General features: G+C 38.5%; 1 protein-coding gene, 1 non-coding gene and 1 pseudogene across 3 annotated transcripts; 1 reads left to right on the plus strand and 2 right to left on the minus strand.

Annotated features, from left to right (window-relative positions):
• Window positions 1-52570: 52570 nt before the first annotated feature.
• On the minus strand, window positions 52571-223326 carry MAN1A1 (mannosidase alpha class 1A member 1). 2 transcript variants are annotated; one of them, XM_008007209.3, is made up of 13 exons: window positions 223143-223326; window positions 221089-221913; window positions 180539-180635; window positions 175600-175715; window positions 164272-164352; window positions 121415-121509; window positions 80548-80671; window positions 76984-77077; window positions 70602-70717; window positions 66194-66413; window positions 64929-65101; window positions 56002-56117; window positions 52571-55635 (listed from the first exon to the last, which is right to left on the minus strand). In XM_008007209.3, the coding sequence occupies exons 1-13, from the start codon at window positions 223167-223169 to the stop codon at window positions 55509-55511; spliced, it is 2211 nt and encodes a 736-aa protein (XP_008005400.1). In that variant the 5' UTR covers window positions 223170-223326; the 3' UTR covers window positions 52571-55508. The 2 variants fall into 2 exon arrangements, with proteins under 2 accessions (XP_008005400.1, XP_008005401.1); XM_008007210.3 differs by lacking the exon at window positions 223143-223326 and adding an exon at window positions 222149-222298.
• On the minus strand, window positions 138938-155817 carry LOC140713158 (large ribosomal subunit protein uL13-like; annotated as a pseudogene).
• LOC119625431 (U6 spliceosomal RNA) lies at window positions 199711-199812 on the plus strand. The gene has a single exon (XR_005241634.2). It is a non-coding gene; the product is annotated as a U6 spliceosomal RNA (small nuclear RNA).
• Window positions 223327-288358: the final 65032 nt, after the last annotated feature.

Below are 288358 nucleotides of genomic sequence, written 5' to 3' on the forward strand. Positions count from 1 at the left end.
ATTTCTCTTTCCAGGAAGAGCCCAGTCACTTTGAGGACTCATCTGATTAGGTCAGGCCCACCAAAGATGATCTCCCTGAAACAGGACATTTTCCCTTACCTTTTGTAGTGGGTGGGAACTGGACTATGGGCACTGGAGCTAGCCAGCTGCTTTGGCTGGCTTCACTTGCTTGGATCCACTGCATTCCAGCCCTGGTGGGACAGGGAGTGCAGCTGAGTGGGTGCAGGAGCCAGGGCGAGTGCTTCCGGGCACCGGCAAGAGCAAAACTCTGTGCAGGCCCTATGGCAGCATCTAGAGGGGGAGTACCTGTGACTCCCGAAGCCCTAGAAGGAGTGTTACAGTCAGTTCTCTTTTAGTTTTGCTGTCTGTGGACGGCTTATGTGTTTAACAGCTCAGTGAAGCCTCTGCCTTTTTGTCAGGGCAAAGGGTCAGTGTGATAGCTTTCTGTACCCCGAGCTCTTGTCTGGCATCCAGGAAAAATCAGGTCTCCCAAATGAATTTAAGGATAATACATGTGGGGGATTTTATTGCGAATGGAAGTGGCTCTCAGCAGGAAGGGGAGCTGGAAAGGGGATGGAGTGGAAAAATACTCTTCCCCTGAAATCTGGCTATCTCTAGACGGACTCTTCTCTGAAGTCCCACCATCAAGCCATCCCTCTGAAGTCAAGCTGCTTCTCCCCAATGTCCAGCTGTTTCTTCTCCTTTCAATGTTCAGCTGTTTCCTTTTCTCTGCTGGCTGGGTCAGGAGTTTTTATGAGTGCAGGATGGTGGGTGGGGCAGGCCATGGGTGGTTTTGGAAAAGGCAGCATTCAAGTGGGAAAACAGGAATGCATGTTCTCACTTTGGGCTGTGGTTCTAGGCTTGAGGGTGGGGCCCTTGCCGGGAACCCCACCCTTTTGTGCCTAGAATATCTCTGCCCCCTGTCCCTATCATCCTTATCTTAAGGTCAACTGATTTGGGCCTCAAATTTCACCTGCAAATCCCTTCACAGTAGCACCTAAGTTAGTGTTCAATTGAAAAACTGAGAAAAGGTGTGTGCACACTAGTGGTGGTGAGGTATCTTGGAGGACACCTTAGAATTCTACCTACCACAGTGGAAGGGCAGGGCCTAGGATCTGACAAGGGAAACAAGTAGCTAGGACTATTTTCTACGGTTTAGAATAAACATCTAACACACGCAGATTGTGAGAGGACATATCCTGGGTATCTGTCAATGCTGGTAAACCTCATAGAAAGACACTTTGCCCAAGACTTGGGAAACAAGCCCCTGCCATTACGTAATTATGTGATCTTGGTCAAATGATTTAACTTCTCTGGGTTTGGAGCCGAGAGGATTGAATGGATCAGGAATTCCCTACCAAGCAGGAAAGCAGGAGGGAAGCAGCTACCCCGAAGTCAGCTGGGGAGCTTTTTCAAAGCGAGCATTTCTCCTTCCTTCCCAAGATGTCATAACAGTGTTGGGAGTAGGGAGAGAAAGATTGAGAAGGGAGGCATGAGTATGTGCAGTGTGCAATTGTTCCTCAGGTCATTCCCTCATTCATTCATTCATTCATTCATTCGTTCAACACACATTCATTGACCATCTACTTTGTGTCAAACACTGTCTTAGGCACTAGGAATGTTAGAGTTGTAAACCAAAAATAAAATTCTAAGCCCCTCAACCAACTAAATGGACCCCCTGCTTGGCCCAGGAGATCCCAAAGAAACCTGAAACAATAGTTCAGGCCATGACTGGAAGGTGCAGGTAGAGTAACCAGACATGCCTCCTAATAACCTCCTCCCTTTGGAGTTTAGGCACAACTGACTAGCATTAACATTAAAACAGAGATCTTAGGACTGACAAAAAAACTCTTTGTAGCAATAATGTAAGCAAACCCAGGTTGGGCTGCTCACCCCTGGAAAACCAGACATGAGAGACAAGAATTGGTGGGAAGAAAAGCAGGCTTCTTTGGAAAGCCGGCAAAACTGAGAAGATGGTGAACTAGTCACAAAGACCATCTTAAATGTTAAAATTTTATCATAGGGTTTTTAAAGGGAAACTTGATATGGGAGACATGTGGGACTAGTGCAGGGTGAAGGGTCTGTGTGTGTGTTCTGATGGCTATCTTGGGTAATTGTCTATCTGGAAGTATGGTTGGCATTATCTTATCTTGGGCCAGATGGTGATGGACTAATTGAGACTCCTCCTAAGCAGGAGGATTCAGCAGGGGCTCTATGCCTTGTTTGTTTCAAGATTAGCTTCTGAAATTTCTTAAGCAAGAACATAATTAGATAAACATGAATTACTTGGAGGGGAGTGTCTAGAGAGGGAAGGAATAAAAGGGTGAGTGGGGAGGGAAGGAAGAAAAAGAAAATGTGTCATTAAAAATATTTTTAAAACTGAGGTCCCCAGTTACAATAAAATACCAATTTTTATTTACAATAAAAATACTGACTCTGGTATAGCATCACATGGCAGATAGCAGGCCCAGAACGAAATTAAGGTATTTTGCCCCCAAATATATTCTTTGACATATTTTGAAATGGTCCTGCAAAGCTGTTTCTTACGGATGGGAGAGGAGCCTGGACTTTGCATTCTGTACAGAATGCAAATCTCTATTGAAAGAGTTGGTGGAATGCCTGCCTTTGGCAAAAATCTACTTAATTATATAAACTTTAAGCCCACCAGGGGCAGGGACACACTGCAAGTTCCTAGCATCCAGAGCAAGATGTAAAAACAGAGGCTCACAAGGATTTAAAGGCTCCCCTTCCCTTACTAGTTTTTTTCTGGAGAGTCTGACACCTTTTAAGGTCCAATAAAAAACACTATCTATTCTCTCTGAAGCCTGCTACCTGGAGGCTTCATCTATAAGAACCTTAGCTTCACAATCTCCCTTATCTTAACTCAAGCATTTCTTTATGCTGACTTTAAACTCTTCAGGCAAAGTTCAACTCTTTCAACCAATTGCCAATCAGGAAGTCTTTAATCTACCTATAACCTGAAAGTCCCTCTCCCCGAGATATCACACCTTTCCAGGTCGAACCAATGTGTACCTTACATGTATTGATTTATGTCTTCGCCTGTAACTTCTGTCTCCCTAAAATGTAAGAAAACCAAGCTGTAACCCAACCACTTTGAGCACATGTTCTCAGGACCTCCTGAGGATCTGTGGCTGGGCAGAGACACCTAAATGTGATCTGCAGAGGATTGCATAGAGAAAGCTCTGCCTGTGGTTGCCATACTGAGAGCTAACCTGGGCGCCTCCCAGCAAAACCAGCCGTGAAGCAGATACGGTGGGGCTTTCGTAATCTTTTAGGGCCCAGATGCATTTCACTGAGATGCATGTTGCCTTTTTCTGAAAGTGTCTCATAATTAGTCTTTACGTGTATTTCAATCTGGTTTCACACTCATAATTGCTTGAATTGTAGAAAGCGCATTTTATTTTAGTCCACTAGAGGGAACCAGAGGGATTAGGCATTGGCGCTAACAGTTAAGCCTTTAACTGGTTTCTTTTTTTTTTTTTTTTTTTGAGACGGAGTCTTGCTCTGTCGCCCAGGCTGGAGTGCAGTGGCGCGATCTCGGCTCACTGCAAGTTCCGCCACCCGGGTTCACGCCATTCTCCTGCCTCAGCCTCCGGAGTAGCTGGGACTACAGGCGTCCGTCACCACGCCGCCCGGCTTTTTTTCTGTATTTTTAGTAGAGATGGGGTTTCACTGTGTTAGCCAGGATGGTCTCTATCTCCTGACCTCGTGATCCGCCCGCCTCAGCCTCCCAAAGTGTTGGGATTACAGGCGTGAGCGTATTTTTTTAGTAGAGACAGGGTTTCACCGTGTTAGCCAGGATGCTCTCAATCTCCTGACCTCGTGATCCGCCCACCTCCGCCTCTCAAAGTGCTGGGAATACAGGCGTGAGCCACCGAACCCGGCCTTAACATTCCTAATGTTGTAATTTGAGAAATTCCTAGGGGTTCTCAAAGTGAACTGACTTTGAGAGAGCTGACTAGGGGAGTGTTTTTTGGTTTCATTTTTGTGTTTTGTGTGTGTGTGAGGGGGGTTTGTTGTTATTGTTGTTTTCTTTTTAACTTACTTGCATAAAAATACTATTTTTTAGAGCAATTTTAGGTTCACAGCAACATTGAACAGAAGGGGAGTTTTAAAATATGTAGATTTCCAGCCCCTGCCCCCCATCCACAAAATCAGAAGCTTTGGGGTTGTTGCCGGGAAATCTCTATTGAAAGGGTTGGTGGAATGTCTGCCTTTTGCAAAAATCTACTTAATTATATAACCTTTAAGCCCACCTGGGGCAGGGACACACTGCAAGTTCCTAGCATCCACAGCAAGATATAAAAACAGAGGCTCACAAGGATTTAAACATATGTTTTTAAAAGATAGAGGTGAAATACTTGGAGATTGTCAATATTTGGAGTATGAGTCATATATTTTTCCATGTCAATATTTGGAATATGAGTCATATATTTTACCAATTAAATAACTTCAACTGTTAAACAGAATCCACATAATTTACTTAGAGCCAGAGGAAAATCTGAAAACCACCATTTGAGGAAGACTTCCTGCTCCAGAAATGAGATTTTAGGGAGCCCCCAAATCAGAAAACAGTATGTTGTTTCTGAAATAAGCATTTAGTGAAAGACTGACAGGTTCCTGTAGATCTTATCCAGACTCGGGGAACAGCAATAAATGCCCTAGATTCAATTGCCATGAGACACAGATGTTTCCATAGTATCAAATACATCTGGCACACTGGCCAACAGACATAAGTTGGAGTTACAGGGAGAAGACAGGCCATAGAGATTGTCACGGGGGAGGATTTAATAAATTCTACTTCATAAAAAGCAGTTTAGTATAAAATGAAGATGCTCATTGATTTATAGGGGAGTATGTTAGGTAGCCCAAGTGATATGAAAAATTAGCAATCTAGTTTAAGAAACACAGAACTGCCTACCCTGATGGACCCTGCTGCACTGTGGAAATTTACAAAGTAATTTGTTTAAGCAAACGTCAAATCACCGGAAATCATATGATAAGAGCCAGTCTTGGTAACAGGTCTCTGAAACTCTGGTTTGAATATCAAATAAAAATTCAGAACAATGCTCTGCCTTTCCCAAGGTCCACCTGAATTGGGTATTTGACATAGTGTCCTGCTCAGAATTGTATTTCTCTTTTTTTTTTTCTTTTCTGAGATGGAGTCTTGCTCTGCACCCAGGCTAGAGTGCAATGGTGTGATCTTGGCTTACTGCAACCTCCGCCTCCCGGGTTCAACAATTCTCCCCGCCTTACCCTCCTGAGTAGCTGGAATTACAGGTGCCTGACACTTCGCTCGGCTAATTTTTGTATTTTTAGTAGAGATGAGGTTTCGCCATATTGGGCAGGCTGTTCTTGGACTCCTGACCTCAGGTGATCCACCCTCCTCTGCCTCCCAAAGTGTTGGGATTACAGGGGTGAGCCACCATGCCCAGCCAGAATTGTATTTCTTGATGCCAGTGAATTTCCGAAGTCAAAGGTGGAAGGGAATGGCCCTTTACTTCCTCCATCTGAAGACATAAAGATTCTCAGCTAGTCAGACTTGAAACATTTGGCCTAAAATATTGTTCTGGATTAATTAAATAAAACAATAATTAAAAAATATTACAAGGCTCAGTGATAAGTTTGGAATAAGTGTGGAAACAAGATTCTTCTCTTTAAGCTTTTGCCTGAGGCATTCGGGTAGACTGGTGGCAATCTTAGACTTCTTCCTTATTCTTTTGTTTCAAAGGTTTGTTTGCCATGTATGGAGGGCACTCATACACTTTTATTTATTTATTTACTTTTTGGAGAGGGTCTTGCTCTGTTGCCCAGGCTGGATTAAAGTGGTGTGATCATGGCTCACTGCAGCTTCAACCTCTTGGGCTTAAATGATCCTCCTACCTCAGCCTCCTGACTAGCTGGGCACACAGGTATGTGCCATTATGCTAGGTTAATTTAAAATTTTTTTTGTGGATACTGGGTTATTGCCCAGGCTAATCTCAAATTTCTGGACTCAAGTCATCCCCCAACCCACCCCCCAAAGTAGTGGGATTACAGGCATGAGCCACTGTGCCCAGTCTTATGCACTTTTATAACCTAACCTACTATATCATAATATAAAATCCTGTATTATGTTTTATGCTATAGATACATTTTAATACAGGAAGACAGTGGGGTATTGGAAGATGTGGTAAGGAGAGTTATAGGGATAAAGCTATTTTTAAATTTATTCTCAAACTAACATTTGGAAGAGAGGTTATATGAGAGAGAACAGTACAGTTTTTAATACTCAAATCTTCCAAGTAAAGTTTGTAAATGAATAAAATTCCATTTCTAGCTAACTTGGTTATATTTCCTTTCTTGCATAATCATGCCTCATTTTAAGAGTAAAATTTTAAAAACTTTGCTCCCCCATAAAAACATTCCTTTATTTGTTTATTTCTGTTATGAAATAACAAATGCCAAATTCTGTGTAGGTTTTAATGCTATTGAGTGTCAGAATATATATCATTTCTCTTGTAATAAAGAATCAATTTACACTGTTAGCCATCCTCTAATCACTGCAGAATCAGTTTTAGTCTCTTACCTGCCCCTTTCCGCTAAGAGTTTTTCTTCTATCGGCCTATGGTTGCAAATGCAATGTAATTTGCAGTAAGCTGGTTGGCAGCAAACCCTGGTAAATCCTAGTAGCTGGCTTGGCTAGAGGACAAGAGCTCTTGTTTGAGGTTCTGATACAGCTCCAGCCACAGGAGATCATTAAAATTGTCATCTGGTGCTACAACAGCTGCCTGCATCCCAGTCTCTATAATTCATGCACTCCAAATCCACATTTTTGAAGAGAAAGGCAATTACAATTGTAAAGGCCACTTTTCATTCATTTGCAAATTTTTTAAAACGACATACTCAATTTTCCCACACATTAGCCACCCCTTACTTCTGCCCTGCCTAGTCTACCTCTGAGAGACATTTCTAGCAGACTACAGCTCTCTTTTCTTTTGAATGGGGATGTAGCTGTCTAATCTTCAACACAGTGACCCAAGTCGTTGCTGCAAATTGTTGGAAGTTGGCACTTGAGGTGAAATCTACTTATTACCTTGGCTTTAAGCTGCACCTTTCAGGAATATTAGATTTCAATTAACTTTTCCCTTGATAGTGAGGAGCTTAGAAGATGGGTTGACTGGGATCCAGATGTTCATATGAGGCCCCATGATTTTAATCACCTCTGAGAGTTGAAATACCAGGGGACAAAGTGAAATCAGGCTAAGAGCGAAATCAGATAGGATTTGTTCATAAATACTACTGGTTTGAGACTTTTCCCTGAGTTGAAGAACTGGGCCGTAGTAAATCTTATTTGATTCTGCTTGTTTATACTCAATTGTGGATATTTTGTGGGATCAATGAGATAAACTCATCAGAGGTCTGAGAATTAGCAAAGTCTTAGGAGGAAGCATGTGTTCAGAAGAGAAAGCTTGGCAAAGTGTTTGGCACATAAGTTCTACTAATTGGTTGTTGCCAACTGCATTTTACAGCTCAGTTTCTATATAGGCTTTTTTTTTTTGGCCTGAGTTTGATTTATTCCAAATTGTTTTACTAGTTTATCATAAATTATCTTAATTAAGGATTGATAAAAGTAATTGTCACAGCTTAGGATCCCTAGGAAGACTCTGAGATGGAGATTAACATGCAGGAGGATTATTAGGGAGTGCTCTTGTTAGCACCTATGGAAGGGAAAGGAAGGAAGTAGGACTGGGCAGAAGTAAGAGAAGTGGGGGGCTGCAGTAGAGCCTAGGGAAAGCCTCAGCCTACCCTACAGAGAGCTCTGAAAATAGACCGGCTCTTTGGAGTTGGCCTGACTCAGGGTGAGTAAGTTGGGCCTTTGTACCTCACGTTAACCAGCTACCTGAGGTAGGCTGCCCCAAGAAATGGGTGTGATGTGGGCAAAGTGACTTTGTTCAGCTGAAGAAGGTTGACAGTTGAGGGCTGTCTGCCAGCAGCACTCTTAGCTGCTGGGAGAATTACTTCGCCTCAGAAGGGGGTCCTCTGAGTCACATCACAGTGTCTCTTACAAGCACACAGGTGCACACCACCTCACCCGGCTAATTAAAATTTTTTTTTCTTTTTTGGTAGAGACAAGGTCTCATTATGTTGTCCAGGCTTGTCTCAAACTCCTGGGCTCAAGTGATCTTCCTGGTTTGGCCTCCCAAAGTGTTGGGATTACCGGTGTGAGCCCTCGTGCACAGCCAGTAAGCGTTTCTTGAAGAAGACACAAAAGTGCAAAATATGCAGGAAAAGATGAATACACTCAGTTACGTTAAGACTAAAAATTAGTTCATCAAAAGACATAATAATGAGAATAAAAAAGATAAACTAAAAATTGGGAGAAGGTATTTGCCACTCAAACTATTGACAAAAGATTAGTATCTAGAATATAAAACGTTGAACAATCAATACAGAAAAGACAAACTAATACAAAAATGGGGAAAACACAGGAACTCTTAAAAAGGGGGAATACAAATAGTCTATAATCTTAGGAAAATGTCAACCTCATTGGTTATCAGGGAAATGCAAACTGAAACTAAACTGTGCGGTATCAGTTTTCAGTTATCTTTTGCCCCCAAAGATATTATTGCACATCTAATAGATTGACATAAATTTGAAAGTCTATTGGGGGGGCCAAGATGGGAGGATTGCTTGAGTCCACAAATTTGAGACCGGCCTGAGCAATGTAGGGAGACCCTGCCTCTCCAAAAAAATGAAGTAAATTAGCTGGGCATGGTGGTATACACATGTAGTCCCAGCTACTCAGGAGGCTGAAGCAGGAAGATCACTTGAGCTCAGGAGGTCGAGGTTTTAGTGAGCCATGATCGTGCTACTGCACTTGAGCCTAGGTGACAGAATGAGACCATGTCTCAAAAAAAAAAAAAAAAAAAAAAAAAAAAAAAAAAAAAAAGAAAGTGTATCACTAAAAGAAAGTGTATCACTCCTTATCATAAAAGGACACAATTATACCCACTGAGATCACATGGGAAAATCTCACAGGCAGAAGAGTTAACAGAATGTGAGTCCTCCATCCTCTTGACGTCTTTTCTTTCTGGGGGGAGAGAGAGGTTCCAGGGCATTAAATCATGTTGGCGCTCCTCAATCCAAGGGTGTGGAGCAATGGAAACACTATCCCCTGCTTGTGGGAATATAAACTTGTATAACTATGTCCAGAAATTTTTGCAATATTGCATTTTGCATATTGGATAGTTGAACCTGTGCCTAACTTTTGATCCAGCAATTCCCTCCTAGTATGTTCCTTAAAAATACTTTTGTACATATGCACTAAAAAACATGTTTGCAGAAGCCTTACTCTTAAGAACAAAAGGTAATAAATAATCCATAAATGGACAAACTAATTATGGTATACTTATACAGTGAAATACTACCGAGTAATGCAAAACGAATGAACTACAGGTACATGTATCAACCTTAGGTAATCTAGAAAACAATATTAAACAAAAGACTCAAGTTGCAAAGGAATATGCACAATATATTTTTTTAGAGAGCCATATATATGACATAAAACTATACAGAAAAGAGGATGGTCAATACCCAATACAGAATGGTAGTTACACCTGTGGGAGAGGGATCAGGAAGTAATTGGAGAGGAGCATACAAAAAGCTCTAAAGTACTGGTAATGCTGTTTCTCAAAGACCATGAGAGCTTATTATTATTCTTTAAACTCTGCAGCTGCATTTTAGACCATCTTTTTGTAAAAATGATATGCTTCACAATAAAAAATTAAAGTATTCCTTAAAAAAGACATAATTTAAAATGGAAAGAGCCATTTCAGTGAGTGAATGAATGTTCTTAAATATTCATCACAACACATCAAGCATCTCCCTATCTTCCATTCCTCCCTATCAGAATAGAAAAGTATAGATGGACTGAGCCTGGAAAAGAGAGTTGAGTTTCCACAGTTCACAAATGTTACTAGAAAAGTCTTGGTAATTTGCTTTCACAGTTCCCTCAGAGAAGAGCTAACCTAGAATGATAAGCTGAAATCCATACTTCATGCAAAAGATTAGAATTTGGTTGAAATTGATTCACCAGGTGAATTCTACTGTTTTTTAGGTCTGTAACATTTTAGTATTAAAATATTAAAATATATATTACTCTCTTTATTCTCCTAAATGTTCAAATGTTTCAGAATAGAAATCTTATCAACTCTGTTGTTACCCAGATGGCCCTAAATATTAGGGATTTCCTGCTGAAAAAAAAAGCAGAAAGAACATTTCCGAAAATATAGCACATTTCTAATGTGTATACTAATCACTAAACTTTTTAAAAGTAAAATTCTTGCCCAATTATAGATAGCTTTCAATATGTATATGCATTTTAGTTGCATAATGATATCAAGATAATTTATTGGCATTAAAAAAATTGGCAGCACAGATTTGATAGACCCATGTGTCACTGACAGTTCTTTGGGTGCAAGCAACCAAATCCAAATTCAAACTAGAAAAGGTTTTTTTGGAAGGATATGGACTGTTTCATCAAAGTGAGGAAGCAACTGACCAACCAGGTTTTGGAAAGGGGTAGGAATTAGGGTAGCTCCAGAAATCTAGATAATGGGACTTGTCGGACACCATTTGTTCCTAGATACTGTCATGAAAATAAACTAGCTTCAGTATTTTTTCAATTCTTGTGTCACTGCGCTCAACTTTCAAATTCCTGCTAGAGTCTGGCCTGGTTTGGGCCATATGCCCATTTCTTGGCAAGAGAAAATATGGCATAATTGACAGTTCCACTAAGACTGCTACAGTGATAGGGTTGACACAGTGCTGGGAGAAGTCTGGGATTGTCCAAAGGAAAGCCAAGGTGCTGTTACTAAAAAAATGGGGGCATTGATGCTGGACTGGCAAAATTGCAGATAGCTGCTATAACCCCTTTAGCAGAAATTAATTTTGCTGTAATCTTCTTATCCAGAACAATTGTACAATTTATATTAATGCTACAAACATCTGGGCACTGTCCCGGTCTGTTCAGCTGCCATCAGAAAACACTATAGACTAGGTGACAGACTGTTTAAAGTAGACATTTATTTTCTCACAGTTCTGGAGGCTGAAAGTCTGGGATTAGGGTGCCAGCATAGTCTGGTTCTGGTGAGGGCTCTCTTCTTGGCTTGCAGAGATCTGCCTTCTCACTGTGACCTCACGTGGCCTTTCCTCTGTGTGTGTGTGTGTGTGTGTGTGTGTGTGTGTGTGTGTGTGTGTGTGTGTGTCAGAGAGAGAGACAAAGAGAGAGAGAAGAGAGATAAGAGAGAGGAAGAGCTCTTTCTCCCTTTTGTTGTAAAACCAATCCTATCAGCTTAGGACCCCATCCATATGACCTCATTCAACCTTAATTATCTCCTAAAAGCCCTCTCTGCAAATACAGTCACAACTGGACCTCATTTAATTTTAATTACCTTCCTAAAGATCTTATTTCCAAATACAGTCACATTGGGGGTTGGAGCTTCAATATAAGAATTTTCAGAGGACACAATTCAGTCCACAGTAGGCACCTACTATGGGACTCAGAATTTGGTAACTCATTTTTGATAATCTTCTCATTCTTATGCACAAATGTGATAGCAAAGTCCAGTGAGTGAGCACCAGCCATTTCCTGAGTCATCGGTCAGGGGTTTGTCAGGCTCTATGGGGTTTATTGCTGTTGGCAGTCCTGTTTCTCCTCCTCCTGGACCAAGAAACACTGTCCTCAGAGCCAAGGCCCTGTCTCCGATGTCCATGTGCCAGGCTGGCTTGGTTGAGTCTATTACTATTCTGTAGTTCGGCTCCACGGCAGTCACTCCTCCAGCCTTTGTAGTGGTTCCTCTTCTGTTTTGCAGATACCCCAACAGAAATTCTTAGCAAGGCCAGGTGGAATAGCAGACAGATGTGGAAGTCAGAACAGCTGTGTCCTATCCCGAGCTCCAGCACTTAGACAAGCTATATGAATTTAGGGAAATCACTTCACTTTCAGTAATGTCTTTTATGCCGTAAGTGTGCATTGCTTTCTTCTTTAGTGCTAGGTATTGAGAAGTCAGTGATACATACTATGAAGGAAACACATAGAACGTTATGAGAGCATGAGGGTTGGGGGAGGCATCAGCGAATCTGGTGGTGTGGACTGCAGAAGGTTTTCCTGAGGAAGCAACTCCTGTTAAGAAAAGTGAAGGATGAGCAAGAACCTGTGAGAAATGGTGGGAGCAGGTGGGGAAGGAAATGCATCCAAGACAAAGGAATAGCATGTGCATAGGCCCTGAGGTAGGAGGGACTTGGCACATTGAGCTTCTGGTTGAATTCATAACAGGTATGGGAAGAGTGATGTGAGATGAAGTTGGGCAGAAATGCATGGGCAAGAGCATGCAGCCATCGGGTCTTTGCAAAGATTTTGTTCTGTGTCCCAGGACCTGTGGTGGGAGTAATGGGGAGACATGATCCAATCTGTGTTTTTAAAATGCTACTCAGACTAAAACATGGAGGAATTACAGGAGAAGACCAGAGGTGGCTGTGGCTAGACAGTGGTGTGGCCAGAAGGATGGTGGTTTGGAATAGGATGGGGAAAATAGAGATAAATAAACATGTTAGTCATTCCTAACAAAGGTTACTGTGCCTGCGGATTGTATTGTATCTACCTGACTGGGCCAGAGTCGTGTGTACTGACTAATGCACGCAACTGAACAGTTACGATGTGCCAGACATTTTTCTAGGTGCTGAGGATATAGCTGTGAACGAAACGAAGACTCTGCCCTCAAGAAGTTTACTTTCTGGCAAAATAGTTTACATTTGAGTGTAGTTGTTGTAGGATCAAATGAGATATGTGAGCTACCCAAATGCAAATGGCTACTTTGGGATCTGGAGTTCATTGACCTCTATAATAGATAGTACTGTTTTTCAGTTTCCTTCCTCTTAGTTTCGTGTTGCTGCTGTAACAAATTACCGTGAACTTGGCTTAAAACAGCACCCATGTATTATCTTAAAGTTCTGGGGGTCAGAAGTCCAAAATGTGTCTCACTGGGCTAAAATGAAGACATCTACAAGGCTGATTGTGCAAGCTTTTGGGGAGAATTCATTTTCTTACCTTTTCCAGCTTCTAGAAGCGACCCGCATTGTTGGTTCATGGCTGCCTTCCATCCTCAAAGCCAGCAATGGCCAGTCAAGTCTTTCTCACATTTCACCACTCTGACGCACTCTCTCCTTCCTCGCTGTCTCACTTATTATTATTGTTATTATTTTTTGAGATGGAGTTTGGCTCTTGTTGCCCAGGCTGGAGTGCAATGGGGCGATCTCGGCTCACTGCAACCTCCGCCTCCTGGGTTCAAGCGATTCTCCTGACTCAGCCTCCCGAGTAGCTGGGATTACAGGCATGTGCCACTATGCCCTGCTAATTTTGTATTTTTAGTAGAGACAGGGTTTCTCCATGTTGGTCAGGCTGGTCTCGAACTCCTGCCCTCAGGTGATCTGCTCTCCTCGGCCTCCCAAAGTGCTGGGATTACAGGCATGAGCCACCAGGCCCAGCCCCTTTCACTTATAAGGATTCTTGTGGTTCTATCAGGCCCACTGGAATAATCCAAAAAACCTCCCCATCTCAAGATCCTTCGCTGAATCCCATCTGCAGAGGACCCTTTGCCATGTGCGGTAGCAGATTCACAGGTTCTGGGGGCCAGGACATGGACCTCTCTGGGTGTGGGACTTGGTCCTGCCCACTCCTCTCCCCATGCTGCTCCAATCATGAAACAGAAGCGAGCTTTCCTTTTAGTTTTGTTCTCAGTGGATAACTGAGCAGTAAAGTGACTGAAGCACAGGGACAACCAAAGCGAAATCAGCCTCTTTCTCTGGTGCCTGAGGAGTTTCAAAAGAAGCCCAGAGAGCTTGCTCTTTTTCAGCAAGTCAAGTGTCAAAACCACAGGCCTCTCTGGAGCGGCTGGGGAGAAGGGCCCGGCAGGTTGTTGCTGGTTATCACACTTGACTCACGGTTCTCAGAATATTCCAGCCAGTGTCTGGAAATCTTTAACCATGAGTGCTCTGTCGAGCAAGATTTCCTACCTACAGGGATACTTGTGGGGAGAAGAAATAGGCACTTTAAAGAAAATCTCTGACACGTTTTACAGCAGAGACAGGAAAAACATTCAAGTGAATAAGAAAAGATACGGAACTTGTTTTCTTATGGAAGACAAGATTCTAAGCAATTTCTTAAAGTATTACACTTTCTCCTAATGTTGTATATTTAAAGTAAAAAAAAAACAAAACAAAAAAAAAAACACTGGGGATATTTGGTGACCCGTTTAAAACTAAATTAATTGGCATTTCATTGTCGGGGTCCAGGCTGTAGTTTTACAAATCTCTGTCTCTGGCCCTTTTAGAAAAGCGGCTTTGAAAAAGAAACAAAGGGTTGTCTTCAAGTCCTCTTTTTTCCTTCCAGCAAATGACTAGGGTTTCTTGATTCCAGGTAAGAAACTACCAATTCAGGCACAGCAAGTGAAAGATTAACCCTTTCATATGCACAACTGTGTGAGACGTGAGTGAATTCTGCAGCTGCCGCAAACTCACTCCCCAGCTTTGAACAGTGGCGTCTTGCTGGGGCTGCCCAGGGTGGCTCAGACCTCAGGCCCCTGAGTGAGAGGGCTTAAGGACTGGCAGTGGGGAGTCGTTAAAAATGTGTGGGTCTTCACCTGTAAAATGGATTAGTAAAAAAATATGTGTGGGCGAAAGTGGGCTTAAGAGGCAGCTTGGGTACTAGAATGTTCAAGAAGGCGAGGTCATCCAGGAGGAAAATGGTGCAGTCTGCCCTCATGAGTTGCCTTGGGTGTGAGAGGACAGTGAGGATGTAAGGGAGTACCAACAAAGGGGAGCAGAAGAATGCATTTTCTGGCCACGTGTCTTTTTTGTTTGCCATTTCCCATGCTAGTGGGTTGTCTGATCAGATTTGCTTCTTCAGTGAAAATGATTCTCCACTGTCCCTGGCCTCATGAGAGAGCCCCTGGGAGAAGCAGTGAAACTGACTTCAGACAGGATGGGCCTCATCTTTGAAGGACAAATGCACGGCAGGTACCTAATATGCAATATCCACTTTCCCAAACTCACAGGGCATTTCCTTCTTCCTTTCTCAGCCATTTTCAGAACCATGCTCTCCGCTTTCCTTCAGTCCTTGTAATCAGCATCATCTCATCCGCACCTTTCAGCCACTGGCAACACAATGCCTGCAATCTGGTTCCCTCGCCTTCTTTCTCTGCTGTTGCAGTTTGAAGTCTCAAGGGCACCAGCAGAACAGAGGCTGCTTCTGCCAGAAATTGAGAGTCTCCTTTCCCACACTCCAAGCAGGAAAACCGGTGAAAGGGAGGCAAGGGAGGGTCTCTTTCCCTTTCGGAATCCTGGCATGAGAACCCTGCTAGGATTTACACGCAGCACTTTATTTTGCATCGTGGTCTACAGCCACTGTCTTTTCTATTAATGCTAGAATTGATTCACTAGGTAATAAATGGAGGAATCCTCCCCAGGCTTTCCAGCAAAATTACTTATGCTATTAGTAGCATTAAGCAGGCATTTACAACTGGAGATAAGCCACCTGATGTTCTGTCTGCTGGGATATGTGGAAGCCAAGGCTACTTTATATGACCGGGAGTAGGTGATAGGGACAAAGGAGAATGTAACCATTTGCATCTCAAGTCCTTTTCTAAGATTTGGTCGTATTAGGAATTGCTCTTCAATTCTTTTACTAGAGAGCCACAGCTCATTAAAACTAACTAGACCCAGAGAGCATAAAATAACAACATTTTAAAACTCAGACTTTGCCTTAGGGTTTAGCAGCCTGCCTGGTCAAATTGCCCTGGTGTTGATCTTATAGCAAAGCTGCCTCTGTAAATAAATCACCAGGTGGCCCTGTTCAAGCCTCTGAGAAGTCTGTGTCACTGAGTTTGTCACTTCTTCCTTCCGGCTGGTTGCAGCTGGTTACAGTCGAGTGCAGCGTTGGCACCAACTGGAGGTTCCTGGATGCAGGGCTGCTGCCTGCTGCATGGCGGGTGGGGGTCCAGGGAATCCTTTGCCTGAAATCCTTTATTTTATTTTATGTTTTTGAGACAGAGTCTGGTTCTGTTGCCCAGGCAGTGGCGTGATCTTGGCTTGCTGCAATCTCTGCCTCCCAGGTTCAAGCGATTCTCCTGCCTCAGCCTCCCGAGTAGCTGGGACTACAGGTGTGTGCCACCATGCCTAGCTAATGTTTGTATTTTTAGTAGAGATGGGGTTGCACCATGTTGGCCAGGCTGGTCTTGAACTTCTGACCTCAAGTGATCCACCTACCTTGGCCTCCCAAAGTGCTGGGATTACAGGCATGAGCCACTGTGCCTGGCCCCTGTACTCCTTAAAAAAAAAAAAGTTCATCTTGGGGCCCCAGAGCTGCATGTTGTGGAAAGAAGCTGTGTGATAAATATTCAGTAGCACCTATTCCAATAGAGGAGCTCAGAGAAATTTGAAGTAAAAATACATTATTGTTTTATTACATCATCTCCTTAAGGGAATCACACAACAAATCCTGTCTAAGCCCAAATAATCACCCCTTAATTTTATCTCTTCTAGAAATGCTGATTTTCATATGTTGGAGAATGGTTATTCCTCTAGAGTACAGGGCATCTGGGTACGTCAGCCATTTAGTAGCAATATAGTTAAAGTGCTGCGAGTTAATCATTTCTATCCTTGCTCCCAGCAAATCTATTTTGTATGCCCCAGCTTGGAGAATGTTATGTAGGACACGGACGAACATCTGAAGACAATATATCAGCTAGGCAGCCCAAGCCTCTCTGGGGTGTGGTATTTATGGATGTGATGACTACTGAATGGGCCGGGAAAGGACGTAATGACCTCGAAGCCCTGATGGTGTCACTTCCCGAGATCATCCCAGGCACACTGTTTCTTCTAGGACAAGGAGGACAACGCAGTGCAGCAGAGGGCGTATTCTTCAGAGACCAGAGGCCACAAAAGTTAGAAAGTTTCTAAAGCCAGGCTTTATCTACTGAAGTCCACACTTAACATTCTTCATCCTCCCAGGGATGAAAACAACATTGAACATTTAACAACCCACAGTGAATGCAGACCCGGTTGGTACTAGAGTGGAACTCAAAAAAACAAGAATGGATTTAACATTGCGAGACAAGGCAGCATAGGGAGAAGGAAGTTCTTGCATTCAGAAGACAAACGATCTCAATGTCAGTTTAGCCATGTCCATGACTCCTCTCCAGTACGAAGCCTCAGCATCTACAAAATGGACTGAAAATTCTCATAGACCTCCTGGAAGGGGAGTGTTGTGGTTGAATTGTGTCTCCCTGAAAGATATGTTGAAGTCTTAACCTCAGCAGCTGTGAATGTGAGCTTATTTCCAGATGGGTCTTCATAGATATAATCAAGTTAAGATGACGTTATACTGGATTAGGATAGCCCCTAATCCAGTTATTGCTGACCCGATAAAAAGAGAGAAATTTAGAAACACACAGAAAAAGCATGCCAAGTGAGAACACAGACACTCAAAGGGAAGATGGCAAACAATGGCACTGTATAGCTACAAGCTGAGGGCACCAGGGATTTCTGGCAATCACCAGAAACTAGGAGAGAGGTGTGGGCCAGATTCTCCCTAGGGGCTCCTAGGAAGGAACCAATCCTGCTGGTACCTTGATTTTCAGCTTTTAGTGTTCAGAACTGTGAAAGAATACATTTCTGTTGTTTTAAGGTACCTTGTTTTTGGTACTTTGTTGAGGCATCCCTAGGAAGCTAATACTGTGATTATTCCTTTAGCAGGAGAAAAACACAGGTTTCAGAGATGTTAAAGAAATTGCCTAAGATTGCATAGCTGGTAAATGATTAATATAGAGGATTAAAATCCAGGGTTGTGACTTCAAATCCTAGATCCTTCCCCCAACATGAACTTGCTTTGTGGGATGCAGAGAAGCCCACATTTTCCTGTTCAGAAAATCAACTAATCTATATCTCCGAAAACAGTTGGCATGGAGGTGAGTGAAACAAAAGATGTGTAGCAATTCCACATCTGGGTATAGGCTCAAAAAGAATCAAAAGCAGGGTCTTGAAGAGATATTTGTACACTCATGTACATAGCATTATTCACAATAGCCAAGAGGTGGAAACAGCCGAAGTATCCCACAGCAGATAAATGGATAAACGAAATGTGACCTCTACATGAATAGAATTTTATCCAGCCTTAAGAAAGAATGAAATTCTGACACATGCTACAACGTGAATGAACCTTTAGGACATGATGCTAAGTGAAATAAGCCAGTCACAAAAGGACACGCGCTGTACGATCCCACTTGGATGAGAGGCATCTAGAGTAGGCTAATCCAAGATGAGAATGAGGAATTGTCTAATGGGTTTAGAGTTTCAGTTTTGTAAGAAGAAAGAGTACTGGAGATTGGTTTTACAACAGTGCCAGTGTAGTTAACAACACTGAACTGTATACTTAGACATGATTAAGATGGTAAATTTTATATGTGTGTTGTACATTTAAAAAGAGAGAGAGAGAGAGGGGAGAGAGAGAGAGAGAGAGAGACGTGCATGGGGCTGCTTCTGATAACAGCATTATTAGCTTGGCCTAGATGTGAGAAGGCAGTCTGATAGAACAGGCTGCTTTCCTCATTCAAGAAAATATTGTTTCTGCCTGACTGGGACTTGCGTCTTATGGAAGGATTCACAGAAGAGGGGCTGCCTACCTTACTCCAGTGGGGCCTGGACGCCCACAGCTCTGACCGGTGCTGGCTTTGCCCTTCAGCCAGCACACACTCTGCCACTGTTAGTCCAGACTGCTGTTAGAGTCAGTGTGGCTCAGGTGTTTAGCATCTGCTCCTGAGACTGACAGTGCTAGGTTCCTTTCTCAAAAGACTTGGGGAGCAAACTCTTTCTGTGCTCGTAGGTGAGTGATTTTGATTGCATTGCTTCTTTATTTTGCTAGCTTGTGGTGAGGATAAAAGTCATGAGAGTCTTTTCTATGGACTGTACCTGCCTCCAAAAGCATGCTGCTTAGTAGCAGAGCTCTGGCTAAGAAATGGGAGCCAGTGCTGAGCTTCCGCCAGCTCCCATGAAGTGTCTCCTGGCCTAGGAGGTGGTAGATGGGTGGTATATGCGTCTATTTTATTTGCACTCCCATTTGTCTTTGTGTCACTGACATACACATTCACAGTCTGATTTACTTAACGTCTAAGTAAATTCTACTGAGAACTTTCATTCTACTGAGAGTTTACAGAGTGCAAAAGGGCATCATAGATCTAGCAACATCATCGTGTTATGTGATAAATGTGTTGGTCCTTCTCTGTCTGACCCTCCAGCTCCATTCTCCAACCTTCTCTGCTGACCTCTAAGCATGGCATGTCCAGTGCTTCCCTTGTGCTGTAGCTGCAGCTGGTTTGTTTCTGAGTGGCACTGGCCAGAGGTTGGCAGGCAGGAGTAGAATCCATCCATGGCAGGTATTCTCTCTGCTCCCTCCCTGCTGGTCCCTACCAACGTGGAGACCCCTGAGGAGCGTTGGGTGGAGTGGTCTATCATGGCTGCAGCTCTCCCCAGGTTGCAGCAATAGCTTCCTCCCATTGTCTGTTAGGCTGTAGGGGTATAAGAGCTTCCTGTTGTTGCTAGGCCCTGGGAGATAACCATCTTTTGTTGGCTTCTTCTCTTTTTTTTTTTTTCTTTTTTTTTTTGAGACGGAGTCTCACTCTGTTGCCCAGGCTGGAGTGCAGGGTGCAATCTTGGCTCACTGCAAGCTCTGCCTCCTGGATTCACACCAATCTCTGGCCTTAGCCTCCCCAGTAGCTGGGACTACAGGTGCCTGTCACCACGCCTGGCTAATTTTTTGTATTTTTAGTAGAGATGGGGTTTCACCGTGTTAGCCAGGATTGTCTCGATTTCCTGACCTCATGATCCGCCCGCCTTGGCCTCCCAAAGTGCTGGGATTACAGCCACTGCACCCAGTCAGCTTCTTTAGCTCCTACCCACACTTCTGCAAATACACCCTTCTGTCATTAAATCCTTCAATCACTCCTTTGGGTGTGATCTGATTCCTGCTGGGACTCCGACTGATTCAGTGAGTGCCAGGAAAAAAATACCACAGAGAACCAAGGGACTAGGAAACAAGTCATATCAAAAATAAAAGTGAAAAGTAGGTTGATACACTTAGGTTCACTGCCTCACTGGCTGGCGTTTTTAACATGAAAGGCCCTTCGGCTTGGTTTCTTATTTTCAGTAGTCTGCAAATCTTTTAAGACATCCATCCTCTGTGTATTTCAACCACATTCCTCTCCACAGATAAGGTGTGAGTGTTTTGAGGGCCAACTATTAGGAAGAGCTATGCACTAGTGACCCATTTCAAAAGGATAATAGTAATCATATTAATAATAGTGACTGCTAATATTAATATTTATTATTTTTCATATGCCAGGCATTGTGCTAAATCTTTTATGTATCATCTCACTGAATCTTCACATCAGCTCCATTAAGCAAAAATGTGATTTTACAGGGAAGGAAATCAGACTTAGAGAGGCTAAATATTTGCACATGATTTTACAGCTAGAAGTCGAACCTAGGCAATCTGATACCAGAGCCAGAGCTCTTAACTAGTATTGCACAAGTATTTCGCCAAATGTGGCCCTAGTACCAGTAGTGGCATAGGAGAGCATTTGGGGACAGTCTATGGGTGAAGAGTTTGATTTGTTTAGTTATGTATTTATAGTTAGGATTACTTTCTATTTATGACAGGTAATATTGACTTTTTATTTTCAATAATGATATAATTTCCCTTTCAAAATAAATGTAATTAAAAACAAATAAATTAATTTAAAGAAAAACATTGAGGAACTCTGTAGGCTGAGTATAGATATGGCCAAAATTATGACTGAAATTTGGGAACTCTGTACACTCCATACTGGCCCGCAGTGTGCTCCACATGTTCACACAGAACAAGACTGCTAGAAATGAGAACAATTATACACCGTCTGCTCTCCAGTGCCTTTCCCGATTCACTTACCTGTGTGTGTGTGTGTGTGTGTGTGTATTTGGAGACAGAGACTCGCTATGTTACCCAGGCTGGAGTGCAGTGATGTGATCATAGCTCACTGCAGCCTTGAACTCCTGAGCTCAAGCGATCCTCCTGCCTCAGCCTTCCAAGTAGCAGGGACTACCAGTATAAGCCACCATGCCTAGCTTAAATCACCCATATTTTCCCATTTCCAGATACTGTTCATAATACAGTCAGTTTTGCTGTAACTAGGGTTTCTGTGTCACCAATTGGCTCTTACGAATTTGACAAATAAGGAATAATGTCAGTGTATATGGGGATTGTTGGTCGACTTTTCCCAGCTGAGAGATGCTGTAAAAATGGTAGTAGAGTTAAAATCACCAGCAGGAAAGGAAAAGTCGCCCTCTCTGCTGGTGCACAGATTGGAGCTCTTCCAACTCTTCTTGAATTAAAAAGGAGTGCCTGTACCCAGGTTTTCCTCCCAGAGATGTGCACCTCCAGCCTTGCATTTATAGCTCTTGCCCTTTCCACATGATAGTCACTACATTCCAGAAAAAATCAAATGTAGTTTACGAGCCGGATAGAGCCAGGGCCCCAAACCCTAGATAGAGGCACTAAGACATCCAGCAGGGGCAGTGCCAGGCTCTGTTTTTTTTTTTTTTTTTTTTTTGTCTCCCAGATGCCTACAAAATGTGCCAGCCTAACATCAATACCACCAACACAAGCACCACTTCCTCCTCTTTCTCCTGAAGCTGAAGTCTCTTCCAAGTTCCTCATCCAGTCATGACTAAGGCAGCAAATAATCAAGTTGCTTCAGCTACATACTAGTGGCTGGGAGAGGGTTTAGCATGGGTGCATCCGAGCTGTGGGTCTGAGCGATGATACAACCTGGTATGAATCACCGGGCTGCCAACTGGTCCTGTCCCCTTGAAGACCTGATTCTGACTGGGGATAGGGTGGGTGGGGCCTTTTGCTAATTCCAGCTCCTCACTGTTTGCTGACATAAGATGAGGGCTCCCAACACTGACTACCTCTTTCCAGGCTGATCCTTGCTTGAGTCATAGCCCCTCAAAGTTGGTAGACTGAATATAGAAACAGACCAGACCACATGTAAAAATAGACCTTTGACCCACTCTCTGTACCAGAGAGGAAAACCAACCCCCTTATGTACAATAAACAACCTGGGAAGTCAGCCTGCTAGAACTCAGACTTGTAGGAAGCCAGGATGCTATCTCCGGTGACAATCCAGGAAGCTGAACAATGACTTCTGTAACAATCAGCCAAAAATGGCCAGGACCTGATTAATAACTGACAGCTTCCCTAACTTTCGTCACCATTTTTAACTTAGGAACAACCAGAGAAAGCCAAATCTGCACCTACCCCTAACCAACCAATCACACAGTGTGCCCTGCTTCCAGTTAGCCCACCTGCAGCTTCCCCAGGCCAACAACCTCCCATCAGGGCACACCTGAAGACTTTTTCCACTCTAAAGCTTTCCCAGTGCTTTGCCTGTGATGGGGTCTCGACAAAATGCAAGTGATGGTGGCCAACTTCCTTGCTATAGCAAGCTCAGAATAAACAGCCTTTGCTTTTCTCATTTGGTTGGTCTTTGTCTATTTCCACGGAACCTATAACCTGCTTACTGTCTACCCACTCACCCTAGTTCCCTGCCTAGCAATGAAGCTCCATACCTCAACTTCTCCTATGTGGACAACATTTCTTCCTCTGCTGGAAAGAAGAGCGTGACCAGGAGAGTGTCAGCAGAAGCACTTTCCTGGGAAAGAGCCCAGGCAGGGCTTGGCTGGACTTCTGGTGGTCTCCTGAGTGAGGTGCATGGAATGCCTGTCTTCTTCTAAGAGCCAGTGACCAGGGAAGACTCTAACTGGGTTTTAGCTCCAGTTGCTATTTTATTTCCCAGTCCCACCTACCCCACGAGCGTTGGAGCCTAGCCTTATTCTTGCCAATTCCTCCTTCTCAGTGATGAAAGTGTTGCGTATGAACCCAAGCCCGCTAGTATGGCCCTAATCCCAGGGGGTAAATGTCCTCTCTGCCAGCTGTCTGTCCCCATGGCCAAGTCCAACTGTCTGGATTCTCTTTGTCCCGCCCCTGCTCTGCCTGCAGGGAGCCTCTCAGCTCTTTCTTTCTTAACTCCTTCCCCAGCACACTGTTGCTGCCTGTATCAGATGTGGGACTAGCCAGCACTGTTCTACAAGCCTCCCAACACCATGAAACTGGAATCGTTCAGTCACCTTGCCAGGCTCGGATCCAGCAGAATTTTTGAACAGATTGAGAAGTGGCCACATGATGGCACTATAAATCTAGCAATGCCCTCAGAAAGTTGGCAAACTGCAAAGCCCCAGGGAGTCAGGATCTGTTTTTTGTTTTGTTTTGTGTTGTTTTTTAATGAATGTCAGAAAAGTGAAAACTAGTAGTGGTCAACAGCCCCTGGAAAATCTTGATCTTATTTTTCTAAGGATTCTTTCTGATCAGTGGCCATTTGTTTTTGACACTTGCCAAACATTAGCTATCCCTCTTCAGCACTCATCCCACCACCCAACACTGCCTTCGCTTTGTACTCAACACAGGCACATTTCTGTTCTAGTCTGCCGGTTGCTATGAACACAAAAATAGACACACAAAGATTTAAGAAAGATGGAAATGTCTTACCTAAGCATGAGTAAAATGATTTCTGCTTTGTTTTGGTCCATTGTTATGCTACATAAACGGAAGCCTTTTCCCTCTTCATATACAGAACTGAGCCAATCACAGGCACAAATGAAAATTGCCTATCTCTAGAAACAAATCCCTTGGCCACCCTGGTTGATTAGTCATTACACATTTACATAGCACAGAAAAGGTTGCCCAGGTAATCATACAAACATTTGATATTTTCCCATGCCTTCTCTTGGCTGATCCAAATTCTTTGGAATTGAGATTTGTTTTGTGTACCCTTTTAAAAATGAGTACTGTGAGATTTATTCAGACCTCTTATTTTTTCATGTGAGTGAATCATAGCCTGGTGTGCTCTGAGCTTTGCATGAAAGGCAGCACAGCACAGTGGAGAAAATACATCTTCAGGCTCAAGTGGTGGTAGGTAGTGGCCGGGGCAACCTGAATCCTGGCTCAACTCTTTCTTGCTTTCTTGGCCAGCTGTTCTCTACTTCTTTGACTTTCAATTTGCTTATCAGTGAACTGGGATAAAGAGTACTGAACTTCTAAATTTGCTTGGGAGACTAAATGAGATAATGTAATATATATATATATAATAGGTGTTCAACCAAGCGTAGCTAGCATTCTTCTGAGTAGAGTGGATGACTACAGTATGTAACCTATGGCCAAGCAGCCAAAAGGTGGAGAAAGTTCTTCATGCTCTTTTGGAAATTTCATGTGGTGATTAAGAGCGTGGTTTTCTGCATCAAACTGTCTGCATCCATACCCTCGTTCTAGTATTTGTGTAGTAGATGCAAAAGAAAAGTGTAAGCAAAACTGTCTAGGTCTCATTGTCTCATTTTGTAATGTCAGTAATCATAGCCCCTGCCTCATGATGCTGGTGTGAGCATTGAATGAGACAATGCATGTGTTAGGGGGTGGATTGTGTCCCACAAAACATGTTGAAGTCCTAATACCCAGTACCTGTGCGGGTGACCTTATTTAGAAATAGAGTCTTTGCAGATGATCAAGTTAACATGAAGTCGTTAGAGTGAGCCCTAGTCCAGTGCAACTAATGTGCTTATAGAAACAGGAAATTTGGACACAGAGGTACCCACGCAGGGAGAACACTGTGAGGATGAAGGCAGAGATCAGGATGATGCATCTGTAAGCTAACAAATGCCCAAAATTGCCAACAAACGATAAGACGCTAGGAGAGAGGTATGGAACAGATTCTCTCCGACAGCCCTCAAAAGGAACCAGCCCTACTGACACACTGATTGATCTTGGACTTCTGGCCTCCAGAACCATGAGACAATACATTTCTGTTGTTTAAGCTCCCAGTTGGTGGTGCTTTGTTATGGCAGCCCTAGCAAACTAATACAGCATGGATGTATGTGACCCAGGGCATGCCTCCTAGTAAGCATCCAGTAAATGTTTGACACTACTGCTGTTGATGTGGCTAGTGAGATCTCCACTTTATCTTTTTGATTTATTTATTTATTTTGAGATGGAGTCTTGCTCTGTAGCCATGCTGAAGTATGGTGGCATGATCTTGGCTCACTGCAACCTCTGCCTCCCAGGTTCAAGCGATTCTTCTGCCTCAGCCTCCCGAGTAGCTGGCACTATAGGTGCACACCACCATGCCCAGCTAATTTTTGTATTTTTAGTAGAGACGGGGTTTCACCATGTTGGCCAGGATGGTCTCAATCTCTTGACCTTCTGATACGTCCACCTCAGCCTCCCAGAGTGCTGGGATTACAGGCGTGAGCTACTGTGCCCGGCCACTACTTTTTCTAATCAGTAGCTTCACACAGCAATATCCCCAGCTGGTTTCTCCTACCTGTTACTAGAACCTGCTTTTCCCTGTGATGCTTAAACATGTGCAGAAAAGAAAAGAATATCCAAAAGCAGATTTCAATCAAGCTGTTTAGATTTTTGGACGATTTAAACACCTTGAGCAGAGATTATTAAATAGAAAGTCCAATGTATAAAGAATGGTTTTATACAAGGTGAGGGTAGAACCAGACAACACCCTTGATTACACTGCGAGGTGTTTTGGCAGATGTCAGGTCCATGGCTAACACAAGACAAACCAGCAGTGCTGAGTGTGGGGATGCGGATTCCTGAGTTGCTGTTCACGCATCTCTAGGGAGGGGAAGTTCACCTCATGAAAGGCACATGATTCATAGCAGGGCTCCTTGGTGGCTGCTGTTTTTAAACACTTGTTCTGCAGCAGCACAGTGGAAGCAGTTTTATTCTGTAATTTCTTGATATGAACTGTCTCGCTGATGACAACTGTGCAGAAGTCTTGCAGAACCTATCTGGCTTGTAACTTGAGTTTCGATCTTGGCATCCTAACTGTCTGTAAGCCAGCAGAATCTCTAAAACCACCTACACAGCAGAGAAGCCTGTACAGCTCCAGACTCATAGAAGGGTTCAATAAGTATTTGGTGTTAGAATAAATGCGCTGTGGGCCAGGCGTGGGGGCTCACGCCTGTAGTCCCAGCACTTTGGGAGGCTGAGGTGGGTGGATTGCCTGAGCTCAGGAGTTCGAGACCAGCCTGAACCATATGGTGAAACCGCATCTCTACTAAAATTAAAAAAAAAAAAAAAAGATTAGCTGGGTGTGGTGGTGCATGCCTGTAATTCCAGCTACTTGGGAGGCTGAGGCAGGAGAATTGCTGGAACCCAGGAAGCAAAGGTTGCAGTGAGCTGAGATAGTGCCACTGTACTCCAGCCTGGGCAACAAGAGCGAGATTTTGTCTCAAAAAAAAAAAAAAAAAAAAAAAAAAAAAAAACTGCAAAAATAAATATGTAGTTTACTAATACTTGATTCTGGGATAGAAAGCTCATTAGCACAGCCTTATAGGAAAATATGCTTTTAAAGTTTGAGGTAGGAAGCCTTGGTGGTCTTTTTTTTCCGGAGAAATTAAAATTTCAAGCATTTCCTTCCTCTCATACATGCTGTGTACAAACTATCCCTAGAAATGAACTGTCTGGGGTATTTTATTTCTTAATTAATCCAGTTTTGCTATTTGGTATAAATAGGATGATGTTCAGGCTGAATGAAAGAACAGGAAAGTTTAGGGGCTACAATTCAAGGAGGAGTTTCAACTCCCTCCACATCTGCTGCTCTATTTTGCTTTAAATTAGATTTTAAAATTAATTTAATTTTTCATTTGAAACTGCTGTGCTCTCCCCCACCTCTCTTTCTTTTCTTCCAGTAACTGGTCCTCCTCTCTGTGGCCCTGGTCCTTCCCTAGGAGACCGAACACTGCATCATCCGACAGTTCTTTTTCCATCATATTTTTTCATTAGTTAGCCAGGCAGGTAATTTTTTAGTAAGGAGAAGGTGGTATCAGCTGACAGGACTAGGCTTATGGGCATATGAGAAAGACAAAGATCTCCCTCGCCAATTATAGAAATTCCAAGTTGTGATCCACTTCTTTCTAGTAAGCACCACCCTCTTTTAACATGCAAAGACTCAAAACACAACAGTACATAATTTGACACTTCACCTTAACTTCTGCATCTGGAAAACTGAGACACAGCGTGGGCTACCTATTTCACGGAGCTATTGTTGGAAATCATATCTTCATGTATTTATTAATTCTCAGCTTCCCAGCAAACAAAGTTTTGATCTTCTGACCACAGACATCATACAAGAAAAGAATGTAAGATAAAATAAAGGAATCGGGAACAACGAAATTACTCATAATAGCCGAGGTGGGCGGATCCTGGCTAACATGGTGAAACCCCATCTCTACTAAAAATATGAAAAATTAGCTGGGCGTGGTGGTGGGTGCCTGAAGTCCCAGCTACTCGGGAGGCTGAGGCAGGAGAATGGCGTGAACCCGGGAGGCGGAGCTTGCAGTGAGCCAAGATCGTGCCACTGCACTCCAGCCTGGGCGACAGAGCGAGACTTTGCCTCAAAAAAAAAAAAAAAAAAAAAAAAAAAAAGTCAAAACTAAGGGAATATATGTTCAGATATTGGAGAGGAATATATGTTCAGATATTGGAGAGGGGTGGGCTACATAGTTTTGGTAAATAAGCTTTAAATATGACTCTGAGATTCTTGAAAATTCAACGTTGTTACAGTGATGTCTGCGGTCAGCAGATCAAAACTTTGGTGGAAAGCTGAGAATTAATAAATACTTGAAAATATGACTTTCAGTTTTGTGGTTTTCATGATCAGAGAGAAATGTAAGTCTCTTTTTTTTTTTTTTTTTTCTTTTTTCGAGTTGGAGTTTCACTCTTGTTGACCAGGCTGGAGTGCAGTGGTGGGAACTTGGCTCACTGCAACCTCCACCTCCTGGGTTCAAGTGATTCTCCTGCCTCAGCCTCCCAAATAGCTGGGATTACAGGCATGCACCACCACGCCCAGCTAATTTTTGTATTTTTAGTAGATACGGAGTTTCAACATGTTGGTCAGGCTGGTCTCGAACTCCTGACCTCAGGTGATTCACCCACCTCAGTTTCCCAAAGTGCTGGGACTACAAGTGTGAGGCACTGCACCTGGCCAAGAAGTATAGGTCTTCTAAGAGATGGTGTGTGACACTTTAATGTCCTTAGCCCCACCAGCACGTGGGTACAATGAGGTGACATGTTCATTAAAAACAGTTTCTCCTGACTTTTGTCCCCTGCTTGTTGATTGTAGACTCTTCTCATTCCTTTACTGCTCTTCTCCATCTCCCTGCATCTATTTCTTGCAGCCACAATACAAACAGTGACAATAACAGCAACCACAAAACAAGAACAATTTCCCACAGACATCAATTTGTGCAAGCAGACCTGAGCAGGGAATGGTCACCAGTCTCTCGTGAATTACATGAAACCAGACTCGAGATTCTGTTTAGGCTCTCTGGGACCCTACCCCTATAAGACTCGCCCATGCAAAGTGATACACAAGTGTAGGATTTTATCAGCGTGTCACTGAAGACATTTAAAAGCCATTTAGGAGGTGGAAAGGAAAGGTGTAGACTGAAGACAAATGCTGGCTCTTTCCCCAAGTTTCTTTGCCTTGTCTCTAGGTTTTTTTGTCATTGTTTGTTAAACCCCGATTTCCTTAGTATCCTTAAGAAATGGTGATGGCCGAATCTTCTGCTTAGTGGTAGGGTAGGTATGAACAGGGAGAACTCAGATCTCTTTGGTTTTTAATTTAAAGTGGTCTCTAAGTTACCTATTTCAGACACCGTTGAAACCCCTTGGGTGGAGGGGATAATGCATTAGGGAATTAATAGAAGCCAAAAGAAAGAAATCAGGAGAAGTCTTCCTGTATTCTAACTGAGGACTAGGCTGCTGACCAACAGCCCCTGTCAGGCTCTCTTCCTTTTTTGCTTTGGAGATCTCTTCAGGTTACACCGTAATATACCCTAGCAGAGTATTAGCTCTGATGCTGGGCAGCATCACTTTTTATTAACTTGTCTGTCTCTCCTTCTGAACTGTGACATTACTTGAGGGGAGAGTTTTGTCTTTTATCTCAGTATCACCATTTCCAGCGGATTCTTGGCTCCAAGAAGGAAGAGAATTTATTTTATTATTTCCTATACCTCTTACTCAGTCTCCAGTAAATATTTATTGTACAGATAAATAAATGACCTGGCAAATTGTAGGCACTTAATAAATACTCGTTCAATTATTGAATTGTACATGGAAATTAAATCATATTTTCATTCAGTCAGGAAGTTACCTATTTTGAGAAACATATAATGTATCCTATGTAAAGTGACTTTCTTCTCCGCTTAAAATTCCTAGTTTTCTTTTTAGTTTTAAATAATCTGGAAAATAATCTGTGTTACAGAAAATCTGGAAACCACAGAAGAAAATAATAAGATGCAGAATCCTTTCACATCAGATTAAAAACTTGTATGGTGTATATAATTTTAAATCCTGCTTTTTACATAATCATGACGATTTTGTTACACCATTAACCTTTTTGGCTTAACGTCCTTTTTAGTGGCTATACAACATTCTGACTTATCAATGTGTCTTAATTTTAGCTATTTCTTTTGTTATTTACACTGTACGTTGGCTTTAATTTTTCACTATTATAAATGACACTTAGCAATGAAAAGTTTGAATATAAATTCCTGCTTGCTTTTCTGATTATGTGCTTAGAATAGATTTTAAAAACTCTTCTTTTTCTCCTAAGGTGTTCAGGGCAGTGTATTCGAGTGAAGACTGGCAGTTTCTGCCTTTCATTAGTGACGCTGGGTAAAGGTAAACATGGTTACTAGCTGTTAGTTTGCCGATTGTCCTTTCTTAAAAGATAGTGACCCAATATTTTTGAATACTGTAGCCTTGTGGCCAGCTCCTGAACTGTATCTTTAACATAGCCAGGCTTATGACCCAACCCTCTATCTCCCACACCCTCTGCCCCCAAACCTGGGTGCTCTGGACATTCCCATGACAGCCAAAGAATGATTTTGAAAAAGCTGAGATTGATGTGGCCCATTCAGGCGTGCAGTCTTTAGGTGGAAGGGATAAAAGGTAAGTGCATTTTTATGACAGCTTTTAGTCATCCTGAATACCTATTGCCCTAACTGAACTCACCCCCTGAGTTTATGCCCCTGGTAACTCTCTGAAGAGTGTACTGGGCTCTAATACAAACTCAAGGACAGGCTGATTCTTTTTTTTTTTCTTTTCTGGGACAAAGTGTCGCTCTGTCCCCCAGGCTGAAGCGCAGTGATGTGATCTCGGCTCGCTGCAACCTCCGCCTCCCGGGTTCAAGCGATTCTCTTGCCTCAGCCTCTTGAGTAGCTGGGATTACAGGCATGTGCCACAACACCTGGCTAATTTTTGTATTTTTAGTGGAGACAGGGTTTCACCATGTTGGCTAGGCTGGTCTCAAACTCTTGACCTCAGGTGATCTGCTTGCCTCAGCCTCCCAAAGTGCTGGGATTACAGGTGTGAGCCATGGTGCCCAGCCAAGGACACGCTGATTCTGTAAAGACAGTGTGGGGCAGCAGATTATCCTCTCTTCTTGCTGTCTAAAATAGCCCATTAGAAGAGGAGACCAGATGACGCGGCTCACTAGCATTTTGGGAGGCTGAGATGGGAGGATCCCTTGAACTACGAGTTTGAGGACTTTGTAAAAAAAGAAAAAGAAGAGGAGATAGGTATATTTTAGTCCAATACATTGTATAAGCAATGCCACAGCATGAGGAACAGCATATCTTTATATTTATTTAGAGACAGTCCATTCTCAGCTAAAAACCTAAGTGGCTATTGATTTTAACTGAACCGAGCAGAAATTGCCACAGGGTGAAAAATCCAGAACTGGTTATAGACATCAGCTCTGTACAGGAAGGCATCTGTGTAAATCCTTCCTGCCGCTGACTATGGTCTCCAGCAGCAACTGGGATAGAGGCTGAGTGACCTGCATGGTAAGACACAGCTGATGGTACATGATGGAGCACAAGAAGGTCACATGGCTCAGAAGAGTGTCAAGAGAGTCAGAATACCAAGCACCCACTTCTCCTTTTAGAAGCTGTGTGGGTTCCAGGGCCTGACGTGGGGTGGGGGGAGTGGGGAGGGATAGCATTAGGAGATACACGTAATGTAAATGATGAGTTAACAGGTGCAGCACACCAGCATGGCACATGTATACATATGTAACAAACCTGCACATTGTGCACAGGTACCCTAGGACTTAAATAATAATAATAATGATAATAATAATAAAGAAGTTGTGTGGATTACTGTTCCCTGAGAGATTGGCAAGTCTAGCAGAAAGAAGTTCTTTGAGGGACAGGGGAGTTGGGGTCATGTACTGGGGAGCTGTGTGCCCCAGTCCTGAGATGAGCACAGCGGCGAGGATGGTCAACAGAATGGTGGAGGGAGGGCAGGTAACTGTCACCATAACCACCTTCACAGCCAGCTAGTTCATTCTGTTGCTCTGGTATTTTTTGTTTTAGAATAAAATAAACTCTTTGCCTGGAAAGAGATGATGGGCAGGATTAAAGCAGGCATTTATTAATTAATAGCATGAACTTTAAATAAGTGATACACACACTTAGCTGTAGCCCAAACAGTGATTTTTTTTTTTTTTTTAAATCACATGGCCAACAAGCCTCACCAATATATTTTTACAAGGCTGTTAAATGCTGCCAACACTCTGTGACATTGAGCCAAATTATTCTGGAATATCATGGTATGTAGCACAACAGCATGTTTTTGTGAAAGACTAGAAATACCAGGGGAGCAATCCACAAAGCTCATGAATGTGTCAGTGTAAACCGGAAAGTCTCAGTGTGAGCCAGCCCCTTGGGGCTGAGGGTCTCACCTCCTTACCTTTGATGGCTTGTGGGGGTAGAGTTAGGCTCAATGGGGCTTCTCATTTGGAGGCAGGGGAGCCAAAACCCGGGTCTTTTAAAACCCTGAGACTGTATCTCATAACTAGAGTTGGGACTTTCACCTCAGTAAGTGCCAGTGATCTTTTCCAAGAGCCGATCTCAGAACTGGTAGGAGCTCAGCTTGCAGGAGCCTGGAGCATGTCTCTTCGACGTCATTGATCCAGCTTTCACCAAATGCTCACTGCATCCAGGGCCAGGCTGGCCTGCCGCCTACCTTACTAGGTGCCATCTTGGCCAGTGCTGCTTCTCACCACTCCCAGTGGGACTTCCTTCCTGCCTTACTGCGGCCCCTCTTAATCCAGCCAGATTGCATAATTAGCAAACTGTGCTTCAGTCTGTACTTCAGTGCAAGGAGATTCAAAGGACTGGGAGTTTGGCAAAGATTTGAGTAGCAGACAAACCAGAGTACAGCTGAGAGGCTGTGGAGTGTGCAGATGATTCACATCTGGCTTTCTGCAGAGGTTCTCAAAGAGCTGGCATGATGCATGGTCTCCCACAGTGCTAAGGGAGATAGCACATGGGTGCTGGCTGAAGACATTGAAATTTACTGGGGTACAGCAAACACACAGGTCATCAGCATCAGCATATAACACACGTCCTGGAGCAAAGAGTAAGTGTACCGTAACTATTTACTAAAAGAGAAGGGTAATTCTAACCGCAGATAACATTGTGAAGGACAGAAAGAAGTATTTTTATACTGGGAAGTGTGGATCACTAGTTCTTTTCCCAGTAGCAACTCCCCTCCCTACCCCAATCTCTACCTTCTGAAGGGAGAGTCCTCTGGATATATAATGGGGCTACATTTACCTCTTCAATGTATCCCCTGAAGTTTTTCTGCCATTAAGATGAAGCCATGACCACTGAGTAGGAAAGAAAGAGGACTTGACTTAAGGAAGGTCTTACTGGATGGAACAAGGAGAGGAGAGTGCTCCTTTCTTTGTGGATGGGCATGAACTTGAGAGGAGATGTAAAGTGGAGGCAGAGGTCAGCTCGAGCGCCTGGTGGCCGCCTTCAGTGGTTAGGTGAGGTGTTGGCAGCAGGGTAGGGTCTGCCTACCAGCAGTGGGCCCTGGAGCACATCCTTCTGTCCCTCTCCTCCTCCACCCAATCCAGCCCTCTGTCACGAAGTGTTTCCCAGGCTACTGTGACTGGAACCTGCAAATGCAAAATAAAAGAACAAAAAACGGATGGGGCCAAAATAATGTGGTCTGTGCTTGCCATCTGTGAGTTTTCAGAGTGATTTTGCTTTCAGCCTCCCCTCCAGAGACACTGACATTACTTTCATATGCAGAGCTTCCCCTATCCTGGCAGCCTTCTTTGGCTGCCAGAAATAGAGTATCCAGGTCGAGGAGCCTCCCCAGAGATCTGATCCACTCGGGAAGAATGTTCTCTGTGGCTGTGACTCCGTGGGATCTGGGCAGCATTTACTTCTGCTGATGCACTGAGTGTGTGCTGTGTGTCTGGGCAGCCTTGTGCATCATGGGAAGCTGAAAGGGCTGTACAGCAGCTCTTTCATCATCAACATCAGCCCAGCACATGGAACCTTCAATGACCCCATATTTCTCCATGGGTCATTTCTTAATGAATAATTCTAAGCCTTTCCCCTTTGCTTTCGACACTCTGCTTGGTCTGCCCCCATCCTGCTTATGCAAGTTGTTTTGTACTTGTCCTTAATATCCCTTCCTCTGTCTGGTCGCCCTATTGGCCTCATTATTAAATTTCTCATCTTCCATAGAATCTTCCAGGTCTCCTGGCTCTCCTCCCTTCTGATCCAGTGGCACTTACTACACAGTTGGCATTCATTGTGCACCGTCTTCAAAGCTCACTCTTGTCTTTTGTGTCAGTCTTGTCTCCCACTCAGCTCATTTAAAACACATGGAGGTCAGAGTTATGATCTAATTTTTCTCCCCAGGCCCCATTTTGGTAAACACAGACAAGAGTGGTGCTTTCCTTGGAGTTCAGGAATTCCTAGGCAGGAGATCCAGTGATTTTCAGCTGTGACCTGCTGTGGAACAGAGAGGGACAAGTCAGTCAGTTCTTAGAAGGGGAAAAGGAATGGGGCAGTTGCTGCCTGACAACAAGGAAAATTCCTCATCAATCCTTGATTATTCTCAACTAATCACAAAGATACTGGAACACTATACCTATTATTTGGTGCATGAGCAGGAATAGTAGGCACTGCCCTGAGCCTCCTAATTCGAGCAGAGCTGGGCCAACCAGGAACTCTACAATGGGATGACCAGGTTTATAATGTTAATGTTGCAACTCCTTCCTTTACATACAAGCAGAACAGGCTCCAGGATGGCCAAGAGGGAGCCTGCTCCTTTCTGCTGTGCTGTTCCTCAGCTTCACTTTTCTCTCAAGGCATTGTGGCCTAAAGTCAGGCCTGGAGAAGAAACTCTAGCCTCGGTTCCTGCTTGGAGGAAATCCACACCACTTCACCATGCTGGGCCCATCCTTGGGTGGGGAGAGTTTGTGGGAAGGAGAGAGGCATTTGCCACAAGAAATTGCGCGTGTGGCAGTCTGGCTGCCACAGGCTGCCATCCAAGCACTTCTTCTGCAGTACGAAGAGGACTCTTCTCCCCCTTGGTTTCCTCTCATTGGTCATAAGGGAGAAGTGGGAGAAACCACAGCCAGAAAGGCTGCAACTCTCTCGCCCTACCCTAAGGAGGGTGGAAATGGAAGCCCCCAGGTCTCCTGGAGTGAGCATTCTGCTTCAACGAAGACCTGCTGCCTGCCTTCTGTCCCTTCTCTCATATGCCCTCCTTGTTTTTAAGAACCTGCAGTCTACACCCACTTCCCTCCTCCAGGAAGTACTTGAGATGCTTTTTGTTGTGCCCAGTGGCAACAACCAGGAGGGCCCATGGTGACAGTCACTCGGCGGCAGGATAAGACCCCACCCCACAGTTTAAGGCCCAGGCAAGCATGGGGGTGTTGGAGGAGAAAAGAGACAAGGGAGGGAAGGAGGAGCCCCTTGGGAACCAATGTTCGTCTATCTTGGACTCTCCCCATTGATGTTGAGTCTCTGGATTGTACAACTCCTACCCACTGCCAGGGGACTGAGGGAGTCTCGAGCTTGGATGCTGGCTGGAGGTGGGAGTCTAGGGCAGGGAAAACCTTCATATTTGTTGAAAAAAACTTGAAACATCTTATTTAAAAATTTGTGCACTCCGCTACTCTGTTGTAGAGCACAGCTCCCACTTCCCAGCCCTAATTTTGGGCTAATTTGTATGAGTTATGTCATCTGGGGCAAAAGTGGGAGAAGAAAAACCACAGACTTTTACGGACACTCCACTGTGTGCTATGCCAAGCCCTTCACACCTGTTATCACCTTCTCACAGCCCTTTGCAGAGGTATTTTTCTATACATCGTATCGATGAGGAAGTGAGGGCAAGAGGAGGTGAGTTACTGCTGACAATGATCTTCACGTCACCCTCCTGCAACTCTGTCCTATCATTTATGCCCTTGTCCATTCCACTGCCGCTCACGGCGTCCTCGCTGTTCCTTGACCTGCCACGCTTCCTTGTACCGAAAGTCCTTTGCTGTAGCCAAGGCACCTTTGCAGCACTCTTCCCCTGGGGATCCCAAATAACTGCTTGGCTAATTCTTCATAGTTTTCATGCCTTTGCTCAAATCTCCTGTTCTCTACGGGCCCATTCTGACCGCTGGATCTTAATACTACAACATGTGCTGCATCCACACTCCGTATCCCTGAGCCTCCAGGTCATCTTACTCTGTTCCACTTTTAAACTTTGCAATAGTTCCTATCATCTCCTAACTCTTATATGATTGACTTACTTATGAAGTGTGTATTGTCTTCTGCTAGAATGTAAGCTGCATAAGAGCAGGGAACTTGGCCTTTCTTGTCCACTTATGTTTGCCAAGCACTTCGAATGGTGACACACATATGGTAGGCACTCAGTCCATAGCTAATGAATCAATTTTTATGAAACGTCACCCTAGCCTTGTTCTAGTAAGAGGCAGAGCTGGACTCAACTCAAAAGCTGGTCGTCTTGCCTTCCCACCAAAGAACCTTGGCCTGTCCAGGTAGAGAGCATATTGTTGGTTGCTCAAGAGATGCTTGTTTGTTATATTTCACCATTAGACTGCTCCTTCATAGCAGAGATGCCAGACTGATGTCTGTGAACATAGGACTTTGCCTTGTCTTTCCTGAGTTACAGGTTTTCCCATGGGCCCACCTGTTGCTGGCATCCTGCTGTTTCAATGAGGTGGCACACTCCTGGTCACAGGGCACCAACCTCTACGGTCCTTGGGAGTGTCCCCAAAACAGCACAAGTTGTTGGATCCATGCTGGATGCTTAAGACACATGCTTGAGATCTCTCCAAGTCAGACACCTGTCAAATCCAGGGTTGGCTCTCAGCCTCTGCTTGAAGGATTTGCTTTCTAGGAAATGATGGAGGGAAACAGCTGGGGCTTGCTTGTAAGATGCCAGCTGGAGGTGCCAGGTCAGGACAGAGCCTGAGAGGGTGTGAGGAGAAGCCAATGGAGAAGGGAAATCATGCATTACCAGGGTGGCTGCTTTCTGGGCAGGAAAGCAGTTGAGTCTTAGGGCTGGGCAGCTGCAGTGGTTTTGTTCTGTGTTTTTTGTTTTTTGGTTTTGTTTTTGAGACGGAGTCTTGCTCTGTCGCCCAGGCTGGAGTGCAGTGGTGCGATCTCGGCTCACTGCAATCTCTGCCTCCCGGATTCATACCATTTTCCTGCCTCAGCCTCCTGAGTAGCTGGGACTACAGGTGCCCACCACCATGCCTGGCTAATTTTTTGTATTTTTAGTAGAGACGGGGTTTCACCGTGTTAGCCAGATGGTCTCGATCTCCTGACCTCATGATCTGCCCGCCTCGGCCTCCCAAAGTGCTGGGATTACAGGCATGAGCTACTGCGCCTGGCCTCTGTTTTGTTTTTAATTAGAATTTGGGATGGAGGTGTTTACTGTAAAGAAACTCCATACCATGAAGGCACAGTTGGGCCAACTGGTGGAGTCCACCAGCTTTAGGTAAAGATGAACAGCTACATGTTTGTAGCTGTTTTCCTCAGTTTCCTCAGTATAGATCCTCCTGTGAACTCCCATTCATCTGATCTTTTTACCTATTACGTGTGTGGTTCTGGTTTCTGTTTTGTTTTTCACGTTTTTGTTCCTGTTATTGGGTGACCTTGTTTATGCTGGCATTAAGGGCAATTTTCATTGTAATCTCAATAGCTTGGTAATAAAAAGTTACACATTGTGTGGATGTTGGGCAGAAGGGAACATTCATATTTATTCTCATACTCACTGGCTCACTATTAATGTTTCTACAATAACCCAGGAATTAATGTTTTGATGAAAACTCCAACTGCTCAGGAATACCATCCTGGCACATATTAACCCAGTCAATGAGCAGCCAGTTAGACTGGTATTTGGTCAACAAGCATTTCTTTCTCACAAAAGAGAGTAATGGGATTCATTTAGCACTTCCTAGCTTGTGGCATCTATTTCAACATAAATCTCCATATGGAGATTGATTGCATATATAACTATAAAGCAGAGTATTTGGGGGAATAGTATGATGAAGAAAATCAGAACACAAGCACAGATCAGGCCTTGGCTGATGGCATGCAGGAAGCCAATGCATATTCTTGGGAATAGCACTTAGAAAATGGACTTAATGAAAATAAATCACTTATATATAATTTCCCACTGCAAGAAGTTGATATCTGCAAATATCTCAGTACTTGGAATGAACATGTCATTCCTTTTGTTAATTCTGGATGATTTTCTTAGTTTTGCTCCCAAAAGAGATACATTTTCTCTTTATGGGCTGCTTTGTAATGAAAGATCTCAAAGCATGTCTCCGGAAGCAGGTTTTCACTTTTTGATCACCTAACAAATAAATGAAACAAATCTTTTAGAGAGCACCCGAGTGGCTTTGAGACAACATTCTCAACTCCCCAGAGTGTACTGGTTAGCAGCATGCAGTTTGTCCATGGCCCCTTGACAAACCCACCTGCTCCAGCAGAAACATACTGGGTATTACCCAGAAGCAACTTCCTTTTCCACATGTGCATCTCTTCTTTGATTTCTTCTTCTTCTTCCTCCTCCTCCTCCTATTCTTCTTCCTCTTCCTCTTCCTCTCCTTCTTTCTTCTTCTTTCTTTTCTTCTTCTTCTTCTTTCTTCTTCCTCTTCCTCTTCTTCTTCCTCCTTTCTTCTTCCTCCCTTCTTCCTCCCTTCCTCCTCCTCCTCCTCCTCCTCCTCCTCCTCCTTCTGCTTCTTCTTCTGAGATGGAATTTTGCTCTTGTTGCCCAGGCTGAAGTGCAATGGTGTGATCTCAGCTCACTGCAACCTCTGCCTCCTGGGTTCAAGCAAATCTCCAGCCTCTGCCCCCCAAGTAGCTGGGATTACAGGTGCGCGCCACCACACCCAGCAAATTTTTGTATTTTTAGTAGAGACGCAGATTCATAGTGTTGGTCAGGCTGGTCTCAAACTCCTGACCTCAGGCAATCTACCCACCTCGGCCTCCCAAAGTACTGGGATTACAGGTATGAGACACCATGACTGGCCTCTTCTTTGGTATTTCTAATTGAAATTCCTAAATAAATAAAAAAACCATGTTTACTGTCTGTTACTGGGAGCATGGAAGAAAAGATGATCAATTTTAGCAGAATTCTACAGATCCAAATAGATCCGTGTAACAAACCTGCATTTGGGGGGCTCCTGGTTAATGGAACCATCTGTATTTAATTGTTTACTGTAGCATCTGTCTGAAACAGTAGTTTCCAATCTTTTTCAGGTCACAGGCTCTCCTCCTCTTCCTCTTTTGAGAATCTGATTAAAGTTTTGTATCTTCATTTCTGAAAAATACACATATATGCACACCCCCTGAGACTCCAATCGTGGACCCTTGGGTCAATAATCACTCATCTGACAACATGCCAAAACTTTGTTGTGTTTATATGTTCTTTGGTGTGCACTTTAGAAATGTACCAGAATTATGCTGTTTATGTTAAAACATGTGCATATACTACCTATGTATGTGAATGACATTTTCTCTACTGAATGATTACATGAGTGAATCTTCATACATGTATGAAGATATATCATAAAAAGTCAAAGGTGATAATGTCAGTATTGTTCCTCTTATTTTCACCGGCCATTTAAACATTCAACACTAAAGCTGCTGGGTGACGTTGCAGCTGGTAAGTTATCTTATGGAAACTGCTCTTAAATATGATCTTTCCATTCTCATAATCCAAAATGCCTTTTTATTCTTGTTTCATTTGAATGATTTATTTAAACAATCACAGCCTTCCTACTCTCCAGTCTTTACAGAACAGATACTTTTTGGTGCATACTATGTATAAGGCCCTTTGCATTCTGTGAAAAAACAGAACAAAACAACACTTCTCCATAATATTCTGTCAAGCCTGCACATAGCTGTAATTCCAAAAAAGGTCTTGCCAAAAACAATTAAATTCTGACCTGAATTAGCAATTTTATTAATTACATTTCAAGCAAGCCAATTACTTGTTTGTTTAATGGATTTCTTATTATGAACTGATTATAGACCATTAATGTTCATTAACATACCAAACTAGATTTCATGTCTCCTGCACCCTATACTGGAAATAACACCAGTCAACACTTTGCTAGCATCAGTTATAAAGGATACGTGTTGCAGTCACACTCTTAGTCAGGCTTGGGAAGTAGATAACTACTCAAGAACAACTTATGAACTTGCTAACCCCTGTGCCTTTAGCTGTAATAGAAAACTTTGATGTGGAAGTCCCTCAAGAGTGTTGTCCATATGAAATTCCTAGATTTGAGGAGAAGGTAATTATGAAAGAGATTACTTTGTCCTGGCATATGGTTTATATATAGTGAAACTTTTGCTTAAAATTCCAGGAGGAGAAGTAGGGGAATGAGAGGAACAGGAAATGGAAGACACAGACTCTCTCTGAGAGAAGAGTAGGAAGAGAGACAATGTTTATTTTCCATTTTGAAAAATAGCATCTTAGCTCAGTAGAATCAAGTTCGAATGCGTGTATTCCTGCAAACTCTAGGGACTTCAATAAAAAAAGACCTCTGGCCAGCCAATATACACACATTTGTTGAATACCTGAAAGAATGGGTGCCATCTATTGATATGGATTGTACCCAGTAGGAAAAAGGACAAAAGTTATATTCATAGTCATTTATTAGATACTTATTATGAACTATGAGCGACGTCAAAGATGAATAGGCATAAGTACAACATTTTTCTATAAAAGGGAAACCATAGCTTACATATTGTTTTCTAGCCAATCAACTTTAGACTTTAAAGTTTTTCCAATTTGTCTTCTGAATATGTGTTTCAAACAATCTTCTAAATTGGATATTTTGGTTGTTTCAACTTTTACCTATTACAAATAGCACAGAGTAGCAATGACTAGCTAAAAATAAATAAGGAACAAATGAGAAAAATGCCCAATCCCATTTCTTTAAAAGTGACAAAAAATGTTTAAATTCTGGACCCATGAAGTGTTGAAAAACAACCCCATTGTACAACAGAATTATAACACTTGGCAAAAGGGACTGGGATATTCATTTTTGACCAATTTCTGGTACTGACCAATTTATATTTGTTCAATTTCTAAAGTTAAATTGCTTTTGACAAGTTGTTTTTGTCTAAATCACTAGTAGAAAGAGAGACTGGCAACAAATAATTGCAATATAATGTAATAAGCACATCCATTAAGCCTTATAGAAGACACTAACAGAACAAAACGGAAAGAGACGGGGAAAGCTTCAGAGGTGACATTTGAACTGGACTTGAAAGAGTAGGTGTTGCCATCTAAGCTCAGTGAGAAATTCAGAACAAGATGTTCCAAAATGTCTTTTCTCTAAGTAATTCTTTTAAAAAAAATCACAGGGTTCCAGGCGGATGAGTACTGTGCTATTAAGCTAATACAGTCAGTGTCTTAAAAATAATCTAAGTTCTCTCTCTTACATGATCATTTAGCTTTCATCATTTTTATGCTCCACTTGGTAGAATATAAAATGAGGCTGGTATATTTGGGTTGGCAGATGAAGGCTTAGGAAAGTGTTACTGTCAGTCATAAGAAAATTTGGAGTTAGGATCAGTTGTGATCCAAAGCAGGGTGGGCAAAGTTTAATCACTGACATCTAAAATGATCATTTTGACGGCCATGCCTTCTACAGGTTTTATTTTAGGCTTATCTGTCTTTCTAGTCTCTGAGAGCAAGTTCTTCATGAACTCAGATTTTCTTCTCTGAAATCGTTTCTTCGATGGAAACCACTTATTAAAGATCATTTTTGAACTTTCATGGGTGTGCCATTTGTAGCTTCTCGCTGGCAAGTTCAGTACTGAAATACGAAGGAGCTCTTAAAGGCTCAAAAAAATACATCCATTATTTTTGCTGTGTAGGGTCAGGGAGGACACAGAGATCACAATCAAGGCTCTAAACCTGTCAGTGTCTAGTCGCTGGTGGTCTTGAGGTTTCCTTATTTCAATGAAGACCTCTCAAGCTAAACAGAGGCTCCAAATGGTGAATCGTGATTAGGCTATAGTCACTTTTGCCAGTCATTTAACTGTTTTCTCTCATCTCTATTTCCCAAACTTTCTCAGCTTGGCCCTGCATCTCAGGGAACTCGATTTTTCAGACTCCCTTGTCCTGTTTTCCTGGTAGTTTTGACAAGTGGGAGGCACTGGCAAAAGATTGGAAGGAAGGAGACCCCAGGATATGTCTCCTATTCACTATGCTTGTAGTGATGTCTCTGGCAATTGCTACATGTCCTTCATATTCTGCCTCCTATTGGACTACTGCTTCTCTCTGTCATCTCACTTTCTGCTGGGAAGTCCTCCATTGCATATCTATTAATAGTTCATGCTCTGCTTCCTATTTCTGGTCTGTGGTGCCATCACCTCCACATTGTGTCTTTCCATCTCCTACCTCAGATAGAAGCATCCTGCTGTTGTTAATTTCAGTATTGTCATCAGAATTCATCATCCTCTGTGTGGCTTCTCAGCTCTCTCATCACAGGTATAACCAATTCCCTGTGTTAAATTTCTTCTTTTTGAGATAGATAGAGTATTTTCTGTTTTTCTGGCTGATAACACTACTTGTAATGACGAATATAATGATTATGAAAGAATATGAGAGGCAAGACTAAACCAGGAAGAAGTTGAATCCCTGAAGAGATCAATAACAACTTCTGAAATTGAGGCAGTAATTAATAGCCTACCACCAAAAAATGCCCAGGACCAGACAAATTCACAGCTGAATTCTACAAGAGGTACAAAGAAGAGCTGGTACGATTCTTTCTGAAAGTATTCCATACAATTGAAAAGGAGGGACTCTTCCCTAATTCATTTTATGAGGCCAGCATCATCTCAATACCAAAACCTGGCAGAGACACAACAAAAAAGAAAACTTCAGGTCAATATGCTTGATGAACATGGATGTGAAAGTCCTCGATAAAATAGTGGCAAACTGAATCCAGCAGCACATCAAAAAGCTTATCCACCACGATCAAGTCAGCTTCATCCCTGGGATGCAAGGCTGGTTCAATATACACAAATCAATAAATGTAATCCATCACATAAACAGAACCAACGACAAAAACCACAGGATTATTTCCATAGATGCAGAAAAGGCCTTTGATAAAATTCAACAGCCCTTCATGTCAAAAACTCTCAATAAACTAGGTATTGATAGAACATATCTCAAAATAATAAGAGCTATTTATTATAAACCCATAGCCAATATCATATGGAATAGGCGAAAACTAGAAGCATTCCCTTTGAAAACAGGCACAAGACAAGGATGTCCTCTCTCACCACTCCTATTCAACATAGTATTAGAAGTTTTGGCCAGAGCCATCAGGCAAGAGAAAGAAATAAAGGGTAGTCAAATAGCAAGAGAGGAAGTCAAGTTGTCTCTGTTTGCAGATGACATAATTGTATATTTAGAAAACCCCATCATCTCAGCCCAAAAGCTCCTTAAGCTGATAAACAACTTCAGCAAAGTCTCAGGATACAAAATCAATGTGCAAAAATTACAAGCATTCCTATACACCAGTAATAGACAAGCAGAGAGCCAAATCATGAGTGAACTCCCATTCACAATTACTACAAAGAGAATTAAATACCTAGGAATACAACTTACAAGGGATGTGAAGGACCTCTACAAGAAGAACTACAAACCACTGCTCAAGGAAATAAGAGAGGCCACAAACAAATGGAAGAACATTCTATCTTCATGGATAGGAAGAATCAGTGTTATGAAAATGGCCATACTGCCCAAAGTAATTTATAGATTCAATGCTATTCCCAAACTACCATTGACATTCTTCACAGAATTAGAAAAAACTACTTTAAATTTCATATGGAACCAAAAAGGAGACTATACAACCAAGACAATCCTAAGCAAAAAGAACAAAGCAGGAGGCATCATGCTACTTGACTTCAAACTATACTACAAGGCTACAGTAACCATAACAGCATGGCTCTGGTACCAAAACAGACATATAGACCAATGGAACAGAACAGAGGCCTCAGAAATAACACCATACATCTACAACCATGTGATCTTTGACAAACCTGACAAAAACAAGTAATGAGGAAAGGGTTCCCTATGTAATAAATGGTGCTGGGAAAACTGGCTAGCCATATGCAGAAAACTGAATCTGGACCCCTTTCTTATACCTTATACAAAAATTAACTCAAGATGGATTAAAGACTTAAATGTAAAAACCAAAACCATAAAGACCCTAGAAGAAATCCTAGGCAACACCATTCAGGATATAGGCATGGGCAAGGACTTCATGTCCAAAACACCAAAAGCAATGTCAACGAAAGCCAAAATTGACAAATGGGATCTAATTAAACCAAGGAGCTTCTTCACAGCAAAAGAAACTATCATCAGAGTGAACAGGCAACCTACAGAATGGGAAAAAATTTTTGCAATCTACCCATCTGACAAAGGGCTAATATCCAGAATCTACAAGGAACTTAAACAAATTTACAGGAAAAAGAAAAAAAAAAAAAAAAAAAACCCAACCCCATCAAAAAGTGGGCAAAGGATATGAACAGACACTTCTCAAAAGAAGACATTTATGTGGACAACAAACATATGAAGAAAAGCTCAACATCACTGATCGTTAGAGAAATGGCAATCTAAACCACAATGAGATACCATCTCACACCAGTCAGAATGGTGATTATTAAAAAGTCAAGAAATTTGCTGGGCACAGTGGCTCATGCCTGTAAACTCACCACTTTGGGAGGCCAAGGTGGGTGGATCATCTGAGGTCAGGTGTTCAAGACCCACCTGGCCAACATTAAAAGTCTCTACTAAAAGTGCAAAAATTAGCTGGATGCAGTGGCAGGTGCCTGTAATCCCAGCTGCCCAGGAGGCTGAGGGAGGAGAATTGCTTGAACCTGAGAGATGGAGATTGCAGTGAGCCAAGATTGTGCCACTGCACTCCAGCCTGGGTGACAAGAGCGAGACTCTGTCTCAAAAAACAAACAAGCAATAACAACAACAAAAATAAAAAAAAAACCCATCAAGAAACAGTAGATGCTGGTAAGGCTGTGGAGAAATAGGAACGCTTTTACACTGTCGGTGGAAACGTAAATTAGTTCAACCATTGTCGAAGACAGTGTAGCAATTCCTCAAGGATCTAGAACCAGAAATACCATTTGACCCAGCAGTTGTATTACTGGGTATATACCCAAAGGAATATAAATCATTCTACTATAAAGACACATGCACACATATGTTTATTGCAGCACTATTTACAATAGCAAAGACATGGAACCAACCCAAATGCCTATCAATGATAGACTGGATAAAGAAAATGTGGTATGTATACACCATGGAGTACTATGCAGCCATAAAAAAGAATGAGATCATGTCCTTTGCAGGGACATGGATGGAGCTAGAAACCATCATCCTCAGCAAACTAACACAGGAACAGAAAACCAAACACCACATGTTCTCACTCATAAGTAGGAGTTGAACAATAAGAACATATGGACACAGGGAGGGGAACAACACACACCAGGGCCTGTCAAGGGGTGGTAGGGTAAGAGGTGAGGGGAAGGAGAGCACTAGGATAAATACCTAATGCATGTGGGGCTTAAAATCTAGATGACAGGTTGATAGGTGCAGCAAACCACCTTGGCACATGTATACCTATGTAACAAACCTGTATGTTCTACACATGTATCCTGGAACTTAAAGTTTTTTTTTTTTTTTTTTTTTTTTTTTTTTAAGTACACAGGAGGGATTCTCATCTTGATCTCTTCACTATATGCTGCCTGCTTCTCAGGGTTCTATCTAGGTGTATTGGTGTATTCTTAGCCACCAGAATCACAGAAAAAGGAAGGGGTTTTTCTGACCCCATTTGAGATGTGGAGTGCATCAATAGTTTAGCCAGTGGTCTCCAAGGGAGTTTCTCCTGTGTACTGGGGAGTCACCAAGTGACATCTGCTCAGTGGAGTATTAATTCTTGGATATCTACTTGGAATTACTTGGAGTAGCAATTCTTGGAGTAGGAGTTCTTGAATATCCATCTCAGGAGGAAAAATACAATTTCATTGCCACATAGGTTCTTTTCCTACTTCCAACTTTTTGTAGAAAAATTGCAGGCAAAAATGTAACATATATTTGTAGGATGGGAGAGGAGTAGCAATGTCTCGTTTTTCCCTTTACACCTTTTACCCTAATGTAGAATAAAACATTTATTTTAGAGAGTATTTAAGATTCTTTTTAAGCAGAATATCCTCTACAGTTAATCAATAGATAAAGACTCTTTAGAAGTCTTTGATCCTGCCTGGACATGCTGAAACTTCTATTTAAAGAATGAGCTGTGTACGTGAGCCAAAAATGCTTTTTGGTTTGGCAGTCTTTATCTAATCTTTGGGAGAGGTTAAAAGCCCAGACATACAATGTGGAAATTTTGAAACTTCCCTTAATGTAATCATCATTGTATGAAGAAGACAAGAAGAAAGCGATCTATCCTCTATTTTTTAAAGCAGCAAAATAAATTCAAGAGCTTGTTAAAATTAATTATATTTATCTACTTTTTAATTGTGGTTTTGACATACTATATTTTTTTTATCTAGTGTTTAAAGAAATCCTGTATGATGATTTATAATGGTGACAAAAGTCACTTTCAGATTTTCAGGGACTGATTAATCTCTCTGAGATCCTTTGTTTTTCTCCCTCTCTATTCTTTGATCATTTATGTCAGCACCTCTTCTGGAGGTAGAGAAAAGAAGATAAGGTGGACGATGGCGAAATCGTAATCAATCATTTCATTTCTGTTAGAGTGGTTGAAGAAAAGCCAGCTTGGAAGAACAGAGTGAACTTATTTGAAAAAATTTAGCAATAGAATTATTAATAGTTTCGCTTTAGCCCTAGAATCCTTGGTCCTGTTACTAGAGAGGATTACAGAAAGGTTGTAGTCACTACAGAGAGGTTCTTTATTATTTACATCACTCACAGTGCTCTTCAAGTGTTCCATTGAACAGAAGAAGCCAGCCCTGGACGTGGGGGCATGCCAATTCAGGCATTGATAATGGCTCAAACAAACAAACAAACAAAGACATCCCCTGACTCCCCTACCCTCAAACCAAACACAAACAAGACAAACTCTAGCGGAATAGAGAGTATCTGATATGTCTGTTGATCTCAAGGATAGTGAATAGTTCACAAGCAATGACAATGAAAGAATATAGCTTGGACTCTTGTGGGTTTTCCCTAAGACAGTTGGTGTATTTTGAACATACTATAATATGAGAAAACCATCCTACTTTTGGTAAGTTTGTTTTGAAATTATAGTGATGCAATTTTTCTAATGGCAGCTTGTAATTAGGTATCTCACACTTAAGGTAAACACCAGATTTTTCACTGAAAATAGAATCTGTATTCAACTTTGCAGATGGAAGTACCACTTTGAGTTAGTAGGGCTTAGCAGGGCTGTGTTCTGTTGCAGGCAAACTTAAGATGAAAATTATGTGTATGTTTTTGAACAGAAGTTTGAGACTCACTTTTTCTTCATTTCTTAACAATTTGTTCACTCTTCACCAAGTGTTCACTGAGTGCCTCCTATGTGAAGAATGAAAGGGTAAAATTGGGTTGAAAATAAATGTGTGCCAGATGCTATATCAAATCCAGTATTTATATTAGCAAATAAGCCATGATGCCCTCCTTTTTAAATTTTAAAAATTCTATTCTTTGCATATTTGCCTTTTTTCCTAGTCAAGACTTGCAAGAAGCAAGTCTAACTTGCTTACTACTAAATTCCCCAGGACCTATGACAGTATCTGAAATATTCTGGTTACTTAAGAAATATTTGTGGAATGAATGAATGAATGAAAACCAATAATGACAATATAGTGTGATACATGAATAGGAGTTTGCACGAAGTCCTTTGGAGTCCCAGAAGAAGCAAGAACAAATTGGAATGAGAGGCAGACTGGTCACAGACATACAAATTGAGACTTAAAATGAGGAATAGACATTTTCCAAGAAGGGGAAGGAGGTAGACCAGGAAGGCCTTTTCAGGGATAATACAGAAAAGTGAAGGCCGGCAGGAGGGAGGCATATTGGGGGAAGGAGGTGAACTGTGGGTGCTTTGTTCAACAGTGTTAGCCTCTCTTCAGAAGCTAACAGCCTTATTCTTGTTTGGGGAGTGCCAGAAGAAAAGGTAAATATTAGTTGCATATAATTTACATCTCCACTGCTATAGAAACCAAGAGTTTTTTTTTGTTGTTGTCGTTGGGCGGCGGGGGAGTGGGGGGAATAGGTAACTAGACTCTCAATAAAAATCACCTTATACATTTTTCTTTGAAAGTGATCAGTTTTAAGTCACTATAAGTAATTTTCAAACATACAAGCTGATTTTGGAAGCAATGCTGGTTCTTTCAGAAGAGTTATTTCAGTAAACCTTCCTAGTTCATAAAATTGATTTGGTTGGTTTCCAAAGCTACTCCGGGTTGAAAATAAAACTGCCCTTCAATCGAAAAGGAGTTCTTAGCTGTTGTAGACACTGTCTTATTTTCATTGGATTGTTTGAATACACAAATAACACAATTGATAATAGTGCAACAATCATGCAGTTTGATCCCTATTTCTTGCTAAAAAAAAAAACCCCACAAGCCAGAAAAACAAAACTCTACTGCTTGCTAACAAAAAAAAAGTGGAAAAATATCCAGTTAGTTCATGATGCAGGTGTGAAGAAGAAGAGCTGGCTACTTCTGTCTTCTCATGTCAGAAAAGAGCTGAACTTTGACCTTAGAAGATGAGTAATAACATGTGTTTGAAGCAGTCTGATTGAAGGAAGGCATCCAAAAAAGCCTAGGGTTATTGGAAACAGCAAGTAAAATAATAACAAATGTGTTGTCATAACAAAACAAGCTGGAGGCTTCCCAAGGTGGAGGAAAGATGATTCTTTTATAGGATGCAGAAGCTGAAAGAAGGGGCTGGAACTCATGGATTGAAGGTATGAGCTAAAACCTTTTACATATATGATTTTAATTCTCTGGAAGTAGATAGGATCCCCCCCATTTTATGGATGAGGACACTAAGGTTTTGATGTCTTGTAATTTGGGTGTGGTGGTCTCTAGTTTATGCATGGAAATATTCTAGGCATGTGGACTGCTGTTTCTTGCTCGGGTATCCACAACAGATGTCATGCAACGCACAGCCTAGCTGTTAGGCCTGGGCTAATCACTCCTCTCATTTTACAGATTAAGGAAAGGGAGATGTGAAGAGTAAGTTCTTGTTCCAAATCACACAGGGAGTTAATGCCACCAGCTAAGGTTGGGAACCCTTGTCTGGATTCCTAGTGAGGTCAGCTTCCCACTGGCCCACTGCACCTACTTTCTACCCCTTCTGTATGCTACATGGTATACAGAAGAGAGACTTAGGCTTAATGTATTTTAATGGGGCATTAAAAAAATATATTTTTGCAACTCCCTGCCAAGATTATGTAAGTCACAAAGTTATCAACTTGACAAAAGCAAGATGGAGAAGGAATGTGGATAGCTGAGAGAGGCACTTAGAGTTTATTTAACCAGTGAGGTTTATTTAACCTGTGAGGTGCAGTATTGAAAGGCAGAATGGTAAAGAGGTTTTGCACAGGAAGGAAGAGATTTAGTTTGCTTCTCCTTCAGTTACTTATTAAATAGAGAGCCTTGGGTCATAACAAACCAAAGCTGCCACATACATGAAAAGGAACCAATAGCATCATGCCTGCCTCAAGAAGTTGTTATGGAACCTCCCACCCTGGTTCTGCCAGGTGATTGTGTTTCTGTTTTCCACAAAGAATGCCAAGAGTTGGAAAGTGAGGAATAAAGTTCCCAAAGATTTTGTGAATGGGAATCATTCACTTGTTTCTCCTAGGAGAGTTAAACAAAACAAAACAAAACAAAAAACCTCTCAGGTGCCAGTCATTTTGGAAAATACTATTTGAAAGCAGTACACTTTACGGCCCTGTTTACAGAATTGTGAATTAGTAAGCGCTTGTAGCCTAAGGCCAAAATATCCCAGCATGTGTAAAAGTTTTTAAAAACCATACATCTATCACTGTTTTCTAACGTTTCATGGTAATTTGCATTCACTGGGGAATTAAATGGATCTGTGATACACATTTAATTTATTCTGTAAGTAATGGCATGTTTTAAGGGGACTCAAAGTAATCATAATAATGGCCAAGTCAACAAATATTTGACAATTAGCATAGCAATGAATGTAAAAACACGGGCGGGGGAAATGAAAGTATTTTTCAGAGGTCATTTCCAAGAACATTTTATACATTTACATGACATATAGCCAAACTTGAAATTCCGTATAGTCTGTGCAAGTGACACTCGTGTTAAAAACAAGAATAGTAGAAACAATTTGAAAAATGACTTGAAAATGCAGTTATTGGGAAAAGAAAGTCAATGAAACAGTTGCTGAATAAAAAGAAGAATGATTGTAGTTAATACTTTTGAGATTCCCCTATAAGAAAGAATTATGTTTAAGAATCTAGTGTAAATCTGTTTCTAAAAGATTTAGGTGTATGGCTTATTGCAGATGAATGCTTTTGTAGAAAAGGAAGAATCTGTTTTCGAAGTGACCAAAGTTATGTCAAGTTGTACTTAAACCTTGAGGTAGAGACAAAAATGCAGGAAAAGGTAGACATTCTTGTCATGATTTGCTAATTAACTCATTCATTGTTCTGATAGTCTTGAGATTTCCTTCTACCTATAACTTAAAATTGTTTTCAACTGTGGTGTGTGTAGGAGTAACACAAAGGGCTAAACATGGGTATTCCAGGACCCCATCACAATTTTGATTTGTTAAAATTTGGGGGAAGGCCTTGAAATCTGCATTTTAACAAACCTTAGCTGAGATTCAGATTAGGTAAACTGTAGCTCACAGCTGGAGAAAGAAACACAGCAGTAGACCAATTTCTAAGGGTGAACTCTGAATTTATACCTTTATTTTGGAGTGGTTGGTTGGAAATAACATACGCTCTCATACATGGCTTTTTTTTTTTTTTTGAGGTGGAGTCTGCTGTCACTCAGGTTGGAGTGCAGTAGTGCATTCTTGGCTCACTGCAACCTCTGCCTCCTGAGTTCAAGTGATTCTTTTGTCTCATCCTCCCAAGTAACTGAGATTACAGGCATGCACCACCATGCCTGGCTATTTTTTTTGTATTTTTAGGATTAGCACGAAATCTTACCATATTCCTGTGTCTGGCAGCACAAAGGAAGGACAGAAAAACAGTTCCTGTTGCTGGGAAAATCCCTATTTCCTCATATTTAAAATGAGAGTTGGACTAAATCCTGTCTACATTCCTCTGTAGTTCCAATACTTTAAATATGTATCTGACGCCTGGCAAATATTTCTTGAAAACTGTGACTCATGTATTGGCTAGTGTGGTGGATGGAATGAGCCTGGAAAAAATAGAAAGGAGGCTTCAGGCCATAAAATCAGTTAAGAAGTTTCCTAAGACTCCCCTCCCTGCCTTCACTCTTCAGTCACAAGGTAGGGACCCTTGCATGGCAATTAGATATATGAACTCCATGTTCACATGAAAAAGATTTTATTTTAACTTTGAAAAGCTTTTAAAGCAACCATCTACATATCATTATCAGTCATTAGATGTATTTGTTGCCAAGCTGCCATCTCTGTGTTGATGGCTGATTAGTATACATAAAAACCATGCTTAGAATAAATTTTAATAATTCTGTCACCAACAACATAAACACAACCAACATCATTTGTGTTACCAATAATTTAATTCAGAAGGTTCCCATTTGACTCTGTTAGGTAATCAGCTAATTTCTTTGCTTGGTGCTGTTGTAATCATTTTTTGTTTTTTGTGTAACATATGAGGCAGGGACTGTGACATTAAGTCACATAAAACAATAATGGGCTGTTGAATACTGAAAACTCTATTGGAGGAGTCATGCCTTACTTTATTTTACATGATGTAAGTGGATTAAAAATAATGTTGATTGAGAGTTGATTCTAGTCACAAACATGTACTTTATTTTTAAAAAGTGTACTGCTTAGTAAAAGACATTTGTAAATAGTTGTAGCAAAGACTATGAATATAAGACAGTTTCCTAATTCATGTACTTTCTCAATTGTGTACTACATCAACTGCTAGATGTTGCTCTCAGCACTAGACAGAAATGGCGGGGGGGGTGGGGGAAATGCCAGTTGAAGTTTCTATTCTCATGGGGTTTCATACTAAGGGGTTAGAAAGACATGAACAAATAAGGAAATAAATATGTAATATAACAAATGCTAAGTAGATAATAAAATAGAGTAGGGGACAAAAGGTGGGGATAATTTTATACTGATTTGCCAAAGGAGTCATTCTAATAAGGTGACAATTGTGCAGAGAACTGATAAAGAATGAGCTATAAAAGTATTAGGGAGAGTGAGTTCCAGGTAGTGGCAATGGCAACCAAAATATCTGAAACATTCTAAAAAGTACAGTATGAATTTGAAGAACTTAGAACCTGGGCTTTTTGAAAATTTTTGGAGGATCTCCTACAGCATAAGTTCTCCTTTTTCTATTAAGCCTCTCTGACCACTCAAATGCTACGGACCTCCTGTTCCCATGAACTTCTATAGAATTGTAGGCTTGTAATTTAACACAACTAAATGCTATTTTTGTCTTGTTTTGAGGGGTAGTGTGGGGTTAGTCTAATTTTCTTAGTTGCATTGCAAATTTATGAACAAAGAACATAGTTTGTGCCATTTCTGACACCAAAACTTCTAGCCTTTATGTCCTGGTGTTGAACATATGTTAGATCCTTAATAAAAGTTATTTGATTACCCAAACACTGTATAAGCAAAATTATGTGCAATGTAAAGTTTCTTAATGGGAAATGTTTCCTTGTCAAGATTCTATAGGTGTGGTATGGAATTGCTGTTAGGATCAAGTACTTTTATTTGCAACAGAATGCACTCACCCCTTAGATATACAAAAGCCAACTAAAAAGGAGGAAAATATAACAAATGAGGAGATATATTAAAAGACTTTATTCACAATAGAGAAATTTTACAAATATAATTTTTAAAAATTATGTGTCAATCTATTGTTTCCCATAACATTGGAGATTTATATATAAAGTTGAAAATGACAGAATGGATTTATGTAAAAATCAAAAACAATGTACACAATGTATAGCTCATGTGAAAACGTCATGACAAGTCACTGAGTTCTGTAAACTGCCATACAACTTACATGTGTAATATTAATTGCACAAAGTATATCAAGACATATTGAAGAAACACAAAATTAAGTGCTACTTTAACTGTTCATTTCTCAGTATGTGAATACATATATAAATTTAACTGCACAGTTTTGTTGAAAATAAGTTTCTACTTAAAGACTTCAGTTGTTAAAATTAACCCAAAATATAACTCTAATTAAATTACATCACTATAATATTACTCTCTTGTTTACATTTTTGGTGTTTTGGGACTTTTGTTTAAAAAAATCCAAGTTCTAGAATTGCAAAAACTTCATTGTTGCCACTGAGAGAGCAACATATAGTACAGCTTCTTGTCTATTCACACCAGGACACCAAGGTACCTTACAGTGCAGTGTGTACACACAACCTGATTTTAATACTGTATCTGCTGCAGAAATACTTATCAGCTTTGTGCTCTTTCAAATCAAACTGAAAAGAAAATGAGTTAATTTAAATGGCAAGTTCAAGGACATTTATACAAACATTATAATCTTAATACATATGGCCCAATTTTGGCAATAATTTTTAATATTTTGCCTTAAAGTCCTGGGAACAAAGGGCTCTTGCTATCCATTTATTTCATTAGGTGAACTGAAGACATGAGTGGGAGAAATTATTCTGGATCACAGAGACACATTACCATGGAAATGATGATGTATGGAAGAGTCTTTTGCATTTACTAATTTTACTAATTTATTCTCTGACATACACCAATGTATGATACTGAAAAACAGAAAGCAGGTCATAAAGGTCGTTCTGTCAGATAAAGGCAATCTTTTAAAAAACACTTTCAAATGCTAAAATAACTAAAACTATTAAGCCTATAGCTAAGAAAATAATTGTCTTCAGTAATATTAGGTGGAACCATATGAAACTGTGGACAGTTTTTAAACTACAAATGCAGCAATTTCATATGCTTCAGCCTAATCCATGGGGTTGTACTGATCTTTCTGACCATTCTCAGCTGAAAATTCACATGGTCAAAGTCTTTGCACTTTAGTATATGCATCATATTAGCCCTTTCATGGAAGTATCTCTATCCACATAAATATATATGCATATATAGTGAGCCAGTGTGAGCAAACACAAGGTATCACCAAATCTATTCTTGAGAAAACCATTCCTATTTCAAACTTAACGTTTAAAAGAATCAGATATTGATTTTTATCTACTCCAGGACTGGGGGGGATTGGGAGTGGCCATTTCTTTATATTTCTTCTAAGTTGTGATCTCTATGTTGAATATAACCATACTAAATATGCTATATTCTTATTTGGTCTAAAATTTATTAGATTTTCCTTGATTGATCATGAATAAGCAAAATTGGCAAAGCTTCCTTCAGAGCCAAATCCTGCTTTCACAAACTGAAAGGAAATAATTTACTACATTTGAGATAGAGCCTTTTTCAAATCTGAGAAATCTGAACCAAACAGAATGCTTTATTTTTCCAAAAAAAAAATCAAGATGAAATACAAACAAATGGAACTAAAAGCCATATGAAATACCCTCTCTTGGCCGGGCGTGGTGGCTCAAGCCTGTAATCCCAGCACTTCGGGAGGCCAAGGTGGGTGGATCACGAGGTCAGGAGATCGAGACCATCCTGGCTAACACGGTGAAACCCCGTCCCATCTCTACTAAAAACACAAAAAATTAGCCGGGCGTGGTGGTGGGTGCCTGTAGTCCCAGCTACTTGGGAGGCTGAGGCAGGAGAATGGCATGAACCCAGGGGGCGGAGGTTGCAGTGAGCCGAGATAGCGCCACTGCACTCCAGTCTGGGCGACAGAGCAAGACTCTGTCTCACACACAAAAAAGGAAATACCCTCTCTTTAGAGAGACCCAATTTCTTCATATATTCAGTTAAACACAAAAGCTAATCCATTAAATTATACTATTTTCTTTAGAAAAACGTAATTCAGTGATAGCAGAGCTCTGCAAAATTTGAGAGCTCACCTCTCTGTGTAGTAGGGAATGGAAGAAATTAACCAGTATATAATTCAGAATTGACACAGGGCAGTAAAGTAAAATTAAAGGACACATTTACAAAATAGAAGACACTAATATAATTAACCAACAAAAATACACTGCAGTTCCGATGAAATGAGGTCAACATGAGATGATCCTTTTGGAATGACTTTCTAATTTGAATTATAATGTGAGTGAAGTATTTTAGAAGACATTCTATCAAATAATGATAGACCTGCATAAAGAGGCTGTCACAGTTAGAAGATCTGTCTCTGGTGGACAGACAAACCAGATTAACATGAAATTGAAAAGGAAAAAGCTTTTTTATACTTATTATTATGGCTTTTTGCAACATGGCAAAACATTACAGCTTAAAGCAGACATCATCTCCTCTTAGAGGAGGAAAAAGTTTTGCAGTCAAATCAAATTGTAATTAAGAGGTCATTGCTATACCATTCTACTCAGTTTAATAAAAATGGTATTACACCTTCATGAACTCCAGAGATAATAGATTACTTAAAAACAAACAAAAAACTGGTGGATACACTGGCTGAATAATAAAGGATACGATAAGGAATTTAGGTCCACCTATACTTATGATAATAAACATAAAAGACTGCAAAACAATTTAAGAACTTAATCACAGACCTACTAATCAAAGTTCATCATGTGCCTGATTACCAGGAAAGGAATTATTAAGGTATGCAGTGAAGGGAATGGAGCAGAGTAAAATATAAAATGTCTTTTTATTCCTCTCTGATTTCAACTTCCTTTTTTTCTTTACGGAGGATAGGGAGAAGATGTGCCTCGCTATTGAAGATCCAATGCTCCAGTGGAAGAAGATCATCGTCAGAAAAAATTAGGTACAAATATCTGGTGAGAGAAACATAAAGTATATGAGGCCCAAGGGCAGGCAGTGAAACCACAAACACACAGCAAAAACCACATCAATGTCTCCATTCATCTTACCGAGAAACATGGACAAGAGTCAAATATATAAACAAAACCCTGAGGGGTTATACTCACTAACGTGGAGTAAAGAAGCTACCCAGTGCTTTGGTGTTGGCGGTACCAAGTCACTGAACCTAGTTATTGAGAATACGCCTGCAATTATAGCCATGCCTGATATTCTGAAATCAGTCACACTTGATATTACTTGAATGTGTTCATGATAAAAGACATCTACAAAGGTCTGTCCAGGTACCTTAGCCAGATGGTTTTAGAATAATTTTTACCTACTTCAATGTCTCTGCCAGGAAGAAACTCTGCTGCACATCATCATAACTCTCATGAAGAAGGTAAACATCCCTTAGGCCTGAATAGCCTCCATTCACTCTGCAATGGTTTTCCAAGGCCTAAATTACAAAGAGGAGGGGAAAAAAATGGTCACATTTTAATAAGCTGATCATCACTAATTTTTATTATTAGACTGTCAAGTTCAGATAAAACTTTTTATTTTTTATTTTTTTGAGACAGGGCCTCACTCTGTTGCCTAGGCGGAGTACAGTGGTACCATCACGGCTCACTGCAGCCTCTACCGCTTGGGCTCAGGTGATTCTCCTGCCTCAGCTTCCCAAGTAGCTGGGACCACAGGCATGTGCCACCATGCCTGGCTAATTTTTTGTAGAGATGGGGTTTTGACATGTTGCCCAGGCTTGTCTCAAACTCCTGGACTCAAGCAATCTGCTTGCCTCAGCTTCCCAAAGAGTTGGGATTATAGGCATGAGCCACTGTGCCCAGCCAAAATTTATTTTTTACAAATTGGATTCAAATTAAATCAAAGTTTGTTAGAGTTTTAGGTAAAAAAAAATTAAAAGCATAAACTAAATGTAAATCAAAAATGAAGTCACAGAACATATGGACAACATATCTTACCTAATTTGAAACACTTCTGCCTTTAGTTTTGGAAAAATTTTTCACTGATTTTTTACCAATTCCTCCTATGGTCTAGAGCAGGGTTTAGCAAAGTATGAACTATAGGCTAAATCCAGTCCACTGTTTATTTTTGTAAATAAACTTTTATTAAACCACAGCCATGTTGTTTAAATATTATCTGTGGCTGTTTTTGTACTATAATGACAGAGCTAAGTAGATGCAAAAGAGACTGGCTGGCTGTCCCCCAGGCCTGATATCGTCTGGCCCTTAACAGAAAGAGTTTGCTGACCCCTAGTTTGGAGAGATTGCTAATGTCAACTGGGATCATAAACCACTGGTTGAGAAACTGTACTGGAACAAAATCAGCTGCTACTATAATCGGAATATCTGAGTTTTTGAAAATTGATTGTAGGGTACTAATCAGTGATACTGGTAACAGAGCTAAAAGAAGAAAATAAAAGACAGTGAAAGACATGTGGCTGGGATCTATTCCTAAAATACATGTTTTTTTTTTTTTTTTTTTTTTTTAAGTCTAGTATGGAAGAAGATGGGATGACTCCACTGACAACTCTCTAGAGAGAAATGATCCTACATTTCTGTAGTTGTCTGAATTTAATGAATATGTGGAAAACAGATGGGTTGGGCAGTGTGAGGATGAACATTTAGGTAACAACCTAAACCAACCTGACTTCCACTTTGTTGGTTACCACTAAGATGGCTGCTGTTTGTGTTTTCTTTTCCCCTTCCAGAGCCCACTTTCTTTCTTTTGTTTGTTTCTATTTTTCTTTAACCTTTTTCCAGCTTTACCAATGTATGACAAATACAAATATTATATACTAGAAGGTGTACAATGTGATGTTTTGAGATACACTTCTTCTGTGGATATACACCATCTTCTGTGGTGGATATACATCATCTTCTGATGTGGATATACATCATCTTCTGTGGATATACACCAAGAATTAGGATTGCTGGATCGTATGGTAGCTCTATTTTTAATTTTTTGAGAAACCTCCATACTGTTTTCTACAATGGCTATATCAATTTTCACTGCCACCAACAGTGTACAAAGGTTCCCTTTATTCTGCATCCTCACCAAGACTGATTATCTGTTGAATTTTTGATAACAGCCATTTAAAAAGGTATGAGGTGATATCTCACTGTGGTTCTAGTTTGCATTTCCCTGATGATTTGTGATGTTGAGCATCTTTTCATTACTGGCCATCTGTACGTCTTCTTTGGAAAAATGTCTCTTCAGGTCCTTTGCCTATTTTAAAATCAGGTTGTTTTTCTGCTACTGAATTTTAAGTTCCTTAATATTTTGGATAGTAATCCCTTATCAGATATACAGTTTGCACACATTTTTGTTGTGTTTCGTTTAGTTGATTGTTTTCCTTTGCTGTAAGGAAACGTTTTAGTTTGATGTAGTTTCATGTGTTTATGTTTGCTTTTGTTGCCTGTGTTTTTGGGTCAAATCCAAAAAATCATTGTCAAGCTCAGTGTCAAGGAGCTTTTCCCTCATTGTTTTCTCCTAGGAGTTTTATGGTTTTAGGTCTTATATTTAAGTCTTTAATTCATTGTGAGTTGTTTTTTTTTGTGCTGTTTATATTTTGAAATTACATTTGCTGCTCTGCTAGTTACCAGGCATATTCATTTCTAGGGAAGTTATTTTCTGCTCATCACATCCTACTAATCCTATTAATTATATGGTCAAATAAAAATTTCCATTGTACAAAAATTGCCATCTGCAATCTGGTTCTAATTTATTGACTATAGACAAAAATAATGAAGTTTAAGACTAAAACCCTAATATATTTTATAGTGAAATAAAATATAAACAAGATATACTTACTCTTAATTTCTCATGTCATTTTTCACTTTTTAGTTTTCCCCTGTGGATCATAGTTCTGCCCCTCTTTTTTTTTTTTTTACATGTACAATTGTACCCCATTTTTCTCCCATTTAATCCAACTACCAAGAAGATGGAAAGCATAGACCTTGCCTTATTACTTGAGAAAAATCTTCTCTGGCTAGAAAGGATTTTGGAGGAAAATAAGGCTCTAAGAATGTACAGCTCAGAAAAGAGGCGAGGGGAAGTAAATACCAGCCATGGATTCTCATGAGCAGAGATGCTGCACTGAGAGCTCAGCTCCCATCTGCAGATACTGATAATGAGGTTATTGATTTTTCACATCAGGGCTGGAGGACAGAAGGGAGAGAGCAGAGACTATGAGGAGAAGAATTTAATTACCTGGTTAAAGAAAATCTGCCCAGAAGGCCACGTGCATAAAGAAAATAAAGAAAATGCCTCATGATTTCACACTTTTAAAAAGCCCCCCCCAAAATAAGACCAATCAACTTAAAAACAGATGCTTCGATTAAATTCTAAGTTCCAGACAGTGCATCAAATGGAGGAGGAGCGTGAAGAAACTTTCAAGTCCTATTATTTTTTCTTTCCTCCTTTTTCTTTGACAAAAACTCAAATACCAGATACGTAGAGTAAGCCAAAAATTATTGGTTAAAAAAGGAAAAAAAATCAGAATTTAGAAAAAATGGGCAAGCTTTTTATGGGAAACCCCATTTCCAGATATTTCTTTAAACAGATTTTAATCCCAAAACCTGTGTTCCCTTGAGGTTTTTTGGTGATGAGCTAATGATAGGGCCAGCCATGATAAATAGCCACTCCCCCTGCCCATGGAAACTGCTCTAAGCTCCTTCTTTTGTTAGAGGAGTTGCTTTTGGGGTGGACAATGCCTAATCACCTTTCTTTCTAGTTCACCCTCTCATTTTGTTCCCCACAAGTCCTCTTGAGGTAAGCTATAGTATTCCCGAACACAGTCAAAAATTTTGAGTGGTGGGCCAAGTTCCAGCTTGAGACTCCCCTTATCAGTGGCCCCAGAGGCTCCATGTCCCAGGCAGCGTCTTCCTTCTCAACATGGGGTTGTAAGTGAGAATGAAACAAAATAAAGAAATGCTTAGACAAGAACAAGGGCTTCCAGAGGTTTAGAGAGCCCCAGCCACTTTCAGTTTTTAAAGTTTTTGGTAAATAAAAAAAAAATTTTTTTTTTTAAGGAAAAGCATCAAAGAACCACCCCTCTCCCCTTACGCAAAAGTCTAGATTTTAAGACTTTAGGAATGTGAAGCCAGGGACAAGTAGCTTTCCTGGGCCCTTACAACAGCCCTGATTCTATCAGCATCTCAACAATGGAAGTTGTCACGTGTTTGTATGGCTAAGTCTAACCAGATCATCATTGTACTACAATCTGTTCTTGGGACTCTCAGCCTCGAGGCATAGGGACCACCTTGGTTTTGAGTAAATTATTAGTAATTGTTAGTAATTATTATTAGTGATCCTATGTGACTGGGATGTGCTAATAGCAGAGAACAGGATATGAGAATGTTTATAGTGACTGGAGCTCTAAACAAGGGATGAAGGGTAAGAAAATAGCAAGCATCATGAGTTAAATCCTAAGTCAGAGGACAGAAGAGTATTCTCTTGTCTACCAGATATATAAACTGCTGATCCATGGAGTAAGGCTGTCTGTGTGAATGTGGTCTGAACTCAAGGGTAGAACACAGAGAATCAGGCACCTTGAACAAATCAAAGAGGGTTTGGAAATAGGATGAAGCCTGAGGAGGCAGGAGTAGGAAGGAAGAAGAGAAGTCACTTTCTGAGAGTCGAAATGACTGAGTGGAAAAAGTTAGGTTTAGAAGAGCAAAGAAAAATGTCTGTGCAAAAAAACAAAGCCAAAAAACCTGAAATTACCAAAAAAAACCCCTGAAGCCAAAAAAATCGCAAATCCCTATGTAAGGCTTTACCCTCTACCGTAGATCAGCTGAGATATTATATAATCTGTGAATATATACATATAATTAATATTCCGATAAAGCTCATGCTGTAAGTTATCAGATGTTTTACTGGAAGGAATTTGTCAGTTTCTCTTTTTTTTTTTTTTTTAATTTCAAGAGGGTCTCGCTCTGTTGCTCAGGCTGGGGTGCAGCAGTGCAATCTTAGCTCAACATAACCTCGAACTTCTGGGCTCAAGTGGTCCTCCCTCCTCAGCCTCCTGAGTAGCTAGGGACTATAGGAGTGTGCCACCATGATCAGCTAATTTTTTTTTTATGGGTATGAATTGGTATTTTATTGTGCTTTTGATTTGCATTTCCTTGATGACAAATGATATTAAGCATCCTTCCATGTACTTCTTGGTAATTATATGGCTTTTGAGTGAAAAGTTATTCAGATGCTGGGGTGGTGGGGGGGCTGGGGTGGCTGGAGAGATGTTGGTCAAAGGATATAACATTTCACTTAAGAGCAGTAAGTTCAAGAGATCTATTGTACAATGTAGTGATGATAGTTACCAGTTAATAACAATATATGGTAATCTTAAAAAATGGGGCCATAGACCAAAAAAAAAAAAAAATGCTAAGAGAGGCCTGCTGGGTGGCTCATGCCTGTAATCCCAGCACTTTGGGAGGGCAAGGTGGGAGGATCACTTGAGCCCAGGAGTTCAAGACCAGCCTGGGCAACATAATGAGACCCCATCTCTATTAAAAAAAAAAATGCTGAGAGAGTAGATTTAAATGTTCTTACCACAAAAACTAAGCTATGTGAGGTAAGGCATTTGTTAATTAGCTTGATTTAGCCATGCCACAACATATATATATTTCAAAACATTATGTTGTACACAATAAACATATACAGCTTATTTTGTCAATTATAAAAAGAATAAGGGAAATAAATAATTTTTGAAAAGCTGTTCATTTGGGTGGTATTTTCCTCCATAGGCATGAGTTTCGATGAGCTAATTTTTAAATTTTGTAGAGACAGGGTGATGACTTGTTGCCCAGGCTGATCTCAAACTCCTATCCTCGAGCCATCCTCCCACCTTGGCCTCCCAACATGCTGGGATTACAGGCTTGAGCCACCACGCCTGGCCTTCATGATATTTTTGAGAAAAAGCAAAAAGAAATATCAGTTAAATGTTATTAATATAATTATATTATATATATTTTATATATAATAATTTAAAATTATATTTTATATAAAATAAATTAATAAAAATAAAATAAAAATAAAAATATTATATTTTATATATAATATAATAATATATTATAATTATATTAATAATATTAAATATTATTTCTGTCAGGTAGACTTGCAAGTGCTTGAACATCTGTGATTAATGGAGTGCTGTTAACCCACAAAAGAACTCCCTAGTGTTGTAGTGCTGGATTATATACCTTTTCATATCTTATTTGACATTATTATTAGAAATTTAAGACACAGAAAGCAGGTTTCTCAAGTGTATCAGTGAAAGAAGGCTGGGAAGGGAGTGCTTTGTTAGAAGATAGGAAGGCGGCTTACAATTTACAAACTGAAAGTATGGGTGAAAAAGTACAGTGCAAAGGAGATGTGACTCAACGGTAGCAAATGGAGAAGCTAACACTGACTATAATTTCAGTATAAGCTGGTGTTTTTTTTTTTTTTTTTTGGAGATGACAGTCTTGCTCTGTCACTCAGGTTGGAGTGCAGTGGCATGATCTCGGCTCACTGCAAGCTCCGCCTCCCGGGTTCATGCCATTCTCCTGCCTCAGCCTCCAGAGTAGCTGGGACTACAGGCGCCCGCCACCACGCCTGGCTAATTTTTTTTTGTATTTTTAGTAGAGATGGGGTTTCACCGTGTTAGCCAGGATGGTCTCGATCTCCTGACCTCGTGATCCGCCCACCTCAGCCTCCCAAAGTGCTGGCAATTTTTTTTTTTTAAATATAAATCTACTAAAAGAACAAGTTGGACTATAAGCTGTGAAAAATCACACTGCTAAGAGAGGAAGAGAGGTTTTTGAGACACACTGCTCAGCCCTAAAAGACCACAGCTGGAAACCAGGTCAGGAGAAGAAAATCAAGGGAAATGATGGATGAGCAAAGGAAGAGATGGCAGAACGTGCTGTCTTCAGATAACTGGGGAGCTGAAATGTAGAAGGGAGATTTTTTTCCTCTGGTACCCCCAGAGCACAGAACATTGTAAACGGTGGCTTCAAAATAAGTAACTTTCTAACACCTTCAACCATTACCAATTGGAATGAGCTACTTTATTAGGTGATACATTCCCCTTTGCTGGGAAGTCCTTGGGTTGATGAGGAACAGCTATCTTGCAAAGATTTGGAAGGGAGTCTTGTCTTTAAGTAGAAAGCGGAATGAGGTGATTTTTAAGACCCCCTATGTTTCGGTTTGGGTTCCCTTAAAAATAAAGCATGAGACAAGGGTTGGACGCAGGATGCAGGAAGTCTATCAGGGAGGTGACATCAGGAAGTGGGCAAGTGGGAAGAGCAAAACAGGGACGCAAGAGCCAATGAATTATACTAAGTTACGACTGTGTGCAACGAGGCTCACTCCTGCTAGAAACCCTCTGAAGAAGATTCTTGAAAGAAAGAAGACTGGGATAATTATCCATCAACTCCAAAACCTCCTTGGTCGACAGCCATTAACTCCCCAGCACTTCCCAGACCACAGCCAGCTGGCTAGGGAAAGCTCTTCCACCTTCTTTTCCTGACATGGTTTCCAGCTGTGGTCTCAAGTATGCATCACAACAGCCAAGTGCTGGAGGTGAGAGCTGCTAGCATATGCGGGGCTGCTGCTGAAACACAGGAGGCCATGGGGGCGGGGGAAATGTGCGGCCATGCCTTCGAAGTCCCAGTTTTTCTGGTTTAAAAAATGCAAGATCCTACAGCACTCCTTGCTCACCACTATAGCTCAGGTTCTAGCAGAGGTTACTGGGGGCGTCCCCAAAATTGAGACCTCAGTGTTGTGACACAGGGAAATGATTTCATGTCATATATTATGTTAAAGGGTTGACAAGAAATAAAAATCATAACACATAAACCAACCTTATGATCCCATAAACAACCAACCTCCCGAAGAACAGAGCAAACCAAAGCACCCTGTCTACCTTGCAATACGAATTTGCTTACCTCCCATTTTTGATCCCTTCTTGGCCATACAAATTTGCACATTCTAACATCTATAAAATGGATGTCATAATTTAATTGGCAGTGTTATTTTTCTTAGTGGTATATAAAACAATGATGCTTCTTACTAACTATGGTGTTTTAGATTTGATGGAATACATTATTCCTGATATTCTCAACTTAAACTGATATTCAATTCATTTGCTGGCCAATTGAAGATCAAAACAATTCCTATCATCAAAGTTTAGAAAAGCCTCAATTTTAACATTTTTTTCCAGAGGAAAAAAACAGAAATGTAAAGAAATTACAATGACTACTGATTAAATGTAATAAAACTGCCCCCTCAAAGAGGCCTAGAGAATTGCTGTTATTTAAAATGACTGATGATTAATAAGAAGACACATACTAAATGAAGAGGATAATCAGCAAGATTCACCGATGGCTTCCTAAGATATTAGTTAAATTTTACCAAAGGCAATATTCATTTTAGATTTCCTGAGAGAAGTCATTCCTCATGGACAGTTTTCAAAGATAGCTAACTTTCTAACAAAGAGTGCTAGAGAATAAGAGTGTAATTAAAGCATTTGCTTGTTCTTATCACCTGAATTCCCTTCCACTCCTTGCGGAACAATAACTCTTACAATTAGACAGACATTGTTAGATGCATATCCTGCAGGGTATCTCCTCAGGTATTTGGCACGCAAAGCATTCACTAGATTAGTTTAGGAAGGAGATATACCATCCTGGGCAGGAAGAGACCCAAGAGGTGACAGACAATGAAAATAACACCCTGGGCAGATGGAAAGCTTACAGATATTCCAAGAAACCTGAGGCTGGTGAAGGAATATCCTTATACAAAGTAATTCTTCTATAAGTGCTTTCTAAAAGTTAGATCTAAGTAGCTATTTACTCTAAGTAGAAGCATATACTAGCATTTTAAAGCTCAAAGACAGAAAAAAACATGAAGTGTTTATTGAAACAGACAGAGGTGAATATCCCCAAGCTGCCAATAACCCTTAGGTGGAATTAAGAGATCATCATTTTTGTATTAATGGGAACTTAATTTTAGACTACGCCTTTCTAGTCATCTCCTTCAATATCTAAGTCTATCAGTAGGTATAGCTATATCAATGTTATACAAAGCAAAGCTGAAGCTAGGGATATAAAACGACTTCAATGAAAATACACAGTCCTAGGTGGAAAAAATCCTGGTTGAAGCTTTAAAAATTATAGAAAAGTTGATAAGCCTGATTTATAGGTATCAACTGAACATTTTTTACTATGACATTTATCTATAAGAAACATGCAAATTAAAACATCACCTCTACAGCTTCCCAGGCCCATTTCCTGTACTTTGGATCATGAGTCAGTCTCCACATATACATGTAAGTCTCCATAACTTCTGGCCGTAAGATGTAGTATTTTTCATTTTGTCTTGTAGCAATGGCTTCAACACCACCATCAAATCTGAAAGCTTCTGGTCCCAGTTTCATAACTAAAGGACATGGAATGAATGAATAAGGGTTATTGTTCTGGACAGTGCTTACAGTCAATAAGTTACATGAAACTAGAAAGTACAGTCATCCCTCAGTATCTGTGGGGGATTGGTTCCAGGACCCTCCGAGGATAACAAAATCCATGGCTCCTTGAGTCCCTTATATAAAATGGCAAAGTATTTGCGTACAACCTAGGTACATCCTCCCATATACTTTAAATCATCTGCAGTTTACTTATAATACTTAATACAGTGTAAATGTTATGTAACTAGGTGTTATACTGTATTGTTTAGGGAATAAAGATAAGAACAAAAACTCTATAAATGTTCAGTACAGAGAGAACCATCCATTTTTTTGGGAACATTTTTGATCTGCGGTTGTGGAACCCAGGAATACGGAGGTCTGACTGTACTTTAACAACACTGAAGAGAGATGTCAAAGTGGTCAGTTTTAAAAAAGAGTTATAAACATCATGTAATACATAAAACTCATATACTTAAAACGTTTAGTCATCTAAAAGAGTCCATTTTAGAAAACAGTAACAATTTTTTTTTTCCCATTTAACCCCCATTTACTGAGCACCCACCAGGCAAGTGCAAGACACCGTGGAATACCATTTGAGTTAGCCAGAAATTTAGTGGTTGACAATCCTAAGTAATTTTGCTACAAAAGGCCAGTTATTTGTACTTTGTGTTGCAAATTCCTATTTTATAAGAAGGGAGTGGGATTCATGATCTATTTCATGGGGGATGTGGAGAAGATTAACAATGGATAATACAATGCTAAGTTTCTCTTTGCAGGGAGATAGAGACCCTTGTCCAGTGTTATTAGCAAAAGCAGAAGTCAGTAAATTAGGCTGGCTTTAACTCTTTATGGCCTGGATTTTTGTTTCTTGGCAAACTAAAGGTAGATATTTTCAGGTAGAAAATCATTGCCTTTTAAAATAAAAATATACATTCCTTTATGACATTAATCACGATCATCAAGTTTCATAGGCAGAGTGGACAGTCTTTTGATGGCAGCAATGACAAAACTGCATGAAATCAAAGCATGTGGGAATAGACTGTAAGTGAAGAATAACATGTACTCACATGTTCGATTATATGATTCATGACAGGTACGGGCAATTTCAGCCCCGAGTTCAAGGTAGTGTTGGGCCATGCCTTCGGGAGCTCCATCAGCCCCGAGTGCGAACATGCCTCCTGCAAAGCAGGTCAGGTGGCCCATCTTGTGCTCCAAGAGGCCCCCTTTCCACTCCGCGATGTAAGTTAGTCCGCTGCTAGACTTGCGGATCAAATGAGTCTCAATGGCCTGTAAAAAACACTTTTTACTATTTTGTAATCTCTTCTCAAATTTATACTAAAAATATGCCCAACATTAATAAAAAAGAGAATAAAACACAACTCCCAATCAGCGTTTGGTGTTACAAATCCATTCAACCTGAAATTACACGCTATTGCTTTCTGTATTCCTCTGCTAGCTTAGGCCTTATTAGTTTGGTTAGTCAGAATTAACACTGCTGCGCCAGCACAGTCGGTTTTGCTTGGTTCCGCGACCAAACACTTGTATTCCTCACACTCAAAAAACTTTCCCCTTCCCAAAGACAGGCCACTGTGCAGCGGTAACAGTTGTTTTGGTACATTTTCATTTCCATAGGTGGTGAAATAACACAAAGCCCAGGCCCTAAGGTGGATGAAGAACATAGCATATTTGTGCATGAGATCCAGGATGGTGGCAAAACTCTTCCTTTCAATTCTGTAGGCCTGGAGGGATCACAAAATAGAGTGACAAAGAGGAGGTGTTCTGTGGCCAGAAGACTTGGCTTCAAATTCCAGCTCTGACACTCTCTCTAATTTGCAGAAGTGAACAATTTGCTTACTATATCCCTAAATCTCAGCATCCTAATCCATAAATGGGAACAACAGGATCTCCTGATAGGACTCTGCCACATTTTGTTTATAAAGCAGTCACTAATGCAAGTGGCACGTGATAAAAGTCATTTATAATTATCATTTACATCTCCAGTGTGGTGACACTTGAATCAAGTTCCTCCCTAATACTTCTATTAAAAAGCACACTATTATATAATGAATAAATGTATATAATATTTTAAAAATCCGAATAAAAATCTTTAAACTTGGGAGAAATGATAATGTTTACAAAAATGATTTATAAAACATCTTTTATCTCTATCCCAGGTCTGTTGATATTCTCTTAAACTAGACAAATAAAATATGCCTTATATTTTAAAAAGCAAAAATAATCTCCAATTACTCTAACAGAAAATGCTCTCTCTGCTGCCTCACAATTACTTCATGGAAGGAAAAAGGCCATGGCTGTGTCTATACCTGTACACTGCTATCAAGAGACAGGGATTTGTTAGGAAGCACATTTGGGAATAGACACAGAAAAAAACTTGTGATAGAGAAGAATGAATGAAAATGAATACACAGGAAGCTAAAACCTTTCCTACCTTTATTAGAAATAAACGAATGAAACCAAGATGGTAAGAAATAAATGAACATATTACTGTGCTCATTAACTGTGGTTAGGCTAATGTTATTGATGGTTTAGTTATTACATTAATATTTCATTCTTATTTTATGCAACTGAAGATCTTAGCTATTTATACTTCTCATAACAAAAATTGCAATAAAGTCCTTCAAGCAGATACTTGTTCAAAACCCAAGAAATTATTCTTTCTACATGGCAAGAGTAATAGCTTTTGAGCATGAATTAGAGAAACATTATTACCCTGTTATGGATCCTAAATAAAGTACGATATTATTTCTGGCATGATTCGGACCAAGTTGCTACCTCTTAATAAAAGCTACAATGAAATTCCAAGACCTTCAAAGCAATAATTTTGTGTGGCCATGGGAAAATGCAAATAAATACAAAGAAGGATAGTTTTTAGTAGATCTGAAAAAACTGTGTCAAGGCTACAGATAATTGATTAGAAAAAAGGGTACTATATATTTTGTGATTTAATCCTTCTATAATTGCTTTAAAAATTGGTTTGATGAAGGCTTCAGAATCGTAAGTGTCTGATAAGTCATCTGCCCAGGTATCATTTACCATTGTGAGTTCCTAGTGTAATCTCCAGATAGGGCCATGATAGCCAGTTGAAAGCTCAAAATATTTTGTTACTAAAATAATCAAATAAAACATACCACTCTGGGATTAAATGCTTCCCAAAATCTACTTGAAGCTACAACAGAGTAACCGTATCTTCAGTAATCAACTGTCGAGAACAATAGTGTGCAGCATCCTCCTCTTGGTTACAATAATCTTCTAAAGTACAACTTAACAGAAAGAAACTTTGCTGTGTAAGACGCTGCTACTTCTCAAAACAGAAATTTAGTTGTTCTAGCTTTGCTTTCTAAGTTGAAAATATACAATGCAATGAATATTAGCTTTTACTACCAAGAGAAGCAGGAAACACTTTGCCTTCATTTGTTCTTAATGGATTTTCCTGTCAATGATTTGTCTGATTACAATATACTAAAAGTTGTATAGGTATGGTTTTAGGAACTAGGAAGAAAATATTTCAAATAATATTTTAAAGTTGTCTTTTTTTGAACATCAAGATCTCAGAAAGCCAATTTAGGATCAGAATAATTAAAATGTCTGCCAGTATGGTGATTAGAGGATGACAGAATGGAAACTATAAAATATGGAGAACTCCCTAGATTAAAATCTGAAACCTCATAGCAGTGAGGAAAAATAAACCTAAAAGAGGCCATGTGGATCATATCCTAGTTTGCTTTTGATGTTAATCACATGCCTTTATAAAGGCTGTGCCAAATGTAGGCCAGTGTTCTCACTAAGGCGCTTCTGGTTCCTGCATGGGAAGTAGTGAAGACTTGTAAAGGAAACCAATGTCATACTCAGTGCCAGAACAAAACAAGTTGCATTTATATTTAAATAAACAAGTATGCCTATGTCAAAATAACCCAGACTTCTTGTTAGAAAGACCAATTTTATAATGGCTACATCTTTGGGATTAAAAATTTCCATTTTTTTCCTATGAATTAACACTTTATTAAAAAATTTCTAAGCAGTCAAGACAAAGAAACTTTTTCTGAGGACTGAGCCACTATTTTACAACACTACTTGAGAAGCCTTGATAATAATATTAGAAGAATATATGTGTTACCACATTAAATAATCACAAAAACACCTGATTCCACTAAAAAATTTTGTTCCTGAAGAGTATAAATATTTTAGATAAAATAATTTTCTTCTTGACTTGATTTACTTTTTATTTTCAGTTTTGATTGAGGCTTAACTGAAGGTGTTTCTTAGTTTACTTTTATACTGGCCTCCTCCTAGAGACTTTAAGTAGTTTCTAACTTACCTTACTAACTTACTACTTGCAAATTAGTAAATGAAGATTTAAATGTAGAATGGGAATTCTTACAAATAGATCCACAGTGAATGAGTTAAAAGGAACAGGTGTTGATACAGACAAACTTTAATCTTAATTTTGGTTTGACATGTAATTTCTCTGAGGTACAGCAACTTTATCTGTAAAACTGGGTGAGTAATAGCTCAAGTACTGTGAGAGAGAAAAAAACAACACAACTCCACCATTTCATTTAAAGGAGCTACCCTAACACACTGCTTAGCACATGGTAGGCAATTCAACACACAACTGTTGCCTCTTACTTCTCCACTGTAAATAATCTTTGACACTATTAACGATCTTCCCTTAAATATGAGTTTATTCAGATTTTTATGTGTGGATTTCCTTAGAGTACCGTCCACATATCTCTGGGGACAAGTTTACTTCACATGGAGGTAGCCACTGGGACTTTGTCTTCTTGGGCAATTTTAATTTAGGCAATTGTCAGAATACAAATTCAGGATTTCCCCCCACATAATATAAATTGCGGTCCTAAGGAGATAATTCATATTTATGAAAGAATACGACTTTTTCAGATATGTGACTCTTTATTTTTTATTTTTTTTATTTTTTTGAGACGGAATCTCGCTCTGTCACCCAGGCTGGAGCGCAGTGGCCGGATCTCAGCTCACTGCAAGCTCCGCCTCCCGGGTTTACGCCATTCTCCTGCCTCAGCCTCCTGAGTAGCTGGGACTACAGGCGCCCGCCACCACGCCCAGCTAGTTTTTTGTATTTTTTAGTAGAGACGGGGTTTCACCATGTTAGCCAGGCTGGTCTCGATCTCCTGACCTCGAGATCCACCCGTCTCGGCCTCCCAAAGTGCTGGGATTACAGGCTTGAGCCACCGCGCCCAGCCCAGATATGTGACTCTTAACTCAGGTTTAAACCATGCAAAAACTTTAGCTGCCCAATTAGAAATAAACATCAAATATGATTACTATTATTATGTTATTAGCAGATATCGAACTCTACCTAACTGGAAGTATTTTGTAACTCATTCATGTAGTACATCACTTATTCATTAAAACTTGATTAATATAAAAGTTATAAGTTAGGGCTGAGTGGCAAAAAAGATTTAAATATTGGGTTACCTGAACAGCATCAAAATACATCTTCTTAGCTTCCAGATCTGTCTTGTCAGACATTAACCAAGCCTTCAGCAAATATTCATAGAAGCTGTCTCCAAGACCTCCAACTGATACATGATCTGGAAAGAGAGGGAAATTAATTTTAGAGTGATTCAGTTTTTAATTCAGATAAAGGAGCAAAATCACATTAGCAACTAGGATGCAACCCTATGTCAATTGCAAGTCACTGTTACATTTAAATTCCAACAAATCTTTTATTTTCAGAAAGATATTCTGAAATGAGCAGATGGGCTATTAACTAATGTAACATACTCTAAATAATTACCAGAGTAGTTTTGTCAACATGGAAGATAAAAGATATGTAATCACCCCTAATTCTAAAAATCTGGTTCTCTAGTGAAAAATACCCAACTAAAATGTTCACAGTATATATTTAAATACATTTTTATTTGCTTTAGTTCTGAATAATATAAAATTCTGGCAAAGCTATGAATATTAACAAATCTTTTTAAACAAGTGGTTTGTAATAAATTAAACAAGAAGCTCCTCAGGTTCATTGCCATTGTTATTATTTCTAATCTCACTCTGTCACCCAGGCTGGAGTGCAGAGGCACGATGATAGCTCACTATAACCTCAAACTCCTGAGCTCAAGCGATCCTCCTGCCTCAGCCTCCCAAGTGGCTGGGACTGCAGGCATGCATCACCACGCCAGGCTCATTTTTAAATTTTTTGTAGAGATGGCATCTCGCTATGTTGCCTCAGCTGATCTACAACTCCTGGCCCCAAGCGATCTCCCACCTGGGCCTCTCAAAGAAGAGGGATTATAAGCATGAACCACTGTGCTCAGCCTATTATTGTTTGATAAATTTTCTAGTGCTATGAATCTGAAGGGTCAAATACCTATGGGACAGGGGCAGTCAGAAAGAATATGGGGCAGAAGAAGTTTTTCCTCCTAATACTCCGTTCCTACAGTCCACCTTCACTGCCATTTATCATGTTGGATCCACTACATGTATTATCAACAATCTCACAACTGTAGGATTGGTATCCTCATTTTTTTTTTCTTTTTTTTTTGAGACAGAGTCTTGCTCTGTCACCAGGCTGGAGTGCAATGGTGTGATCTCAGCTCACGGCAACCTCTGCCTCCCGGGTTCAAGCGATTGTCCTGCCTCAGCCTCCCGAGTAGTTGGGATTACAGGCACCCGCCACCACGCCTGGCTAATTTTTGTATTTTTAGTAGAGACAGGGTTTCACCATGTTGACCAGGCTGGTTTCAAACGCCTGACCTCATGATCCGCTCACCTCAGCCTTCCAAAAGTGCTGGGATTACAGACATGAGCCACCATGCCTGGCCCAGAGTTCTAATGACAGTGCTCCTTCAATCTGTTCCCCACATTAATGTCAGAGTAGCCCTCTTAATACGTGAATGTGATTACCCTTTACTTGAAGCCCAATCCTGTGTGTTTGGTGCCATGCAAAATCTTAATCTTCTCTATGCCATTCAGTCTGGCTCCACTTGCTTTCTGCTCACTTGCTATACAGCCCTTCTTTTGGTTCCTCAAAAACATCAGGCTCCATCTCATCTCAGGCAGGGCTTCTATAGGCCTTGTTCTCTCTGCATGAAATGGACCCTAGGACCCCCTTCCCCTTCTTTAGTAGTTCTTACTCTTACTTCATACCTGGGATCAAATGGCACTTCCTCAAAGGAGTGTTCTCTGACAATCCCACTAGGTTCCCTTGTCACACACTTTTTGATTGCACACATTTATCACCTGCAATTTCATAATGTGGTAACATTTTCTTCTGTCTCCTCCACGAGATCATGAACCAAGAGGGCAGAGACCAGACCTATTATGTTTCCCAGTCCACCCCAGCCCCTGGAAAGTGTCTTGCCCATGGTAGGTACTCAACAAATAATTGATGAACAAAGCAAAATTCTTCTATGTCAACCTTAATAAAGGGTTGTAACTATCCAAGCTAAAGAGCTATGTTTTAAAGTAGTTAAGTACGTGATTTTCTTGTTGCAGAAAGTGTAGAATTATAGTTTACATTTTAGTGTAAAAATATATTTTAAAAATTCTAAGTCTGATTCTTGAAGTGACATTTACAGTTTCCTAAATCAACACAGAAACCTCTGACATTTACAAACTAAATAGACTAAGTACGAACTCATCAATAATAAACCCTGTTGTTATCAACATCATTGTAGGAGACAAATGCAAGTGATGCGTGGAAAAGCAAATCCCGGGCTGGCATTGTCAAAGCAACACTGACTCCATGAAGTGATAGGAAACGATGGCCAGGATCCAGACATGTCCTTTGGAGTTAAAGCAATGATAGCTGAAAACCAATGGCCAGAAGGAGCTTGATGTTTTCCTCCCCTTGGGTTATGATTTTCTAATAGATGGAAGAAGCAAGTTTGGGCATTTGGGGATTTTTTTTTTAAATAAGAAAAAAGTGTTACATAAGAATACATTTGTTTTAATTAATTTTGGTATTTGCTAGTTTTCTATTTTTAAAATTTCCTTCCTATAAAAATTTTAGACAAAGAAACATAGAGGAGAAACAGGTCTTCTCATTAATTTAGCATATCACTCACTAAGCTTCCTTCAGGCCTGGATGGCTGTTTGTCAACACAGTCCTGTGTAAACATCTTAGCGGATGTGGGGGAGAGTAGGCCTGATTTTATCAGTAGGAAAGGATCAACCTACTTCTAGAAAGAACATAATATGGTATTTTTATGTCCAACTGCTCTAAAGGTGAGGTGTACTGTAGTCAGTCAAATATTATGCTCTTCTCTGAAGGAGTAATTTATTCTTTTCTTCATAAGAATAGGTCCCATAAAAGGATTTCTAACATCTAAAAAAGAGAAAAAGCAAGTAGCAAAAGAATCAAGACAAAGAAGAATTAAAATACTCAATATGTCCCTTGTAAAATTTTTGTTGACTTCATCTGAATTTCTCTCTCTGAAACAATCCCCCAGTGATGCTAGTGACACTACACATAGCTAGCTAGATTAGATACAGATAGATGGATGCCTGTTACAGAAATCAAAGGATGATAAATCCTCTGTGTACAGACATGAAACCCTGCCATCTGGCCTCAATAGTAATAAGATCAGTTCATATTATCAGTGACCAGGACCAGATACTGCCTTTCAGCCACAACTGAGGAGCAGAGGCAACTGTTAAAAAAGAACAAGCAGAACCACCATTAAAAGCAGAGGCAGGCCCAGTGTGGTGTCTCACGCCTGTAATCCCAGCACTTTGGGAGGCCGGGGAGGGCAGATCACCTGAGGTCAGGAGTTCGAGACCAGCCTGGCTAACATGGTGAAACCCTCATCTCTACTAAAAAAGCAAAAATTAGCTGTGTGTGTTGGTACGCGCCTGTAGTCCCAGCTACTCAGGAGGCTGAGGCAGGAGAATTGCTTGAGCATGAGACAGGGAGGTTGCAATGAGCTGAGATCGTGCAACTGCTCTCCAGCCGGGGTGACAGAGTGAGACTCCATCTCAAACAACAACAACAACAACAACAACAACAACAACAACAACAACGGAAATATACACAAGTTGTTTTATCCCCAGTCCTCTAGTGGCCCTCAAACTGTTGAGTCTCAGCACCCTTTTGTAATCTTCAAAAGAAATGGGCACCCCAAATAATTTATGTAAGTAACACCTATATTTACTACATTGGAAAATTAAAATAATTTAAAAATACTTTTATTTCATTTAAAATAATAATTACATGCCCATTAACATATACAATTTTTCAAAAAAGTTATATTTTACAAAACAAAACAAAAAATTAGTGAGAAGACTGACACAATTTCACATTTTTGCATATCTCTTTCTTGTTTGCCTTGATAGGAGACAGTTGGATACTCATGCCTGTCCTACTTTCAATCCTTTGCTATATGTTGTTTGGCTGTAATACATCAAGAAAAGTCAGCCTCACACAGTAATACAGTCAGAAAAAGAAAGGATATTTTAACAGACTTTTCACACAATTGTGGATATTTTTCTTTGATACTATAATAGTCAACAAGTGGTTTCTTTTTTAAAGGTTAATTGCGTTGTAAAATTAGAAATTACATCAATGAATTTTTGTATTGTTACATTAAAATTAATTGGTCTATCTTGTACTTTACATAGATTGTTTTCCATGTATGATCTTATAATATCAGGCTTTGGTCATTTGGAAAATACTGGCTCACTGAATTATGCAGATCTTTCAAATATTGACACGTTCCATTATACAATATCAGAAAACCACATTTGTTAATATCATCATCAATCTAATAGGAAAAGTATTTGTGTCAAGTTCATGGTAGCATGTACAAGTTTTCCAAAATTCTATTTTTTATTTAGAAACTTGGATTATAATCATTGGCACAAATACTGTGACTTTTCCTTGAAGTGACAAGCTCATTTTCAAGAATATGGCTCCCAATTACCTAGCCTAAATAACCATTTTTTAAGTTGTTCTTTCAAGTAAAAATGTTGAATCCATGAAACAGTAAGTGGCTAGTTCAGCTTGCAACTCAAACACTCAAGAGCTTTTCCTTGACGCAACTACCAGTTTTCATAATTCAGCAGGAGTGATTTATGAGTACTTTCCATTTCATCTCATAGAACGTGACAAAGGTGTGTACTGAAGGGTTGATATTTACTAGAATCACTAATTTTTTTTTTTTTTTACTGTTTCATTAAGCACATTCATAAGTGAAACTGGTACCCTTTTTTTAAATGCTACTAAGAATACCATGGGGGCTGGTGTGGTGGCTCATGCCTGTAATCCCAGCATTGGGAGGCCAAGGGAAAGGGATCGCTCAAGCCTAAAAGTTTGAGGTCAGTCTGGGAAATATAATGAGACCTTGTCTCTACCAAAAAAAAAAAAAAAAAAAAATTAAAAATTGGCTGAGCATGGCAGTGTGCACCTGTAGTCCCAGCTACTCAGGGGGGCCGAGGTGGGAAGAGCGCTTGAACCCAGCGTGAGCCGAGTTGGCAGAGGTTGCAATGAGCTGAGATCATGCCACTGTACTCCAGCCTGAGTGACACAGTGAGACCCTGTCCCACAAAAAAGAAAGAAAAAAAAAAGAATACGAGTATTAGTACTATTTGGTGTTTGTTTGCCTTTGTTCTCAGTGAGGCTTCAGCAGTTTCACCTAACACTGTAGGTGTAAATACCAACATTTTAGAAGAGGCAGAAAGTCTTTTAAAGTACCACTATTAAACAGCAGAGGCAGAAAGAGGGATGAGATACAGAGTACATATGTATTCACAAAATTTAAGTACGTAAACACCCACTAAGTGCAAGACATGGTGTACTGGCTTAGTAAATGACTAAGACATGCATTATATGTCTTAATATATTATATTATTATAATAAAAATAGTTTTGACCTTGTGGGCCTCTTCAGAGGTCTCAAGGACTTCCAGTGATCTGTTGACCACACTTAGGTAAGTGGTAACCTTGATTATAGCCCTAAGGTTTCAACGGCTAGGCTTCCAGAGCTACAGACACATTTTAGCATATGGATTTTATCATATTCTTTCCTATTATTCTTTAAGAAAAGTACTTCTAAAGTAACAGTGAGGTATCTAAGAACATGACATTAAAATACAAAGAAAAAAACCAGATTAGAGTAAAATCTTAAGGCAGTGTACTCTTGCCACAGCTGGGCATCTCAATATTCTTCACTTGTTTTCAGTTGCTATTTAATCTACTACTGTTTTTCCAAATCAGCTTGAGAACATTTCTTTCAACTACTCTGAATCTTTATGCCCCTGCTCAAAATCATCTGAAGAGTCTTAAGTGCAGGCTTCCAGGACCAAAAGTCCTTGCGCAATCCTTTCTCCCATCCTAAAGGTAATTCTACCGGCAAGAAACCTTTATCTGGCAGCTTAAAATTAAGTAGAGAAAAACAGGCTGTTTGCTCTTCCAATTTCCCAACTCTTAAAAATTCAGGCTCCCTCTCATTGTATAGTCACATAGAAATAGAGAATGTTAGGAAGCAGAATGGTCTACCTACTCTCTATAAAACCCTCATAGTCATTAATACAAAGGAATGAATTTCCTTTCTATCCACATGACCAGCTTGTTACAGGTTATCATCCCCACACTACTCTGGCCAGATCTTCCCTTTCTTATTAATAGCTTTAAATGTGCTTATATGTCATCACACTTGGAGTTACATATGAAAAATACACAATCCAGTTTCCTGGTAACACAATCTTGATGACAGAAGCCTGTTTATTAAAGGAGCCATGCCCTTTTCTCCTTTTCTAAACATTTCTCAACAAAATCTGTGCTGCTTTTGTGCTTCCTCTCCCTCGATGAGTACAGTACCATAAAGAGCTATAATAATGTGAATCTTCTGACTTACGTTGACCCCACTGTCCACTACTGGGATTCAGATAGTTAGGATAAAGGCCTTGTGGTTTTTCCAGTTTGTTCAGTACTGTTCGAATATTCATTACCTATAACAGAAAATAAAATGTTACTGTGAAAATCTGAAAAAAAATTTTCATGCCATTCTTCTTCTTGAACATATTTTTCCATTTTAGAAAAAATAAGTTGACTTAAATGATGCAGAGTTAGAACAAAGATAATTGCTGTTAGCTTATTATTACAAACATAATAGCAGTAAGTGAATATAGTCACACTGATTAGTTATCTACCATTAGCCAGATGCCATCCTAGGAACAAGGGGCCAGTGGATAAACAAAGTCACCGTACTCTTAGAATTGTGCATCCTAGTGGGATGGGACAGACAATAAATAAGTAAATAGATAAATAAATACGTAAGTATAGTCATGTGTCACTTAATGACAGGGATACATGCTGGGAAACACAGGCATTTTCACTGTTGTACAAACATCATAGAGTGCACTGTCACAAATGTAGTTGGCACAGCCTACTGTTTGTAGGCTACAAACTTGTGTAGTGTATGTTACTCTACTGAAGTATTTGTGTATCTAAACATAGAAAAGTACACTATAAAAGATGAAAAATGATACTTTTCTATAGGGTTATACATATTATAACCCTATATGTAAATACAGGGCACTTAGTATAGAACACTTTTCATGAATGAAACTCGCAGGACTAGAAGTTGCAGTGGATGAGTTAGTAAGTGAGTAATGAGTGAATGTGAAGGCCTGGGACGTTACTGTGTACTACTGTAAACTTTATAAACACGGTATACTTAGCCATTATCAATACATTTGTAAAAGTATTTTTCTTTCTTCAATAATAAATTAACCTTAGATTACTGTAGTTTTACTTTATAAGCTTTTAAATTTTAAAAAAATTTTGACTCTTTTGTAACAACTGTTAGCTTAAAACACACTCTGTATAGTTGTACCAAAATATTTTCTTTCTTTATATTCTTATCTATAAGCCTTTTTCTATTTAAAATTTCTTTTTAAAGTTGTTTAACTTTTTAAACTTTTTGTTAAAAACTAAGACATATATACACACTAACTTTGGACTACACAGAGCAGTACCATCAATATCACTGCCTTCCACCTCTACATCTTATCCCACTGGAAGGTCTTTCAGGGGCAGTAGCATGCATGGAGCTGTCAACTCCTGTGATAACAATGCCTTCAAGAGGAATACCTTTAGAAGGACCTTGCTTCTACAGGTAACTTAAAAAAAAGTGGTACATTCTAAAATAACAATACAAATGATAGTACATAAATCAGTAATGCAGTCACTTTATCAAATATTATGTACTGTACATAATTATATGTGCTATACTTTTATATGACTGGCAGTAGAGTACGTTTATGCCATCACCACCACAAACATGTAAGTAATGCATTGCACTATGACATTATGATGACCATGATGTCACGAGGCTGTAGGAATTTTTTCAACTCCATTATAAACTTACACTGTCATATATGTAGTCCATTGTTGACTGAAACACTGTTAAGTAACATCTAACTGTATAGTATATCAGGAGATGGTAAATACTGTGGAAAAAAATAAGAGGGTGCTACGGATTGAACTGCATACCCCTAAATTCATATGCTGAAACCCTACTTCCCAATGTGATTGTATTTGGAGATTTATTTGGAGATGGCAATTAGGTTATGACAGTAGAGCATTAAATGGGATTAGTGCCCTCATAAGAGACACAAGAGCTCTCTCTCTGTGACTCCTTCTCTCCCTCAGAGCACAAAGACGACGTCATGTGAGCAAACACTGGGACAGTGCTCATCGTCTAAAAGTCCAGGGAAGAGGCTCAGAATGAAACCTACCTCATTGGTAGTTTGATCTTGGATTTCCCAGCCTCCAGAACTGTAAGAAAGAAATTTCTGTTGTTTCTGGCTGCATTTTTGTTACGGTAGCCGGAGCTGATTGAGAGTAATGGGACAGGGTGATGTGAAGAGGCTATCCCATGTTAGTCAGAGTGGCCTGGCAAGGCAGAGGTGTTTGAGCAGAATATTAAAGAAGTGAGGGAGCAGGCCATGTGGATATGTGGAGGAAGAGTGCTCGGAACAGAGAGGGGAGCAAGTACAAAGGCCCTGAGGAAACAGCAGGTTTGCAAGGCCACTGAGGCCAGAGGTGAGGAGGCAAAGGGGAGAATGTCAGCAGGCAGAGGAGAGGAGAGGAGAGCCAGGGCCCAGGCCACCCAGGCCCCACAGGTCACAGTAAGGGCCTATTTCACTCTTGAGTGTCATGGGAAGGCTGAGGGGGCAAGAGGGGAAGTGGTGGTCAGGTGGCTACTGTATAGTCCAGGTGACATGATGGATCCCAGATCAGGACAGCAGTAGAGGCAGCGAGACACCCAAAGGATTTCTTAGTGGATTTGGGCCTGGGGTTTACAAAAAAGAAGAACCAGGAGGATCTCAAGATCTTTGGGCTGACCACTGGGTACAGTGAGATGCCATTTACCAAGATAGCAAAGACTGGAGGAGAAGCAGATCTAGGCGTTGAGCCTGAGGCATTTTAAGTGGGACTTGTCTATCGGACCTCTTAGTGGAGATGTTTAATAAACAGATATAGAGTCTGGAGTTCAGGAACGGGTTTGGACTGAAATAATAAACTTGCAGTCTAGAGTATAGAGATGGTATGCCAAGCCCAGAGACTGGATGTAACAATGTAGGGAGTGAATATAAAAAAGAAGAGGCACAGGATTGAGTGCTAGGGCTTTCCAATATTTAGAGGTTGGGGTGTTGAGGAGGACACAAAAAGAAAGACAGAAGGAGCATCCAGCAAAAAGGGAGACAAACTGGGAGCGTATTACATGCCATGCGCAAAGTGTATCTCAGGAACGAAGAACTGACTGACTGTGTCGAATGCTGAGAGCGCAAGGAAGATGAAGGGGAGAATGGGTAAGTGGCTTTAGCGCTGTGGTGCTCACCGGTCACTGCGACAGGTGTGGCTGGGGGAAAAGTCCTACTGAAGCAGGTTCAAGAGACTTGAAAAGCAGACAACAAAGATGACTCTTTAAGGAATTTTACTGTAAAGGGAAGCCAAAAAGCAGGTTGAAAATAAAGGTAGAGTGATGGGGGGAACATGAATTTATCCAAATATCAATGGGTTTGCTTTCGGAAAATGAGGGACCAATTCAGGTGCAACATCACATTTGTATAACACTTTCAGTCTGTATTTCACATAGTTGACTCATGCAGTGCATTCAGTACTAAATATTTTTAGATAAGGACACAAACTTCAGATGAGTTAAGTAACTAACTTAAGGTAGAGGGAACCAGAGGTGGAAGCCGTGTCCTCACATCCTGAGCTACAGTGGTGCACTGGAAAGGCTGCAGGTTTACAGTTGGCTAATTGAAATGCTGTATGTTGCAAAACTTCAGAAAGAGCTGTAACAAATTTGGTTGTTATTTCTACCTCAAAAATTCCTAAACCTTCTCAGACAGGATACTGTTTCTCATAAGTGTTGCTTTGCAGGCCAAGGCACATTGAAGAATCTCACCTTTTCAGCAAAGATGGGGTTTCCTGATAAGTGGCTCAAGTGCATAAACTCCAAATGCAGGGTTCCAAATTCTGCCAGAATACTGCTGCCTCCAGAGGCCCAGGGCCAGTTCCTTCCAATACCACTAAAGAAGAGATGACATCGAAGAGTTATGGGTCAGACTAATTCCATTTTTCACTATCTAAATAGTAGACATGAAATAGATGGCTTTTAAAACAAGGCATCCTACCTAACAGTCCCCTCTAGATACTATAAAACCAAGCACTGTTTTCTTTGGCTACCAGTTTTAGGGTTTGACTCCTGTCTCCAAATTGAAAATTACTGTTCACTTAATTTAGAAAAAAGCTGCTGAGTACTTGCTGTTGATGAACAGGCAAATCTTTTGGAAAGTACAGATGCTATATAGATGTATAACCATTCCACGTAGAATATAAAACAAAACCTGACCAAAACACTCCCACCATGCCCAAATACCACATAAAGCTCTTCAACATTTTAATTAGTTTCAGCCTGAGAGTCCAAGGAATTTCGGACATTATGTACAAAATTTTATTCGGATAAAAGATGAATTTCCAAGATTCATTAATTATACACTCACTTCAACCCTCTCCAAATCTTCCTGCATTTACCAGACTTTCTTTCTTCCATGTGTCTTCACACTATTTTATTTTTTTCTAAGCATATTACCTAAGGTGCTAACTCATTCCCTACTCTATACATCCTGTGATCAAGAATTCCAACAAAATTAGGTTATAAAATCTGGAAAGGTCAGAGGCACGAGCTTCAGAAATTACTGCTCCATGGCCTTTCTTGGAGAAATGCTTTTTTAAAAAACTAGGCCTTTTAAAACAGTTATAAACATACACACATCCAAATACACATAAAGTGACTCCTGAGACATGGCAGTACTCTTGGGTACAGTTTATTTCCGGAGAGCCACTTAACACTTCAAAAAAGATGTGGTAATTCAAAAGAATAAAGTTCATTATTCTTCTAATAAATTCCCTTTCTGATAGCTAAAATCCCACACTTTTAGTTTAGAATGCACATTTAGTGCATGCCTACTATCTGCCAGGACTATACATGGCATTGGGTTACAAGCATGGTTATGATAATCAATCACTTTTTCTCAAAGACCTAATAGTGTAATGACAGAAAAAGAACTAAGCATAGTTCCAATCACAGACGGTGAATGCCAAGATACATGTGTGAAGAGTTCTCTGAGCATCTAAAGCTGGGACACACAGTCCAGCGTGGTGGGGATGGATCACAGAAGACTTCTTCAAGGAAGAGACTCCTGAGTTGATTCTTGATGGGTAAGAACGAGTTGGTGAGGAAAAAATGATGAGAATCTGGGCAAGGAGAGAACACACGAGCAGAGGGGCTGGCCAGGAACCAGAAGCAGCTCTTACGCTGCAGAATGGAGGGAATGGAGGTTGGTGGGAGAGAAAGCTGGAAGGATAGGCTGGAGCCAGGTCTTAACGGCTTGTGGAATTCTCTCTTTCTGAGGTAGACCCCATCAAAATGCTGCTCTTGGTGTCCACCCCCACTTTGTTTTTGCCATATATCAGTCACAGCTCTGGGTAAACCCTTTCAGTCCTGTCCTGGCGTCTGCCGCCAGGCTGCTGAGGAATGCTGAGGAAGAGAGAAACCATGAGGATGACTGGCGCTTACAGTCCTGGGCTCGCCTCACTCTCACTTCTTGCTCCTTTCTACAGCAAAACCTGGAGTTTCCTCCAAAACACTGACACACAGTACATCTAAGAAAAAGTAAAGAGAAATAAGACACAGAGATCTGAAAACGATATATTCATTTATTTTACAAAATGCCCTAAATTTATTAGGTTCTGGGAATGTGAGCCAGTTTTTATTTTCATAGTTGGCTTATAAAAAAGAATTTTCAATCATCCAAATAGGATGAATAGCTACTTTCAAAGTTTATTAACATATGGCAAATGCACATGGTAATTGGTCATTAACTAGTTGTCACGACATGTCAATGTTTTTTGTTTTTTGTTTTTTTTTCTTTTGCGAGAGTCTTGCTCTGTCGCCCAGGCTGGAGTGCAGTGGCATGATCTTGGCTCACTGCAAGCTCCGCCTCCCAGGTTCATGCCACTCTCCTGCCTCAGTCTCCCGAGTAGCCGGGACCACAGGGCCCGCCACCATACCTGGCTAATTTTCTGTATTTTTTTTAGTAGAGACAGGGTTTCACAGTGCTGGCCAGGATGGTCTTGATCTCCTGACCTCGTGATCCACCCGCCTGGCCTCCCAAAGTGCTGGAATTATAGGCGTGAGCCACCGTACCTGGCCAACATATCAATGCTTTATTCCAATCACTCCATCACTGACCAATGCCGATAAGCCTATTTAGCAAAACTACAAATTTCTGTGGTCTGGAGAAATATTAAAAACAAAGCTGCAACATAAGGCAATATCAGGGTAAGAGGAGATAATGACTTTATCCCGGAAAAGAAAGAGAACACAGTGCTGAGGAAGCCCAGCCCGCCTTCCAGATCTTCAGGGACTGGTTAAGTTCGGGGATTAGAGCATGTGGTAGCACACTCAGATGAGAAAGTTAAGCAATATATATATACACTAAACTAAACCTCATATTACTTTATATCCATGTATTTGTTCTCTGCCATTAATGTGGTGAATCAAGAGAAAACCAGAGATATACTGGAAAAACATTCAGTATGTTTAGAAACATTTCTTAACATTTAATTTAAAGAGTTAAATGTATCCTTCCTCCCTCTTTGTACACACTCATACCAGAAGGAAAATGGTACTCTTTTCTGTCGCCACCCTCCCAACCCCCAACCATGGAAGCAAGAACATTAAAATCACTAGCAGAGGAAATGTTATGCTAATAGAAAGAAAACTGGATTTAGAATATAAAGCATGTTTATATGAAAGGACAGCTTTGGTTACCATTCATTCAGTCTGCAGAATTAATGTATTTCAGTAAGATTACTTATGAGATCAACGGTTGTACTGGCTCTTAAATATAAGTCAGGGAAGGGGTTCAATAAATTAGAGAGAGTACAACTACAGACATTAGATGAGGACATGGGGCACACATCTATCTACCACAGGCCGCCACAGTTGAAATGTGTGTGTGTCTCAGAGAAATGGCTGCCTCCTGTCTTGCATAGCAAGCATGTAAGCTTTGGTCACTCATAGATTGAGGGAGATGAACAGAATGATTTCTAAAGTTATTTTTGTCTTTAAATTCTATAAATCTACTGAGGAATCTATGTATTTGTAAGGCTTTAATCTTTAAAATGATGTATGGACACAGGCATTTGACACAAAATGGGGGGTTGGTGACAAAAGGAAATGAGGCCAGAGAGAGTTCAGCTCCCTTGGTCTGGTGCGGGGGTCCCAGTGTCTCAGGCGTCCCCGGTTATGAAAGGTGAGGCATTCTAGACTGCTGGGCCAAAAATGAATTTTATCTATGGCAGTGGGAGATGTAAAATGTCTCTAACTTCAGTTCCACTATGACAGTATTTTAAACACAGCTATGGTGTTATCTGGCCTATTTTACAAAAACTAATAATATTTAGAAAAATATTTCAAAGATAAAATAATAGTTTGTGTTCAGAAACCATTAATTCCATAAGACAGGCATGAAAGGAAAGAATATTTAAATATTACCAATCTTGTTACAATGACTACATTTTAAGCCAAGATGACGAGTCGGCCAGTGGAAATGTATACACAAAAAGGCAATTAATGTGATCTGGGGAGCTGCCAAGTGTTTGGTTCAAAGGATTCTGCAGCAGAACTTCAACTTCTACATCACTCTAATTATTTATGTTTCTTCCAATTCCTACTTCTTCCATTTTAAATTGGAGTATTACTTAATGTATATGTTTCAATTTTAAAATTTTCAGTATTCTATAAAGGTAATAAATATTTAAAAAGAATATATCACAACTAAAATAATTGATTTTGGCATCTATAAATAGAAACGTCTCTTTAAAGGAATTGAGTCACTATGATCTTTTCAAAGTGTGGAATGCTTTTGTTGCTTTGGAGGCTGTAATTTGAATGTAGTTTATTAACTGTGGTAATATACTTCATTCTACTTTACTCAAAAACAAGAAGGCGTAATTATTTACAGACCTCAGAGCTCTGAGAGCAATGGGCTTTATGTGCTTTTCCTCCTGTCTCCTGGGAATGGTTAACAGAGCCAGAGGAAGGAACTGCAGTACTAACGGTGCTAATCTACTCATATCTGAATCCTATGGGAGAGATGCTAACTCTTTTCCTAGAGCCTGTAATGATTCAACTAGTTGGAGGATTGTTCTGGATTGATGGTGCATTCTTTCAAAATAATCTTAAATTAAGGTAACTCAAGGTACAGGTTGCTGTGTGCGATGTATCATTCTGGTAATCCCAGCACTCTGGGAAGCTGAGGCAGCCAGATCACTTGTGTCCAGGAGTTTGAGACCATCCTGGGCAACATGGTGAGACCCTATCTCTACAAAAAATACAAAAATTAGATGGGCATGGTGACGTGCACCTGTAGTCCCAGCTACTTGGGAAGTGGTAGCAGGAGTGGATCACTTGAGCCTGGCAGATGGAGGTTGCAGTGAGCTGTGATTGCCACTGCACTCCAGTCATGGTGGTAGAGTAAGACCCTGTCTCAAAAAAAAAAAAAAAAAAAAAAGAAAGGTATAGGTTACAGTGACTGTCCCAATACAATTTGGATCATTAACACATATATTTGGCTACCTATTATCATCAAATGTACCAGATAATTTATAGAACTGAAGCAATTCTAAAAATTGCCAGATGAATATATAAACAAAGCATTAAATAGTTATAAAGTCTTGATTAGCTATGACTTTCAATTTATTCTTCCTCACTGCTTGCTATTTTATGCAAAATGGGAAATGAACCAAAATTATTTTTCTTGAGAATTCTGGTTTGAATAATTTCTGAGCCGTAAGCAAACTTCATTCAAGTTCATAGTCCAGAATACAGTTGACTCCTTGGGGTTATACAGTTATCAATTTTTGGAAGAAAAAGATTCCCTCACATCCCATACAACTATTGCAAAGCCTCAGTCATGTACGCAAATAGAATGGCACACAGGGATATTTAATTCAAAAGAGCAGATAATCCAACATTATTCCTTTTGGACTTTAGCACAGATTGGGAAAGAATAATAAAAAATGTCATGAATGATTGCGTCATTTAGCTGTATTCTCAAAGTGAACTGATGTTTAGATAAAGCAATTTCAGCTTCACTTACAAATGCGTCCTTCCTGAAAAGGTTTGCACAGTGCCGATCTTTCAAGTTTACATTCTTAAGACCTCACTAAAAGCTGGAATAACAATTCCAGGGGACTGGCATTCTAAGACTAGCCACAATTCTATTGCAGCTTGCAGAAACTCTGACTGTGGAGGACTACTTCCCAATGACTATCCCTCTGGGGAAAGGTGGCTAATAGAGGGCAGCTATTTACTGAATTAATCCATAAACCCCAGCTTCCTGCTTCCAAACAGCAGCAGGGTAAATCTCCACAGAATTTCCACACAACTTTTTAACTAAGGGTCAAAATAATGTTTAAAATTAGTCATATCTTGCTCCATCTCATAACGGGTAGTTGTTTTAGATACAGCTGCAACTGAAGATGGAACAATTTAGTTTACTCTGACTCTCAGTACTGCTGTTCTTACATCTGACTATCTTGGGCTGTGGGGGAAGATGGGGATTATGAAGACAAAGATGGCGAAAGGCGCTCTCTGATTCCACAAATAACCTGCTCCTGAGGTTCAAAGATGCCATAATTCTCGTTCCCATCTATCTTTTGGGTAAGATCTCCTTGCTAACGTCTATCAACAAATTGTAGATAAGTTGAGTGCAGTAATTGCAGATAAGTTGAGTGCAGTTTCTGTCCAGTTACTGGGCAAGTTGGGATATTCTATCACTAGCTTCAGAGACATCACCAAAAAGGCGAGCAAAACTGATGAAAAAGCAGTTTGGTGTATTTAGTTGGCATGCATATACACCACTTAAAAAAAAAAATCAGTCCTACATGTTGCTTTAAATATACACTGCATTTTTCACAAACATTTTCCATGCCAATCAATGTACATCATTATTGCTGTTGAGTGCATACTATCTGACTAAATAGATGTATTATTTTAAAACATTTTCAAAGGACATATTCCGATTTATTTAAACTCACTGTAGCACTGGACACTGAAGCTAATTTATTTTTATCTTTTTGCCACTATAAACAATTCAGTGGTGTGTCTGGTTTCATTTTTTTCCATTCCTGTCATGTTTATGAATCATTTCTTTTTAAAGCTAACTTATTTTCAGACAAAAATGTCTACAAAGATTCCAGCTGGAAGATGTTGGTTTAATTATCTAAACTGATAATGAGGAAGGACTTGGGAATGTGTATTAGAGACATAAACATCCAATACTTACACAGCTATTTCTCTTTACAGTGTGGGCCACTAATATCCCACCTCATTTGGTAGCCTCCATAGCCTTTGGGATACTGCACATCCATCCACCTGTTGTAAATCATCATACTGGCTCCTTTTAAAACTGGGGAGGGGGAATCTACACACAATCATTTATATCAAGATATTTTTCTAATAGGCTTCAAGATGGAATAGAAGCATAGTATATTCCATCTTCGGAAATAATAATATATGAAATTAGTTTGCCCAACATCTCTTAAAATTTCCCCTTACTTTGATTTTAGATACAACTGTCCCATCATTGTAAGAGTTAAACACATAGCTTCATTTCAAGACAGTACTTAAGACACTAACACCATAGTGAAATTCAGCTATGTCTGTCCATCTCTGTCTTTCATTCTGTGGGTCTGTGGATCATCTATGGCTCAAGCCACATGAAATTAGTACAGACTTCAGGCTTGTAGTAACTCTCCAAATTCTGTCGTAAGGTCTCTTACAGTAAACAGTGTGGCCAGTATTACTTGCTTCTCCTAGTTTCTAAGATCATCAGCAACAGAGATCCCTGCATCCTGCACATGTTTTATTCCAAAGTCTACAGCAGTGCCAAGAAACAGAGGTGCTCAATACATGCTTAATTTAATAAAACCGAAAAGCAAAAACAAAGAGGTTGTGTCACTGGCTCTCACCCCAAACTTATATCTGGATAATCTAATCCCATATTTAGTGTCACCACATACATGCTCCTCTGATAGCCAATTTAAGGAAAACTTCCTCTTCCAGGCTGATCCCATGATTTACTATCACAAATTTGCAATGGTCTGAAGTGACTTCTAAGGGTCAAGAAAAGGTGAAATGAGGAAAATAATGACAGGGTGGCAACTTCTTATGAAGGCTTAAATTTTATACAATTTAAATGATTGTCTTTTTTTTCTGAATCTCTGTCTTTCTTATTTTTGTGATGTTAAGCTTATCTTTTTTTTTTTTTTAATGAAATAATAGTAGGATTTTTTTTTTTTTTTTTTTTTTTTTGAGATGGAGTCTCACTCTGTTGCCCAGGCTGGAATGCAGTAGTGTGATCTTGGCTCACTGCAACCTCCGCCTCCCGGGTTCAAGCAATTCTCCTGCCTTAGCCTCCTGAGTAGCTGGGATTACAGGTGCCCGCCACCATGCCTGGCTAAGTTTTTGTATTTGTAGTAGTAGAGACGGGGTTTCACCATGTTACCCAGGATGGTCTCGATCTCCTGACCTCACGATCTGCCCGCCTCAGCTTCCCAAAGTGCTGGTATTACAGGTGTGAGCCACTGTGCCCGGCCAATAGTAGGGTTTTTTTTTTTTTTTTTGGTATACTTTTTAAATGAAATAAAAACACTGGTAACCTAAGGCCAGTCTCTCAGTAATTAGGAAAATTTTACCTGGCCCATGAAAGCTACAAGTCTGGCACCATTAGTCTCAGGGCCCAGCTGAAGCACCAGAGCAATTACTATTGGAAAGAACAGTTCACTATCAATTATGCCAAAAGTAATGTTAGTTTTTGGCAGAAATTCTGAGGCATAAAGGACAATACTAAGTGATTCTGTTCAACAGGTTAAAAAGTAAGCACTTCGGGGATGCATCTTGCCAAACTCAGCAACTTAAAACTGAGCCAGTCAGTCAGGCATAATTTACGGAGCGCTTACTCCATGCCTGTTACCGTGCCATCCAAACACCAAACGCCTTAGGAAATATGCTCAGGTTGTTTTTGATGACCAAGATGTCCTACCCTGAAATGCTGGAGGATTGGGGTCTCAATTGCAACTCAATTAAATTTTGTTCTGACAGCTGAGTAGAGGAAAAACAGTTTTTGGAAAACCATTTCTGTTCTTCCTCTGGGCATTACTTAGCCAAGATCAAGAGGCTCTAATTAAACTTCTATAAAATAAATTGAACTTCATCTGACTGGTATATGAAATACACTGATATCTTATTACCCATTTCAGCAGATCCTTACTGTAGATCTTTTCCAGATATTAAACTACTTAGGATTAAGTGGAAAGGATTCATTCCTTGAGGCCGAATACATTCATCATCACTACCCCTCAGAGTGAGAAATCAACTGTTTTTAGGCAGGATCAGTAAAATGGATGCTATTAAGGAACCCATAGGGAGAAAATGGTATTCAAATTCCCAAATGATGAATTAATAAGAAGGGAGTTTAGGAAAACAGATGATGTCTAGGTAATCAGGATCAATAATTAGGGTGTAATTTTTAAGCTGCATGAGGTAAGTTTAGATATTTCTCTTCAAATTAAATGAATCTACCCAACCAAAAGAAAGCAGACAGTTAATTAAACCATCTCATAATTTAAAATGGTAGCTTTTCTTACCTTTTTTTTGATGAAAGAAGTAATGCACAAATAAAAATGTGCACATAGCTTGTGATAAAAACAAACAGATTCAGAGATTACTCTCAAACAGATGCTGAAGAATAAAGCTACCAAACCACTTCATTCTCATTTTCCTGCCTTCTGCCTACAACTTATGGTTTGGAGGCTGTTGGATGCTGTGTTATGAAACACTTTGGCAACTAAAATTTTAAAAGCATAAAGATGAAAGAAAAAGACAAAATAATAAAAAGGACAATAAAGAATAAAAAATGAGGAAAACTCAGCAATAAAGATAATCTTTTCAATGGAACATAAACTACTACAACGAAATCCGTGTGTACCGTTTTGGTCCTTAGAAACACCTTTATATAAAATACAGTCAGTGTTAAAGGACAATCTGTATCTAATCAGCTCTATGCTGCCTTGCGACATCTTCTGTGTTTAACTTCTCATGCAAATCTAAAGGCAGCAAAACAATTGTTTCTTTTACTAGTACCACCGCTCCCTCAAAAAGATAGTTACATAGTAGATGCCATTTTATAACTGCTGCATTTATAATAAGGCAGTGACAAATCCATTTCTAACATATCACAATAATCCATTATATTTTCTATGAAATAGAAAACAAGGTTTATTATGCAAGAATTAAAATATTTTCATGTGGTGATAGTTTCAATTTATGTTTACCTTTAATTTACATGTTTATACATTTTCAGTGATTAAGATTATATTATTGGATAAATATATTGCAAATGTAATGAAACTCCTAAAAACGTTTTTTTTTTTTTTTTTTTTTTAGATGAATTCTTGCTCTGTCGGCCAGGCTCAAGGGCAGTGGCATGATCTTGGCTCACTGCAACCTCCGCCTCCTGGGTTCAAGCAATTCTCCTGCCTCAGCCTCCTGAGTAGCTGGGATTATAGCCGTGCACCACCACGCCTGGCTTAATTTTTGTATTTTTAGTAGAGATGGGGTTTCACCATGTTGGCTAGGCTGTTCTCGAACTCCCAACCTCGTGATCTGCCCGCCTTGGCCTCCTAAAGTGCTGGGATTCCAGGTATGAGCCACTGCGCCCAGCCCTAAAAACTTTTATAAAATAAGAATAATCAAAATGGAGCTACTTCTCATGCTCTGAACTTCTGGTAGCCTCCTAATAATGATCTTGACATTAAAAAATGTTTCAAAGAACAGAGTAACTGGCTGATAGTAAAACTGCATATTTTCTAGGAGAAATATTCAAAATATATCAGTGACAGAAATAACTGCAGTTTATTAAAAAAAGTTTTAAAATTGTTTATAAAATGCAAAAAGTAAAAACATCACTATAGTATTTTGTATTTTTGTTTTGTTTTTTGAGACAGCGTCTCACTCTGTCACCCAAGTTGGAGTGCAGTGGCAGGATCTCAGTTCACTGCAGCCTCTGCTTCCTGGGCTCAAGCACTCTTCCCACCTCAGCCTCCCGAGTAGCTGGGACCACAGGCGCGTACCACCATGGCCGGCTAATGTTTTGTATTTTTGGTATAGATGGGGTTTCGCCACGTTACCCAGGCCGGTCTCGAACTTGTGAGCTCAAGTGATCTGCCTGCCTTGGCCTCCTGAAGTGCTGAGATTACAGACATGAACCACCACACTTGGCCCACTACAGCATTTTGAAACAAATTACTGGCATTATTTTGCTTTTAAGGAAATACTCAGATAAATGAATGCTGACACAAGAAAACTAACTTTTGGAAACTGTACTTTTCAGAAAGCATTATAAAATGCAAAATAAAAATCTCAGAATAGCATTTTGAAATTAGAGATACTAATCATTCTCATTTTATCTTTAAGGAAAAGGAAGAAAGAAAAGAAAAACCTTTCTTCTTTATGTTCTGCTAATGGAATCTGGGTTTTACATGGCATCAAACATATAGTATGAGGTACATGGCAAAGGATACAGAAAAGTTTATGTAATAATTAGGCGTCAAACTCTCACTTCTAGGGAATCATTAGGGGTAGAGACTGATAATGTGGTAAGAAGGGTCTCTAGGTGATAGATGAATCTGAAACAGCAGGAGAGAGGCTGAACTTCAGACTATTTATACTAGACTAATAAATACTAGACTTTTCCAGATAGATCTGGTGTGAAATGAACTGTTGAGAAATAAACAATGAGCCAATGGGAAGATCCCACAATTTATGGATTGGGTCTACTCTTGGTACAAAGTATATCTTATGGTTGGGATGAGTTGCTTCTTTTTCCTTGAATGTCAATTTAAGGATAATAACAATATTTTTGGGCTATTTTTCTCTTTACTCAAAATGAAAATGTTTTCTTGGATCCTATGGGGGGAAGTAGATATTCTTAGAGCTTAAGATTACTTATTTCAGTTAACAGTGGAATGCCAATGTGAAAAATGGCTAAACTCTCTTGTAATGTGAAGTGCCAAATAGAAAATAAAACAGGTTGATGTGGTGGAGTCTGATGAGAAGCTTCTTTAGATTGGCTTGTTGTGAAGAACATGTAGAAGGCGAGATCTTCAAGCTGAGACCAGAAACGATCAAATGAACCTGCCAGTGAAGACTGGGAGTAGCTCTTACAAGTGTCCTAAGTTAGGCATGAGTCTGTAAAGTGTGAAAACAGAAGGTTGGCTGGTGTAGCTGACAGTTAGTGAGGGGACTCCAGTGCCAGGGCCTCTGGAGAGTTGATAAAGGGGCAAATTACACAGGGCCATTAGGCCATATCAAGTGTTTCTTTGATCCTGTCTTCCCTTATCCCCACACATCCAGTTCTTCCTGATAACTCTTACCTCCCGAACATCGCTCCAGTTCCTCCATATCAGTCCATCTCTACTATCAGCACCCAGACCAGGCCACCAACCATCTGCCTCTTGCCTATATAATCATTTGCTTGCTTGGCTCCACTCTTCCTTTTATGTAACCTATTCTTCCCACAGTGTCCAGAGTGAACTTTAGAAATGTGAATCAGACTTTATCATCCCCTGTTTAAAACCCTGGAGTGATTTTCTTCCTAATTAGGTTCAGGAGAGAAAGTTATAGTAGTATATACAGTATGTAAAGTTTACTGTTTTAAACTATAAATATTTTTGTTTTTCACATCAGATAACACGTTGTATTAGGCTCACCTGTTCAATATCTTAGCTAATTACTGCTCTTGAATATTAAACCACCAAAGATCCTCAAATAAGGTCTTTTCATTTAATGTCCTTTACTTATAACATTGATAAGAAAAAAAAAAAACTTGATTCCGGACTGGGTCCACTGTCTGTATGGAGTTTGCATGTTGTCTCATGTCTGCCTGGGTTTTGAGTACTCCAGCTTTTCTCCCACATCTCAAAGCTGTGCATGTTAGGTGAACTGGCATGTCTACATGGTCCTAGTCTGAATGAATGAATGAATGTGTACGTATGAATGTACCCTGCTCTGAGATGGCGTCCTGGCGAGGGCTGGTTCACACCGGGCACTCTGAGCTGCCAAGATAGGCTCTGACAACCAGCGACCCTGAACTAGAAAAACTGGGTAAATAATTATCTGTTTCATTAATCCTTGTTAAATGTTAAGTATAGCTCACATTTACTTCAATGTTTAATATTAGAAGTGCTTTGATCTTTAGAAGTTTGGTGATGATTTTGTGACCATGAATGTGCCGTAGAAACTTAACCCTTGTTTATAACAATTACCCAAGGGTAAAACTGGTTTGGTTATATATCATTTTGCTTAAAGCTGCAGTTTCAAAGTAATACTTGCCTACCCCATCTTACAGAGTTTTAGTGGGATCAGATGGAATAATACACATGAAAATGCTTTGAAACTACAGGGATTAGTCCAGCAAAACATTTTTATCTTTTTGGATTAAGCAATTGACATTTAGCTAACCAAAAGAAATCTGTTTTGTTTTTTTTTTCCCTTCAATTTTAGACGTCTACTAAAAAAAAAAAAAATTCACCAAATGTTCACTTGGAGATAGAATTGCAACACAAGTAGTAATGAAACAATGTAAGGTATTCCCAAATTTAAAAGTGTAACAAATTGCTACTGTTAACAGCCAACTTTCTCAAAGCAATTTAATTGCTACACAACTACCAAATATGCAACATTTTTAAGAAGCTCTTATATGTCATAAGTCTTCCAGAAAAAGGTAATAAAAATATTTCTAATAGTAAGAGACAGTGACAGACATCAATGACACATTATATAACTTAGTAAGAAAAGCTAGGAAAACCTTGTCTGGTGATTTTTTTTTTTCCTCAAAGGAAAATCTTGCAGGTGGCTAAGTAATCAACTATGAGTTCTTACAGAATCATCATGTAAAAAATCCATACACTTTTGAATATCCACATGCACAGGAAATTAGTAAAAATTATTCTCTTTATCCCACCAGAAGAAGACTTTTACCACAGTATTCATTTTAGAATGATTTTCAAAAGACTACCACAGAAATCTTTCTTCTGCCAAAACTTGTTCATTACGACAACTACTTTACTATGGACAATATATAAGGTTTGTAAAGGACATCATGATATTTGGAGTTGCTGATTCAGTCACCAGTGAACCCACTGGTCAAATGCAATAGAAAATTTAAAGCTTAATTCCAAGAGGTAAAAATTTGATAACACAGGAATTTATTTTACTTGGTGAGTTTAAAGAGACATTGATTAAAATTTTAATTTAATTAAACATTACTTTCATGTAGTATCCTTTTGTATGTAAAATGGTTTAAATTTCCTGCTCTTTAGAATTAAACTTTAGCATTTGTTTTTGTAAACAAAGCAATGCATATAACCAATGTTAAACTGCTAGTCCTTCAGACTTATTGGTAATCCGCATTAAAAAAAAAAAAAATAGGCACCTTCTTTAAATGAGGACACTACAAGTAAGAGTTGTTTATGTAATTCAATTAATCACCACAATAACCTCGTAGGTGGTAGGATATTACTGTTTAGCAAAAGAAACTGGGACTCTACAAGGTTAAGTGACTTGCTCCAGTTATTAAGTGTCAGGGGTGGGTGGGTTTCCACACCAGGTCTGACTAGTTTAACAATGTGTGCTCTGCTTTTTTCAGATACTATAGGATGTAATTTTTCATATGAATACTTCTGTATAGGTTAGCAGTTGAATTAGCCAATTTCCTGAGCCAAGGAGAGCAAAGGAAATTTATTAGCACTGAAAATTGAGATATCACCAATCTATATTTATTTGAAACAACATGGCATTAAAGAAAAACAATATGTACAAAACTGACTCATAATATACTTTTTTCTTTAAGAGTCCCCAGTGAAAACATGTTATAAAAAGACAATAAAAGAAAAACAATGCTGACATGTTGTAACAAAGAAAAAGAAGTCCAATTTTTTAATACCCCCGAAGTAAATTCTAAATGTATTCAGCAGGTCAACAACAGTTACAAGCGCAGTGCTTTAGCATTATCTGAAAAAATTTTTGAGCATAAAATACATTTTTCTATTTTTTAGGCTCCAATCTTTAATGACAATATTCTCTTTCTCTTTCAATATATAATTTTTATTAGATAATAAAATGTTTCAAAATATTAAAAAGCATAAAAAAGTAACCACAAATTTTACTTCCAATTCCTGCCCATTCCACACTTTTCCTATTCCCTCTCCACAGATAATCACGTTATTTGTTTCTTCAATCACATTTTGAAGATAATTTTTGCATATACTGACAAATATGAATAGATATCCTCATGTTACCTAATACTAGCAAACTAAACATACCATTAAGATCATATTCTTGTTTTGTATCTAGAATATTCAGAGACCCATTTTCTTTTCTTTCTTTTTTTTTTTTTTGAGACAGAGTCTCACTTCTGTCACCCAGGCTGGAGTGCAGAGGCACAGTCTTGGCTCGCTGCAACCTCCGCCTCCTGGGTCCAAGCAATTCTCGTGCCTTAGCCTCCCCAGTACCTGGGATTACAGGTGATTTTTGTATTTTTAGTAGAGACAGGGTTTCACCAAGTTGGCCAGGCTGCTCTCAAACTCCTGACCTCAAGTAATCCACCCACCTTGGCCTCCCACAGTGCTGGGATTATAGATGTGAGCCACTACGCCCGGCCTCAGAGACCTACTTTCCAAAACTTTATTTTTAATGAAAAATGTCAAATACATAAAAAGGTAACAGCAAGAGTGAAATAAACACTTAAATTTACTCATATACCCACCATTTAGATTTAACAAATATTAATAATTATTTTGTAGTGGCATCACCTATCTATATATAAGCATAATATTCTTTTTCCATATTAATATTCTTTTGGGAAATTATTTTGAAGAAGTCACAGATATCAATTCACTAAATATTTTAGTATGCCTCTCCAAAAAGTAGGGAAATTCTCCTTTATGACCACAATACCATATGGCAACAAAGAACATTAACAATAATTTTCTCAAATGAAATAGTAGTACGTTGTCCATATTCAAACTTCCTCAACTGACTTAAAAATGTGAAGAATCATATTTTCCAGAGTTCATTTTTGCTACAGCACTGTTAGCATAAGATATATATTATATTTCTGGCTAATATAAAACGTATTACAGATAATAATACTTTTTAGCTAATAAACATCCTGAAGTGTTTTTTATTTTGGTTATTAGCTTATAGTATCTTTCAATTTTTTTTTAAGGATTTTTTTTTTTCATTTTTTTTTGAGACAGGATTTCGTTTTGTTGCCCAGGCTGGATTGCAGTGGTGTGGCCATGGCTCACTGGAGCCTTGACCTCTTGGGCTCAAGCAATCCTCCTACCTCAGCCTCCAAAGTAGCTGAGACTACAGGCATATGCCACCATGCCTGACTAATTTTTTTAAGTTTTTGTAGAGACAAGGTCTTGCTATGTTGCCCAAGCTGGTCTCAAACTCCTGAGCTCAAGAGATCCTCCTGCCAAAGCCTCCCAAAGTGCTGGGATTACAGGCATGAGCCACTATGCCCAGTCCACCTTTTATCTTTACAAAACAACACCACCACAAAATGATCTTGATTTCATTTTCACATTAGCATAGGGAAACTTCTTCACCATGACTGGTTTTCTACAGTTTAAAAATGCACAAAATTTCCTTTAAAGTGTTATTTATATAATCACAGCGGAAATCCTGGGCAGAGTTTGGGAGTGAGGAGGAGAAAATCCAGCTTCTCTGGTGGCAGAATCTCTCTTTTCCTTACCCCATAAGCTGTCTCCTTCCTGACCTTGCCACTGGGATTCTATCTGGTATTCCCATTTTGTTATTCAAAAGGGAAGGAAATTTGTTGTGCTGATGGCTGCACAACTCTGTGAATATACTCAAAACTACTGAACTGTACCCTTTAAGTGGATGAATTATATGGTATGTGAATTACATCTCAAAGTGGCTTAAAAAGGGGGGAAGGGAAGAAATAAGAAATAGGAAATTTCTAAAATATTCTGTGAACAAAATTAGTTCCCTATAGTGGAATTTAAAAATTTTCTATGTTTTTGTATTTACTGAAATAACAGTCTACTAATTAAACTAAATAAACTAAAGCTCCTACTCATTCTACTATTTTAGTTATATAACAGTATTACAAGTGATATTTTTCTTAATGTAAGCATAGCCTATGCAGTTTACAAAACAATCACGAATAATTTTTTGCTTATAAAACAAATCAAATAACTCTTTTAGCAGAAACCAAACAACACCAAATCTCATAAGTTTAAAGTTATCTGACTTTAAAAAAAAGTAAGTAATCTTACATTTCATAGGTGGCTCTGAAAACTGGCACAACCATTCTGCAGGGATGTTTGGAAAAATGTATCAAATGTATTAATATTCATACTTACTGAATTCATTTCTAGAAATTTATCCTAAAAATTGTAATTTTATCCCCAAGAATACTTATATTCCCAAGTAAAAATACGTGGTTTATACATTATGGTAGTATTTATACTATTATAAAACTGAAAAGAGTTTGGATATCTAAAAACAGGAGACAGGTTAAAAGTTATGGCCTATTTAGGAGATCTGACATGCAGCTACTAAAGGTCAAGCTGTAAGAGGATGTTTAATGACAGAAAATTCTTTAGGGTAGTTTAAAAATGGAGGGACTTCTGGCCTCTAGTAATGGTGAAGAAAATTGGTCAGCAAATACTCTAGTAATAGCAATTATAAAATCTGGGCATTTTATATATGTATTATAAAACTCAACTATTTAAAGGCATTAGAAAGTGACCAAAAGCAGGTGCAAACTAACAGAGCATTAACCATTGAAAGACAGCAACAGCAACAGCAATTAGTAAGAATTTGAGTTAAAGACTTTTTAAAAAAATCTGATCTCAAAAAATTGCAGTTTCATTTTAAGATGGCACAGGAAAGAGTGAAAGGCTGGCAGGGTAGCTGAAAGCTCAGGGTGGAATCCTGGAAACAAGTAAGCCATAGAAGAGGTGGGATCAAAACTCTGGGTATAATCTCTGCTGCAATCCCAGGATGACCACTAAGTAAGACGTGCTATAAGGGAGACACTGGGGATCACCAAGAAATAGCTGAGAGAAACCAGATGGATAGCTACTTTTGAAAGATAGACTGCACTAGATGAGATTTCATGTTTGCTACTTTTATAGACTGTGAGTACTCCCGAACCCATGATCTACTCAGGACGCAGGAAGCGAAATCCTTACTGAAGTGTCAGAAGACAGAGCTTAGCGATGTCTACAAAATTTGCCAAAATCCTTGACTGAATGCTAAATTGCACAGGTACAGAGAACATCCCCAGGGTGCCAGGTTAAAAACCAACAGCTGGAAACGGAAAGAACTGAGCAGAAATACCAGCTGTCGCACATGGCAGGGGACACGGTTTATGGTTTGAATCCAAGAGAGTTAACTGCTAGGTAAACAAGAACAAAATAATTCTCGGAAGAACATAATATATCTAAAGCTACTACACATATCTAAAATATCCAGTTTTTAACCCAAAGTTACTAGACATACAAAGAAACAGGAAAATGTGACCCATGCTCAGGAAGAACAACAATGAATAGAAACGGACTCTGAGTGGGTCTAGATGCTGGATTCAGCAATGACTTTAAAGCAACTATTTAAATACAGTCAAAGAATTCAAAGAAAATGTGCTAAATAAGTGGGCAGAAGAAACAGTAAACTTGAAGATATCACTAAAAATAATTGTATCTGGGGCAGGGCGCAGTGGCTCATGCCTGTAATCCCAGCACTCTGGGAGGCCGAGGTGGGCAGATCACAGGGTCTGGAGTTTGAGACCAGCCTGCCCAACATGGTGAAACCCTGTCTCTACTAAAAATACAAAAATTAGCTGGGCATGGTGGCGCGTGCCTGTAATCCTAGCTACGCAGGAGGCCGAGGCAGGAGAACTGCTTGAATCCGGCAGGCAGAGGTTGCAGTGAGATGAGATTGCACCACTACACTCCAGCCTGGGCAACAGAAGGAGACTCTGCCCAGGCAACAGAGCGAGACTCCATATCAAAAAAACAACAAAAAAAATTCTATCTGAAGAATATTGAGAAAAGATTAAATATAAATGAATAGAGCTTTGGAGACTTGTGAAATAACATTTAGGGGTCAAAGAAAAGTATAACTGGAGCCAGGTGTGGTGGCTCACACCTGTAGTCTCAGCTACTTGGGAGGCTGAGGCGGGAGGATCACTTGATCTTGGGAATTTGAGGCTGAAGTGTCATTGAACTCCAGCCTGAGTGACAGAGTGAGACCTTGTCTCTTAGAGAGAGAGAGAAACAGAAGGAAGAGGAGGAGGAGGAGGAGAAAAAATATCTGAAGAGGTACTGGCTAAAAACTCCAGATTTTGTGAAAGCCATGAATTTACCAATATTAAAAACCCAGCAAACACAAGCAGGATAACTGTAACAAGAACCACCCAAGCTAAGGACATCAAACTCAAACTTCTGATAGCCAAAGATAATGAGAAAATCTTGAAAGTACCCAGAAAATAAATAACACATTACATACATGGAAAGATTAATGGCTGACTTCTCAGAAACAATGAACAGCCATAAGATGCAAGAATGGCATCTTCAAAATTTGATAAAAAATCTGAAAACCCATAACCCTTCTTTATATAGTTTTTAAAGAACAATATATCTGATGAAATTTTTCTTCAAAAGTGAAAGGGAAGTATTTTCGGATTAGCAAAAAATGAGATAATTTGTTACTAGCAAACCTGCAGTAAAAGAAATACTAGAAGAACATATTTAGGCTGCAGGGAATAGCTATAGAGGAAAAAACTAAAGGCATTTAAAATGGCAAATTATGTAGGTACCTCTGTCTGTCTATCCATCTATCTGAATTTTTTCCCAAAAGGTAAGATGGTTAAGATCTATACTTTTAAAGTTCCTATAATTTACTTGAAATACAATATTAACTCTAAGTAAGTTGTAATCCCTACAGCAGCCATGAGAAAAGAAAGTAATATGAAGAGAGATGGCTAACATGTCTAAAGAGGACTCAAAATGAATACTAAAAATATCTGATTACTGTAACACACACACACAAAGCACAGGAAAGGAGTGAAAGGAACAGCAAGCAGCACGAGTTTCATCCATGCATCAGTGCCCCTTGCCTTTCACGTCACACAGGGGTGACGCATAGCAGCCTGGGTGGACGCTGCACATGCCACTGGCTTGTGTTACAGCTGAGGGAACCCTAATCTTTAAAAGGTGCTGCTAGGAAACACACCCACTCTTTGTTCCAGAAGGAAATGTTATTATTGTGGACAGCAAACAAACTAAAAACCAATAAAATCAAACAAAAAACTGCCCATTGTCCTAAAAGATGACATTTTAGACACATCTTCCCAGGTTTTTTAATAAACATCCTTGAAAAAGACAGTAGGGAATAAAAATTGATATGATCAACAATTCCACTCATAGGCATCTACCAAGAATAAATATATAAAATGTTCATATAAAGACCTGGATATGAACTTTTTATTTTTATTTTTTAATTTGAGACAGAGTCTCACTCTGTTGCCCAGGCTGGAGTGCAGTGGTGCAATCTTGGCTCACTGCAGCCTCTGCTTCCTGGGTTCAAGAGATTCTCGTGCCTCAGCTTCCTGAGTAGCTGGGATTACACGTGTGAGTCACCAGGCCTGGCTAATTTATATATTTTTAGTAGAGACAGGGTTTTGCCATGTTGCCCAGCTGTCTTGAACTCCTGGCCTCAAGCAATCCTCCTGCCTTGGCCTCCCAGAGTGCTGGGATTAGAGGTGTGAACCACCATGTCCGGCCTGAACGTGAACTTTCATAAGCTGTTTTACTCATGATCACTGAAATTTGCAGATAACACAAACATCCATAAACAGGAGAATAAACTATAGTATATTCTTACCATGAAATCCCACTCAACAATACAAAGGATTTAACTACTATACACAGAATAGTTATTAACGAACCTTGAACATCATGCTGTACCAAAAAAAGCTATAGAGTAGAGTACATATTGCACATTTGCTTTTATAAAATTGTAGAAGGGACAAAACTAATGTATAGTGACAGCAACATATCAGTGGTTGCCTGGAATCAGATGATGGCAAATGAATGGCTGCAAAGGGTCACAAGGAAAGTTTTGTAATGAAAAGTTTTCATCTTGATTGTGGCAGTGTTTGCACAGACATATACATTTGACAAAATACATTGAAATTTACACTTAAAATGGGTGTATTCTGTAGGCAAATTATGCCTCCAAAAAGTGGATGCAAAGCAAAAGCAAATGGAACAAAAGTATACAATTTCATTGTTTTGTTTGTTTTTGAGACATGGTCTCAGTCTATTGCCCAAGCTAAGTGCAGTGGTGTGATAATGGATCATTGCAGCCTTGACCTCCTGGGCTCAAACAATTCTCCTGTCTCAGCCTCTTCAGTAGCTGAGACCACAGGCATACACCACCATGAGCAGCTATTTTTCAATGTTTTGTAGAGATGAGGTGTCACTACGTAGCCCAGGCGAGTCCTGAACTCCTAGACACTCAAGCTATCTTCCTGCCTTGGCCTCCTGAAGTGCTGTGATTACAGGCACGTGTCATTGCACCTGGCCTGTTATTTTAAAAATGAGAATTGAGTGATGCATATGTTAACACTGGATTGCAATTTTGCGTGATTATTTTTTCCCATGAACATTTTTCTATAATCAGAAAAAAGAAACAATGTTTTATAAAAAAGTGAATTTAACAAAAAGTTTTATTCACTAAAATTTTAAGACAATGCACTATATATAGAGAAATACACCTGCAATGTTTCATTGCTTTATTCATGTAAATGCTTAGGAAACCAAAACTTTTTTAAAAATATGAAAGTATTGGAGAGAAAAAAAGAAACAAAACATTTTATATCATAGTTCTTAATTTAACATACTCAACTAAAAGTTAATGCTGAAATTTATTAGACTTGTGAAAGGGATATGGTTCAGAGAGACCCTTGTAATACAGTTTTGTAGTAATTACATATTGATTGTTCACCAGCATATTTATTCCTCAATAACTTAACTGAAGAAAGTTTTACCTTTAGTTTAAGAGCAAAGAATATGATTAACTTCATTCCAACCCTAATGGTATTTCATGTATTTATAATGAATCCAAAGCTTTGGGTAACACAAATGATCATAATGCAAGTATCATGACATTGTGGTATTGACTTAGGGTCTTCTTTAATAATATATAGTGATAATTTTCAAAAATCTTAATTCTTTCACTAAATTTTTCACTGAGAAATTCAACTATCTAGACTTGCCATTCAAATATACATCATGGAATACATGTTATTAGAACGCAAAAGACCCTTGTAATTCAGAAAAAGAATTCTATGACTATACATCTTAAATTTGTATCACAAAATTAAATAGCTCAGACTCTTAGAAAACTATCTTTTTAAAAGAAAAAGCCCTAATTTCTTACCCATAAGGATATGAAATTCAGAATAAATCTGAAGAACTTAAAAAAATTTTGGAAGGTTAGAATTTTTCTAAATATACAAATTATGTACCTATCCATAAATGAAAATAGTTATAATTATAGTATATCTTATACTTTTAAAAAAATGACGAAATATAGGCATAAAAAGTGTGGGCCCTTATAGTGGCCCATTGCAAAACTTCACATGTGTAACTATGTGTGACTCTACCTTGTCCCCACTACTTGGCCTCCTAGTGTTCAATTCTCTCACTGAGGGCAAACAAGGCTGCTTTTTTATTTTTATTTTTTATTGAAAAGAAGCATAAACACAGCAATAATGCTAATTTTCTGCAGTAGGAACTTTTTAAGATTTCATATTATAAATCACAAAGTATTCTCATTAGTAACTAGTATACATGTGTAATAAATGACTTACCTCAAATTATTTTCAAATATATTTGAGGTAAGAACTTTATTACTAGGGTAATGATATTAAGATGACTATTTTGAAGGACATATAACAACATTTATCAGAATCAGTGACTATCAAACTGTGTTCTGGAGACAAAAAAAAAAAAAACAACCCAAAAAACGCAGATCAGAAATACTAGTAATTGTTTTGGATAAAAGAGGTTCTATGGTGAAAGAAGTTTGGGAAGCAGTGTTATAATAAAGCTCCATCCCAGAGATGAGCAATATACATTGCACATTAGCCAGTTAATAGTTCTGAGAAGTTTACAGTAATGAAACCTTTTAAATCCAGTGTTGACAAACTTATTTATCTATAGAGCTGTTTTCTTTTCATAGATCATCTATTAATATTTAATGGACATAATATTCCGGGTAATGCAATTTGGGAAATATTACTTATCCATAAATTGTTATGTTAGCTTAAATATGTAGGTATACATTTCATAAATGCAGTGGAGTTGCAAGCACTTTTGACTGAAAATCAATGGCACCCACTTATGTCCTCTGAGTGTAAATACTTTAACAATACTAGCACAGAACGTTTCATTTTTCATGAACCTTTCTCTTGGTTTCCTATAGTGCTAATTCCTCTGTCTTGTTTTCCATTCAGGCAATCCCCTCTTCTCTGTTTTAAAAATAAAGAAAATAAACAGATAAAGATATGTACATATATCTGCACGTTCTGACTTTAGTTTTTTGGTGACTGGACTCATTCTAAGTTGTAGCAATTGTGAACCTGAATCCATTTTACATGACATTCTCTTCTTCAAATTAAATGATTCTTTTTTTAAAGTTATTTTTGACTATCTGAAACAAGTTAACAGAACTAAAAAATACAAACTTGCTAGCTGTGTCAAATACGTGCTTTTTCGCACAAGTGAGGCCTTTCTTTTGGTAGCAATCTCTAGTGAAACGATCTGATGACAGATAATCTCAAATGAAATCTTTACTGTTTGATGGTGAAACCAATTCCAGGAGACCAACCAGAGTTTAATACTATACCCAACATTTCAAGGGCCTATCCAGCTAGGAACTTGTGTTTGCAGGCTTGTGTTTTTGGGAAAAGGTAAACAAATATCAAAGAGGTAAAACATGACAACCTAAAACGATCGCTTCTGATAGCTGGCATGATTTGGTCATAATGCTTCATGGCTCTTGAGACAGGGATGAGCAGTAAACCTGAATCAACTAAACACAAACACAGCGATGTCCTTCTCAGGACCTTGAGTGCTTCCCACTGATGCCAAAACAAACCTGAGACCCTGCCACAGAGTCTGCCTGTGTTTGCTCTCCAGCCTGCTGCTCTCTGCCCCAGGCAGCTTTGCCGTCCTTCAGCCTCATGGCCTTGTCCTGCTCCTTTTCAATACAGAGATTTGACACTCCACATGCTCTGCTGCCTGGACCATCCACTCTCTTCTCTTGTCCTAGCTCTTGTCTACACATCCCCTTGATCTCAGCTCAAAAATGACTTCTTCACGTCCTGCAATTCGAAATGCTTTTGTGATTAACTAATGCCTGTCTCTCTCCTAGACTATAAACTCTGTGAGAGTCACCTAGAAAATGTTTACCAGTTATCCCCTGCACCTGGGTCCAGGATATAGGAGAAGGGTGTTCACCTGGTATTTCCTGAATAATGAACATTTTTTTGTTTTAGGGGGAAAAAAACCCCAAATGAACATATTACTTTTTAATTCTCCCAAGAGCTTTCATTTTCATGCCTTCAACACAGTTATGTACTAATAGAACTTTGTGGAGTCCCTCAACTCCATGGTATAGCTTATACTGACAATGGGAAACCAAGTGTTAGGAGAAGGAGATGGTGATTACTTTTCCAAGGTGGGGAAGGGACAAAGATGAGAGAAAGAGATGATGACATCTTTTACAGATGAGATGACACAACTGAACCTTTAAAAATAGCAGGGTTTTGTTTGAGGTGAAGTCCTTCAAAGGGGCTACATGTGGATGAACATGGGGTTACAGAGTGCAGTGCCTACTTAAAGAAAAGCCCATGGCCGGGTGCGGTGGCTCAAGCCTGTAATCCCAGCACTTTGGGAGGCTGGGACGGGTGGATCACGAGGTCAGGAGATCGAGACCATCCTGGCTAACATGGTGAAACCCCGTCTGTACTAAAAAATACAAAAAAACTAGCCGGACGTGGTGGCGGGCGCCTGTAGTCCCACCTACTCGGGAGGCTAAGGCAGGAGAATGGCGTAAACCCGGGAGGCGGAGTTTGCAGTGAGCTGAGATCCGGCCACTGTACTCCAGCCTGGGCGACAGAGCAAGACTCTGTCTCAAAAAAAAAAAAAAAAAAAAAAAAAAAAAAAAAAAAAAAAAAGAAAAGCCCTGAAGCTTTTGGAAAACTATTAAAGATTCTTGATTAAAGGGAAAAAGTATGAAGAGCAGAGTGCTAATATGTTTTGAGACAATGAATCTTGAATTACAATCCCCATAATCCCCACGTCTCAAGGGTGGGTCCAGGTGGAGGTCACTGGATCACGGGGCAGTTTCCCCCATGCTGTTCTCGTGATAGTGAGTCTGTCTCATGAGATCTGATGGTTTTATAAGCATCTGGCATTTCCCCCGCTGCCACTCACTCCGTCCTGCCACCCTGTGAGGAAGGAGCCTGTTACTCCTTTGCCTTCCACCATGATGGTAAGTTTCCTGAGGCCTCCCCAGCAATGCAGAACTGTGAGTCAATTAAATCTCTTTCCTTTATAAATTCCTCAGTCTTGGGTTTTTCTTCATAGCAGTGTGAGAACAGACTAATACAATTACTGAGGAGCTTTCATCTAGAGAAGCCTCCCCAAGGCTGGAGGCTTGAGGAGTCAGGATAAGGTGGAGGGAAGACCAAAGGTCTCATTCCCTGAGGGCCTGGCCAAGGCACTGAAGGAAGGATGAAGCCCGTGGACTGGAGGGAAATGCTTTCACACTCACCACTGAGGCTCTCACTGAATATAGTTTCACATTCGATCACATGATCACAAAGATGGGGAGAAGACAGAAGAGTAGTGGAGTCAAAAAGATGGCATAAAGGAAGGAAAATCAGTTCTAACAAAAGATGTTTAAAAGAATCGAGGTTCTATAATCCTAGCTTTCACATCCATGTAAGAAAGGTGCTATGTACATAGTGGCCACTTTTAACTCTTTAGGGAAAGATTTTGAACTTTACATTTATTTTTTATCTTTAAATAGTGAGAATAAGCTTAATGAAAAGTGGTTGTATATCTCAAACCCTAGGATTACTGGTGAAATATGGTTCTGCTAGGTATGTACAATTCAACCTGACCCATGGAAAACTTTTAAAAATAATATTGGAACTACTTAATGATCAATATACTACAAATAGACAAATAGAGTGATAGCCTACAATGCCAACAAGTGATAGCTTACAATGCCAATAAAATACTAAGATAATTTTATCTTCCCTGCCTTTGCCCTGAGTATTGGGAAGTTTAAATTATTTCTTTCAGTTCCAATAGTTCCAAACTATTTCAAAAGGAAATTCAAATTTTAAAATTGTATATTCATGCTTGTACCAGATTAGATCAAATTAATGAGACTTTATACATATACGTGTGTGTGTGTATGTATTTGGAAATCTGTTATAGACTACAGAAAATTACAGAAGCATAAGGCACTACTATTAGCTTATCCGGCTGCCTATAGCTTGTAAATTCATAATTTTCCTGACTCCCACCTCTTCTCCTTTACTCTCTTTTCCTTTAGAATCAACATAATACTGTATATTGTAACATCTTTAGTTTGAAAAGGGACCTATTTTCCCTTCTTTAGAAAAACTTGAAAAGCAAATTTATAATTCTTAAGGATTATTCTATGTAGTGCTTATGCTTACACTACAAATTCCATTTTCTGAAACTTCTTTATCAAACATAAATATGAAATTATCACTTTCTTGCTCATAAGACTCAGAAACTCAGATTAGTGAATTCTATAATTTGAATCCCTTTGAATCTAGCAAAAATTTTGGATACTAGCAACAAGTATGTTGTTCATTTATCACTCTTTTAGTACAGACTGACACCCTCCACCATGTTATTGCTTACCCAACCAATATTAGAGAGTAATGTGTTTAAGTACTTTCCAAGTGATTTCACATGAAAACCACCTAAGACAAGTTCTTTATCTAATCAATAACCAATCTGGGCACAAGAACACAGTTTGGCCTACTTTAAAGTGGAGAAAATTAATACAAATAAAAGAGTGTGCCGCAAATTTAGTCTTGTAATAGTTACATCTAGTTAAAAATAATTTAGAACTTTCCTTTAAGCCAATTTAAAAAATATTCTCAAGAGTAATCTGAAGAGGATCAAAGTCCACTTAATGTAATGAGACAATATGCCCATTATAAACTGTCAGATGATAAGGAATTGGTCTGGGCTTAAAGGTAAATGACATTTAGATAGTTATTGTTTATGGCAGCAGCCTTTGAAGCCAAATGCAAGACTCTTAATTAGAGTGCAATAAGCACAGGGTGCAAGAGGAAACTATCAAAGCTGCTAACTCTTAAATCTAAAAGCAAGAAAAAAGGCTTTCATAAATCTTCAGACATACACTGCTCCGATTCCTTGGTGCTTCTGTGAAAGGTGACATACAAGAGATACCAGAGATTCTTGTAGAGACTCCACAATCACAAGTTGGCAATGGCACCCTCACTGTTCTACAGCTTTCAGAGGCTTTTGATGGATTGTGGATTATGAGGGCCACCAATGCAATTAATTTTAAAATCCAAAACCTTTGCACAGTAGAATTATTACATTATCACAATACTTTGTAAAGAGCTGGACAGTGACCACAATAATATCTGTACCAAACAGATTTTTGGATTGTCTTGAGGCAACGTATTTAATCAAAAGTTGCCATTTCACAAAATAGAAAGGTGTCCCCACATTTGCTGATGGTTTCTTCTGTGACAAGTGGTTGTCAGCAAGTATGCTTCCTACCAGATAATTTGAAAAGAAGAAAACAACACACTTGATCTCCCACTTCAAGATAAAGGAGGTGACAATTTAACAAGAATAGAACAAATCTGCATTTTGAAAGAAGCTCATTCTAAGAAAAGATTACTTTGAAACTAAATTAATGAAAATATTTGTGAAAGTGGTTCACCTTTAAAATTCATGTTTCTATTTAACTTAAAAATTGAGTTTTTCTACCTTGTCTTAAAATCTTCCAGAGGAAAAGTTTCAGGCGTTTCTGAACTCATTTTTAAAAATTGTGTTTGTATATGTGTGTGCGTGTATGTATATAAAATAAACAATTTTTTTTTTTGAGAGACAGGGTCTCACTCTGTCACTTAGGCTGGAGTGCCTCTGTCACTTAGGCTGGAGTGCAATGTTACAATCATGGCTCACTGCAGCCTCGACCTCCTGGACTCAAGCAATCCTCCCACCTCAGCCTCCCGAGTAGCTGAGGCTACAGGCATGTGCCACCATGCCCGGCTAATTTTTTTAATTTTTTGTAGAGACGAGGTCTTGCTTTGTTGCCTAGGCTGCTGTTGACCTCCCAGGCTCAAGCAATCCTTTTGCCTCGGCCTCACAAAGTACTGAGATGACAGGTATGAGTCACCGCACCCAGCCACATAATTTTATATATTAAAAACTATACATTTATACAGTTTATATACAGGGATATCTCATTTTATTGCACTTTGCTTTACTGCACTTCACAGATATTGTTTTTTTTACACATTGAAGGTCTGTGGATACCCTGTGTCAAGTCTATTGGTGCCATTTTTCTAATAGCCTATGCTCACGTTGTATCTCTGTCAAGTTCTGGGAATTCTTGCAATATTACAGACTTTGTCATTATTATGATATCTGTTATGGTGATTTGTGATCATATGGTACAATTCTAAGTGTATTTTAGGGTGCCATCAACCCGTATAAAATGATGAACTTAATTTATAAGCATGTGTGTTCTAAGCTGCTCCACTGACCAGCTGTTTCTCATTTCTCTCCCTCTCCTCAAGACCGTCCATTCCTTGAGAAACTACAATATTGGAATCAGGCCAATAACCCAACAATGGACTCCAAGTGTTCACATGAAAGAGAATCGTATGCCTCTCACCTTGAATCAAAAGCCCATAAATGATTAAGTTTAGTGAAGAAGGCATATCAAAAGTGAAAACAGAACAAAAGCTATGCCTCTTGTACCAAACAGTTAAAGGAGATTAAAAGTTTCAGCGAAACCATGAATGATAAGAAAGCAAAACAGCCTTATGACTATATGGAAGGAAGTTTTAGGTGGCGTGGATGGAAGATCACACCAGCCACAACATTCTCTTAAGCCAAAACCTACTCCAGAGTAAGGCCCTAACTCTCTTTAATTCTACGAAGACTGACAGAAATGAAGAATCTGAACAGAAGTTTGAAGCTAGCAGAGGTTGGTTCATGAGGGTGAAGAGAAGACGCTGTCTCTGTAACATAAAAGGGCAAAGTGAAGCAGCAGGTGCTAGAAGTGCAGCAGACTTGGCTAAGATTATTGATGAAGGTAGTGGCCACACTAACAGATTTTCATTGTAGATGAAACAGCCTTCTATTGGAAGAAGATGCCATCTAGTAATCTCACAGTTAAGAGAGGAGAAATCACTGCCTGGCTTCAAAGCTTCAAAGGACAGGCTGATCCTCCTGCTAGGGGCTAAATGCAGCTGGTGACTCTATGATTCCAGAAATCCTAGGGCCCTTAGGAATTATACTAAATCTGGCTGGGTGTAATGGCTCACGGCTGTAATTTCAGCATTTTGGGAGGCCGAGGTTGGCGGATCACTTGAGGTCAGGAGTTTGAGATCACCCTGGCCAACATGGCAAAATCCCGTCTCTACTAAAAATACAAAAAATTAACCAGCTGTGGTGGCATGTTCCTGTAATCCCAGCTACTCAGGAGGCTGAGTGAGGAGAATTGCTTGAACCAGGGAGGCAGAGACTGCAGTAAGCTGAGGTTGCACCACTGCACTCCAGCCTGGCTGACAGAGCAAGACTCCATCTCAAAAAAAAAAAAAAAAAAAAAAAGAATTATGCTAAATCTATTCTGCCTGCGCTCTACACATGGAAGAAAAAAGCCTGCTTGACAGCACATCTGATTATAACATGGCTTACCGAATATTTAAAGCCCACTGTTGAGACCTACTGCTCAGACAAAAAGATTCTTTTGAAAATATTACTGCTCATTGACAATGCACCTGGTCACCCAAAAGCTCTGATGGAGACATACAAGGAGCTCAGTGTTTTCATGCCTGCTAACATAATGGCCGTTCTGCAACTCATGGATCAAGGAGTAATTTTGAGATGGGTGTGGTGGCTCATGCCTGTAATCCCAGCACTTAGAGAGGCTGAGGCAGGTGGATCACTTGCTGGTCTCGAACTCCTGACCTCCTGGCCAACATGGTGAAACCCTGTCTCTACTAAAAACACAGAAATTAGCCAGCAGGGTTGTGGGGGCCTATAATCCCAGCTACTCGAGAGGTTGAGGCAGGAGAATGGCTTACACCTGAGAGGCGGAGGTTGCAGTAAGCCAAGATGGTGCCACTGAACTCCAGCCTGGGCGACAAAGCGAGACTTTGTCTCAAAAAAAAAAAAAAAAAAAAAAAAGTAATTTTGACTTTCAAGTGTTATTATTTAAAAAGTATATTTCATAAGGTTATGATTGTGATTCCTCTGATGGATCTAGGCAAAGCAAATTGAAAGCCTTGTGGAAAAGATTTGTCATTATAAATGCTATTAAGAACATTTGTAAATTATGGGAGGAAGTAAAAAAATCAACATTAATGGTAGTTTGGAAGAAGTTGATTCTAACCCTCCAGGATGACTTTGAGGGGTTCAAGACTTCAGTGGAAGAAGTAACTGCAGATGTGGTAAAATAGCAAGAGAACTAGAATTAGAAGTGGGGCCTGAAGACATGACTGAATTGCTACCATCTCATCATAAAACTTTCATGGATGAGGAGTTGCTTCTTATGGATGAGTAAAGAAAATGGTTTATTGAGATGGGATCTGGTGAAGATGCAGTGCACACTGTTGAAATGACAACACAGGATTAGGAATATTACATAAACACAGTGATAAAGCTGTAGCAGGGTTTGAGAGGACTGACTCCAAACTGGAAAGAAGTTTTACTGTGGGGAAAATGCCATCAAAGAGTATCACATGTTACAGAGAAATCTTTCATGAAGGGAAGAATTAAAGCAGTAAACTTTATTGTTGGCTAGGTGTGGTGGTGGCTCATACCTGTAATCCCTGAACTTTGGGAGGCTAAGATGGAGGACTGCTTGCACCCAGGAGTTTGCGACCAGCCTGGGCAACATAGTGAGATCCTATTTCTACATTTTTTTTTTTTTTAAATTAGCCAGGCATGGTGGCACATGCTGATATCCCAGCTTCTTTGGAGGCTGAGGTAGGAGGATTGCTTGAGCCTGGGAGGTTGAGGCTGCAGTGAGCCATGACTGTGCCACTGCACTTCAGCCTGGGCAAGAGTGAGACTTTGTCTCAAAAACCACAACAAAATAAACTTTGCAGTTGTCTTATTTAAAGAAATTGCCACAGTCATCCCAACCTTCAGCAACCACTACCCTTATCATTGCCAGGATTACAGGCGTGAGCCACCACACCCAGCTCAAAATTACTCCCCGATCCATGAGTTGCAGAACAGACATTATGTTACCAGGCATGAAAACATTAATCTCCTTGTACATCTCCATCCGAGCTTTTGGGTGTCCAGGTGCATTGTCAATGAGCGGCCATCAGCATCAAGGCAAGACCCTCCACCAACAACAAGATTACTATTTGCTGAAGGCTCAGATGATTGTTAGCATTTTTTTAGCAACAAAATATTTTTAAATGAAAGTATATTCATTGTTCTTCTTAGACATAATGCTATTGTACACTTAATGAATTACAGTATAGTGGAAACATAACTTCTATTTGCACTGGGAAACCAAAACATTTGGGTGACTCGCTTTTATTGCCATAGTTGCTTTATTGTGGTGGTCTGGAAACAAACACACAATACCTCCCAGGTATGCCTGTATTTATATATTAAAATTACATACTCACAACACCTATTTTTCTATTAATTTGCAAGAATGTATGATGATATCAGGAAAGACATTTGCTAGCAGAATTTTAAGAAAATTCTTTGCATAGCTAGAAGATGGGATTTGAAATAAACATGTTTTAGGAATGTCAGCCAATACCATACTTCTTTCATCAGCACCACTTTGTGTCTTTTCATCATGTGGGACAGATGTTAAAACCAAGTTTTGAAATAAGCAACACAGACTTCTGAATCACTCACTATACCACAAGTGTTAAACTGGAATTTTAAGAATGAATGTATTCACTAAAAATATCATCTCACACTGCTCTCACTAAAACTTTTCATCCATTCTCAGTAATTTAAAAAGACTTTATTTATTCATCTATATATTATCATTTTACAAATTTACCTTTTGAATGCATCAAAGTGAACATGACATATTAGTACAGTTGTACATGTACATATAATTTATAAATAAGAATACATGTTTTGAGGTGAATGCACAAATATATTTTAATGATGTGAGAGCAATCAAAACAGTTTGAAGACCCCTGGTTTATGGTCCTGATATATTTGTGGGATGCAATTCCTACACCATCATGCAACTAGATATAGTAATTCATATGTAAATAAATCGATAAAAGGACTGCATTTATTATAGTGTGACATTAACTTTTTGGTGTTAAATTTAAGGTCCTCATGATATTTCATAATTAAGGAAATCGCCACAACTTTAGTCCTTATTCTGGTTTCATTTTAGGGTATTGCAATAATTGAAAAATAATCATTCTTCAGCTGGATAGTTTCATTGTATACTTCTCTTTGTTGTCCCAGATGACGACAATTACTATTAGGACTCTGTAATGCTTCCTTGTTTGCAGAAGACTGTGCATTATAAAATGAATACATGGAGGATTGTTAGAACTACAGATGTGTGTATACACACACACACACACACACACACACGTACATACATGCAATTCTTTACTTCAAAATCCATTCTTCCTTGCTAAGGTCTAAATCAAACATAGTGTGGATGGCCCCTTAATGATTTCAGGAAATCTGGATGGGCACTATGCTGGTAGCAACCTGTATGAGGTCCTGGAATTCCATAATGATCCATTCCTTTGGGTGTAAAATATTGCTCTGCTCCTCAAATTTCTAGGTCCTGTCATAAATGTGATCTTTGTAAAACTGGTATTACTTATTAGTCCTACTTTAACAAATAAGAAAACCAATGCTTAAACAAGGTATGTTGACTAATGGCTGGGTAGCATGCTACATTTTTTTAAATTAAAAAAGATACATGATCGCACTTAAAAGGATAGAGTAATATTCAAGAAAGCACAGTACTTTAAATACACACAGTTAGATGGACCTAGGCAAATACATATAACTGTCACATTATTCTTAAAGTGATGGAAGCAAGACTTACATCCCTGCTCTTTCTACTGCCTTTTCTTTTCTGCTGATTTTTCTTAAACACAGTCAGCACAGTTACAGGAATTGGCACTGTCAGATATTTAAGTTATGGCAAATCTGTAATTCATAATTTATTCATTTTTCAATGTTCATTGCAGAATGTCTACCAGGTATAAAAAGGCACTATGCTGACTTTGTCCCCAAAAAGCTTTTGGGGACAAAGAAAGAGCAAGACAAGATACTCTATAGCTCTCAGTGGAGAGATAGCACCAAGGACATAGCACATAAAAATGTAGAGATGAGAGAACACATAAGAACATGTAATTGTTTTGTCCATGGCATATGGAAGACCGCTTGTAAAATTATATGCTCTAAGGGCTTAGCAAGTAGACTGACCTTCGAAATAAACAAATGCAATCATATTTAAAAAGAAAGAAACACATACAAATTCAAACTACTTGTATAATGTACTTGAACACAGCTATTCGAAATGATACCCACCTTAAAATGGCACATATCGTTTTTATTGTAGTTTGGGGGGGGCAGAATAGATTTATGCTTAAATTTTGAAAAACTGTTCACTGATAAAGCCATTATAGTAATTGCACAGGGTCTGTTTATTAATTTGTCACAATTAAGTCAATAAGAGCTTTACTAATGTCCTATTACTTGATTAGTTTTGAAATTGATTATCTTAAGAACTTGACTTAATTGGAAGCCTCTCAATTTACAAGGTACATTAAACTCTCAGTAGCATCTTAAGATTATTCAATATATGCAGGTCAATTACCAGTAATCACTGTTTTGTACAAGTGTTCCATAAAAACTATAGCATGACATGACAAAGAGGGAAAGCAAGATTTAATAATGTTAAACTCCAACTCACACTTTCAGGATAAAAGGGCAACATGAGCATTCACATAAAGTCTTCCTGAAACTGGGTCTATTATTAAAAGATGAATAAAGGAATCTTAACAACTCTCTACCTTATAGATGAAGATAATTTGTCATGATTGCTAAATCACCAAATTACACTGCCTATACTTATGCCCAGCTGCACATTAATTTCCAGATTTGTAAATTGCAATTAATTCTCAGTATTGCTCCATCACTTTTTTCTCTAGTTAATAAAAAGAACTGCAATTAATTATTGTTCATCCCATTTTTCAGAACAGATCAACTATAACTATTACTGCACAAGCAGGAAACATGGAGTAGTTAATGTACCCATTGAGACTGTGAGGCCTTTAAAACTATTGGCTGTAGCCTAAATATTTTATATTGACCTTCCAATTCCCAAAGATTCAATGTAGTTAGTTGAATATTTACAATGATGAACAATTATGAGGGCTGATAAAGTGCCTTGATACCTGGGCTGATTTTCAACCATGTATTCAAACGATTTCATAAATTTTTAAATTAAACTTTATTACTTAGATATTTGAAAGGTTCGTCCCATAATAACAACGTAAGCCCAGTCTTGAGATTCATCACAGGAACATTGATTGCTGGGTCATTGAAAACCTGAGGAAGTCAATTCCTTGAAAAGATTATTCCATTGCTAGCTTGTGAGGGAGGTATATGAATTTACGCGTTCTGACTTGTTCCCGATCTAAGTTCTGTACACAGCATAAATTTCAAATTGCTGAGGCTGATTCGCAACCAATTGTGTGAACAGAGTGAACAAAGTTGAATCTGTAAAACATTAGTTCTGTGAATTTGAAAAACTTGAGATGAAAGCCACTTTGAAATTGTTGCATTAAAATAACTATAATTGTCCTTACATGAAATTTTTCTGGTGAGTTAACTGCTTAAACTGTGGTAGATGCTATGGGAAAAGTTGTGGTCATATTTAACAATCCAGTCCCATCTGCTTTGAACCAAGGTCCTATTTGCCCAAAATTGAAGGGTGAGGAAGCCCTCTTAACAGACTTCCCACATATCACAAGTCATTTAAAAAGAGATTTAAGCAACTCTCCGGATAAACTGCCTCTAAATTCTCTTACATATCACCTTTGATAAATTTCTGCACTTTAATTATTCATATGCTACAATTTGCCCTTAAAATGTAGAACCTTCTGAAAGTACTGAAAAATATTTTAAAATATCTAATTTATTGTTGAGTAAAACATGAACCTGGTCATTCCATTCATGTCAATTTTCTGCTCTTGCCCTATCAGAAACACAGCAGGAGCCTGAGCAGATGGAAATTCATGGAAAAGGAGGGAGGGTGGGGTGCAGAAGAAATGAGGACCACTACAGCCTGTGTTCAGAGGCAGATACGGTCTGCCCCCTCCTTCAGAGAATAAAAGACACTTAAAAAACCCATTTACCTGAGTGCTAACTTCAATTATGACCAGAGAGGTGGGAAGAAAGGAAACCTTTCAGGCATCCTGAGGTTCTTCAAATTCCTACTGCCTCACAAGGCATGACTAACAACATCAAAGCATCCTTTGCTCAGACTTGCTTGTCCCTAATGTCTCCAAAAAGGGGGCTATACACAAAGTACATTTAAATTAAGTGTTGCTATCCTTAACTGTCCACTTGCAATAAATAAATGTCCTTAGTTTGGTCAAGGTACTGAGTGCCTGACAGAGCTGTAGTGATCCAAAGTTCGGTGAGAGGATTAAATGATCACAGAAGAGACCTCTATTCCCTCCTGTTCATCTGGTGGGAGGGTAATCCCTGATTCTGCTTCATTCTTCCCAATACCCCTAGGTACAGGGCCAGGTTACCAGTTGTTTATAGTAAGGCCACTTTGCCTGAAGTGACAAGTGTGACTTTATGGAAATAGCTTTACTTTTAAACAGTAACCCAGAAGTTTCTAATTAAAAATGCCTGTTTTTTTCTCCTCTATGCTAAAAATGCCGAAGTTTGTTTTCCAGTCTCACTGGATTGAAAAAAAAAAAAAGTACAAGGGGAAAAAGGACATGCAAACTCTGGGTAATTACTGCTTGGAATTGGCTGCTTTCCAGAAGAAGCAACAAACTGCTTAGAGTTAAGTGGAAACTTTGTGTAACTATTAATGAAAGTAAACTAATGATAGAAACAGAACACAGGCCCCACTCCGGCTTCCCCAACAGTGGACCTGGCTGCCTCACTGAACAGCTCTGAGATTTAACTACATGCCTCTGATGGCTCAGTCATTTCTTATTACAATGGTTCTCAAAGTGTGGTCCTGGGGTGAGCAGCAGCAGCAGCACCAGCAGTAGCTTCCCCTATCAGCTGGAATCTGGTTAGAAAAGCAAATTATCAAACCTTACTAAACAACTACAGAATCAGACTCTCTGTTTATGATCCAGCAATATATGTTTTCATGATCTCTCCTGGCAATTCTTATATATTCTAAAGTTTGAGAAGCACTGTTCTATTAAAGCTGGGTATTTTCAAAGTAATTTTCTAGGATTTTAAAATTTCAATAATTAAACTGACCATCAGTGAATAGGGAAACGTTTTCAACCCAATATTTTCAAATGCAACTGAGATGAGAAATAAAGCTATCCTCAGCATATAAATCCTGGATTCCTGACCCTAGCTGAGTATTAGAAGGTCCTGGGAGGTTTTTAAAAAAATGCCAGGATTTTATCCCCAAATCAACTGAAACAGACTGGGGGAAGGGGAAAGATGAAGGCAGCAATTAAATGTATGTATGTATGTGTATGTGTGTGTGTGTGTGTGTGTGTGTGTGTGTGTATGTTAGAATCCCAGTTATTCTAAGGCATGGGAAAGTTGAGAATCACTGATATAAAGCAACCAGAACAGTTAGACCCTTAGCAGAACAGTCCAAGAACTAGGAAACAGGGCTATGTGGCTATCTATAGCAGACACACACCACACACACCCTCCCCACCCCCCCCCCCCCACACACACTTTCATAGACTGGGTTTGCACCACATTAATTAGACACTAGCTAGCATGTAAGACTTGGGATAAGCAGAGAACCCTGTATTGCCTCACATTCTTTTAAAACCTAACTGGCTGAACAGTTCCAGTTTCTAGTACATAGTTCACGAATAAATATAAGTTTAGGGAGCAAATGTAGTTTTGATGCTATAGGCTGGATCCCAAATAATTTAAAAAATAATAAAAGCTTGAGCATGGAGCCACCACTATCCTACATAAACCACATTGAGACATTCTCTCCACACATCCAATTGGTTCTATCATCTCTTTTCTGTCAGAGAAAAATACAACTCGAGCTTGAACAGGTCAGGAGCACTGATGGCTTAAAAATGAAATCCTACCATAAAAGGACATCAGAACCAAGTTAGTCAGTTCTAGAAATATACTGTTTTATCATATACCATATTCATATATACTCTTTCATAATGAAATATTGAGAACAGAACCATAAATTAAGAAAAAATTCAATGTCCATCTATTTCACAGCACTCTACAAGGTTTAACCTCCTTCTGCACATTAACTAAACAGATTTCCATAAAAGCCCTTACGAGGTCAAGACAGGTATTATTATTGCTATTATTTTAGTTCTACTTATGAAAAGATAAACCCAGATAGTTAAGTGAATTTTCCAGAGATAGACTGCTAATAGCACCTTTAACTATGGTAGTAATATTCTAATGTTTGACATCAATAACTGTACATACCACTATTAAAATCTTAAAGTATTGTTGATTACTATTTCCAGAAGACTACAAATGGCCAAATGAATTAAAATAGATAAAAGAGGGAAGTGGGAAACCCAATATTTTAAAAAACTCCAACTGGGGGAAGAATAGAAACCATAAAGAAGATTAACTTAAAATACTTGGAAAGACTGTAACTTCTTTTTAAAAAACTTTTCTACAGTTGCTAAACTTGTCTCTCAATTCTTAACAGATCCATAAAGCATATAAATAAAGCATAAAGTGTAAGATGGAGCTCTGATTTTATACTCAGGCTTGTATCACTGCTACAAAACATTCTTAGGATAATTAAGCAATATTTTTGCCTCATAGAATACTAGCACCATTAAATCAATTTGATCTGCTTATGTTCAGAAAATTTGTTTACTGATATTTTCATATTATTCCTATTACATGAAAGTATGGAATTGTATTCTGCTTCATTTGAAAATATAATACACTTCTTTCAAATCTGAAACCAGGAACTTTAAAAAACTGTTAGCAAATTTAATAATGCAGAAATTTATGCTTTAACTGTCGAGTAAAAACATAGGGAGATACAGGAAAATACTTTAACAATATTTAACCTATTAGACCATCTTTCATAGTTTGTGTTTATTAAAATTAACCAACTATAATGTAATATTTAAACATTTTATACCACCAAAGTATTAATAAACCCAACAAGGGGCTATCACCTTTTCTTAAAATATACACATTACATGCTTCCCTAGGATAATCTTTCACTATTAGAAGACAGGCAGCTATGTACTATTCTTAATTAAAGCCCTATTTTAGTTAAAGTAGAGCAATCTGCAATTTAATTATAATATAAACTGTAATGTAACTAATGACATCGTATGTATTTTCATCCGATAATTAGAACAGTCAGTAAATAAAGCTTTACAAAGCAGGAAATAAAACAGGTGAGGGGTTGTGCCTCATTCATCACCTCACTGCTAATGAGAGTCTGAATGAAGATCAGTCATTGCCTACCTATGCCTTGACGGTGTGCAATAAAAGCACACACTGTAGACAGCTCTACTAACTTAATGTAACACCAAGCAGGCGTCAGAAAAATCCACACAGAGAAGTGATAAAATAGTGTACAGCTAAAACTAACCCATTTATCAAGAAAGACAGAATAATTATGAGGAATGCCCAGACTGTATACCCTGTGATAGAAATGAATAATGGGAACATTAACTACACTATTTTAAGAACACACTTTAAAAAACCCCAAATCTAAGTCTACTCTACCTAGACTTGAATTACCTTTGGAAATACAGTAATGGTGAAATGCCTGATTTTACAATCACAGAAGTAATTTTTCTGCTTCAGGTTGGAGAAAAAAAAGCATAGGCTTCTTGCTAATAGTAATAACAAGAACAGACACCAAACTTTGACATTTTCACATTAGAGAAATTGAGTTCTACCAAAACCTAATACTAGAAAGGCAATGATTTTCTTTTAGCGGAGGTATGTAACTTATGCATCCTCATTCTATGATCGTATTGGTGAAGGAAACATGTTAGTCTAGTGACGAACTGTGTATAGCATTTAGGTTATCAAATGAGTACTTTCTATTAAATCACAATTTCAGAATTTATTGAATTAAGAATTCTTATCGAATTAAGAATTTATAATAGATGTGGAAGAAGAGACAATTTAAAAATATTTTTTTTCTGAACCGCTTTTGGAATAGAGTTCCTAATGTAGTATATGAGTGAATTATTTAGTTTCTCTGCATATATTCAGCTTGCACAAATACTGAAATACAACTTGACTTATTGATGTTTTGTCTCCAAATACACAAACCTCCCCAATTCAAAATGCTGCTTGCTTTAAATTCAACCTGGTGAGTACTTATTATCTCTCCTTGGCCCATCTTAAGTTTGTCAATGACATGTGTGAGTGTATAACACAGAAAAAATATATTCTGCTTTACCAACCAGGTTGTGAGTCCCCTGAGGGAAAGAACATGCCTGTTATCTTCTTGAATAAAGTGAAGAGAAGTAGAAACTCTTCCCAGGACTTTGTAAGAAATCTTTATCACAGCAGAGACTCAAATAAATGCTTAGTTTTGACAAAGAAAAGGTAAAGAAACCAATTATCTTTAGGCAATAACCAGAATACCAGAGGAATGTGAACAGATAATACCAATAAGTTTACACTGCTGTTAACATATAGATGTTGACAAAGAGACACATTCAAAACGATTTTCAAAATTGAGAGGGAAGAGCAGAATTATGATATTACAGCCAGCACATTCAGTGTCTCTCCAGTGGTAATTCTTGCCAAGAGTTTCAAAGTCAGTCAACAATGACTAACACAGCTAGTCTAAAAACCATCTTTAAACCCCCTTTTTTCTTCTCCTGGGTAGCTTTCTACATTCTCTTATTCTGAGAAGGTAATTAAAAAATATGATTTTGCCACATATATGTTTCCCCCCTCCTTTGAAACTTTTGCTGGTGAAAGCCTTCCAAAACTAAGAAAGCAGCTTTAGGCCAGCTGTTTCCTATACCTTGGCCCATACTGTGAAATAAAGTGATTCGCAGAACAGTATATATGTACAAGTGACACCAAAAGCACATCTTGAAAAGTAATATTGTAGATAAATATGAAACGTCACTTCTTCCCCTACAGGAAAACTTTTAAGATGATAAATCATCCTCACACCTTGAAGTACAGCTGATTCAAGGAGTGTACTTGATCAGGCAAAGGAATGGGGAATTTTAGTGAACTGATACTATTAATTTTGCCAGTGCTTATTGTGCGAATTTGGGTAAGTCACTCGTATTTAGTAAATGGGATTGAGAGTGGATACAATTTATAATTAAAAATTCATGCATGTTGCCAAGAAGAAATTATTTTTATCAGCTGCAAAATGGTTGCTCAATTTCATTCAGTTTAACTTCAAAACATCAGAGAACACCAGAAAGTCTGTTCAGCCTGGGGGTATGTGTGTCTGTGTGTGTGTGTTTTCCAATTGGGGCCACGTTCTCAAGAACTTGGCATATTAGGGTTCTCCACCAAAGAAGATGAGAAGGTTGGATTGATCTGAGTGAGTGCATCAGCTGCCTTCCCTTCTTACAACTGGGGGCTGGGTAACCGCAGGTACTCCCAGTCTCCATTATACCAGCTCCTTTTATGGGGGATCTGATTAGGCCAAATATTGTATCTCTGCCATACTTCTGACCAGTAGCTCAACTGAAATAAAGGTTCTTAGGAATTTGCTTCTTTGGAAGTGAAATGCTTTGATGACAACTTTAAAGATAATGGGATTCTTTTGGTATTTATGGAGAGAGACAGTATCATTGATGCAATGTCACTATGAAACAGTGAAAACCTCCAATCCTGTCTGGCCTGAATGACTCTGTTGAGGTCATGCCACCCCACAGTGGGGACACATCTGAGGCTATGGAACACTGGAAAGCTAATAGCTGCCAATGAAAAGACAGATCTCAAGACTCCCAGTGGAGTCTGTTAGTCACCAGCATCATACAAGTAATTATCTATCTAATATATACTTATTAAGCAACAATCTTGAATATTTCAACTTAAAACATGTTGTTGAAAATGAAGAGTTTTACCTTTTCATATTCAGCAATGCCCAAGGTATTCCAGAGGGAGTATGAAATGCAGGTAGTAATTTTACCCCAAGTTCCACTGCTTTCTTTCGAAAAATCTGAAAAGTTAAACAGTTAACTGTAAGCTACTGTTGCAAGCAAAACAAGAGGTACTACACTATTATCTAACAGTTGCCACTTTTCTACTTGAATATTTTCTACCTTAATATCTGACAAAAAGTTTACCAAATTAACAGAATTACCCAGTAAAGCAACAATGGTCCAGGGGCCATCACACTGGGGGATATTTATTCCCAATCTTGGTTGCTCATTAGAATCATGTGGGGAGATTTGGACGCTACTGATGTGAACGTCTTACTCTTGAGATTCTAATTTCTTTGGTTGTAAGCTTCTGGATCAGGATTTTAAAAGCATCACAGGCGATGCCAGGTGATTTCAACGTGCAAGCCAATGGGAGAACCACTGTTGTTGGAGGGTAAGACTGAGAACCAGGAGGTCTGCTCTATCCCACCTTCAGCACTGTTATTTACTAGAGCACAGAGGAAGGAGAAGTTTTAAAAAGACATTATCACAGGTCTATGTGTCTTCTCAGCCCTTGTAGCTTTAACTTTCTCTGATGTTAAGTGTAAGTGGTATAAAAAATACTAAGTTAAATTAGGTACAGATTCTGCTGCCCAGAGTTTAGTAGGGAAGATAATTATATGCACATAAATATCTAGAACACAGATAAAATGAGAGCTGGAGATAAAATACTAGGTGAGTTCAGTGAGGCTGTATGCTGGAGACAGCATTTAGATGAGAACTGCATGCAGCATTGAACTGGGGCCGATAATACCACAGACCGGAGTGAAGATTGTAAAGTAAAGAGGGACTCCCTGAGGGATCAGCCTCCTTCCCACAGAAGAAGGCAAATGGGGCCCTACAGAATAAACAGGGAATTGGGCAGCCGGCCTGAAAAAAGGGGATACTGGTAAATGAGGTCAGGCATCCACAGCTCAGGCCAAAACATGGAGGGCCACAAATGTAAGGCTACAACTTTTATTCTGGTTAGAATGGAAAAATAATGAAAGTTTTTGAGCTGCCAATTCTACTGTGCAGAACTGTGTTTTAGGAAGATTAATTAGATGAGATCTATCCTCAGTTTTAGGTCCAAAGAAAAGCACTAGCTTATTTACTGAAGAAAGGCCTGCTACAGTTGTAGCACCAAGCAGGTGCCTAGTCCCGTCCTTTAAGCTGTATGACTCAGCATGGCGGACTGGAAGTGTACCATTTCCTCCTCAAACAAGGAAGAAGTGAGAGAGGCTGGAGGAGCCCTGAAGAGGATGGAAAATAGAAGCAAAGTTCTCTGTCAGCCACTGGGGAAGCATTCACTAAAGCAATCAACAAAGAAGTCATGTGTGGCTTCTCCCCAGAGGGAAGGGCTTCAGTGTCTAACTCCTGCCCTAAGTTCTAAGCCTCTCCACTAAGACATCCAGGCACCTGGGCTCCCAGATTGAAGGTAATCCAGTAATACCAATGTTGACGCTACTTCCCAAACCCTATCTTTTGGGATCTTAAAAAAAATTATTTTTTAATTTAAAATTTTCCTTATGCATACCATAGATCTTTTGGAATCTAACTCTCATTTAGTAGTGGAAGTCAAGAAAGAAATGACTTTGGTTGACAGTCAATTTAGATAAACTGATATTCCTTGTATACAAATAAACACATTTGTAGTATATAGAAAATGCTAAAAAACAGAGGTGCCATTTTCTCCACAAATTATTGTAACTCTTATCAAAGAAGATAATTTCCTGTATCAATAACTTGTAGTGTATGGAGAGGAGAAAAAAAAGCAGAGCAAAGGGTATATTCTTCTTTCCCTTTCTCTGCCTTACCCTAGAGAAATTTCATGTTGTCTTCTGCTATAAGGATTTATCCAATCACTGCCCAGCCATCTGTTGACTTTCTGGTTTCTGCCCAACTTTTTAAAACTGTTAATTAACTCCTTTTCAAGAAACTTACATAAGATCAAAGTCAAACCATGTAATTAAAACATGAAGTTGGGTATAACCATATGGCACAGGAGTTGAGAGCTCAGGCTTCGAAGCACAATGCCTGTGCTTGAATCTCAGCTCCACTTCTCCAAACTGGCCAATCTTGTACAACTTGCCTAATTTCTCTGTCCTAAGCTTCCTCATCTGTACAATGCAGATAACAACAGCATTTACTCTTTAAAGGCTGTGGAAAGAAATAATAAGTTATTATATTTAAAGACTTTAAGACACATAGTAATCACTAACAGGTAGTTGTAGTTTTTATGGTGATAATGATAATGGTATTTCCTCAAGAAGCTGGCTTTTATCCAATCGCTGCTTTGGTACCTTCTACTTATTCAGACTCCTCTCTCGTTCTCTCTCTCTCTGTGCGTGTATGTGTGTTAGTTACTCCCCACCTGTCTCCTTGCCTCCTCACCAACATACACACACTCTTAATAATGTGCATGCATTCTCAAGAGCTAAGGCCTCAGTTCTCATCACCTATTTGCATTCTCAAATTCAACTTTCTATTTTAGCTCTAGTTCAGTACTTCTACCTGTGTACACCCATCACAATTTGGGTGTCTTGTTATCTTCTGAAACTTAACATGTCCAACATGGAATTAATCTTTTAATATCCTGGGCAAACTTCCCCAGCTCTATCACTGATATTACTTTCCGGTCAGTCCCTTGGACTCAAGTGAGCAGGCATTTTTGATTTACTGCCCGCTTCAGTCACCAAGTATCATTGTTAACTCATCTGAAATGTCTTGTATGCAGTTCATTCTGATAGGAGCATAGGCCATGTTCTCATTGCCAGGTACAATGAAATGTATGATTTAAAAAAACAAGGTCCTCCTATCTAGTCTGCTTGCTCCCTTATTTTCATTAATAATTTTTCCTCATTTCCATTAATCTGTATTTATATTACCAAATTTCTCTTTTTACTATAAATTTTCTTGTTCAAGAAATGATCATGACTTCCTCTGTTGTCTAACATCAGGTCAAATCTGCTCTACTGACCGTTCACCACCTTTATGAATCAGACCCTTCAATTATTTTCCATCCGTCTGGCTCTGGCTCCAGCTCCAGCTTTTGAGTCTTCATGGTCTTAAGTACTCATTCATATTCAGTCCATCTTAGCAACTTTATTTATACATTCTCTCATTTTAAATCATTCTCTTCTGCCTCCTTTTGGCTGGTCCAAATTTACTTATTCTTTAAGGGCAAAGTCAAGTCCAGGCCAAGACTCCAGGCCAAGATCTTTGCCTTCTGTGAATTCCCACACTGACAACTAGTACCATACAATATGGTCTTTGATACAGATCCCTAAATGAAGATACAGAAGGCAAGAGAGAGATCTCTGAACATTTTCTTGTATGTTTTCTCTCATATCCCCCAATAATTTTTTCTTCCTAGAAGTAGAGAAAAAGACCCCAATTTCTCCTTCACTGCCTATTATACAGATCTAACCCAGATTAAGTCATTTTGTATTTAAATTTATGGATATCGCCACAGGGCTCCTATGAGTAGTAGGCAGGAAGAATTAATATTCTCAGTTAACAGACAGGAACAGCGGCCCCTTCCCATATCGGGGTTTTTACACTTGCAGTTTCCTCTGCCTGCAATGCTCTTTCCTGAGCTCTCTTAATGCTTCGCTCATTCTTACCTTCAGGAATCTGCGTAAATGTCCCCTCGAGAGGTCTTTTCCTAACCACCCCACACAAAGTTGGCCATCCCTATTTGTTATATCACCTTGTTTCTTTTCCACTATTTATCATGTCTTAATTATTTTATTTGCTTATTTATTGTTTGATAACTCCACTAGATACGATCTCAATGACGGCATGGAAGCAGCTGGCACTTAATAAATGTTCACTTAATAAATAAATGAATCAATCTAAGATTATTAGGTGAGGACAAAGGTAATTGGGTTTTTGCATTGTTGGAATTTGCTGTTTGATATTTGAATACATTCTTAAATGTGGTTATGTCACATATAATTTTAATGGGTATTTCTTGCTTTCTTAATTTTTTTCCTAAGGAATTATTACTTGCTGTTTATTTTATGTTGATTTTAGACTACAGAAATGATGTTAGACAGAAAGCAAATTCGAGTGATTTTCTTATTTGAGTTCAAAATGGGTGGTAAAGTAGCAGAGACAACCTACAACATAAATAACACATTCGGCCCAGGAACTGCCAACAGACAGTGCAGCTGTGATTCAAGAAGTTTTGCGGCAAGGCGCAGGGGCTCACGCCTGTAATCCCAGCACTTTGCGGGGGCAGAGGTGGGTGGATCATGAGGTCAAGAGATCAAGACTATTCTGGCCAACATGGTGAAACCCCGTCTCTACCAAAATTACAAAAATTAGCTGGGCGTGGTGGCGCATGGCTGTAGTCCCAGCTACTCAGGAGCCTGAGGCAGGAGAATCCCTTGAACCTGGGACGCGGAGGTTGCAGTGAGCCGAGATCATGTCACAGCTCTCCAGCCTGGTGACAAAGTGAGACTCTTGTCTTAAAAAAAATAAAAGAGTAAGTTTTGCAAAGGAGATGAAAGCCTTAAACATGAGGAGCATAGTGACCAGCCTTGGCAAGTTGAGAACAACCAATTGAGACCAATCATCGACACTGATCCTCTTACAACTACATTAGAAGTTGCCACAGAACTCGACGTTGATCATTCTATGGTCATTTCACATTTGAAGCAAGTTGAAAAGGTGAAAAAACTGGCTAAGTGGGTGCCTCGTGAGCTGAGTGAACATCAAAAAAATCGTCATTTTGAAATGTCTTCCTCTCTTATTCTACACAATAATATGAACCATTTCTCGGATTGTGACGTGTGACAAAAAGTGGCTTTTATATGACAACAAGCGATGACCAGCTCAGTGGATGGACTGAGAAGAACCTCCAAAGCACTTCCCAAAGTCAAATTTGCACCAAAAAAAAGGGCAATGGTCACTGTTTGGTGGTCTGCTGCCAGTGAGATCCACTACAGCTTTCTGAACCCTGGTGAAACATTATATCTAAGAAGTATGCTCAGCAAATCGATAAGATGCATGGAAAACTGCAATGCCTGCAGCTGGCATTAGTCAACAAAAAGGGCCCAATTCTCCATGACAACGCCTGACGGCACGTTGCAAAACCACTTCAAAAGTTGAACAAATTGGGCTATGAAGCTTTGTCTCATCCACCACATTCACCTGACCTCTTGCCAACCCATTACCACTTATTCAAGCATCTCGACAACTTTTCACAGGGAAAACATTTCCACAACCAGAAGGATGCAGAAAATGCTTTCCAAGAGTTTGTCAAATCCCAAAGCATGGATTTTTACACTACAGGAATAAACAAACTTATTTCTTGTCGGCAAAAATGTGTTGATTGTAATGGTTCCTATTTTGATTAATAAAGATGTGTTTGAGCCTAGTTATAATGATTTAAAATTCATGGTCCAGGCCGGGCGCGGTGGCTCAAGCCTGTAATCCCAGCACTTTGGGAGGCCGAGAGGGGTGGATCACAAGGTCAGGAGATCGAGACCATCCTGGCTAACCCGGTGAAACCCCGTCTCTACTGAAAAAATACAAAAAACTAGCCGGGCAAGGTGGCGGGCGCCTGTAGTCCCAGCTACTCGGGAGGCTGAGGCAGGAGAATGGCAGGAACCCGGGAGGCGGAGCTTGCAGTGAGCCGAGATCCGGCCACTGCACTCCAGCCTGGGCGACAGAGCGAGACTCCATCTCAAAAAAAAAAAAAATAAATAAATAAAATAAAATTCATGGTCCAAAACCACAAGTACTTTTGCATAAACCTAATAACATACCTGGGGCATTGTAATAAGAAACCATTGATATTATATTGTTTGCAAAGTGCTCCATCCCATTCCACTAGTTGCTACTGTCTGAAAATAATTATCTCCAGTATTCTAGAGTCTCAACCTTGGGCACAATTAGGGCACAATTACAAAATATTTTTAGATAAAAATATTAATTAGCTCATTGATGCTTTAATCAAATCATACATGAGACTAAATCAACTTCAATTCTCAATGTTTGATTTGTTATCTCCTCCTGAGCTCTGATGAAGTTGCTGGAGGAAGAACACAGATTCTAAAAGAGAACATCCGTCTACCTAAACTGGTGAGCTTCTAATAAAACTAGCTTGTAAAATTAAAATTGTTGAGAGAATGAAGGAGGCATATCACAAATCATTCTAAAGGGCAATTAAGTTTTAAGTAGCACATCTTAGATGATGTGCTAAAAAGCAAATTATTACAAAAAGTACACTAAATGGTACTTTAGTGCTACTTCAAATGGGGATACGCATGATGGAGAAACCCCCGGACCCAGGTCCTTGGACTGGCCGCACTACTGTTTCCGTGTGAGGCCTGGGCTGGTCGGTTAACTCTTCTGGTTCTCGATATCCCCAGAAAAAAAAAAAAAGGAGAGTAGGGCTGATCATTTCTATTTTTGATTTGTCACTGGAAAAATAAGTACTCAGAAGCCACAAAACTAGTACTAAAATGTGACTGGGAAAAAAGCAAGACAAATATCTTTTTTGAAGATAGGAAATGTTAATTTGCCAACCAATTCTTCACCAATCTTGGTTTCCGGGGTTTGCTGGTACCTCTATTTGGTGGGGAGGATTTTATAAAGAGAGCCAGGTGAAAAATTACAGTTCATAAAATGTAATCCCTGCTAATAGAAGATATTTTTTAATGTCCACTAAAAGAAAATATGGTTTTTGTACAACTAGCAATCAGTTTGGGATGGGCAGACATCTTATGATCCAACAAAAATTTTCCAAAATATTTTGCATTCTAGGGATTCTGATTACATTCATAGCAAAAGTCAAAACAACGTAACTTGCTGAAAGAAGGGTGGTAAAATATGATGAAACAGTTCTTTCGAGCATGTAACTAACAAATAACTTTAAATAAAAACTTTTATAGCCTAAAGTTAAGAATTTCAAAATAACTACATGAAAACTGTATCTTTTCATTACACTTAAGTAACAACATCACAGTCTTATTGCTGTTTTTGATCAATGTTTTAAAAACTTCAAAATTTAAAATCTATTAAATAAACACATTTATCTTTTTACTTTACCCTGACAGCATTAGACAAGGCTGTAAACAAGACATACGGTTTTCTTTGCCTTTCTAGTTTGCAGTTCCCTAAAGAACTATATAGGAATATATACATGCCAGAGCAAAGAATAAGGGAAAAAGAAATGAATAAGAACAGATGGATTTGGAAGGAAATATTTTAGTTCAGACATGCTTCAGTTTGAAATGCACAATCAATATCAAAGCCTTTCTTCAAATGCTCATGTTGAAAACCTCACCATTAAAAGATCAAACACCAATTCACCATTAGGATAAGTAGAGTTTACCTATTACTCATTTTCACTACATAAAGCTTTCAGCACAAGATGCCACAGACACAGTAAATATCTTTGGCTGCAAATAACTAAAATAACCCATACACTGTTAGTTGACTTGATCAACTTGCACATAATACGGGCTAAAATCAATCATTAAACCAGTAAGTACTTATTAAGCTATTCTGGCTTTTTAGAGTAGACCCGTGAAAGATTTAAATATCAGAATAAAGATATGTAAAAATAATTAATCCAGCAGAAACTTAGAGCTGGAAGGGACATCAAAGGTTATCTAGTTCTATAATCTGATATACAGATGAGGAAACTGAAGTTCAGAGAGGGCCTATTCTCCTAGTTAAATGCTCTGATGTGGGATGGTTTACTGCCAGCTACACCCAAGTGAATACCAGCTTCCTGTCATCTCAGAGACGCGTGATCCTTTTGATTCAGAGGGACTCTCCACTGTGCGCACACCACTGTCTCTTTCTTTCTTCTCATTCTGTTTCTGTAATTGATCAAAACCTAAAACTGAAGTTTTAAATTAAAAAAAATTATGTGTTGTATTCGTCAAATTTCATTACAAACTTCATTTTTTAAAAAAACAATATATTTAATTAGATGACTGCTTTTGTTACTTTGTTTTTCTCCTGTGATTCAATACAATTCAATTTTTAGCCTTCAGGCAATTAGACGAACAGAGTGTTGCTTATTTTCCTGAAATATTAAAGCACAGAGATCTTCCCAACTTGTTTCTTTCAAAATAAAAAGGCTACAATGCTATCCTGCCAATAACCATCGATTATAACCAAGAAGAATCAATGTAGCTGTCCTTTAGTCTTGAGTTTACTAACACATAAAAGCATAAAATGTAAAAAAAGGAAAACACTTCTAATTGTAAGCCTAGTTTAAAAATCTAAATGTAGAATGTTCTAGTGAATAGGCACTTTAGATTTATCTAGCTTTTTAAAGATATGTATTCTCATGAGAAAAAGAGGTAGTGACGAGAAGTGGCTTTTATGCTATCTCCTAGTCAAAATGAGTAACTGTTGATACATGAATGAATAAAATTGCATCCCGTTATTGATTTTTTTTTCCCTGAGAGAGGACTCTCATTCATTCCCTAGTTTCTGAATAGGGAGGGTTTTATAAAGTTAAGAAGGCAAGATGAAGAAATGGGGGAATGCTGGGGAGAACTTCAGGCTGTTGTTCAGGGCAGGGATATCACTGCTGTCCATGTGAGCAGCAGTGAATGCCATGTTCTTGTGGCAGTGTTTCCCTCAGCATCAGCGTGGTCAAGGCTGCCTGGGAACAGGCACACTGAACTAAGAGTCAGGAGTCTTAGGTTCTAGTTCAGGGCTTGCTACTCACTAGTTACGCCACAAAGAAATGGGTTACTTCACTGCTCTAATTTTCTCTTTGTAAAATGGGAACACTAGATAAGACACTCCCTGAGGAACATTTCTGCTCCAAAGGACAGGCTTATTTTAAGACTTAATAAGCACTTACTACACATTCACCAATGTGGTAAGGACTGTAAGAGAGATACATGAGAAAAAATTAAATCCCTGATCTCAAGAAGCTTACAACCAGGAAGGTAAGTCAGCCATTTAAAGCCATATAAGCATAAGATATACAATATAAAACAATATAAACCATAGGTAGAGAATACATTAAGTGATACATGCTGTAACTGTGGGAATTTTTTTAAAAAGTGAGTTAGGTCTAGGGTGAGAGGTAAGGTTGAAGAGGTGGCACTTATATACATACAGGTGTGTACTTATTTCAGAGTAGGTATGTACATGTTTGTGTACATGCTCTGGGTTAATGTGGAGGAGGACAAGAGATCAAAACGGAAGACGAAGGGCTTTTCATGACAGAGAGCAGGTGGAGAGCTAGATTACTAGGGTCTAGAAAATAGAGACAGATAAAATAAGACAAGCTCATGGCCTTAAATGCCAGGAAGAGAAGTTAAAAAGATGGTTAAAAGAGCACATTAGATGTCTTAAGGAAGTCCTAACACTATGTTAGTGCCTCCCGTTTATGATAAGTGGAGGGATTTCTGGGTCATCAGGGTTATGAGAAATAGGGAAGGAAGAAAGGCAGTAGTTCTCACTGGTTATGGGACTTTTCTGAGTTGTAAGAGGCAAACATATATGAATGACAACATCAAAAAAACACTGTATTGGCTACCTGATACCTGATAGAAGGAAAATAAATCTTAAGAAATAATTAGAGTCCTTTAATAAATTTTTCCTCAAGAAGAAACTACATGCTATTGTACACATAAATGAGCAGTGGGCTGGGAGCAAGGAAATAGTATGATAAAAGTTACATGTCCTTCTAATATGCATTCAATATGGAAGTTAAAAAAGGAGAGGAAACCCAATGGCTATACAGCTCTAGTGCTTCAAACAATTCTTAAGTGTACCACGTGTTATTGTAGGCATTCTAATTACTAAAATACCTGCCCAAGAATGATAAATAATAATAAATTACAGCAAGAACACCACAATAATCCAAGTCATTATACAGTGCCTAAATCTACTCATTCTATCTCAATTTTAGGTTTTAAAAATGGGCAAATTGCCAACATGACATTTAGAAAAATATGCAGTATATAGTGAATAATGTTTACACTAAATATGACAAGTAATTTCTGAAAATACATTTCACATCAAAAGGAAAACATCTTTATGTAAAAAATATAATGTCTACTAAAGGGAAGGGAATTATGAAAGCACATACTCTATCTGGCTATGATTTCTAACTGAATTTGTGGAAACCACTTCATAGATGTTAATATGCGACATCATAGGGTTAAAATTGGGGCTATTCTATTTACTACTGCTTTTGCAAGCAGACATCAGAAATCATTAAAACATACACAATCCAAGCTTGGTAATATTTGTTCAAGAAAAAGACAAAAGAAAAAATTATAGCCTCAACTATGCAAGTACAGTTGGACCTTTGTATCTGTGGGTTCCACATCTGTGGTATCAACCAGTTGCAGATCAAAAATACTTGAAAAACAATGTATGGCTGCATCCGTACTGAACACCTATAGACTTGTCATTATTCCTAAACTACACAGTACAACAACTATTTACATAGCACTGATATTATACTATGTATTATAAGTAATCTAGACATGATTTTAAGAATATGGGAGGATGTATTCAGGTTATATGCAAATACTGTACCATTTTATATAAGGAACTTGAGCATCTGTGGATTTTGGTATCCTCAGGGGGTCCTGAAACCTACCCCCACAGATACCTCAGCATGACTGTATGTCATAATTCCCTGACATGTTTTAGTTACGAAGCATTCTACACTAGTGAATTTTTTCCTGTTAACTGAACCTCATCTCTGAAGAGCATCAAAACATTTATAGTTTAATAATTTATATAAGTTTTAAAGACATGTTTATCTGTTTTTTATGAGTCGGAGAAAAGTAGAGTGATCCTGCCTTTACTCAGCATCACCATCATACGCACACAGAGTTGGGACTAGGTGATGGAGTTTTCCATTATTACCTGAACGGTCTGTACGACCTTGAACACTCACTTAACCTCCTTTCTGTGCCTCAGTTTCTAAATATGTGAATAGAGAATAATCCTCCCAAATCACAAGATGATTATAATGAAAGGAACAAGTGCTTTTTAAAGAGCAGTAATAGTTATCATTCTTGGCTATAAGATAGTAGTTTCCTCAGGAATAATAGAAGGATATTAGGCCTTTTGTCCACACACTAAATGGTCCAAAAGCTGCTGAGCTATCATGTCTGCTTTCTATAGTCCTACTGCTTCTTTGAGTTATTAGCCATCAGTTCATTAAAATGAGACTTCTCACTGTTGTATTCATTCTCCTTCTGAGTTGCTTATTTTGTAAACAGTTATCTGCACAAAGATCTGATTAGTCAAATGTCTTTCCTCTTACAGTGAAGGGCACAAGCTTCAGGACATGGTCCCTTTCTGTGTCACATGCCTGAATTTGAACAATTAAACTCTACAGGTATGAAAGAGCAATGAATTACCATATTATGGAGCAGTAACAGTTTGCAAATTTACAAAGTCAACTGAATATCTGTGTGCACAGGTTTTGTTTCTTTTAAAAAATGTAAAACGTAAGCTACTAATTTTTCATTCTATTTAAGCAAATGTAAACCTATCCAGCACACACCTAATACCATTAGGCAGGCAGTTTGTTATTTCTGCATAATCCTCCTTTATCATATATTATACACTGATACCCTTAAATTGCCTTTGGGTACAGAGTCTATAGTTTTATTTCAGCTGACAGATGAGCATTTTAAATTATCAAATGGTGACACTGCTGGACAGAAAATTTGGCAGCAATGCAATTTTTGTCTTATGTTTGTGTCCCTCCAGGCAAGTTAATTAAACTCTTAGTCTCAGTTTCCTCATCTACAAAATGGAAAAACATACTTGTACACCTTGAAACTGAGAAAAGTTCTCTTTTTTCTCCATGCCAACATTAAATTTTTATTTTCTTAAACAATGAATACATTCTCATTATTGAAAAATCACAAAATTAGACATAAAATATAGAATCTTATTAATCCTGTCTACCCAGAAATAACTATTAATATCTTAAGTGTTTAAATGATATTGATTGCATTTTTTTAAAAAAAGTATTGGTCTATATATACTATTTCATAATGTTTTAAACCCATCCCCACCAATTTAATCTCCATTGTATACAACATTCTATATCAGAGGTCAGCAAACATTTTCTATAGAGGGTTAGATAGTAAATATTTTAAACTTTACTAGTCACATACTCTGTCTCATGTTTACTTTTAACAATCCTTAAAAATTTAACAACCCACTCATAGCTCTGGTAGTATAAAAACACTTATTGAGCCAATTTGGCCAAAGGGCTGTGGTTTGCTGACCCTTGTTTCCTAACACTGGATACATTTCTGTAACATCTTTTTAAAAATAGCTATATAGTACACTAGTTCTGGTATAATAAGGATACACCAGAACTTACTTAGCCAGTCTTCTATAAGTCAACATTTAGGTTTCCCTTGTTTTGATATTACAAACAGCTGTGGAATGACCATCCCTGTACATACTTATTTGTATATATAACTATTTCCTCAGGTTAAATGTTTGAAAGTGCAATTTCTGGTCAGCAGTCATTCATTCAATTCATTCACTCACTCACTAACTAGAGTTGTAGGGTCAAAGCAGCCATAGACAAAATGTGAATGAACGCGCTTGGCTATACTTTGCTAACCCCTGAATTTTGTTAATTTACTTGAAAGCATCTTAATTTTTTTTTTTCATTTAAGAGGCTTTAACATATTTTCATATATCCCATTTCATGATAACATTGCATCTGTTTTTAATAGATCAGTGTTAAATTCTTACAGTACTATAAACAACTCAATGAAACAATGCCCTGCCTTAATAACGATCATCATCAGAATATCAAAATGTCACATAACTCAGTATCTTTTTTATTAGAAGAGTTTTGAAAATATCGGACTGAAATAATTTGGTAGGCGTTTCCTCTTTAGAATACAAACAGAAATAACAACAAGAAACATAATTTATGCTGTCCATTGTAGCTACTCATGCACTATCAGAATGTTTTTTTTTACTGCTTTTTAAAGCTATTGCGCACACACACATATTTCAACATAATTGAAACTTTCTAAATCACAAACTTTCAAAAAGGAACTGCTTGTATAATTGACCTTTTAAAAATGTCAATCCATTTATTCAACAAATATTTATTTAATGCCTATGTACTTACATACCAAGCTGCACAAGCACTTGGAATACGAAAGTAAACATGACAGCTGTGGTCAATGACTCATAATAACACTTGTTTTTGAAGTGCAACACTGGAAAAATGTGATACATAGTAAAGGATCAAGTAATAACTTCGATCCCTCCTCAAAAAGAAAATGAAGACAAATACTATGAATACTACACAAGGTAATCAGATAAATCCTCACCATCAATCTTACCACATACAACTGGCAAATTTAGAAAGAGAATAGCACAAAACTGCAAAGAAAGTTCATTTAAGTGTTTTTGAAGATCTTAAATTCAGTTTTAGATAAAACTGACTTTACCCAATATGACTTATGTACATTATATGTATATGTTTTCTTCTGAGACTGGCCAACATCCTGAAGGTTATTGTTCAGACAGGAATCATCCTAAGTAGTGAAGTAACTGATCTATTAGATTTGTTCAAAAGGACTAGTTCTAAAAGAAAGAGTGCCATAGCAGCATGTGTGTTTAAAAAAGACCCAAAGCTCTAAGTGGAAAAAACATAGGTAGGCGAGGGTTAAAAGGGAAATAACAGAAGTGATGGTGGATGGCAAGGCAAGGGTAAAAGGGAGTAACAGAAGTGATGGCAGATGAGTGGCAGTGCAGAGTCCCATCCTGGGGCCGGGCACCAAACACCGGCTGTCTATAAAACCCACAGAATCGAGGTGCAAAAGAAATGGAGTCAAGCTGTTTCAGCACTAAACAAACAGAAACACAGTGGTTAAAAACTTAATTTCAATGCTGAATATTTCATCTACTACAAAATAGAATAAAAGTGAGTTACTGTTACACTGGCTCTAATTTTAGCCAGTCCAAATCAGTACCGTTGAGGGCAAATGGCTGATAACCATGGGAAAAAGAAACTATCTTATTTTAGGGGGTAATAAAACAAACAATTCTGGTAAAGGCCAACAAGGATCTTGGGCTTTAAGGAAATAAGATTTCAAAAGCCTTTTTAAAAAATTTCATTATATGGCTATTATTAAAAAGTAAAAAAAATAAAATAAAATAAAAAATAACAAACTGGTGAAGTTGTGGAGAAAAAGGAATACTTACTCATTGCTGGTGGGAATGTAAATTTAGTTCAGCCATTGTGGAAAGTAGTTTGGTGATTTCTCATGAATTTAAAACAGAATTACCATTCAACCCAGCAATCCCAGTATTGGGTATATACCCAAAGGAATATAAACTGTTCTACCATAAAGACACATGTATGTATCTATTGTGCACTGTTCATAATAGCAAAGATACAGAATCAACCTAAATGCTCATCAGCAGTAGACTAGATAAAGTAAAGGTGGTACACATACACCACAGAATACTACACAGCTACAGAAAATGAGACCAAGTCTGTGAAGGTTAATACTGAGTGTCAACTTGATTGAATTGAGGGATACAAAGTATAAATGCTGGGTGTGTCTGTGAGGGTGTTGCCAAAAGAGATTAACATTTGAGTCAGTGGGCTGGGGAAGGCAGATTCACCCTTACTCTGATGGGCACAATCTAATCAGCTTCCAGTGACTATAAAGTAGGTAGAAAAATATGAAAGGGAGAGATGGGCCTAGCCTCCCAGTCTACATCTTTTTCCCATGCTGGATGCTTCCTGCCCTCAAACATCGGACTTTAAGTTCTTCAGTTTGGGGACTTGGACTGGTTTTTCTTGCTCCTCATCTTGCAGACAGTTTATTGTGGGACCCTGTGATTGTGTTAGTTTTATATATAAAAGAGGAGTTTATTAAGTATTAACTTAATACTTACAGTTTATTAAATATTAATACTTATAGTTTATTAAGTATTAATTTAATACTTATAGGATATATGTAGATCCATAGATACAGATGTATAGTTCTGTCCCCTCTAAGAGCACCCGGATTAATACAACGTCCTTGCATCAACATGAATAAAGGTGGAGGCCATTATCCTAAGCAAACTAACACAGGAATAGGAAACCAAACACCGCATGTTCTCACTTGTAAGTGGGAGCTAAACACTGAGTACACATGGACACAAAGAAAGGAACCACAGACACTGGGGCCTTCTTGAGAGTGGAGGGTGGGAGAAGGATGAGGACTGAAAAGTTACCTATTGGGTACTATCCTTATTACCTGGGTGACAAAATAATCTGTATACCTAACTTTCGTGACATGCCATGGACCTATATACCAAACCTGCACATGTATCACTGAACCTAAAGTTAAAAATAAAGGTAACTCAATTAAATATGCAGCCAGGGAGATTAAGCAAAATATAACACAGGAGAAAACGACAACAAACAAAACAATACCAGAAAAACTTCATAAAATATTAATAACCGAAATTAGTGTCATATATTCCTCAGGGATTTTAAGAGGGCTCTTCTATCTGCTTTCTTTAACTGGAGTTTTCCCAAATATAAATGAAACCTCGAATAGTTTAACACTCCGTTTGATAAATACAATGTTTGTAAGATTTCAAGAAGCAGCTTTACTATGATCTCCTATAGAAGAAACGTTTCCTTCAGTTCTTGACCCAGTAAATTAGAACATGGTTTCCTAAAGAGTGGTGACAGCCACCAAATCATGAGGCCTATTTTTTGTTTTTAGTTAACTTTTTAAAAAAGAATTCTGTTCATCGTAGAGAGAAAGGTTTCATGGTAATAGGTCGGTGGTTCCCCAAATGTGGTCCTCCAGAGACGCAGCATCAGCATTATGGAGAAACTAAGAAATTCCAATGATCAGGCCCAACCCAGATCTACTGAATCAGAAGCTCTGAGAGCAGGGCTTATAAATTTGTATTTTAATAAGCTCTCTTTGGGATCCTGATGTACACTACATTTGAGAACCACTGAACTAGGTTAACTCAGGTAATTCGACAGGAATGGGAAACAAATTGATTGGAAACAATACTTTAATCAAAATATTTGTATAATATAAGTACTGCATTGTTCCCGCAGCGAACAAAGCAAAACATGTTAATAATCTTTAGTCTGGCAAATAACACATGAGATATTAAACCATGAGATCCTGAATGTGCAGTTTAACAATCAACTCTCCATTTGCTGTTATATTTAAGAGTAAATAGGACAGCCAATTCCTGAACAAATGGCATGCCATCACTGCATAATTTCGGTTTTTATGTGCTTGTGGTTGTTGTTTAGGAGCTTATTTTACTGTTAAGTCATGTCTCTAAGTCATTTAAGAGCATTAGAATGAAAAGATATGGTCAAATTTATGAGGCCAAGAATGAACCTCCTGTGAGTACTTCACACCACATTGAGAATCTAATTATTGGTCTATAACACAGCATTTATTAGTATTTTCTCTTTTCATATAGACTATGTTGCAAATTGGCATACAACAGTATCCAGTTTTAAAGGGCCATTTATATGTAAACTAGCTATTTTATCTATTTGTGGTAGTTCATAGATAAAATACCCTGTTTTAGCACAAGACTGGTGACAGGAGGTTAAAAACATTTTTAAGAAATGAAACAGCATAATTTATAATCCTTTGGGTATATACCCAGTAATGGGATGGCTGGGTCATATGGTACATCTAGTTCTAGATCCTTGAGGAATCGCCATACTGTTTTCCATAATGGTTGAACTAGTTTACACTCCCACCAACAGTGTAAAAGTGTTCCTATTTCTCCACATCCTCTCCAGCACCTGTTGTTTCCTGACTTTTGAATTATGCTGCTATAAAGACACATGCACACGTATGTTTATTGCAGCACTATTCACAATAGCAAAGACTTGGAATCAACCCAAATGTCCATCAGTGACAGACTGGATTAAGAAAATGTGGCACATATACACCATGGAATACTATGCAGCCATAAAAAAGGATGAGTTTGTGTCCTTTGTAGGGACATGGATGCAGCTGGAAACCATCATTCTCAGCAAACTATCACAAGAACAGAAAACCAAACACCGCATGTTCTCACTCATAGGCGGGAACTGAACAATGAGATCACTTGGACTCGGGAAGGGGAACATCACACACCGGGGCCTATCATGGGGAGGGGGGAGGGGGGAGGGATTGCATTGGGAGTTATACCTGATGTAAATGACGAGTTGATGGGTGCAGCACACCAACATGGCACAAGTATACATATGTAGCAAACCTGCATGTTGTGCACATGTACCCTACAACTTGAAGTTTAATAATAATAAATAAATTAAAAAAAAAAAAAAAGAAGTCGACAAAAAAGTACAGAATATTAAAAAAAAAAAAAAAAAAAAAAAAAAGAAATGAAACAGCTTTCAACAGTGAAAGCTATCCCAATACTGTAGATTTGGAATACCATAATTGAGAAACATCTGTAAAATGAGGCCTGTCTTATAGTAATAGTGTGAAGATTTATGTATAACTTTCCTGAGATGCATTGTGGACCTCTTTTAAGTGCCTTTTAAAAAAAAATTTTTTTATGACAAGGTCTCACTCTGTCACCCAGGCTAAAGTGCAGTGACACAATCATAGCTCACTGTAGCTTTGAAAGCCTAGGCTCCAGGGATCCTCCTACCTTAGCCTCTCAGGTAGCTGGGACTATAGGCATGCACCAATACACCTAGCTAATTTTTAATTTTTTTTTTTTAGAGACAGGGTCTTGTTTTGTTACCCAGGCTGGTTGCAAACTCCTGGGCCCAAGTGATCCTCCTGCCTTGGCCTCCAAAAGTGCTGGGATTATAGGCATGAACCACTGAGCGTGGCTTCATTAAAATTCTTAATAGGGAAATCAACAGGATGGAAATATAAACTAGAGATGTATGTAAATATTTCTTGATGTCTAAATACTTCAGGAAATTTGAACATTTTCAATAAATAAACATTTAAAACAATTTCCTAAGGTCTTTCCAAACTCTTCACACAGCCTAAACTTCTTCTACCAATGATTAATTAGAATCTAGAAGGAAGGGGAAAATAAACATATAGGTTTTGTGCTGGTTGAGCTTTTACATTTGAAAAATCATAATATGGTGAGAAACTAGAAGATTTCCCACTAACATCAAGAATAAGGCAGGATGTCCCCTCTTACCACTGCTTTTCAATACTGTACTAGATGTCCTAGCTAACACAATAAGAAAAAATAAAAAAGGAAATAAAATGTATACTGATTAGGAAAGAAGAAAAATAAAATTTTGTCTGCAGATGACATATTTTCTATGCAGAATACCTGAATCAACAAGAGAAATCTGAAACTAATAAGTGAGTATTGCAAGTGAGTATAAAAGGCTAATATAGAAAATCAATGCTTTCCTATGTATCAGCAATGGACAAGTGGAATTTGAAATTAAAAACACAATACCACTTAGATTACATTGTGAGCACCTCCCCAAAAAAATGAAATACTTAGGTATAAATTTAACAAAATATGTACAAGATCCATATGAAGAAAACTACAAAATTTTGATGAAAAAAATCAAAGAACAAATGGAGATACTCCATGTTTATAGACAGAAGACTGAATATCAAGATGTCAGTTCTTCCCAACTTAGTTAACAGATTACTGCAATCCCAGTCAAAATTCTAGCAAGTTATTTTGTAGATACAAACTGATTCTGAAGTTTATGTAGAGAAGCAAAAGGTCCAAAATAGCCAGTTTCTGATAATGATTGACACTACCCAACTTCAAGACTTTCTATAGAGATACAGAAATCAGACAATCTTGTCTTGATTTGTGGTACTGGTGAAGAATAAATCAATAGGAACAGAACAGAGAGCCTAGAAATTGATCCACTTTTGTCAGTTGATCTTTGACAAAGGATCAAAGACAATTAAATGAAGAAAAGATAATCTTTTTAACCAATGGTGCTAGAAAAACTAGATATCTATATACATATACAAAAAAACAAAACGAATGTAGACACAGACCTTATACCTTTCACAAAATCTAACTCAAAATGGATCATAGACCTAAATGTAAAATGCAATACTATAAAACTCCTAGAAGATAACATAGGATAAAATCCAGATGACCCTGGGTTTGGAGACGACTTTTTAGATATGACACTAAAAGCACGATCCATGAAAGAAAAAACTGACAAGCTGAGCTTCATTAAAATGAAAAACTGCTCTGAAAAAGACACTGTCAAGGGAATGAGAAGACAAGCCAAGGCCTAAGAGAAAACATTTGCAAAACACATATCTAATAAAGAACTGTTTATGAAAATATACAAAGAACTCTTGAAACTCAATAACGAGAAAGCAAAGATTCCAATTTTAAAAATGGGACAAAGATCTTAATAGACACCTCACTAAAGCAGACAGACAGATGGTAAATAAATATATGGAAAGATGTTCCACAACACAAATCATCAGGTAAATGCAAATGAAAACAACAATACCTACTGATTAGAATGGTCAAAATTCAGAACACTAACACCACCAAATGTTGGTGAGGGTGTGAAACAACAGGAACTCTCATTCATTGCAGGTGGAAATGCAAAATAGTACAGAGTTTGGCAGTTACAAAACTAAACATACTCTTACCATATGATACAGCAATAGCACTCCTTAGTATTTAAACAAAGGAACTGAAAACTTATGACCATACAAAAAACTGGACAGATATTTACAGCAGCATTTTCAGAGATGTATTATAGAATATTTACATGTACATATTTGAATTATGCTTGTTTTATGTTGAAATACAATCTGCAACTTACATATACGAAGATAACTCAGTACATTAAGTATTATTTTACAGAGAGAGATCCAAAATACATCTCAAGATCTAAGGCAGATTCCACTAAGCTTGATTTTCTAAATAACCTTTTAAAAATTATGTAGTTATTTCAAAACATTTTTAATTAAAAAGACACACACAGATATGAACTCTCCAACACAAACATACAACTGTATAGCCTAGTGTAACATTATAAGACACACGCCATAGTACGCAGCATCCAGATCAAGAAACAGGACTTTGCCAGCCACCCTAGAAACCCTACGTGGGCCTTGTCCCAATCATACTTCCTTTTCTCTCTCCCAAAGCAACCACATCCTGGCATTTACTATCTTATATGGTTTCAGCAACCTAATCTACACCATTCGACACTACAGACAGTCATCATCATTTTAAAAAAGGATGACTTTGAAGCCTCTTATTTTAAATCATAGGCGTCTCAGTTTTTCTTTTCTTTTCCTTATAATTTATGTGGACAAATTTGGGTTACTTGAACTGTTGGAGACTTATTCTATGGGTTCCTGACTGCATACGTGTGGTGGAGTTTGGCACGTTCTTTTTTCTGTATTTAGGACAAATTGGAAGCTGGATGTGGAGACTTGATGCCTTTGGCAAGACCACAGGTGATATGTTATCAGGAGGCATGTATGTGGTTTGCTCTCCTTTTGAGAAGTGAGCAGCTGTTGGTGACCACGGCCCAGATCCATTAATTCATCAGCGGTTGTAAAAATGGGTGATTTTCTAGTTTTATCATTTCACTTTCATTTGTAAGCAGGTATAATTTTAAGAGAAACTTTGCTTATCTACTATTTAGTTACCGGTGATATAGTTCATATAGGAGAGGCAAGATAAATGCCTGATTCTTTTCCTTTATTTACCAGACTTCTTTTTCTTTAAAAGTAATTTATCTGATTCTGACCACAAAATACAGGGAAGGAGCAAGGGCTACTCTGTAACGCCCTGGTCACACATCTTCCCAGTGTATGCTTCTATACATACTCTTTGTAAAACAGCAAGCTCATACAGTCCCCAAGTGTTTTTTTTTCCCCCACATTCTCATAGCTGCAGAATACATAATGTGGGAAGTTAAAAACAGATGGCCCATTCAGAAGGTAGGGTTCCCTGCATTCATGTTCCAGCTCCCTTTTGCTAATCTTGAAACCAAGGTAACTGGCTCTTCTTACAATTGTTTTAATTTTTTTTTTTTTGAGACAGGGTCTCACTCTGTCACCCAGGTTGAAGTGTAGCGGTGCAATCTTGGCTCACTGCAGCCTTGACCTCCCGGGCTTAGGTGACCCTCCCACCTCAGCCTCCCAAGTAGCTGGGACTACAGGCATGTGCCGCCATGCCTAGCTAATTTCTGTATTTTTGTTAGAGATGGGGTTTCATAATGTTGCCCAGGATGGTCTCGAATTCCTGGACTCAAGCGATCTCTTGGCTTCTCAAAGTGCTCAGATTATAGGTGTGAGCCAAAGCGCCTGGCCCTCATTTTTCTAAAACAACTCTCTCATGAACGAATAGGCCATAGACAAATTAGGCCTGAACAATTCTTAGAGTCGTTTAATGTAACAATATAGACGGGCAATTGACTAATGCCTTTTCTTTGCCCACAGCTTCCTAAGTCCCAGGCTCTCTGTGGCACCTGGATTGCCACCCTTGGGTCCCCTACACCCTACAGCAGCAACGGTGGAAGGCCAGGCCAGGCCAATCATAGGGAATAAACAGTCTTTACTGGGCTCAAACCAGGAGTCCATTCTCCTCCACATTCTTTTCGGCCTGTTTACATAGTCTCATTAGCTGTTTTTCCTTCCAATAGTGGATACTGGCTTTCTCCTTCCTCTTCTCCTGGGTGGCTGTCACTTCCAGCCAACCTCGTGAACCAGGCACCCCAGGTAGGCAAACTTTCTCACAGGCTTCAGACGCACAACCTTGGGAGCAGCAGGAAGCATCATCTAATTTTTCTTGTCATAGGGCAGTGGGATCCCATTAAACACATTGGGGTGGTCAGGGACAGCCTGGTCTCACTTGGTCTTGTGGGGCACCATTCCTCAAGCAGTCTGCCAAAAGATGCAGGTGGGGGGCCTCAGAAAGGGTTGGTGTTCATCTGCTTGTGAAGGAAGGCCAGATACTCCAACTTGTTTCTGTGGAGAGTGCCAAAAATGTTGATGCCTTTGCAGTGCACGACCACCACCTTCTGGCCCAGCAGTACCTGCCTATCCATGACGGTGGTCAGGCAGCCCAGAAGGGGGCCTCGGCCAGTGAGCATTAGGACCTGCCCCTCCATCTTTGGCAGCTGCCTGGGAAAATACCAGCTTTCAAGATAACTGCTTTCCTGTCATTCTTTGAAGGTGACCAATTATTTTTGCTTTTCATTATGATGAACTTAACCATTTGATTTTTATTTTTAATTAGAGATAGGGTCTCACTATGCTGTCCAGAATGGTTTTGAACTCATGGGTTCAGGCTATCCTCCTGCCTCAGTCTCTCAAGTAGCTGTGATTATATGCATGCTTCACTGCCCGTGGCTTGAACTTACCAATTTAAACATAGTGGATTTTAATCTATTAGACAGTTCTTATTTTTACTGAGAAACTCAAAATTCTCATTTTTGGCCAGTGGAAGCCTCTTCAAGTTGGCTCCCAAGTCCTTTGACCTTACTCTAGTAGTCTTTGTTAGCTTCTTTGTTACCTGGTTTGATATTTCAGACTAATCTTGTACATTTCCAATTTCAGTCTTTTTTCCAAGAAGCCCTGGTTAGTGGAAAATATTAATTCAAGCCTGCACTCTGTGTGTTAGAGATGCTCATAGCCACTGGTTTCATTACTGTTTCTAGACCTTTTCAGGGGACACACACATATATGCATATTTATATATATTTAAAATACAATATATCATATGCTCATATTAATATTTTCAATTAAAACTCAGAACTACAGTGTTTTTCTTTTAAGACCTTTATCATACAATTCACCCATTTAAAGTATACACTTTAGTGGCTTTAGTATACTCACACTGAGTTGGTTCACAATTTTAGAACATTATCATCATCTCAAAAAAGAAGTGGGTGCCCATCAGCAGTTACTCCCCATTTCCCTCCAATCCCCTGTCCTAGGCAACCACTAATCTACTTTCTGTCTCTATGAATATGCCTATTTTGGACATCATACAGTATGTGTTTGGTTGTCTGAAGCTTGTTCCCAGGTAGTTTCATCAATTCATCAGGAAAGCTCCTGGAAACAATATTCCCAAGTTCTTGCAAGCTGATAATAGCCTGCTTGTGTCATTTATATCTGAAAGTCAGTTTTTCTGGGTATAAAAATCTTTGTTTCTCATTCTCACCATGGCTGCCAGAATTTCCCTTGAGTTGGTCATTAAAATGAGAGATCTATTTATAATATAATAGAATGCAATCTGCAAATTTGGGGTAAGAAATGAGTTAAAACTGTGGTCATCCCATAGGAATTAGTACATATTCCCAACTGTTTCTGTGAATACTGCAGTTTATTGTTTTCCTTGAACGACTTCTCTACTTTTTAGCATCTTCCTTCTGCTATCCACCAACTACTTTCTCTTCCATAGAACACAGTATTTTTCCAGGGGAAAAAGATGCCCAACTTTTCTACTTCTTTTTCATTCCCATGTATACATATCTGGACTACCTAAGCATTGTACGGGAAGAAACACAACTCTACATTTCACTGGAAGGAGTCATTGGGTTTAGATAAAAAAAAAAAATGGGTTAAGAAGTTTTCACTTATGGGAAGGAAATTTATCCCACTATACCCCTCCCCTAATTTATAATATTCTGTGAACTTGAATGTTAGTATATCATAGTTCTAGAAAACTGGATTTGAAGAAATGCTTAAAAGACACTTATTTCATATTCCATTACTTAAATCAATTTTAAAAAAAACAACAATGTGATAAAGGGTTTGCTCTAGGTAATACCTAATAACCAAACAGAGCCTGAGAAACCAGGATTCTAGATTCTAAAGTTAATGTTCTTTCCACCCTATAAGAGCTACTTCTTAAGTTCACTAGCTGGATGTCTCCAATACAATGACTATTTCAAGTAGCCCTGTCTTTATTTTTATTTATTTATTTTTTTCTTTTTGAGGCGGAGTCTCACTCTGTCGCCCAGACTGGAGTACAGTGGCATGATCTCGGCTCACTGTAACCTCTGCCTCCCGCGTTCAAGCAATTCTCCTGCCTCAGCCTCTTGAGTAGCTGGGGTTAGAGGCGTGCACCATCATGTCCAGCTAATTTTTTGTATTTTTAGTAGAGATGGGGTCTCATCATGTTTGCCAGGCTGGTCTCGAACTCCTGACCTCAGGTGATCTGCCTGCCTTGGCCTCCCAAAGTGCTGGGATTACAGGTGTGAGCCACCCTGCCCGGCCAATCCTGTTTACCAATGGTTTACCTATAGGCTCAAAATTTGTTGATTTCCCTCAGAAAGAAAGAGAACTAGTAAGGGCCTCAGATCACTACATAAAAGTCTACTCCAATTACATGTTCTCAGACAAGCAGCTCGTATCCTATTACTGGAAGGAGAGGCACAGTCTTAGGGTGACAAGGAAGTAAAGTGAAAGAATACATTATTAGCTTTTTGTCACATCAACAGATCCCACGAAACAGTTTTTAAAAGTTAAGTATTTCAAATTTACACACAGCTTTAATATCTGTGTAGTCCTAACCAAACTATCAATTCCTATCATTAACAGTCTTAGATTTGCTTTGGATAATTAAAAATAAAGTAAAATATTACAAAATTTTAAACATATACTTTCTAATTATGTTGGGTTTCCATGGTAAAGCGAGTCTAGATTTTGATTTGTGAAGCTTCATGAGTTTCTGGTAGACTGTGTCCTTCCCTTTTAATAGTCACCTCTTTTATCTCTCAGACCAGGTTTTCTTTTTTCTCCAGCTCATTACTGAACAGCTTTTCTCTTACTGCCTTTTTCCTCAAGCAAGCATTCATTCTTTTTGAAGTTTCTTAAGGGCCATTTACTGCTTGTAACAACAGGAAAGAGGCTCTTTGCTATGCCTTTCCTAACACCTTTCAATTAGATCCTGTAGGAAAAGACAAAGTCACTGATTGTGCCAGGTATCTCAGTAGGCCAAAATTTCCATGTATGTTAGTAATAAACTTTATTATATTCTTATCTATAGTAATAATATATTAATACAGTGTATATACTTATCACAAATAATTCAACTTTTGACTTCTAAATGGTTAAGGAAAATGCAAAGAGATTAGAAATGTTCATTTTTTTAAAAGAATACGAAAGACATACTATTGTGTACCACACTTTCAACTGATTTAACAATGCGTGTGTGTTTTCAATGGAGAAATCTTACTATCAGCAGCCTTTGTCTTTTTGAACTGCTTTTGGTAATATAAGGACAAAGTAGTTGGATCTGAGACTGTGCAAGGATTTATGACCAATCTTTATTTAAGCTTTATATCACCTCCATTTCCATGTGAATGGAGGATAATATTAACAGCTAATAGATGTTGTTGTAAATAAACAACCTTCTAAGATGGAAATCTATAAATTGACTATAAAGAAGGAAATCCAGTCACCATTAAGTAAAGCCATTTTCTTTATGAAACAGATGTGAGAAAGGGAAAAAGATGACTTTTAAGACTTTATAAGCTGAATTCTAGTATGAAAAGTTAAAAAAATTTAAACCTTAAGAGGTGAGAATAACTGAATCCTGAGTAAGAATGGGGAAGAAATTTAGTTAATGATTTTTTTTCCAAATCTGTTGTGATTTTCCCTTAATATTTTTCTGATCATAATAATACTACAAGTTCACTATGGAAATTCAGATGAGTACAGAAAAACAGGCAGGGGGAAGGATCACGTACCAACCAGAAGCAAATATTTAGGAATATTAAGTTTATAGGTTTATATTTAGAAATAGCTCCATATGCATTTTTCTCTATATTTTCCATGGCTGAAATCATGTTATGCATGAAAGTACCCTGCATTATTTATCATATCCATACCTGCCCATGCCCTTAAACAAACAAGCATACATTTTAATGGCTGCATATCATTCTGTTATGTGAGCATTCCATGATGTGCTGCGCTCCCTTACTGCTGAATATTTGAGATGTTTCTTCTTATTTACTAAATATATAAAATATTTCCAAGACCTGCTTTTGGCATAATATAATTACATTTTTGGATTTTTCCTTTGGATAGATACCTCAATGCAGGATAAGAGTAACTGGAGCTAAAAGGATCTACTCATATATATGGCACCTTTTTTTTTCTTTTCCAGAACACTTTTATCATATTGCATTCCCAACAGCAATGTCTGAAAGTAAATTTTTGCCCTACTCTTAACAAACTAGGTATTAACATAGTTTTCTGTCTTTGTTAATTTGATAGGAAAAAAAGGGTGGGGGGAGAGGAGTCTAAGTGTTGGTATTTTATTTTGAGTATTCATAAAGTGGGTAAATGCTGATTCAGCATTTATCTGGACATAGGGGAAAGCAATGAATGGATAAGGAAAAGTAGTGGGAATTGCAATACCAAGTAGTGGGGTTGCATGGGATTGAGAACATCTGTCAATGTGGAAAACTGTCCATTTATGAGTAATAATTAAACTCCATTATTTGAGGGGAACTCCTGAGATTTCACTATGGGTTGGACCCCTATGAAAAACTCCTGACAGATGCCAGGTCACTGGATCTAATCTTAGTTTAACCTTAGAAGCACTGGTTTTGAGTGTTCTCATTTGCAAACAATTAACATAATTAAGGGGAAACATACTATACAATGTTCACTGCAAATCTTTAACTATAATGAGTAGATATTTCAATCATATTTTTCCAGTTAGTTATATGATATATGACAATAAATCTGAGTGATCTTGTCTCACTTTTTGTAAGTGAATAAAATATAAAGAGCACTGGAGTCCAAATTTTTATTCATAGTCTGGAGAAATTCATTAAAGTGCTGTCAACATATGGTAGATTTACGAGCTATTCCTAAGTGCTTTTTGGAGTTCTCTTAATTACATAAAAGCATACCAATTGTATTGGTAAACCTTCACAATTTATGTCTGTTGATAAAGCCAAAATATTTTAGTTTCATTTGAAATGACAAGGTATTACCTTTTCCCTTCATATTTTATATCAGATATGATTTGAAAATTGAAAATACTTTTTTTCTAAATCATGAACATCTACCTCATTCAGTGTCTCAACTACTACCATCTTCAATATGCCTGAGAAAAGGCTGAATATGTACCTTAACTGTCACGATGTCACACCAAAATATATTCATTTTACCAACATTTTGAAGTATATTTGACACTAGTTCAGAATAAAAAGAGGGATTAAAGCTGAAATCACATGGCTGTCTTTATATATATATTGAAGGTTTTTGTTACATGTACTTACTGGACAATGAAAACCATTTTACTCTACTGAAGAGAGTGAGAGATTGAGGAATAAAAACATGGAGAAAGAAAATAATTTTTTCAATTTAATGAACTATATGAAAAATTCAAGGAGAGCTTTGTGTTTTGAGAAAGACTTAAGTGCAATGAATAATTTCAAATACAACTTGTGCAAAAATCTGTTATTAACTCATAAGCATTATGAGTGTGATTACGGCTTAGTTTTCATAAGTTAATTATTCTTTGTTGCTCAAGAAGTGGAAGATTTCATGGGCTAGAAGGTTGCTGCTAGTTCCTTTTTTTTCTTTTTGAGACAGAGTCTCACTCTGTTGCCCAGGTTGGAGTGCAGTGGCACGATCCTGGCTCACTGCAACCTCCGCCTCCCAGGTTCAAGCTATTCTCCTGCCTCAGCCTCTCAAGTAGCTGGGATTGCGGGGATGCACCACTATACCTGGCTAATTTTTTTATTTTTAGTAGAGATGGGGTTTCACCATGTTGGCCAGGCTGGTCTCGAACTCTTGACCTCAGGTGATTTGCTCGCCTCAGCCTCCCCAAGTGCTGGGATTACAGGCGTGAGCCACCGTGCCCTGCAACTGCCAGTTCATTTTTATGAGATTTAGGTATTTAACTGATTAGCAAGTAAACAGAAGAGGAAGAAAAGTTGTGGTACCAACCCTGGCAACACTGGTTTTGGGAATAATATGTGGACAGGTTCATGTGCTTTGCTACAGACAGCAGAGTCTAATTCCATTTCTGTCATCTCCTATATGGCTAAGGATTAGCTTCTCAGAGCTTCAGTGTATCTACAATATGGAGATTATGTAATTACCCCAGTACTGATACTGTACTTGGCACACAATAAACCATAAAAAACAGTTTTATCACCACTGCTGTCTTCCTTCTCCTCTTCCTCATTCCAAAAGAAAGAAAGAAATGAACCATCAATATGGAACTCTTAAGTTCCTCTGTTTAGAATGTTATTTTCTCCAAATCTTCCATGGTTGACCCTTCTATGTCATTCAGACTATGGCTCCGATTTGGCCTAAAGTAGTCCTCATCATCTCCCTTTCCCACCCTCCATCACTTTATCCCATGGTTATATTATATTTTCTTCAGAGCTCTTACTGCCATCTAAAATTATCCTGTGAACTTGTTGAACATTTTACCCCCTTACCACATAAATTTCATGAAAGCAGAAACTTTGTCTAATTTGTTCACTGCTGAATCCTCTAGAGACTAGAACATGGCATGGAACATAATAGATGCTTAACACATTTGCTGAATAGAGGAGTGAATCATAAGGGACTAGACATGTTAAAAATTGGAAGCCTGACCAGATGATAGAGAGAAGTCTACTATAACTAGTTATTCAGGGCTCAATTCTGTTAGTATTATTCTAAGTCTAGTTATAAAGCATTCGATGGCAGAAACTCATAAATGCTGGAGTTGTTATTTGACTTAACAATTAAGCCTAAACTGTATTACACAGTGTTCTTTCTGCCTGACTACAGTAAGTACATGAGAGAAAATGAAAGAAGTCACTATTTAATAATCATAATACCAAGTTAGATCTAAGAACTGAAACACATAAGTTAGCAGTAATTTATAAATTAGAGCAACTGTGGGTATTGTTTTGTCAACTAAAAACAACAAAATATGATTACACAAGTAAATGCACCAACCTACTAAATAGTATTTATAAAACTAAGATGAAAATCTCTTCTGCATATCTTTTCTAACTCTAGCCTTCTGCCTAGTGGCAAGAATGAAAAACAAAAGTGTTTAGAACAAACAGCCATGAAAAAAATTCTTCTGTTCTATGCCTATCCTATTAAAGCTCCTGAATTTCCTTGTTTTTGAAGGACCCTAGAATCTCTATCTGTACTACTTCAGAGGAATCGGATACTTCAAATTATTGTAAAATAAAGATCAATTGTTAAGTTAAAAACAAATATTGCCCTCAAGGCTTATGTTTATTTTAATATCAATTTAAATGAATTTTCAGCTAAATTATAAGACTGGAGCTGTTTGCTTTCAAATGCAAACGAATCGTGGCATACTCAGATATATAACCTTGGGAAAATATTTCATCATGTAGCAGAAGTGGACTCAGTTACTAAAATGGTTAACCCTATGATCTGTCAATGAACTATTTTCTAAAATGTTTTAAAGAAAAAAACTTTAAAAAGTACATAAACCATAAATCTACATCATAAAGTGATAACACAAGAAAGTTTGACAAATGAAATCTTTAGAGGACATCCTTTAGAAGGCACCTCATTCCCAGACCATAAAAATTTTTAACAAAAACAAATTTTTATGAATCAAATGATAGTTTCATACATTAAGGTAAGACTTAATTTACACAAGAAATCCAAGCCAGGGGCAGTGGCTCACGCCTACAGTCCTAGCACTTTGGGAGGCAGAGGCAGGAGGGTCACTTTAGGCCAGGAGTTCAAGACCAGTCTGGACAAAATGGTGACGGCTTAAGTAATTAGCCAGGCATGGTGGTGTGCATATGTAGTCCCAGCTATCCAGAGAGCTGAGGCAGAAGGATTCCTTGAGCCCAGGAGTTCAAGGATGCAGGGAGTTATGATCATGCCACTGTGCTCCAGCCTGAGTGACAGAGAGACCCTCATTTCAGGAAAAAAAAACAAAAACAAAAACAAAATCCCCCAAAAAAACCCAATGACAAAAATCCAAAACAAATTCACAGCACCACAATCAAATTGTCTACATTTATCTATGCAGATAAAATTCCAGGAGTTACAGTTTAGAAGAAACAGCTCTGTACAGGTATAGTTGCATTAAAATCCAGCTAATTAGCTGATATGCATTTTGTTTACATTTCTACTGCCAACTCTAATCATCTGACTTACTTCTTAAGGCTCTAGAGTCATAATGTTTGTTCAACAATCACATATTTAAACTTCATTCTGCATGAATATTTCCCTCTGCTTTTTGTTTAAGCAGCAAGTTTTGTTCAGTACGTATTTTAGTATGGATTTATGAATTTTATAGAAAGCGTTTATATTTTAGCAGTATTAAAAATCAGTTCACTGGTGCTTAGATTTTTTAAAACAGCAATTTTTACATCTTATTATTTTTAAAATTGAAATACGTTGCATAGTCAGTGATAATAGATATCTGTCCCCTCCAAATCTCATCTTGAAATGTGCCCCCCTTCCCAGTGTTGGAGGTGAGGCCCAGTAGGTGGTGTTTGGGTCATGGGGGTGGATCCCTCATGAATGTCTTGGTGCCCTCCCCTTGGTGATGAGTGAGTTCTTGCTCTGCCAGTTCACATGACATCTGGTTGTTTAGAGAGTATGACACCTCCCTTCTCTCTCGGTCCCTTCTCCCACTGTGTCACATGCCTGCTCCCCCACTGCCTTCTGCCATGAGTGGAAAGATTCCTGAGGCTTCACGAGAAGACAAGCAGATGCTGGAGCCACGCTTATACAGACTGCAGAACCGTAAGTCAAATAAATCTCTCTTCTTCATAAATTACCCAGCCTCGGTATTCTTTTATAGCAATACAAAATGGATTGACACAGCCACGCAGATAGACTCTGGCAAAATCCCCCCTTAACCACTCAATCTCATAATGTTATCTTAGATTATGACATCACTTAAAACTGCTCCATTACAAAAAAATTATAATTCATACATCCCACCATATAGCCTTAACTTTAAAAGCTTCCAATAACCTGTTACATTATGGCTACTACTCCTATTCTACTTCAGCTAAACCTCAAGCAATTCAACCAGTCCATTTTCTCTCTAACCACTACTTACCTGCCTTTTTCCCACTGCCTTATATTCATCTTGGACTGCATGGTCTATAAATTCAATAAATTTTGCCAATACTTTAAAATCCATGCCTTTCTCTCTGTGTTACCTGGCTACCAAACCTCAACTAAAACCAACTAACTGCCTTCTCCATGCTCGTACCTGAAGTGTTGATCACTGTTGGAAAAAGTATTATACACTTATGAGGATTGAGGCTACCATCAATTCATGGCTATCAGCCTAGATACTGTCCAGGACCTCTACCATGTTTCTGAAGTCAACCCTTCAGAATGACAACTTTAAACTGTACACATTCACATCAAACATCTCTCCTCTCCCTGAGTCTCAGCAGAAATCCTTGTCTTGTACTTAACAGGATCCACCAGAGAATAATTATCTCATTTATTTGCCACCAAGTCTAACAAGTTACCTACCTGTATTCCTACCTTCTCCCCTACTTTCTTATATTGCAAAGGATGCTTCCCTAAAGGCCATCTGTTTTCGTGAATGCCACCTTCCCTAACTGCTTAAAGACCCTGAACGAATCTTAATTTCCTTACCATCTTCTCTTCTTCAATCAAAAACAATTTGGATTCTATCCTATTACTCTACCAGAAGAACCCTGCATAAAGTCATCCGAGACCTCCATGTTGTACGATGCTAGAGAGAGTCCGTATACAACTTCTAGCAGCAGCATTTGACACAACTGAACATCTCAGTTTTCAAAATACTATTTTCTCTTGGACTCTGTGATGTCACATTCTACTAGTTTCCCTCCTACTTCTCAGACCACGACTTCTCAGTCTCCTTTTCTAGCTCTTTCTTCTCATTAATGCTTAAATATTAAGGCCTATTGCCCTGGACAACCTTATTCCTGTCCATTCCTTCAATTATCATTTAGTTGTTGATGACTCATAGGTTCAGGCCTATCGATATCTTATCTTCTGTGCTTGAGATCTCTAATGTCCAGCTGCTATTCAGTAGCTTGGAGCCAGAATGCCCAAGTTTGAAGCCTAGCTCTGCTACTTTGCATGTCCTTGGGCAAAGAACACTCTGCCTCTGTTTCTTCCTCCATAAAATGAGAATAAAAACAGTTCCTACTCCTACTTTATAGGGTTATTGTGAAATTAATATTAGAATTAACATTTGTCAATGGGGACTATCTTTCTCTTATTCACTTGTTTCTGTAGCACCAACTGCAGTGCCTCAAAGCAGGTATTCAATAAGCATCTGCTGATTCACTTAATGAATGAAATTACCAGATGGTAAATTATCACAATTCTGAGGCATTTTCTGCTAGCCCTATTAAATTTTAAATTCCTTGCTACAGCTATCTTATATACCCTTCTAAAGGCGATCACAATTTCAAAGAAAAACAATTTGCAAGAACATTCCTGGAAAAAACAACTTTTGTTGAAAAACATTCACTTACAGGCAAAAATCTGTGTTAGAAATCTATGTCAATATGACTCAGGCAATAAAAATGATTTGAAGTACTGGTTTCAACAGTCATTATGAATTATAAAGTGATTCAATATAAATCAAAATATAATGTATTACCTCATCTCTTTCATTAGGCTTTTGAAAAATGAGAAGTGACTGACCTAGTGAGCACTCAAATCAAAGAAAAAGTGGTGGAAGGAAAAGCACCAGGTCTTCAACATCCAGGCCACACAGCAGGCCGCTGCCAAACAGCAACTGGCTCCCATCACAGAGGGCAGTATATGTCTGTCTGTCAACTTTATTGTTTCAAATCTGGAAGGCTGGGGAGAAGCCTACAAAGTAGAAGGTATTTCCAGGAGAGGGCAAACTTTGTAAACAAGTGCTTTTTACTTGAAAATTTAGTGAAGATGTGTATTAGTGAAGATTCGTATCCCAAATCATACTCGTCACCCTTACTACTTTGGTGCCACTTTATGGAAGGCGTTTTCCAGTGAGACTGGCTGGCTCCAGTGTGGGGACTCTTGAAAAAGTTATCTTCTCAGTAATTCTTATCTTCTGCTACTCTGGGAAGTTGAGAGGGCTACACAGTCTAACCCAAGTCAGCGGTCACTGTGGTGGTCATGAATGCTGTTCATCACCTCCTCTTCACCCCTTTAAGTTACAGTGGCCCTATGACTTGCTCTGGCCAATGAAATGTAAGCTGAAGCAACATGGGTCTTTCAGACAGGTGCATTCAAAGCCAGTGTGGGATTTGCCAGAATTTCTTTTGTCACCACTCCCTCTTCCCCATGACAACTGGAAATGACCTAGATGGCAGCTGCCCCAGCAGGTTAGACTCTGAAGGAAAGATGATGAGAAGCAGAGTCAAGGTAGAACATACTGTCTTAATCCATTGAGATTTCAGGCTGTTGCTGAATGATAACAGAGGTCTATTTCTCACTGATGTGAATTTGTAGTTTGCTGCTATGTGTAGGGAATTATGCTAAACTACAAGGAATAAAAACATTCCATTAAAAAACAACTGAATTTGGCCGGGCGCGGTGGCTCATGCCCGTAATCCCAGCATTTTGGGAGTCCGAGGTGGTTGGATCATGAGGTCAAAGATCAAGACCAGCCTGACCAACATGGTAAAACTCTGTCTCTGCTAAAAATACAAAAAAAAAAAAAAATTAGCCAGGCATGGTGGCGGGAGCCTGTAATCCCAGCTACTCAGGGGGCTGAGGCAGGAGAATTGCTTGAACCTGACAGGAGGAGGTTGCAGTGAAGTGAGCCAAGATTGCACCACTGCACTCCAGCCTGGGCGGCAGAGCAAGACTCTGTCTCAGAAAACAAACAAAACAAAACAAAACAAACAAACAAACAAAAACAACTGAATTTTCTGACTTTCCCTTTCCGTTAGGTTTCAAGCACTCACTCGGCAATGAGATCAAGGGGTAGGCCAGCTTCTACCATTTACGTACTAAGTATAAATAAGTTTTAGTGCTGGGATTACTAGTGAAATGTAGAAATGAGCTCATGAATTGTGGAGATAAAATTTTTACAGCTTATAAAACTATGCTTTCAAAAACAATTATCAGTACAAGATAGGGCTTATGCAGAGGGACAAACAGAACAAATCTGAGTTAAGGGGTAGGTATGATTTCTGCAATTCACTCTAGGACAAGAAAAAGTAGTAATTTCTTTTGACTAAAATATGTATTGTTTTTGAATCAACTCTGTACTTTTAAAGTGCAAATTAAATTTACCAATCATAATGGAATAGTCAATGTGTAACAGCTGTAACTCATTAACCATGGAAATTTAATTATAAACATAATAAGTAAAACTACAATTCTCTGTTTTACTGAATTAAACTTTTAAATGAAAATATTAGCTATTCAGTATTTTACATTCCTTTCTTATAAAAATTTCAATAATGCCAAATAGTAAATTAATATTTAAAATATATGTAAGGCTAAATCTAAACCTCTAAGAAATTATAGGGCCAAACACATTAATATACAATAATTACATAATTATATAATTACATTAATATAACAATCAGTATCACCTGATAAATATAATTAAAATTGTTCCTTTCTAGGAAATTGGCATAAATGTGTCATTAAGTTTTAGTTAGATAGTTTCCTCAAATTAAGGACCATATATATACCTTGTAGAATCACTTTCACATTTACTTTTTATAGTTTCTTCTTAGGTTTATAATTTCAGAATGCTCTATGTCAAATCTACTTTAAATGTCTACATTTACATAAAGTACATAAGGTACATTTAAGTACAGTAGCTCATTTATGACTCATTTAGTCATAAATGAGCTACTGTATTTAGTAATGATATAATTTAGAAATAATTATATCATTATTTATTTGTAATATAATTTACAAAATACTATTTGTAATATAATTTACAAATAGTTTCCTGCCGATTTTGAAAACTTTCTTTTTCAGAGAATCAGCATGTACAGAACAGATAAAAAGGAAGATGCTTTGCTAGCTGGGGTGGTTGGAGGTGGAGCCACAGAGGCTGTATGTGGTTAGAGATCACGCATATTGTCAATCACCTTACCACCTCGCATTTTCTCCTTCCAATCTCTTACCCCAAGCCTTCCAGGCCAGTTGCTTATTAATATTATCCATGTACAGATTTTACTTTAAACGTCACTGGAAGAATTTTCTGTTTGGGTTTTAAAAAGTGAAGGTCACAGAAAACCTGTTGAAGAGTTTTAGTCAACGAACATTTACTAAATGTTTTCTAGTGCCAGGCATACAGTGCTAAGCATGAGGATATGAAAACAGCAGAAACGTCATTTTTATTTTTGAGTTGTACAAATCCTACTGGGGAAAAGGAAGTGAGGAGGTGAGAAGGTTCACAGAGTCATAAACAATGAACTATAATAGCAGTGTATGCAGAGAATGCAGGAAAGGAAGAGAAGGGGGAGGGGGTGGGGTGTCTTAGTGTTGTGCAACCAGGGAGGGCCTCAGAGGGGCTGTATCTATCTTGGCAGGTGGAAGGAGCAGGGTGAAAGCCATTCCAGGTAGAGGGAATGCAGATATAAGAAGTACTCAGATGTGCTTGGTGTGTTTTTTGGAAGAAAAAGGGTCTGTTATACAGTGGAAGATGCATGAGGACGGTTATGAAGGAAACCAAAAAAGGTAGGCTGAGACTGAATTACAAAGGCTTTGTAGGCTGAATCAAAACGATTCAACTTTTAAGGCCACATGGACCAGTGTGGTTTGCAAGAAGACTGTGTGGAGTGATGACGACTTTCCTTAGTGCTACAGTGGGGGAGAGACTGAAGAGGGGAGATGCTGGCAGTATGAAGATCAGTTGGATGAACATCACTGTCAGTTTTCTCCCTGTGTGCTCGCCTGTCATTCCAACAACAAAACCGACCAACCAGAACATCAACTTTTTTCTTACAGGTCTCATCAAGTTTTCCAGTTTTGGTTTATGAGCTACATTTAATCAGTAAAATGTAAGCTCCACAAGGCCAGGAACTGGGGGCTATTTTATCTCAGGCGTATCTCGAGGCCATGGGCAGTGTCTGACACGTAGTTGACACTCATCCAATACCTGCTGAAGAGATACATGATTTCTTCCAAATAGTGATTGTGATCTGGAGCATATCTCTCACGGCTTTGTCCCAATCACCACCCAATCTGATAAGCACCATTTCCATGAACTGCTCTGTACAGGTGAGGACACTATACAAAAACATGCCTAGAAGAGTCTTCCTGCTGAGGGGGCCACTCAAACTCACGGTCATCAAAACTTTCTGTCTCTTAATAAGTGAACATGGTTCTTACTGCTCTCAAGGTTTTTCCTAGAAGACTATCTCAATAAGGATGCTGTTGAGAAGGGGCAGAGAAAGCTTTATCAGCTTCTCTTTCATTTTGCAATCTATTTATATTCTTATTTTTGTTATATATTTCTGTGTTTTTCCCCTAAATTAATGAAATATAGACTTAACCACATATTTACTTTTTCTTAATGCAGATCTTTGGAGCTACATATTTTTTTAAGTATAACTCTGGCTGCTTTCCACCAAATTTAATGTGATGCTTATACTGTAGTTGTTAAGTAGTCTAATATTATATACTCATTCCTTGATCTAGTTATTTGAGAGATTTTTAAATTTTCAAGTAGGTATACCATTTTAAATATGTGTACATTTCTAATGTTATATTTTGATTGGAGGTATGATGTACCTATTTTCCTAAAATTTTCATTGTCTATAGAATATGAAAAATATTGTAAAGAATTTAAGTACTCTATTAGTCTGTTTTGTGTTGCTATAAAGGAATACCCGAGGCTGGGTGATGTATAAAGAAAAGAGGTTTATTTTGGCTCATGGTTCTGCAGATGGTATAAGCAGCACAATATCAGCATCTGCTACTGGTGGGGCCCTCAGGAAACCTACAATCATGGCAGAAGGTGAAGGGGGAGCAGGTGTCACACATGGCCAGGGGGGCAGCAAGAGAGACAGGGGAAAGGGAAAGAAGGTAGCAGACTTTTTTTTTTTTTAAGTAGAGACAGTTTGGCTTTTGTTGCCTGGGCTTCTCTCAAATTCCTGAGGCTCAAGTGATCCCCCTGCCTCAGTCTCCCCAAGTGTTGGGATTACAGGCATGAGCCACCGTGTCCAGCCAGATTCTTTTTAACAACCAGACCTTGTGGTAACTAATAGAGTGAGAACTCACTCATTACCCTGGAGGAAGGCACCAAGCCATTCATAAGGGATCTGGCCCCATGACCCAAACATCTTTCATTAGACCCCATCTTTAACACTGGGGATCACACTTCAACATGAGATTTGGAGAGGACACACATCCAAACTGTATCAATTACCTAATTTTCAATTTCACTGTACCACTATTTCAATTCTTCCTTTTAACTGTATTGCATAGCTCTGTTATTTCTTCATTGTATGGGATTAACATTTATTTTTATTTTAAGGTATTATGACCACTGTTTTCAATTCCAGCCTTTTTATTTTTTTCCCCAATTAGGCCTTTTGTTGATATCTCTGCTTTCTGGATTTACATCTACCTAATTAGAGATCATAGGTTAAAATTCTTTCCATATATAAGAGAGCAGGATAAATCTAAACTCAATTTTCATAATTTAGAATAGGATTTGGGAAGGTGCTAATGTATTTCTGGTGGATCTAAATGTATTGCTGGATTTTTCTTGTTTATACCACATATTTCTGCCTTTTATGGAAAATTCAACGTAGCAATATATGTGGGTTATTTTATGATATCAAATTTTTTGCATTCATATGGCAAAACCAGATTGCTGTTAATTCTCTTCCCTTCTTTGCTCTGATCACTAGGAAACCTGAAGATACATTTCCGTACAAAGCCCAGATGATTTACCAACTGGCAGAATGCACTGCTATGTGCTAACCTTACCTGAAACTTCAATACGCCTTAACTTTTTATTCTCTGTTTTTCCACAGCTCTGACTGAATCATACCTATTTTCCGGCACTCCGATTTTTTTGCAGAATGAGGCAGGAAACAGATAGATAGTCTGGGATATTACTCACTTTCTAATGAATTGTGGCAGACATTGAGTTTGAAAGGTAACCAATCATGTATCCTAATTTTCTTTTCAATTTTTTTTTTTGAGATGGAGTCTCGCTCTGTCACCCAGGCTGGAGTGCAGTGGCGCAATATCGGCTCACTGCAAGCTCCGCCTCCTGGGTTCCCGCCATTCTCCTGTCTCAGCCTCCTGAGTAGCTGGGACTACAGGCGCGTGCCACTACGCCTGGCTAATTTTTTGTATTTTTAGTAGAGACGGGGTTGCTCCGTGTTAGCCAGGATGGTCTCCATCTCCTCATCTTGTGATCCACCCGCCTCGGCCTCCCAAAGTGCTGGGATTACAGGTGTGAGCCACCGCGCCCGGCCCATATATCCTAATTTTCTAGAGAATTTCTAAACATTTTTATGATTATCCATAAAACAAACTCTAAAAAATCGATTTCTAACTCCCAAATACTCCAAATATCTTAACCCTACTATGAAAAAGCAAATACATCTTCCCACCAGTAAACATTCTCAATCTTATCTCTCTCCTCTCTACTCCACAATCCTACTCCCCTCCGTGTTTCCTCCTTGTTAGTCTTAAAATTTGGCAGTATTATACTTACTGAGTAAATCTCTCTCAGCAATATTTTGTACTGGTGTTTGCAGCAGTGGATAACTTTTAGGGGGAATCTGAAGAAAAATCCTTTTGCTGCCTTCAAAATGAAAGGTTATCATAATAAACTCATCTACTGTAAAAATCCATTCTGTCTCTTTTACCATTCTTGGATACGATGTCTTCCTCACCTTTTTTCTTTGAAAGCTAGTTCTTAATCATTTTGGCTTCCAGGAGTTGGCTATTGTTTTTCTATTTTACACACTTAAGTTGTACTGGCAGAATGTTTTCTTTGAGGATTAAATACTCTGGTCTATTCTAAATGTCGTCTCTTAGCTTACAGAACAGTTTTGCAAATCAGATTACATTTTTTCAGATATCTTATTAACTTGTCAGCTTCCATGTGGCCTGTCTATTTCCTCTGCCATATTTATATTCACCACAGTGGGTGAAATCTTATTGTTGGCTCCTACCCGTCCTACCTCCCTACCCTTCTCACAGGGCCTCAATTTCCTGTTCAGGAATTATCTATACTTCCTTATATTACTCAGTCTTCACGGGATATGAATCCCGTGAACTTTGCAGAAGACTTCTATCATATCCCTTTCCATTCTCCAAGATCCCCAAAGAGGCTGAATGTAACTGAAACTCTCACAATTAGTTTCTTTCTCCAGGGACTTTGTGTCTTGAGTAGACTAACAGAAGGGTGGAAGAAACAGTCATGTTACTAATGAAGGTGTCCCAGGGATAATACAGCTATAGAGATCCCCTATGCCAACTTGACACTTTTTGTTCCAAGTTGCTCTTCAGCCCTCTCTCTGATTCTGTAACATCTCTATGTCCTATTACATTCGCTTTCTGCTCAATACAGCTATTGGTTTCCATTGTAAAACAATGTTACGTGGTATATTCACATAAGTTCTTTTCTACATGTGTCACCTTCTCTTGCAATGTCATATTTCACACATTTTTGCACTTGTCAATGTCAATATCATCTTTGCTTTACTCTTATTCTGTAGTAGCATTTCCAAAAATTGTTCTGAAAAATAATTGTAATTTACTGTTAGCAGATGTCGCTTCATTTTTTTTTTAAATAAAGGAAGGCTATTGTTAAGTAAGTGTGGAAAATGCAAGGATAAATAAAAGTTAATTCACTTTTTTTGTGCATTCTAAATTTCCAAGAAAGAATACAGGATGTAGCTCTTCCCAAACATATTTTTAGTATCTACACAGATACAGATTTATCCTGCCATATCAAAAGAAACTAGTGGTCTTTAGAACATATTTTGGGTAATCATATTCTAGATGCTGCTATATTTACCATCTCCAGTGCGAATTTTAGTTCCCTTCCAGCTTATAATAGAGCAGTGCTACCTTTTAAATTTATTTTTAATACTGATCCTTCCTATTTAATATTCATCTCCATCCTATCTGTTTGTAATTCTCGTGGTTGAGTTTCTTACATAACATTTGAAAATACTGAGGATTGACTTTTTTTATGGTGCTACAAAATATTTTAACTGAGCTACAAGGTTTCAAATTTTTGAATATGCGCCTGTAATCAAAGTTTACTACAGGTACTTCATGTTTCTATTAGTTTTTCGATAGCTTAGACTTCTGCTGGGATTCTTAACTATTGTTCAGTGTTTCTAACTGTAACTTTCCTGAAACACGTGTCACAAATCAGTGGTACTTCTTCTCCTGCTTTTGCAATATAAATTTAAGAATCTTGAGCTGATATCAATGTGGGGTCTATCTACTTCTGATGGTGATTTGTTCTTAAAATACTCCTGAGCCTCAGTGATGAAATCAGAATGTCAAATTATGGTGGTTTAAAAGTCCTCCTACGAGGTACACAGAAAGATGAACTGTCCTAGACATCTTAGTAAATTGTCTGATCTACATAAAAAGTGTGTTGTATAAAACTTTATCAACTATTTAAAACCAACTTATTCATAATTTGCTATGTTGGTGTTCTATTACATGAATGCTGATTTAAAAACGTTTTGATATGAATACAAATAGCTCAAGAACAGACCTGGGGTAAAATAAATTTTCTGGATCACATTCCTAATGGCCAATTCCCCTGAATGCATTCATCAAATGAAAATCAATTGTCAGGGACTAAGTAATTGGGAGAAATAGGTAAGTGATGATGTTAAAACAATCCAGTATTAATCACTTCTCACCTGCCAACACCACTTCAGAGAATAAATATTTATCGATTATAGCATTATTATTCAAAATAAAAAGATACTGAAAATAATCTAATTGTCCAACGTTTAGAAACTATAAGAAAAAACATGCTAAGAATATGGGTCCCTATAACTAAAGCACTCTACAGATACAAAAATGAAAGAAGAACATCTTAAATTTTTATCATAAAAATAAAAATACAAAAAACCTACATGTAATAAAAACATGTTTGTATAGTGATGAGGACAAAGCAGACTGAAAGAATAGTTATTTGCAATGGAAGTGTTCTTTGTAGCCATTTGTTTACTAAAGTTCACCGTACAGAATTAAAAAATATCCTTACAAAGTCTTAGGCAAATTATTTTATCTATAGGCAAACTATAATATGTGGGTATTATAACTATATATATATACACATCAAGTATACACATATATAGAAACACATATATATGTAAACTTAAAACACTGAGTGAAAAAGTATCCTAATCAAATATGATATATATTTAGAATAAATACGTATGTGTTTTTCTTTGTATGCTCTATTATCCTAATTGAGCCCAGACACAAAAGGATGCAATCCTTATTTCCTCCAAATTGTCTCACCTCCACATAAATCATGGAAGAAGCTAAAACCAAGGTCATCTTAGTATATCATATCCAAAGCAATGAGAACATCCTGGCATTGGATACTCAAGGACAAGTATTCTAAAAGCAGAAACCTGTTAACTAAAATAACATTAGTTAATTTTAAACATAACTTTTAAAAAATATAGTGTTCTGGGGTATTTTGGTTTGGGCTTAATCCTTAGTATATCCTACTGAACTGAACAAATGAAGTTATTTGGTAGTGGAAAAATCGAAAAAAGGGAGGAAGAGGCATAATGCACCAGGGGATCACATTACCCTGGCTGAGAAGGTAACAGAGTCCACAATGAACAACATTTAACACTAGAACAGGAGAGATACAGAGGAATACAGAAGTTATCTATTTACTTTGGAAAGATCTAAGGTAGAATAAAATCTAAACAGAGAGGAAATGTAAGATTGTGAGGGTTGTATGTTGTGGTCAAGAAAGTGCTTGAGAGACACAAACAAAGTCAAGCAGCTTTTCTCATTAAACATTTATTGCTCTGCTTAAATCTGTTTGAAGGAGCATAGCAATACATGAAATACTGCATTGGGTAAGATCTACTCTTTCCCCAGTTGGAATGCTGAGGCTAACTCAAATCTGATTGACGTGCAACTGAAGTATGTGACAGTTTTTCCATAATGTCAGCATTTAACACTGTCAACATTAAAGATGAGGCCCATTCCAACAACCCTTAGTGGACACTTACGATATTCATAAAGTTGTCCAAAACCTTTCAAGAAAATAGCATCAGCGGCCTTTAAGAGGATACAAAAATCCTTTCTTAATCTATCAATAAAAGGCAGTTAAATTTAAAATTCCTGCCTTGCTCCAAGCAGTGGATAATTAATGAAACCTTGACTCAGGAAGAGCTCCAAAGCACTTGATACAGGGATGCTGGCCTTTAGGACTGTTTACTTGGTAGCTAAGTGTCTCACCCCCTCAATTACATAAAAACTATAATATTTATATCTTACTTGCCAGGCTTTATTCATTTAAAAAAGTTTTTATTTGTATTAACATTAAAATAATTCTTAAAGAAAAAAATTCATCCACAAGCCTGCCACTACACTAAACTTCTTTAATTTGTCCATAGGCACATACAATTTGTAGCTATAATCACACCATACATAACACAATAGAGCCAGTTTTTAAAGGCGCTAACATTTGCTGACAGTATGTTCTGCCAAACTTTCCCAGCTTGCTCATTTAATTAGTACATATTATAAGAAATTCAGTGTAAGCTACAGCTTCATTGAAATATAAAAATTCCATAGATTCCTTCTAAATATATGTCACAAATGGCATATTTTACCAAAAATGTAGTTTAAGACGCTTTATAATTCATATTTATATACCACTTTTCATCTTACCTCTTCTCCAGACAGATAGTAGGCTGAGAGTAGTCCACCAACAAAGCGTATATTTACTTCAAAGACAGAAATTTCAGCATTCTATGAAAAAAAAAAAAATCAAACATGATAGTACACATTTCAGAAAACCATAATTGTGATAAATTATACTAAATACTTAAATTTTGTTCAAATCTTATGCTTACCCAGAGAAATTTACATACAGGGGGAAATGCTCTCCCTTTTAAAATTAAAGTATTAAATATCACTGTGCATTACATATATCAAAACATCACTAATGGACCCCCAAAATCGTACAATCATTATACAATAATTTTTTAAAATAAAGGAAAAACATACTTAAAATAAAGGATATGGTGTGTCTTTGTGTCCCCACCAAAATCTCATCTTGTAGCTCCCATTATTCACACATGTTGTGGGATGGACCACATGGGAGATAACTGAATCATGGTGGGCGGGGGTCTTTCCCGTGCTGTTCTTGTGACAGTGAATAAGTCTCATGAGAGCTGATGGTTTTAAAAAGGGAGTTTCCCTGCACAAGCTCTTCCTCTCTTTGACTGTGTCCATCCATGTAAGATGTGACTTGCTCCTTGCCTTCCACCATGATTGTTAGGCCTCCCCAGCCATGTAAAACTGTAAGTCCATTAAACCTCTTTTTCTTCCCAGTCTCAGGTATGTTTTTATCAGCAGTGTGAAAATGGACTAATACAATAGATAAAAATAATTTTGACTCCTAAACAAAATTATAAAAATATTTGCAAAATAAAGTTCTTTCCTCTCTCTTCAACAGCAGATACAATACTTGATATTCCCTATTTGTGTAAACGCAATGGGGCCAGGGCATTTTTTTTTCTGATCTGCATTCTCCTTTATTTTATTCGTTTGTCTGCTTCTTATTCCTGAAAGGCCATTCAGTCTACATTAGTCTAGGAATCTAGTAGTTCAACATTAGTCTAGGAATCTTTTCATCATGATGCACAGCTGGACTGTAAATAGGATTTGAAGTCCGAGGATTTGGGTCCTAGTGCTGGTTTCCAACTTTTTGCCTGTGGCTTGGGATTGTTCTTCTCATCTCTGAGAAGATAATTCATCTTTGCATAAAGGACACGATAATCATGTATGCTATACCATGGTGAAATAGTCCTTATTTACATCAATAATAGCTTGCTTTTATTATTTACAACGTACCAGGTGCTGTGCTAATGTCTTAATACAAACTATCTCTTTTAGTCCTCACAATGACCTTATGAATTAATTACTATTCTTATGTCCATTTTAAAATGATGAAGCCGAGACTTATAGTGGTTAATGTTACTTTTTGAAGTTCAGACAACTAATAATTGGTAGAAGCAGGATTTGAACTTGAGTACTGTGACTCTTGATTCAGGGCTCTGCTAGTATGACTTCTATACACCTCACATGATAATGCCCCCAAGTCTCTTTATTCATGGTCATATAATTAGTAATTACTGCCAATATTTTATATTCGATTAGTAAATAGATCCGTCTTACATTCTGTTACTAGATAAGTTAGAATAGTTAACCTACTATTTAGATTATAAAGTACATTTCAAGCTTTAGTTACCTTCTTTTCATGTTCATTGGGCCTACTGAGTAGTTGTTCACTTTTGCCTAACATCAAACCACTCACTAATAATCATGGGACTCACAGCAATTTAAAATATATGGAGTCAATATCTGGCAGATAAACTTAGTCAAAATCATGAGATATTATTTCCTTTAACAAGCGTTTATTAAGCAACTACTATGTGCCAGATCCTGTCCTAGGTTATAGGGAAATGGCAATAAAGACTGATAAGGTCCTCAAGGTCACTTGAGTCTACATTTTAGTGGGATAAAACATTTCCACAAAAAAAGGTGATAAGTATTCATTTTATCCTTACATGCTCTCTATAAAAAGGTTTAAGGATCTAACAATTAAAGCCAAATAATTGCTTAAGTTAAAAAAATTCAAAAAAATTCCTATAAAAGGACAATTATGAAAACAAGTTAGGAGACAGAATTATTAGGTCAAAGTTAGGCAAAAACATCACAAAATAAGACTGGTGTGTTTAACCGTATTTTATGATTTGTAATGTGCACCTGATACAATCTGATTAAAAGTACTCTATATAGGTGTAATTTAACTTTGAGGTCTATCACTCTGAATGAGTTTTACATAAATACTGGCAAAGGCTTTAATGTTCTACAAAATTACTGATAAGGAAAAGGGAAGATAATCCATACATTTAGTTTGGTTCACGTGACTATGTTTCCTATGTTTAAGAGTAATAATATCTAATAATAAAATGGAATAAGCTTAAACCCTCAAATCACATTCCTCTCAATTAGTACTTGTGTTTTTCAGTTTTTAAACCTGGAAACAGTTTCCCACATTGCTGCCTATTGAAGACTTATAAGATGATCTTATATCCTTATTCTGGCTATAGATTCTTTACATAATGCATTTTCTCTCCCTCCTGTGAAAATCTGGATAATCAGGACCTTTATATAGACATCTGATAAAAATTATTGCAACATGGAGGTCTGAGTTATGTCAAACACCACCAGAAATATATCTTCAGCTAGACATCAATCAACTGTTGGATGCAGTTATTCAACCAGTTATTGATTCAATTACATATTCTAAAACCTAAATTTCATTTATCTTGTACTGTACAATATTGAGAAATGACCTTGCAAGGTGCCATACTCAAGGTAACTTGCTATAGCTCTGGATTTCATGGATCTAACAGTCTGTACAGTGAGCCTGTTTAAGAAGCAAATCTGGCTTGTTAGTTAATCCATGAAGGATCCCAGTGACTGCTATGTCCTTGTCTTTAATAAATCTTGCTCTGGAACATCACACCAGAACCATCACTAGTTCTCAAGTCACCATCTTCTCTGTTTGAAAACCAGAACCACATTCAAATTTCCAACATATAATTCTTTCTCTCTCCTTTTCAAAGTTAAGTTTAAGGAATACAGAAACCTTACTTTGAGGTCGCTTTCAATATTCTAGGTTGTATTATGTTTTTAGGCCAAAAGATTGAAATTTAGACCCTTTAGTTCACTCTTTACAGATCTGTAGATGAAAAAGACTAAGAAGATAAAAATCCTCTCACCACACCAAATTGGTCGGCTATCCTGGAGCAGCAGACTATAAACTGCAGAAATCAGAAAGACCTGGGATTGAAGGCTGATTTGGAAGCCATCTGAGTTTGAGGTCCCAGGTAACTAATTTATTCCGAGTCTTGGTTTCATCATATGTAGAAAGGGACAAAGCATTCCTCCACGACGTAAAGCAATGTACACAATAGCTGACCCAAGTAACGCACTCAATAGACAGTTGTTGCTACCACTGTGCAGTTCAGCCTAAATGAACTAAAACCTACCTTCCCAGGGTCACTGGAAAATCAGAAACTCTAGAGTCATAAATACTCACCTTCTTTGGCCTATTTGAGGTCTTATTTCTCAAGGGCTTAAATATCCTCTTTGGAAATACAGAAGTTGACCAACTTCCTTTGGGGCTTGATATATTTTATATGAAATCTGAATTTTCAAAAGTGAATTTCTACAATTGAGGGTCTCAGGCCATTTCTATAAACTTCTGATTCTAATTCCCATTAAAATATTAAATTTAAATGAATATATTCTTATTAATAATCATGATGTTCTAAAAGTTTTCTACTGACTTACCCTGATGACAGAGGGGGTATCTGGAGCTGGGGGAGGACAGCAGGTAGACAAAGCAGCCTGTAACACTAAATCTTATGAGATTTATCCTAACAATGTGAATTTTGCAGTCTACCTGAGTTTGTTTTAAAATAAACTTAACTTCCCCTTTAAATCTTTAAGATTGCATTCCGGTATGCCCCACGTATTCAGTGGCTTCTAGTACACAGTCTTACGTGAGTGGCAGTTTAAGAAGTAGATCCCATCTTTTATTTAAATTCCATGTACCTATTAGTTAGTCAACCAATAAACAAGAGAAGGTTGGAAATTTTTGGTTAAGACTTACCAATAAAAAAATAAGAATTGGAGGAACTGTTCTTTCATTTTGATTTACTTATATCAATGACCACTGAATCAAAGAACTGACTAAACCAGATTCATCTATAAACTGAATATATGGTATGCCTAAATTTACACCTAAAATCAAGAGGTGAGTATTACAAATCATGAAAAAATTATGTCTCAGTACTAATCTCTATCATTGTCTTGGGTGTTTTAGATTGATAACTTTTACCTTAAATGTATCCCTTTTCTGTATATTTTTGTCTACTCATTTACTACACATATATGTAAATGTATGAGATAAAGTGATAAAGACTGCTAACATGAAAAAAAAAGTCCAATTTATAAATTATTTTGTATGCTTCCCTCCTCCAATCCTAACATCATGCTCCATCTCTGCAAAGAAAGGCTTCTTCCGAACCAACGTATCATGAGATCATGGACAGGAAGTATCTAACCCCATCTAGGCAACAGAGAGAATGGACACTTCAAAACCTGTTTTCAAATAAGTATCTGAAAGACCAACCTCTTCACACTAGACAAGACAGCACTTTAAACAATTCTGAAATTTGATATTTTTATAGGCAACTTATTCACCAAAATTAGCTATACGATAATGTATTTTAATAGATTTCAGTAAGTGAAATAACAGGCTTGACAATGAAAATAACAAATTTAAGTTTTGGTGCAGATTCAGCCAGTTTCCTTTTGCTTGAGGAGTTATATAAAGATGCAAGCTTTTCCCGAGGAACACATAAATTGTTTCTTTGGACCTTCAAGCCTTATGATGTTTATTTTGAGTCACATTTGTATTAGAATTCTCCTTAATTATTATCTTATGATTCCATACAGCATGACAGATCTGATTGATTGCATTAAATGGAAAAATATTACTTGGAAAAGAACTTTTCAGAAATATTTAAATTCTACTCTGAGTGCTTGATTTTTCAGAGCGAACTCAAAGTGTCATAGTTTTCGTTTTTAAAAGGACAATTCTCCGATCCCTACAATCAGTGGCTACTCTTTTGCTAGCTATTCCTCCAAACTCTGTATCAGCTTTCTACTTAGTGAATTATGAGCCTCGGTACGGGGCTGTTATCACACATGAGAATCAAGCAAGCTTTAATAACTGCCCACTACACACCAATGCAATGTTTCTGTTTAATATCAACTGTTTCATTACAATCCAATGTAAATAACTAACAATTGCTCCATTACTAACACATGATAACGATGCTTTATCTTTAATCAATGGCTTTGTCAGAAGCAACATGAGACTTTTCAAAGCCATTGATTAAAGACTGGTAACTACCAATAAGCCTTGTCTATGTTTAGGCTTAGCATATACCTTTATTTATAAATGATACTTCAAAGTGTATGCTGGATTACCACTTTGAGGATTAAAAGCATACAACTCCTTTAAACAGATTAAATTGCAGTATTTCACAGTGTAAGTCAGTGTGTCACAGTGTGTCCGAGGAGCCTTTGGCTTCCTATTTAAGCAACGTGACAAACCTCTTAAGACCACTAACAAAGTGCAAGTTCTGTGGGCCACAAAGATATGCAAATACCTATTCTCTCTATGTTAATAGATTGGTTTTACCATGCAGGTACAGAGGCTCTCAAGCAGCAGCCCTAATTACCATCATAGAGAACAGCACAGTATCCTCTTAAAACCAAAACCCAAATCATCACTCTCGGCAGGTATTCCCTAGCATTCAGATGGAACACACTCAGTAACTTCATTTAATAGGATAATTAATTTAGTTATCTGCACCCACCAGGATGTAACATGGCTCTAAAACAGACCTTTCTCAGGAGTAACACTAGGGCAAAAGTAACTTCTTTCATGCTCTATGGCATGGAACTCTGGACCTAAGCCAAGTACTCAGTCATGCATTTGAGAAGATCCAAAGTTGCTTCCTGAAGTCAACATATATCCTCCTGACAGGGAACCCTACAACTTAACTTTCTTGAAAAGTAGGAGGGCATTCCAACTGGATATGCAAACAATCTGGATCTTTACATTGAAGAAAAAAAAAAGGTCACCGTTGCCACCAGTACTTATGTTCTCCAAAACACAAGGTGTTCATTACAACCAAAGGCATGATCCAGATGCTTGCCGAAGATCACAGTTGCAGTGTGTTGCTAGTTAGTGTCTACAGCAGGCTGATCATCTATCCTTCGCCATGCTCAAGGCTCTGCCTCTCACACTCAGATATCGCTTTACTGCAGTCTACAAATATGGCTTTAAGGAAAATTTCTACACAGCTTTAGCTTTTACAGAGGGTTAATATAAGAAATTGCTATCTGGAGAAAAATTCTACATATTCTATAAAATTCATTACAGAAGATAGTTTTCAATATTTCTCATGTGAGGTTCTAGGTAACCAACATTGTTTTAAGTGCCAGTAAAAACACAATTGAAATCAGAAATACCCAAATAGGAAACCCTTGATCACTTGTTCTTATGTCACTGATCCTCCTGTTGTCAGGGGCCACTACAAATCTGTTCTGGAAATAGGTTAGGTAATAACAGGTAGACCAACTGACTTGAACTCCAGATCATCTGTAACTATATAAACAGATGACACAATACAGCTACCCTTCCACCTGAGCTCTTCTTCCAGCTGAGTATAGCATAGGCTGTCAGGAAGTAGGAAAGACAGCTTAAGTTCTCATTCATTTAACACACATTTATCAAATCACTATCGAACAACAAACTCTAATTAATACTCTAATATTAAGATGACATGCCTAACCTCAGAGGACTCAAATTCTCTGGCTGTCTATATATTTCTCAATTCTTTGCATTTCTTCTCCAATTAAAAAAACACAAGGTCACTGAGTTAGGCAGACTGTGTTAATCAAACCTGAGATCTTGCTGCATAATTTGGGACAGACTAATTAACCACCTATTCATCTATAAGTACAGGGAAAAATATCAGTTACTACTCTGTATGCTTGTCACAAAGATTAAACAAGATACACCCATGAAAAAAATCACATATTATAATACTTGGTATGTATCACAAACTACTAATTTTTTTTTTTTTTTTTTTTTTTTTTTTTTTTTTTTTTTGAGATAGAGTCTCACTCTGTTGCCCAGGCTGGAGTTTTTTTTTTTTTTTTTTTTTTTTTTTTTTTTTTTAATAGATATGGGGTGGAAGAGGTCTTACTATGTTGCCCAGGCTGGTCTTGAACTCCTGGGCTCAAGAAATCCACCAGCCTGGGCCTCCCAAAGTGTTGGGATTACAGGTGTGAGCCACCACGCCTGGCCAAATAGTAGTTTCCTCTTTCATTTCTTTCCTACCGAGATAGCCTGGTACTAGCTAGGGTTCTCTGACTACTTTTCCTGCCAGACTAAATGCCCATATGAGTAAATACTTGATCCTTAGAAGATACTTAGTAAATAATACATGAGTGAATGAAGAGTGACCAACCAAGAATCAGTTTTAGATTCTTTGTCCTAAGATTACTTTGAGCTAAAATTAGAAAACTTATTCATGGAGTCAATACTTAGGGTTTTCTCCCAATATCTATGTGTTTCTACAGATACTTGAACTGAATACAAGCTCCTTCTGTGAAGTCCTTGCTCCTTACTCCCCAGAACATATTATCCCAGTGACTTATTTTAAGCCAGCTATTAAAGTCATTTGAACTTTGTGCTACCAAGTATGCAAAATGAATCAACTTCCTATGCCCTAATGAAAAGAAAATGAGTTTTAGTTAATTACAGTATAAACCAATAGAAAACTTTACACTTTTCAGTGATATAAATTGGATATTTCACATTAACAAATTTATTCTTGAGTATAAAATTTGTTTATACTTAGGAGCACCATAGGATAAGCCAACTCTCAACAATTAGTATTTGTTTTGTTTTTATTTTCCGTTTGCAATAAATTTAGATGCATTAACTTTTCTTTTCTTTTCTTTTCTTTTTTTTTTGAGTCTGAGTCCTTCTGTGTCACCCAGGCTGGAGTGCAGTGGTGCAATCTCGGCTCACTGCAACCCCTGCCTCCCAGGTTCAAGCTATTCTCCTGCCTCAGCCTCCCGAGTAGGTGGGATTGTAGGCACGTGTCACCGTGCCTGGGAAATTTTTTGTATTTTCAGTAGAGATGGGGTTTCACTGTGTTAGCCAGGATGGTCTCAATCTCTTGATCTTCTCATGATCCGCCCGTCTTGGCCTCCCAAAGGGCTGAGATTACAGACGTGAGTCACTACGCCTGGCCAACTTTTTTAATAATACCCTTACACTGTCAAATAGAATATCTTATCAGGAAAAAGTTTTAACTAAAATGTAAGTAACAATATTTATAAGCTGGAATTATACTACATGTTATTTAGTATAATTTTTCTTTTTTTTGGTAAAGCTTTTTCAATTTCTCCTTTCTCCATATAAATGAGAAAAATTTCTCAATTTTTTTGAAGAAAAATCCTGTAATTTTAAAAATAATCATTTGGATTTCTGGATAGAATGGGTGAATATAAGACAAATTCTTATGTGAAATATTAAAACCAACTAGAATACAGTAAGCTGAAAAACTTCACAACACAATGATTAGAAAAGTAAATCAATATACCTCTCCTGAATTTATATGTTACTATTTTTAATATGGGAAACATTGTTTGTTGTTGACAATATATTTTTTAAAAGGAAAACATGGTAATACCCAAAGAGAGACCTGCAACAAATATTTTTCAAGACCTCTTATATTAAGAAAATAGTGTAATAAACACATTTGAGAAATGTGGCTGTAATTTTTTGAAATATATTTAATTTTTATAAATACATAATAGTTGTACATATTTTAAAATTATATCTTGAAAGGTATAACCCAAAACTACCATTAACAGGCCTAAAATATATATGCAAAAGTCTGCATACTAATTGAGTGAAATTTTATTAAAAAATAAAATAAAAATTTAAATAAACAAAGAAAACTTCAAAGTTCAGTATCTTAGCAATAACTCAGTGTTAGTCTAATCCCTTCATCTTACAAGTAAGGAAGCCCAGTAAATTCTTCTTCTCTTCTCCACAGTCTGATATCCCCTATTAAATTCATCTTTCCTTCTCCCAGGTCCCCAGGACCCACGGACCCCACACTGAAGACATCCTGTGGTGGTCTGAGGGCAGCCAACTGTCTTCTGTTATAGTAACATCTCGTCTGTTACCTTTGTACTTACTCATTTTAAATAGAACTGCTCCTCATCCTCCACCAACCCCAACCCCTGGCCCCAAGTCCAGAGCTCCTCAGACTACCACAGGTCGCAGAGGTTGTGAAAAGAAAAAAAACTGCTATGATATTTGAGGAGGTTTGGGGCAACAATGCTACAATTATCAGATGGACAAGTCCAAGATTCAGTAAGAAACTTGGACACTATTCATAAGTCAAGTGTTATTAAAGTTTGTTTTCCAGTTTTCCATCATTAGTGTTTTAGAGGAATTTAGTTATTATTCCCTTACCCTTTCTTGAAAAGAGAGATATCAATAGGTCTCATATATAGCTAAAGATAAGCCTACAGGTTTTTGAAGGTAGGTAGCTGATTTTAATAAGAAGGTAGAACCAAATAAGTTTTTTTTTTTTTTTTTTTTTTTTGGAGATGGCATTTTGCTCTACTGCCCAGGCTGGAGTGCAATGGTGCAATCACGGCTCACTGCAACATCCGCCTCCTGAGTTCAAGCGATCCTCCTGCCTCAGTCTCCTGAGTAGCTGGGATTACAGGTACACACCACCATGCCCAGCTAATTTTTGTATTTTTAGTAGAGATGGGGTTTCACCATGTTGGCCAGGCTGGTCTCAAACTCCTGACCTCGTGATCTGCCTGCCTTGGCCTCCCAAAGTGCTGGGATTACAGGTGTGAGCCACCACGCCCGGCCCACAGAAGTGTTATTAAGAAAGTAAGCCTCCAAAATGAAACAGTTTTTTTCCAGTGCTTTAATTTTTCATATTTAGCTCTATCAATATCAGCACTACCACAGGTCACTCTAATCAAATAGCTCCATAACCTTGAGCAAATCACTAGCTCCTCATGCCTGTTCTCTCATGTTTAAAATAGAAGGGTTTAACACATTGATCCCCAAGGTTCCTTAATATTGATTGGAATATGGTCTCCTTTATATTCTAGATTCAATTATTAGGCAAATTAAACACAGACTCATCTGCCTGTCTTTAAGGTGCCCCAAATCAGGTATATATAGCAATTAATTAGGGGAGTAGAAACAAAATATTAAACTTTTAATTTATATAAGTTTTTAATTGAAATAGATGGGGGAAAAACTTAGCTTTACTGATCCTTAATATTCTGCCTAACACTGGTGTCCTCATTTGGTCTCTGAGAGCAAGAGTGCCACAAAGCAGAGGCAACAGTGAGAAATTCTCTTTGTCCACTTTCAACATACAGAATGTTACTTGTGCATGGTGACTGGGATTTACAGATACTATCAAATGCTTACCCAACAGACAAGAGACTTACGAGAATTTCTGCAAAGTGGTCTCAGATTAGAAATACTGATAATGCACGCTTAAGTGAATGACTAAAAAATTCCATGGCCTACATGTTTTCTTTTCTTAGAGTAAGTTGTCAATATCATTATAAAGTAAAACGACGGCTATCAAATCAGAGCTGATAAGATGTAGTCCTCCCCATCTGAAATTATCAAGAAGTATTAGAAGTATTCACTATCCTTAATTCTGATTCTTTCCCTCAGTATACAATGGGCCTTGAAATATTTGCTGAGAACAATGGCACACAAAATTTAAGAATATATATCACATATATAATCAATTTGTTTTTACTGAGAGGTGTATAAGATCCACAAAATTTGAAGCTTTCTTTACGGGAAAATGAATGCTGCTGCTGCTGCTGGAGACACCATGACACCGTGTAAAAGCATAAGCACTGGAGCCCCACGGACCTACATCAGAATCATAGCTCTTGACACACAACCAGCTGTGCAGTCTGGAGTAAGCCTCTGAGGTGTAGATGTTTAATATACAAAGGTGTGAAATTAATGTCCATCTCATAGCATTGCGGTGGGACTGAACAAGAATACTAGGCACATGTAGGTCTCAATAAATACTAATTTATTTTCTCTTACCCTTACTTTGCCAAAAAACAAGACACAAATTTGTGTAGTAAGTGAGGACAATTTAAGAACACAGTATAAGATAATAATATTTGTACTATCTAAAGTTGCATTATTTTTGTTAGAGTACATTACAATACAATAATAGGGCCCACTACAGAATTTATCCATGTTAATTGAAATTTAAGGACTGAATTAGCAACTCTTATTTAACTTACCACATTAAAATCTAAATTTTCTTCAACCCATGATTTTGCTTCTTCAAATTCATTTTTCATTTCCATAATAAAAAGTGTATCCAGGGCATCTACTATAGTTGCTCCTTTGATATTACCTGAAAATAGCAGAAAAATATTTGATAAAATACTTTGGCTAGATAAAATATATGTAGATTGACCACACCTAAGACAGGGAGAGGGTAATGCTGGATTTATTAATAAGCAATAATATTAAACATAGTCTAAAATTCTTTCAATGAAAGTATAAAACGGCACCAAACCAAAAATTATCACAGGCTATTGACTGATATACTAATCTTAAAAGTTTCTTCTGAGTTATAAAAAATAAATGTCTCAGAAATTTCTCTTAGAAATTTCATTTGTGATTGCATTCTCTCTTTTTCCTTTTTTTTTGTTTTTTTTTTGGAGATGGAGTCTCACTGTGTTGCCCAGGCTGGAGTGCGGCGGCGCAATCTCAGCTCACTGCAATCTTCATCTCCCGGGCTCAAGTGATTCTCCTACCTTAGCCCCCTGAGTAGCTGGGATTACAGGTGCATGCTACCATGACGGGCTAATTTTTGTGTTTTTAGTAGAGACAGGGTTTCACCATGTTGGCCAGGATGGTCTCAATCTCTTGACCTCGTGATCCACCCGCCTAGGCCTCCCAAAGTGCTGGGATTACAGGCGTGAGCCACTGCGCCCGGCCTGTGATTGCATTCTCTAGCAAGAAAAGAACAGGTCTAAAACCAAGGAGCAACAGACTTATTAAGACTAATGTAATCAAAGTGCATCTGTGCAAAACTCTAAATATAATTAGATCTAAAATTGTTTAGTGATAGTTCTAAGAAGACGTTACTCTAAAATGAAATTTCACCCCCGTATGAACTCTGACTGATGCTAACTGCCCTCCATCCTCTACAAGTCCTGACCTCTGTGGTTTACTTCCTCTGAATTCCAATGACATGGAGACTTCATGTTGCCCTGGCATTCATCACCTTCCATCTTGTATTAAAATTACACATGTGCATCTTTTAGTCTATTAACTTCTTTCTTCTTTTGAGACAGGGTCTTGCTCTGTCCCCCAGGGTGGAGTACAGTGGCGCAATCATAGCTCATTGTAGCCCCAGACTTCTAGGCACAAGTGATTCTCCTGCCTCAGCCTCCTGAGTAGCTGGGATTATACGTGTGTGCCACCATACCTGGCTAATTTAAAAAATTTTTTTGTAGAGATGAGTCTTGGTATGTTGCTCAGGCTGGTCTCAAACTCCTGGCCTCAAGCAATCCTCCCACCTTGGCCTTCAAAGTACTGGAATTAGAGGCATGAGGGATGCACTCAGCCTATAAACTTAGAACAAACAAGTCACGTCTTACTTATCTCCAGATTCCTTATGGTGTCCTGTGGAATTGTGACAATGATGCCCAATTGTAATTGAGTAGTTCAGCTTCAAAACGCATTTTAAAATGTTTTTCTTCATCCTTTCTTCCAGTCTCAAGATGTAACCTTGAAGCAAACTGTAGAAACCTTTTTCCTTAGTCTTAAAATATGCCCCTGAAACATGCTTTGAAACTTCATTCCCTTCCCTTTCCCACTATGCACTCTTTTACCCCATGAACATTTACGTAATTGTATACTTGGATCTAATTATGTGCTTACTTAGAAGTTCCAGGGGCTAATCTTGTGACAGATCAAGGATGGAGACCCAGTTGCAAAATTTCAGAGATTACCTCAAGGCAGTTAGTCAGCAACCCAGTCATTGTTGATACAACGTCAGCCTGCACTCTTTGTGGACTATAGCTAGAGAAAGCCACCAGAACAAGACATGCAGACCTTACACTCAGGCACCCTTCCCATATGCCTCCCAGTCCAAGTTCCATTTTTAAGATCCTCTTCCCAGCCTCAAGTTTGAAGCAGTTTCTAGAGGAGTAAGCCAGCCACCTCTAGTTTTGGAAATAAAAGTCATTTTCCTTTCACTGAACTTCATCCTTGTTATTGGCTGTGCAAGTAGCAGGCAGCCGATCCTACACTCAGGTGCACAATGAATGACTGCTGAAAGACTGGGCACTACACTTCTTATACATAATTAACATTCTGTACGATCCAAGACCGAATCTATAAATATAAATGAAAATTATTTCACTGGCACATGCCTTTCAAATGCCAAGTTGAGAAGTTATTAGAAAACTATAAATAACAGGATATTAAAACACTTGATTTTCAAAAAGATAAAAATTGTAAACCCTATCTAATGATAAGGAGGAAGAAACCTGAAGACACTTGCATTTTGTGACATGTTTTACTGTAATCCAATTTCCTTTAACTTTTTCGAAGCTAGAACTATGGATTCAGAGAGACACTGGAGGGAATATTTTAAAGTGGACATTTTGAAATATGATATCAGCTTCATATTTTCATTGACATTTCATTTCTAGGTTATTAACAGCCTTAAGTTAATATTTTTATTTTTTGTACTGTAGCTTTACATGAGAATAATTGGTCGGGCACAAAATACCTCTCTTTGAGGTGCAGTTTTACTTGAAATCTTTTTACCACTCAAATATTTAAATAAATAGTTCTAGTTTCCTGTTTAAGATGGAATTGGGAGATCACGAATATTTAAGATGTTTTTTTATATTCATTAAAGTTGTTTAGGAAGGAACCAGTCTTTGTCTATGAAAAAGATGGAAGGTTCAACATAACTGGTGAGAAACAACCATGAGAAGGAAGCAGACGTGAAGAGCTCCCCAATGGCTAATAACCGGGAACAGATTCATAATGCCTAATACTTTCTCCAAAAAGGTTGTTTTTAGGGTTAAAACTCAAAATCACTTATCTCAAACGAAAAACTATTTCCTAAGAAGCCAGGTGGTAAAGAACTCACATTTTCCTAACTTCTGCCTGGTTTGCTGAGTGAATATACGGGACTACATATTACACAGATAAGAAATCTGACTGAGGAGCGGGCTAAAGAAGTCAGTTAAAAGTTTTTCTCATCTGTAAAAATGAAAACTTTGTATGCCTTTGTAACAAGTTCCCCTATATTGGCATTTCTATAATAAGAAAATCATTATGCATCTTATTTTAATTTGAAGATGGAATGAGATTAAATACCATTTGAATTATTAATATTTCATTTCCTTATGCTAATACCTGTAGCTCTTTTTCTAAGAGCAAGTTCTTATCTTGATTATGAAAAGTGTTTTTTTACTGAAAAAGCCAATGAAAACCAAAAAACAAAAGTCAGGCCTAAGAGACCTAGCATATTTTTAATGTTCAATAACAAATTTTAAAATCGTAGATGTTTTAACAGAAAACCAAACAATCCCTCTGACAAAGATTACGGCAATTTAACACATTAACTGATTTCTTAAGGGTACGAACGACTTTTATACAGATAAAAGCAAAATGGAGTTATAATTTTTTCAAAAAATGTTATAATAAACAATGAAAAAATAAAGACCTCTGGCTCTGCATGAAGTTTCAGAGTTTCTCTCTTCAATTCATACCTCTCCCCTACCCATGTTAACTGGTAGCTGGATCCTAAAACACTACTTTAGAAGTGTCTGGAGTTACTTCTACTGCCTCTACTTCAGGTATAGGCTCTATTCATCTCAAAACTGTGTCACTCTGATAGACCAACAGTCTCTTTTCTTCTACTTTTCCCAGCTCTTTCTACCTGTTCTTGCAAACCCTGCAATGCCCTTCTCCCAACCTGAGGTCCTACTGGTTCCTCAGAACTTCATGGAAGTATATATTGAACCACCTGGTGCATTGATAATTCACTATTTACATTTTACATGTTGTGTACTAGGCAAATACTTGTGTAAAGACCTGTGCAAAGACTTGTATTATTTTCATTATCACCAGTGCTACAAGTAAAACCAAACACATGGAAGGTTCTAAATAAATGGAAAAGCAACATGTCAGAATTAGGAGCATGGACTCTAATGTTAGCCACCCCAGGGTTGAAGTCCCAGCTCTGCCAGTTAGTAGGTGGCTATCTCTGGGAAAACTCATCTCTGGGCCTCATTTTTCTCACCTATAAAATTATATTTTAATGAGGCTAAATGAGATAATGCATGAATGGCACTTGGCACACAGTAAGCGCTCAATAAATGTGAGCTGAAACTATTATGTGAATTGCTATTATTTAACATTTTCAGTTAAAGTATCGAAAGTGTTCTATTGTTGAATTCAGAAGTTCCTGAGTAACACTGTATTCCCTTCATCCTGTTACTTACAGACAAATTTTAAGGATTAGAAAGAAATCAAGTGCAGTAGGAGGATACTGGGCAGCTCTGTGACCCAAAGAATCCATGAAACCCTTGTGTTAGTTAGCTTTCTTACTTCCACAATGGAATGTTATTAACACCCACAGTACCAGTCACAGAGAGCTGCTGCAGGAACCAAATGCAATAAAGTATGCAAAAGTGGATAAATGGAAGTTCAATTAACCTAATCCATCCTCACTTTCTCTTCCATGGTACAAACAGGAGAAACCTACAGCCAAAATTGAGATACACTGAAGATCACCACGGCTGGCAGCCTTGCCCAGCTTATGTATAAAGGCACAGCTTTTACCTAACAGGAAGCAGTTAGTGCAGCCCACCAAGTGCTTCTATGGTGGGAATCACCCGAGGCCAAAAATCCTGATACTGCACCCTATAAACATTAAGTGAGAATCTTTATAAGTATGCTCCAGGAATCAGTACTCCTTAAAGTTACGCAGGTTATTCGAACACGCAGCCACTACTCTAACCGAAGGACATACTATGCACAATCCTTACCTAATTCCATCAGGTGTGCAAGTTTCCTAACCAAATAGCCTGGGCCATATTACACAGACTTCTTCACCATCCATAAGCTGAAGCAATTGGGGAGAAGTTACTAAGTTACTGAGAAGTTACTAAGTCACTAAGAAACCAAAGCACATCTACTCACCAAATAAACTGCTTGAATGGCCTCCTTTTGATATAGGTTTCAGTTCATTTAATCCCCAGGCATAACCTTTATAATTATTCCAAGCATGTTTCATCATCTGAGAAATAAAATAAAAACAGGATTATAATTTGAATGGAGATGTTTTTCCTACAAAATAGGTAATATATGGAAGAGCAAAGGCTGAAACATTAAAATTCATTAGTTAAAAGGATGACTAAGTAAAAGGGTTATGATTATATAAACCAGAACACACATGCTCATATAAACATGCTCATACACATACACACTACCCTTTTATGTTTACAAATGGAAAGTTTTCTTTTTGAGTTCGTTTAATCCTATTTAATACGAATACCATTTTCAAAAGTCAGTTCCCAACAACAGGAATTTAGCTTATCTTAAAAGTATGAACCATGTCTACATTTATCTAGTTCATTTTCATAACAGATTAATTCTGCAAAGACTATCTTTAAAATTCGTATTTTTGCACAAAGTTCTTCTTACTTTGTTGACCTCACAGCTTACAGATAAATATTCAGGTTATCCCTTTAAATCACTTTGATGTTTCTTGACCAAGACTATATGGAAAAGTATTTTAAAATATTTACAAGAAATAAAAAATAAAACTGTGATCATGCCTAGATTTTGGAAAAACTTGTTTATTTTAACATGATCAATCTTTAATTGGATACATATGTGTGTATATGTATGTAACTGAAGATTGATCCAGTATATTCCTAATTGAGGGTCCATGCACCAATAATGGTTTTAAAAGCCAAACCCCTCTGCCATAAATTAGTTGTATAAATTTTTTTCAACGACTCAAAGAACACATAATTATTTTTGTACACATATTTTTTAAAAGGGTTGGGATGCTTCAACTGTCTAGAACTTATTCATGCCACTACCCCCAATTTATTATCAACAGTAATCAAAATATGGACATAATTGGAAAATGTTCCAATCTGGCTCCATATTTCAGAGTATCTTAAAGCATCACATAAAGTTATAGATATTATTTATGGGCCATTTACCACTCAAAATCTTCATTGAGATTAGTATCATTTTATTAATAACAAAGTTTACATACGTTCCTGAACAAAACAATCAGCATCTTTAACCTATTTGTAAATTACCTTCCTAACTCACCACTATTATTACCAACAGTTACCAAGAATCAGTATTATCTGCTGAGTACTCTGCTATATACTGTGACTTTAGTATTGTAACAAATTCCTGCTATAACCCTATGAAATATGTTTTATTACCATTGTTAGGGAAATGAAGAAACTGAAGCTTGGAAGTTAAAAAAAAAACTTTAGTCAAAGTCATCACATTTTCCCATAGACAAGGTGCCAGGGTTCATCTCCAAGCTGACCTGACTCCAAAGCCCACGGCATTAACCAACACATTGCATCACCTTCCTTTAACGAGTCAGCAACAAAATCTTCCTTTACTGAATCAGATTATTGATCTTCCAACAATCAAAAGAATGTGTATATGGTAGTATTTTCAGGATTTTTTTCTTATAAATTAATTTTATTGAGAAGTAAAATAGATTTGAGGCTCACATGACTTGATTTATAATCCCTACAACGCCACTGATTAGTCACAAACTTAAGGATGAGTCATAGCTTTTGTGATTCTTATCTGAAAATTTGGGATAATTTCTTACAGGATGTATCTAAGGAATACATGAGCATGGTGTGTGTTTTTGCACCTTGCATATTGCTTGACAGATGGCAGGTAATCACATGTTTATTAAATTTTAAATCTACATTAAAACTAATTAAATTCACATCACAGAAAAATAGAAACCAATGAGCCTCTGAAAGACTAGGTATATAAAAAAATCTACAGAACACCTAGAGATTATATTTGAGTTTTATTTGGTTTTCCCATTAAATGTACTACATTTAGTAAATTCTTCATTCTTGTAAATTTCCAAAGATACTTTATAAATTAAAAAACTTTTGGAATATACTGAATATCAAAACAGAAAAAAAAAGTTATGATGATTTGTTTCAGCTTTGTCAAAAATGATCATTTATACAATGTACCACTAGCAGAGGATCTCCTAAAGTAACCTCTGTAGCATATATTAACTTTTCCTATTTTATTCCCTCAAGGGAAAAGCTGACACTAATTGGTTAGTTTCCTACATTTCAAAAGTTGCTGACATATTTCTCAAAATGGGTTCCTGATCCCATGGGATTTCTATGAGTTACAGTTAGAAAAGAAGAAAATGATGTGGTCAAAATGCCCTGAATGAAGCATTGGGAGGGGTTTATCCAGCAATTGTAAAGAGGAACAGTCATATTGTTAACCAATTCCACCAGGTGATCACCTCTGGACATGATTTAGCGCATTAAAGTTAACTGTAAGACATTGTGTGCGTGTGTGTGTATGCATGCATAGACTAACTATGAGCTTCAATTTAAAAGTCACAAATAAAATCAACTTGTTAACTTAGATTTACGACTTACACAAATATTAGAAAACATCAAAAGGCTACCAGCTTTTAATTTTGTAGTATTAAGGCATTACCCGGCTGAGTGGCGATGGGGATGAAGTAATTTAAGTTCTCTAGACCCAGTTCTCATGAGCTGACAGGACAAGGAAGTCACTTCTAAAATTTAACTACTAACAAGGATAGAATTGATCCCCCCTCTTCACAGGCTCCTTAGGTTTCTTTTGTAGTCTTTCATCAACTTAATTAGTGTTCTACAGCCTGACATTCCCTGTAGAAGTAAAATGGGTCCAAATTTCAAATGCAGTAGTGAAACCCTCACAAAAAAAGGTAAACCGAAAGCAAGCCAAAGATGTTTTTTTCCTGAATACGTCTATTTGCTCCGGTGAAAGGTACGGCTGACACACTGTGTGAAAGGAAAGAAAGGACCCAAAATTTCATAATTGCAACCCATTATTTTAACCCAGAAAATATTAAATTGGGTATAAGGCATTAAAGAAATAGTATTACTTCCCCTTGACTCCATGCTTATAAGAAAAGATTCTTTGATTTGTACTTTCTTCTCAATTGGCATCGGGGCTGATTAATTAGGCCAGGTCATTTATTGAGTATCTGCCACACTATGAAAAGTTAAGATTCTAAAGGATTGAAAGGGAAGTATATAGGACTGTGTCTCACTTATAATCTCATTGATAATGTATGGAAACATAAGATACTGCCTGCTTACATACTCACTAAATGTTTATGAAATAGAAGACTAAGAAAACTAATTGAATGTTGTATATAACTCTATTGTTGTTTCTAACAATTTAAGTTTAATGTCCTGATCTAATCAAGCACACTGAAGAAATACGTTGGAATTTCCCTAGTATGCACAGATTTCATATCCTGCATATTTATTGCTAGAACTACTCTTAGCAAATACTTCTATTTGCTAAAGTTTTAAACATATAATCTTTAAATTTTCATACTGGACACATTAAAAGTATTTGAAAATTACATGATTTTGCCAGACAGATCTTAGGAAAACTTTGGGCTTTCATTGCCCTATTTCATTGAAGCCTACAAGTCCAAGTCCCACTTACGGCCTCCTTCTATGGGATCTTACATAAAATTTCCATAGTTTATAGGATGTGATGCCGGCCCAGCTGAATGAACCAGGGCCTGGAGCCCAATTCAAAGGCAGAGAGCTGTGAGCCAGCCATGAGCCTCCAAGGCGAGGCGCCCTGGTGTGCAATTCTCACTAATGCATTGGGCGAGACAACCCAACCATCCACTCTACCTAGGGAAGTGTAACTGGCAGACATTCAGAGAGAACCTAGAGGCCAGAGAGCGACATAGAAACAGAGAAGTACAAACACACAGGAGAAAGGGCCATGAAGCAGTAGAAGCCATGAGAAAAAAGAGGAGAAAGGAAGGAGAAAAATGTTAAGAGGCGGCTGAGGCAGAGATGATGTTGCCACTTGGATGGTTCTCCAGTGGAACTGTGTTAGGCCTGTACAGCTGCTATAGAACGATCAACAATGCTGCTGAGTCCTGAATGTTGATGAATCATCTTCCCTTTTCCTCTTTGCCTGCTGAGACTGTTTGCTTACTTCTCCATGTGTACTTTTAGAAAAGTTTCTCATTTACTGAGGAGTAATGGTAAGAGCGGATCACAGGCAAACACATCTGAGAAACTGGGTTCATATCTGAGCTCTGCCATCGTCAGTGTGACTCTAAGTGAGGCAATTAATCTCTCTGAGCCCACTTTCTGCATGTGAATAAAAACACCTCATTGGTTGTGGTGATGATTACATAAAACAATGCATGTAAAGAGCTTAGCACGTTGCCCGACACACAGTAAGTGCTCAATGCATTTTAGGCATTATAGTTACTTTTATTAAAAACTTAAGAATGTCTGCGATCTTTGCAATCTAAAAGAGCTTCATAATTTTTCCTAGTATAACACATAAATACAAGGGACAAATATATGTGAAACCAGGCAAATCTATATCATACACAAGCTCTTTATCAATATATACATTTAAAAAATACACAGAACTATTTGGTATCCAAAAGATGGAGGAAGAAAGGCAGAGTAGAAGGGTCCACTCCAGGGGTAAGGCAATGTGGGGTGATCTTTAGTTCTGGAAGTTCATACACTGGCTTTCATACCTTAGTTGTGCCAAGGTACTACTGTGTAGGGGGTGTTTGTTCAAGGGATTTGAGGTTGATCTGGGAAAAAGACAGGACCACAGAGGCAGTTAACACACAACAAGCTTTAATGAGTAGTGCTTTGTACAGGGTTGCATGCGAGCGCATCCAGAGGCATACGGTGAGCAGGTCGCCATGCAGAAGGGGAGGAGGGCGAAGGAACTTCCAAGGGAGAGATGCATTAGAATGAGGGCTTAGGACTAAGTGATGTCACTTCACAGCATGGTGGAGTATCTCTATGTCAGAGAACTTTGAAGGGCAGTAGCAGCTCAGTGTCTTAAAACCACAAACCTCTATCTTATCAATGGCCAACAGATGCTAGGTAAGGTTTCACAGAATGTGTAAGGCAGGCTCTAAATAGCTAAAAATCTGCTTGTTTGGGCTATTTTAAAAATAATTCGATGTATAAAAATTAGTTTGGTGTTGGTGGGCTCTTGAGTTAATGAGTCTCAGCCTGCAGTGAGGAAATAACCTAGAGACCAACAGACAGAGGCCATCTTTGGCTCATTTATGTAACAGTCTGCTGTTTGTCACGAAAGGGAAGAAGCTCTGTGGTCCAGTGATAATCATGTCCCTGCTGTTCCTCGGGACACAAGGGGCTGTGCCTGGTTTAGGCAAGCTCTGAGGTGGAAGAGCACTCTAACTCACTGATTGTTAAACCTGAAAGTGATGTGCCATTTCTCTTAAAACTACACTTAGCATTGATGCTTTGAAAAACAGTGACTTTAAAAGCCTGACAGCAATTTCCATCAAACTTTGCTTAAAATTACTTGGCTGTCATATAAAAGTAACTTCTAGAACTTTCAGATAATATATTTTTAGGGTCACTGAATCAACCTTATTTCTTTCAATCTTTGGTGGAACTGGAAAACAGAAGGGAGGGACATAGATAAAAAGCAACTTGGAGGAAATTAATTCACAATTTCTCTAAACCTTCACTTATCCATTGGAAGAGAATTTCTCCATGGATGAACAAAAGACAGCAATCTAACCACCCCTTCCTCTGCTTATCTAATGCTATCCCCACCACTGACATTTCCTTATGAGAATGAAGATCTGGAGGGCCAGAAGGACCACTGGGCAGCAAAAGCCCAGATACTGAGGCAGGTCACAGGCACATGGCAGAGCAGGTCACAGTGGATAAGCCTGAAGCTGGCTGCCTCAGGGTCCGCCCTTCTACCCCTTAGTTCTCTCATCTTTAAAAAAGAATAACCCATTTTAACAAATGCACCAGTGTGGGCTGAGGTGCTGAAATTGGGAGGTTGTGCCTGTGTGGGGACAGGGGGTATATGGGAACTCTCTATACTTTCTGCTCAATTTTGCTATGAGCCTAAAACTGCTCAGAAAATAAAGCTTATTAAAAAAATAAATATTATCTCCCTTACAGCACAGTGAGGAGATCAGGTGTGACAGGGCACCTGACTAGAAGACACTCAGTGAACCTGGCTGACCTTTATCCATGCACGCCACCTCCTCAGAGTCCTCCTAGGCTTCAGGTGGTTAAACAGAGATAAGGGAGAACTTAGGAAGGAAGTTCTCCTTCCTTTGATGCTTTGAACTTTAGCTGAACTCAGAGTGGGCAGAGCAATTCCGGGATAGGAAAGAAAAGAGGCCAATGTCACCAAGAGGTGACAGTGCAGAGCCTGATGTGACTCCGCCTTCACAAAGACTGCCTGCCTGGAGTCTACCACAATTACATCTGAAAGTATTTAGCATCCTCTCATGTAACAGGTATCAAGATGCCACCCAAGACAGTCTTAGGAATGATCCTTGTCCTCACATGATTCTTCAGTGAGTGAGGGCCACCTCCAGTCACCTTCTAGCTGTCATCACCCAGTATGTGAAAAAAAAAAAAAAAAGCCCTCTAGCCATAATAGTTTCCAATTTTACTCCATATCAAATTCAAACACTCATTCACATGCTATTTCAAATGCTGAAATAAATGTATCCCCTCTCTCTGTCCCAAAGGCTGCTAAGGTGTTCTATTTTCAAGATTTTTTACCTCAACGTTACAATGATAATTACTACTTAGTACCTACAGTTGCGAGGATGAGAATTATAAATGGGAATAAAGCAGTATTGCCAGATTTAGGAAATGGAAATATTACACAGAACCCGCTTACACACACACACATACACACACACACACACACACACACACACACACACGTTGTTTATCTGAAATTCAAATTTAACTGAAAGTGCTATATTTCACCTGGCAACCCTAGGACAAAGGGATAGGATACATTCAGTCCCTGGTTCTGAGTCCACCGTCTGCTCTCTGGTTTGTGCCCCTGCTCTGCGGTGGGCTCAAAAAAGGGGTCAGAACATTTGAAGGGCCAGAGAGGAACAGAACCACCAGGTCTACGGCAACTAGAAGTGAATAAATGAGAGTCAAGCCCCCGACTAAAGCTATTAAAAAAAAAAAAAATACTACACCGGCTAAGGGTTGAAAAAAAAAATCTGTGAGCCACAGTTAGTCCACAGCCCAGCAGTTTGCACTGCAACCCCTACTTTACAGGCACACGTCTAGAACTAACCACTCTGTTTTTAGGTCTGTGGGCATGCGGCTTCCCACCAGCCCTGGTTCCCATAGCTCAGTGAGGAGCTTCTATTTCACTTTTAGCATAGGCTGCCCTTCAGAGCCAGGTTCCTGGACTGCTCTGGTAGCACCATATGTGCTTTCTCTTTGCCACAAATTAGCAAGTCTTTGAGATCTGAGGTATATAAAGCATTATGTGTAACCTTCTTAATTCTTTCACTGGATGAGTAGTACTTTCACATTTTAGAAAGTATTATTTTGTTCTACAAATGAAACTGTAGGAGCTGTCGTCATCATGGGTTATGGAGTCCGAGGCTGTAAAGGAGGAAGTGAATTAACTTCGTCAAACAGCTACTACATTGCACTGTGAAGGGAATTCGATATAATTTAACACATCCAATCCTTACGACACCCTCTCTGGGGTATTATTATCCCTGTTTTACAGATGAAGCTAAGGCCCAAGGTAGTGTACAGAAGAGCAAGGCTGGGAACTCTCTCATTCTGATTTTCTCCACTATACACTGAACAGAGCCCTCACTTTTTGCTGCTTGCAAACCTCAGACAGTCATCTGAGGCCCCTGAGCCCTCCTGCTGCTCCACGCACAGAGGGCAGCCCTCACTGGGGTCTAAGCAGCTGTGGCCAGGTGTGGCACCAAATGACACACCGAATCAGGCTTGGGAGCTGGCTCAACTGAAGACCCTCACAGTACCACCTTTCCTTGCCTGCCCTACATCCTTCACCTCTCCCAGCCTTCCTCCTCCTCCACTTTGGCTCTCGATTCCAGCTCTGTACCTAACTTTTCTCCTCCTGCTCCGTATGCTACTTGGGCAGACAAGATGGTGTTGCCCTACCCGACCTGACCTGTAACTAGATTTATGGAAAACCATGGATTCCTCTCCTCATGCCAAGCTGCTGTCTACAGATCTGATATTTTCTGAGGTATACTACCACCACGGGAGCTAATGTAGACCAGCTTCTCTTTCCTCTTTCTATATTACTCGACTTTTCTGGTTGCTATGTGTGCAATTCGTTTGTTGCCAGGTACTCAAGGTTGCCTCTTATCCACTGAGTGGGGAATATATATATATAGGGATGGGGATTTTCTTCAGATTGAGGTGTCCTGAATTCTCCTACAGCCAATTTTAATGTACTTCTAAGTTGGCAAGAGATATATAAAGAAACAGTAATTATTTAATGCTATTGCATGAATTCTAATGTGCCACTGAGCATTAATTCCCCAGTGAAATGAAAGCGTGGTTAGCAACAGCAATTTCTTCAGAAAAAGAGTCAGAATGCCTGATAAAGCCTGTTTTAAAAAATGAGAATTCTAGTAATCACTACTTGTAGAGGACAGATTGTTCTGTTTCTAAGAAGTATCTTGTTCTCCTAAGGAAAAGCCAGTGTTTCTAGCTCTAGCTCAAAAAATTGGATCATATGCATTTAATGGTTCTCTTTTTTTATGGCCAAATTTTGACATTATTTTATAAAACTCATGCTGTTACCAAATGGAAGAGGGTACAGGTGAAAAAAAAAGAAAAAAGAAATACTTGACCAAAATGTAAGTCCATTTCTCTAAAACATTCTAAGGGATAATAATTTAGCAACTCAAAAGTTAGAGGTCAGAAAAGGGCTTATTCATATGTGAATATCCAGTCCATTCCTTTTTGGAAAGAAGCACTATTGCTGAGAACACTTCCCTTACATAGAATAGTTTGGCATCAGCTAAGGGTCTACCATTTGCAGTTATTTCCTCATCGGAAATATCTGTCTTGTGGTTAATGACTATGGTCTCCAGGCAGAAGCTGTCATTGAGTTCAGAAGTTGTCACTTTGCGTTTAAAGGTTTAGCCTCAGGGTTTTTGGTCTGTTTATTTGGCTGATTTTTAATTAACACAGAAACTCTGAATTCATTAGATTAGCCTTGCTAAGACCTCTGTGGTCAATGTAAGGCCAGCAAGTGACCCCTTGCAGGCCTGTGGTGACAGGTGATCTTCCTCACTTGGTTCCCAGGCCAAGATCTTATAGGGCTTTCCCAACACGGGAAGCATCAGCAACTATAGATCTTTAGTGATTAAGAGAAAAAGGTATTCGTTTTGTGTGTGTGTGCTTTGAGATGGAGTTTCACTCTGGTCGCCCAGGCTGGAATGCAGTGGCGCGATCTTGGCTCACTGCAATCTCCCCCTCCTGGGTTCAAGCGATTCTCCTGCCTCAGCCTACTGAGTAGCTGGAATTACAGGTGTCTGGCTAATTTTTGTATTTTTAGTAGAGAAGCGGTTTCACCATGTTAGCCAGGCTGGTCTCAACCTCCTGAGCTCAGGTGATCTGCCCGCTTTCGCCTCCCAAAGTGCTGGGATTACAGGAGTGAGCCACCGTGCCCAGCCAAAACAGGTATTCTTTGCTGGGATATCACAGATGCTCCCTTAATATCCTAAAGAGAGCTAAAAAAGTATTCCATAGAAAACAAATACTGTTTTCATGTAGTGTCTAATCTCAAAAGGTTTTTTTCAATACTTGTAATAAAAAGGTAAGCCCAAACATTCTAACTCACACATTTATCATTCTACAACTTCAAATTTTCACTACATTTTAATTTTTGCAGTAGTGACAAAATGCTTTTACAAATTGAAATATGCTATCTTTAAAAGATTTGTTTACAGATTAGTCAACCTTACAAAGACTAAACTTTTTTTTTCCTTTAGATTCCTTTTTTAAACTTTACAAATACTATGAGGCTATCACTAGTATTACTAGTAGTTAATAAAGTTACTAATTATTTAGTGATCGATAAAAATGAATTAGCTTGAATTTCATTAAAATGAGCAAAGTCAGATATAGTTACCTTTTTAAATTACATTCTTTTCTTCTTCTTCTTCTTTTTTTTTTTTTTTTGGAAAAAAGCTATTCCCAGAGAGTCAAGCCCCATTCTTCAGTTGTCAAGAGGAGAACTGCAGGGCACAAGTATTTCTCCTTTTTCCTTTCTTTTGTGTGTGTATGTTTTCTAAAACAGACTTTTTTTTAAAACAGAAGTTTTAGATGCACAGCAAAACTGAGTGGAAAGTACAAAGTTCCCATATATCCTCTGTCCCCCAAAGGCACAGCCTCCTCACTATCAACATTATGCACCAGAATCGTGCATTTATTACAACTGATGGACCTACACTGACACATCATTAGTACCCAAAGTCCATGACTTACACTAAGGCTCACTCTTAGTGTTGTATATTTCAGTGGTTTTGACAATGTATAATGGCATGTATTTACCACCATAGTATAATACAGAGTATTTTCACTGCCATGAAAATCCTCTATGTTACCTATTCACCCCTAACTCTCCCCAATCCCCAGTAATTTACTATCTGCATAGTTTTGTTTCATCCAAAATATCATATAATTGGAATCATAAAATATGTAGCCTTACATTGTAGCCATGTTACTTCTTTCACTTAGTAACATGCATTTAAGGTACCTCCATGCCCTTTTATTGCTTGATTGCTCATTTCTTTCTAGTGTTGAATAGTATTTCTTTTCAGTGCTGAATAATACTCCATTGTCTGGATATAGTGCAGTTTAATTATCCATTTACCTACTGAGGAACATCTTGGTTGCTTCCAAGTTTTGGCAATTATGAATAAAGCTGTTAAAGAAGAGAGTTGCACAGTATAAGCATTTCCTTTTCAAATTAAGGCCAGAAATCACTATTTTCTTAATTAAAGGATTATGAATTGTAATTCTCTAAGTTGTTATTATTTGAAGGTAGAATTCATAAAAAATAGATTGGCCATAAAATGCCACATATTATAGGAAAATTTGTTTTTCCTAAAAACAAAACAAAACAAAACCTTCTGAAGTAACTGTCCTTAAAACTGTCCATTATTAATAAGTGGAATATCCATTGTCATCTAGAATCCATGATCTTGTAAATTCTGAAAGTAATCCTTTCATACTGCTGATAACAGTTTTACAAATTATTATCTGGGCGTAACAATAATAAAAATGTATAAAAGGATTTTACTTATGAAATGTAATACTAGCAGAAATGCTGGTTCCTAAGGATAATCTTGTAGTAGCAACTAGTGATTCTACAAGACTTAAAATCCATAATTGGTATGTCCCAAAAAGGTATTTTCTTATCATCATCCTTATCATAGAAATAGCATTTATTGAACATTTACACATCAGGAAGTATGTAAAGCATTTCTCCGCTCATCCCTTACAACAACTCTGCAAGGAAGGTAGTCTCACCAGTGAGAGTTCCACTGCACAGATGAAGAAATCAAGAGGTTAAGTAATTTTCCCAACATCAGATCTTAGCGATGGAGGTTGGCTATGAACTCACACTGAGTCTGAAGCCTAAGATATATTACCTTGTACAGTGTCCTGAGCCAAATGTGTGACCCATGCAATCTGGGGGAAACTTGCCTTCCAAATAAAGTGTTACTCATGTGCTGTTGATATACATCTTTGCATGTTTCTGTTACCTATCTCATTATTCTGGAAAAATTTACATTATGTTTAGGAGTGAGGCTTTCAGAAACATGACATGCAAAACCAACTTCCCATATTTCTTTTTTTGAAAACCTTGCAGATGCAGGGAAAGCATTAAATGTACTGCTATGTTAAGAAAGTGAACATATGAATATCTCTTACTTCTGGTACCCTGTAGGGAAAAAGTTACCTGACATATACTGAAACAGAACTTTGCTTTACATACATTTTAATAGCTAAAGTTCCTTGCTTTGAAAGATTTATGTTCATCTCTACTTGGGCATCCTACACGGTTCTTTCATCACCATGAGTCTTGGTTTCATCGAGGACTGTATTTCATCACCAAAAGAACACTCGAATAATTTCATTTTATGTTACTGAAAAGACACACATTGCTCAATACACTAGCTTGAATGTCAGTAATACTCTAAACATTGCCCCTAAATGGCAGTATCAGATTTCTTATTAAATACATGCAGAGAAAAAGTACTGAGATACAGATTATTTTTCAAAGCTCTCTTCTATGGTTTCATCTAGACTTCTGTGTTACTAAGATTTCACTAAAAATGGCAAATAATTATTTTAGACTATATGTGATACAGTACCATCTTTAAGGCAAGCACTAACATCTGATATGCCTGTATCATTACCACCCTAAAATCATATTTTCTATGGACTGAAGATCATCTGAGGTATTTTGTAAGTGATGGCAAATATTTCCTGGGCCTGCAAACGCATTACTTTAACACTTCTGGTAGGGTTTTAAAATCTGATAGAACTTGATTTTTTTTTCCAAAATGGTTAAAAAAAAAAAATCATCATCATCATCATCATTCATTCTATTGTTGATGGATGGCAAGTGGCCAGCAATAAATATATGCCCGATTCGGCAACCTGTTAAAATAGACTGCATTACTTAATATGAGCTTTGAATGCAATGACTTCCAATTTTCTTCAGCTATTTTATGGCTTAAAAATCGGGCAAAGACCTCCATAAATTTAAGAAGTAAAAGGAATGTCAAGTTTGTCAGCAGAGGTGAAATTGTTTTATTATTCCAAAAGATTACACAAAGCTGCAAAACAATAAAAATATGAGTATCTATTAGACCTACTGCAGATAATATAGACATATTTACCCCACGACCAAACCTCTTTTTCCTCTGCTTCTTGCTGAAACTGACAACTGTAAAAGCCTAATGTTCTTTCTCAGACTCTTCACAGCTAGAAGTGGCTACTGGTCAAAGTTCCAGCCAATGGGACATTTGTCAAGGTCAATGGGTATCTTTGCTTTCCCTCTTCCTTCTGCCTTGAACAAAGGTGTGGCACGTGCACATATGCTGTCGCAGTGGTTTTTCTGCCAGGAGAACTGCGGTGGTATCTTTTTTTTTTTTTTTTTTAAGAGACAGAGTCTTGCTGTGTTCCCCAGGGTGGAGTGCAGTGGCACAATCTTGGCTTACTGCAACCTCCGTCTCCTGGGTTCAAGCGATTCTCCTGCTTCAGCCTCCCAAGTAGCTGGGACTACAGTTGCTTGCCATCACGCCTGGCTAATTTTTTGTATTTTTAGTAGAGACGAGGTTTCACTCTGTTGGCCAGGCTGGTCTCAAACTCCTTACCTCGTGATCCACCCGCCTTGGCCTCCCAAAGTGCTGGGATTACAGGCATGAGCCACTGTGCCCAGCCAGTATCTTCTCTTAAGGAGGGGTCAGCCAGTTATGTTTAAAGTTCAAACTAAAGTTTGAACTACCACCAATCACTAAGGCATTTAGCATTTAAGTAGTTATCCTTTGGTTGTTTGTTTAAAACTAGAGTGATCAGCTCAAAACTGGGCTATGTACATTGTTCGACTTTGAGTAAACTGAAGTTTTTCTCTGCAGTATTTTTCATATTATTTGGTAGCTGAAACTTCTCTAAAAGTTTGACAGTGACAATTGTGTAATAATAAATAGTATGATTTACCAAAAAAATTACAGTAGCCAAGTCCTCTGATTAAGTTTTAAGGACTAATGTGGGCTTGGGGGAAGGCACAAATGGTTAAAAACAAAAAAACAGAGGTATGTGGTCGGGGTTCTGGGATTCACTCAGAAAATAGCAACATCATAGAATAATTTGAGGAGTTTTTCTCCACCTTGTTTGAAAAAAGTAAAGTATGTGATCAAAATTAAATAAATTATTCAAGTAAATATTGTTATCAAAGAAGGTTATATTATATACTGTGGTATAAACTTCAAATATTAAAGTATCTTCTGTAATACAATTTATTCATAGTGCTAGTAAAAACTGAATTACCCCAATAATTACATATCATTACCCCAATAATTACATATCATTAAACAGCTTTAGTTTTGTTAAAAGGGGCTCTTGTTAAAATATATTTTATAATAGTATTTGTATTAAATACTATGCTTCTAGTCAGTAAAACTGATAATACTATTTGAAATGTTTAATTTTTACCTAATTTTACAGGGTAACATAGCTGAATTACAATTTTTCTTTCTCAAATGTAAAATTTCTGATCCTCAAATATATATACACGAAAGAATACAACTTTCTCCTCAAAGTTTTACTGTAACTACATGAAATCTTATTTAAAATAGGTCAGTATACTTGTGATCTTCTACTATCGATTTCCATATAAACTGACTCTCACACTGTTTTCTTTTCAATGTTGGAACAATATTAGAATTCCACATCCTTCATTTCAGGAAACAAGACTGTTGTTCCAAACAGAGAAGTATGACCTTCTACTGTTGACAGAAAATACCTTCCCAGTACTGAATATAAAATGCTGTCCTTGGCTTAGGACTCTCTAACTTGATTTAAAATATCCTTGTTTAAAATGCTCCTCCAAACCAGAAGGATACTTTACCTTCTACAGGACGCTCTGTCAGGATTTATGAAGGATCTGTCCCTCTTGCCTGCTTCCTTGGTCCTGTCTCAGAAGGTCACCCTCCCAACAACTAACTACTCACCTTTGAATTTTACTGACAAAGAACCAAGGTCGTGAAATCTAGTGGATTGAATACATGGCCTGCATTTTTTTTTTTTTTTTTTTTTTTTGAGACAAGATCTTGCTCTGTCTCCCAGGCTGGAGTACAGTGGCATGATCTCAGCTCACCACAGCCTCAACCTCCTGGGCTCAAGTGATTCTTCTGCCTCAGTCTCCCTAGTAGGTGGGACTACAGGCACGTACCACCATGCCTCGCTAATTTTTAGTAGAGACGGGATTTTGCCATGTTGGCCAGGCTGGTCTTGAACGCCTAACCTCCAGGGATCTGCCCACCTCAGTCTCCCAAAGTGCTGGGATTACAGGCATGAGCCACCACCCCTGACCCTGCAAATGTTTACTTTGAGCAATGGTAAAAATGTTCCAGGGGCCGCAGCCCTCCCTAACAGTGGCCCACTCCTGTAGAACTCACAGAGAAGGAAGCAGATCACACCTTCCTCAGCCAGGCAGAAAGCAAATTCCCCAAGAGATTCAGTGGGGCAGCAGGGTGGAAGCTGTCCTAGTACTGGACTCTCCAGACCAAAAGCCATTCCAGTGTTCCTTTGTGCCAGGCAGAACCATTCATTCCTTCCACAATCATCTTGAGCACCTACAGCTACATGGCCTACACTGCATTCAATTCCTGTCCACGAGGAGCTCACTGGTGTACAGCTGTATATCTGTGATGATCTTGTCCACATTACGAAGTGTTGTCATTCTGGTTCCATTTCGGCTTTTTTCCTTCTCCCAGGCTTGACTCTCTGGGTACTGGGCCCTGCTCAGCTTAGACTAATCACTACTATGATATGCCTTGCCAGTATTCTTTGGAATCCAGACTCAGATCTCAATTCTGTTCTCAGAACTAATGGTAACCATCTTTTGTAAAGGACTTGTCTTCCTAGGATGATCTCAAGTCTTTGGGACCCTCTACTCACTGGTCCAGACTACCACAATAAAATGTCACTATGTACACCGAAACGAGGCAAGAAACACGGTCCTGTGTGTGCTATTTGCTACTCAGCCAGGACTGCTTACAGAAATTCTATAATATATGTAGACACTGATTCACTGTAATCTAAGTCTCTCTTCCCCAGATCAACTAATTATTGATGAAAACACTTAAGTATTTCCCCATATTTCACTGATAAAGCTGTTGAGTTTTTTCCAAAAATGTCTTCAGCATAAGGCTCTGAATTAGGAAGTAGCAAACCAAGGTTTGGGTAACAATCATTTCAAAGTAGAAGGAAGGCTTTAACTAGTTTTCAACTGCTATGTAGCTGGGTCTTTGATGTGGTGCTCAAGCAGGCAACTGAGCCCACAGCAAGGTGGTGGCTGACAGAAGAGGTTCTCTGTTCTAATACCCTGACATCACAGGACACTGGCTGGACTTTGCCCAAACCCTTGAAAGATGCCAATTATATTTAAGGCTCATCTCTCTCAATCACAAAGTCTGTGAAGAAGTAGTTATCACTGTTACACCACTTTAGAGAGTGTCAGAAAAACAAACTAGTCAAACTGAACAAAAGATCGCATTATAAAATGTAGTTCTGCTGTAAACTGCTTTTCCCAGGTTCTAGCCCTAATTAAAAAATATGGCAGATATGACCTGAATCAAAAAGGTTTTGTTTCTTCCTTTTAAATAAGGAGTCAGGGTATTTCTCTTTATGCCTATAGATTCAAAGTTGTAATACAATGATCCAAAAAGGATAAAGTGGTTACCATCCTCGCTGCAATTAACACCTTCCTTTTGTCATAATGATGTAAGCCACAAATTTGTTAAATACCATGAGAGAAATGTATTTCTAATATGATCACAATCTCATATATTTTTACCAATACTTAGCAACTGTATCATGTAATCAATGATCAAGTATTTTTAGCACTTAGTTGATGCCTAACATGTCAGTATTCTGCTTAATCTTAATGATGAACTGCAGGTTATTTTTGTTTGTGTCTTGTGATTCTCAGTTTCTCCAAGTAGGTTAACAGAGTGGAAGGTATGGGAATGTGCCCAGGTTCTTTCCTACAAGACCCAGGATGTCAGTCTAATCAGCTTCTGCACTCTGTGGTCATGCAAGTGTTGATGATTAAGTGACCTATCATCAAAAGGACAAATTCTGTAACCACGAAAATGAATAGAGTCTCAGATAGTCCTACAGAATCTTGTACAGACAAATCAAACAGCTGAAATTGATAGGAGAGGTGGTGGAGAAATAAGTAGTTGAAGAATACCCTAAATTCTAAATTATTCAATATTCCTAGGGGATGAGAAGGAGTGAAGAGAGCAAACACGTAAGCCTTGTATCATATTCAGAAATAAAAATAACAGTGGCAAAAACATTGGGGACCTTGCAAAATTTACCACTACTACAATATAGGTAAATTCCACATAAAGCAACTGTAAAGCATATTTATCTTAACTCTCACTGTATTCTAACATACACAGTAACAGCAAGTTTTCAAATCCAAGTACAGCTGACCCTTGAACAACATGGGTTTGAACTTGGGAGTCTGCTTACACTTGGATTTTCTTCCACCTCTGCCTGAGGCAGCATGAACACCTCTCCTCTTCCTCCTTCTCAGCCTACTCAACACGAAGACAACAAGGAATGAAGACCTTTATGATGATTCACTTCCACCTGATGAATAAATATATTTTCTCATGATTTTCAAAATAACATTTTCTTTTCTATAGCTTACTTTGTCATAACAATACAGTATATCATACACATAACATACAAAATACATGTTAACTGACTGTTTATGTTTAGTGAGTAAGGCTTCCAGTCAGCAGTAGGCTATTGGTAGTTAAGTTTGAGGGGGGGGGGAACTGAAAGTCATACGCAGGTTTTCAACTGCATGAGCGGTTGGCGCCCCAATCCCTGCATTGTTCAAGGGTCACCTGTAATTTCATTCCTTATCATCTCCAGAAGAACCTCACTGGAAAATTAGAAAATGAGAACTCCCATTCAATGATTCACAAGACCAGAGTATTTCTTACCCTTAATTATATATTCTAGAAGTTAAGCACACTCTTTTCCTGTGATACCTGTTTTTATAATCACCAGAACAATTATTTTCTACTTTTCACTTTACTGTAGAACTCAGAGCCAGCCCTATGGCTGTCAGTCATGAATTTCCTCACTGTTAAAAGTCACTCATGATACATGAATATTTTATTTGTAAATGAAGTTGTTACTAAAAACATAAAAGCCCCAACAGGGGCTTTTAATCTTGACACTACTGACATTCGGGATGGATAACTCTGTGTTTGGGGGTTGGGGAGGGCAGCCCTGTGCATTTTTGGACTCAGAGTGGTATCCCTGGCCTGTACATACTAGATGTCTGTATTTCACCCTGTCAGATGCAACAACCCTTATCTCCAGACACTGGCAAATGTACCCTAGGGAGCAAAACAGCCTTAGTTGAGAACCAATGGTTAAAGCACATTGTTCAATTAGAATAATAATCCCAGGACTCACACAGCACTATGTACTAGTTACAATTCCAGGCACTTTACATATATCAACACATTTAATTTAATCCTCAATAATAACTCCACAAAGTTAGGCCTATATTTACCTTCATTTAACAGGTGACAAAACTGAAGTACAGGGAGGTTAAGTAACTTGCCCAAGGTCACTGGACACATGAAAGAGAGAGAAATCAAAATCAGGGAGTTTGGCTCTAGAGTTTTTGCTCCTAACTTTTACACTATACCTGCTAAGATGCAGGGTGAATAAACAAAAATTAGAATTATTTTTCATTCAAGATTTTCAGTCGTCTGGCCAGACATGGTGGCTCACAGCTGTAATCCCAGCACTTTGGGAGGCCGAGGTGGGCGGATCACTTGAGGTCAGATGTTTGAGACCAGCCTGGCTAACATGGTGAAGCCCCATCTCTAGTAAAAATACAAAAATTAGCCAGGTGTGGTGGCATGCATTTGTAATCACAGCTACTCAGGAGGCGGAGGCAGGAGAATCACTTGAATCCAGGAGGCGGTTACAGTGAGTTGAGATTGCACCACTGCACTCCAACCTGGGTGACAGAGCAAGACTCTGTCTCCGGGGGTGGGGGTGTGTGAATTTTCAGTAGTCTTACAACACTGGGTACTTTAAGTACCCCTATTGAGCCCAGAATACGAACAATAATGGAATGGAAATAAGATAGCTTGTCAAAGGCTTCAACAAACGTCCTAAGCAAAAAATGGAATATTCTTCCTATTTATCAGTACTCCTTACATGTGGATCTGGCATGTTTGCTTGCCTTCTCTGTTTATTTGCATGTACTAAAAGTTGCTATACAAAGGAACTACTGTACAACTACCAACCGAGCTTCTTTTGATTTGCATTACTCCTACCAGCAACCTGAGGCACAAAATATCTCTTGGGTAACAGTTTATGTTTGTTGAACATAAATCACAGCAAAGTCAGAGACCCAGCTGAAGAGGACTCCATGTGATGTTGCTGGTTTGAAAAAGGAGGGAGTGTTCAGTTCTTGCTTTGGCAACTTGTATGAACACTGGAACAACACAGAAAAGATGAGCATGGCCCCTCGGCAAGGATCATGTGCAAATTTATGAAGCACTCCATATTTTTTTTTCCTTTTTGAGACAGGGTCTCGCTCTGTTGCTCAGGCTGGAGTGCAGTGGCTCGATCTTGGCTCACTGCAATCTCCGCCTCCCAGGTTCAGGTGATTCTCCTGCCTCAGCCTCCCAAGGAGCTGGATGACAGGTGTGCACCACCATGTCTGGCAAATTTTTGTAATTTTTAATAGAGATGGGGTTTCGCCATGTTGGCTGGGCTACATTCCATATTTTTAAAATGGTAGTACAACATGGTGACTATAGCTAAGAACACTGTATTGTACACTTGAAAACTGCTAAGAAAGTACATTTTAAGTGCTCCTGCCAAAAGAAATGGTAAGAATGTGAGGTAACAGATATGGTGATTAGCTGAATTTAGCCATTCCACAATGGATACATATTTCAAAATGTGTATACCATAAATATATACAATTTTTATTTGTCTAAATGAATGAATGAATGAAAAGAAAAAGGAGGGAGCAAAGTGATGAAGAAAGCAGGTGGCCTTCAGAAACTGAGAGTCCCCTGGCTGACAGCAAGGAAATGGGGACCTTAGTCCCACAGTTGGCAAGGAACCGAATTTTGCCAACAACCTGACTGAGCTTGTAAAACAGATTCTCCCCTGAGCCAGATAAGAGCCTGGGCCAGCTGACAGCTCATTTTTGGCCTTATGAGACTCAGTGCAGAGAAACCAAACAAGCCCGCTCTGACTCTGACCTACAGAACTGTAAGATATTAATTCAGATTGTTTTAAGTCACTCTGTTTGTGATGGCTTGTCACAGGAATGAAAGAAAACACACCACACAACATGCCCAAGGAAGAACAGTAAGTCACCCACTGCCATACCACGAATTACCAAGTGGCAGACAGGGATTCAGAAACCTGGTATTCAAACCCCAAAACTATTTCCTTAAGTAATCAATATCTACATAGGTTTCCTAGCATGCAAATAGTTTTGCATCCATTCACCTGCTGGCTCCTCACATCCAGGAAAGGCAGGCATCATCATCACTCTCACAGATAAGAGATAAAGCTCAAATGCATTGTATACCTTCATAGGGTTGGATTGTTAATAAGCAGCAAAGCCACAAGCTCTTTCATCTCAGTGCCTTCGTGTGTGCTGCAAAGATAGTACATAGGTTAAAACAAAGTGAGCCATAAAAACAGAGAAAAATAATTTTCTGCTGTTCAGGGGATAAGAACAGGCAAGAATTTATGGAATGAAGAAGATTTAAATTGGGTCTTGATAGTCAGAATTTCAAAAGAAGACTTGATTGTTTTGTAAATTTGGAATCAAATTCTGGATTTGATGTGTGCAGGTATGCGTTTTAACTGGTCACCATTAAAGGGTTCACACTTCATTGCATAATGAAGCAGCAATGTGAGAGGCTGTGAAACGGTTACTATCTCAGGGAGAGTAAGTTTTGTTCATGAACTGATATTTTGCAGGCATGTTTGTATCACAGTTAAAGGAACAACATAAAATGCTAAAGCTGGGAAACTGTCATTTCAGTAAGGTAAAACCTTCCATAATGAATATATAGCAGAACCCTGGACAACTTGCCTCTGACAAGTAGGCCCACAACAGAGAAATCTCCAATAAGGTAAACACAGCAAAGCAGATGTCTAGATGCATCAGAGATGCCAGAAAACCTCTGCGCAGCCAGGCAATCCTCTCCTTCCTGTCACTTAGGAGGCTCTCTGCCATGCCTACATTTCACTAAAAATCAATACTCCACCCCCTGGCCATAGATGATTAGACACTTAACTAAAGCTGGGTCAGATTCTCCACTCTGGGAATTTGGAATTGAGCCTCTGAGGTGCTTATTATAAAGTCTATTAGTGTTTAAACTTATTGGCCATGTAAACTTGAGGACTGATTCATAAGACAGCCTGTCTGCAGAGGAAAGAATAAAGCAGGTATGACTGGAGGAAAGAATAAAGCAGGTATGACTGAAGATAAAAGACTAGGTATCCCAGAATAAGAAATGAGGAATAGCGGTCTTGGTTCCCGGGACCTTCACATTTGTAATTCCAGGCTCTGTGAGGTCTTCACCTAAATCCATGAGAGATCCCTTTTTGTAATAAATATCCCCTCCACCCACCAATCCCAAATTGAGTGGATTTACATTCTTACTAACAAATGATCTCTTGTATCAGATTCTCAAAAAAGTACTTGAGAACTTGTGTCTTCCTTGATAGGTCAATCTACTTGTCTGCCTTGTCCAAATATGGCAGAGTGGTTGAATCCCACTAAGGAAAAATCAAACTAGTGAGTAGAGGGGGCCAGCTGCCGGCTGTGACTGTGTGCTCAGCAGTGCCCAGCAAGTATTCTGTTTCTTTACTCAGCCTTCTCATTGCCCCCTGTCGTCCTGCAGCTACCACCCCAACTCTCTGGCCTCATTCACAGTGACCTTCTTGAAAGAACTGTCTGTGCCCTCCCTTAGCTCCACCAATACTGTGCCCTTCCAATACAGGTGCCACCCTGAATACTGCACTGAATTGGCCCCAGTAAGGGTCATCTTCTACCCACTTCTTACCAAATCCACAGAACAATTCTTAGTTCTTATCTTGACTCTCAGCAGCATTTGACACTGCTGAGACTCACTCCTTCAAATACTGAATATCTAAAAATGCTCGAGTGCCACACTCTGCCAGTTTTCTTTCTGCATCTCTCTGATTGCTCTTTCTCTGTCACTGCTTACTCTGCACATCCTGTAAATGTTGATGTTCTTTGCGCTTCTAGGCCCTTGACTCTTTTTACAGCACACATCATCCCTAAGGGATCTTATTTATTTCCATAGTTTGATGGCCTCAAGATGGGCATCTCTAGCCTAGACCTCTCTTTGCAGTGCTTGTTGTATACATCTAATTGCTCACAAGAGACCTCCACTTGGACATCTTCCTCCTCCAATGCCACATATCCTAAACCACATCCATTACCCCTCTCCACTCCTCTCTTTTTCCTGACGATTCTAACCATCAGAAAACCCGTGACCCAATCAGGAACCCAAGAACCTCTTTATCTCCATTTCCTCTCTCACTCTCCATTTTTAAGTGCTCACAAAGTTCTATAAATTCCGTTTTTAAGTATCTCAAGGATCTGTTCACTTTCTTTATCTTCACTACCCCTTTATGCATTTAGGCCATCCTCACTTGTCATCTGGATCATTGCCGAGCCTTCTAACACATGTCCTAGACTCTAGTCTTATCCAAAAATGCAGATTTGATATTATTTCTGCAACTTAAAACCCTCCCATGGTTCCTGATGATCTCAGGATAAAGTCTAAACATCTGGTCAGAGCCCTTCTCTGCTTCATTTCTGTGGCCCACTTCCTCTTCTCAGCACTACTACTCTGGCTCAGTCCTCTGGCTGCCCTGGGGACCTTCATATAATCCATTCCTATCCTGCAGCCCTCTTCATCTTGCCTGCAACTGGCTAATTCCCACTCACCCTCAGGTCTAATACTTTACTTCATTTAGAAAGTGTTCCTGAACCCCTCAATCTGCCAGAGTTATGTTCTATCCCAGGCTCCCATAGTACCTCTAGGCTCCTCCCAGGGTACTTGTCCCAGGGCCTCCTTACTCTCTATCCCTTTGTGTTCCATGTGGGCAGTGGTGATACTGGTCTTGTTTACTGTCATCTCTCCAGTGCCTTGTACAGGGTGACACTTCTAAATATTTGTGGGAGAGTTGTTGGAAATGATTCTTAATCTGATTTATTAAAGGAATATAATATTAAAATTAAAAAAAAAACTATTCGGGTTTGAATGGACACTGTGTTTCCCCATTTGCAGAAAGAGTTATACTGTCCAGATCTCTTAGGATCAATTAAACAGAGACTTTGTTGTCACTTCTATATAAAAACTTCAGTGTCAAGTCAGTAATAATGTATTATTTGGACTCATAGAATTCTTTTTGGTGATATACGCTCACTGTGAATTTAAAATTCAAACTGCATTTTTGTTAATGTGGTCATACTTTATAGAATCTCTTGCTTAAACATTAAATAATTGTAACATTATGTATCCTAAACTTTAGGAGTCATAGCTGCCCCAAGATGAGGGAGAAAAAAGGAAGCAAATTTAGATTTGTTTCTTCCAGTGGCTATTATCTTTCTCTTGATTTAAACAACTTTCCAGAACCCCCAATAACTTTCATTAATGCTTAAGACATTATTTTAGATAATTATATACACACACATAACCATGTACATATTATTCATATATATATATATATAATCTCATCAAAGTGATATATACATACATGAACACATACTAGTAAACACAGTGCTTAAGTTGAGTACAATATTACTCTTGAGAGGCTTTTCCAAACAAACTGAGCATTGGTGCTGCTTTCAGAATTAAAGCATGTTGTCTGCCACAAGCTGGGGTAGAAATCGTGCCAGACCTCACCTCATTTCCCTTTACTTCCTTCCTAGGTAGAGGAGTGACTGCAACAGGAGTCCTGATTCTTTATTCAAGGCGGGTAAAATCTGAGACTGCCAAGGCACCAGGGGGTGTGGGAAACCCAGCAGAAATGAGTGCACAAGAAGAGGGTGGGGGCAGGGACCAGGCAGACCTGGGTTCCAACCTTGCAGGAGCTGCTCGACCCTGGGCAATTTGCTTGCCCCTTCCTGACCTCAATTTCCTATGTATAAAATGAGGAGAATAAGGTCAAATACCAGTATTCTGAGAAAAACCAAATACTTGTTCTGAGAATTTAACGAGAATATGTACATAAAGTGGTGAGCATAGTATCTAACAGGAAGTGAACACTCAACAAATGGTATCCTGTAGTTACCAGCATACTTTTCAACAGTCTAGAATTAAAACTGCAGACAGCTGGGTACAGTGGCTCATGCCTGTAATCCCAGCACTTTGGGAGGCCGAGGCGGGTGGATCATGAGGTCAGGAGATCGAGACCATTCTGGCTAACACAGTGATACCCCGTCTCTACTAAAAATACAAAAAATTAGCTGGGCGTGGTGGCGGGCACCTGTAGTCCCAGCTACTCGGGAGGCTGAGGCAGGAGAATGGAGTGAACCTGAGAGGCGGAGCTTGCAGTGAGCTGAGATCACGCCACTGCACTCCAGCCTGGGCCACAGAGCGAGACTCCATCTCAAAAAACAAACAAACAAAAAACAAACAAACAAAAACTGCAGATAAAGGAGACAAAATCTATGACAAGATGAGATGTTAAAAATCTCGCTATTGATTGCCTTAATTATATATAATAATACTAACTGATGGTATAAAATCAATTAAGGAGCCACTCTCAGAACAGGAAGAATAACAAACACATTCTATTAGGAGAAAAAGGGAATACATGATGGAGTATAACTGAGAAGCTGCACTTTTTATTAAAAGTATAGTTTTAACTGTTGCCTCTGTTTTAAACCTAGAGAAAAAGAGAAAATTATCAGACATTGTTATTGTTGCTGTTGTTATTCATAAACCAAATATACTTGCAAATTAATAGCTGAGGTTTAAAAGCCAACTGGCCGGGCATGGTGGCTCCCGCCTGTAATCCCAGCACTTTGGGAGGCCAAGGTGGGAGGATCACCTGAGGTCAGGAGTTCGAGACCAGCCTGGCCAACATGGTGAAACCCAGTCTCTACCAAAAATACAAAAATTAGTTGGGTGTGGTGGCGGGCACCTGTAATCCCAGCTACTCAGGAGGCTGAGGCTGCAGTGAGCTGAGATCATGCCACTGCACTCCAGCCTGGGCGACAAGAGCAAAACTCTGTCTCAAAAAAAAGAAAAAGAAAAAAAAAAGCCAACTGAGGAAGATAATTTTTATTTTAAATATGAAGGCCAAATTCTGTTTAAAAGATAAATATCTAACTTGGGGACTTGGTATATACCAGTGGAAGACTCTGGGCTGCATAACACACAACAGACACTCTTATGGCTACTAATGCGTTCTGTGTCCCCTGGATTTGTGAAGACAGGGCACTCCAGAGTAAAGCAACCCTGAGGTGAGGGAAGAACCTTCCCTCCCTGCCAGTTCGGCTTTTTACCTTCAAATCAGCCCCTGAAAATGCTGTCTGCAGAAATCCCCCAGTGTTTTGGAAAACACTAGCAACATGGGTGATGCATGAGATTTCAAATCAACCAAAGGCATTACTTCCTAAGATAGCTTTCGAGCAATTCTACTGAAAGCTAAAGGTCCACAAATGTGCTAACTAATCATGTAACTAGACAGCTTCCTCCCTCAGGAATTCTAAAAGGTTAGGAGCGAGTGCCCACAGGTCAGAAAAAGGTGATCCTTCTGAACACCAGTGGTAACGTATGGAATTCACCTCTCAAGATTCCAGGAAGCGAGAGGGCTGCTCATTCCCTGTTGCCAATCATAGTCAATTACTCAGTATGAAGGTGACTAGTCTTCTGACGTGTGTAAAATATACAATACCACTTCTGCAACTCTCCTGCTGTCTGCCTTTGCACCATTAGTACTGCCTCTCATCAGCAGAACACACTCAAGGATGGAAGATGATTAAGAGCATGGGTAAAAAGTACGACAGAAAAAGACAGCTAATACTAAATTAAGCTAATTATTAAGCTAGAACTAACACCTGATTACCTGCAGCGTCTCTGGCTATAAAATCCTCAACCTCTGTTACCACATCCATTAAAAGTGGAGAATTTCTGTCAAAATTTGTATTTATCAAGAATACATAAATTCAGACTAGTTTTCTAATAAATAAACTACCACTGGTTAACTCAGACCAATACCTGGTATTATACTTTGCCAAACTTCTTCCTAGTTCTCAAAGAAGTCCCTTCTAAATGTCTAAATTGTAGAGCCTTTACCTTATAAAAACCTAGGGTGTAATTCTTCAGATCACAGGTGGGTGGAGAACTACAACCACAGAAGCAAATACACTGACTTCCCAGACTCTCAGGTATATTCTAATAGGATGGTAGTTAAAGCTTTAAGCAAGAAGCAGATGGACAGCATCACCACCTCCCACTCTCCCAAAGACAGCTGTTTTTAAACTTCCTATTTCAGCTTATCCTACTAGGCTATATCTTGGAATATGACTCTTTTTTCAATTTATAAAATTACAATGGTTTGTTTCAATCAATTTTAGAAACATGTGACAAGGTACAGGAAGTAAACAGAAACAACCTTTGATTTTAATTTTCCTATTTTCTTTACCATCAACAGCAAGCAGATTTAAAATTCTAAGATTGAAAAATATAGACCTAGGGGGATTTTAAAAAGCTTGGGAAAAGAGACCCAAATATCCTCGTGTCCAATGAAGAATATCTTTCCTTCTATTAGTTGGTTTTTATTAAACAATTCCTGCCTTGAAGTCTAACATGAAATACTTTAAAAGTTAAAATTAATATCATAGATTAAAAGCTTTCTATTATTTTAGGTTGAATCATAAGAATTTAAGTGTACCTCGTATTTAAGACTAAAACAGCCAAAATGTTCTTCAGAAAATCTTTAAGAGTATAATGTTCCAATAAAAGGAAGTAAACTTTTAGAACATTAGTTGGTGTTCTGTTTCCAAATCTAATCCTCCAGGCATAAACTACAAAGTTAATAAGGAGCAGATTAAAACCACCCAAGAACAAATTATTAATTCAGTTTTCCATTTCACTCTTGAATTCTTGTCTTAAATGCACTAGGAATCTCTGCTGGCAACGTAGTTAAAGCTGCAGCAGCTCTAATAATCAACGGATATTATCACAAAGGGTGGATACATCCTAAAATGAAAGCACCATATGCCTAATTATTGAGCTAAATTTACACACATAGCTATCTCTGAATGAAATATTTTCAGCTTTTCAGCTCACGAAAATTATTTCTTTCTATGCCCTGAAGGTATTTCTCCAGATTTCTTTTTCTCCTGGCTTTCTTTCCTCCCCACATATCTGAGTGTTGTGTGACACCAGGCCCAGAAGTCAGAGGTAACTGGACACTGATGAATGAATGAGGAACCACTCCATTCAACACCCTCTCTATGGTTTTCCTGAGGATGAGCATCCCTTCTGTGTAATAACAATTCTAACAAGGCAAAATAATGCTTACTTTCCTGCCACAGGAAGTGACAATTTTGGCAACAACAACTAAAAAGGGAGGCAACAATAGAAAATACAAGCTATTGGTCAATACAGCAACACTGCAGCCAAAACATACTTTCTTTTCCTGGAAATGACTTTCTGAATCCAATTTACTTACCAACCCCTTTCCTTAGCAGAAGTCCAAGCTTATTACTCCCACCAATTCCTTGCTGCTAGTAAGTACATACTATGTATTGAACAATGAATGCTATATGCCAGGCATTGCGCTCAGAGATTCACATACATTTTCTATTCTAATTCCTACAACAACTCTGAAAAAGAGGAATTATTAGCTCCCTTTCAAAGGTGTGGAAAAGGAGGCCAGAAGTATTTCTACTCTGCCATACTGCCTCACATTTGTAAAACATTTTGTTGATATACTTAATCTGGGTTACATTCAAGATGAATTGCTTTTTATTGTCAAATTCTGGGCCATGGACCTATGAGATAAAAAAGGTGTCCCCACTTTTACGGTGTCTGAAATCTACTTGAAAGATAACATATGTGCACATGAAATCAGTGACACACAGGCCAAAGATAGAAATAATAAATAACATGGGAATTTGCAGAAGGGAGGGATCAGTAAAGGTTGAGCATGTAAAGAGGGCTTCATGAGGACATGAATTTTGAGCACGTGATAAGACTCTCCTTTTGAGAATCATAAAGTAAACAAGGCGAAATCTAAAACTACATGTGTTCTGGAGATAGTAACTATGTAAGTTTTGTGGAAGCACAGAGTCCTTCCTGGTAAGTAACAGAGATACAACTCAAGAAGTAAACTGAGGCAGATTTATGGACGACTACGGATACCATGTTAAACATTTGTGACTTCACTGTGACTTCATTCTAGAGCAGTGTTTTTCTAGCTGAAGTCACTGGACCAGAAGCATCAGTATCACCTAGCAACATGTTAAAAATGCAAATTCTGGGGCCCATCCAGGCCTACTGAATCAAACTCCAGGCTTTTAAAATTTTATTATTATTATTTTTGAGACAGAGTCTCACTCTGTCACCCATGCTGGAGTGCAGTGGCACAATCTCAGTTCACTGCAACCTTCGCCTCCTGGGTTCAAGTGATTCTTCGGCCTCAGCCTCCCGAGTAGCTGGGACTACAGGCTCACACCACCACGCCCAGCTAGTTTTTGTATTTTTAGTAGAGACAGGGTTTTACCATGTTGGCCAGGCTGGTCTCGAATTCCTGGCCTCAAGTGATCCTCCCCTCTGCCTCCCAAAGTGCTGGGATTACAGGTGTGAGCCACTGCGCCCCACACCAGCAGTCTAGTTTAACATGCCCTGCAGGTGATTCTGATGCATGTTGAAGTCTGAATCATTACTTTATAGGAAATGGAGGACCATTAAAACCTGAGTTGGGCAATATGGGAGAAGTGACATTTTAGGAAGATTAATAGTCATCTGCAGAATAAACTGGAAAAGGGACCATTGACAAATGCATAAAATTCATTGAGCCTCTACCATGCAATTATTTATATGAGACAGCACTTTTCAAGAGAAACAATACGAAACTGGGAAATAGAAAACCAAGTTTCTTTCTCTTTCTCAAAATATCACACTTTCTTAGGGAGGAAAATATTTATGTAATTCTGATTTCTCTAGTGGAAAATAACAGCTAACCTGTGACTTTTCATTTTAGTGTGGTACTGTAAGCATTACTCATTAAGACACCTTTATCTCTCAAAAATTTTTGCCAAAATGGAAGCAAAACAAAACCAACTCTAGGTATATCCTGTATAAAACTGAAATACAAGAAAAACGGCATCCTTTATTAAATAGTGTCCAGTATTCTAGGTAATAAAGAAATGAAGACACTACCTACTTTAAAAATAACATATCTTAAAAAAATGGCTGCAGATATAAACACTTTTCAATAAAACAACAGAATCTTTATATTCGAGTGTTGACCTTTAAAGGAATCTCACAATCATCTACGTTTATTTCACCAGTGTTATATTTGGTCAAAAAGTTGTTTTTTTTTTTTTTTTTTTTTTTTGCACCACTTTCACCAGTTTACAGTCATATAAGAAAATGAATGCAGTTTTCATTTTATAAATCATTCTGGAAAACAACCTGAAAACTGGAAAATGCATTTCCTACATTCATTAGTCTCTTTATTCACTAGGTCTGATTCTAAATGACTTCTGACTGTTGTACAAAAAAAAAAAAAAAAAGAAATCAAAAAGACAAAGGCTTGTAGCCATTGAGTATATACATCAGAAAGGACTTCAAAGATGAGTGGACACCACTTCAGGAATACCAGATTACTTAGCACGGAATCATACTTAACCTGAGTAACTCCTGCAGGCATGTTTATTTCAAAGAGCATATTCATTCAACACATACGTACTGGGCCCTATTATGGGCAGGGCCCAGAGCTAACTGATCTGTTGGACACATGGATGAATAGGGGAAGCTCTTTCTCCTGCCCTCAATATGATAGCTCTGGAAGGGACGGATGACTGCAAAGAGCCAATGTCATAGAAACTCTGTATTCTTGAGAGTTAGGGAAAACAGAAGTACTTCCAACCCTACACTGTGGCTTTATCTTATTACTGATGGAATACTTAATAAATCATCATTTTTATTCACCCTAACTGCTAAAGCAGCTTTCAACAGTAGTTAATAAATCATCTTCATTTTCTATGCTCCTCATCCACCCCGCTTTAAAGCTACTGAGTTCTTCATTACACATTCTATGTTAAGTAACCACAGGAGGATTAAATAATGAAGACTAACCAAAGTGCTTAATATGAGTGAATGTATACAATGTATTAGATACATGCCAATTATAAAATACGTTTTTTACTACATAAAGTTCATTTTATACTTCCTAATAAGAATGCCTCATAAAATTGCTGACTTGGGCTAATAACTCCTTAAATCACAATATGGACTTCTCAGGCATTTCTAATTATGAGCTGAAAACCTGTAGTTGGCTAGATAAAACATTCAACACTGCTAGTTGACTAAAAGAAAGTCTCCAAAAACAGTGTTGTATATATTCTAAAATTACTATCACGTCTAACCACAATTTATAAAAAAATAGTACATTCATGTCAATCATTATTCATCATGTTAGCACAGTGGTATAGCCAAATTTAAATAGTTCTGGCGTTTGGCAGACTTTTATGAACCAAGGTCAGAATATAAATACATTTTGAAATATGCAGCTCTTCACTATCTTAAAAACATGACTAAAAACATTTGAAGGATTTAGTGTGGAAAAAAAAAAGCCCAAACTTCACACACAAAAAATCATGCTTTTCTTCAAAAATATCTTTGATAAAATGTGTATTTATCCTATTAAAACACTGAAGACCTCTCACACACAAAAGATTAGCCTGCCTCTTCACACATAAGAACAAATATTTCTATGAAATCTCACGATTTCCTTTTGGTTAAATTTTCTTCTTTAAGAATTCAGCTTTGTAAGACTTGCCATTTTCTGGCATCATTAAAATCACTTCTCAAATTCTATTTGGACTACTTTTGATCTTCAACTATTAGAAAAGCATCCTGATTCACTCCAAAAGGAGAAAGATCCTTCCGCAGATCTCCAGAGAGGTCAATACCTTCCTCAAATATCTGAGGCAAAATCCCAACTATCACTTAACAATGAAGATGCGCTGGTCAAGCTGGCTAGGTCGTAGTTGAGGGATGTGGGCTGTCCCAAGAGCCTGGTAAGAGCTCCTATCAATAAAGGATATTTTATCCTAAGTGTGCAATCTAGGGGAAAAATTTTTTTTCTTGCAACTTTGCTTTATAAAATTCTAACTCTTGCTTTGGGGACTTTGCCTCCCACAGGAATCCATGTTCCATTCAGCCACCTTGCCAGATCCATCTCCTCTGGTGGATCTCACTCCTTAGGCCTCCAAGCTGTGCCATCTTCCCAATCTTCCTCCTTTTAAAATTTCCTTGTTCTATCTATACAACTCACAAGGAAGAAATGCAAATGACCAACACAGGAGAAAGTGTTGATCAAAGAAAAGCAAATTGAAAATGCCATATACTGCTTCATCACCTATGAAATTCACAAAGAATCAATAGACTCCATTCACTATATGATACATGGGAGTATAAATGGTTTCTGGGAAGTTATCCCTCAAAACGTACTATCTGTTGGCCAATTTATTTCCCCTCTTAAGAATTTAAGAGAAAATCCCACTTACCAGGGTGTGCGCAATAAAAAGTGAGACAGAAATTTACTGGACAAAGGTGTCTGTCTCAGCATTTTAAATAAAAACAAAAAAGTGGAAATAATCTAAATGTTCAGGTACAAAGGACTGGTTAAATAAAGTATGATGCTTTGACATGGACATATTATGCTAACATAAAATGACACTTGCAAAGAAAATGGAAAAAAAAGTATATATAGTGTGGTTATAACCATGGGGGAAAAATGAACTTACATATTGGGGTTAGGGAGGAGCATTGTTGACACTACTTAGTTACTGATAAAACTATGAAGGATTTTTTTTCCCTACTCTAGTGTGCTTTCAAATTTTTCTTTCCCAAGCAGACATGAGTTTATAAAATGAAATAACACAACGGAAGACATTTGCTTCAACAAACCTATTCTATACCTTGCTAAGACAAATCTCAAAGTATATTAATAACTCTGCTGAGCAACTTTATTCACCTACGTTTAAAGCAAGGCTTTAAAAGTCAATCAACGGACAGGCACGATGGCTCACGCCTGTAATCCCAGCACTTTGGGAAGCCAAGGTGGGTGCATCACTTGAGATCAGTTTTAGACTAGCCTGGCCTATGTGGAGAAACTTTGTCTCTACTAAAAATACAAAAAATTAGCCAAGCATGGTGGCAGGTGTCTGTAATCCCAGCTACTCAGAAGGCAAGAGAATTGCCTGAATCTAGGAGGCAGAGGTTGCAGTGAGACAAGATTGCACCACTGCACTCCAGTCTTGGCAACAGAGCAAGACTCCATCTCAAAAACAAAACAAAAAAAAAAAACAAAACAAAAACAGTAAAAAGGAAACACTGGTGGTCAATTTCAGGCAGCTGGGAATCAGATTTTGAGACGGGGTACATACCTCTGACTTCCCTAATTATTCCACAGGTCCGTTCTCTTGTCTTATGCCCCGATAGAGAGACATACAGTGAGGAAACACACTTCCCTTTTTAGTACGTAACTCCAGCATGTATTCCCGTGAAAGAGGAACTAGGGACAGACAATCACGACCTAAACATCAGCTCAGGAAGCTGGACATGCCACCCCCAGCATAGGCTAGGATCCCCGGCCTCCTGTACTATTTCTGAGATCATCCCATCATTTAGAAGAACTGAGGGTTCTGAAGGGACCTTGAGGAGATCATTTAATGAGGAAGGATTTGGCAGAAATGGAGACACTAGCAATAGCTTGTAGTCTGTGGATGGCCTGAGTTCACGTCTTGGCCATAGTCATTCACAGGCCTTCGGACACCAATTACTTTCACCCCCTTTCTCATAAACTCCTAGCACAGACAAACAGGCACCAGTAACAAAGGCTGTTTCAGAGGGTGGCAATGCTGTGTTATTAAACCACCCTTTCAGAACTTGGTGTCCTTCATCAGGTTTTTATCCCCTCATCTCCACGCCCTCTCTCATACTAAGTTGCTCATACTAAACACTCCCACACAAGACAGGATGATCTAATTAGTGACCCACATAAAAACATGAAAAATGCAAATGAAGTTAATATAATATGTTCTGAGTGTCACCTGAATGAAGGATGTAGAGCAAGAGTGATGAGAAAGCAGCAGAGCAAATCAGGGACTGGGCTTTTGATAAACTTAACAGCCAGGGAGATGAGCGAACTGAGAAACGTGAGAAAGGAGTCATTCTAGTCACAAAAGTCGAGTAAACACAAAGGATACGTGTGCTTTTCAATTTTATTATCTCTGTTCTGGATTATCTGCAGGACTGCTCGGCTCTGAAGTATGGAAAGCAACTACCAGAGTATTCATGACAGAAATGAGGGCTGTGACTTTTAAATGCTCTTAAGCCTTAATCTCATTTGGTTTTCTTTCAAGTACCTAATGATCACAGACATCTTTAGCAGAACTCAGTGGGGGTGGGGCACTGCTGCCATATTTCTGGGAGCAAAGGAATTAGCCCGTATTGCTTTCTTAGGCAATCCCCTACCCAGCAAAGATGTCCCACCTCCCTCTAGGATGGTCTCAGTGGGCCTTCTGGCAGTTGGCCCATCATTCGGGGCTGAGGAGGGAAGGCCTGGTCAGCCAGTCACCAAAGCACACATTCTCACTGGAGTCAAGATTATCCCAGGTGGAGTGGGGCCTGGTTCTCAGTACTTCTCAACACCTGAGAAGCAATTCTCAGCTATTGTTTGTACACTGGGGGCATCTCAGGAAGTCACAGCTCACTGGCCTTATTTCTCATGTGTAAAATGAATAGTGGCTCTGGAATCCTAAAAAATCTAAATTCAATGTGAAGCTCTCAGAAAGACCAAACTCTCTGAGCTACAAAATAAAACTGATTTATGCGCACTTTGACTATCAGGTGATGGACGGAGCTCTGATTATAGAATTTATCATAATTACGTAATTTTTGCCAAGCCTAAAATAATAATTCTCACTTCTTAAAAACATTCCTCCAAGACGAAACAGACTGAAATTCACTTTACTTGATCTCTTTATGTAGAAGAATAACTTCAATACTTAAGACAAGTAACTCAGCCAGGCATGGTAGCTCACACCTGTAATCCCAACACTTTGGGAGGCCGAGGTGGGACGACTGATTCAGCTCAGGAGTTTGAAACCAGCTCGGGAAATACAGTGAGATCCGATCTGTATTGTGTAAATAAAAAAATTCTTTATTAAAAAAAAGAGAAATTAAAATAACTCGACTGTGATTACTCTGGGAAAGATGGTATCTGCAGGAATAGGCATATTTGACTGTGAGAAAGAGACAAATTAATTCTTTAACACATATTCTGAAGAAGCTGAAGATGTATATGCAGTAAGTATATCATTCTAAAGATACTTAAGTTTTTTTGGAATTTGGCAGAAATCAAAGAAAATCAGTGTTGACCATAGCTCAATAAACTTACAGCTATATGGAAAGGTCTTTTTGATGAACTGGAAATGTATCCCTTTAAGCACTAAAACTCAATTTTAACTATTTTTGATGCCCTTTTGAAACTCCATTATCCACTTTCCTGAGTTATTAAACAGTATATAGATCAATGCAATCTTGGCTTGATGGCTTTTGGTGGTGACCAGTAACAGCAACAATCACAAGCAGCATTTACTGTGTGCCCACTTCATGTCTGATACCATTCTAAGTGCTTTACTATCACATTTAAGCCTTGGGATCCAACAAAGTGGGTACTACTATTAACCTCATTTTACAAATGAGGAAACTAAAGTTCTGAGAGATTAAATCATTTGCAGAAGGTCGCAAAGCTAGAGAATGGTAGAGAACAGATTTAGACCCAGGTTATGTGAGTCCAGAACCATCCTTCTAACCACGACATCGCTCCAAACGGATGGAGCAGAGACAGGTAAGTGCACCCAAAAAGACAATCACCAGAACCTACTTGGGTGGAAAGAATTGCCCATAGATTGATGTGATTTTTACATGTATGTCTACTTTTAAAACAATCATCCTTTAGGTCAGCTGCCATTCTTCTGTTATCCATGGTGCAGTATCAGAAGAGCACACACATTTATAATTTTAAAGCAGCACTTCTAGTCACCACATGTCCCTTCTCTGGGTGCTTCCCTTTCACCCTTTGTATATACAGTAACTCACTCTCTTCTGCTCTCCCTTCCTTCTTTTCCCCACTTTTCTTCATAAAGATTGTTTAACTGAATGATTACAAATGCCTGTGCTTCTTGGAGAGCTCTTTATAAAGAGAACAAGATGTCCTATCAAGCTTTCCCTGGGTGTCTTTACAAAGAAGAAGGCTTCTAAACCACACCACTGGTAAGATTTTTAAAAATTACCACAATTGACTTAAAAATTACTTTGATCCATGGTTGGCTGAAAAAAAAAAAAAAAGAAAAAACCACCAAGCTAGTATAAGGTCAAATTTATAATAATGCAGAATTGTATATTTTTTTACTCTCTATTAGGGCCTGCAAATAACAAACACGGATAATTTATACAATTCTTTGGAGTTTTATTTAGGAGACAAGCCATGTGGGGGACAGTGAGCAACACTCACAGAAGACTGGGGCTTCCCTCTGCAACTCAACTCTGCCACTAGCTGGTGATGTGATTTCCAGAAAGATCTTTGTGTCTTGGTTGCCTTTACTGTAAAATGAATGAGCCATCTCTCAGATCTCATTCAGATGCAATACGTTATGACTTAGAGCGTACATTTAGTTTTAAAATCTGAGATTTAAAGTTATCATGCCATAATTTGCAGAGTTTGTGTAAAGGGCCTTTTAACAGATTGAGAGGTGGTGGGTGGGGATAAGATACAGCTCAATCACTGAACATCAAGCAAGGAACTAGGCTAAGAATACTGAGGGAAAAGTCAAGACTCATTTCCTCAAAGAGGGAATCTCTTTCCTAAACCACCAAACAGGTATCTCGTTTACTATTTTCATCTACTTGGGGGACAGGCTGTTTTGCCACTCGTTTCACAGTATCTCTGGAGCCCACCATGGCTGTTCCTATTTTTACTAATCAAACTCTTCTTTGACCAACATACACACAATTATAAAGAAAGAAATTTAAAAGACCACAGGTGCTTGACTGGGTTAGGGGGTATAACCAGGTTCCAGCGCAATTCTGATGTACCCTGTGTATTCAGCCCTCATCCCTCACACGGATCTGCAGGTATTCCTTCCCTCTGACCTTCGGACACATGCTTAAAATTCTCTTCAATAAAAAATTTGCATCACTAGAGCTTATGAAATAATCTGATTCAAACATGTAAGTTCTTCAGCGAATTCCAACCAATTCAGATCTCATACAAATGCATCTTGTGTAATACTAAGATACATTTTTCAAGATGGTTTAGTTCATTAGCTCATCTAAGAAGTGTAGATAGCTGCATTTGTTTGAAAATACATTTTTTAAAACCTCTTTTCACACTTTTAACTAGGTTGTAAGTCCCATATACATAAGCAGCTCCTTTATATGAATCCTAGTTTAGAGGAAGACAGAATACTCTTCTCGGAAAAACTATCAACAGCTTACAGAAAATGAAGCTGAACCCATTAATGTATATAAGTATTTTTTTGCTTTTGTATATTAGCAGTCAGCACCTACTCCAGTACTCACACTGTTGAATACTTATCTACTTGCTAAGGAGAGAAAAACCTTCGCAAACATCCCATGTCCTCCCTGCTCTGGGGAAGGGCCCCTGGGTGGAGCAATTCCACAGTGACCTATGTTCAGTAGGGAATGTGTCACAGCACAGCGGCACAGGCAAGCAACCTAAGGATGTTGAAGCTTCTTGGGTCGGGTCTCCAAATCATGGCTTTTATTATTTTGTAAATATTATTTTCCACCCCAGAACTACCCATACAAATAAACTAGAAAGTTATGTGTCAAAATAAAAGTGTTTTGCTTTAACCTATCAAGGCAGATTATTCTCACATCTGATCTTTACCAAAAGGGTAAACTGTCAATAGTTAGCATAAATTATAGGCTATATGACCCCACAAGTGCAGGGTCACCTTACACAACAAATCGAAGGCTGCCAGTCTGCACATAGGCCCAATCCCCACTTAGGTTGGTGAGGATTCCAGCCTGAGAAGGAAGGAGTCCCCTCTGACAATCTGACAGTCTTTAGCCCCAGCCCCTATTACTCAGGACCCCCCTTAATTCCAGAAAACGAAAAAAAAAAAAAAAAAACCTTCCTCCAAATTGGATTAAGACTCTAAATCCTAAAGGACAGCACAGGCTCGTCGTGCAAGTGGGAGAGGTTGCCGGGCAGGGGAGAAGGGAAGCTAAAAACGATTTCTGATTTAAAAAAAAAAAAAAGTAAATGGACTATTTTTCTAAAACTTCCATGCTGCTATTTTAACTTTCGTGCTTCATTATTGTAACGCTGCTTTTTAAAGCAAAGGACAACCTGAGTACAATTTTAAGATCAAACTCATGAAAATAAATATACACTATGTATGTATCTTAAATCTCAGCGAAATCCCAGAGTTAATTTACAAAGTTTTAACAGGGGTTAAGGGAGGAAGATCTTAATTCTATTTTGAAGTTTTACATCAAAGATTTACCATCCATCAAATTAGTAGTGGAGAGCATTTAACATTTTTTGTGAAGCATTCTGTACAATGACCTATTTGAAATTAACAGAGTATCTCCCCTAAGACACAAAGTTGCTAAAAATCTACTGCAGTACTAGTAACATAATTGTGCTGTAGATATAAAAAATAGTATTGACTGACTTTGAACCAAGTACAAAATAACAGGTTGACTCAAATTACAATCCAAGCTTCCAACATGTTAGATTTGAGTGCACTTTCTAAATTTTAACTATAAGTGTTAGTACATTCAGGTGTGATAGAGAACCTAAGTATAAAGAGAATTAGAAAATACAGGAACAGATCAGGCATGGTGGCTCACACCTGTAATCCCAGGACTCTGAGAGGCCAGGCGGGTCCATAACTTGAGGTCAAGTTCGTGACCAGCTTGGCCAACTTGGTGAAACCCAGACTCTACTAAAAATACAAAAATTAGTTGGGTGTCGTGGCACATGCCTGTAATCCCAGCTATTTGGGAGGCTGAGGCAGAATAATCGCTTGAACCCAGGAGGCAGAGGTTGGAGTGAGCCGAGATGCCGAGATCGTGCCACTGCACTCCAGCCTGGGCAACAGAACAAGACTCTGTCTAAAAAAAAAAAAAAAAAAAAAAAAAAAGAAAGAAAAAGAAAACACAGGAATGGTAAAGAATAAAACTAAGGCAAAGATTTTGTTTATAACAAAAAGTCCACAGTGGTGCCTGAAACTGAATCCAAATATGTAAAGTCCAGTGCCCTATTTACAATGGGCAACCACTCTTGCCTCTCTAAAGCCAAATATTTACAGCACAGTTTTTAGAACAGCATCATAATTTCTTTTTTTTTTCCTTTTGGTTTCCAAAGGAATACATCTGCCTGAACTAATCTGATGGAAAATCATAATCCATTTCTTCCCATTGGCCTTTGACTAAACGCTGAAGCTAATTATGCTGGCTCTTTTGGGTTCTCACAGCAACAAGGAATTTTAAAGAACACATTTAGTTCCACTAGTTTATGAAAGACTGAGCGGTTTCAAAACATCTAGGTGCTAAGATGTTAGACAGAGGCTACATAAATCTCGTTTACATGGTTAATTAAGACCTTGTAATTTAGGGACACAGACAACATGGATCTACCAGGGATGGATATGTACACTGTTAATATGCTGTCCTGAGTCTGAGACTGCTACTGTCTCACTGGTTCTGCTCTGAATGCACTTGTAATCACTGTTGGTCAGTACCAACAACTTAACATCTATGTATCTTTAGTATTAAAATATTTTCCTTGGACAACTGTGATTTTGTACTAGCTAACTGGCAGCTTGTATGGCTTTGGACACATGACATGTATGAATTACACTGTTCAAATTTAACAGAAACACATGCAGATACAGATCATTTGGGGTTAATTTCCTATGGTTTTGGTTGGATATTATTAAAGAGTCTGGGAGGATTTGGTAAGAGGTAGAGCTTTGTTCCACCTTCCTGATTTGGTAGCACAGGCAGGATTTCATGGAGAAAGGAAACTGCTAAGAGAGTTGTTTTGGAGAGTAGAATCCATTCCCCCAAGTATGGGAGGGTTCCGTCCCTGAGGAGGGGTCTCAAAAAAGCAGATATGCCGATGGACTGTGGAAATAAGCTGTCTGCACAGGAGGGATGAAGGCATTCTTACTAAACTGAAAGGGATCCAAGTCCACTTTAACTTGCTCAATTACAGCTTAACCAAACTCAGCTGGTCTTATATTACAAAGTCACAAATCCTAGCGTAAGTGGCTGCCTTCATTCTGCAGCCACTTACGCTAAATACCTCTCAACCACCTTAAAAAATCTGTTTACTCTATGAAAATGGGATCAGGGACTTCCTCTCTTGATTACCTACCCAATATGAAAACACAATATTTACTTTCACAGAGATTATATTATTTTTTAAATGGCAAAAATATTACCTCCATTCATATTTTAGAAAATCGAACCAAGATTTGGAATGACATGCTTTTAATGTGGTTCCTACAGCTTTTCTATGTAAAACCCAGGCTGGCACCGTTTCACACAGGGAAGTAGCTCAGAGAGGAGGCACGTCGACAGACAACGTGGTGACAGGTGACTGGTGGAAGTTCGGACCTCGGGCTTCAAGTCCTGACTCATCACTAACGGGTTCTGGAGCTCTGGGCCCTTTGATTTTCATCTTGAAAACGACAGCCTGAAAGGACTTTTTACGGCCCCCTTCAGCTTTAAGCTGGTCCTGACCTAATCACATGTTACAAGTTCTAACTGAAAATTACGAGAAGGAAATTAGGAAAGACGTATCAAAGTCCATGTTTATCCTGGATTAAGTTTGTCACCATTGTGCTGCTGTGGAGGCAAACCTGTTGCATCACATGGAATACCTTATTTCTGGCTGTGCATTAGAAATACAAGAGGCAGAAGACTTTTTATATTTTCATTTTTTAAAAAAGTAAACAATAGTATTCCTCGATGATGGGAAGTTCTCAAGTTTCACCTTCATAGTCTGCAAGTACACACAGAATTCCACCTGGCAGACAAGGGCCACATGGCTGAACCCGGGGTAAGCCGGCTCCCTTTACCACGCGTGAAGCCTCACTTTAAAGCCACGTCCCCAGTCCTTACCAGGGGGCTGATCAGTGCCGTCGCTGTTACTGGTGGGATGATTAACCGTGTAGCGGCCAGAGAAAGAGGTTTGTATATTACCTGCCCATGAATTTATACCTACTTCGTGTGGCTTGTGCTCACCAGAGCAAAAGCTCGCAAGTTAAAAGCAACGAGATTTGACCTTAGATCTTACTGGACACATCTACTACCATATTGAAAACAGGAAACCAAACAGCTTTTGACACAGCACCTGGTGGAGGGGGCACACCTCCATGTCCCCATACACTGCATTGTTGCAGTCTTCAGAGTTTCAAAGGCTTGTCGTTTTTCCCTGAAAAACACGGCCCGTCGGGAGGCATTTCTGGCGCGGCCCACTCACCTCTTTGATCTTTGCCCTTTTCTCGCGGATGGCGGCGTCGGCGGGCTCCCGGCTCTCCACGCCGATGGGAGGCACGAAGTCCACCGGGGGCAGGCCTCTGAACGGCGCCTTGTCACGCAGCTGGTCCTGGGCCACCTTCTTCTTCTCCAGTAGGATGTCTCTTTGGATCTCCTCGGGCAGCTTCTGTAGGGTCTCCTTGGCTTCCCTGAGAGCCCGCTCGTGGTTTTCGCGGATCCTGGCCAAGTTGTCCTCCAGGGCGGCCTCCGGGTCCCCGGGTGCCCCCTCCTCGCGGCGCCGGGCTCGCCCCTCGGCCGCGTCCTCGGCGCGCGCCCCGGGCCCGGGCTTGTGGTCGGCGGCCGGCTGCAAGGCGGGGCTGGAGTGGAACAGGACCCCGCTGAGCAGCTTGGAGGAGTCTGGCAGGAAGAAGATCGCCCCGAAGCAGAGCGTGATGAAGGCGCTGAATACCAGCAGCAGCACGAACTTCTCCGTCAGGCGGAGAGCGGCGGGGCCCGACACCTTCCTGCCGCCGCCGCCGCCAAGCCCCCCGCCCAGGCCGCCGCCCGCCGGGCTGCTGAAGAGCGGCAACAGGCCCCCCACGGGCATCGCTCCCGCTGTCCAGTGGCCCAGCGCCGCGCTGCTCAGCAGCCAAACTTCGCCGCCGCTGGGCGTCCGCGGCTGCGGGGCTGGGTCTTGCGTATCCAGGCCGCCCGACCCCCTCGGCTGGGCTGCGGATCTCCCCTGGGGGAACAACTCCGCGCCGGGTCTTCTCCCCGGGGCGGCTCCTCGGGCACACAGGCACGCGCGACAGACCGCTGGCTGCAGCCCCTGTGGGGAGAGAAACAGTAAAACGTAGTAATTACGGCGATGATAAAGTTTCCAGCGGGTCTCCGCCCTCCGACTCCTGGCGAGTCGCCAGGACCGCTCCCCTTGAGCAGACTCCTGTCCAGCTCCGGGCACCGCCCTCGCAACCCACTCTTCGGACTTGGGGTGAAGTTTTCGGGTCCCGTGGGTAGGGGCGGGCTGTCCCGCGCAGGCGGGGGGCAGGGCAGCGCGCTAGCACCTCGTGGAGGGGCAGCGCACCTCTGGGCAGGAGGGGCGCAGCGTGGGCGGGGGACTCGTCAACTTCGCCCGCTCCCCATCTCCGCGCCGAGACTGCTGTCTCTTTCCTAGGCTGGGCTGAGCACGCTGCCCCGTGGCTCCGCAGCCCCGGCGCGGCTCAGGTGGGCGAGCGCGCGGACCTGCGGGCGAGTGGCAGCGAATAGAGCAGCACGATACCCTCCACCGCGGCCCCGCGAGCACTAATCTCACTGCCGGTCTCGGGGCTGTAGGAAACGAGGGAGGCGACGCGGCCGGAGAGTGACGGCGCGGCCGGGCCAATCACGCGCTGCCCAGGGTCCCGCGGGGGCGGGGCCGAGGCAAGGAGGGGGCTGCACGGGGCGGGGAGTTTACGGGAAGCGCAGCCTCGCGGGGGCCCGGCCGGCGGCGGGGAGGTCGCGGGGCCGGGAGGCGCGAGGTAGGCGGGAGCCGCGGTGAGGAGGGCGGTGGAACCGGTGGCTGAGGCCCAGCCCCGAGAAGCGGCAGGCGGAGTTCGGGGTCGGGGAGTTTATCCTGCGCCAGCCTCGGCCGGGGTACCCGGGGTGGTTGATCCTCGACTGACCCGGGAGGCGCCTGGACCGGCGCGGGACCTCCCTGCCTCCTCCTCCGACCCCAGCGGGGCGCTCGGGGGCGCTCCCGTGGAAGTCCCGGGAAAGACAGGGTCTCGCAGGGGATCCCGGGCACTGCGTCGTTCTGAAGCACGACTTTACTCCAGTTACCCTCTTTTTATCCAAGGCCAGGGTTCCCCAGATGCCAGGTGGCAGTGAAACCCCAGTTCCCTCGGTTAGGGGAGCCGTGACCCTGGGAGCTTTTGAGCCCTCTGGTATAACATCCTTTTACATCTTAAGAGACAGTTCTGATTGCTTAGGACTTTTTTCGTATGCGCCCTCTCTTCCCCCAAAAAACCGAAAACACTTGTATGCCTCTCCCGCCCACCCCTACTTTTCGTATTCATTTACCTCATAGAAGTTGGTCAAATTTTCCATTCAAAGACGAGTTTTATGCTGCGGTAGCTTCAAGCAATAAGTCGAACATTGTGTTGAAATTAAGTCTTGGATCTGACTACTTCCAGCGAAGTGAGGAGTTGGTCCAATAGAAATTATTTTCCAAAATGTGTTGTAATTCCCCTGTTGCTGCACAAATAAAGGGTTATCAGAGAGGAAAACGTTGACTGACTTCCCATTTCTGAAAGCTGATTTGTAGTCGCCTTATTTCATCCTCACCCTTCTCTGGAAATGTGACGTTAGTTCTGTTTGTGCTTAAGACAAAGGAAACAGCTAACACCTTTCAGGAAGGTGGTTCCAATACAGTTGTTTCCAGGTGTTAAGCTGTATGAGAAAGTAGAAAAGTAATCAGAAATCCTTACTAGTTTTCTTTTAATTATTTAAATATTAATTTTAACCATCATTATTTGTCGTCTACTTGTTTTGTGTAAAATGAGTCATACACTCAAAGTTCTTGTTAATAGGAAATTATTGTTTGATAAAGCTGGCTTTATGGCTTGGTAATTTTGATACCTGCTATGAAATTCTATGCCCAGAAGAGTGCAGCATATCCAAGCAGGGTAATAAGTTCAGAAGGACCTGAAAAAGAAAACAAGGATGATTTTTTTTTTTAAATGATGGAAAGGCAATTTTTATTTCAAACGATTATGCATTTGTAGGTTGTGCATAGGCTGAAAGGTTTGAATCACTGTGGAATAATGTTTCTAACAACATCCTTAAAACTGAGTTACCTCTTGAACGGATAGATAAATAGGAACTGGGTTAATTACCCCAAACGCTAATCTTTTTATGATCATCCTTTTTTGGAATGATTTATTTTAAAAATTATGTTTTAAGACTGGCATTATAGCCCCAGAAATATTTAGAAGCTTTATTTCAAATTAATGTTATTAAGTATTCCAGCAAAACAATAAATTCCACTTTTAAGTGTATGTTAAAATGGTGATGAAGGAGAGTTATAACTTAATTCTATTACTAACACTTTAATTTTGATACCAAATCAGTTTGGGCATTTAACTTCTGTAGTGGAAATATTCAAAATTTAGTACGTGGGTTTAAGAATTTTTTTTCCCCTAAAAACTTTAAATTTATCTATGTTGTTTCTAAATCTCTTAAAGTAACTACTCTTTTTAAGTTCATCATGAAGCTTATTTTAAGATGATTTTTCTTATTTTCTGTATTTCTTATATGACAGGATTATACTTGCAGTCTGGCTTTAATAATATGTTAAACAAGAAGTTAACATGGGTGGTTGATTACAGGTACATATTAAAGGGTGTCTGTGTGCATTAGGTGGGATAAGAACTATATGGGAACACCGATATTTGGGCCAGAGCAAATTTGAAAAATTCACAAAGAAGGTATCTGAAGAGGCATAGCAATCAAAGTATGCGTCCTCTTTAAAATAACCATATAAAGCCCTGTGTGCTCATGGTAAGGGAGGAGTAGAAAGAGTCAACAAGTAAAAATGTGCATTTTGTAGAAGCAAAATCTGACACTTTCCTCTGATTTCAATACTACAAAGCACTTGACATTCTACCATTGAAAAAAGTACTTTGTACCCTGAGATAAAAATAAAGGTGATTGGTTCTTGTCCTTCAAGTAATGAAACCTTGACTTTATCCCCTAAGGCTCCTTAGCCACATCTACCTGAAGGTAATGTCACCATCTTTATGAATGCAATGATAGTGCTGAAATTGCTGCTTTCTCATTATGGATGGTCTAGTGTAAACCTAGGAGCCTTAGTAATTTTGTGGGATTTTTTTTTTTTGAATACTTGCTGTGTTTTTTTATTTGGCCAGCCAGTCCTTTTGAAGTATGACTCTCTTGTAATTTTTGCAGGTTTGCTTGCAAACTTAATTCTTACATTTTCCTTTTTCAATACTTAATGTCTTTTTGTATTTCTTTGATAATTTGTAAATTTTTGTGTTTCAAGATTATATCTTTAGAATCAAGTTATTTTTTAAAAATCTGATCATCAGTGATACCCCAAAACACTACAAAGAAATCCCCAAACAAATGTTGTTGCTTAGATTTTTCTGCTTTCAAAAAAATTACCAAAAGGTAGATTTAATTTTTTCATTAGCATGCCTAAAATGAAATAAAGTAATAATTATGAGCAGAGTTACAGGGGAAAAATTGGCAATATTTTTATAACACTGGTAAATTTGTATTTTTATAAAATTATAAGTTCTCAAAAATTAAAGTACAAAAACTTTTCTTAAGAAGTTTCTAGGCACTACTGGTTAGAAGTTTATGGAAGAATCCTTTTGAGGATTTTTGTTCTCTTACTTTAAATAAAACAATCTAATAAAAGAAATGAATTTAATCTACATGTATAGTAAATAATGACTGAAATTCTCCAACAAGTTAGATTTCTGATAAAATCTTTTAATAGGAGATTTTCTAATTGTCTTCAAATTCTAGGTCACAATAAGTCTTTGCTCTTATTTAAAAAAAAATCCAAATGTAATATGTAAAAAGTGATTTATTATGAATATTAATCTTGAAGTTTCAGTACTTCAATGGGCACTCTCAATTTTACATGAAATATATTAAGTTGGAAATTAACCAGAGTTTTAAAGGAAACTATCAGTGTTATTTGTTTGCAAATTGGAATCTACTGTTATATTTCTGATTCCATGTTTTTGGTCTTCCTCGATTTACTTTGAAACGCCTGAGTGGCAGATTATTTTTATACAATTCCAATCACATTTTTTTGAGGGGGCGTGGGTGCCAGGGGCAGTGAGGGCAGGAGCCCTCTGTTCCTGCAGGCTCCTGCTGAAATACACAGTTTTGTTTTAAACACATTTCATAAATATTAACTGTCTCCAACTTAAAAACATTGTGTCCTGCAAGTATTTGTGTGCATTGGCTCTTTGGAACTTTCAGAGCATTTTTCTTCATAGAAACAGAGTTGTAAATGGTGCTTTGGGTTGCTAGCCTGCAGTGCAAAGACCTCACCCTAGGGAAGAATAACATCTTGGAAAAAGTACTGTTGCAATGCTGGTAATCAAAGTAACATTACATTAGAAAGTGTTTTATTTATTATGAGCATTGGAGCCTGAGGACAAACAGATTTATTTGAAAGAGGAGATATAATGATAGTTTCAGAAATATTCTAAAATCAACTTGCAAGCTTAGAAAGATGTGTGGAAGTTCTTAGGTATAGTTTTCCTTTACCATGTGTAGCTTTCTTTTGGTTTGAAGAATATCATAACTACTGCCCTTTAGGTATTTTTACTTTGGTTTTGTTTTGATTTGATTAACAAAGGGACTGAAAGAAATAACAGGGAGAGGTTTTCCTGAGGTCACTGGGCAATAAGAGAGGAATTTATTATAGAGTACGTGCATGCGCATGTCTTGGCTATGTGACCATGGCCAAGAAGTCACCTATTCTATGTCTCTCATTCTTCATCTGCAACTTTGTTGTGCCTCTTAGGTTAAATGATGTAACTAATGTGTCTGGCACAGTAGGCATTTAAGAAATTTAAGTCCATTTTTCTCCTCTCTTAGAAGGGTAATTAATGTTGGGAATGAGGAAAGAACAGTGTCTGTGGGATTCTTCTAAAGAAGACCCGAGAAAGGATGGCAGGCAGGGTATTTTAGATTATGTGGCTTTTCATATGGTTGTCACTTTTCAACTCCTAACCCATATTTGAATAATATCCACTGGAGAAAAAAGTATGGTTGGGAGGAACAGCGTCGGATTTAGTAGCTGGAGAGTCTTAAAATGTTTCTTCACCTTTTATAGGATCAAAAGGTTGACCAACTAACCTACTGTTACTACTACTACTTGTTAATTGGCAATTTATAATTGTATAATTTTGTAGGGTAAAAAGTGATGTTATGATTTCTGAATGTAATGCAGAATACTTAAATCCAGGTAGTTAACATCTCCATTACCTCAAATACTTAATATCTTTTGTGGTAAGAACATTTGAAAATTACTTTCTCATTCAGTTTTAAATGTATAGTATTCTCTCATGAACTATATTCACCATGCTGTGTGATAGAACTAGAAAGAGATATTCCTCTCATATGAGATTTTGTATCCTTTGACTATTATCTCCCCATCCCCAGCCTCTGCAGGGTAGAATGGTGATTCTGTTCTCTGCTTCTGAGTTCAGTTGTTTTAGATTCTACATATAAGGGAGAACATGTGGTATCTTCCATGCCTGACTTACTTCACTTAGCGTTGTTCTCCAATTCCAACCACATCATCACAAATGATAGAATTTCCTTCTTTTTTAAGACTGAATAGTATTCTTTTTTTTTTTTTTTTTTTTTTTTTTTGAGACGGAGTCTTGCTCTGTCGCCCAGGCTGGACTGCAGTGGCCGGATCTCGGCTCACTGCAAGCTCCGCCTCCCGGGTTCACGCCATTCTCCTGCCTCAGCCTCCCGAGTAGCTGGGACTACAGGCACCCGCCACCTCGCCCGGCTAGTTTTTTGTAATATTTAGTAGAGACGGGGTTTCACCGTGTTAGCCAGGATGGTCTCGATCTCCTGACCTCGTGATCCACCCGTCTCCGCCTCCCAAAGTGCTGGGATTACAGGCTTGAGCCACCGCGCCCGGCCAATAGTATTCTTTATAGTTCCTAAAGCCTTGACAAAATGTGAGTGATGGCAAAGTCTCAATGTGGGGAGAATGGCCTTATGGTTCAGTGCCTGAAGAGTCGGGAAACCAAGGTCTTAGAGCTGAAAGGTGGCACTGAGAATGCTAACAATGACCATTAGGGGTCCTTGTATATAAAATGTTTGAATGGTATGACTTGAGGAGAATATACTATTTCAACTAAGTGAAACAAAGGAAAAGTTTCTTTCCATGGTCAGAGAAAGATATAAAATATTTCCTTTTTCAATTTCTAGTACATTAGATATATTTTAAAAATAAATCAGTTTTTCTTTTAGAAAATCTTTTTTTTCTCTCCATTCTCGGTCCCATAAGAACCACATGCTTTTCTGGAACAATAAAAAATTCAGAAAGGGAAAAAAATAGTGAGACGTTATTCTGCCCAGTTATAAGTAATTTTCATGAAATAAAGTGAAATGAAACCACCACATGTGCTTGTTCCTATTTTGGAGAAACTACCTACAACTATGACACAACAGCACTTGGCTTTCCAATTTTATTGCAAAATAAAGGTACTGTTTGCACAACATGTTCTGTCTTTCATATGGTCCTTGAGGACAGAACTTTGTCTTAGCCTTGGGTCCGAACTTACCTCTGGTTCTTTGTCCATTAAACTTATTTTTTAAGTTCATTTGGAGCATTCTCCTTGAATATACAGACTCATTTATGGGATAAAGTAAAAGCAGATCTGTGTTGCAGATAGTACGTTGGCAAATTATATTTCTGTGTGTTTGATTTGTAGTCATTTCATTTGGCGTAATTAATACTGGTCTGGATTTGGGAAAGGAGAGAGAGACACACACTGAAATTACCATCGGAAAAAAGAAGGGAAGAATTTCAAATCAGTGACCCATGTATTTATTAGACTTAATTGGCTGGAACTGGCAGGATCTCATATACGGTTTCTAAATTACTAGGCTTAAAATGTGATGAGTTTGAGATATTTAGCCTGACTCTTAGATTATAAACAGTTTTTGAACATTCATTGAGATCATTAGGTTCTCCAGTTTTCTCCAAATACTAAATTTGTGTGATATATTCTACGATGAAAATTCTGTCGTATCTTCAACAGTAACCAACAAGAAATGAAAATATCAAGTGTTAACAGAGTGCCACCTATTTTATATTTTTATTATTAAAATTCATGTATGTCTTCACCAAGAAATTGACTTCAGTATTGTTAAAAGTAAGTCAGCATTATAGTTTACTTAAGTAAATCTAGAGCTTTTTTAAAAAAATTCATAGGTATTTATGGGGTAGAACAAATTACTATAAGAAGAAAGGAAATTTAAGTTTGTGAAACTTCAGTTACTAGAGAGCTATATATACTGTGCCTTTAAGTACGTTTTATTAAGTGTATATAGCTTCATTTCTCTCTCCTTAAAAAAAGTATTTTTCTCTCTGGTAGGAATGTAAAATGGTGCAGCTGCTTTGGAAAACAGTGTGGCAGTTCCTCAAAAGGATAAATATAGAGTTACCATATGATCCAACAATTCCACTCCTAGATACACTCAAGAGAAATGAAAATATATGTGCACACACAAATCTGTACATGAATGTTCATAACAGCATTATTTATAATAGCCAAATGCTGGAAACAACATAAATGTCCATCAACTAAGTGGATGAACAAATGTTGTATATCCATACAAAAATTATTATTCAGCAATAAAAAGGAATGAAATGTTGACACATACTACAACATGCATGAATCTTGAAAGCATTATACTAAGTTAAAGATGTCAGTTACAAAACACCACATATGATGTAATTGTATATATATAAAATGTCTGAAATAGGTAAATCTATAGGGACAGAAAGTAGATTAGTGGTTGCCTTGGGCTGCAGGGATAGGAGGATGGAGGGTCACCATAAGGGTATAAGATTTCTTTTGGAGGTGATAAAAATGTTCTAAAATTTTCTATGGGGATGGCTGCATGACTTTGTAGATATACTAAAAAAGTACTGAATTGTACTTTACACAGTTGATTTTTATGATGTGAATTATATTTCAATAAAGCTATTACCAAAATAATGTTTTCCTTTCAGAATTGTTTTATAAGAATCTTAAGAACCATGGAATATCTTTAAAAATATATAAAAATAACTAGATGAAGTTTACATTATATTAAATAGCATTATTAAATTTTAAAGTCCAAAAAGTACTAAGAGGATAAAGTCAAGAAGCATTTGCAGAAACACAGAAGAAAATGCTATTGTTTGTCATCTTGAGAAATATGTATTTTTATTTAGTAGTCAAGCCAAGGGAATTTTTTAAAGTTATGAATCACTTCTGTGCTGTACGCTCATTCCTATTAAGTAAAACATAGGCAAGTAGTATTCATATTTTTGATGTGTGGAAAATTACTATTAAATGTACCTCACAGCACTGTACTGACCAAGATGTTTCCAGGAGAACTTAACTTGTTTGTAGTTGGCAACTTTTTTTTTTTTTTAAGTGGAGTTTTGCTTTTGTCATCCAGGCTAGAGTGCAATGGCATGATCTCGGCTTACTGCAACCTCCACCTCGGTTCAAGCGATTCTCCTGCCTCAGCCTCCCAAGTAGCTGGGATTACAAACATCTGCCACCTCGCCCAGCTAAGTTTTTGTATTTTTCATAGAGACGGAGTTTCACCATGTTGGTCAGGCTGGTCTTGAACTCCTGACCTCAGGTAATCTACTCGGCTCGGCGTCCCAAAGTGTTGGGATTACAGGCATGAGCCACCGCACCTGGCTGGCAGCTTTTAAACGTAAACAAAATGATGCAGAGGCAAGAAAGCTGGATTGGGAATCAGAAGCTCTATTTTTAAAACTGACTATGAGTTTTAGGAATTAAAACAGCCTCAATTCTGTCTGTAAAATAATGGGGACTCCTCCAAACTGAAAAATTTGTTGTGAAGATAAAAATAGATATATATGTATTGCAGAACGCTGTACAACTGTAAGGTGTTGGAATAACTATTAATAATTATTAATAAGATAAACCACTGGGTACAGTGGCTCATGCCTGTAATCCCAGCATTTTGGGAGGCCTAGGCAAGATGATCACTTGAGGCCAAAAGTTCAAGGTCAGCCTGGGTGACATAAAGAGACCTTGTCTCTACAAAAAATCAAAATGTTGGTGTGGTGGCACGTGCTTGTAGTCCCAGCTTAGGGAGCTGGAGTAGGAGGATTGCTTGAGCCCAGGAGTTTGAGATTACAGGTAGCTATGATTATGCCACTGTACTCCTGCCTGGAGAAGAGCAAGATGGTCTTAAAAAAAAAAAAAAAAAAGTTGTAAATAACACTAATATTATTCGTTAACATTTTGTATTGTTGTCGTATTATTAAAATTCCAGGCTGGGCGCAGTGGCTCACACCTGTAATCCTAGCACTTTGGGAGGCGAAGGTGGGTGGATTACCTGAGGTCAGGAGGTCGAGACCAGCCTGGCCAACATGGCAAAACCCTGTCTCTACTAAAAATACAAAAACTGTTGGGCTTGGTGGCTGGCCCCTATAATCCCAGCTACTCGGGAGGCTGAGGCAGGAGAAATGCTTGAACGCGGGAGGCGGAGGTTGCAGTGAACCAGTATCTTGCCACTTCACTCCTGCCTGGCAATAGAGCAAAACTGTCTCAAAAAAAACAAAAACACAAACAATAAAATTATTGAGAAGACCAAAGGGATAAAACTTCTTTCTCTCTCTTTCTGTCTCTCTCGCCCTCACTCTTGTTTTCACACTCCCTCTGAGATCCTGAACTCAAAAAGTTAAAATATTTTGAAGAACTATTTTCTAGAGAAATCATGAATATTTAATAAGATATTATCAAATGTATAGCAGAACCTATAACTGACTCTTTTATGTTCAGTTAATCTCATCAAAATAGAAACCATTATCTTTCATGCCTTCAATAGCTAGTATCAGTATATCCTGAGAACTTTTCTATTCTGCTTTCATATAGTATTCCCCATTTATATTTCTTTTAAATAGATTTTTATCCTTTACTTTTTATTGTTATATATTCTTATAACAAATATAATATATAGGTATAAATAAAATTTAGAATATATGGACCAACAAAAAATGAAAAAAAAAACAAACCTTAAACTTCTTACAATAATAAGTTGTACGTGTCTTATAAGATAGCATAAATCATGCTGTCTTTCAGTATGTTCAAATAAACATTGTTTCTAGATTTCCTCCTCCCTCCATCCTTTAAAAAGTTATTTGTAGTGAGTAGTATCTGTCTTTCTTGCCTGACATGGAAAGCAGATGGAGATGCATAATGCTTTTTCTAAATCTCTAAACGTTCTCAGTTTTGAAAAACAGTAACCAATGGTAAATGAAAGAACTGTTATCACTGATTCCTCTTTATAATCTGTGGAGTTTCTGTTTACTTTGACCACCTATTTCTTTACTCTTACTGGATGCCAAATCATTACAATGTGATTTGGGGAAATAAGACATTATAAAAAGAGAAATCAATTATTCATACCTGATAGAAATAATCACATTTAATATATTTTAAATGTGTCATATATGTATTTTATATCTGCCATATATATATGTGTGTAGTTATATAGAACCAAAAACAAACACAAAGATGTAAAACTGCTAAACCATTCAGGTGCAATTTCTTTTTCAAACCATAGAAATGTAGAGAGAATAATCTGAACTAGTCCAAACTGACTTCTCTCAGCATCAGCTCTTCAATGTGCCTATGCTGTTTTTCTTGGTAGATTAAAATTATGCAAACTTTCTTTGGTCAATTAAAAGCTGTAGGTACTCTCCAATTTTTGTTGTGATTTGCTTTCTCCTTGGTTAGAAGTTTTTAGTTAAATTTAAAATGTTTGGTTGTTTTTTGTTGTTTTGTCTTGCCTGTCACATACTAAATCCAGTGAGAAGAACCTGGCACGTTAATTATTTCCACTTCTCAAAATAGATTTATTGTTAATTTCCCCTTTCAGTGTTACTGTTCTTTCAAAGAGATAAAGATTTAATTCTGGGCACTGCCCTACAGGAGCCATACAGGACATTTTAGTTGACCAATCTTTAAGTAAAAACAGAGTCCTTTTTCATTTCATAAATGCCTTGCTGTTTATGTATTGCTTGTAGCAAATAAGGGGCTCGGAAATCTAAAATGCAAAGAGAAAATTCTTTGCAGCAGTTTTCAGAAGTAGTTATTCATAAACTGAACACCGTAACAATGAGTCGTAATTAGGATACAAAGTAAACAGAACACATAATCGTTTATATTCTCATTTTTTTCATTTAGTACACGAAGAAGGGATGCATAAACTGGTTTTGAAATAAGTTATTTTGTGTGTGTGTGTGTATCTCTAAGATGTTTGGCCAAAACTTCATTTCTAGCTCCTAAAGTTATCTCAGTATTCCTCTTTAAAAGATCTTTTATTTTAACTCTCCTCTCTGCCCGCCAACCTACTTAGATTGTGTGGTTCATAATTTCAAGTAGTGCTTTGCCAGTATCTCAAGCACTTTTCTACTTCATCTTTTTTTTTTTTTTTTTTTTTGGTCCAAACCTCTAACTTTAGGAAACATCAACTTTTTCACTACCTGCACCCTAGCAGCCCAGGTCTTAGCAGAAAAAGTACCGTGTGGCAGACTGATTCCATCAGATTTCAAGTCTGACTTCAAATGATCCTAAACACTGTCTGGCAAGCCCTTGTGTCTATTTGGTTGATTTACTTTCCCACTTAACAAAACACTTTGAGACATTCTCCATTCTCTTCTACTCTCTCCAACCCAGTGGTTGTCATAAGAGAGTGGGGGTGTGGTGGGAGGAGCAGGTATGCCTCCTACCCCTCGGTGACATTTGGCAATACCTGAAGGCAATTCTGACTGTCACTGTTCAGAGTGGGCAGGAGTGTCACTGAAATCTAGTGGGTAAGAGCCAAGGATGCTGCTCAACATTCTGCACCTCACAGTACATTCCCACACAGTATAGAATTGTCTGGTCCACAATGTCAGTATGCCGAGATGAGAAACCCTACTCTTGCACCTTCATGCTTGGCAGATGCCTTCTTTCCTTTACAGAGAAATAGCAGCTAGCTTTTGGGAACTCCCTCATCTTTTCTGTTTCAAACACAAAACACGTTTCTCGGCACTGAGCCTCACATCTTGCTATGATAGAGCGATGATACCCTTTTCCTGGCTGAGGCTAACTACCACCCATGCATTGGACTTTAAAACCTCTCATTTTCTCTGTAACATTATGCTATTTTTATCCATTTTTTGTTCATGTATATTCAATTTTGCCTTTTATATCTGTCCTTTTGACTTCAAAACAATACAATTCCTTCAACTAGACAAAACAAAACAAAAAGATGTTCTATTCTTTCAGGTACTGCCTGTCCTTCTCCCTCTTCACAGCCACATTTCTCCAAGTGGTTGTTAACGATACCAGCTGCCTACAATTCGCCACCTCTCACTCACTGCTCAACCTACTCCAGCCTGGCTTCTGGTCCTACTCCTCCATTAAAATAGCAATAATGAAAGTCACCAATGCCCCTCATGTTGTGAATTCCTGAGGTATTTTTAAATCTTCCTTTGACTTCACATCACAGTAGCATTCAACAACGCTTATCTTTCCCAACTTTTTTAAACAGTCTTCCCTTGATTTCTGGAAGACACAGTCTCTTGGTTTTCAACATCTCTGGTCAATTATTTTGTCTCAGATGGATTCTTCTTCTTCCTGGCCTTTAAATGTAGGCATTTCCTTAAGGCTCAGTCCTGGAACTTCTCAATTTTCACTGCCTTCCTAACTCATGCCATTCAAACCCATTGCTTTAGTGAGTATGTATATACAAGATATTTTCAAATTAGTATTTCTGTTTCAGACTTGGAGTTTGAGGTCTGTATGTCCAGTTACCTACTTCTTTTTTTGTATGTCTCAAAATATCTCCATTTCAACACATCTCTTATAGACATCTGCCTCTTTTCTTAGATGCTGCTCCTTCCAATACCCCCGTTTCTCTTAGAACATGTTTATGGTCCTCTGTGGCTGTAGGACCTACAAAGTGACCTCAGTTTTTGTCTATTTTTCAAGCCTGGTCATTCAGAAAAGTAGGGATTGTTCTAATGGAGCTTACTTGGGGGGGGTCTTTACCTGTGCCCTCATCCAAATTCTTTTCGAATCACTCTTTCACAATCAACTGTTACTTTCATGTGAGAACTAGATAGATTAATATTGAAATATGGCAGCCTAAAAGTGGATTAATGTTGGGAGTGGTGAATGTCTGGTTTTGGTTTTGGTTTGCAAGATAAGAGGTGCTGTTAGCCCAGTAACTAAAAGTTCCTAGGTTTAGTTCATACCATGAGACAAAAATTTACGTATTCAAATTTGATAATCTCTTTCTTTAAGATTGCTAATGCCATCAAAAGCACTAACTTCTACTTATAGTCACTGAATTGTTTGAATTCTTCACTGGTGGTGGCAACATTGTCTCCCAGAGCTTTATATTTTGTTGGGCAGTTGAGCTCAGGTAACCAAGAAAGATAATTTAATTACCATTTAGTCATTGTATGCCATATACTTCTACATTGTCTTCCCAAATATTAAGGACACTTTCATGGCTTTATGTAACACCCTACTTCCTGATTCCAAATTCTTTCAGTTAAGATACTTTTGATTGCAAATAACAGAAAACATACTGGTTTCCTTCAGCAAAAACAAACAAACAAAAAAAAAACAAAGGAATTTATTAGAAGGATATTAGGAGGATACATAGGCTCACGGAATCAAAATGTGACTACTGTTTCCTTAAATGAGATGGTTATGCTGCTAGAAGGAACTGGAATGATTTGCAAATTTATATCTAGAGTTAGAAACCCAGGCCTTAGGACAACAATTATAAAGTAAAACCCAGGAGGAGAAGGCTTAGACATCAAAAGATTGTAGGACTCCCCCAGTTTATATCAATAGCAATCACATATATAAGAATAGAATTTTAGGGCATATGACCAGAGATGGAGAAATGTTTTAGATTAGTCTGAACTTATCAAAATGAGTTCACTCACCAGGGATTCCTGATGCCAAGTGATAGAGAGAAGCTGGGCTGGTTAACACGAACTTGACCTTACATCTGAACTTCAGGTGTCGCAAATGCCTTAGAATAACATGGAGAACATTATTAAAATAAGTGGGAGATTAAAATCTTGGATTTGATTTATCATAGGTGTCCTGCCACCCATCCAAAAATGTATCCCTAAAGCAGGCCCAGAAAACATTCCATTCATTAGGGCTTTTGAGATATACATTGTATTCAAAGCAAAGCTCTGACACATTTCAAAAGGGGTGTACTGGTTGTTCTTTGCAGATTGTTCGAGAAGCTGAAATAGAAATTGATTTCTTGATTTCAGTAGGAATAGTGAGTCCCTGAGAGGGGAGAAGCCAGACGGGTCACTTATCACTGGAGGAATAAACGGTGGGCCTGGTCCCCATAATGGCAGCAGGGTATGAAATGGGATGACCACAGAAATCTCTAACAGGGACTAATGGATCATAGAATTCTTGGGGCTGAAAAAGAGCATTCCATTAAGGCCACATTTGATTTTACTATCCAAAAACCAAGTCTGGTGAACACAGTTCTTTTCTGTTTACACTATAGTAGAATAAAATATATATGTTTTTTTAGTGGAGGTTAATTCTAAAATTTATCATTTAGACTACAGAATACATATCACAATGTAACTAGAGGGAGAAAGGATATAACCTGGAGACTGTAGATTTGTAACTAAATAGAGTAATTGATGAGATTTGTGATTATCTTCATTTGGAAAAGGAATGTGCTTTTGTAATATCCCTTATCCAAAATGCTTGGGACCAGAAGTGCTTCAGATTTTGGATTTTTTTGGATTTTGGATATTTTTGGGTTTTGGATATTTGCATGTACATAATGACATATCTTGGGTATGACAACCAAGTCTAAACATGAAATTCATTTATGTTTCATATACACCTTATATACATAGGCTTAAGGTGGTTTTATGTAATACTTTAAGTAATTTTGTATATCTGTTTTGACTATGATCAGTCTCATGAGGTCAGATTTTCCACTTTTGGGTGTCAACTTTTCTGCTTGTAGCATCATATTGGTACTGAAAAAGTTTTGAATTTTGGAGCATTTCAGATTTTAGATTTTTGGATGAAGAATGCTCAACCTGTACAAGTAATACCTATATTACATTAGGAGGAGCAATCTTTTGGGCAGTGTAATTTTTGAGAAGAAGGATATGAGTGAATGTTGTGGTATATGTTTCCCATTTTATTTCTGACTGTCTAGTATTTAACCATGTTGTTGCTGTATGCTGTACTCTCTATTTGGAAGCATTGCCCAGTGAATATAGTCTAGGAAATATAAATGCTTTATCTCTCACTACTGACATGAAGGTGTCAGATACTCTCCCTATACTCATAGAAGCCAAGGCTTGGGTGTGTCACCTAATCAATTAGACATCAATTAAGTAAGAAGCAGTGTCTTCTTACTTACTTCATTAAGTAAGAAGAACATAAATGAAGACAGGATTAGGATTCATCTTTGGTAGTACAGTGGCATGATGCTTGTAGTGTCAGGGGTCTCCTGGCCAGATGATGCTTGTTCAAAGACACTCTGGTTTTCAGGCATTTTGCTCTAGCTTCCTTTGATTTGGCGAGTTCTTGATTTTTTCCTCCAATTTCTTGTTTTTAGATAATTGGAGTTCATTTATATTGCTTGCATCCTACTGGACACAAAATTTAAAACCAACCTAATATTCTTTCCTCCCAATCCTGGTCCTCTTCTAATATTCCCTGTCTCAGTGAACAAGTTGAACAGGCCAAAAACCCAGGGTATATTCTTGATAATCCCCTTTTCTCCAACTCATGTCTAACCCATCATTAAATTTTATTGATTTCTCTCCTTGAATCTATCCACTGCTCTCCAGCTCTACTACCATCAACACCAATGCCCGAGTCCAAGCCATCCTCATGTCTCACCTGAACTACAACAATGTATTTGTTCAACCTGAGCTCTTTTCCTCCCCCAACCCATTCTTCCCCAAATCCTTTAAATGTAAAATCTGATCATGTCATACACTACCCTGCCAGCCAGCCACTTCCACTTTCTCTTAGTCCTCAAGGAAATTGCCTTGGTTCCTACCTCCAGGCTCTTTCCTCTTTCTGGAATTCTCTTCTTCCCCTACTCCCTCCACATAGTTAACTCCTATTCATCCTTCTTCACACCTTCTACCTCATAGTCTCTCCTTATGATTGCTGTCTTATTCTGCTTGGACTGCTAGAACAGAATACCACAGATGGGGTGGCGTAAACAATGGAAATTTGTTTCTCTCCATTTTGGAGGCTGAGAAGTCCAGGATCAAGGTGCTGGCAGATTAGGTTCTTGTTGAGGGTTCTCCTCCTGGCTTGCAGATGGCCAACTCCCTATTGTGTCCTCATGTGACCTTTCCTTGGGAAGGGAGAAAGGGAGAGAAGGAGAAAGGGAGAAAGAGGTAGAGAGAGAGATTGATGGACAGAGAGAGAGAGAGATATTGACAGATGGACAGAGAAAGAGAGAGAGAGAATCTTATAAAACCACCAATCCTGCCATATTGGAGCCCCACCCTTATGACCTCATTTAACCTACTTATCTCTTAAATTCCTTATCTCCAAATATGGTCACATGGAGGTTGTATTAGTCTATTTTCACATTGCTAATATAGACATACCTGAGACTGGGCAATTTACAAAAGAAAGAGGTTTAATGGACTATCAGTTCCACGTGGCTGGGGAAGCCCCAAAATCATGGTGGAAGGTGAAAGGTATGTCTCACATAGCGGCAGACAAGAGAAGAGGGCTTGTGCAGGGAAACTCCCCTTTATAAAACCTTCAGATCTCGTGAGACTTACTCACTATGATGAGAATAGCATGGGAAAGACCCACCCCCATGATTCAGTTACCTCCCACTGGGTCCCTCCCACAATATGTGGGAATTGTGGGAGTTACAATTCAAGATGAGGTTTGTGTGGGGACACAGCCAAATCACATCAGAGGTTAAGACTTTAAGTATGAATTTGGGGATGGGGAGACAAGATTCAATCCATGGCAGGTGACTTCCTCAAACTCCCTGGCAAGGTTAGAATCCCTATTGTATGCTCTCATTGTCCCATGTAACTCTTCCTTAGAGTACTCGTCCTGGTTGCATTTTACATTTTATTTAGATGATCTGTGATTAATGTCTGTCTGCTTCTAGGAGGGTAGTTCCACAAAGACAAGGATCTTGTTTGGCTTTTCTCACCAGTGTTTCTTTGTAAGAACTGATGTAAACCAATCTAGGCAAGCACAATGAGTATTTCTGTTTTATAGATAACAGAAACTGCTAATAGTTAGAGATGGGTGAAGCTGGGTGCTCTCCCATAATCTCTTCTGCAGGTTATGATGAAAGCAAGTCTTAGACTAAATTGGGCCACTCAAATAATCATTTATTAAACAAATAAGGATTAATAAAAGGCAAAGCCAGTGTATATTATCTATTCTGGTAAACTCTGTAAAATCCCAGTTATTCAGTTCTTTTAAGTTTCACTGAAAGCAGATGCAACATGAATTTAGAGTCAGGATTCAGTTATCTTTATAGTTAGCACCAGCTGCCAGAATTGTCTGAATCAATGATTAGATTCAAGAGTTCAAGCCTTCAGTGTCATCCCAAATGGTGAAAGATGAAGGAGGAAGATGAACTGTTCACTAGACTCTTACCCCTATTCATGGAAACATGGGAGTGGGGAAGGAAGCTCTAAAATACCCTACTCTAACCACCTATTTTGAATACCACTAATTTCACTAATGGGTATCCATTTCTAATATTCACTATACTATTTAACAAGCCACTAATTTTACCAAAGAAAACGATTTTCTCATATTCTTCATACTAATTCATGGAAACCTCTGCTTGATATGTAGAAGAATGCTATGTATAAGGATGACTGAAACCTTGTACTCGCTGGTTCTAAAATGTGGCCTTTCGAAGTACTGTAGATGTTAGTTGATGACCCTGAAGTTCAGGGACAGGCAGTTTTTGTTTAGGACAACAAAGAAAAAAGCACACATTTAGGGTATATCACATTGTTTATGCTAAAATATTTTAAAGTACATTACAGATAAACATTTACAAGTGCCCAGCACTCAGCCATTCAGTGAATGCTCAATAACCATGTGATACATGCACACATGTGTTCTTTGCAGCTCTATTCACAATAGCAGAGACATGGAATCAACCTAAATGCCTATGAATGGTAGACTGGATAAAGAAAATAGTGGTACCATATACACCATGGTATATATGCAGCCACAGAAAAGAATGAGATCATGTCCTTTGCAAGAACATGGGTGGAGCTAGAGACCATTATCCTTAGCAAACTAATGCAGGATCAGAAAACCAAATACCACATGTTCTCAGCTAAATGATGAGAACACATGGACACATAGAGGGGAACAACACACACTGGGGCCTATCAGGGCGGAGGGTGAGAGGAGGGAGAGAATCAGTAAAAACAATGAATGGGTACTAGGCTTAATACCTGGGTGATGAAATAATCTGTAAAAAAAACCTCCATGACACAAGTTTACCTATATAATAAATCATTGAATGTACTCTTGGAACTCAAAAGTTAAGTGAAAATAAAATGTAAAACAAAACAAAACAAAACCAGATGTTGGTGAGGCTGTGGAGAAAAACGAACACCTATACACTGTTGGTGGGATTGTAAATTAGTTCAGCCACTGTGTAAAGCAGTTTGGAGATTTCTGAAAGAACTGAAAATAGAACTACCATGTGAACCAGCAATCCCATTACTGGGTATATATGCAAAGGAATATAAAGCTATCTATCAAAAAGGCACAGACACTCATTTGTTCATTGCAGCACTACTCACAATAGCCAAGACATGAAATCAACTTAGGTCCATCAATGGTGGATTGCATAAAGAAAATGTGGTACATATACACCATGTAATACTATGTAGCCATAAAAAAGAGCAAAATCATGTCCTTTGCAGCAACATGGATGCAGCTGGAGGCCATTATCCTAAGCCTATCAATGTAAACAGAAAACCAAATACCGTGTGTTTTCACTTATAAGTGGGAGCTAACCATGAGATACACATAGATGTAAAGATAGGAACAATAGACACAGGACTGCTAGAAGCGGGAGGGATGGACAGAGTTGAAAAGCTACCTGTTGGGTACTATTGATAGAGACAGGAGACAGTCAAGGGTTTCTGGTGAAACTTCACCTTCAAGCCTAAAATAGCCTGAAGGCTAAAAGACCAGACTGCTGGTCCCAGATGAAACCCGCGACCTAGAGGGAGAACTGCCTCTGTTTGCCCACCCTTTCCTGATGGATTCTTTCTGAATAATGCCCACATGCACGCTGGGGGAATGGGGTGGAGCCACTGGAAGTTTGTGCCTTGTGCAAGGAGGAGCCTGGGCTCTTCATCTTGGTATTCAATCTGAAGGTGGCCTGGTATTTGATCTGTGAGGTGGAAGCCTGTTGGCAGGAATCCCTCTAGCTTTGCTGAGAGTTTTTTTTTTTGTTGTTTGTTTTGTTTTTTGTTTTTGTTTTTTCCTTTTCACCCAACAAATTCTGCTCTCCTCACCCTCCCGTGTGTCCGTATGCCTAATCTTTCTTGGTCGTGACACAGGAACCCAGATTTAGCTAAACTAAGGAGCAAAAATTCTGCATCACTATGTTTACTATCTGGGTGATAGGATCATTCATACCCAAACCTCAGCATCACACGATATATCCATGTAACAACTCTGCACATGTACCTGCTGAATCTGAAATAGAAATTGAAATTTTACGGTAAAAACCATGTGATGCGTGATATAAATGAATACATGAATGAATGATGAATTAATTAACGTTAGCCCGGTTTGTATTGTTTGGGAAAAGATTATAATGCTACTTTTACTTTTTGTTATATTAATCATTGAGTTAGTATATGCTACAGATGTAGTCAGTTGAAAATAAAACAAAACTGTTTTCATTTTGAATAACAAATTGGCTCACATGTCCTGAGGGCAATGTTTTGGCCTCTTTGTAGTATCAAATGTTCTGATCAAATGTTGCTAAAGGACCCACTTGAGAGATAAAGAAGTCTTCACGGAAAGAAACAAACTCTACGTGTTTACAGAATTGCTAATCTCTAACAGTATAATGCCCAACAGGTTCTCCTTCTTGCTGTGTAGACAGACCGGATTTATCAAGACAGGGAAATTGCCATAGAGAAAGAGTTTAATTTACACAGAGCTGGCTGTATGGGAGACTGGAGTTTTATTATTACTCAAATCAGTCTCCCTGAAAACTCTGTAGCGGCCAGTGAGTTGGTGGGAGTGCTGATTGGTTGGGTCAGAGATAAAATCATAGGGAGTCGAAGCTCTCCTCTTGCACTGAGTCTGTTCCTGGGTGGGGGTCACAAGGCCAGATGAACCAATTTATTGATTCAGGTGGTGCCAGCTGATCCATCAGGTGCAGGGTCTGCAAAAATATCTCAAGATGTTATCCTCAGGAGCGATTTGAGGAGGGCCAAAATCTAGCTGCATGACTCCTAAACCATGATTTCTAATCTTGTGGCTAATTTGTTAGTCCTACAAAGGCAATCTAGTCCTCAGGCAAGAAGGGGGTTTGTTTCAGGAAGGGGCTATTATTGTCCTTGTTTCAAAGTTAAACTATAAACTAAGTTCCTTCCAAAGTTAGTGCAGTCTATTCCCAGGAATGAACAGGCTCAGCTTGGAGGTTAGAAGCAAGATGGAGTTGATTAGATCAGATTTCTTTCACTGTAATAATTTTCTCAGTTATAATGTTTGCAATGGCAGTTGCAATTGGAAAGAAATATTAATAAACTCTTCACATGGCTACAGAGTTGCTAATATCTAAGTCTCTCTTAGGATAAATGACCTTTGGAAATGGGACTTCAAATGGTGTACAACATACTGTCTTAACTCATAGAAATGCTCAGCAGAGACTTACTGAATTATGACATGGAATGGGGGATGTTTTACAGCAGTGTTCCCAATACTAGGGCTAATTGAAGGCAACATGAAAGGGTCCTGAAGGTGCGACTCCATCGCTATAGCAGTGTTTCCCAAATTTGCCTGAAGATAAGATACACCAGGAATGGGTGATTAAAAACAAATTCCAGAGCCCTGAGCCAAATCTATTATACCAGAATTTCCAGAGACACGGCCTAGAAATGTGGTATTCAATAAGCGCTGTAGGCCATTTGTTCTCAAGCTTTACTAATACACCAGAAGCACCTGCAGAGCTTGTTAAAACAGACTTGAGAATGCTGCTTCCCTCTCCCTTCTAGCTTCTGATTCAGTAAGTCTGGGGCAGGGCTTGAGAATTTGCATTTCTAACATTGAGAATCACTGCTTTAGGTTATGAAAGTGCTTCTCAAACTGCATCTGCATCATCTGGAAGCATAGTCAGATTCCTAGCGTCCAAATCTCAGTCCAAATTTAACAACACATTTTAACATGGTTCTGTGCTGATTAATGTTTGAGAAGCATGGTTCTAAGTGCTTTGTATTATCAGAAAATTTATGAGAACTACCATGAATAATATGATGCACTTGCATTACAGAAAACTTGTGAATACAAAATAAAAAGGCAACCAACATATTGGGAGAAAATATTTGAAAACCATACATCTGATAAGAGGGTAATATTCAAAATATGTAAGAAACTCCTACAACTCAATGACACAAAACAGAGCAAAACAAAAAAACCCAATATTCTGATTGAAAAATGGGCTAAGGACTTGAATCAACATTTCTCTAAAGAAGACATAAAATGGCTACCGGATAAATGAAAAAAAATCTTCAATGTCACTAATCATTAGGGAAATGCAAATCAAAACCCCAATGAGATATCACCTCATTCCTGTCAGGATGGCTATTATCAAAAGGACAAGAGACATGTGTTGGACAGGGAGTAGAGAAGAGGGAACTTTTGTACACTGTTGGTAAGCGTATATATTGATGTAGCCTTTATGGAAAACAATATGGTGGTTCCTCAAAAAGTAAAAATAGAACTACTACATGACGCAACGATCGATCCCTTTTCTGTGTATATACTCAAAGGAGATGAAATCAGTACCTTGATGAAATATCTACACTCTCATGTTCATTGCTGCATTATTCACAATAGCGAAGATACAGAAACAACCTGAGTGTCTGTCAATGGAAGGATGGGTGGATGGAGAAATTGTGATGTATATATATATAATGGAATATTATTCAGCCTTAAAAATGGGGATGCCCATTTGAGACCACATGGATAAACCTGGTGGACATTCTGCTAAGTGAAATAAGCTAGATAGAAAAGTATTGCATGATCACACTTACATGGGATATACTAAAAAGTTAAATACAAAGAAACAGAGGTAGAACAGTGGTTACCAGGGCTGCAGAGGTGGGACAAATGGGGAGATGTAGGTCAATGTATACATAGTTATGGTTCTGTAGTATGAATATGTCTAGAGTTCTAATTTACAGCATGATGACTGTAAGTAATACTGTGTTGCATATTGAAATTTTGGTAAGAGATTAGACTTCAGGTGATTTAAAGGAGACACACAAAAAAGGTAACTATGTGAGATAGGTATATTAATTTGCTTGACTGTAGTAATTATTTCACTGTTATATGTATATATATGTAAACATGTTGCATACGTTTAATCTATACAATTTTTATTGAAAAAATATACTTTGTCCATGAACAGTGGTATTTAGACAATATTCACTTCTAATACTTTTATAAGCCACTTCTAAAATATATTGCTTTTTTGGATCTTGACAGCAACACTGTTATACAAGCGGAGCAAATAATCCTATTTCTATTTGATAGTTGAGAAACTAAAAATTAGTGTAGATCAATCAATCATTTATTCAAGGTCATACAGTTAATATATGACAGGACTTTAGTTTGAATCAAGTACTCTGCCTCAAGTCCAGTACTCTTTTTCATTAAGTCATACTTCCAGATTCTGCTGTCTATTTAAAAAATCACTAATCTGGAAATTGCATTACCTGAGAGAGAATTGATCTTTTCAACCAAACCTTTTAACATGATTTGTCAGCCTGCCTCTTCCAATTCTCCAAAAAATAGCTTTCATCCTTACTACTATCATTATGCTCTTCCAAGATGTTCTTTTCATTTTACTTTTTTGACACTTGGAATATAGCTAGAAGTCAGGAAATAAAGAGAGCTCTGCACAGCCAAGATGGGAAGAACAAGATGAAAATACTAAAGCTTATGCAGTTCATTTGTAGATAATCTCTTAATATAGAAAAGTTCCTGGAGCCCTCTCTCAAAATTGGGATACTCTCAAGTCCTAGAAGTATGAAAATTTCTGTTTGCCCTTCCTTTTCAATCTAAAGCAGATAAAAAGCAGCATTTGGAAGGAGAAGAGTTGTTGTGACAGGCAGATATTATGACAGAAGTAAAAAAAATGGACCTTTAACAATAGAAAGGAGACAGTTTCCATAAAACAAAACAAAACAGCTCACAAAGCTCAGCAATACTCAGTCTTATCCACCACAGTAGATCATGCAGCTACCATTGCTGTACACTAGAGTGGACTTCTATTTTAAAATAACATTAATCATATATCATCTAAGAACAGATTAAGTTATAGAGTACTTTGTTTAAGACGGTAGTGAAATAAGCAATGCAATTTGGAAACATTTTTATAAGGAGATTTAAGTGAGCAAATCTTCAACATTTCAGAATAACATATTCTCTTAAGGATTCCTAAAGATAAGATTTTATTATGATTTTCTTTCTTTTGTCTCGTTTCTTGTTGTAGTGTTTTAGAGCATGGAGATGACAAATTATACTTGCATTTCACTTAACAGGAATCAACTATATGTGTCCAGGACAAAAAAAAAAAAAAAAAAAAAAGGGAAAGATGAAGTGAAAGAATGAAGGAAAAAGTGTGTGTGTGTGTGTGTGTGTATATATATATATATTTTTTTACACCAGCCACTCTACTCAAGGGGCACATATTTTGGCATGAGGTTGGGCCAGAGGAGAGGCCTTTGCTGTTACTTCAATCTCAGTTACTCTCAGGGCTCATATGATGTGAACATTTTGCTCTGTGATTGTAGCATTTGAGGCCACATATTTTTTGGTGCCACATTGCCAAGTAAATATTTTATCTGTTGAACAAGTTGGAAAACATTAAGCTCTTTAAATGCTGGAGTGAACCTCATTGTATTGTCCTTATTGAGAAATACTGTGTTGGTTTCCAGTGTGTAGTGTCAAATAAAAACCAAACTTGGACACAGTAAAGAGAGATTTTATTTGCAGGGATTATTACAAGGTGGAGAAAGGGCAAGCATCTCAAGAGTTAGGCCAAAAAAAAAAAAAAAAAAAAAAAAAAAAAGTTTGGCTTTTCTTTTATAGAGAGGAGTAAACTAGGCTAGAATGAACTGGGTCTGGGGAAAAAGGATGAAAGGGTGGCATGATCTAACAGAGAATGTTTGACTCTGAGACCAGGCTGCTCTCTTGGGGGTGCTGTTTAAGGAAAGTTGTGTGCTGGCTCAACTTGAGGGTAAGCCAAAGTTCAGGGATTTTGGGAAAGGAAAAAAGCTTAACCAAAATTTGGTTAGTAAGCATCTTGTTTCCATTGGTTAGTGGGGTTGAGCGGATTAGCTTTCAATTTATGAGGTTAAGAATGTTCCCATATGTTTCAAAGATCTGTGTTTGGTCTCATCATATGTAAATTGGGGGCATCGATAAGTCTTACTTGTGTTATATGGGAAAGGTCATTCTTTACCGTAAGTCATTTCCTAGAACATAAAAGGGTGGGAGGTTTCTTAACCTTTGCTATTTTCTAGGAGCACAGGGCTCAGTTAAAATTCAAGATTGTTAATACCATATAAATATTCATACACTGAATATTTTGGGTAACTTAAGGGATTTCTCAAGGTGATTTTAACCATAATAACTAGGAACTTCAGAATCTATTGCTTAAGATGACTCTATTACAATTATTATATCCACAAATATAAATTTGAAATTTCAGTTGTTGGTATTTTAAAATCTCTAAAGAAATGACATCCATATATCTAGATGAAATATAAAGTCATGCCATTACCTCGAAGACTTTCTCGATTCAGATCACCTCTAGTTTAGAAGCCTGTTGGTTGCTTGAATTCTCCTTCTTAATATTTGTCACATTTGTAAGCCGTGCACTTAATGTTTTTCTTTCACGATAAATAGCAAGCTCAATGGGGACAGGGAGCCTACTTGTGTTGTTCACTACTATATTTCAGCACCTGTCCTATAGTAAATGCTCAATCCATATTTCTTGGATGAATGAGAGATGTTTATATCATTCTCTCACTGTAGAACAAAAAGTTACTTCACCCTGTGTCCTCTATTGTGTGTGTGCATCTATCTATCTATCTATCTATCTATCTATCTATCTATCTATCTATCTATCTATCTATCTATCTATCTATCTAGTCTGTCTGTCTGTCTATCTATCTATCTATCTATCTATCTATCTATCTATCTATCTATCTATCTATCTATCTGAGAGAGTGAGAGTCTGGCTCTGTCACCCAGGCTGGAGTGCAGTGGCTGCATCTCAGCTCACCTCCGTCTCCCAGGCTCAAGCTATGCTCCTGCCTCAGCCTCCCGAGTAGCTGGGTCTACAGGAACACCACCACACTTGGCTAATTTTTGTATTTTCCGTAGAGACGAGGTTTCCCCACGTTGCCCAGACTAGTCTCACACTCCTGGGCTCAAGCTAGCAATCTACCTCTGCCTCCCAAAGTGCTGGGTGTATATCATTTTGACTATTCGTTGTAATTTAGGTTTGTGAAAACTGGAAGAAATGTCTGGAGATCATTTTATAATATTTTGCATAAGATTATATAAGTGAAATATTGTCACTTATTAATCAATAGTACCTAATATATATTAAATGCTTATTATATGTTATATGCTATACATAAATTATCTTTTTAAATCTACAAAATAATCTTATGAGTAAACTATGGATTATGTAAGAATGGATCTAGACAATTTAGATACAAATACATGTTAGGACAGTCAGAATATCTTACTCCTATTGTAATCATGAACAGACCTGGTGCATAGAAAAAAATGGTTTCTAGTCAGTGTGGGATCTTTATTTTCTGGAGGTATTTTGTACATTACTTCTGAAATACATAAATTGTCAAAACATAGTGGTAAAAGGAATTTGGAAAATAATTATTGCTTATGGAGTCCCATTCCAAATTTACTACCATAACAATTTATAATGGCTTCTCCTCTGGCTGTAAACGTAGATATTTTTGTGGGTGAAAAATATGAAAGATGAAGTTATTAGTGTTAGACAGAATTTATGTAGCATAAATTCACTTCTGTAGGTCACATAAAATGATGACTGAAAATGATGTAAGTTAAAAAATTATAACGTATAAATTAGGGACTAATAATAACATTTGAAAGACTATTCATTTGTCCTAGCAGAGTATCCAGAGTACAGAAAAAAAAAAGAATGAAGATATAAGGGACAGAGGACTGTGGTATTTGTTCCTTTGACGGGGTCCAAAAATCCAGACTTCTGGTCATCATTTAATTCCTCACAACTACAGCAAGTTTAGTGTATAAAATAACTGAGCACTCAGAGATGGAACAGCTTCCCAGATTTTACCTACTTTTAAATCCTTTGGACTCTAAAATCTGCTTGGACCTGTTGGGTTATGATGGCTAGAGTAGAAGTTTGGCATTTCATCTTCCTCTCCCTTCTCTCCTTCCTAATGCTTTTGTGTATTCTATAAATGTAGGGGTTTGGGAAAGGATGAAGGAATAATTCGGAAGAACAGAGCCTTTCTTGCCCTTTGTTCTTTGCCTTCTATTGCCCCAAGGCAGAACCTTAATTATAGTTCTGAAATTCAAAGCTAGCTTATTTAGATTTATAGAAAAGGAACTGTCCTTTCAGAATAGGCAAAGTTGTGATACTCCCAAATTATTTCCCAAATCCAGTCTGTTCTGGATCCTCTTTTTAAGACTTTTGTTTGGTGTAGGATAATAATGATTATCAGAATTAGGTAGTTACTGGAAGGCAATTTTGTTTTTGAGCTAGTTTTGTATGCCAGCCACTGTTTTAGGACCTGGAGACAATGTATAAACAAGCAAGGTTCTTGTTTCCTGGAGCTTAGGTCCAATGATAGAGCCGAGAGATAATCATAAACAAAAATATAATATGATTTCAAGTAGCATTAAGTGCTTTGAAAGGAAGCAAAGCAAGATAAAGTATAGGAAATGATGGGCATGTGTGTCCTTTCTTTTGAGGTAATGTATGGCAGAAAGCCAATGTGATTGGAGCAGAGTCAGAGTATGTGTGAAGGGAACAATTAGAAAGGTATTCTGAGAACAGATCATAGAGAACCTAGGAGGTCATAGGTTAGGATATTACATTTTACATTAAGTATGATTGGAATCTATTGACAGTTTTAAAAATAAGTGTATTTTGTTTTTAATTTTTGTGGGTACATGGTATGTCCATTCATGGGCTATGTGAGATATTTTGATACAGGTATATTAGTCCATTTTCACACTACTATAAAGATACTACCTGAAACTGGGTAATCTATAAAGGAAAGAGGTTTATTTGACCCCAGATCTGCATGGCTGGGAGGCCTCAGGAAACTTACAATTATGGTGGAAGGGGAAGCAGGCACCTTCTTCACAAGGCAGCAGGAGAGAGTGAGTGCATGAAGGAGGAACTGTAAAACACTTGTAAAACCATCAGATCTCATGACAACTCACTCACTATCATGAGAACAGCATGGGGGAAACTGCCCCCATAATCCAATCACCTCCCTCCCTCAACATGTGGGGATTACAGTTTAAGATGAGATTTGGATGGGGACACAGAGCCAAACCATATCAACAGGCATGCAATGCACAATAATCACATCAGGGTAAATGGAGTATCCATTCCCTCAAACATTTATCCTTTGGGTTACAAACAATCCAATTATACTCTATTCGTTATTTAAAATTATTATTGACTATAGTCACCCTGTTGTGCCATCAAATACTAGGTCTTCTTTATTCTTTCTATTTTTTGGTATAATTAATTATCCCCACTTGCCACTCCCCCAACCCCCACTACCCTGCCCAGCCTCTAGTAATCATCCTTCTACTCTCTATCTCCCTGAGTTCAATTGCTTTTAGTTTTATTCCTACAAATAAATGCAATCATGTGAAGTTTGTCTTTCTGTGCATGGCTCATTTCACTTAGCATAATGACATCCAGTTCCATGCATGCTGTTTCAAATGACAGGATCTCATTCTTTTTTAGGTCTGAGTAGTACTCCATTGTGTATATGTACCACATTTTCTTTATACATTCATCTATTGACAGACACTTAGGATGCTTCCCAATCTTGGCTATTGTGAACGGTGCTGCAGTAAGTATGGGAGTGCAGATATCTCTTTGATATAGTGATTTCCTTTCTTTTGGGTATATACCCAGCAGTGGGTTTCCTGGATTATATTGTAGCCTCTTTTTAGTTTTTTGAGGAACATCCAAACTATTTTCCATAGTGATTGTACTAATTTACATTCCCAAAAACAGTGTACTAGGGTTCCTATTTCTTCACATCCTCACCAGCATTTGTTGTTGCCTGTCTTTTGGATAAAAGTCATTTTAACTTGGGTGAGATTATGATCTTGGCTCAGTGGAACCTCTATCTCCTGGGTCCAAGCAATTCTCCTGCCTCTGCCTCCCAAGTAACTAGGATTACATGCCCACACCACCACACCTGGCTAATTTTTTTTTTTTTTTTGAGACAGAGTCTCACTTTGTTGCCCAGGTTGGAATGCAGTGGTGTGATTTCAGCTCACTGCAACCTCTGTCTACTGTGTTCAAGTGAGCCTTTCACTTCAGCCTCCATAGTAGCTGGGACTACAGGCATGCACCACCATGCCTGGCTAATTTTTGTATTTTTAGTAGAGACGAGTTTTCACCATGTTGGCCAGGCTGATCTCAAACTCCTGACCTCAAGTGATCTGCCTGCCTCAGCTTTCCGAAGCGCTGGGATTACAAGTGTGAGCCACTGTGCCTGGCCTGTAGTTTCGATTTGCATTTCTCTGATGATCAGTGATGTTGAGAACTTTTTCATATGTTTGTCTGCCATTTTTTGGTCTTCTTTTGAGAAATATCTACTAAGATATTTTGCCTATCTTTTAATTGGATAATTAGATTTTTTCCTATAGAATCATCTGAGCTCCTTATATATTCCGGTTATGAATCCCTTGTCAGATAGGTAGTTTGCAAATATTTTCTCCCATTCTGTGGGTTCTCTCTTCACTTTGCTAATTGTTTCCTTTGTTGTGAAGGTGGTCTTTAATTTGATGTGATCCCATTTGCCCACTTTTGACTTGGTTGGTTGTGCTCATGGGGTATTACTCAAGAAATCTTTACCCAGTCCAATATCCTGGAGAGTTTCTCTGTAGGAGATGGGTCAGGATGGTGGGAAAAATTATAGGGAAAGATGCAAACCTTCTTAGAAGGCCAGGAGGTTTTGCAAAAGCTTCAAATGAGGATTTAGCTGAAGGCAGCCAGATTCTCTTATCTGGAACCTGAGAGCAAAAGGTAGATAACAAGGGAATGTAAATGAACTTATCTAGATAAATTTGTTTACTCTTTTCTCCAGAAACCAACCTTTGATCATTTGTGTGCAAGACTGCTCTCTACTCGGGGAGTCAACAATGTTTATTACCCACAAATTTTGTTTGCTCCAAGCCTTTGTCATTAAATCTATACTAAATAAATGTGAGCATTGCTAGCTTAGGGGAACTGCTAACTCTCTTCAGCCCCTAATGCTGGCAGTCCCCTAGCCTGCTCTTTCACTGGATACCTGTGTCTGAGTACTCCTTTCATCCATCGCTCAGCCAGAGTCTGCAAGACAGACTCAGCATTTCTCCAGTGGTTTCTTCTAGTAGTTTCACAGTTTGTGGTCTTAGATTTAAGTCTTTAATCCATTTTGATTTGATTTTTGTATATGGTGAGAGATAAGGGTCACGTTTTGCGTATAGATATCCAGTTTTTCAAGCACCATTTATTGAAGAGACTGTCCTTCAATTGAAGAGGTGTCCTTGGCACCTTTGTCAAAAATGAATTCACTGTATGTGTATAGATTTGTTTCTGGGTTATCTCTTCTGTTCCATTGGTAATGTGTCTCTTTTTACACTAGTACCATGCTGTTTTTGGTAACTATAGCTCTGTAGTATAATTTGAAGTCAAGTAATGTGATTCCTCCAGTTTTTTTCTTTTTTGCTCAAAAAGTTTTAGCTACTCTGGGTCTTTTGTGGTTCCATATAAATTTTAGGATTGTGTTTTCTATTTCTGTCATTAAGAATGTCATTGGTATTTTGTTAGGGATTTTATTGAATCTGTGAATTGCTTTGGGTAGTATTAACATTTGAACAACATTGATTCTTCCAATCCATAAACGTGAAGTATCTTTTCATTTTTTTGATGTCCTTTTCAATTTCATCAATGTTTTATAATTTTCATTGTAGAGATCATTCACTTGTCTGGATAAGTTAATTTGTAGGTATTGTATTTTATTTGTAGCTATTGTAAATGGGATTACTTTCTTGATTTCTTTTTCAGATTGTTTGGTATATAGAAATGCTACTGATTTTTGTATGTTGATTTTTTATCCTGGAACTTTACTGAATTTGTTTATCAGTTCTGATAGTTTTTTGGTGTAATGTTTAGATTTTTCCAGATATAAGATTATATCATCTACAAACAAGGATAATTTGACGACTTCTTTTCCAATTTGGATGCCTTTTATTTCTTTCTCTTTTCTGATTGCTCTAACTAGGACATCCAGTGTGATGTTGAATAGCAGTGGTGAAAATGGGCATCTTTGTGTTCCAGATCTTAAAGGAAGGGCTTTCAGTTTTTCCCCATTGAGTATGATATTAGCTGTGGGTCTTTTGTCAAGTGCTTTTTCCACATCAGTTGAAATGACCATAGGGTTCTGTTCTTCATTCTGTTGACATGATGTATCACATTGATTGATTCACATATGTTGAACCATTCTTGCATCTTTGAGATAAATCCGACTTGATCATAATATAAATGAAAATTTTAATGTGTTGTGGAATTCAGTTTGCTAGTATTGTGTTGAAAAATTTTGCATCAGTTTTCACCAGGGATATTAACCTGTAGCTTTTTTTTTTTTTTTTTTGATGTGTCTTTGTCCAGTTTTGGTATCAAGGTAATACTGGCCTTGAAGAATAAGTTTGGATGTATTATCTCCTCCTCTATTTTTTGGAACAGTTTGAATAGTATTGGTATTAGTTGTTTAAATGTTTGGTAGAATTTGGCAGTGAAGCCATCAGGTGCTGGGCTTTTCTTTGCTTGGAGGCTTTTTATTATTGCTTTTATCTCATTTGTTGTTGGTCTGTTCAGGTTTTTTATTTCTTCATGGTTCAATCTTAGTAGCTTGTATGTATCTAGGAATTTGTTTCTTCTAGATTTTCCAATTTATTGGCATATCATTGCTCATAGTAGTCACAAATGATCCTTTGAATTTCTGCAGTGTTGGGTGTATTGTCTCTTTCATTATCTCTGATTTTATTAATTTGGGTCTTCTCTCCTTTTTTCTTAGTCTGGCTAAAGTTTTGTCAATTTTATTTATCTTTCCACAAAACTACCTGTTTATTTCATTGATCTTTAGTATTGTTGTCTTCATTTCAGTTTCATTTATTTCTGCTCTGATTTTTATTATTTCTTTTCCTCTACTATTTTTAGGTTTGGTTTGCTCTTGCTTTTCTAGTCCTTTAAGATGTGTCATTACATAGGTGTTGGTATGTTGTGTTTTCATTATCATTTTTTTCAAGAACATTTTCAATATGCTTCTTAGTTTTTCTTGAACCCACTGGTCATTCAGGAGCATATTACTTAATTTACATTTGTTTTTATAGTTTTCAAAATTCCTCTTGTTATTGATTTCTTGTTTTCTTTCATTATGGTGAGAAAAGATGCTTGATATTATTTTAATTTTTAAAAACATTTTAAGACTTGATTTGTTACTGTATTCATCCATTTTCATGCTGTTGTTAAAGATATACCCAAGACTGGGCAATTTACAAAAGAAAGATGTTTAATGGACTTACAGTTCCACATGGCTGGGGAGGCCTCACAATCATGGTGGTAGGAAAGGAAGAGCAAGTAACATCTTACATGGATGGTGGCAGGCAAAGAGAGAGCTTGTCCAGGGAAGCTCCCATTTTTTTTTTTTTTTTTGAGATGGAGTCTCGCTCTGTCACCCAGGCTGGAGTGCAGTGGCCGGATCTCAGCTCACTGCAAGCTCCGCCTCCCAGGTTCATGCCATTCTCCTGCCTCAGCCTCCCGAGTAGCTGGGACTACAGGTGCCCGCCACCTCGCCCGGCTAGTTTTTGTATTTTTTAGTAGAGGTGGGGTTTCACCGTGTTAGCCAGGATCGTCTCAATCTCCTGACCTTGTGATCCACCCGTCTCGGCCTCCCAAAGTGCTGGGATTACAGGCGGAAGCTCCCATTTTTAAAACCATCAGATCTCATGAGAGCCATTCACTATCACAAGAACAGCACAGGAAAGACCTACCCACATAATTCAATCACCCCTCACTGGGTTCCTCCCATGACATGTAGGAATTGTGGGAGTTACAATTCAAGATGAGATTTGGGTGGGGACATAGCCAAACCATATCATTCCACCGCTGGCCCCTCTCAAATCTCACATCCTTTTTACATTTCAAAACCAATCATGCCTTCCCAACTGTCCCCCAAATTCTTAACTCATTTCAGCATTAACCCAAAAGTCCACAGTCCAAAGTCTCATCTGCACCAGGCAAGTCCCTTCTGCCTATGAGCCTGTAAAATCAAAAGCAAGTTAGTTATGTCATAGATACAATGTGGGTACAGGTATTGGGTAAATACAGCCATTCCTAATGGGAGAAATTGGCCAAAACAAAGGGGCTACAGGCCCCATGCAAGTCTGAAATATAACAGGAAGTCAAATCTTATAGGCTCCAAAATGATCTCTTTTGACTTCATGCCTCACATCTAGGTCATGCTGATGCAAGAGGTGGATTCCCACACCCTTGGGCAGCTCTACCCATGTGGATTTGCAAGGTGCAGCCTCCTTCCTAGCTACCTTCATGAGTTAGTGTGTTTGTGGATTTTTCAGACACACGGTGCAAGCCATCAGTGGATCTGCCATTCTGGAGTCTGGAGAATGGTGGCCCTCATCTCACAGCCCCACTAGGCAGTGTCCCAGTAGGGACTCTGGGTGATGGCTCTGCACCATATTTCCCTTCTGCACTACCCTAGCAGAGGTTCCCCATGAGGGTGCTGCCCTTGTAGCAAACTTCTGCTTGGACATCCAGGTGTTTCTATACATCCTCTGCAATCTAGGTGGAGGTTCCCAAACCTCAATTCTTGACCTCTGTACACCCGCAGGCTCAACACCACATGAAAGCTTCCAAGGCTTAGGGTTTGCACCCTCTGAAGCCAAGGCCTGAGCTCGACCTTGTCCCCTTATAATCATGGCTGGAGCAGTTGGGATGCAGGACACCAAGTCCCTAGACTGTACACAACTTGGGAACCCTGGACCCAGCCCACAAAACCATGTTTTCTTCCTAGGCCTCTGTAATGTGACAGGCTGCCATGAAGACCTTTGACATGTCGTTGAGACATTTTTTCCATTGTCTTGGTGATTAACATTTGGCTCCTCGTTACTTAAGCAAATTTCTGCAGCCAGCTTGAATTTCTCTTCAGAAAGTGGGATTTTCTTTTTCATTGCATTGTCAGGCTGCAAATTTTCCAAACTTGTGCTCTGCTTCTCTTAAAAAACTGAATGCCTTTAACAGCACCCAAGTCATATCTTGAATGCTTTTCTGATTGGAAATTTCTTCCTCCCAATACCCTAAATCTTCTCTCTCCAGTTCAAAGTTCCACAAATCTCTAGGGCAGGGGCAAAATGTCACCAGTCTCTTTGCTAAAACGTAACAAGAGTCACCTTTACTCCAGTTCCCAACAAGTTCCTCATCTCCATCTGAGACCGTGTCAGCCTGGACCTTATTGTTTATATCACTATCAACATTTTTGTCAAAGCCATTCAACAAGTCTCTAGGAAGTTCCACATTTTCCCACATTTTTCTGTCTTCTTCTGAGACCTCCAAACTGTTCCAACCTCTGCCTGTTACCCAGTTCCAAAATTGCTTCCAGATTTTCAAGTATCTTTTCAGTAATGTCCCATTCTACTGGTACCAATTTACTGTATTTGTTCATTTTCACACTGCTGATAAAGACATATCTGAGACTAGGCATTTTACAAAAGAAAGAGGTCTAATGAACTTGAAGTTCAACGTGGCTGGGGAGGCCTCACAATCATGGTGGAAAGCAAGGAAGAGCAAGTCTCATCTTACATGGATGGCAGCAGACAAAGAGAGAGCATGGGCAGGGAAACTCCTGTGTTAAAACCATCAGATCTTGTGAAACTCACTCATTATCATGAGAACAGCACAGGAAAGATCTGCCCCTATAATTCAATCACCTCCTCCTGGGTTTCTTCCATGACACATGGGAATTGTGGGAGTTACAATTCAAGAGGAAATTTGGGTGGGGACATGGCCAAACCATATCTGTTACCTAACATGGTCTATTCTAGAGAATGATCTATTTGCTGAGGAGAAGATTGTGTATTCTGCAGCCACTGGGTGAAATGTTTTGTATTAGGTCTATTTGGCCCACAGTGCAGATTGAATTCAATGTTTTTGATTTTCTGTCTAATGCTGAAAGTGGGATGTTGAATTCTCTCACTATTATTGTATTAGGGTCTATCTCTGTCTTTAGCTCTAGTAATATATGCTTTACATATCTGGGTGCTCCAGCATTGGGTGCCTGTATACTTACAATTGTTATATCCTCTTGCTGAATTAGCCCCTTTATCATGATATAATGACCTTTGTCTCTTCTTATAGTTTTTGTCTTGAAATTATTTTGTCAGATATAAGTATAGTTACTTCTGCTCTTTTTTGGTTTCCATTGGCACAGAATATCTTTTTCCATCCATTTATTTTCAGTCTGTGTATATTATTATATGTGAACTGTGTTTCTTGCAGGCAACAGATCAATGGGTCTTGTTTCTTCATCCCATTCAGCTACTCTATTTTTTTTTATTTAAAAGTTCAGTTCATTTACATTCAATGTTGTTATTAATAAGTACAGACTCACTCTTGCCATTTTGTTATTTGTTTTCTGGTTGTTTTGTGATCTTCTGTCGTTTCTTTCCTTCCTGTCTTCCTTATGGTGGAGGTGACTTCCCAGGTGATATGATTTAATTTCTTGGTTTTAATTTTTTGTGTATCCATTGTATGTTTTTTTTTGAGGTTACCACATGGCTTGCAAATACTATCATCATTTATTTTAAACTGTTGACAACTTAGCAATGATTGCATAAACAAACACACAAACAAAAAATAAAAACTCTACACTTTATCTTTGTTATCTTGCTTTTTAACTTTTTGTTGTTTCTCTCTTTATGTCGTATTGTACTGTCTTGAAAAGTTGTTGTAGTTATATTTTTGATTGGTTCATCTTTTAGTCTTTCTACTTAACATAAGAGTAGTTTACACACCAGAGTTACAGTGTTTTAATATTGTGTGTTTTTCTGTGTACTTACTTTTACCAGTGAGATTTGTACCTTCAGATGATTCCTTATTGCTCATTAGTGTTCTTTACCTTCTAATTGTAGCATTCTCTTTATCATTTCTTTTAGCACAGGTCTGGTGTTGATGAAATCCCTCAGCTTTTGTCTGTCTGGGGAAAGTCTTTATTTTTCCTTCATGTTTGAAAGATATTTTTGTGGTATATACTATTCCAGGGTGAAGGTTTTTTCCTTTAGCAGTAAATATGTCATGCTTCTCTCTCCTGGCCTATAAAATTTCCCCTGGAAAGTCTACTGGCAGACATATTGGAGCTCCATTGTATGTTATTTGTTTCCTTCCTCTTGTTGCTTTTAAGATTCATTCTTTTTGCCTGACCTTTGGGAGTTTTGATTATTAAATGCCTTGAGGTAGTCTTCTTTGGGTTAAATCTGCTTCATGTTCCATAACCTTCTTGTTATCCACTTCATGTCTTGAATACTAATATCTTTTTTTAGGTTTGGGAAGTTCTCTGTTACTATCTCTTGAATAAATGTTCTACCCCTATTTCTCTCTCCACTTCCTCTTCAAGGCCAATAACTGTTAGATTTGCCCTTTTGAGATTATTTTCTAGATCTCGTAGATGTGCCTCATTGCTTTTTACTCTCTTTTCTTTTGTCTTCCCTGACTGTGTATTTTCAAATGGCCTGTCTTCAAGCTTACTAATTCTTCTCCTTGATTAATTCTGCTATTAAGGCACTCTGATGCATTCTTTATTATGTCAATTGAATTTTTTAATTTCAGAATTTCTGCTTGATTCTTTTAAATTATATCAATCTCTGTGTTAAAATTATCTGAGAGAATTCTGAATTCCTTCTCTGTGTTATCTTGGATTTCTTTGTTTCCTCAAAGCAACTATTTTGAATTATCTGTCTGAAAGGTCACATATCTCTGTTTCTCCAGGATTCGTCCCTGGTGCCTTATTTAGTTCATTTGATGAGGTCATGTTTTTCTGGATGGGCTTGCAGATATTTGTTTGTATTTGGGCACTGAAGAGTTTAGTATTTATTGTAGTCTTTGCAGTCTGGGCTTCTCTACCTAGCCTTTCTGGGAAAGCTTTTCATGTATTCAAAGGGACTTGGATATTGGTATCTAAGTCATATCTGTGTTAGGGGGCACCCATAGCAAGAATGCTAATATTCTTGCAGACTTATAGAGGTTACCACCTTGGTTTTCTTTGATAAAATCTGGAATTATTCTCTGGATTACCAGGCAGATACCCTTCTTCTTTGGCTTTACTTTCTCCCAGCAAACAGAGTCTCTCTCTCTCTCTCTCTCTGTCTCTCTCTGTGTTTCTCTGCTGAGCTTCCTGGAGGTAGGGTTTGGGTGACACAAATACCCAGTGGCCATCACCACTGGGACTGTGCTGGGTCAGACCTGAAGCCAGCACAGCACTGTTTCTCAACAAAGGCCTGCTGTAACCACTAATTGGCTACCTCCTGTATTCACTCAAGTCTCCAGGGCTTTGCAGTCAGCAGGTGGTGAAGCCAGCCAGGTTTGTGTCCTTCTCTTTAAGGTAGCAAGTTGCCCTAGGCCCTGGGGTAGGAGTCCAGAGATGCCATCCAGGAGACAGAGAATGGAGTAAAAAACCTTAGAAATCTACCAGTGCTTTTTCTACTGTGGCTATTGGCACTCAGATCACAAGACAATGTTCTTCCCACTCTTCCATTTCCACAGGGAGAGGAACCATGCCTTGTGGCCACGACTACCACAGGCCTATGGGGACTACTGTCAGACTACCACTGATGTTTACTTAAAGTCCAAGGGCTCTTCTGTTAGCTTGTGGTGAATGCTGCCAGACCTAAGACTTATTCTCTAGGGAACTGAGTTGCTCTCTGGCCCAGGGCAGGTTCAGAAATGCAATTCAAGAGCCAAGGCCAAGTATAGAGGACTCCAAGAGCCTCCTTGCTGCTCTACATTACTGTGGTTGAGCTGGTACCTAAGGTGCAAGATAAAGTCCCTTTTACTTTCCCTCTGCTTTTCTAAAGCAAAAAGAGTCTCTACCATAACCACTACAGCTGGGAATATGCTGGGTCTCACCTGAAGACAGCATGTCTCAGAGTCTTACCCAAGGCCCATGGTGTATACTGGGGTATCACTTCTGGTTATTTAGGGCCCAAGAGCTCTTTAGTCAGCAGGTAATGAATCCTGCCAATACTGGATCCTACCCTTTAAAGCAGAAGGTTCTTTTCTGCCCCAGGGTTTGTCTAGAAATGTCATCCAAGAGCTAGGGCCTGGACTGAGGGCTTCATGATTGGTGTGCTATCCTGCTGTGGCTAAGCCGATATCAAGATGCAAGGCAAAGTCCTATTTACTCTTCCCTCTCCTTTCTTCAAGCAGAAGGAAGGAGTCACTTTTGTTGCTGTGAGTTGTATGGTCTGGAGATGGAGGAGGGGTGGTGCAAGCACTCCGTCAGGTGTCCCAGCTGGTGTCTCACTAGGCTGCTTGCCTCTCAAGTCCACTGGCTGTGAGCTCATATAGTACAAGGACTTGCCCGGGAATTGCGGTCAGTAGTTTAGACTGCCTTTCAAGTATATTTAGGACCCCAGAACACTTTAGTCTGCAGTGGCAATGATTGCCAAAACCAAGTTCTGACTGCTGGAATGGGCAGTTCCCCTCTTGCTAGGGCTGGTCTAAATCCTCCTTCGATATGGATTTGTTTTCCATTGTGACAGGGCAGTACTGAGTTCAATGCAGAGTCCCACAATCGCTGCACTCTTTCTCCACCAAGTGCACAGATTTTTCTCCGTGCTACACAACTGCTGCTAGGGGATGGGAAAAGGGGGCTTTTTAGTAATTCAAGACTGTCTTTCCTACCCTCTTTGGTGCCTCTTTCAGCCATATAATATCATAACCAGGTAACAGTACCTGGTTAAAAACAGGTAATTGCTCACCTGATTTTTGGTTCTTATGAAGGTAGTTTTTTGATGTAGTTATTAAATTTGTTGTTCCAAATTTAATAGGAGGGACAATTGATGGAGGCTTCTATTCAGCCATCTTGCTCTGCCCTTTCTCTTGGAGAGTTTTAGTGGAAGAAAAACATGATAGTATTTATATTTGCAAAAGAAATCCTCTGGCATAAGAAAATTGTACTGGATAGAAATTTGGTCTACACAAAGGTATGAAGGACACTGTAAATGGTGACTATGTGGCTAAATATAAAATACTTTATTGTCTTTACATCTAAATAGATTAAAAAGAAAATTGATTGTTTAAAGTAAAAATAGCAATAAACTGCAAGATTTATAACATATGTAGAAGTAAAATATATGTCACAATAGCACAATAGCCATTTGTTCATTGTCTCAGGGACCCAGAACAGTGGCTAGCCTATGAACTAGCCCCAAAAAGAAAACTGCATTCTAGTAAGTACCTGAGTTAATTTTGGGAGAGGAGGGAGAGGAGAAATGAAGTATATTTTTTATGTTATTACACTACAGGTGAAGTAGTAAATTATTATTTGAAGGTAGACTGTGATAATTTAAAGATATACACTGTAGGCTGAGGATGGTGGCTCATACCTGTAATCTCAGCACTTTGGGAGGCTGAGGTGGGAGGATTGCTTGAATCCAGGAGTTTGAGACCAGCCTGGGCAACATGGCAAAACCTTATCTCTACCAGAAAAATACAAAAACAAAAACAAAAATTTACTGAGCATACTGGCATGCACCTGTAGTCCCAGCTGTTCAAGAGGCTGAGGTAGGAGGATTGCTTGAACCTGAGATGTGAAGGTTGCAGTGAGCTGAGATCATACCACTACAGTCTAGCCTGGGTGACAGAGACTCAGTTAAAAAAAAATATATTTACATATATATCACTATACACCATAAACAACCAGTAAAATGCCAAAACAAAAAGTCATAGCTAATAAACCAATAAAAGAGAGAATATAAAATTATAAAAAATTAATTCAAAAAAGAGAAAAAGGAAAAAGGGAACAAACAGTAGATCAGAGAAATAGAAAACAAATAGAAATGTGATAGATTTAAACTCAACCACACATGAACAATTATTAAGTATAAATGGTCTAAATACTCCAATTAAAAGGCAGAGACTGACTGAGTAGATGAAAAAACAAGACCTAATTATGTGTGGTTTACAAAATTCAAGTTATACAAAGTATGTTTTATGACCACAATAGAATTAAATTATAAATAAATAACAGGAGGACAGAAAACCAAACACCACGTGTTCTCACTCATAAGTGGGTGTTGAACAATGAAAACACATGGACACAGGGAGGGGAACATCACACCCCAGGACATGTAGGGGGATGGGGAGCAGGGGGAGGGATAGCATTAGGACAAATACCTAATGCATGCAGGGTGTAAAATCTAGATGATGGGTTGTTGGGTGCAGCAAACCACCATGGCACATGTATACCTATGTAACAAACCTGCATGTTCTGCCCATGTATCCCAGAACCTTGATATAATAATAAAAAAATAGCAGGAGGATAGCTAAGAAATCTCTAACTATTTGTAAACTAAATAATACTTTTCTAAAGAATCTGTGAATTAAATAATTTTTAAAAAGTTAATTGTATTTTCAATGGAATACAAGTAAAATGCTAAACAAAAATTATGGGATACAGTTAATATAGTAATTACATAAACATTTCTAGCACAAAACATTTGTATTCATTTGACAAGGAAAAGGTCTCAAAGTAATGACCTCAGCTAAGAGCAAATGAAACACAGAATAAGCAGAAGAAAGGAAATAAAGATCAGATAAAAATAAATACATTAGAAAATAGAAAATTAATACTAGACATCAATGGAATCACAAGATGGTTTTTGGGATTAATATAATTAATAATCCTGGCCAGGTGTGGTGGCTCACATCTGTAATCCTAGCACTTTGGAAGGCTGACATGGACAAATCACTTGAACTCAGGAGTTTGAGACCAGCCTGAGCAACATGGTGAAACCCCATTTCTACCAAAAATACCAAAAATTAGCTGAGTATGGTGTTGCGTGCCTGTGGTCCCAAGTATTCGGGATGCTGAGGTGAGAGGATCACTTAAGCCAGGAGGTGGAGGTCGCAGTGAGTTGAAATTGTGCCACTGCACTCCATCCTTGGCAACACAGTGAGACCCAGTCTCAAAAAAATTAATAATCCTGTAGCTAAATCAATCAAGATTAAAAGAGAAAATATAAACACCAGGAATATGAATTAAAATTATGATAGATTATACAGGTATAACTTTGTGCTAGTGTAATTAGCCGTTTAAATGAAATGTTCAAATTCCTTGAAAATCAATCTACCACAGTTTACTCAAGAAAAAATAGATAACTTCAGTACTTCTAAATCTATTTAAAAAGTGAATTTATAGTTTAAATATTTCCACAAGAAAAAAATCCATGTAAGATATTTTCATTGATGAATTCTACCATATATTTAAGAAAGGAATAATATACATTTTACACAAACTCTTCCAGAAAATGGAGGGAAAGGGAAAATCTCTTACTCATTCTATGAGGATAGTATTATTCTAATACAGAAAGCAGGCAAAGGTAATACAACAGTAGAAAATTACAGACCACTATGCATCACGAACATAGATAAAGATATTCATAGCAAAATTTTAGCCAGTTCAATCAAATAATACATAGAAATGAGAATACATGACAGTCAAGTGGTGTTTATTCCAAGAATGCAAGGTTTAACCAACCTTAACATTTAAAAAGTAATGAAAGCAAGTCAGTGTATTACTAGACTGTATTAGCTCAGGCTGTCTAACAAAATACTATAGACTGGGTGGCTTAAACAACAGAAATTTATTTCTCACAGTTCTGATGGCTGGGAAGTCCAAGATCAAGATTCTGGCATAGTTTCATTTCTGGTGAGGACTCTTTTTTTGACTTGCATACAGTCAGCTTTTTGTTTTCACATGGTGGAGAAAGAAGTAATTCTGGTGTCTCTTCATTTGCTTATTGGAGTACCAGCCCTATTGGATTAGTATTCCAATCTTATGACCTCATCTAACCTTTATCATCTCCTCACAGGCCCTATCTCCAAATATAGTGCCAATGGGGTTAGGGTTTCAATATATAAATTTTGAGGGGGAGGGGGACCCAAACATTCAGTTTATAACACAGACTAAAAAGAAAAAAAAAACACAATTATCTCAAAAGATGCAGAAAATACATTTGACAAAATTCAGTATCCACTCCTGATAAAAATTCTCTGCAAATGAGTAATAGAAGAGGATATCCTCACATTGGTAAAGAGCATTCATGAAAAACTGAACTAATATCCTATATCATAGTGAAAGACTGCCTGTATTACCCCCACAAGGCATGGACTTTTGCTCTTACCACTTACTTCTATTTAACATCCTACTAGAGATTCTAGCCAAGCAGTAAGGCAAGAAAAACAAATAAAAGTTATCTACATTAGAAAGAAAGAAAAAGAAATACCTTTAGTAGTATATGACATGATCGTTATATAGAAAATTCTATGAAATCTGGAAAAAAGGTACTAGAACTAAGAAGTGAGTTTAGCAAGATTGTAGGATACAAGATTGATATAAAAATCAATCTTTCTAAGTATCTGTCTTTCTAAGTATCTGAAATGGCAATAAAAAATTCATGTTAAACAATGCCATTTATAATAGCATCAAAAATATTGAATATGTACCAGTAAAGCTTACAAGATGAAGGGATTACAAAAGGGTATGAGGAAATTTTTGGGAATGATAGTTGTGTTCATTATCTTTATTGTGGTGGTGTTTTGAGGATATTCATATGTTAAAATTACTCACTTTAATTAGTTTAATTTATTGTATGTCATTGTGTTTTTCAGTAAGGTGATTAAAATTGCATTATAATACAACTGTGATAAATGTACTTTTATTTTTTCTTGGCAAAAGTAACTTGTCCTATCTAAAAGTTAAATAGTAGGCAGAGTTTTATTTGAGAAACTTTACAATGAAAGCAGAAATATGATCTATTGTTTCCTATTACATCTATCCATGGACCCTTTTATTGTATGTTATTCTCCTATTTTAAGAGATCATCTCATTTTCCAATTCTGGCTTGAAACAACTTAAAAAATCAGTTCAATAAATTATAATATATTCACTCCATAAAATAAAACACAATTCTGTAGAAGAATCAACTAAGTTTACATTTATAGACCTGGAAGGATATCCATAATGTAATATTGAAGTAAAACAACATTGCAGGATAACAAATTAGGATCCCATTTTTGTAAAAGCAAGGAACAGACTGGGCATGGTGTCTAACATCTGTAATCCCGGCACTTTGAGGGGCCAAGGTAGGTGGATCACAAGGTCAGGAGTTTGAGACCAGCCTGGACAATATGGTGAAAACCCATCTCTACTAAAAATACAAAATTAGCCGGGCGTGGTGGCGAGTGCCCATAGTCCCAGGACTCGGGAGGCTGAGGCAGGAGAATCGCTTGAACCCAGGAGGTGGAGGTTGCAGCGAGTCAAGATCACGCGCTGCACACCAGCCTGGGTGACAGAGTGAGACTCCGCTTAAGAAAAGAAAAAAAAAAAAAGGAACAATAAACTATTTGTAGATGATAAATTAATGTAATGGAGAGGGGCAGCAAAAGATTTACATCAACTCTCAACATACCTTGCTAGTAATGGGAATGGAGAAGCATCATTTTTTTCCCCTGATTATTTTTCTCGTTACAGTGGATGACTATTATTTTTATAAAAATAATAAATCAATGAATTAAAAAAATAAAGTAATTTAATAATTTTTCTAGTCAGATACCCATGGACTATAAAGCCATTATTCTGATTTGGTCTTTAGGTATATCTGCACAAATCATTACTTAAATATAACACTTTAAATATAACTACTGTATTTTAATTCAGTGGATTTTAATATGAATGTTATACTATTTATCTGAGTAATGTATAATACTTGCTTTTCCCACATGTACAAGCTAGATATACTAGAAGCAAGACCTTAGACAGTCTTCAGTTTCCTTGTAAGTTTATTTTTGAGATTTAAATAAGCTAATGCATACTAAAGTACTGAGAAAAGTAATTGGTACTTAATTAACATTCAGTAAATTCTATTTATTATTACTAAATTATAATTTATTCCTTTTTTATATGACTTAGTAACAAGTTGCAACAGATCGTGTGCAGCAGATCGTGTTTCCCCAAAATGGTTTAAATAATATTTCTTTGCTCACATGTTCTTCTGCAATCTGATCTTACTTCTACTCCATCAAGAGGTGGAGTCTGGATGTGTATGTTACTGTAACTGCTTTGACTATCAGAATATAGTGGAAGCCAGACACTGTGCCAGTTCTAAGCAGAACTCTTAACTGATCTTAGCTTTCATTTCCTGAGCTGTGGAATGCTTGCTTTTGGGACAGTTATCTCTTGGAATGCAGCTGCCATTCTCTGAGAATCTGAAGCCGTAGGGAAGACCACATGTAGATGCTCCAGTTGACAAGCCCAGCTGAGCTCCAAGTTGACAGCCATCATTAGTCACAAAGCACATGAAGTCATCATGGCTGTTTAACTCAGTTGTAACTTGTGATAACTCTAGGCCCAGCTACCATCTGACTGCAACTGCCCCACTCTTAAGTGGGGATTATCCACTTGAGCCTAGGAAATCTTCAGAACTACGAAAGATAATCATAAGTTGTTTTAAACCATTTAACACAAATTGTAGTACAATTTTCTTATCAAATATCATACTTTTACTAAATATATTTTAGCATTTTTAATACTGCATGCTATTTTAAAGTACTTATAATATGGCTGCAAAGCCTATAAAATATTTATTTAAAAATTAATTTGTTGAGCTATTTAAGGGTAACATTTCATCTACCAACTTTAGAAACCAGCTATTTTTCTTGGCATAGAGTAGCATTCTTTTAAATTAGCACACTGTTTTTAACAGAACAGACCTACCTTTTGCCTTTTACACCTTCTCATTCCTTAGTTCATAAATAGGTAAAATTTTTATCTTCTTAACCAAAAATTTGTATCCATTAGGCATTATGTTACTTTAAAATTAACAATCTGAAAGTCACCAACTACTAGGAGGGTTTCAATAAAAGTAATTTGTGACTGAGGAGGTTTAAGTCATTCTTCAGTTTCTCTTTTAATATAGTTGACTTGTTAATTTATAATTCTTATCCCATCCTAGACAAGGGTATGTATTTCATTTCGTAAAGTTCTTCATGTCATAGATCTTGCAGCTCAAAGAGAACATATACATCATCTAAGGCTTAAGAAGGTAGAAAGTGCATAAAACAAAGCTCTGGACTAGTACTCTGAAAAACTGGATTGCAGCTCCAGTTGTGTGGCTAGGTTTGGTCACTTCACCCTTTAATTTTATCTTCTTCCTCTATAGACAGATATTAGCTCTTCTTTAAGGTCCTTTCTACTCTAATTGGTGACAAAGCAAGTCATTTTTATTATCAGTACTGTCCTCTTTTCCTGCAATGCCTCTTTTTTCCCTAACTTTTGAGAAGAGTCCAAGTTATGCTGTATCACCTTGTTTTTCACAGTTGGCTCAAAGTAAAGGTTATGTCTACCTATAAAAGCTGCAAAAAAATAAACTAAATGTGCGAATATCTGCATTTTTAGACATCCTATTCTTACCTGTGTCAATTTCTGTGTTCATATGTGTGTCAATCAAGAAAATACAATGTTGGAAAAAATCTAGATAATATTATGAATTGTTGTGTATGTATATAAATACAATAATTAAAATCAATCAGAAACCATCTTCCTAAATCTGTGAATTTCTAACTTTACAATATACCTCTCAAAGTTGTAGTTACATATGATTAGCATTTGAAGATGCCTGGCATATGGGAGCTAAGCTGACTTAGGAGGCTGACGTGAGAGAATTGCTTGAACCCGGGAGGCAGAGCTTGCAATGAGCTGGGATTGCGCCATTGCACTCCAGCCTGGGCAAGAAGAGCAAAACTCTGTCTCAAAAAATATGTATACAAAGACATTGATAGATAAATCTGTAAAAGGAATTTAAAAAAAACAGGACACAGAAAAATGTTCACATTTTTAAATAATTGAAGAAAAGCAAATGTATTGTCTCTGAAATGTTTGTGTTCTTTTCACTTGTTTTTTTTTCTGCTTTATGGTTTCTCTTTTTGTATTATTTATAGTAGTAAAAACTGGAAATGAAAACCCAACATTAGAAGAATGGCAATGTAAATTATAGTAGATATATTCTGTGTAACATAAATTCTTTAAAAACATTATTTACAAATGCTATGATATAAAATGAAAAAATATTATTGAAATATTGTCATATGAGTAATAAAAACATAGTACTAAGTAACTTAACCTTTTAAAAAATACTGGATTAAACATGTATTTTTAAATTTTTGAAAAGGGATGAGCTAAAAGTAAGAAATATTAAGTCCGAAACTAAAATAAAATCAGGAACCCAGATAAGTAAACAGAGGATTGAGGCTGGGGTATTATTTTAACCTGGTGAACTTCAACTTTATCTGCATTTTGGGGGTAGTGATTTTGGAGTGTGGCTTAGGCATGAGAAAGCAAGCCCAGAATTTGCCCACAGTGTGGGATTAAATAGAAAACCTCTCTCACTAAGGTGAAACACTAAAGGACTGTACCTTCTGCTTAGGGGTGAAATAAGAACATTTCAAACAAGACAAACTGAGACAGTTTGCCACAACCAGAGGCTAACTAAAGGAAATTTGAAAAGTTTTACTTCAGCTGAAGAAAAGTGAAGAAAGATCTGAGATGCAAGAAGAAATGAAAGTGAAGAAAGTAAATATGAGGACAAATTTTAGCAAACATTGATTATCTATGCGAACAATTCTTTGGAGTTAAAAAACAATACAGAAATAAAATTCTTGATATTAATAGCATGCAAGTTAGGAGGGAATTACATGAAATTAAAGTATTCTAAGACCATTGTAGTATACAGGTAGAATAAAAATATATCGATCAATTTTTAACATTGTGAAATTAACTATGCATATTGAAATTTCTGGGGTAACCACCCAAAGAGAACACATAGAATGTTCAGTGACTACATTCATAATGGGATAAAACATTCTACCATCTAAAGTGACATAAGAAAGAAAGTGAAAAACAGAAAAGACAGGGTTAAAAAAATTCAGGTAGAAATAAATCCAAATGCTTCAGTCAAAAAATCCAAGATTACTGGATGGATAATCAGAAAAATAAAATAAAATTGAGAATGTAGACTGATTACAAGAGACACACCAAAAGCATAATGCTGCACAAACTTAAGAGTAGTATACATATGTAGCAAACCTGCACGTTTACATATGTAGCAAACCTGCACGTTGTGCACATGTACCCTACAACTTGAAGTTTAATAATAATAAATAAATTTATAAAAAAAAAAAAGAAAAAAAAAAAAAAAGAACAGAAACATGTTTTAGACAAAACCCAGACAAAGGAAATGTGGTATAAGTTTATTATTTTTATCATACAAAATAGATTTTGAGCAAAAAGCATAAAAATAAGAGGATTAACAACTTTCAGAGATTTTAATATATTTCTCTCAGTAACTAACTGACAAATACAGTAGAAAAAAGTAAGATATAGACTATTTGAACATGATTAACGATAAAATAATCAGGGTGTCCTACAACTAAAGTGTAAACATTTTTTCCTCAAACACATAAATGTGTTTAAATGGAACATTTAAAAAAGTTACTTCATACTGAACCCTAAAGTACGGGTCAATTTTCTAAAGACTGGCATTTTGCATACCATGTTATTGACCACAATAAAATTAAGCTAGAAAATTTTAGTAAAATAATTATCTAACAAATAAACAGATTCTGTAGATAGAAAATGAAGAAATGAAGCAGGATATTTCCCTGACCCCTTCACAGGTGGGAGCTGGAGTGCACGAGCTCTAGCTGGCTGCTTCAGAGCTGGCAGGGGCGAACTCCACTTACTCGCTGGTCCACCCCTCATGGGAGGGGGAGTGCAGGTGAGTGGGTGCAGGAGCCAGGGCAAGTGCTTTTGGGCACCAGAAAGAGTAAACTTCATACCGGCCCTGCAGCAGCATCTTGGGGGCGTGTCTGTAACCCCTGAAATACCAGGAAGAGTGTCACAGTGCCCTTTTTGCTTTGCTGTCCATGGATGGCTTAAGTGTTAACAGCTCAGTGGAGAGTCAGTGTGGCAACCTTTTGTACCCACACTCTTGGCACCCGAGTTCTTGTCTGGCATCCAGGAAGAATTTGGTTGCCCAAATGAATTGAAGATGGTAAATGTGGGGGATTTTATTGCCGACGAAAGTGGCTCTCAGCGGGAAAGAGAGCTGAAAGGGGACAGAATGGGAAGGCAGTCTTCCTCTAAAGTCCAGCTGTCCTTGGCTGGACTCCTCTCTGAAGGTACGCTGTCAAGCTGTCCCTCTGAAATCAAACTGCTTCTGTCCAATGTCCAACTGTAGCCTCCAACGTCTAGCTGCTTCTCCTCTGCCAGCTGAGCCTGGAGTTTTTATGGGTGCAGGATTGGGGTGGGGGGGGGCCATGAGTGGTTTTGGAAAAGACAACATTCCAGCGAGAAAACAGTGATGTGAATTTCTAACTTTGGTTTGTGGTATCAGGCTTTTTGGCTTGAGGGTGGGGCGCTTGCCAGGGACCCGCCCTCTTCTGCCCAGAGTTTCCCTGCCTCCTGTCCCTATCATTTCCCCACCTCTGAAGAGGCCCATCTAACTGCTGTTAGAATACAGATGATGACCAGTCTTAGCTATGTCCTGCTGACAGGGGGCATTGTTTTGGGGAGGACAGCAATCAGATTCCTCCCACAGGTCTACCTAAGGGTCCCCAGCAAAAGGGAGCCATTGTCCAAGGCTCTTGTTGCCTGACCATTTAGAATTTGATGGCCTCTAGGTGAGAAGAAACAAGTTTTACAAGGTTAGGTATGCATGGATCAAATATATATATTATACAAAAAGGGGTTTAAAGGAAAGAATCTAGTACCAAAGATTACAGAAATAAAAGATGAAATATACTAATTATTCTGAAAACAACATGGTACTCCATGGTATAGTACAGAATGAAGGTAAGAACAGCAAGCATATGCAAGACTATAAAGAGGATATTCATGGAAGGTTAATTATTAACACTTATCTTTTGTGATTTTTAGCTTGAGGTCCCCAGTATCTTCCCATTGGTACTTTGGGTGCTCTTCCAGGTTGACAGAGGTAATTCTGTAGGTTTCCCTGGCCTTAACTCAGGCATAATGAATCCAAGAATCTATTCCAGTGACCTTCATTGCCATAGGAGTAGAAAGAAGTAAAGTGTAAGGTCCCTCCCAGTTTGGCTTATAGAGGGAGAAAGGGAAGGGACTACCTTTACCAGTACTGGGTCTCCTGGGTTGAATAGAGGTGGTCCTAGTTCGTGGGATTGGGCGTCCAACAGTTGTTTCAGTTCCTGTTGGAAATGGGCCAAAGAAGTTACATGTTTAATCAAATCAGAGGTTTCTTGGTCTAGTAAGAAATCATTGGTGTGAAAATGCTATCCATACATCACTTCAAAGGGATTCAAACCAAGCTTTGAAGGCATGGTTCTACTATGTGGTAGGGCTGTGGGGAGACAGGTAGTCTAGGAGAGATGAGTCTACTGAGACAGTTTCCTGAGATGCCTTTTGATAATATCACTTGTCTTTTCTACCTTTCCTGAGGACTGTGGTCTCCAAGCGTGATGAGGATGGTACTGTATGCCTAGTGCTTTTGAGACCTCCTGGATGACAATGACCTTGAATGAGGGACCATTATTGCTCTGGAGTTACTTAGGGCATCCAAAGTGAGGAATTATCTCATTAATTAGTACTCATAATTAGTGCTTTTGTTACCTCAGAGTCTTTGTCTGACATGGAAATTGTCCTATCCATGCTAGGAGATACTGGATGCCCCTTTCCTTTGGCATAAGTGTGAAATCCATTTGCTTGTCTCTCCCCAGGTAGCCGCCTGTCCTTTGGATTCCTGAGGGAAGAAGCCATTGGTTGAGGGGATTATTTTTAAGTCAAGTCTCACAAGCATTAACAACCTGTTTAACCATTTGTATTAGGTTTGTACCTGAGAACAGTCTCTGAGACAACTGATAGGTTTTCTCCATACCTAGGTGGAAGGCCTGGTGAAGGCTTTTAAGAACTTTCCATTGGTTGGCAGCCAGTAGATGAAGCTTGTCATCCTCTGATTGTAGCCATCCTGAGGACTGAAAGATGTATCCCTAAGAAGTGGCCCATTCTATTTCCACTAGAGAATATTGAGGTTCTATTTCTCTTATGGGGCCCTCCCAAATTAATGGGGCTTCAAGTGGATCAGAAATCTGGAATATTCTCACTGCTGATTTAGCTGCTTGGTCTGCCAACCTATTTCCCTTGGCCATTTCATCCATCCCTTTTTGGTGGCCTTTACAATGTATTACCGCCACTTCCTGTGGGAGGAAAACTGAGAATGATAGTCTATTAATTTCCTGATGGTATTTAATGGAAGACCTGTTAGCTGTGGGGAAGTTCCTTTTTTTCCAGATAGTGGCAGGGGCATGGAGGACTAGGAAAGCATACTTAGAGTTAGTATAAATGTTAACTGCTTTCCGTTTGCTTAATTCGAGTACCCTTGTGAGGGCAGTTAGCTTGGGTATTTGAGCTCTTGTCCCCGAGGAGAGAGAGGCGCTCTCAACAGGATCAACCAGAGTAACTATTGTATACCCTGCTTTATGGATCCCTTATTCTACAAAAGAACTTCTTTCCATGAAGAGAATCCAGTCTGGGTTATCTAAGGGGGTTTCCTTGAGGTCTTTTCTGGCCACATGGGTTTATCTGTTCATAGTCAAGTTTAAGCTCTTTGGCTTCCTCTGAGAGGAAGGTGGCTGGATTTAGGGAGGGGCAGGTTCTTAATTGTACTGAAGATCCCTCTAATAACAGAGCTTGATACCTGAGGAGATGGTTGTCCTTTAGCCAGCTATTCCCCTTAGAAGATAGTCCTGCCACATTATTTAGAGTATAAATGGTTAAGTTATTGCCCATAGTAACTTAGTAGCCTCTAGTGCCAGCAAGGTTATTACTGCAACTGCCCAGAGGCAGGGCAGTCATCCTTTGGTTACCAAATCAAGCTCCTTATTAGGTGTCCTACAGGCTGGTGGGCTGAACCTCAAGCCTTGGTTAGAACTCCCAGGGCCATTCCCATTCTTTGTGACACATAAACATTAAACATCTTCCCTATGGGGAAACTAAGGGCTGGTGCTTTAAGTAAGGCTTGTTAGAGTTGGTCAAAGTCCTTTCTAGCCTCCAGTTCCCAATTTACAGAGTGAGTTTTAGCTGCCTGAGTCTCCTTTATTAAGTGATATAAGGGATGAGCTACTTCACCATACCCAGGTATCCACAGTCTGGAGAATCGTGTAATGCCTATGAAAACCCTCAGTTGCTTGAGGATTTTGGGGAGGGGAAAGGAGGAGATGGGCTTAATCCTTTCTTTGCCCAGTGCCCTGGTCCCCTCTGACAAGACCAAACCTAGGTATTTCACTGAAGTCTGACAGAGCTGAGCTTTAGATTTTGAAACCTTATATCCTCTGTTAACCAGAAAATTAAGAAGAGCTTTACTGCTCTCCTGAGAGATTTCTTCAGTTGGAGCACAAAGAAGACTATCATCTGCATATTATAAAACTTTAACCTGAGGATAAAGGGATGTGGAGAGGTCCCGAGGATCATTCACAAGAGGATTATTTAATTTGTATGCATTTGTATAGTTTTGAGGGTTCCTTTTATTTCCAATTTTGTTTCATTGTGATCTGAGAGAGATCACCACAATGGCATAATTTAGATTTTCTTAAATTTACTGAGACTTGTTTTTTATGGCTTATCATATGGTCTATCTTGAAGAATGTTCCATGTGTGGATGGAAATAATGCATATTCTGCAGTTGTTGGGTAGAATGTTTTGTAAATATCTTTTAAGTCCATTTTTTGTAGGGCATAGTTTAAGTCCATTGTTTCTTTATTGACTTTCTGTGTTGATGACCCATGTAGTACTGTCAGTGGAGTATTGAAGTCTCCCAAAATTATTGTGTTGCCATGTATCTCATTTCTTAGGTTGAGCAGTAATTGCTTTTATAAATTTGGGAGCTCCAATGTTAAGTGCATATATATTTAGGATTGTGATATTTTTCTGTTGGTCTAATCCTTTTCTCATTATATAATGTTTCTCTTTGTCTTTTTTAACTGCTGTTGCTTTAAAGTCTGTTTTGTTTGATATAAGAATAGCTAGGTATTTCTGCTTGTTTGTTGTCTATTTGCATGGAATATCTTTTTCTGTCCCTCTCCCTTAAGTTTATGTGAGTCCTTATATGTTATGTGAGTCTTTTCAAGACAGCAAATACTTGGTTGGTGGATATTTATTCATTCTTCTGTTTGTGTCTTTTAAGTGAAACATTTAGGCCATTTACATTCAACGTTATTATTGGGATGTGGAGTACTATTTTATTCATCATGCTAGTTGTTGCTTGAATACCTTGTGTGTTTTTTTTTTTTTTTCATTCTGTTATTGTTTTATAGGTCCTGTGAGATATATGCTTTAAGGAGGTTATACTTTGGTGTATTTTGACATTTTGTTTCAGGATTTAGAACTTTATTTTAGCATTTTTTTTTTTGTGGTTCTGGCTTGGTAGTGGTGAATTCTCTCAGCATTTGTTTGTCTGAAAAATATTTCTCCTTCATTTCTGAAACTTTGATTTGCTGGATATGAAATTCTTGGCTGATAATTATATTGTTTCAGAAGGCTAAAGATAGAACCCCAATTTATTCTGGCTTGCAAGGTTTCCACTGAGAAATCTGCTGTTACTCTGATAGGTTTTCCTTTATAGGTTACCTGATGCTTTTTCCTCACAGATCTTAAAATTTTTAGTTTCATCTTGACTTTAGATAACCTGATGACTATGTGCTTAGGTTATGATCTTTTTGCAATGTATTTCTTGGGTGTTTGTTGAGCTTCTTGTATTTGGATGTCTAGATCTCTAGCAAGACCAGGGAAATGTCCCTTGATTATTTCCTCAACTAAGTTTTCCAAATTTTAGATTTCTGTTCTTCCTCAGGATCAACAATTATTCTTAAGTTTGGTCATTTAACATAATCCCACATTTCTGGAGGCTTTGTTCATTTTTAAAAATCTTTTTTCTTTGCCTTTGTCAGATTGGGTTAATTCCAAAACCTTGTCTCGAGCTCTGAAATTCTTTCTTCTACTTATTCAATTCTATTGTTGAAACTTTCCAGTGTATTTCTCTGAGTGTGTCTTTCATTTCAAGAAGTTGTGATTGTCTTTTCTTTATGATATAAATTTATCTGGAGACTTTTTCATCCATGTTCTATATTGTTTTTAAAATTTCTTTAAGTTGGTTTTCACTTTTCACCTTTCTCTGGTGCCTCCTTGAGTAACTTAATAATTGACCTTCTATATTCTTTTTCTGGCAATTCAGAGGTTTCTTCTTGGTTTGGATCCATTACTGGTGAGCTAGTGTAATCTTTTAGGGAGTGTTATAGAACCTTTTTGTCATATTACCAGAATTACTTTTCTGGTTCCTTATTATTTGGGTAGACTGTTTCAGTAAAAAGATCTGGAACTCAAGGACTGCTCTTCAGACTTTTTTTGTCCCACGGGGTGATCCCTTGATGTGGTGCTCTCCTGTTTTCTCTAGGGGTTGGGCTTCTTGAGAGCTAGACTGCAGTGATTGTTATTGCCCTCCTGGGTCTAGCCACCCACTGGGGATGCAGGGCTTCTGGCTGGTGCTGGGAAATATCTGAAAAGAGTCCTGTGATGTTATTGGTTTTCAGGTCTATCAGCTGTGGATACTAGCACCTGCTCCAGTGATGGTGGCAGGATAGTGAAGCGGACTCTGTGGGAGTCCTCATTTATAGTGCACCTTTGTTTAGTGCACTGGTTTTCTCAAATGCTGGTTATGCTAGCAGAAAGTTGTCACATGGACAGACTCATGACCTCTGGTTGGCCAGGGTCCTGCAGACAGTGGAATTAGCTGTTGTTTTCTCCTTTTTTTTGGAGCAGGGTGTTTTGTTATGAGTTGCTGTAATGACTTGAGTTAGTTGACCTCCAGCCAAGAGATAGTGTTTCAAGAGAATGCCAGCTGTCGTAGTAGAAGGGGGAATATAATCTTGCCCTACATTGACCAGGATGAGTACTTGGGTTTCTCAGGTGATGGTTGGGGCCATATAGCTTCCAAAGATTATGTCCTTTGTCTGCAGTTACCACGGCAGGTAGAGAAAAACCATCAGGTGGGGTCAGGGCCAAGTGGACCTGAGCTCAGACTCTCCTTGGGTGGGGCTTGCTGTGGTCACTACGGGTGATGGGAGGTGGTTCTCAGGCTAATGGAGTTATGTTTCCAGGGGGATTACGGCTGCCTCTGCTCTGTCATAAAGGTCACCAGCTAAGAGGGGGAAAGGTCTCAGTGACAGGTCTTACCCAGCTCCCACAAAGTCAGCAAGGCCAGTCTCACTCCCACGTGTCTCTCCAACAGCACTGAGTTTGTATTCAGGCAGCCAGTGGCAGAGCAGGGCTGAGATCTTGCTCCAGGCTATAAGCTTGCTTGCTGACCCTTCCCAGTTCCACTGGCTGCCTTCCATTCCCTAAGCACCCCTGTGAGATAAGGCCAGGAACAGCTTTCCCCGGGCTCTAGCTGAGGAACAGGAGTACCTACAGGGCTATTCCCATTGCTTCTTCTACTTTTATATTTTTCTCAACTCTGTAAATCTGCTTCAGCTCTAGATAAGGTTAAATACTTCTTCTGTGATGTGGATTTTCATGATCTCCAGTAGGGATGTGTGTCCAGAGGTTAACATTTCTTCCTGTCACACTTTGGGTACTCAGTTTTTTGATTGTCTCACAGTGTTTGCAGTGGCAAGCTGCTTCTTTGAAATGGCCTGTGAATTTCTTCAGTTTTTCTGGTATGCTCCTGCAGTGGTTCTTGGAGCAAAAGTTCACAATGTGAGTCTCCAGACACTGTTTTGTTCATCTAAGTGGCAGCTGCACATTAGTCCTGTCTCCGATCTGCCATTTTTAACCATTTCCTCCACTTAGGCTTTCCGGAAGAGGAAATCCAAGCCACCAATTACAATATGAAGATTTGTCCTATATCATTAGTAATCACCAAAATGTCAATAAAATCATAATGGCTTATAATTTTTGATCCATCAAATTTTGAACTTTAAACGAGTTTCACAATGGCAAGTATTGTCAAGGATGTAGAACAATCTTCCTGTCCTGATGGTGGCATATGTTGGTGAAAACACTGTGGATTCTCAGGCAAGATGGCTGGATAGGAAGAGTTCCAATCTGCAGCTCCCAGCAAGACCAATGCAGAAGGTGGGTGATTTCTGCATTTCCATCTGAGGTACCTGGTTCATCTCATTGGGACTGGTTAGACAGTGGATGCAGCCCATGGAGGGCAAGCAGAAGCAGGGTGGGAGCGTCACCTCATCCAGAAAGTGCAAGGGGTTGGGGAACTATCCCCCCTAGCCAAGGGAAGCTGTGAGGGACTATGCCCTGAGAGATGGTGCTATCGGGCCCAGATACTACACTCTTCCCATCCTTTGCAACGCACAGACCAGGAGATTCCCTTGGGTGCCTACACCACAAGGGCCCTGGGTTTCAAACACAAAACCGGATGACCATTTGGGCAGACAGTGAGCTAGCTGCAGGAGTTTTTTTTTTTTTCGTACCCCAGTGGTGCCTGGAACACCACTGAGACAGAACTCTTCACTCCCCTGGAAACGGGGCTGAAGCCAGGGAGCCAAGCAGTCTAACTCAGCGGATCCCACCCCTACAGAGCCCAGCAAACTAAGATCCACTGGCTTGAAATTCTCGCTGCCAGCACAGCAGTCTGAAGTCAACCTGGAATGCTTGAGTTTGGCAGGGGGAGGGGCGTCTGCCATTACTGAGGCTTCGGTAGGCGGTTTTCCCCTCACAGTGTAAACAAAGCCACCAGGAAGTTTGGACTGGATCAAACCCACCACTGCAGACTGCTTCTCCAGTTTCCCCCTCTCTGGTCAGAGTCAGACTGCCTCTCTATATTCCTCCTTTAGGCAGGGCATCTCTGAAAGAAAGACAGAGTCCCAGTCAGCAACTTATAGATAAAACTCTCATCTCCCTGGGACAGAGCCCCTGGGGGAAGGGGCAGTTGTGGGCACAGCTTCAGCAGACTTAAATGTTCCTGCCTGCTGACTCTGAAGAGAGCAGTGGATCTCCCAGCACAGCACTTGAGCTCTGCTAAGGGACAGACTGCCTCCTCAAGTGGGTCCCTGACCACTGTGCCTCGTGGCTGGTAGATATTTCCCAGCAGGGGTCAACAGACATCTCATACAGGAGAGCTCTGGCTGGTATCTGGTGGGTGCCCCTCTAGGACAAAGCTCCAGAAGAGGTAGTAGGCAGCAATCTTTGCTGTTCTGCAGCCCCCCACTGGTGACACCCAGGTAAACAAGGTCTGGAGTGGACCCCCAGCAAACTCCAGCAGACCTGCAGAAGAGGGGCTTGACTGTTAGAAGAAAAACTAACAGAAAGCAATAGCATCAACATCAACAACAACAACAACAACAAAAAGACCATGCAAAAACTCCATCTGAAGGTCCCAACAGCGAAGACCAAAAGTAGATAAATCTATGAAGATGAGGAAAAACCAGCATGAAAAGGCTGAAAATTCCAAAAACCAGAATGCCTTATATTTTCCAAGGGATGATAACTCCTCGCCAGCAAGGGAAAAAACTGGACTAAGAATGAGTTTGACAAATTGACAGAAATAGGCTTCAGAAGGTAGGTAATAACAAACTCTTCTGAGCTAAAGGAACATGTTCTAACCCAATGCAGGGAAGCTAAGAACCTTGATAAAAGGTTAGAGGAATTGGTAACTAGAATAACCAGTTTAGAGAGAAACATAAATGACCTGATGGAGCTGGAAAACACAGCATGAGAACTTCATGAAGCATACACAAGTATCAATAGCCAAATTGATCAAGTGGAAGAAAGGATATAGAGATTGAAGATCAACTTAATGAAATAAAACATGAGGACAAGATTAGAGAATAAAGAATGAAAAGGAATGAACAAAGTCTCCAAGAAATATGGAACTATGTGAAAAGACCAAACCTACATTTGATTGGTGTATATGAAAGTGATGGGGAGTATAGAATCAAGTTGGAAAACACACTTCATGATATTATCCAGGAGAACTTCCCCAACCTAGAAGACAGGCCAACATTCCAATTCAGGAAACAGAGAGAACACCACAAAGATACTCCTCGAGAAGAGCAACTCCAAGACACATAATTGTCAGATTTACCAAGGTTGAAATGAAGGAAAAATATTAAGGGCAGCCAGAGAGAAAGGACGGATTATCCACAAAGGGAAGCCCATCAGACTAACAGTGGATCTCTCTGCAGAAACCCTACAAGCCAAAAGAGAATGGGGGCCAATATTTAACATTCTTAAAGAAAATCAACCCAGAATTTCATATCCAGCCAAACTAAGCTTCATAAGTGAAGGAGAAATAAAATCCTTTACAGACAAGCAATTGCTGAGGGATTTTGTTACCACCAGGCCTGCCTTACAAGAGCCCCTGAAGGAAGCACTAAATATGGAAAGGAAAAGTTTGTACCAGCCACTGCAAAAACAAACCAAAATGTAAAGACCATTGACACTATGAAGAAACTGCATCAACTAGTGGGCAAAATAACCAGCTAGCATCATAATTATAGGATCAAGTTCACACATAACAATATTAACATTAAATGTAAATGGACCAACTAAAAGACACAGACTAGCAAATTGGATAAAGAGTCAAGACCCATCAGTGTGCTGTATTCAGGAGACCCATCTCATGTGCAAAGACACACCTAGGTTCAAAATAAATGGATGGAGGAAGATCTACCAAGCAAATGGAAAGCAAAAAGAAAGCAGAGGTTGCAATCCTAGTCTCTGATAAAACAGACTTTAAACCAACAAAGATCAAAAGAGACAATGAAGGGTATTACATAATGGTAAAGGAATCAATGAAACAAGAAGAGCTAACTATCCTGAATATATATGGACCCAATACAGGAGCACCCAGATTCATAAAGCAAGTTCTTAGAGACCTACAAAGAGACTTAGACTACCACACAATAATAGTGGGAGATTTTAACACCCCACTGTCAATATTAGATCAATGAGACAGAAAATTAACAAGGATATCCAGGACTTGAACTCAGCTCTGGGCCAAGTGGACCTAGTAGACATCTACAAAACTCTCCATCTTAAAGCAACAGAATATATATTATCAGCAACACATAGCACTTACTCTAAAATTGACCACATAATTGGAAGTAAAACACTCCACAGCAAGTGCAAAAGAATGGAAATCATAATAAACAGTCTCTCAGACCACAGTGCAATCAAATTAGAACTCAGGATTAAAAAACTCACTCCAACCCACACAACTGCATGGAAACTGCACAACCTGCTCCTGAATGACTACTGGGTAAATAACAAAATTAAGACAGAAATAAACAAGTTCTTTGAAACCAATGAGAAAAAAGACACAACATACCACAGTCTCTGTGAACAGCTAAAGCAGTGTGTAGGGGGAAGTTTATAGCACTAAGTGCCCACAGGAGAACACCCTAACATCACAACTAAAAGAACTAGAGAAGCAATAGAAAACACATTCAAAAGCTAGCAGAAGACAAGAAATAACTAAGATCAGAGCAGAACTGAAGGAGATAGAGGCATGAAAAACCCTTCAAAAAATCAATGAATCAAGGAGCTGGTTTTCTGAAAAGATTAACAAAATAGATAGACCACTATCCAGACTAATAAAGGAGAAAATAGAGAAAAATCAAATAGACACAATAAAAAGTGATAAAGGAGAGATCACCACTGATCCCACAGAAATACAAATTACCATCAGAGGATACTATAAATATTTCTATACAAATAAACTAGAAAATCTAGAAGAATGGATAAATTCCTGGACACATACCCGCCCAAGACTAAACCAGGAAGAAGTCAAATCCCTGAATAGACCAATAACAAGTTCTGAACTGAAGCAGTAATTAATAGCCTACAAACCAAAAAAAGCCCAGGACCAGACGGATTCATGGCTGAATTCTACCATAGTTACAAAGAGAAGCTGGTACCATTCCTTCTGAAACTATTCCAAACAATAGAAAAAGAGGAGGGACTCCTAACTAACTCATTTTATTAGGCCAGCATGATCCTGACACCAAAACCTGACAGAAACAACAATAAAAGAAAATTTCAGACCAATATCCCTGATGAACATGGATTTGGCAAACCAAATCCAGCAGCATATCAAAAAGCTTATCCACCATAATCAAATTGGCTTCATTCCTGGGATGCAAGACTGGTTCAACATATGCAAATCAATGAAAGTTATCCATCAGATAAACAGAACCAATGACATAAACCACATGATTATCTCAGTAGATGCAAAAAAGGCCTTCGATAAAATTCAAGACCACTTCATGCTAAAAACACTCAATAAACCAGGTATTCAGGGAACATATCTCAAAATAATAAGAGCTATTTATGACAAACCCACAGGCAATATCATACTGAATGGGCAAAAGTTGGAAGCATTCCCTTTGAAAACCGGCACAAGACAAGGATGCCCTCTCTCACCACTCCTATTCAACATAGTATTGGAAGTTCTCGCCAGGGCAATCAGGCAAGAGAAAGAAATAAAGCATATTCAAATAGGAAGAGAGGAAGTCAAATTATCTGTTTGCAGATGACGTGATTGTCTATTTAGCAAACCCCATTGTCTCAGCCCTAAATCTCTTTAAACTGATAAGCAACTTCAGGAAAGTCTCAGGATATAAAATTAATGTGCACAAATCACAAGCATTCCTATAAACCAGTAACAGACAAACAGCCAAATAATGAGCAAACTCCCATTCAGAATTGCTACAAAGAGAATAAAATACCTAGGATAAACTTACAAGGTATGTGAAGTACCTCTTGAAGAACAACTACAAACCACTGCTCAAGAAAATAGGAGAGGACACAAACAAATGGAAAAACATTTCACGCTTATGGATATGAAGAGTCAATATCATGAAAATGGTCATACTGCCCAAAGTAATTGATAGACTGAATGCTATTCCCATCAAACTACCATTGACTTTCTTCACAGAATTAGAAAAAACTACTTTAAATTTCATGTGGAACCAAAAAAGAGCCCATATAGCCAAGACAATCCTAAGTCAAAAGAACAAAGCTGGGGGCATCACGTTACCTGACTTCAAACTATACTAAGGCTAAAGTAAAAAAACAGCATGGTACTGGTACCAAAACAGATATATAGATCAAATCAAACAGAACAGAAGTCTCAGAAATAGCACCACAGAACTACAACCATCTGATCTTTGACAAGCCTGACAAAAACATGCAATGGGGAAAGATTTCCCTATTTTATAAATGGTGTTGGGAAAACTGGCTAGCGATATGCAGAAAACTGAAACTGCACCCCTTCCTTATACCTTAAACAAAAATCAACTCAAGATAGATTAAAGATTTAAATATAAGACCTAAAACCATAAAAATTCTAGAAGAAAATCTAGACAATACCATTCAGAACATAGGCATGGGCAAAACTTCATGACTAAAACACCAAAAGTAATTGCAACAAAAGCCAAAATTGACAAATGCAATCTAATTAAACTGAAGAGCTTCTGCACAGCAAAAGAAACTATTATCAGAGTGAATAGGCAACCTGCAGAATGGGAGAAAAATTTTGCCATCTATCCATCTGACAAAGGGCTAATATCTAGAATTTACAAGGCACTTGAACAAATTTACAAGAAAAAAACAACCCCATCAAAAAGTGGGTAAGGATATGAACAGACACTTCTCAAAAGAAGACATTTATGAGGCCAACAAACAAATGAAAAAAAGCTCATTATCACTGGTCATTAGAGAAATGCAAATCAAAACCACAATGAGATACCATCTCACACCAGTTAGAATGGCCATCATTAAAAATCAGGAAACAAAAGATGCTGGAGAGGATGTGGAGAAATAGGAACGCTTGTACACTGTTGGTAGGAGTGTAAATTAGTTCAACCATTGTGAAAAACAGTATGGTGATTCTTTAAGGATCTAAAACTAGAAATACCATTTGACCCAGCAATCCTATTATTGGGTATATACTCAAAGGATTATAAATCATTCTACTATAAAGACGCATACACACATATGTTTATTGCAGCACTATTCACAATAGCAAAGACTTGGAAACAACCCAAATGCCCATTAATGTTAGACTGGATAAAGAAAATGTGGCACATATACGCCATGGAATGCTATGCAGCCATAAAAAAGAATTAGTTCATGTCCTTTGCAGGGACAAGGATGAAGCCAGAAACCATCATTTTCAGCAAACTAACACAGGAACAGAAAATCAATCACTTCATGTTCTTACTCATATATGGAAATTGAACAATGAGAACATACGGGCACAGGGAGGGGAACATCCCACACTGGGGCCTTTCGTGGTGTTGGGGGAAGAGGAGGGATAGCATTAGGAGAAATACCTAATGTAGATGATGGCTTGATGGGTGCAGCAAACCACCATGGCACACACATACTGATCAAAAAACCTGCACGTTCTGTACATGTATTCCATAACTTAAAGTATAAAAAACCCCATAACACTGTGGAAAAATGTTGACATTAACTAGAAGAGTTGAATAGTTTTATGAATTTTTTTTACTATAAACATTATGGAAGACCCAAGCTGCACTTTCATTAATTTGCTTAGGAATTTCCTCTGCTAAATATCTAAATTTTATTGCTTGTAAATTTTACTTTCCACAAAATGCTAGAGCATAAACACAATTCAGTCAAATTATTTGCTACTTTCTAGCAAGGATCACCCTTCCTCTTGTTTCAATTAACATGTTCCTCATCCATCTAAGACCTCACCGTAATGGCCTTTAACATCTGTATTTCTGCCAACATTCTTTTCGTGATGATTTATGTATTTTCTAAGAATATGGAGCCTTTGTCTCCAGTCCTCTTCTTTTCTTTCTAAATTCTCACCATTATAACCAGTAACAATACTTCTACCAACAGTCCCTTTATGACAATATCAACTTTTTTGAGCCTGTACCTCAAAACTCCTTCAGCCCATAACTCTTACTCAGTTCCAAAGCCACCTCCACATTTTTGATATTTGTTATAGCAACACCCTACTTCATATTACCAACAACTGTCTTAGTCTTCTGGGGCTATCATAACAAAATACCATAGACTGGATGGCCTAAACAACAGGAATTAATTTTCTTATGATTCTGAAGCCTAAAGTCTAAGATAAAGTTCTAGTAGGGTTAGGTTTCTGGTGAGAGCTCTCTTCCTAGCTTGAAGATGGCTGGCTTCTTACTGTTTCCTCACATGGCAGAGAGCGAGAGAGACAAAGAGAGAGAGAGGGAGAGGGAGAGGGAGAGGGAAAACTCTGGTGTCTATTCTTGTAAAAACATTAATCCTATTGGATCAGGGCCCTACCCTTATGATCTCATTTGACTTTATCTCCTTATAGGACCTATCTTCAAATACAGTCACACTTGGATTAGAGCTTCAATATATGAATTTTGGACAAGACACAATTCAGTTCACAGCGGGTCCTGAGGCTGGAACATCTCTGGTACCACTGAGGAAACCAAGTTGCCTGTGTGACTGGAGTGCAGCAAATGAGACGAAAACATTAAGAGATGAAATCAGAGAGATGATCAAGGCAGACTGTTAGGGCTTTAAATGTCATTGCAAGGACGTTAGCTTTTATTATGGAAGAAATGAGTAGCAGAGGAGTGACATGATCAAAATTACATTTTAACAGTGAAAAGCCAGTTGCTAAGTAGACTGTGGAGGAGCAAGAAGGAAACAGTGTGAGCAGGTAAGGAGGTGTTATAATAATGCAGATGAGAGAAAATGGTTGCTTGAACCAGGGGTAGAGCAGTGTTGGTGGTGTTAAATGATCAGATTCCAGGTGTCTTTTGAAATGAGTCAACCGTATTTGCTAAAGAATTGGATGGAGATGTATGTGAGAGACAGGGGCATCAAAAATAAGTACAGAATTTATGGCCAAAGAAATTGGAGAGATGGCCTTGCCTGAACTAAAATGAGAAGGATATATGTGAAAGTGTTTGAGGAGGAAAGTTGAGGGTTGAGTTTTAGTTATATTCACTTTAAGAGGTTTGTTAGACTTCCAATGGAGATGAGGTGTTGGATATACAGATATGTAATTCAGAGGAGAGTTCTGGGATCAAAATATAAATGTGCAAGTTAGGAACATGCAGATAGTGTTTAAAGTTATGGGATTAGGAGAGTGAGTATAGATAAAATAGAAGGGTCCAAAGACTGCACCCTGGATTATACCACCACTAAGATAGGCTTTTTTCCTGTGTACAAAAGAGGACCTGTACAAAAATATTTATAGCAGCATTGTTCATAGTACCAAAGAACCAAAGATTATCCCCATGCCCATGCCAGTTAATGGTAGAATGGAAAATATAGATTGTGGATTACTATGGATTATTTGTATGATGGAATGCTATGCAGCAATGACAATGAATGAACTAGAGTCATGCACCAACATGGGTGATTCTCATAAACAAATGTTGATAGAAAAGCACAAACCACAAAAGAATACTCAAAGTGTGATTTCCATTATATAACATTCAAAACTGAGGCAAAATTGAGCAATGTTAGTAATATTATGTTTACGGGTACATTAACATTGGACAAATATGTAAAGAATAGCAAGGAATGATGAACACACAAGTTGGAGTGAAAGATAGGAGGATGTGATTACAGAGAATCATCTAGAGACTTTTAGAACATGCCAGCAAAATATATTGCAGCTTTGATTTTAAAAACACGTGCAGAGGAAACTAGAAAGAATTATACCAAAACGTTAACAGTTGTATTTGGAGAGTGACTTTCAGCCCAATTTCTGCTCTGTGGATTTGAATTGAAGTGAAAGTAGCAAGAGCAGAATCAGCCACTTTTCTTGCTTTAGTTGATTAACATAATTTTAATCACAAATATTTCTTCATGCTTTCATAAAAGTTTTGTAAACAAGGCAGATAATTCAGATAATTTTTCTTCCTTTTTTGGATATACATGTATAGTTTAAAAACACAGTAGGTTGTGTTTATAATGATATCAAGTTAAATCTAAATTATGCATTTTGTTTCTTCTTTCAAAGGTAGAACAATCTATTGAGAAGACTTTTAGAATGTCTTGATACATTGTTATAAGCCAGAAAAGCATACTCTGTCTTTTGAAAGTGTAACAGCAACACCACACTTCAAATCCCACAGCATACCAGATCTGACCATAGCATGCCTGGGTCTGAGGCCAGCTTTAGAGTTAGGATTCATTGGCTTAGGACTCCGACTGGTGCCCACCTGGTCTAGTGAGAAAGCCTTGGCTTGGCTATGACTCCAAACACACATGTCCATACTCCCCAATAATCTCCTCTTCTGCCAAGTGGAGCTCCTGTGATAGAGGAAGACAAAGTCTGGGAGTCCAGGCAGTCTACAAAGACTGCTGTCTTGTCAGTACCCAGAAATATTAAGCAGGACACAATGAGGAACAGGGCCCAGTTGGTGTTCTGTGTTATAAAGAACTGCAAATCTTGTGAGTTTTTGAAAACAAAATATAACATGATAAACTGGAAGAAAAGAGGGCCCTACACGTGTATGTCCAAAGAGCCTACTTCTTGTGTAAAGAGAAGAGTGGATGTGGGAAGCTATGTATATTTATTTGCAATACCCTTGATAATTTTACTCTACATTCTTATACTTTTATAACAATGAATGTGTTTCTCATTAGTTGTAACCTGGGTGCATAGGATACAGGGATGATTTGGGAGTTTTCTCTTTCATAGAAAAAAAAAACAATGATGACCTATATTTGTGAAATGATTGTTTTAGTGAATTGGAGTTTAAATTAGTAAATTTTAGACATAGATTATATTGTTTAAATAAAAGTTAACATGAAATGTTTTCATGATATTTCACAGTGTGTTTAGTAAACCTGACTGCTTACTTTGCTTTGTCTAGTTTATCTGCCCTGAAAATAGGGTGAAATTTTTGATTGAGCTAGTTGGTTGATTTCTCACTTGCTAAAGATTTGACTGATTGCTTAAGTTTCCTGACTTGTTTTAATTTGTTCTTCTATAAAATACCAGAGAGAATGCTTCCTACTTTTCCTCTGTAGAGAAGACAAATACTCTAGAAAGAATACAGTTTCTCAAATAAACTACTTGTACAATGAGATTTCTCAAATACATAAACAGAAAGCCTAAGCTATAATTTTTGTTAAGATGTATATGTTTGAAGCTGAAATCGAAATAAAACCTACTGGTCACCAAGCAAGATTTTGAAGATCCTTTAAGTTAAACTTCTGTGGTGGCCTTATTCCCTGGGAAAAGTTTATTCTGTGTCCTAGGCCATCTAAAGTTGTAAGGTCATAGATTAGACATGAAAAAAAAATGACTTGGTGGAGAAAATAATTGATGTATGAATATCCTCCAATTCTCCTCTTTCTCTTGTCATGTGGCCTTGGATAGATCATCCTTGGACCTTTGTGCAGAATGCAGTTAACAGATAAGGGAGAGGCAAAGAAGTTACATAGACTTTTTTTTACTTACACTGGATAGAGTAAAAACATTTCTTCAGGATGGAAAAAGACTAGATCCAGGAAAAGAAAGAAGAAAGAGAAAGGAGGAGACTCAATAAGGACCGCATTTCAGGGAAATGTTTTAGGAATTTTTGAAGTAAAGGTGAGGAGAGAGCACTTCGTACTATGTAAAAAATTAAGAGAAAGATGTGGTAAGGGATAATTTAAATTTTTGCTATACATTATAAATATAATGACTCAGGCATTTTTGAGAGACAATAGTAAAGATTTTAATTACTTTCATTTATTTTTGGTCATTGAATTTGGATTGAATTCTAAATTCAAAAGGAATGAATTCCAAAAGAAGTGAATCTTTTGAATGGGATGTTGTGTAAAAACAATCCTTAAAGAAGGTGGGATGACAAATGTCCCAGTTTTATTCTAGTTGGAATCATTGTACCTGCTGTGAGTGTATTTGACACTTCCACCTTCAAGGGAGTTAATAAATACATTTGTTTACTCTGATATTCCCTGACCTTAAGGGGATTGAGATGGGCCTATGGGGGTAAGCAGGAAGAACAGGTAGAAGAGAGAAGAAACCTTTTGTTTTTTATCTTTCCTTGCACTGGAAGCTCTGTCTTTATCAAGTCCTTGATTTCTGAGTATAGCAAAGAGGCATGAGGCCAGTATGTTTTCTCCTAATTAATACATGACTGATGAGACATTACTACTGTCAGAAAAATAGATTCAGCTAAGAAAAGAAGCAGCAGTTCAAGGGGCAGAACTTATGTGCCTGCGAATGAGAAGCTGACTCCGACGCCTGTCTTCTGTCTTTATTCCCATTTGACTCGGAGGTTGGTTAGGAATAAAGATAAAAGTAGAAAGAGCATGATGTCTGGGAGGTTGGCCTCTTGCAATGAGCTATGTTCTTCTGTGATTGTAGAGTCAAGCACTCGTATTTCTTGTTCTTTTCCCTATGATTTTTTCTTCTTGGCCTCACTTCCACTTAGGTCTATCCTTCCATTTCTTTGCTTGTATTTTCTGTCAATTGTCCATATTCATTGCTGTTTTCATTCCTGCAGACATACACCTATATACCTTCTCTTTTCTC

This window comes from Chlorocebus sabaeus, chromosome 13, assembly GCF_047675955.1.
Source record: "Chlorocebus sabaeus isolate Y175 chromosome 13, mChlSab1.0.hap1, whole genome shotgun sequence".
Lineage (NCBI taxonomy): Eukaryota > Metazoa > Chordata > Mammalia > Primates > Cercopithecidae > Chlorocebus > Chlorocebus sabaeus.

Excerpts from the sequence above, each read along its gene's own strand:
- MAN1A1 (XM_008007209.3), bottom strand. The coding sequence starts at position 223,169 with ATGGAAAATTTGACCAACTTCTATGAG. Across the intron at positions 66,414-70,601 it reads TGTATTTTGATGCTGTTCAG|GCCATTGAGACTCATTTGAT; the intron begins GTAACCCAATAT and ends TGTTTTTTACAG. Across the intron at positions 65,102-66,193 it reads TGAATCATATAATCGAACAT|TTATGAAACTGGGACCAGAA; the intron begins GTGAGTACATGT and ends CATGTCCTTTAG.